Source organism: Salvelinus namaycush, chromosome 2 (assembly GCF_016432855.1).
Source record: "Salvelinus namaycush isolate Seneca chromosome 2, SaNama_1.0, whole genome shotgun sequence".
Classification (NCBI taxonomy): Eukaryota; Metazoa; Chordata; class Actinopteri; order Salmoniformes; family Salmonidae; genus Salvelinus; species Salvelinus namaycush.
Genome location: NC_052308.1, coordinates 4,514,658 through 4,765,647, shown reverse-complemented (window position 1 = coordinate 4,765,647; position 250,990 = coordinate 4,514,658). Strand labels below are relative to the sequence as shown.

At 45.6% G+C, this 250,990-nt stretch overlaps 4 protein-coding genes across 11 annotated transcripts; 3 read left to right on the top strand and 1 right to left on the bottom strand.

Annotated features, from left to right (window-relative positions):
- Positions 1–632: 632 nt before the first annotated feature.
- Positions 633–2,420, bottom strand: LOC120024020 (E3 ubiquitin-protein ligase rnf168-like). Of its 4 annotated transcripts, none has more exons than XM_038968114.1 (3): positions 2,372–2,420; positions 1,599–2,142; positions 633–1,055 (listed from the first exon to the last, which is right to left on the bottom strand). In XM_038968114.1, exons 2-3 carry the CDS (start codon positions 1,922–1,924, stop codon positions 980–982), a joined length of 402 nt encoding a protein of 133 aa, XP_038824042.1. In that variant the 5' UTR covers positions 1,925–2,142; positions 2,372–2,420; the 3' UTR covers positions 633–979. The 4 variants fall into 4 exon arrangements, with proteins under 4 accessions (XP_038824042.1, XP_038824035.1, XP_038824059.1 ...); XM_038968107.1 differs by having other exon boundaries at positions 1,599–2,139; positions 2,372–2,414; XM_038968131.1 differs by having other exon boundaries at positions 1,599–2,112; positions 2,372–2,410.
- A 7,284-nt stretch (positions 2,421–9,704) lies between these two features.
- On the top strand, positions 9,705–65,586 carry LOC120058164 (homeodomain-interacting protein kinase 1-like). 4 transcript variants are annotated; one of them, XM_039006643.1, is made up of 18 exons: positions 9,705–9,859; positions 16,340–17,064; positions 18,131–18,322; positions 23,375–23,556; positions 31,891–32,014; positions 32,151–32,270; positions 32,703–32,789; positions 40,055–40,239; positions 40,381–40,525; positions 43,789–43,975; positions 49,568–49,686; positions 52,765–52,908; positions 53,909–54,066; positions 55,962–56,066; positions 57,288–57,455; positions 59,714–59,892; positions 60,235–60,356; positions 62,647–65,586. In XM_039006643.1, the coding sequence occupies exons 2-18, from the start codon at positions 16,342–16,344 to the stop codon at positions 63,058–63,060; spliced, it is 3,354 nt and encodes a 1,117-aa protein (XP_038862571.1). In that variant the 5' UTR covers positions 9,705–9,859; positions 16,340–16,341; the 3' UTR covers positions 63,061–65,586. The 4 variants fall into 4 exon arrangements, with proteins under 4 accessions (XP_038862571.1, XP_038862561.1, XP_038862586.1 ...); XM_039006633.1 differs by lacking the exon at positions 9,705–9,859 and adding an exon at positions 9,871–10,190; XM_039006658.1 differs by lacking the exons at positions 9,705–9,859; positions 52,765–52,908 and adding an exon at positions 9,871–10,190 and having other exon boundaries at positions 53,912–54,066.
- A 3,185-nt stretch (positions 65,587–68,771) lies between these two features.
- Positions 68,772–196,690, top strand: LOC120058146 (inositol hexakisphosphate kinase 1-like). Of its 2 annotated transcripts, XM_039006623.1 has the most exons (7): positions 68,772–69,472; positions 125,172–125,428; positions 126,305–126,460; positions 171,693–171,897; positions 176,833–177,014; positions 192,273–192,448; positions 195,865–196,690. In XM_039006623.1, exons 2-7 carry the CDS (start codon positions 125,359–125,361, stop codon positions 196,552–196,554), a joined length of 1,479 nt encoding a protein of 492 aa, XP_038862551.1. In that variant the 5' UTR covers positions 68,772–69,472; positions 125,172–125,358; the 3' UTR covers positions 196,555–196,690. The 2 variants fall into 2 exon arrangements, with proteins under 2 accessions (XP_038862551.1, XP_038862544.1); XM_039006616.1 differs by lacking the exons at positions 68,772–69,472; positions 125,172–125,428; positions 126,305–126,460 and adding an exon at positions 126,493–126,664.
- Positions 196,691–221,187: 24,497 nt separating this feature from the next.
- LOC120024009 (LIM and cysteine-rich domains protein 1-like) lies at positions 221,188–247,300 on the top strand. Its single transcript, XM_038968097.1, has 8 exons — positions 221,188–221,332; positions 228,756–228,841; positions 230,781–230,901; positions 231,426–231,551; positions 237,177–237,326; positions 237,685–237,900; positions 243,871–244,086; positions 246,837–247,300. Exons 1-8 carry the CDS (start codon positions 221,306–221,308, stop codon positions 246,972–246,974), a joined length of 1,080 nt encoding a protein of 359 aa, XP_038824025.1. The 5' UTR covers positions 221,188–221,305; the 3' UTR covers positions 246,975–247,300.
- Positions 247,301–250,990: the final 3,690 nt, after the last annotated feature.

The following is a 250,990-nucleotide window of genomic DNA, read 5'->3' as shown; positions in this document are numbered from 1 at the left end:
GTGTAGTGGATTAACACCCACAACTCTATTTGGGGGCCATAAATAGTTGGATATCGGACAGTTACTTTCCTAATGTAATGATAATAATAAGCAATTTCACAACTCTAAGACAGGGTTATTTTAAAGTGGATGTATTTATTAACCAATAAATATAATTCCAGTATAAAAAACATGCTCTTCAAACAGAACAGATAAATAAAACATGTCAAATGAGGATGAACAAATCCCACTTCCCTTATATGGGGGATTGGAAATGATGCAGACAATTACATTGATAAAAACAACACTCTGCAATATGAAACTGTTCTAAATGATGTAATAATAAATACTAAACATCCACTTCCCTTCACGCAGTAATACACCTTTTATCAAATCATTAAACATCTATTAGAAACATTGTTCACAGTATATTGTATTGTAAACGGCACACATTGTACAGCATACAGTCTCTAACCTTCACCCCTCTATCTGTCTGTCCGTCCGTCTGTCTGTCTGTCTGTCTGTCTGTCTGTCTGTCTGTCTGTCTGTCTGTCTGTCTGTCTGGCTGTCTGGCTGTCTGTCTGTCTGTCTGTCTGTCCGTCCGTCCGTCCGTCCGTCCGTCCGTCCTTCCATAATTTCCTTCCTTCCATAACTTCCTTCCTTCCTTCCATAACTTCCTTCCTTCCTTCCATAACTTCCTGTATCTTTCTTTCATCCTCAATCCATTTAAAATCTTATTTTGTATTCCCTCCCCCAATCCATCCTTTATTATTAATATTATAATTTAATCCTTATTTTACCAGGTAAGTTGACTGAGAACATTACACATACCCAAAGTCAATCAAACCCAAGCATATTAATAATTGGTTCAATCTTGCTTCATTATGGAAAATCACCGGTCGGTCCTGTTTGGTGAATTATCTTCATTACTCAATGAGTATCTCCTACTCTGAAATGGTCAAATCCAGTCTTCTTCTTCTCTGCTCTTCGTCTTCTCGGTTTACAGTACATTGTGCTTCATCCTCCTCAGGAAATTCTGTAGTTTGATCCTCAGGCCACAATGCTTTGATGGAGACCTGGAGGACAGGAGAGTAGGGGGAAATAAACAGAGTAGAGAGAGAGAGAGAGAGAGAGAGAGAGAGAGACGGACGGACAGAATTACAATTTAGTAATTGAACAGACTTCTGAACCTAAAAAGGAAGCTGTACTAGCTGCATAATACGATCATAATACAATCAAAATAAGGAAACTGTCATCTAAAGTAATACCATCACAGTACAATAATACAACTGATGAAGAGAGAAATCAAGACCAACAGATATAGTGATACAGAAAGGGAGAGAGCAGACAGAAAGAGAGAGAGAGAGAACAAGTGAGATACGAGAGAGAGTGATAGCAGAGAGAGAGAAAACGTGAGAGAGAAAGAGAGAGAGAGCAGAGTGCAGCAAAAGAGAGAGTGATGGCAGAGAGTGATGGCAGAGAGTGATGGCAGAGAGTGATAGCAGAGAGAGAGCAACAGAGACAGAACAAAATGAGAGGAAGAGCAGGGAGCAGAGGAAGGTTTCTCCAGGTTTCTAAATCAGTCTATCAATCCATCCACCTTTGCCTGGGGTACTCACCATGTGTACTGTGTAGTGGTCTGTGTCTGTCTGTTAGCTCCCTTCCACTCTTCCTCCTCCTCTTCCTGTTGTGTGTCTAGTATCTGGTCCCAGATCTCAGTGTTAACCCACAGCGACCCCGACAGGGTGAGGCTGGGCTCGGTGCAGGTGATCCAACGGCACAGGGGACAGCATACTGTCAGTAGGCCGCTCTGGAGCCTGGACATCGCCTGCAAGCACAGCCCACAGAATGTGTGCTTACAGTGGAGCATCCGAGGGATCTTCTCCCTGCGAGAGTAGGGCTGGAGGCAGACGCAGCACTCCATGTCCTCGCTCATCAGACCCATGGCTGGATGGCTGGGGTGTGGATGGATGGATGGATGGATATACGGCTGGAGCACAGAGGAACTCTGGACAGAGAGTCAGTGTCTAGGCAGGAAGACGTGGGGTTTAAACGCTGGTCTGAGGTCAGTGTTCCCCTTGTGAATTCTAAACGTCCTGGTTTGGATTTGATGAGGATGAGCTGATCCTAGATCTGTGCTTAGGAGCGTAGGTCAGGAAGCTGCTAAAGACATTAAGATGTTAAATTAAATTAGATTACTTCATCACTGGCACTATGTAAACATATCTAATGTAATAACATATCTTAAATCAACAGGCTGTCAGGTTTTTCTGAAGAAATGAAGAAAAAAATATCTTGAAAAATATCACACATTTATAACATCCATAGTTATCAGATATAGACAAACCTTTACACTTTTATCATTATCAATGAGAGGCAATATTTTACTTACAGGTTCTGGAATATTTTCAGCACAGCGACCAACTATCCGACGACTAAACTTTGTGTGTGAGAGAGAAGAGTGTGTGTGCTCTTATTTTAAGCTTTGGGGGAGGAGACTCAATGGTGTTATTTTCCCAGAAAGGGCTGTCTCTCACCTCCTCTACTCTCAGGTGAGGCAGGAAAGTTCCATGGAACGAGTTAAACACTTCAAGGTCACTTCTATAGCATAGTAGGTCACTCCAGGAGAATTGCCAGGGCCGTGTATTGACATTTACAGGGCAGGTGTTCATGTCTACAAAGGGTACGCACACTGAGTGTACAAAACATTAAGAACACCTGCTCTTTTCAGGACATTGACTGACTAGGTGAATCCAGGTGAAACCTATGATCCCTTATTGATGTCACTTGTTAAAACCACTTCAATCTGTGTAGATGAAGGGGAGGAGACAGGTTAAAGAAGGATTTTTAAGCCTTGAGACAATTGAGACATGGATTGTGTATGTGTGTCATTCAGAGGGTGAATGGGCAAGACAACAGATTTAAGTTCCTTTGAATAGGATATGGTAGTAGGTGACAGGTGCACCGGTTTGTGTCAAGAACTGCAATGATGCCGGGTTTTTCACGCTCAACAGTTTCCCGTGTGTATCAAGAATAGTCCACCACCAGCCAAAGGACATCCACCAAACTTGACACAACTTTGGGAAGCATTGGCGTGAACGTGGGCAAGGATCCCTGTGGAACGCTTTCGACACCTTGTAGAGTCCATGCCCTGACGAATTGAGGCTGTTCTGAGGGCAGAAGGGGGTGCAACTTAATATCAAGAAGGTGCTACTTATGTGGTTTATACTTAGTGTACGTCCAGTTTATGATGGATCAATCTGATTTGCGGGGGAATTTTCACCGGAGAGGGGAAAGCATTTGTAGAACCCTCTCTGTGGACTTGTAGAACCCTCTCTGTGGACTTGTAGAACCCTCTCTGTGGACTTGTAGAACCCTCTCTGTGGACTTGTAGAACCCTATCTGTGGACTTGTAGAACCCTATCTGTGGACTTGTAGAACTCTGTCTGTGGACTTGTGGAATCCTATCTGTGGATTTGTAGAATCCTCTCTGTGGACTTGTAGAACCCTCTCTGTGGACTTGTAGAACCCTCTGTGTGGACTTGTAGAATCCTCTCTGTGGACTTGTAGAACCCTGTCTGTGGACTTGTGGAATCCTCTCTGTGGACTTGTAGAACCCTCTCTGTGGACTTATAGAACCCTCTCTGTGGACTTGTAGAACCCTCTCTGTGGACTTGTAGAACCCTCTCTGTGGACTTGTAGAACCCTCTCTGTGGACTTGTAGAACCCTCTCTGTGGACTTATAGAACCCTATCTGTGGACTTGTAGAACCCTCTCTGTGGACTTGTAGAACCCTATCTGTGGACTTGTAGAACCCTCTCTGTGGACTTGTAGAACCCTCTCTGTGGACTTGTAGAACCCTCTCTGTGTACGTGCCTTGTTATTGTAGTATTTATGTACAGAATCAGTTCAATGGAAGCAGTTTCTCTTCTAGATAAGAGACACAGTTCAAAGGAAGCGTTATCTCTTCTAGATAAGAGACAGTGGCACAGTTCTAGTACTTTACACCACTGTTGTTGACAAATTACAACAACCTAGCAGTGCCGATTACTGTTGATAAGTGTGCTCTTCTCTTACCGCTTTAAACCATTTCACGTTACGGGCCATAGACCAGTGACCCGCGGTTTAGCATAATCCAATCCATCCATTGGTACACAAGCTCTTCCTATATTTACTTCAGAGTAAATTCAGAGTTTAGCAGCAGATTATGTCAGAGAGGAAGAGGCGAAGGGAGAGGATTTACTCAACCCAAAACCATTTTTTTGTACGGAGGTCTGTGAGAGAGTGTCGAATAATATGAGGCTTATTTGATCTAATAGCTGTTTCGTAATGTTTAGGCTGTTACAAATGTGTTGATAAAATTGCATGCATGTGGCATTCCGGCAACTTTGAGTAAAACTATTTAGTTGTGGCTCTTGTTCACACACTTACCTGCCCTCTCATTGGCTAGAATGGTCCGACTGGTTCCTTGTTAGTTAGCGTTTCCACGACTAACTTGTCAATATAATAGGTATTATTTGCCGTTGCGGAGTCACCAGAAAACGCTAAAATACGGGTTTCAGGGATACATTAAAGACATGTAACTACATCTCATTGTTCTATTTGTGGATTCAGTGTTTTGTACCTAACGTCCGTTACCTCTGAAAAACGGAAATAGGACCTCCGCTCATACTTTTTTTTTGTGTGGGCATTTTAGCTAACCCTAGCCAAATCATTAACAATTTTCCTAACCGTAACCTAATTATCCTGTCTGAGGTAAAAACAGATTCAAGTTGGATATACGATGGATATTCGCCCATTCAAACTTCAATAGTTTTCAAACCACTTGAGCCACAGACTCCAAATAAGTGTCATTATGTTGGAAAATTTGCACACGACATTGCACAGGTCTTATTTTCATGATTTGGACATGAATTTGCTTTCCAAAGCTAATAAACGTGTGGAAATGTGAGCAGCATTTTGTATTCCTAGTTGAATTAGTTAGGGAGCGTAAACAAAGCACAAACTCTTTTACATTCTAATTTCAATAGCTCCTTAGTCATGTGACCTACTGACTTCAAACAAGGTTCAGAATGTCCACTCAGTGGGCCTACACATTGCACACCCTTTAGTTTGTCCATTTTCATCTCACACGTTTTTACAAGAATTTTTCAAACGTTCAAATAATATAACATATCAACGCAGTATGATGAATTGTGGGGCTGGCAGCACTAGATCACTATTTGGAAGACAGAAATACTAACGAATATCATATCAACAAACTTTATTCTAGAGCTGGCTGAATATGTTTTGACGTATAACTATTTCAGATTTGTGGATGAATACTACCTCCAAACGAATGGAACATCGATGGGCTCCACATTCGCTCCGAGCTATGCTTACTGTGTATAGGAGAGGTCGCAATTTACAAGATAAATTGGTCCATGCCAACTGCCAGCCACAAAAAAAAATCAGCCAGGCTCTTTTACGACCTCTTCCAAATGGTAGCTATAAATGCAGAGGTTGAGCACAGTGCAACAATATGATGAAGTGTGAATATTTCTGCCACCAGGAAAACGGTTCCAAATAAATGACATTATTACGTGTTCCACCACCCATGTTATTTACATTATTAAATGTCCATGTGGGCTGTGCTATGTAGGTAAAACCACCCGCTCTCTCAAACAGAGAATTTGTGAAAATAAAAGTTAAATCAGGAGAAACGACAGGGACTATCCAGTCGCAATATATTTTAATGACCTAAATCATGACATTTCTACCTTTTAGATTTTGTGGCATAGAGAAAGTTAAGTTTATCAGACAGGGGAGGTGATATTAATAATACTCTGAATAAAAGAGAATGTTTTGGGATTTTCACCCTCCAGACATGATTTCCTAAAGGTCTTAATGATGAAATGCCTATGTAGGTTATGTTGTAAATTTGAACATGAATTATGTGCCTATTGAAGATTACTCTGATGTTTTTCGTACGATGTACCCAATGATTCATGAAAACTTGCTCGGTAGGTCTATGTCCTCATTGTAGTTTTACAGACGTGTTTAATACGTCTTATTTACACACGTTATTGGAATATTTATGAAATGCATATTGTTATATTTGGCAGCACTTATTTGTTTTTCCTTTGTCTCCAACCCCTTTCGATGCGTGGAACGGATGTGGGTGGGGCTAGGTGTACGTAAGGGTGCTAATTTTAAACAGCTCTGACGAAGGCCGTGAGGCCGATACGTAAAGCTCTGACGGAGGCCGTGAGGCCGATACGTAAAGCTCTGACGAAGGCCGTGAGGCCGATACGTAAAGCTCTGACGAAGGCCGTGAGGCCGATACGTAAAGCTCTGACGAAGGCCGTGAGGCCGATACTTAAAGCTCTGACGAAGGCCGTGAGGCCGATACGTAAAGCTTATTAAAGATCATTGATACTGTCAAGAGCAGTGTGCGGTTTCCTTTTTCCTTCATCTTGTTCAACTGTTACCATGCACCTGCAAAAAAAGATTGCTCAGATGTGCCTTTTGGCCTTTTGAAACATGCATTTTTCAAACATTCAAATTTCAATAGCTCCTTGGTCATGTGACCTACTGACTTCAAAAAAGGTTGGGAATGTCCTCTCAGTGGGCCTACACATTGCACACCCTTTAGTTTGTTCATTTTCATCTCACACGTTTTTACAAGAATTTTTCAAACTTTCAAATAATATAACATATCAAGGCAGTATGATGAATTAGCCATCCATTGTAATATATCATAAATTGTCTTACATGCCGTCACTGTTGTCAAAAGATTATAAACATGTTATATAAAGTTACTAACCCAGTCAGTCTTTGGGCCACATCCAGGTTCTTTATCAGTGGCACACATGAGGCAGTTGTTGGCTTTGTTGAAGTCTGAAATCATAGGCATGAACTGAACATACGGCTGTCCCACACTACTACATAAAAATAAAGAATTTACATGTACTTTGAACTAAATGTCATTACATACCAGACATTTTTTTTTTTTTTTAAATTTTTTTTTTTTTTAAATTTTATCCCCTTTTCTCCCCAATTTTCGTGGTATCCAATCGCTAGTAATTACTATCTTGTCTCATCGCTACAACTCCCGTACGGGCTCGGGAGAGACGAAGGTCGAAAGCCATGCGTCCTCCGAAGCACAACCCAACCAAGCCGCACTGCTTCTTTAACACAGCGCGCCTCCAACCCGGAAGCCAGCCGCACCAATGTGTCGGAGGAAACACCGTGCACCTGGCCCCCTTGGTTAGCACGCACTGCGCCCGGCCCGCCACAGGAGTCGCTGGAGCGCGATGAGACAAGGATATCCCTACCGGCCAAACCCACCCTAACCCGGACGACGCTAGCCCAATTGTGCGTCGCCCCACGGACCTCCCGGTCGCGGCCGGCTGCGACAGAGCCTGGGCGCGAACCCAGAGACTCTGGTGGCGCAGTTAGCACTGCGATGCAGTGCCCTAGACCACTGCGCCACCCGGGAGGCCCCATACCGGACATTTTTAGTAAAATCCTCAGCCATTTCTTTTCACTGTTGCTCCATGTGTTTTTGAAGGGGATGTTTGGGGAGGGGATGTTGGGGTAGTTCTGTGCAACTTCCTTGGCCATCTACACCCCAAAAATTCAATAGAGTTTTTAACCTAATTGTCACATAACAGCTAACCATTCATTACTGAAAATAGGGCTGAGAAAGACCCCACAGCTGAAGGTGTCCTGCTGCATGGTGTGAGTTATAGCCCCTCTTTTCCACTTTTTATGTCCACCCAGTCGTCTCATTTTGAAGTATTCTCTTTTTTTATGGAAACATAAAGGAATTCTGATTAGTTTATAGGCAAATAAATACACAGGCCAAAACTGTATGCTGATTTCCTTATCACTATAATCTAGTAGAGGTAATTCCCTTTATGCCCCATTCTACACACAGCCTAAATTATAGGCACTGAACCATTTACAGGACAATAATAAAAGTAGCATTGAGGATCCAACCCTATCACAGTGTGAGTACATGTAGAGCGTTTGTAGACGTTTAAGAAAAATATATTAAGTGACAGTTTCATCAGTACGTGCTTAAAGAAAGTCATATCACAAAGATCACGGATGACAGTGCCCATCAAATCAATGACAATAGAGAATGAATTGTAAGCACCAAAGTGTGTTAAAGTGTGTTTGTCAAAATAATATCTGAAAATGCCACTTGTTGAACATAATACTTCTATTTGCAATATCAATTTATGATATATGCAGTTAAGTAATATTCCATGTATCAACACTACATGTAGGACAGACATTCCCACATACAGTATACACATACATAGACAACTACTGTGATTATTATTATTTGACCATGCTGGTCATTTATGAACATTTGAACATCTTGGCCATGTTCTGTTATAATCTCCACCCGGCACAGCCAGAAGAGGACTGGCCACCCCTCATAGCCTGGTTCCTCTCTAGGTTTCTTCCTGGGTTTTGGCCTTTCTAGGGAGTTTTTCCTTGCCACCGTGCTTCTACACCTGCATTGCTTGCTGTTTGGTGGTTTTAAGCTGGGTTTCTGTACAGCACTTTGAGATATCAGCTGATGTACGAAGGGCTATATAAATACATTTGATTTGATTTGATTTGACATAGAGGCATTTTTCAGCTGTGATTTTACCATTCAGAATCCAGAATGGATATGACAATATGGCCAGCACAGGACGTAATACACCCTTACAACAAGCTACTGTTTGATCTTCTTGACATCTTATCTGGTAAACTGCTACTATGTGTCAAGACAGACCCACAAGGTTGAGGTTACTCACGGAATAGTAATTCGTAATTGACGCATTGTGTCTTCTATCCTATCCTTCTGTCCAAGGATAGGATAAGTGTTTGGAAATATTTGTTCCCCATAAATACAAAGGAGGATGTCTCTTCTCATACCACTGGCACTTTAGTCAGACAGCCAGACTGTGTAAAAATGTTATGATGGGGCTGGCAACGAAGTTCCCATTGACTAAGCACCACGGATACCAATCAGGAGAGAATACATACAGGTCAAGGGTGCCAATTGAAAGTCAAGGGATGTGTCTGTGCCTTTTGGATTACTCTCTCTTTACAGAGAACCCCAGTGGTTCAAGTCAAGAGCTACCCTTCCCCTTTCAGTCTGCTCTGCGCATGTCTGAAAGTGACAGAGCCAGCAGCCAAGAGAGGTTTTCACAGTATGTCATAAAAAATTATTACACTTATGAATGTATGTAAAATGCTAATATGTATTACATCCAGTACAATGGAATAACTATAGTCCACTGACTATATAAGGGTAGTCAGTGGACATTCTGCACCTTGTGTAACGGATGTGAAATGGCTAGTCATTAGGTAACATGACCAAGGAGCTATTGAAATTTGAACGTTTGAAAAATTCATGTAAAAATGTGTGAGATGAAAATGGACAAACTAAAGGGTGTGCAATGTGTAGGCCCACTGAGAGTACATCCTGAACCTTGTTTGAAGTCAGTAGGTCATATGACCAAAGAGCTATTGAAATTCAAAAATGTAAATAAATAATTTAAAATAGTGTGAGATGTAAATCGACAAAAAAAAAGGTGTGTGCAATGTGTGTCAATCGGATTCGCTACAACCAGTTTTGAAAGTGTTAGAAGTAATAATTAAAGAGCTATTGAAATGTGAAAATGTCGATTTGTCACTATGTTGACGGTCCCTAACTGCTGTTGGTGGACGTAAGGAAAATTACAGGCGAATATCCGTCGAATATCTAACCTGAAACTGTATTTACCTCGGCATTATCCTAACCTGCTAGGAAAAATACATGCTCACAAAATATTGATCCCTTCCAGCCATGACGGTCTTTCTACTTCAGGGCTTTCTACGTCTGCTACGTCAGGTTAGCAGCTGAGACATTACGTCGTTTGTTCCCGTAGCTTTTGAAGGAAGTGTTTGTTATTGAAAGAAAATACGTTTTTATTATGTAACTACTTTTGATTTAATTTTATTACAACCCGAGTTGACTGTTTCCCGACCGGAACCGCTCCCTACTTGTGTGTGTTTGCTTACGTCTGTTTTGTTGGACAACAATGAAGGCCTAGTTAGTTTTAACGTTAGTTTATCGCTCCTAGCTAGCTGTTAACGTTACATCTGGATAATCTGCTCTCCTATGTGGGATTTCAACACATTACTGTACTGATCTTCGACATTACACTGTGAAATAAAATCAGGTATGTTGATTGCTTGAAACACGATGTTTTCGTAGGGTTACGTCCGAGTGTGATATTGACGTTAGCAAGCTAACTAAGTTACAATAGGCTTGTAATGGGATAAGTAGTTCATCTAGCTAAACCAGCTCATCTAGCTAAACCAGCTAGCTAAACCAGCTAGCTAAACCAGCTAGCTAAACCAGCTAGCTAAACCAGCTAGCTAAACCAGCTAGCTAAACCAGCTAGCTAGATATGTATGTCGACATAAATGACCGGCTCGTCTTGGCTAGCTCTGATTTACCTTCCTACGTTTGAACGATTATAGCTATATTGTAGGGCAGGAAGGGAAATATAAGCTAGCTACTATTCAATATATCATGTAATTATATGGATGTGAAATGTTGATTTAACTGTAAGTCGCTCAGGATAGGAGGCGAGTGTCTGCTAAATTACTAAAATGTAAACGCTAAATCATGTCCCCCAAAAGAGTATCACACTATTTGATTTGTTAGACAAGCTAGTTTGACATTTGCCTCTGGAAAGCCCACTGTCTTGGCCTAAACATTGTAATGGTCAAGCTGGATGAGCAACTGTTTTGGATGGAGAATGTCCTTATTGTTTGTTGTGGCTATCATAGATGGCTAGCCTAACGGTATATGCAGCATGTTTACTATGTTGGTAGGTGCAGGTATCTTGAGGACACTAGCTAGCTGTTTTAAACAATACGGACACGAGGTCAGGGGGGTGGCCTGTAAACATGCAGAGCTGTCACATCGGATTCAGCTGTCACATCGGATTCAGCTGTCACACCGGATTCAGCTGTCACACCGGATTCAGCTGTAACACCCGATTCAGCTGTCACACCGGATTCAGCTGTCACACCCGATTCAGCTGTAACACCCGATTCAGCTGTAACACCCGATTCAGCTGTAACACCCGATTCAGCTGTAACACCCGATTCAGCTAGCTGTCTACAGAAAGTATAAACACGCCTGGACTTTTTCCACATTTTGTTGTTATAAAGTCGGATTTAATTATTTTGTTGTTGTTGTCAACGATCTACACAATACTCTGTCAAAGTGGAAGAACAATTTTAACAACATAGTTTTTAATATATTGATTAGATAGGTGTTCAACCCACTGAGTTAATACGTGTTAGAATCACCTTAGGCAGCGATTACAGCTGAGAGTCTTTCTGGTTAAGTCTCTGGATTGTGTAACATTTGCCCATCCATTATTTTCAAAAATTCTTCAAGTTCTGTCAAATTGGTTGTTGATCATTGCTAGGCAACCATTTTCAGGTCTTGTCATAGATTTTCAAGCTGTCAAAAAAAAACTGTAACTCAGCCACATTCACTGTCTTCTTGGTAAACAGCTCCAGTGTAGATTTGGCCTTGTGTTTGTAGGTTATTGTCCTGCTGAAAGGTGAATTCCTCTCCCAGTGTCTGGTGGAAAGCAGACTGAACCAGGTTGTCTTTCAGGATTTTGCCAGTTTTTTTTATTTAACTAGGCAGGCCAGTTAAGAACAAATTCTTATTTACAATGACAGCCTACCGGGGAACAGTGGGGCAGAACGACAGATTTTTACCTTGTCAGCTCAAAGTTCATTTGTGGAATGTCTTTCCTTAATGCATTTGAGCCAATCAGTTGTATTGTGACATGGTAGGGGTGGTATACAGACGATAGCCCTATTTGGTAAAATACCTAGTCCATTTTATGGCAAGAACAGCTCAAATAAGCAAAGAGAAATGACAGACCATCAGTCTGTCATTCTGGACAATTTCAACAGCTTTGAAAGTTTCTTCAAGTGCTGTCGCAAAAACCATGAAGCGCTATGATGAAACTGGATCTCATGAGGACCGCCACAGGAAAGGAAGACTGAGTTATCTCTGCTGCAGAGGATAGGTTCATTATTGTTACCAGCCTCAGAAATTGCAGCCCATATAAATGCTTCACAGAGTTCAAGTAACAGACACATCTCAACATCAGCTGTTCAGAGGTAGCTGTGTGAATCAGGCCTTCATGGTCAAATTGCTGCAAAGAAACCACTACTAAAGGACACCAATATGAAGAAGAGACTTGCTTGGGCCAAGAAACACTAACAATGGACATTAGACCGGTGGAAATCTGGCCTTTGGTCTGATGTCTTTGTGAGACGCAGAGTAGGTGAACGGATGATCTCCGGAGGTGTGGTTCCCATCGTGTACCATGGAGGAGGTGGTGTGGGGATGCTTTGCTGGTGACACTGTGATTTATTTAGAATTCAAGTCACACTTAACCAGCATTCTGCAGCGATACGCAATCTCATCTGGTTTGCACTTAGTGGTGGGACCATTTGTTTTTCAACAGGACAATGACCCAACACACCTTCAGGCTGTGTAGGGACTATTTGACCAAGATGGAGAGTGATGGAGTGCTGCATCAGATGACCTGGCCTCCACAATCACCTGACCTCAACCCAATTGAGATGGTTTGGGATGAGTTGGACAGGAACAGCAGCAAACAGGTGCTTAGCATATGTGGGAACTCCTTCAAGACTGTTGGAAAAGCATTCCAGGTGAAGCTGGTTGAGAGAATGCCAAGAGTGTGCAAATCTGTCAAGGCTGCAGTGTACCACCCTGCATCCCACTGCTGGCTTGCTTCTGAAGCTAAGCAGGGTTGGTCCTGGTCAGTCCCTGGATGGGAGACCAGATGCTGCTGGAAGTGGAGTTGGAGGGCCAGTAGGAGGCACCCTTTCCTCAGATAAAAAAACATATCCCAATGCCCCAGGGCAATGATTGGGGACACTGCCCTGTGTAGGGGGGCGTCTTTCGGATGGGATGTTAAACGGGTGTCCTGACTCTCTGTTGTCACTAAAGAGCCCATGGTACTTATCGTAAGAGTAGGGGTGTTAACCCTGGTGTTCTGGCTAAATTCCCAAGCTGTCCCTCATACCATCATGGTCACCTAATCATCCCCAGCTTACAATTGCCTGATTCACCCCCCTCCTCTCCCCTGTAACTATTCGCCAGGTCGTTGCTGTAAATGAGAATGTGTTCTCAGTAAACTTATATGGTAAAAAAAAAAAAAAGCCAAAGGGTGGCTACTTTGAAGAATCTGAAATATATTTTGATTTGTTTAACACTTTTTTGGTTACTATATGATTCCATATGTGTTATTTCATAGTTTTGATGTCTTCACTATTATTCCACAATGTAGAAAATAGTAAAAAAATAAAGAAAAACCCTTGAAGGAGTAGGTGTTGTACAACTTTTGACTGGTACAGTATGTATCACATGTACATAAGTATTCAGACCCTTTACTCAGTACTTTGTTGAAGCACCTTTGGCAGCGATTACATTCTCGAGCCAACTTGGGTATGACGCTACAAGCTTGGCACACCTGTATTTGGGGAGTTTCTCCCATTCTTCTCTGCAGATCCTCTCAAGATCTGTCAGGTTGGATGGGGAGCAATGCTGCACAGCTATTTTCAGGTCTCTCCAGAGATGTTCGCCTTCAAGTTCGGGCTCTTGCTGGGCCACTCAAGGACATTCAGAGACTTTTCCTGAAGCCACTCCTGTGTTGTCCTGTTGGAAGGTGAACCTTCGCCCCAGTCTGAGGTCCTGAGTGCTCTGGAGCATGTTTTCATCAAGGATATCTCTGTACTTTGCTCCGTTCATCTTTCCCTTGATCCTGACTAGTCTCCCAGTCCCTGCCTCTGAAAAACATCCCAGCAGCATGATGCTGCCACCACCATGCTTCACCGTAGTGATGGTATTGGCCAGGTGATGAGCAGTGCCTGGTTTTCTCCAGACGTGATGCTTGGCATTCAGGCCAAAGAGTTCAATCTTGGTTTCATCAGACCAGAAGAGAATCTTGTTTCCTCTGGTCTGAGAGTCCTTCAGGTGCCTTTTGGAAAACTCCAAGTGGGCTGTCATGTGCCTTTTACTGAGGAGTGGCTTCCGTCTGGCCACTCAACAATAAAGGCCTGATTTGGTGGAGTGCTGTAGAGATGGTTGTCCTTCTGGAAGGTTCTCCCATCTCCACAACTCTAGAGCTCTTTCAGAGTGACTATTGGGTTCTTAGTCACCTCCCTGACCAAGGTCCTTCTCCAACGATAGCTCTAGGAAGAGTCTTGGTGGTTCCGCACTTCTCCTGTTTAAGAATGATGGAGGCCACTGTGTTCTTGGGGACCTTCAATGCTACAGAAATGTTTTGGTACCCTTCCCTAGATCTGTGCCTTGACACAATCCTGTCTCGGAGCTCTACGGAAAGTTCCTTTGACTTCGTGGCTTGGTTTTTTCTCTGACATGCAATGTCAACTGTGGGGCTTTTATATAGACAGCTGTGTGCCTTTCCAAATCATGTCCAACCAATTGAATTTACCACAGGTGTGGACTCCAATCAAGTTGTAGACACATTTCAAGGATGATCAATGGAAACAGGATGTACAAAAATAAGGAGAGGTCTGAATACTTTCCGCTCTGTATGGTGTAAGATTTTGTATTCAGGACAAAAGGTTAATTGTTTTGCTACATTTTTTGCGGTATTTGAGGTCTTGTGAGACGTCTGTTTCTCAAACTAGACACTCTAATGTACTTGTCCTCTTGCTCAGTTGTGCACCGGGGCCTCCCATTCCTCTTTTTATTCTGGTTAGAGCCAGTTTGTGCTGTTCTATGAAGGGAGTAGTACACAGCATTGTACGAGATCTTCAATTTCTTGGCAATTTCACGCATGGAATAGCCTTCATTTCTCAGAACAAGAATAGACTGACGAGTTTCAGAAGAAAGTTATTTGTTTCTGGCCATTTTGAGCCTGTAATCAAACCCACAAATGCTGTTGCTCCAGATACTCAACTAGTCTAAAGAAGGCCAGTTTTATTGCTTTTTTAATCAGAACAACAGTTTTCAGCTGTGCTAACAAAATTGCAAAAGGGTTTTCTAATGATCAATTAGCATTTTAAAATGATAAAGTTGGATTAGCTAACACAACGTGCCATTGGAACACAGGAGTGATGGTTGCTGATAATGGGCCTCTATACGCCTATGTAGATATTCCATTAAAAAATCTGTCGTTTCCAGCTACAATAGTCATTTACAACATTAACAATGCCTACACTGTATTTCTGATCAATTTGATGTTATTCTAATGGACAAATAATGTTATTTTCTTTCAAAATCAAGGACATTTCTAAGTGACGCCAAACTTTTGAACGTTAGTGTATGTATGTATGTATGTGTGTAAAATATATATATATATATATATATATATGTATTCTATAAACCTTATATATTCTATAGGCTATGCAGAGCCATGGTCGTGTCCACTTGTGTCTATCAGCTGTAGTTACAATCAAACGACCCGACCCGGACCTGAGGGAGAAGTTAGAATGTTGGACCCAGGGGTTCGGGTGGATCTGTATAAACCTCTAATACTCACTGTATATTTCAAATGAACATTCTGAAACATGCAAGATATGTCCCATTGATAGACCTCTCTCTCTCTCTCTCTCTCTCTCTCTCTCTCTCCTTCCTCCCCACCACCCCTCCCTCTCTCTCTCTCTCTCTCTCTCTCTCTCTCTCTCTCTCTCTCTCTCCTTCCTCCCCACCACCCCCCTCTCTCTCTCTCTCTCTCTCTCTCTCTCTCTCTCTCTCTCTCCTTCCTCCCCACCACCCCTCCCTCTCTCTCTCTCTCTCTCTCCTTCCTCCCCACCACCCCTCCCTCTCTCTCTCTCTCTCTCTCCTTCCTCCCCACCACCCCTCCCACTCTCTCTCTCCTTCCTTCCTCCCCACCACCCCTCCCTCTCTCTCTCTCTCCCTCTCTCCTTCCTCACCACCACCCCTCCCTCTCTCTCTCTCTCCCTCTCTCCTTCCTCACCACCACCCCTCCCTCTCTCTCTCTCTCTCTCTCTCTCTCTCTCTCTCTCTCTCTCTCTCTCCTTCCTCACCACCACCCCTCCCTCTCTCTCTCTCTCTCCTTCCTCCCCACCACCTCTCTCTCTCTCTCTCTCTCTCTCTCTCTCTCTCTCTCTCCTTCCTCCCCACCACCTCTCTCTCTCTCTCTCTCTCTCTCTCTCTCTCTCTCCTTCCTCCCCACCACCCCTCCCTCTCTCTCTCTCTTTCTCTCTCCTTCCTCCCCACCACCCCTCTCTCTCTCCCCCCCCCTCCATGCACACTCCCTCCTATCTCCAGGTATGTCGTCCCAGCTCCAAGTGTTTTGTCCTCCCTCCATCTCCTCCAGCGCCTTCTGCCGTGTCAAGAAGATGAAGGTAGAAAACTGTGTTTGGGAGGTGTCCTCTGACGCCCCCTATGGTTCCGTGGGCGGCCAGCAGGGGGTAGGGGGTTACTCCTTCGCCCCCTCTGCCACCCCAGGTTCCCGAGGCCAGGTGGTGGTCCGGGCGGCCGACAGCACAGGCAGCCTACCCAGAGGCTCCAGCCGCCGCCTCAACGACCACTACTCACACACGCACACCTCACACACACACACCTCACACACACATACCTCACACACGCACACCACGACGACCGCAACAGGCACGGGGACGCGACGACAGGGCCAGAAGAGGAAGAATAAGGAAGTTGAAGGAAGTAATAGTGTTCAGATTCTGGAGGAGCTCTCTGCCCCTCGACCAGTCTTCTCCACGAGGACAGGGGGCGTCGGAGGAGGGGGTACGGGCCAGTCCGTCCCCAACTCGGCCCCCACTACCAAGAGCTCCAGCTCCAACGGAGAGGGGGACTACCAGCTGGTGCAGCATGAGACCCTGTGTTCAGTCTCCTGTAGTTATGAGGTGCTGGAGTTCCTGGGGAGGGGGACCTTCGGTCAGGTGGCCAAGTGTTGGAAGAGGGGAACCAATGAGATCGTGGCCATCAAGATCCTCAAGAACCACCCTTCTTACGCACGACAGGGCCAGATCGAGGTGGGTTCTTTTTTTTCTCGGTCTATCATGATTGATTGATTGATTGATTGGTTAGCCTGGAATCGAAAACGGTTTATTAGCCTGGAATCCAAAACTGATATGCACTGTTTTACCTTCATGGTTTTGTGAAGTGAGACTCACTAGGGGGGAAACAAAGCATATCAGCTTGGACACCAGCCTAGATGTTTATTGCTTTTCAAGAGGACTTTCTCCAAGGACCTTCAACCTCTCCTGTCAATGAAATATCCAAGTGTTAGACTATTTTTTATTTATTTTTTTATTTAACCTTTATTTATCCAGGTAGGCCAGTTGAGAACAAGTTTTCATTTACAACTGCGACCTGGACAAGATAAAGCAAAGCAGTGCGACAGAAACAACAACACAGAGTTACACATGGAATAAACAAGCGTACAGTCAATAACACAATAGAAAAAATTAAGTCTATATACATTGTGTGCAAATGGCGTGAGGAGGTAAGGCAATAAATAGGCCAATAGTAGTGAAGTAATTACAATATAGCAGATTAACACTGGAGTGATAGATGAGCAGATGATGATGTGCAAGTAGAGATACTGGTGTGCAAAAGAGCAGCAAAGTAAATAAAAACAATGTGGGGATGAGGTAGGTAGATTGGGTGGGCTATTTACAGATGGACTGTGTACAGCTGCAGCGATCGGTTAGCTGCTCAGACTAGCCCAATTTATATATAGGACTAACAAATGTCGAGTGTTTTGAGCTGTGTCAATGTTTTCTCACTAACACAGCCTCTTGATTCATGTTCATTATCCTTCAAGAGAAACGCCTGGTAACCCATAGATCATCTACGCGGGACTATCCAAATAACGTGTGTCTGGAATTCTTACTATAGACCTTTGTCAGGCATGGAGTTCACACTTCCTGCTTGTTCCCAGGCGCCAGACTAGTTCGAGAATAGACAACTGGAACACAAGTGTAGCAGATTATGTTGAGTTCTAGAATAGACAACTGGAACACAAGTGTAGCAGATTAAGTTGAGCTGTGTCAATGTGCTCTGGCTAAGCCACTCCACCCTCCTGTCTGTTCCCAGGTGGGCATCCTGAACCGTCTGAGTGAGGAGAACGCTGACGAGTTTAACTTTGTGCGTTCCTACGAGTGTTTCCAACACAAAGGTCACACCTGCCTGGTGTTTGAGATGCTGGAGCAGAACCTGTATGACTTCCTGAAGCACAGCAAGTTCAGCCCCCTGCCACTACAACACATCAGACCCATACTGCAACAGGTGACAATACAATACAACTTTATTGATCCGTTATACAGACTATAGAAATGTGAGGAAGGAATATGGTCAAGATATTATGGTCGGACCTTATTTGACAGTCTGTTTACCTGGTAGGCCTACTCATTCTAAAAGTTGAGTTATTACACTGTTGTGACACTGTTGTGACACTGTTGTGACACTGTTACACTGTTACTACACTGGGGCGGCAGGGTAGCCTAGTGGTTAGAGTGTAGCCTAGTGGTTAGAGTGTAGCCTAGTGGTTAGAGTGTAGCCTAGTGGTTAGAGTGTAGCCTAGTGGTTAGAGTGTAGCCTAGTGGTTAGAGTGTAGCCTAGTGGTTAGAGTGTAGCCTAGTGGTTAGAGTGTAGCCTAGTGGTTAGAGTGTAGAGGTGGCAGGTAGCCTAGTGGTTAGAGTGTAGAGGCGGCAGGTAGCCTAGTGGTTAGAGTGTAGAGGCGGCAGGTAGCCTAGTGGTTAGAGTGTAGAGGCGGCAGGTAGCCTAGTGGTTAGAGTGTAGAGGCGGCAGGTAGCCTAGTGGTTAGAGTGTAGAGGGGGCAGGTAGCCTAGTGGTTAGAGTGTAGAGGTGGCAGGTAGCCTAGTGGTTAGAGTGTAGAGGGGGCAGGTAGCCTAGTGGTTAGAGTGTAGAGGCGGCAGGTAGCCTAGTGGTTAGAGTGTAGAGGGGGCAGGTAGCCTAGTGGTTAGAGTGTAGGGGCGGCAGGGTAGCCTAGTGGTTAGAGTGTAGAGGGGGCAGGTAGCCTAGTGGTTAGAGTGTAGGGGCGGCAGGGTAGCCTAGTGGTTAGACTGTAGAGGTGGCAGGTAGCCTAGTGGTTAGAGTGTAGAGGCGGCAGGTAGCCTAGTGGTTAGAGTGTAGAGGAGGCAGGGTAGCCTAGTGGTTAGACTGTAGAGGTGGCAGGTAGCCTAGTGGTTAGAGTGTAGGGGCGGCAGGGTAGCCTAGTGGTTAGACTGTAGAGGTGGCAGGTAGCCTAGTGGTTAGAGTGTAGAGGTGGCAGGTAGCCTAGTGGTTAGAGTGTAGAGGTGGCAGGTAGCCTAGTGGTTAGAGTGTAGAGGTGGCAGGTAGCCTAGTGGTTAGAGTGTAGAGGTGGCAGGTAGCCTAGTGGTTAGAGTGTAGAGGGGGCAGGTAGCCTAGTGGTTAGACTGTAGAGGTGGCAGGTAGCCTAGTGGTTAGACTGTAGAGGTGGCAGGTAGCCTAGTGGTTAGAGTGTAGAGGCGGCAGGTAGTCTAGTGCTTAGAGTGTAGAGGCGGCAGGGAGCCTAGTGGTTAGAGTGTAGAGGCGGCAGGGAGCCTAGTGGTTAGAGTGTAGAGGCGGCAGGGAGCCTAGTGGTTAGAGTGTAGAGGCGGCAGGTAGCCTAGTGGTTAGAGTGTAGCCTAGTGGTTAGAGTGTAGCCTAGTGGTTAGAGTGTAGCCTAGTGGTTAGAGTGTAGCCTAGTGGTTAGAGTGTAGAGGCGGCAGGTAGCCTAGTGGTTAGAGTGTAGAGGCGGCAGGTAGCCTAGTGGTTAGAGTGTAGAGGCGGCAGGTAGCCTAGTGGTTAGAGTGTAGAGGTGGCAGGTAGCCTAGTGGTTAGAGTGTAGAGGCAGTAGGTAGCCTAGTGGTTAGAGTGTAGAGGCAGTAGGTAGTCTAGTGGTTAGAGTGTAGGGGGGGCAGGTAGTCTAGTGGTTAGAGTGTAGAGGCAGTAGGTAGTCTAGTGGTTAGAGTGTAGGGGCGGTAGGTAGCCTAGTGGTTAGAGTGTAGAGGCGGCAGGTAGCCTAGTGGTTAGAGTGTAGAGGCAGTAGGTAGCCTAGTGGTTAGAGTGTAGGGGCGGCAGGTAGCCTAGTGGTTAGAGTGTAGAGGCGGCAGGTAGCCTAGTGGTTAGAGTGTAGAGGCGGTAGGTAGTCTAGTGGTTAGAGTGTAGGGGCGGCAGGTAGCCTAGTGGTTAGAGTGTAGAGGCGGCAGGTAGCCTAGTGGTTAGAGTGTAGAGGCGGCAGGTAGCCTAGTGGTTAGAGTGTAGAGGCGGCAGGTAGCCTAGTGGTTAGAGTGTAGAGGCGGCAGGTAGCCTAGTGGTTAGAGTGTAGAGGCGGCAGGTAGCCTAGTGGTTAGAGTGTAGAGGCGGTAGGTAGCCTAGTGGTTAGAGTGTTGGTTAGAGTGTAGAGGCGGTAGGTAGCCTAGTGGTTAGAGTGTAGAGGCGGTAGGTAGCCTAGTGGTTAGAGTGTAGAGGCGGCAGGTAGCCTAGTGGTTAGAGTGTAGAGGTGGTAGGTAGCCTAGTGGTTAGAGTGTAGAGGGGGTAGGTAGCCTAGTGGTTAGAGTGTAGAGGCGGCAGGTAGCCTAGTGGTTAGAGTGTAGAGGGGGCAGGTAGCCTAGTGGTTAGAGTGTAGGGGCGGTAGGTAGCCTAGTGGTTAGAGTGTAAAGGCGGCAGGTAGCCTAGTGGTTAGAGTGTACGGGGGCAGGTAGCCTAGTGGTTAGAGTGTAGAGGGGGCAGGTAGCCTAGTGGTTAGAGTGTAGAGGGGGCAGGTAGCCTAGTGGTTAGAGTGTAGAGGTGGCAGGTAGCCTAGTGGTTAGAGTGTAGAGGGGGCAGGTAGCCTAGTGGTTAGAGTGTAGAGGTGGCAGGTAGCCTAGTGGTTAGAGTGTAGAGGCGGCAGGTAGCCTAGTGGTTAGAGTGTAGAGGTGGCAGGTAGCCTAGTGGTTAGAGTGTAGAGGCGGCAGGTAGCCTAGTGGTTAGAGTGTAGAGGGGGCAGGTAGCCTAGTGGTTAGAGTGTAGAGGGGGCAGGTAGCCTAGTGGTTAGAGTGTAGAGGTGGCAGGTAGCCTAGTGGTTAGAGTGTAGAGGGGGCAGGTAGCCTAGTGGTTAGAGTGTAGAGGCGGCAGGTAGCCTAGTGGTTAGAGTGTAGAGGGGGCAGGTAGCCTAGTGGTTAGAGTGTAGGGGCGGCAGGGTAGCCTAGTGGTTAGAGTGTAGAGGTGGCAGGTAGCCTAGTGGTTAGAGTGTAGAGGCGGCAGGTAGTCTAGTGGTTAGAGTGTAGGGGCGGCAGGGTAGCCTAGTGGTTAGAGTGTAGAGGTGGCAGGTAGCCTAGTGGTTAGAGTGTAGAGGAGGCAGGGTAGCCTAGTGGTTAGACTGTAGAGGTGGCAGGTAGCCTAGTGGTTAGAGTGTAGGGGCGGCAGGGTAGCCTAGTGGTTAGACTGTAGAGGTGGCAGGTAGCCTAGTGGTTAGAGTGTAGAGGTGGCAGGTAGCCTAGTGGTTAGAGTGTAGAGGGGGCAGGTAGCCTAGTGGTTAGAGTGTAGAGGTGGCAGGTAGCCTAGTGGTTAGACTGTAGAGGTGGCAGGTAGCCTAGTGGTTAGAGTGTAGAGGCGGCAGGTAGTCTAGTGCTTAGAGTGTAGAGGCGGCAGGGAGCCTAGTGGTTAGAGTGTAGAGGCGGCAGGGAGCCTAGTGGTTAGAGTGTAGAGGCGGCAGGTAGCCTAGTGGTTAGAGTGTAGCCTAGTGGTTAGAGTGTAGCCTAGTGGTTAGAGTGTAGCCTAGTGGTTAGAGTGTAGCCTAGTGGTTAGAGTGTAGCCTAGTGGTTAGAGTGTAGCCTAGTGGTTAGAGTGTAGCCTAGTGGTTAGAGTGTAGAGGCGGCAGGTAGCCTAGTGGTTAGAGTGTAGCCTAGTGGTTAGAGTGTAGCCTAGTGGTTAGAGTGTAGCCTAGTGGTTAGAGTGTAGCCTAGTGGTTAGAGTGTAGCCTAGTGGTTAGAGTGTAGCCTAGTGGTTAGAGTGTAGCCTAGTGGTTAGAGTGTAGCCTAGTGGTTAGAGTGTAGCCTAGTGGTTAGAGTGTAGAGGTGGCAGGTAGCCTAGTGGTTAGAGTGTAGAGGGGGCAGGTAGCCTAGTGGTTAGAGTGTAGAGGCGGCAGGTAGCCTAGTGGTTAGAGTGTAGAGGGGGCAGGTAGCCTAGTGGTTAGAGTGTAGGGGCGGCAGGGTAGCCTAGTGGTTAGACTGTAGAGGCGGCAGGTAGCCTAGTGGTTAGAGTGTAGAGGCGGCAGGTAGCCTAGTGGTTAGAGTGTAGGGGCGGCAGGGTAGCCTAGTGGTTAGAGTGTAGAGGTGGCAGGTAGCCTAGTGGTTAGAGTGTAGAGGAGGCAGGGTAGCCTAGTGGTTAGACTGTAGAGGAGGCAGGTAGCCTAGTGGTTAGAGTGTAGGGGCGGCAGGGTAGCCTAGTGGTTAGACTGTAGAGGTGGCAGGTAGCCTAGTGGTTAGAGTGTAGAGGTGGCAGGTAGCCTAGTGGTTAGAGTGTAGAGGTGGCAGGTAGCCTAGTGGTTAGAGTGTAGAGGTGGCAGGTAGCCTAGTGGTTAGAGTGTAGAGGGGGCAGGTAGCCTAGTGGTTAGAGTGTAGAGGTGGCAGGTAGCCTAGTGGTTAGACTGTAGAGGCGGCAGGTAGCCTAGTGGTTAGAGTGTAGAGGCGGCAGGGAGCCTAGTGGTTAGAGTGTAGAGGCGGCAGGGAGCCTAGTGGTTAGAGTGTAGAGGCGGCAGGTAGCCTAGTGGTTAGAGTGTAGAGGTGGCAGGTAGTCTAGTGGTTAGAGTGTAGGGGCGGCAGGTAGCCTAGTGGTTAGAGTGTAGAGGTGGCAGGTAGTCTAGTGGTTAGAGTGTAGAGGTGGCAGGTAGTCTAGTGGTTAGAGTGTAGAGGGGGCAGGTAGCCTAGTGGTTAGAGTGTAGAGGTGGCAGGTAGCCTAGTGGTTAGAGTGTAGAGGCGGCAGGTAGCCTAGTGGTTAGAGTGTAGAGGCGGCAGGTAGCCTAGTGGTTAGAGTGTAGGGACGGCAGGTAGCCTAGTGGTTAGAGTGTAGAGGGGGCAGGTAGCCTAGTGGTTAGAGTGTAGAGGTGGCAGGTAGCCTAGTGGTTAGAGTGTAGAGGCGGCAGGTAGCCTAGTGGTTAGAGTGTAGGGACGGCAGGTAGCCTAGTGGTTAGAGTGTAGGGGCGGCAGGTACATCGGGGTGATGTCATTGGGAGACTAAGTGAAAATATTACTTCTCTAGATGCCACTTTTGAACCCTTTTCTGTTGATAGCCTCCACCGTTTGAAAGCCTGCATTACCTACATTTGACCACTAGGTGGCGACAGCGCTGATGAAGCTGAAGTCTCTGGGTCTGATCCATGCTGACCTGAAGCCAGAGAACATCATGCTGGTGGATCCTCTCAGACAGCCCTACAGGGTCAAGGTCATCGACTTCGGCTCAGCCTCACACGTCTCCAAGGCTGTCTGCTCAACGTACCTGCAGTCGCGATACTACAGGTTTGTGTGGCCAGTCACATCTCCTAAGGCTGTCTTCCACGTACCCACAGTCACGATACCGTGTGTGTGTGTGTGTGTGTGTGTGTGTGTGTGTGTGTGTGTGTGTGTGTGTGTGTGTGTGTGTGTGTGTGTGTGTGTGTGTGTGTGTGTGTGTGTGTGTGTGTGTGTGTGTGTGTGGCCAGTCTTGTCTCCAAGACTGTCTGCTTAACGTACCCCTAGTCACGATACTACTGTCAGATACACCTGAGACTAGGTTTTTTTCCTGGGCAGGTGTGAGTGATACAACATGGTGTGGTATCTGTAAACAAGCCTCTGCCTTTTTCCACATTTTGTTACGTTACAGTCTTATTTTAAAATGGATTAAATATAGTATGCTCGCCCATCTACATACAATACCCCATAATGAAAAAGCAAAAACTGTTCTTAAGAATTGTTTGCAAAAATGATATATTTTTTAATGCAATATCAGATTTACAAAATTGTTCAGACCCTTTACTCAGTACTTTGTTGAAGCACCTTTGGCAGTGATTACATTCTCAAGTCTTCTTGGGTATGACGCTACAAGCTTGGCACACCTGTATTTGGGGAGTTTCTGCCATTCTTCTCTGCAGATCCTCTTCAGCTCTGCCAGGTTGGATGGGGAGCGTCGCTGCACAGCTATTTTTAGGTCTCTCCAGACATGTTCGATCGGGTTTAAGTCCAGGCTCTGGCTGGGTAACTCAAGGACATTCAGAGACTTGTCCCGAAGCCACTCCTGCGTTGTCTTGGCTGTGAGCTTAGGGTCGTTGTCCTGTTTTGAAGGTGAACCTTCACCCCAGTCTGAGGTCCTGAGCGCTCTGGAGCAGGTTTTCATCAAGGATCTCTCTGTACTTTTCTCTGTTCAGCCAGCTCTACTATAAAGGCCTGATTGGTGGAGTGCTGCAGAGATGGTTGTCCTTCTGGAAGGTTCTCCCATCTCCACAGAGTTTGGCCGGCCAGCCAGCTCTAGGAAGAGTCTTGGTGGTTCTAATCCTGTTTAAGAATGATGGAGGCCACTGTTTTCTTGGGGACCTTCAGTGCTGCAGAAATGTTTTGGTACCCTTCCCCAAATCTGTGCCTCAACACAATGCTGTACCTGAGTTCAATTTCGAGTCTTATAGCAAAGGGTCTGAATACTTATGTAAATAAGGTAGATTTTTTAAAGATTTTTTTTTTAATGAATATGCAAACATTTCTAAAAACCTGTTTTTGCTTTGTCCATATGAGCTATTGTGTGTAGATTGATGGGGTCATACCCAAGAAGACTGGAGGATGTAATCACTGCCAAAGGTGCTTCAACAAAGTACTGAGTAAAGGGTCTGAATACTTATGTAAATGTGATATTACAGCTGTTTTATTTTTAATAAATTTGCTAAAATTTATAAAACCATGTTTTTGCTTTGTTATTATGGGGTATTGTGTGTACATGGGTGAGCATACTATATTTAATCCATTTTAGAATAAGGCTGTAACGTAACAAAATGTGGAAAAAGTCAAGTGGTCTGAATACTTTCCGAATGCACTGTATATCTGACATTATGGTACAGGTATATGTGACATTATGGTACAGGTATATCTGACATTATGGTACAGGTATATCTGACATTATGGTACAGGTATATCTGACATTATGGTACAGGTATATGTGACATTATGGTACAGGTATATCTGACATTATGGTACAGGTATATGTGACATTATGGTACAGGTATATCTGACATTATGGTACAGGTATATGTGGCATTATGGTACAGGTATATGTGACATTATGGTACAGGTATATCTGACATTATGGTACAGGTATATGTGACATTATGGTACAGGTATATCTGACATTATGGTACAGGTATATCAGACATTATGGTACAGATATATCTGACATTATGGTACAGGGATGTCTGACATTATGGTACAGGTATGTCTGACATTATGGTACAGGTATATCAGACATTATGGTACAGGTATATCAGACATTATGGTACAGGTATATCAGACATTATGGTACAGGTATATGTGACATTATGGTACAGGTAAATCTGACATTATGGTACAGGTATATCTGACATTATGGTACAGGTATGTCTGACATTATGGTACAGGTATATCAGACATTATGGTACAGGTATATCAGACATTATGGTACAGGTATATCTGACATTATGGTACAGGTATATGTGACATTATGGTACAGGTATATCTGACATTATGGTACAGGTAAATCTGACATTATGGTACAGGTATATCTGACATTATGGTACAGGTATATCTGACATTATGGTACAGGTATATGTGACATTATGGTACAGGTATATCTGACATTATGGTACAGGTATATCTGACATTATGGTACAGGTATATCTGACATTATGGTACAGGTATATCTGACATTATGGTACAGGTATATCTGACATTATGGTACAGGTATATCTGACATTATGGTACAGGTATATCTGACATTATGGTACAGGTATATCTGACATTATGGTACAGGTATATCTGACATTATGGTACAGGTATATCTGACATTATGGTACAGGGATGTCTGACATTATGGTACAGGTATATCTGACATTATGGTACAGGTATATCTGACATTATGGTACAGGTATATGTGACATTATGGTACAGGTATATCTGACATTATGGTACAGGTATATGTGACATTATGGTACAGGTATATGTGACATTATGGTACAGGTATATCTGACATTATGGTACAGGTATATCTGACATTATGGTACAGGTATATCTGACATTATGGTACAGGTATATCTGACATTATGGTACAGGTATATCTGACATTATGGTACAGGTATATCTGACATTATGGTACAGGTATATCTGACATTATGGTACAGGTATATCTGACATTATGGTACAGGTATATGTGACATTATGGTACAGGTATACGTGACATTATGGTACAGGTATATGTGACATTATGGTACAGGTATATCTGACATTATGGTACAGGTATATGTGACATTATGGTACAGGTATATGTGACATTATGGTACAGGTATATGTGACATTATGGTACAGGTATACGTGACATTATGGTACAGGTATACGTGACATTATGGTACAGGTATATCTGACATTATGGTACAGGTATATCTGACATTATGGTACAGGTATATCTGACATTATGGTACAGGTATATCTGACATTATGGTACAGGTATATCTGACATTATGGTACAGGTATATCTGACATTATGGTACAGGTATATCTGACATTATGGTACAGGTATATCTGACATTACGGTACAGGTATATCTGACATTACGGTACAGGTATATCTGACATTATGGTACAGGTATATCTGACATTATGGTACAGGTATATCTGACATTATGGTACAGGTATATCTGACATTATGGTACAGGTATACGTGACATTATGGTACAGGTATATGTGACATTATGGTACAGGTATATCTGACATTATGGTACAGGTATATCTGACATTATGGTACAGGTATATCTGACATTATGGTACAGGTATATCTGACATTATGGTACAGGTATATCTGACATTATGGTACAGGTATATGTGACATTATGGTACAGGTATATCTGACATTATGGTACAGGTATATCTGACATTATGGTACAGGTATATCTGACATTATGGTACAGGTATATCTGACATTATGGTACAGGTATATCTGACATTATGGTACAGGTATATCTGACATTATGGTACAGGTATATCTGACATTATGGTACAGGTATATCTGACATTATGGTACAGGTATATCTGACATTATGGTACAGGTATATCTGACATTATGGTACAGGTATATCTGACATTATGGTACAGGTATATCTGACATTATGGTACAGGGATGTCTGACATTATGGTACAGGTATATCTGACATTATGGTACAGGTATATCTGACATTATGGTACAGGTATATGTGACATTATGGTACAGGTATATGTGACATTATGGTACAGGTATATGTGACATTATGGTACAGGTATATGTGACATTATGGTACAGGTATATGTGACATTATGGTACAGGTATATGTGACATTATGGTACAGGTATACGTGACATTATGGTACAGGTATACGTGACATTATGGTACAGGTATATCTGACATTATGGTACAGGTATATCTGACATTATGGTACAGGTATATCTGACATTATGGTACAGGTATATCTGACATTATGGTACAGGTATATCTGACATTATGGTACAGGTATATCTGACATTATGGTACAGGTATATCTGACATTATGGTACAGGTATATCTGACATTACGGTACAGGTATATCTGACATTACGGTACAGGTATATCTGACATTACGGTACAGGTATATGTGACATTATGGTACAGGTATATCTGACATTATGGTACAGGTATATCTGACATTATGGTACAGGTATATCTGACATTATGGTACAGGTATATCTGACATTATGGTACAGGTATATCTGACATTATGGTACAGGTATATCTGACATTATGGTACAGGTATGTCTGACATTATGGTACAGGTATGTCTGACATTATGGTACAGGTATATCTGACATTATGGTACAGGTATATCTGACATTATGGTACAGGTATATCTGACATTATGGTACAGGTATATCTGACATTATGGTACAGGGATGTCTGACATTATGGTACAGGGATGTCTGACATTATGGTACAGGTATATCAGACATTATGGTACAGGTATATCAGACATTATGGTACAGGTATATCAGACATTATGGTACAGGTATATGTGACATTATGGTACAGGTATATGTGACATTATGGTACAGGTATATCTGACATTATGGTACAGGTATATCTGACATTATGGTACAGGTATACGTGACATTATGGTACAGGTATATCAGACATTATGGTACAGGTATATCAGACATTATGGTACAGGTATATCAGACATTATGGTACAGGTATATCAGACATTATGGTACAGGTATATGTGGCATTATGGTACAGGTATATGTGACATTATGGTACAGGTATATCTGACATTATGGTACAGGTATATCTGACATTATGGTACAGGGATGTCTGACATTATGGTACAGGGATGTCTGACATTATGGTACAGGTATATCTGACATTATGGTACAGGTATATCTGACATTATGGTACAGGTATATCTGACATTATGGTACAGGTATATCTGACATTATGGTACAGGTATATCTGACATTATGGTACAGGTATATCTGACATTATGGTACAGGTATATCTGACATTATGGTACAGGTATATCTGACATTATGGTACAGGTATATCTGACATTATGGTACAGGTATATGTGACATTATGGTACAGGTATATCTGACATTATGGTACAGGTATATGTGACATTATGGTACAGGTATGTCTGACATTACGGTACAGGTATATGTGACATTATGGTACAGGTATATGTGACATTATGGTACAGGTATATGTGACATTATGGTACAGGTATATGTGACATTATGGTACAGGTATATCTGACATTATGGTACAGGTATATCTGACATTATGGTACAGGTATATGTGACATTATGGTACAGGTATGTCTGACATTACGGTACAGGTATATGTGACATTACGGTACAGGTATATGTGACATTATGGTACAGGTATGTCTGACATTACGGTACAGGTATATCTGACATTATGGTACAGGTATATCTGACATTATGGTACAGGTATATCTGACATTATGGTACAGGTATATCTGACATTACGGTACAGGTATATGTGACATTATGGTACAGGTATATGTGACATTATGGTACAGGTATATCTGACATTATGGTACAGGTATATCTGACATTATGGTACAGGTATATCTGACATTATGGTACAGGTATATGTGACATTACGGTACAGGTATATCTGACATTATGGTACAGGTATATCTGACATTATGGTACAGGTATATGTGACATTACGGTACAGGTATACGTGACATTATGGTACAGGTATACGTGACATTATGGTACAGGTATATGTGACATTATGGTACAGGTATATCTGACATTATGGTACAGGTATATCTGACATTATGGTACAGGTATATGTGACATTATGGTACAGGTATATGTGACATTATGGTACAGGTATATGTGACATTATGGTACAGGTATATCTGACATTATGGTACAGGTAAATCTGACATTATGGTACAGGTATATCTGACATTATGGTACAGGTATATCTGACATTATGGTACAGGTATATGTGACATTATGGTACAGGTATATGTGACATTATGGTACAGGTATACGTGACATTACGGTACAGGTATATCTGACATTATGGTACAGGTATATCTGACATTATGGTACAGGTATATCTGACATTACGGTACAGGTATATGTGACATTATGGTACAGGTATATCTGACATTATGGTACAGGTATGTCTGACATTACGGTACAGGTATATCTGACATTATGGTACAGGTATATCTGACATTATGGTACAGATATATTATGGTACAGGTAAATCTGACATTTTGACTGACATTGGTGTATATACAGGTGAATCACATATAAAAAGTCAATTATTCCACCCACCTTTGAGAATCTGAGACTGCAAAAAATCCAGGTGTTTATTCCACTACAGTCTTGGTATAGTGAGTCCAGGTGGTTATTCCACTAAAATCTTGGTATAATGAGTCCAGGGGGTTATTCCACTACAATCTTGGTATAGTGAGTCCAGGTGGTTATTCCACTACAGTCTTGGCATAGTGAGTTCAGGTGGTTATTCCACTACAGTCTTAGTATAATGAGTCCAGGTGGTTATTCCACTACAGTCTTGGTATAATGAGCCCAGGTGGTTATTCCACTACTATCTTGGTATAAAGAACCCAGGTGGTTATTCCACTACAATCTTGGTATAATGAGTCCAGGGGGTTATTCCACTACAATCTTGGTATAGTGAGTCCAGGTGGTTATTCCACAACAGTCTTGGTATAATGAGTCCAGGTGGTTATTTCACAACAGTCTTAGTGTAATGAGTCCAGGTGGTTATTCCACTACTATCTTCGTATAATGAGTCCAGGTGGCTATTCCACTACTATCTTGGTATAATGAGTCCAGGTGGTTATTCCACAGCAGTCTTGGTATAATGAGTCCAGGTGGTTATTCCACTACTATCTTGGTATAATGAGTCCAGGTGGTTATTCCACAGCAGTCTTGGTATAATGAGTCCAGGTGGTTATTCCACAGCAGTCTTGGTATAATGAGTCCAGGTGGTTATTCCACAGCAGTCTTGGTATAATAAGTCCAGGTGGTTATTCCACAACAGTCTTGGTATAATGAGTCCAGGTGGTTATTCCACAACAGTCTTGGTATAATGAGTCCAGGTGGTTATTCCACAACAGTCTTGGTATAATGAGTCCAGGTGGTTATTCCACTACAGTATTGGTATAATGAGTCCAGGTGGTTATTCCACAACAGTCTTGGTATAATGAGTCCAGGTGGTTATTCCACTACAGTCTTGGTATAATAAGTCCAGGTGGTTATTCCACTACAGTCTTGGTATAACAAGTCCAGGTGGTTATTCCACTACAGTCTTGGTATAACAAGTCCAGGTGGTTATTCCACTACAGTATTGGTATAATAAGTCCAGGTGGTTATTCCACAACAGTCTTGGTATAATGAGTCCAGGTGGTTATTCCACAACAGTCTTGGTATAATGAGTCCAGGTGGTTATTCCACAACAGTCTTAGTATAATGAGTCCAGGTGGTTATTCCACAACAGTCTTGGTATAATGAGTCCAGGTGGTTATTCCACAACAGTCTTGGTATAATGAGTCCAGGTGGTTATTCCACTACAGTATTGGTATAATGAGTCCAGGTGGTTATTCCACTACAGTCTTGGTATAATGAGTCCAGGTGGTTATTCCACAACAGTCTTGGTATAATGAGTCCAGGTGGTTATTCCACTACAGTATTGGTATAATAAGTCCAGGTGGTTATTCCACAACAGTCTTGGTATAACAAGTCCAGGTGGTTATTCCACTACAGTATTGGTATAATAAGTCCAGGTGGTTATTCCACAACAGTCTTGGTATAATGAGTCCAGGTGGTTATTCCACAACAGTCTTGGTATAATGAGTCCAGGTGGTTATTCCACAACAGTCTTAGTATAATGAGTCCAGGTGGTTATTCCACTACAGTCTTGGTATAACAAGTCCAGGTGGTTATTCCACTACAGTCTTGGTATAATAAGTCCAGGTGGTTATTCCACAACAGTCTTGGTATAATGAGTCCAGGTGGTTATTCCACTACAGTCTTGGTATAATGAGTTCTATGTTTTCTCCCTCAGGGCTCCAGAGATTATCCTGGGTTTGCCGTTCTTTGAGTCTATAGACATGTGGTCTCTGGGCTGTGTTATAGCTGAGCTGTTCCTGGGCTGGCCCCTCTATCCCGGGGCATCAGAGTACGACCAGGTTAGTACTTCTACAGATACACAAACAAACACATTTTATCCTCAACTCTTATGATGGTAATATACCAAGCTATATCAAACTGTTGATAGTCATGTATTGTGTAATACCTTCCTTCCTTCCTTCCCTCCTCCACTAGATCCGGTACATCTCACAGACCCAGGGTCTGCCTGCAGAGTACCTGCTGAGTGCCGGCACCAAGACCAGCCGCTTCTTTAAGAGAGGACCTGACTCTAGCTACCCCCTCTGGAGAATCAAGGTATTACACCCCTCCTCACTGCTCTGCTGCAACAATCTTGTAATTGTTTAGGCATAAACTAGCTTTGTTTTTCTTAGGAAGATCTACCTTTCTTGAAATAAGTCATGTAGGCAACTCTGCAATGCTTTATGGAGATGCACACAAAAATGTCATTTTTCCTTTTCCTGTATATTCAAGCTTCAGCGCGGCAGGTAGCCTAGTGGTTAGAGCGTTTGGCCAGTAACCGAAAGGTTGCTGGATTGAATCCCCGAGCTGACAAGGTAAAAATCTGTCGTTCTGCCCCTGAAAAAGGCAGTTAACCCACTGTTCCCTGGTAGGCCGTCATTGTAAATAAGAATTTGTTCTTAACTGACTTGCCAAGTTAAATAAAGGTACAAATTGAGCCTTATGAATATGAGGAGTGTAACGTAAATCCTTTCTGTGTTTAAATAGACTCCTTCAGAGCACGAGGCTGAGATGGGCATCAAGTCTAAGGAGGCCAGGAAATACATCTTCAACTGTCTGGATGACATGATGCAGGTAGGCTGGCTACATGGTGCTGCTAGGTAGGCTACATGATCCTGCTAGGTAGGCTACATGATCCTGCTAGGTAGGCTACATGGTGCTGCTAGGTAGGCTACATGATCCTGCTAGGTAGGCTACATGGTGCTGCTAGGTTGGCTACATGGTGCTGCTAGGTTGGCTACATGGTGCTGCTAGGTAGGCAACATTTTAAATTTTAAATTTCACCTTTATTAGGAGAGTAGTATGGCATTGAAGCTTGTCTGGAGGTTAGTTAACACAGTGTCCAAAGAAGGGCCTGATGTATACAGAATGGTGTCGTCTGCGTAGAGGTGGATCAGAGACTCAACAGCAGCAAGAGCGACATCATTGTGACACCCCCATAGCTAGGTAGGCTACATGGTGCTGCTAGGTAGGCTGCATGGCGTTATCTAGTAGGCTACATGGTGCTGCTAGGTAGGCTGCATGGCGTTATCTAGTAGGCTACATGGTGCTGCTAGGTAGGCTGCATGGCATTATCTAGTAGGCTACATGGTGCTGCTAGGTAGGCTGCATGGCATTATCTAGTAGGCTACATGGCGTTATCTAGTAGGCTACATGGTGCTGCTAGGTAGGCTGCATGGCGTTATCTAGTAGGCTACATGGTGCTGCTAGGTAGGCTGCATGGCATTATCTAGTAGGCTACATGGTGCTGCTAGGTAGGCTGCATGGCGTTATCTACCCAGTACAGGACTCTCATGAGGTCTGCTAAACATCAATCAATCAATCAATCAAGTTTATTTTATATAGCCCTTCGTACATCAGCTAATATCTCGAAGTGCTGTACAGAAACCCAGCCTAAAACCCCAAACAGCAAGCAATGCAGGTGTAGAAGCACGGTGGCTAGGAAAAACTCCCTAGAAAGGCCAAAACCTAGGAAGAAACCTAGAGAGGAACCAGGCTATGAGGGGTGGCCAGTCCTCTTCTGGCTGTGCCGGGTGGAGATTATAACAGAACATGGCCAAGATGTTCAAAATGTTCATAAATGACAAGCATGGTCAAATAATAATCAGGAATAAATGTCAGTTGGCTTTTCATAGCCGATAATTAAGAGTTGAAAACAGCAGGTCTGGGACAGGTAGGGGTTCCATAACTGCAGGGAGAACAGTTGAAACTGGGACAGCAGCAAGGCCAGGTGGACTGGGGACAGCAAGGAGTCATCATGCCCGGTAGTCCTGACGTATGGTCCTAGGGCTCAGTTCCTCCGAGAGAGAGAAAGAAAGAGAGAAGGAGAGAATTAGAGAGAGCCAAGATGTTCAAAATGTTCATAAATGACAAGCATGGTCAAATAATAATCAGGAATAAATGTCAGTTGGCTTTTCATAGCCGATCATTAAGAGTTGAAAACAGCAGGTCTGGGACAGGTAGGGGTTCCATAACTGCAGGCAGAACAGTTGAAACTGGAACAGCAGCAAGGCCAGGTGGACTGGGGACAGCAAGGAGTCATCATGCCCAGTAGTCCTGACGTATGGTCCTAGGGCTCAGGTCCTCCGAGAGAGAGAAAGAAAGAGAGAAGGAGAGAATTAGAGAGAGCATACTTAAATTCACACAGGACACTGGATAAGACAGGAGAAGTACTCCAGATATAACCAACTGACCCTAGCCCCCCGACACATAAACTACTGCAGCATAAATACTGGAGGCTGAGACAGGAGGGGTCAGGAGACACTGTGGCCCCATCCGATGATACCCCCGGACAGGGCCAAACAGGAAGGATATAACCCCACCCACTTTGCCAAAGCACAGCCCCCGCACCACTAGAGGGATATCTTCAGCCACCAACTTACAATCCTGAGACAAGGCCGAGTATAGCCCACAAAGATCTCCACCACAGCACAAACCAAGGGGGGGCGCCAACCCAGACAGGAAGATCACGTCAGTAACTCAACCCACTCAAGTGACGCACCCCTCCTAGGGACGGCATGAAAGAGCACCAGTAAGCCAGTGACTCAGCCCCTGTAATAGGGTTAGAGGTAGAGAATCCCAGTAGAGGGGAACCGGCCAGGCAGAGACAGCAAGGGCGGTTCGTTGCTCCAGAGCCTTTCCGTTCACCTTCACACTCCTGGGCCAGACTACACTCAATCATATGACCTACTGAAGAGATAAGTCTTCAGTAAAGACTTAAAGGTTGAGACCGAGTCTGCGTCTCTCACATGGGTAGGCAGACCATTCCATAAAAATTGAGATCTATAGGAGAAAGCCCTGCCTCCAGCTGTTTGCTTAGAAATTCTAGGGACAATTAGGAGGCCTGCGTCTTGTGACCGTAGCGTACGTGTAGGTATGTACGGCAGGACCAACTCGGAAAGATAGGTAGGAGCAAGCCCATGTAACGCTTTATAGGTTAACAGTAAAACCTTGAAATCAGCCCTTGCCTTAACAGGAAGCCAGGAAGCTAGCACTGGAGTAATATGATCAAATTTCTTGGTTCTAGTCAGGATTCTAGCAGCCGTATTTAGCACTAACTGAAGTTTATTTAGTGCTTTATCCGGGTAGCCGGAAAGTAGAGCATTGCAGTAGTCTAGCCTAGAAGTAACAAATGCATGTATTAATTTTTCTGCATCATTTTTGGACAGAAAATTTCTGATTTTTGCAATGTTACGTAGATGGAAAAAAGCTGTCCTTGAAACAGTCTTGATATGTTCGTCAAAAGAGAGATCAGGGTCAAGAGTAACGCCGAGGTCCTTCACAGTTTTATTTGAGACGACTTTACAACCATCAAGATTAATTGTCAGATTTAACAGAAGATCTCTTTGTTTCTTGGGACCTAGAACAAGTATATCTGTTTTGTCCGAGTTTAAAAGTAGAACGTTTTCAGCCATCCACTTCCTTATGTCTGAAACACAGGCTTCTAGCAAGGGCAATTTTGGGGCTTCACCATGTTTCATTGAAATGTACAGCTGTGTGTCATCCGCATAGCAGTGAAAGTTAACATTATGTTTTCGAATAACATCCCCAAGAGGTAAAATATATAGTGAAAACAATAGTGGTCCTAAAACGGAACCTTGAGGAACACCGAAATGTACAGTTGATTTGTCAGAGGACAAACCATTCACAGAGACAAACTGATATCTTTCCGACAGATAAGATCTAAACCAGGCCAGAACTTGTCCGTGTAGACCAATTTGGGTTTCCAGTCTCTCCAAAAGAATGTGGTGATCGATGGTGTCAAAGGCAGCACTAAGGTCTAGTAGCACGAGGACAGATGCAGAGCCTCGGTCTGACGCCATTAAAAGGTCATTTACCACCTTCACAAGTGCAGTCTCAGTGCTATGATGGGGTCTAAAACCAGACTGAAGCATTTCGTATACATTGTTTGTCTTCAGAAAGGCAGTGAGTTGCTGCGCAACAGCTTTTTCTAAAATTTTTGAGAGGAATGGAAGATTCGATATAGGCCGATAGTTTTTTATATTTTCCGGGTCAAGGTTTGGCTTTTTCAAGAGAGGCTTTATTACTGCCACTTTTAGTGAGTTTGGTACACATCCGGTGGATAGAGAGCCGTTTATTATGTTCAACATAGGAAGGCCAAGCACAGGAAGCAGCTCTTTCAGTAGTTTAGTAGGAATAGGATCCAGTATGCAGCTTGAAGGTTTAGAGGCCATGATTATTTTCATCATTGTGTCAAGAGATATAGTACTAAAACACTTAAGTGTCTCTCCCGATCCCAGGCCCTGGCAGAGCTGTGCAGATCCAGGACAGCTAAGCCCTGGAGGAATACGCAGATTTAAAGAGGAGTCCGTAATTTGCTTTCTAATGATCATGATCTTTTCCTCAAAGAAGTTCATGAATTTATTACTGCTGAAGTGAAAGTTATCCTCTCTTGGGGAATGCTGCTTTTTGGTTAGCTTTGCAACAGTATCAAAAATAAATTTTGGATTGTTCTTATTTTCCTCAATTAAGTTGGAAAAGTAGGATGATCGAGCAGCAGTGAGGGCTCTTCGATACTGCACGGTACTGTCTTTCCAAGCTAGTCGGAAGACTTCCAGTTTGGTGTGGCGCCATTTCCGTTCCAATTTTCTGGAAGCTTGCTTCAGAGCTCAGGTATTTTCTGTATACCAGGGAGCTAGTTTCTTATGACAAATGTTTTTCGTTTTTAGGGGTGCAACTGCATCTAGGGTATTGCGCAAGGTTAAATTGAGTTCCTCAGTTAAGTTGTTAACTGATTTTTGTCCTCTGACGTCCTTGGGTAGGCAGAAGGAGTCTGGAAGGGCATCAAGGAATTTTTGTGTTGTCTGAGAATTTATAGCACGACTTTTGATGCTCCTTGGTTGGGGTCTGAGCAGATTATTTGTTGCGATTTCAAACGTACTAAAATGGTGGTCCGATAGTCCAGGATTATGAGGAAAAACATTAAGATCTACAACATTTATTCCATGGGACAAAACTAGGTCCAGAGTATGACTGTGGCAGTGAGTAGGTCCAGAGACATGTTGGACAAAACCCACTGAGTCGATGATGGCTCCGAAAGCCTTTTGGAGTGGGTCTGTGGACTTCTCCATATGAATATTAAAATCACCAAAAATTAGAATATGATCTGCTATGACTACAAGGTCCGATAGGAATTCAGGGAACTCAGAGAGGAACGCTGTATATGGCCCAGGAGGCCTGTAAACAGTAGCTATAAAAAGTGATTGAGTAGGCTGCATAGATTTCATGACTAGAAGCTCAAAAGACGAAAACGTCATTTTCTTTTTTGTAAATTGAAATTTGCTATCGTAAATGTTAGCAACACCTCCGCCTTTGCGGGATGCACGGGGGATATGGTCACTAGTGTAACCAGGAGGTGAGGCCTCATTTAACACAATAAAGTCATCAGGCTTAAGCCATGTTTCAGTCAGGCCAATCACATCAAGATTGTGATCAGTGATTAGTTCATTGACTATAACTGCCTTTGAAGTGAGGGATCTAACATTAAGTAACCCTATTTTGAGATGTGAGGTATCACGATCTCTTTCAATAATGGCAGGAATGGAGGAGGTCTTTATCCTAATGAGATTGCTAAGGCGAACACCGCCATGTTTAGTTTTGCCCAACCTAGATCGAGGCACAGACACAGTCTCAATGGGGATGGCTGAGCTGACTACACTGACTATGCTAGTGGCAGACTCCACTAAGCTGGCAGGTTGGCTAACAGCCTGCTGCCTGGCCTGCACCCTATTTCATTGTGGAGTTAGAGCCCTGTCTATGTTGGTAGATAAGATGAGAGCACCCCTCCAGCTAGGATGGAGTCCGTCACTCCTCAGCAGGTCAGGCTTGGTCCTGTTTGTGGGTGAGTCCCAGAAAGAGGGCCAATTATCTACAAATTCTATCTTTTGGGAGGGGCAGAAAACAGTTTTCAACCAGCGATTGAGTTGTGAGACTCTGCTGTAGAGCTCGTCACTCCCCCTAACTGGGAGGGGGCCAGAGACAATTACTCGATGCCGACACATCTTTCTAGCTGATTTACACGCTGAAGCTATGTTGCGCTTGGTGACCTCTGACTGTTTCATCCTAACATCGTTGGTGCCGACGTGGATAACAATATCTCTATACTCTCTACACTCGCCAGTTTTAGCTTTAGCCAGCACCATCTTCAGATTAGCCTTAACGTCGGTAGCCCTGCCCCCTGGTAAACAGTGTATGATCGCTGGGTGATTCGTTTTAAGTCTAATACTGCGGGTAATGGAGTCGCCAATGACTAGGGTTTTCAATTTGTCAGAGCTAATGGTGGGAGCCTTCGGCGTCTCAGACCCCGTAACGGGAGGAGTAGAGACAAGAGAAGACTCGGCCTCAGACTCCGACTCGCTACTTAATGGGGAAAACCGGTTGAAAGTTTCTGTCGGCTGAATGAGCGACACCAGTTGAGCATTCCTACAGCATTTCCCTCCAGAAGCCATGAGAAAGTTGTCCGGCTGCGGGGACTGTGCGGGGGGATTTATACTAACGTTACTATCTGTACTTACTGGTGGCACAGACGCTGTTTCATCCTTTCCTACACTGAAATTACCCTTGCCTAACGATTGCGTCTGAAGCTGGGCTTGTAGCACAGCTATCCTCGCCGTAAGGCGATCGTTCTCCTGTATATTATGAGTACAGCGACTGCAATTAAAAGACATCATGTTAATGTTACTACTTAGCTTCGGCTGTTGAAAGTACTGACGAACCATGTCCAGATAAAGCGTCCGGAGTGAAAAAGTTGAATGAGGGAAAAAAGTTGTGATGGAAAAACTAAAAATATAAACGGTAATTAAAAAGTAAAAAGAAAAAAACGTAAAGTTGTCAGCTAGCAAAGTAAGGTTGGCAACAAAACGCACAGCAACAAAACGCACAGCAACACGTCTGCAAATTCAAGAGGAAGTGACGTCCCACCTGTCCTCTAGGTGGGACTCTCATGAGGTCTGCAAAACATCTGTCCAGATGTCCAGCCAATGTAGCAATGACATGATTTGTAACATGCCTGGCATTTGAAAATACCATTAATTTTGTTTTACCCGAATTTAGAATCAGCTTTAAATCATACAGATTCTGTTGTATGATGTTACATTCTCTTTGAGCATTTTCAAAAGCTAAAGATAAACTACTACCACTTGAATAAAGAACATTATCATCTGCATAAAAATAAACATCCGCTGTTTCAATAAGATCCCCAATGTTGTTGATATCCAAAATGAACAACAGTGGGCCCAAAATAGAACCTTGCGGAACACCTGAGCACACCTCTATGGATTTACAACCATCCGCCATTACACATTGCGTACGATTTGATACATACTTAAAAACCAATCTAGAGCATGACCAGTAATTCCACAACATTTTAACCTTTGCACTAACACAGCATGGTCCACGGTGTCAAACGCCTTCGACAAATCAATAATAACAGACACACGATGTAACTTCTTATCAAGAGCACAGTGGATCATGAGGTCTGCAAAACATCTGTCCACTAGGTGGGACTCTCATGACTAAAGAGGCTTCACACATAGCTTTTATTTCTACACATAAGAGCAGGAGTATGTCTCTATTCTCAGCGCTAAGGACACATGTTCTACTCTGAGACGCTTTGTGGATACGGCCCAAGGTGGCAGCCCCCCGGCCCAAGGTGGCAGCCCCGGCCAGGTAGCTCACCCTCCCCAAGTCCTAATCTATTAGAGGGGATGAAACCCCAGAACTGACCAATAGCTCAGTGTCTTTAGCAGCAGCTTCACCCTTCATTCAACCTCACCACTTTCATCCTGTTGTATCACTTCTTCTTCCACTTCCTGATGCAGGTCAACCTCTCATCTCACCTGGAGGGGACGGACATGCTGGCGGAGAAAGCTGATAGGAGGGAGTTCATCGACCTGCTGAAGCGGATGCTCCGATTGGACGCTGACAAGAGGATCACGCCCACTAAGACGCTGGGTCACCCCTTCGTCACCATGAGTCACCTGCTGGACTTCCCTCACAGCTCCCAGTACGTACACCTGTCACTGTGTGTGGAAGGATGTACTTGTGGGTCTCAGGGTGGGGTGTTATTACATTTGACTTTGCCCTTTGTGGGTGAAATTTGATTGGTTGATTGGTTAAATGATTTGATTGTCTCACCCCTTTGCAGTGTGAAGTCTTGCTTTCAGAACATGGAGCTCTGTAAACGTAGGAGCTCATCGTTCGACAACAACAAAACTCTCTTCTCCACCAACACTCTTCCTAGTGCTGCCGCCGGCAACCTCACAGTCACCTTCAGCAATCAGCTCAACCAGGTACACACACACTGTTACCTTCAGCCATCAACACAACCAGGTACACACTGTTACCTTCAGCAATCAGCTCAACCAGGTACACACTGTTACCTTCAGCCATCAGCTCAACCAGGTACACACTGTTACCTTCAGCCATCAGCTCAACCAGGTACACACTGTTACCTTCAGCCATCAGCTCAACCAGGTACACACTGTTACCTTCAGCCATCAACTCAACCAGGTACACACACACTGGTACCTTCAGCCATCAGCTCAACCAGGTACACACACACTGTTACCTTCAGCCATCAGCTCAACCAGGTACACACTGTTACCTTCAGCCATCAGCTCAACCAGGTACACACTGTTACCTTCAGCCATCAGCTCAACCAGGTACACACTGTTACCTTCAGCCATCAGCTCAACCAGGTACACACACACTATCACCTTCAGCCATCAGCTCAACCAGGTACACACTGTTACCTTCAGCCATCAGCACAACCAGGTACACACTGTTACCTTCAGCCATCAGCTCAACCAGGTACACACTGTTACCTTCAGCCATCAGCTCAACCAGGTACACACACACACTGTTACCTTCAGCCATCAACTCAACCAGGTACACACTGTTACCTTCAGCCATCAGCTCAACCAGGTACACACACACACTGTTACCTTCAGCCATCAACTCAACCAGGTACACACTGTTACCTTCAGCCATCAGCACAACCAGGTACACACACACTGTTACCTTCAGCCATCAGCACAACCAGGTACACACACACTGTTACCTTCAGCCATCAGCTCAACCAGGTACACACACACTGGTACCTTCAGCCATCAACTCAACCAGGTACACACTGTTACCTTCAGCCATCAGCACAACCAGGTACACACACACTGTTACCTTCAGCCATCAGCTCAACCAGGTACACACACACTGTTACCTTCAGCCATCAGCTCAACCAGGTACACACACACTGGTACCTTCAGCCATCAACTCAACCAGGTACACACTGTTACCTTCAGCCATCAACTCAACCAGGTACACACTGTTACCTTCAGCCATCAGCTCAACCAGGTACACACACACTGTTACCTTCAGCCATCAGCTCAACCAGGTACACACACACTGTTACCTTCAGCCATCAGCTCAACCAGGTACACACACACTGGTACCTTCAGCCATCAACTCAACCAGGTACACACTGTTACCTTCAGCCATCAGCACAACCAGGTACACACACACTGTTACCTTCAGCCATCAGCTCAACCAGGTACACACACACTGTTACCTTCAGCCATCAGCTCAACCAGGTACACACACACTGGTACCTTCAGCCATCAACTCAACCAGGTACACACTGTTACCTTCAGCCATCAACTCAACCAGGTACACACTGTCACCTTCAGCCACCAGCTCAACCAGGTACACACTGTTACCTTCAGCCATCAGCTCAACCAGGTACACACTGTTACCTTCAGCCATCAGCTCAACCAGGTACACACTGTTACCTTCAGCCATCAGCTCAACCAGGTACACACACACTGTTACCTTCAGCCATCAGCTCAACCAGGTACACACTGTTACCTTCAGCCATCAGCACAACCAGGTACACACTGTCACCTTCAGCCATCAGCTCAACCAGGTACACACTGTTACCTTCAGCCATCAGCTCAACCAGGTACACACACACTGTCACCTTCAGCCATCAGCTCAACCAGGTACACACTGTTACCTTCAGCCATCAGCTCAACCAGGTACACACTGTTACCTTCAGCCATCAACACAACCAGGTACACACTGTTACCTTCAGCCATCAGCTCAACCAGGTACACACTGTTACCTTCAGCCATCAGCTCAACCAGGTACACACACACTGGTACCTTCAGCCATCAACTCAACCAGGTACACACTGTTACCTTCAGCCATCAGCTCAACCAGGTACACACTGTTACCTTCAGCCACCAGCTCAACCAGGTACACACTGTTACCTTCAGCCATCAGCTCAACCAGGTACACACTGTTACCTTCAGCAATCAGCTCAACCAGGTACACACTGTTACCTTCAGCCATCAGCTCAACCAGGTACACACTGTTACCTTCAGCCATCAGCTCATCCAGGTACACACTGTTACCTTCAGCCATCAACTCAACCAGGTACACACACACAGTCACCTTCAGCAATCAGCTCAACCAGGTACACACTGTTACCTTCAGCCATCAGCTCAACCAGGTACACACACACTGTTACCTTCAGCCATCAGCTCAACCAGGTACACACTGTTACCTTCAGCCATCAGCTCAACCAGGTACACACACACTGTCACCTTCAGCCATCAACTCAACCAGGTACACACACACTGTTACCTTCAGCCATCAGCTCAACCAGGTACACACTGTTACCTTCAGCCATCAGCTCAACCAGGTACACACTGTTACCTTCAGCCATCAGCTCAACCAGGTACACACACACTGTTACCTTCAGCCATCAGCTCAACCAGGTACACACACACTGTTACCTTCAGCCATCAGCTCAACCAGGTACACACACACTGTTACCTTCAGCCATCAACTCAACCAGGTACACACACACACTGTCACCTTCAGCCATCAGCTCAACCAGGTACACACACACTGTCACCTTCAGCAATCAGCTCAACCAGGTACACACACACTGTTACCTTCAGCCATCAGCTCAACCAGGTACACACTGTTACCTTCAGCCATCAGCTCAACCAGGTACACACTGTTACCTTCAGCCATCAGCTCAACCAGGTACACACTGTTACCTTCAGCCATCAGCTCAACCAGGTACACACTGTTATCTTCAGCCATCAGCTCAACCAGGTACACACACACAAGTTAAGACCACTGTATACTTTCAGCGACTTCATACAGTGATACATACGTTTAATTGAGTATGAAAATGTCTTTGGCAGTTCCAGTTCCAGACGCTGTTCCAACCAATAAGATCAGAGAACTACAAACTTGTTATATAGGTTGCTGAAAATTTGACTGTCCGTATTTTTTGCTGAGTCATGTTCAGGATTCCTGTTCATGTACGCAATGGGAGAAGGAGTTTCCCATTCTGCTCACCACTAAACTGTCAATAGATGACATGACATCATAAAATGATACAAAAAAATATGTTGAAATCACTGAATCCCCAACAATTAAATGTTGGTGGAACTTCCCTTTTAAACAGAACAGAATTTTATTCATCACTATGAACCTCTAACTGACTGTGACCCGTATTCTAACTGCTGGACTGTACCACCAGGTGCCGTCAGCAGGGGGAGCTGTTCCTATCCTGAACTACCAGCCAGCCCTCTACCAGCAGGCCACCATCAACATCCCTGGTCTGGCCCAACAGAGTGTCCCCCTGCAGGCTCGCCCCAACGGCCTGGCCTGCCAGACTGAGCCCTTCCAGCAGACTCTGATCGTCTGCCCACCAAACACCATACAGGGTAAAACAGGAACACTTAGGGAGAGGTTTCCAAGACACCGATTAAGCCTAGTAACTGTACAGAAAAGCATATTCAATAGAGATTGTCCCTTTTTTTTTTTTTTTGACCAGTGCTGTTATTAACCAGAATCAAGTTTATTAGGGAATTGAAACGGAAAATGTTTTAAACCAGAAAATTTGAGTCGCTAAGAAATTGCATGGTTCAATGTAACAACACAGTAATTATCTATGAATGACTGTATTTTTTTGACGGGGGGGAGTAACATTATTGTGGTGTAGAGGTTGACACGGGAGTGAAAATCCATTCCTGCCCCGTCTTTTTATTCTGTCCAAATCCTGCAACAGTTCTCCAACCCCAGAACTTTCCTGTCCCGATAAAAACAATGACTGCCGTCCCGTGCTCATTATTACATGCATAAATCTGATAATAACTTCCTCCGTTAGCTGCTCGTCAGTCTTTCCCTCGCTGTGCGTGTGGGTAGACAATCACAGACGGGCAATAATCTTCAAAAAATACATAAGTGCCTTCAGAAAGTATTCGTACCACTTGACTTATTCCACGTTGTGTTACAGCTTGAATTCAAAATGGATTAAATATATTTTTCTTCTTCTCTCACCTATCTACACACAATGCCCCATAATGACAAAGTGAAAACCTGTTTGTAGAAAATTGTGCGAATCACACCCTGAGTCAATAGTATGTAGAAGCACCTTAGGCAACGATTAAAACGTTGAGTCATCTTGGGCATGTCTGTATCAGCTTTGCACATCTGGATTTGGGCATTTTCTCCCACACTTCCTTGGGAGATTTTCTCAAGCTTTGGCCGGGCCACACAAGGACTTTCACATTCTTGTTCTGAAGCGTCGCTTTGGCTGTCTGCTTTGGGTCATTGTCCTGTCGAAACGTAAAATATTCGCTCCCCCCCCCCCCCGCCCAGTCTAAGTTCGTTTGCACTCTGATGTAGGTTTTCATCAAGGAGTTGCCTGTATTTGATGAGCTGTGCCTGGTTTTCGCCAGACATTGCGCTTTGCATTCAGGCCAAAGAGTTAAATTTGTATCTCATCAGACCACAGAATCTTTTGCCTTATGCTCTGTCTTTCAGCTGCCTTTTTTGCCAACTCCAGTCGTGCTGTCGTGTGCCTTTTTCTCAGGAGCGGCTTCTGTCTGGCCAATCCCATAAAACCCAGATTAGTGAAGTGCTGTATAGACTGTTGTCCTTCTGCCAGGTTCTCCCATCTCAGCCAAGGAACTCTGTAGTTTTGTCAGTGTGTTCATTGGTTTCTTGGTCACCTCCCTGACCAAGGTCCTTCTTGCCCTGATGCTCAGTTTGGTCAGATGGCTAGGCAGTCTGGGTAGTTACATATTTTTTTTCAATTTCACAATAATAGAGACCACTGGGCTCTTGGAAACGTTCAACACTCTAGAAATAGTTTTATTACCCCTTCCCCAAATACAGGCTATGCCTCATCACAATTCTATCTCAAGAGATCTACAGACATTTTCTTGGACTTCATGGTATAGTTTCTGCACTGTTAACTGTAGGATCTTATATAGACAGGTGTGGTTCTTTCTACTTCATGTCCAAACAAGTGAATTGGCCACAGGTTGGACTCCAATCAAGTTATAGTTACATCTCAAGGATGATCAAAGGGAATTGGATGCGCCCGAGTTAAATTTGGAGTGCCATAGCAAAGGGGTGTGAATACTTATGTAAAGGAGATTTCTGTATTTCATTTTCAATACATTTGCAAAAATGTAAAAAAAAAAAAAAAAAAGTGTTTTAACTTTGTCATTATGGGGTATTGTGTGTATTTTATTTAATCCATTTTGAATTCAGGCTGTCTACTTCATGTGGAATAAGTCAAAGCTGTCTACTTCATGTGGAATAAGTCAAAGCTGTCTACTTCATGTGGAATAAGTCAAGGCTGTCTAAATCATGTGGAATAAGTCAAGGCTGTCTAAATCATGTGGAATAAGTCAAGGCTGTCTAAATCATGTGGAATAAGTCAAAGGCTGTCTACTTCATGTGGAATAAGTCAAGGCTGTCTAAATCATGTGGAATAAGTCAAGGCTGTCTAAATCATGTGGAATAAGTCAAAGGCTGTCTAAATCATGTGGAATAAGTCAAGGCTGTCTAAATCATGTGGAATAAGTCAAGGCTGTCTAAATCATGTGGAATAAGTCAAGGCTGTCTAAATCATGTGGAATAAGTCAAGGCTGTCTAAATCATGTGGAATAAGTCAAGGCTGTCTAAATCATGTGGAATAAGTCAAAGGCTGTCTACTTCATGTGGAATAAGTCAAAGGCTGTCTAAATCATGTGGAATAAGTCAAAGGCTGTCTATTTCTAATGTTTTAACTTCTAATAGTAACTGTCACCTAAGAGTCACCATATTTATTAGCGTCAGTTCTGCCTGCCAGTAGTAATCGTCTCTGACAGATTGAGAGATTCAAGGAGCTACCATCGTTAAGTAACAGTCGATGCAACGCATTGAATATTTCCATTCATTAACTTCAAAATGAATGTTCTGACTTTGTCAGAGAAGCGTTTCACTGCAGGGCAGTTAAACATCCCACATCGTATGAAGGAATGTGTTCCTACCTGATTTAGGGGACGCAGTGAACAGTTGGGAGTTGGGGCCAATTTCATTGTAAAACTTTTCCTTGGTGTTAAATACAATCTGTGAACAAACTGTGAATGATGGTTCGCATTACAGGATGCCAAGGTCATATTTTTCCATATTCTGTTCCAGTTAAAGGTTTGTTCAGATTCACTTAGATCTGTGGACCATACTTTTTTTAATGGCTAGCTCAGAATATGAGCTTTCCAAAAGTTCTTTTTTATATTATAGAGATCAGTCCTTTCATCCTTTATTTATAAATGGATGTTTCGGTAGTTGGGTTCCTCCATAGGCCAGCCTAGCTGACCTAAGGTGTAAATATAGAAAAATGGAGTTGCCTGATAATGTGTGTCTTTCAAATCTTTGAATGTTCTCAAACCATTACTGTCCATGATATCGGTAAGGGTACAGAGTCCACATTTGGACCAACATTTGGACCCTTGGGGGGATGCAAAGACTACCCAGCAGATTTCAAGGCATTATTGTGAAATATTGAAGTATGGGAAAGCCATTTTCATTCCCATTTGCATTGTTTTAAAGTTTTTTGCGCCAAACATAAACTGTGTGAGCAATAGTAAGCACAAAGCGTAGTTTTACATTGTTTAAAGGATAAGTTGATGAAGACTACCTCTTCCAGGGCAATAGGAGACACCATATTTATTTCCATACTCAGTCAGGGGTTGGTTGGAACAATCATGTCTAAACCAATTTAAGGATGAAATGCTAGTGGGGACGATGGGATGAAATGCTAGTGGGGACGATGGGATGAAATGCTAGTGGGGACGATGGGATGAAATGCTAGTGGGGACGATGGGACGAAATGCTAGTGGGGACGATGGGACGAAATGCTAGTGGGGACGATGGGATGAAATGCTAGTGGGGACGAAATGCTAGTGGGGACGATGGGATGAAATGCTAGTGGGGACGATGGGATGAAATGCTAGTGGGGACGATGGGATGAAATGCTAGTGGGGACGATGGGATGAAATGCTAGTGGGGACGATGGGATGAAATGCTAGTGGGGACGATGGGATGAAATGCTAGTGGGGACGATGGGATGAAATGCTAGTGGGGACGATGGGATGAAATGCTAGTGGGGACGATGGGATGAAATGCTAGTGGGGACGATGGGATGAAATGCTAGTGGGGACGATGGGATGAAATGCTAGTGGGGACGATGGGACGAAATGCTAGTGGGGACGATGGGACGAAATGCTAGTGGGGACGATGGGATGAAATGCTAGTGGGGACGATGGGATGAAATGCTAGTGGGGACGATGGGATGAAATGCTAGTGGGGACGATGGGACGAAATGCTAGTGGGGACGATGGGACGAAATGCTAGTGGGGACGATGGGATGAAATGCTAGTGGGGACGATGGGACGAAATGCTAGTGGGGACGATGGGACGAAATGCTAGTGGGGACGATGGGACGAAATGCTAGTGGGGACGATGGGACGAAATGCTAGTGGGGACGATGGGACGAAATGCTAGTGGGGACGATGGGACGAAATGCTAGTGGGGACGATGGGACGAAATGCTAGTGGGGACGATGGGACGAAGTGCTAGTGGGGACGATGGGACGAAATGCTAGTGGGGACGATGGGACGAAATGCTAGTGGGGACGATGGGATGAAATGCTAGTGGGGACGATGGGATGAAATGCTAGTGGGGACGATGGGATGAAATGCTAGTGGGGACGATGGGATGAAATGCTAGTGGGGACGATGGGATGAAATGCTAGTGGGGACGATGGGATGAAATGCTAGTGGGGACGATGGGATGAAATGCTAGTGGGAACGATGGGACGAAATGCTAGTGGGGACGATGGGACGAAATGCTAGTGGGGACGATGGGACGAAATGCTAGTGGGGACGATGGGACGAAATGCTAGTGGGGACGATGGGACGAAATGCTAGTGGGGACGATGGGACGAAATGCTAGTGGGGACGATGGGACGAAATGCTAGTGGGGACGATGGGATGAAATGCTAGTGGGGACGATGGGATGAAATGCTAGTGGGGACGATGGGATGAAATGCTAGTGGGGACGATGGGACGAAATGCTAGTGCCTGGAAACACAATTTGTTTGGTATGGATAGCTGTCCTTCGTCTTTCCCTCTTTCCAGGTTTGTTCATTTTATCCTGGCTCTCTACCTTGCTATATTTTGAGACTGCACTATGGATTTAACCCAATAGTCAGAAGGGGGAGACAAGGGATGTACTGAACTACAGAAATTCAGCTGTGGCAATATATTCATTTTGACGGTGCAACGTTGAAAGTCACTGAGCTCTTCAGTACGGGCCATTCTACTGCCAATGTTTGTCTATGGAGATTGCATGGCTGTGTGCTTGATTTTATACACCTGTCAGCAACAAGTGTGGCTGAAATAGCCGAATCCACTCATTTGAAGGGGTGTCCACATACTGCTGTATATATAGTGTATCCCCCCTCCCCAGTTTATAACTATTCCTGTACTGCCCGTTCCTGTGGACTGCCAATCCCATTCTGTCCGGTCCCTAGCTTGATTCTAGAACTTCACTCCCATTCTGTCCGGTCCCTAGCTTGATTCTAGAACTTCACTCCCATTCTGTCTGGTCCCTAGCTTGAGTCTAGAACTTCAGTCCCATTCTGTCCGGTCCCTAGCTTGATTCTAGAACTTCAGTCCCATTCTGTCTGGTCCCTAGCTTGATTCTAGAACTTCCGTCCCATTCTGTCCGGTCCCTAGCTTGATTCTAGAACTTCAGTCCCATTCTGTCTGGTCCCTAGCTTGATTCTAGAACTTCAGTCCCATTCTGTCCGGTCCCTAGCTTGATTCTAGAACTTCAGTCCCATTCTGTCCGGTCCCTAGCTTGATTCTAGAACTTCAGTCCCATTCCTGCCAGAATCCCACAAGACCCGCAGGAGTCCTGTTCCCGTGTCAGCCTCTATTGTGTTGGTGGTTACTGATTGGCTGTTCCTCTGTCTGCAGGGCTCCAGTCGTCCAATAAGAGCTCTAGTTTCCCAGTGAGGATGGACAGTTCAGTCCCCATAGTGAACCAGAACCAATCAACACAGCCACTGCAGCTGCAGCCTGCCATGCTCACACAGGTACGTGTGTGTGTGTGTGTGTGTGTGTGTGTGTGTGTTCTCTTTCCTGCCTGGTCTGGCTTCCAGCTGGGTCTCAAACTCCAGCCTCAGTGGCTCAGAACAGAATACCTTTTGAGAGTTAAGGGCTTTCCAGCCAGGAAGCAGCCCACCCCTGAGGAGCGGAACAGAGGAAGCCAAAATAGAGCAGATTCATATTTTGTCTGAGCGGCTTTCACGTACATGAGCCCCGCCGATCGCTCCTCTTGGATAGAATTCCGCCCTCTGCCGCCGCTTCAAGCCTGGAAAGCCCTTTAGGCTCATCATGCTGCAGTTTCTCCTCTCCCAGACCTCTATCAGACCTCTCAGCCATGGATCATCCTGTTTCTCCTCTCCCAGACCTCTCAGCCAGTTTCTCCTCTCCCAGACCTCTGTCACATCTCTCAGCCATGGATCAGACAGTTTCTCCTCTCCCAGACCTCTGTCAGATCTCTCAGCCAGTTTCTTCTCTCCCAGACCTCTGTCAGATCTCTCAGCCAGTTTCTCCTCTTCCAGACCTCTGTCAGATCTCTCAGCCAGTTTCTCCTCTCCCAGACCTCTGTCAGACTTCTCAGTTTCTCCTCTCCCAGACCTCTGTCAGACTTCTCAGCCAGTTTCTCCTCTCCCAGACCTCTGTCAGACCTCTCAGCCAGTTTCTCCTCTCCCAGACCTCTGTCAGATCTCTCAGCCAGTTTCTCCTCTCCCAGACCTCTGTCAGACTTCTCAGTTTCTCCTCTCCCAGACCTCTGTCAGACCTCTCAGCCAGTTTCTCCTCTCCCAGACCTCTGTCAGACCTCTCAGCCAGTTTCTCCTCTCCCAGACCTCTGTCAGACCTCTCAGCCAGTTTCTCCTCTCCCAGACCTCTGTCAGACCTCTCAGCCATGGATCAGCCTGTTTCTCCTCTCCCAGACCTCTGTCAGACCTGTCAGACCTCTCAGCCAGTTTCTCCTCTCCCAGACCTCTGTCAGACCTCTGTCAGACCTCTCAGCCAGTTTCTCCTCTCCCAGACCTCTGTCAGACTTTTCAGCCAGTTTCTCCTCTCCCAGACCTCTGTCAGACTTATCAGACAGTTTCTCCTCTCCCAGACCTCTGTCAGACTTATCAGACAGTTTCTCCTCTCCCAGACCTCTGTCAGACTTCTCAGCCAGTTTCTCCTCTCCCAGACCTCTGTCAGACCTCTCAGACAGTTTCTCCTCTCCCAGACCTCTGTCAGACCTCTCAGCCAGTTTCTCCTCTCCCAGACCTCTGTCAGACCTCTGTCAGATCTCTCAGACAGTTTCTCCTCTCCCAGACCTCTGTTAGACCTCTGTCAGATCTCTCAGCCAGTTTCTCCTCTCCCAGACCTCTGTCAGACCTGTCAGACCTCTCAGCCAGTTTCTCCTCTCCCAGACCTCTGTCAGACCTCTGTCAGACCTCTCAGCCAGTTTCTCCTCTCCCAGACCTCTGTCAGACTTTTCAGCCAGTTTCTCCTCTCCCAGACCTCTGTCAGACCTCTCAGCCAGTTTCTCCTCTCCCAGACCTCTGTCAGACTTATCAGACAGTTTCTCCTCTCCCAGACCTCTGTCAGACTTATCAGACAGTTTCTCCTCTCCCAGACCTCTGTCAGACTTATCAGACAGTTTCTCCTCTCCCAGACCTCTGTCAGACCTCTCAGACAGTTTCTCCTCTCCCAGACCTCTGTCAGACTTCTCAGCCAGTTTCTCCTCTCCCAGACCTCTGTCAGACCTCTCAGCCAGTTTCTCCTCTCCCAGACCTCTGTCAGATCTCTCAGACAGTTTCTCCTCTCCCAGACCTCTGTTAGACCTCTGTCAGATCTCTCAGCCAGTTTCTCCTCTCCCAGACCTCTGTCAGACCTCTCAGCCAGTTTCTCCTCTCCCAGACCTCTGTCAGACCTCTCAGCCAGTTTCTCCTCTCCCTGACCTCTGTCAGATCTCTCAGCCAGTTTCTCCTCTCCCAGACCTGTCAGACCTCTCAGCCAGTTTCTTCTCTCCCAGACCTCTGTCAGACCTCTGTCAGATCTCTCAGCCAGTTTCTTCTCTCCCAGACCTCTGTCAGACCTCTGTCAGATCTCTCAGCCATGGATCAGCCAGTTTTTTTAATCATCTTCACATTGACAACCCAGATCTATCAATCTAACCTCAAACAGTCCACAGTCAACCCACAACCCTGATCAATCTATAGACTAACTTTAGTGTGCTCAATCATCAGTCCACTTCCCCAGGTCTAAAGTAATTAGTATTTGCCACTAAGAGAGGGTATCCAGCCATGAAGTGAGTCGGGACCTTCTGAGTTAACCGTCGTCCTCCTCCACCCTTTCCTTCCCCATCCCCTCCTCCCTACACCTTTCCTCCCCCATCCCCTCCTCCCTACACCTTTCCTCCCCCATCCCCTCCTCCCTACACCTTTCCTCCCCCATCCCCTCCTCCCTACACCCTTCCTCCCCCATCCCCTCCTCCCTACACCCTTCCTCCCCCATCCCCTCCTCCCTACACCCTTCCTCCCCCATCCCCTCCTCCCTACACCCTTCCTCCCCCATCCCCTCCTCCCTACACCCTTCCTCCCCCATCCCCTCCTCCCTACACCCTTCCTCCCCCATCCCCTCCTCCCTACACCCTTCCTCCCCCATCCCCTCCTCCCTACACCCTTCCTCCCCATCCCCTCCTCCCTACACCCTTCCTCCCCCATCCCCTCCTCCCTACACCCTTCCTCCCCCATCCCCTCCTCCCTACACCCTTCCTCCCCCATCCCCTCCTCCCTACACCCTTCCTCCCCCATCCCCTCCTCCCTACACCCTTCCTCCCCCATCCCCTCCTCCCTACACCTTTCCTCCCCCATCCCCTCCTCCCTACACCCTTCCTCCACCCTACACCCTTCCTCCCCCATCCCCTCCTCCCTACACCCTTCCTCCCCCATCCCCTCCTCCCTACACCCTTCCTCCCCCATCCCCTCCTCCCTACACCCTTCCTCCCCCATCCCCTCCTCCCTACACCCTTCCTCCCCCATCCCCTCCTCCCTACACCCTTCCTCCCCCATCCCCTCCTCCCTACACCCTTCCTCCCCCAGGGCTCCTGCACACCCCTGATGGTAGCCACCCTCCAACCCAACCCCCCCACAGTAGCAGGGCTAGCCCCCCAGTACTCATTTCTCCTGGGGCTGGGCTGTGGGGCCGGACTCCCCACCCTGCTGGAACACACTGCCTCTGTGCTGGTAAAACACTTAAATACATACTCTATCATTCATTTTCTCTCTCTGTAGGTCTGCTGTGCTGAGGGCATGAAGGCGTGATGATGTGGCTGACTTCTCTGCCTGCTCTTAACTACCTCCTTTCCCCTCTCAAATCAAATTAAATTGTATTTGTCACATGCGCCGAATACAACAGGTGTAGACCTTACAGTGAAATGCTTACTTACAAGCCCTTAACCAACAATGCAGTTTTAAGAAAATAACCAACAAGAAATTACAAAAAAAAGTAAGAGAGAAGAACGAAACGAGAACACCATCGTGTTTGTGAGAGTCTTTCCAGAGAGTGGTCATAATATTTTTGTAGGCCAAACCGCTCGGACGCTACAGACGTCTAGAGATGCGGAAGTTTGACAATGGCGGACGCAGTGGATTGAGATGTGTCCAATGCAAAAAAAACAAAAAAAAAACGTATTAGATTAGATTTCCGCGGGGAAATCGACCTTAAGGGGTTAACGTCATGATATCAACCTGGCCAGATTGTACGACTTGTTTCAGTTCTGTCGTCACATTCTACGATTGGCTTGAGAGGCTACTTTAGCCAACGTGGGCTCTGTCAACTGCAGCGGTGTGTTTTGATCGGCGCAGGTTACAGCATCCGCAGCGCCAGCCTGTCTTTGCTTCAGGAAAAACAGAAAGTAGGCATCTTTGTGTCTGAACTGTCGCTGTGGTAGAACGTTTTTTTGTTGCATTTAATCAAAATCCCATCAGGTAGCCTGATTTATGATGTGTGTAGCCTAAACAGGATTATTAGGGAAATCGTTATTCGTGCACAAGCATGTAAACGTTTAAATCAAACCACTACACGATAAAGGCAAAACAATTCTGACACTGCCAGAAACTTTGTCGGAGCCTACGAATGTACTTAGCGGTACTTAATCGGCAGGCCTAGACCCTGTCACACTGAACGCGCCAAGACGTCTGGAGATCGTTTACGACCAAATATTTTGTGTTGTGTTCTCTGTAGCAGGCCTGGCCAGCCGGTACCCAGCAGATCCTGATCCCGTCTTCATGGCAGCAGGTTCCGGGTGTGGCCATCCACGGCTCCACCCACCAGTCGGTTGTCACGGAGTCTCCCGTGGAGACACTCCTTCCGGACACAGCCCAGCAGACACACAGCTGGAGGTAGGGTCATCACCATGGTTACATAGCTGTCTGTTAGCGCAGAAATCAAAGAGTCCGTCAGAAAACAATTCTTACCCAGATCACTTCACAGGATAACTATCCCAGAAAAAAGAGAAACAGACCTGGGTTTCTGAAAAATGGATTCAAATACACTGCTTAAAAAAATAAAGGGAACACTTAAACAACACAATGTAACTCCAAGTCAATCACACTTCTGTGAAATCAAACTGTCCACTTAGGAAGCAACACTGATTGACAATAAATTTCACATGCTGTTGTGCAAATGGAATAGACAAAAGGTGGAAATTATAGGCAATTAGCAAGACACCCCCAATAAAGGAGTGATTCTGCAGGTGGTGACCACAGACCACTTCTCAGTTCCTATGCTTCCTGGCTGATGTTTTGGTCACTTTTGAATGCTGGCGGTGCTCTCACTCTAGTGGTAGCATGAGACGGAGTCTACAACCCACACAAGTGGCTCAGGTAGTGCAGCTCATCCAGGATGGCACATCAATGCGAGCTGTGGCAAGAAGGTTTTCTGTGTCTGTCAGCGTAGTGTCCAGAGCATGGAGGCGCTACCAGGAGACAGGCAGGTACATCAGGAGACGTGGAGGAGGCCGTAGTAGGGCAACAACCCAGCGGCAGGACCGCTACCTCCGCCTTTGTGCAAGGAGGAGCACTGCCAGAGCCCTACAAAATGACCTCCAGCAGGCCACAAATGTGCATGTGTCTGCTCAAACGGTCAGAAACAGACTCCATGAGGGTGGTATGAGGGCCCGACGTCCACAGGTGGGGGTTGTGCTTACAGCCCAACACCGTGCAGGACGTTTGGCATTTGCCAGAGAACACCAAGATTGGCAAATTCGCCACTGGCGCCCTGTGCTCTTCACAGATGAAAGCAGGTTCACACTGAGCACATGTGACAGACGTGACAGAGTCTGGAGACGCCGTGGAGAACGTTCTGCTGCCTGCAACATCCTCCAGCATGACCGGTTTGGCGGTGGGTCAGTCATGGTGTGGGGTGGCATTTCTTTGGGGGGCCGCACAGCCCTCCATGTGCTCGCCAGAGGTAGCCTGACTGCCATTTGGTACCGAGATGAGATCCTCAGAGCCCTTGTGAGACCATATGCTGACACATGCACATTTGTGGCCTGCTGGAGGTCATTTTGCAGGGCTCTGGCAGTGCTCCTCCTTGCACAAAGGCGGAGGTAGCGGTCCTGCTGCTGGGTTGTTGGCCTCCTCCACGTCTCCTGATGTACTGGCCTGTCTCCTGGTAGCGCCTCCATGCTCTGGACACTACGCTGACAGACACAGAAAACCTTCTTGCCACAGCTCGCATTGATGTGCCATCCTGGATGAGCTGCACTACCTGAGCCACTTGTGTGGGTTGTAGACTCCGTCTCATGCTACCACTAGAGTGAGAGCACCGCCAGCATTCAAAAGTGACCAAAACATCAGCCAGGAAGCATAGGAACTGAGAAGTGGTCTGTGGTCACCACCTGCAGAACCACTCCTTTATTGAGGGTGTCTTGCTAATTGCCTATAATTTCCACCTTTTGTCTATTCCATTTGCACAACAGCATGTGAAATTTATTGTCAATCAGTATTGCTTCCTAAGTGGACAGTTTGATTTCACAGAAGTGTGATTGACTTGGAGTTACATTGTGTTGTTTAAGTGTTCCCTTTATTTTTTTGAGCAGTGTACTTTGTGCCTGTTTGAGTTTGCCTGGTTTAATAGACCTGGGAAATGTCCAAAAACTGCAAATCGTGTGTGTGTGTGTGTGTGTGTGTGTGTGTGTGTGTGTGTGTGTGTGTGTGTGTGTGTGTGTGTGTGTGTGTGTGTGTGTGTGTGTGTGTGTGTGTGTGTGTGTGTGTGTGTGTGTGTGTGTGTGTAGGGGATCTCAGTACAGTGGAGTGCTGCAGCAGAACCTGGGGGTTAATTCGAGGAGCGGAGCGAGGAAGAGGGCTATGGGTGGCCGTGGCAACAGCAGGACCACCAGGTACGACTGACTGGAAGAGAAGGAACTGAATGAATAGTGGCACAACAACTAGTTACAGTTATCAACTACACTGAACAAAACATGTAAATGGAACACGCAACAATTTCAACGATTTTACTGAGTTACAATTCATATCAGGAAATCAATCAATTTAAATAAATTCATTAGGCCCTAATCTATGGATTTCACATGACTGGGTAGGGGTGTGGCCATGGGTGGGCCTGGCTCAGCCACTGGGGAGCCAGGCCCAGCCAATCAGAATCCGTTTTCCCCCACAAAAAGGGTTTTATTACAGACATAAATACTCCTCAGTTTCATCAGCTGTCCGGGTGGCTGGTCTCAGACTATCCCGCAGGTGAAGAAGCCGGATGTGGAGGTCCTGGGCTGGCGTGGTTACAAGTGGTCTGCGGTTGTGAGGCCAGTTGGACGTACTGCCAAATTCTTTAAATGATGTTGGTGGCGGCTTATGGTAGAGAAATTAACATTAAATTCTCCGGCAACAGCTCTGGTGGACATTCCTGCAGTCAGCATGCCAATTGCACACTCCCTCAAAACTCGAGACATCTGTGGCATTGTGTGACAAAACTGCACATTTTAGAGGGGCATTTTATTGTTCCCAGCACAAGGTGCACCTGTGTAATGATCATGCTGTTTTAATCAGCTTCTCACACGTTAGGTGGATGGATTATCTTGGCAAAGGAGAAATGTTAACTAACGAGGATGTAAAAAAATTTGTGAACAACATTTGAGAGAAATAAGCTTTTCTTGTGAGTTTTGAACATTTTTGGGATGTTTTATTTCAGGGACCAACACTTTACATGTTGCGTTTTTATATTTTTGTTCAGTGTAGTAGCTGGTTAGGCCCATCAACTAGTAACGTGTAACAACTAGTAACAGCTGGAAAAGTTACGTTTTCAGGGACTCCACAAATGTGTTTTGCTTCCTGACTGAATGTCTTCGTCCTTGAAATCAGGAATAGTAAAGGTGTGTAACTATTTATTTTAATTTTTTATTTAACCCTTATTTTAACCAGGTAAAGTTGACTGAGAACACATTCTCATTTACAGCAACGACCTGGGGAATAGTTACAGGGGAGAGGAGGGGGGAGATGAATGAGCCAATTGGAGGCTGGGAATGATTAGGTGACCATGATGGTATGATTGGGAATGAGGCCAGATTGGGAATACTAAATTTGTTTCTTTGCCGTGCGCGTTTGTCCAGGCGTGTGTCCGGTGTATCCCTACTCACCAACGCCGTGCTGACTCCGCCCATCTGCAGCGCGGCGGCTCTCTCTCAGCCAATCATCATCTCGGACACGCCCAGCCCGGCGGGCAGCGTCATCACCATCCACTCAGACGGGGAGGACGAGAGGAAGTTCCACCCCGCCAGGTGTGTCTGGTCTCCCATCCAATCATCAACAACTGTAGCAGTTGGGCCGCCGCTTTAAGTGAATAGTTCTAGACGATATAGACGGTCTGTAGTTGCTAACTAATCTGTTGATTAGTAGTCCTTACTGCTATTAGCCAATAGAAACACATTGAATAACAGATTGACCTTACTGCTATTAGCCAATAGAAACACATTGAATAACAGATAGTCCTTACTGCTATTAGCCAATAGAAACACATTGAATAACAGATAGTCCTTACTGCTATTAGCCAATAGAAACATATTGAATAACAGATAGTCCTTACTGCTATTAGCCAATAGAAACACATTGAATAACAGATAGTCCTTACTGCTATTAGCCAATAGAAACACATTGAATAACAGATAGTCCTTACTGCTATTAGCCAATAGAAACATATTGAATAACAGATAGTCCTTACTGCTATTAGCCAATAGAAACACATTGAATAACAGATAGTCATTACTGCTATTAGCCAATAGAAACACATTGAATAACAGATAGTCCTTACTGCTATTAGCCAATAGAAACACATTGAATAACAGATAGTCCTTACTGCTATTAGCCAATAGAAACACATTGAATAACAGATTGACCTTACTGCTATTAGCCAATAGAAACACATTTAATAACAGTCCTTACTGCTATTAGCCAATAGAAACACATTGAATAACAGATAGTCCTTACTGCTATTAGCCAATAGAAACACATTGAATAACAGATAGTCCTTACTGCTATTAGCCAATAGAAACACATTTAATAACAGTCCTTACTGCTATTAGCCAATAGAAACACATTGAATAACAGATAGTCCTTACTGCTATTAGCCAATAGAAACACATTTAATAACAGTCCTTACTGCTATTAGCCAATAGAAACACATTGCATAACAGTCCTTACTGCTATTAGCCAATAGAAACACATTGCATAACAGATAGTCCTTACTGCTATTAGCCAATAGAAACACATTGCATAACAGACAGACCTTACTGCTATTAGCCAATAGAAACACATTGAATAACAGATAGTCCTTACTGCTATTAGCCAATAGAAACACATTGAATAACAGATAGTCCTTACTGCTATTAGCCAATAGAAACACATTGAATAACAGATAGTCCTTACTGCTATTAGCCAATAGAAACACATTGAATAACAGGTAGTCATTACTGCTATTAGCCAATAGAAACACATTGAATAACAGATAGTCCTTACTGCTGTTAGCCCATAGTAACACATTGAATAACAGATAGTCCTTACTGCTATTAGCCAATAGAAACACATTGAATAACAGATAGTCCTTACTGCTATTAGCCAATAGAAACACATTGAATAACAGATAGTCCTTACTGCTATTAGCCAATAGAAACACATTGAATAACAGATAGTCCTTACTGCTATTAGCCAATAGAAACACATTGCATAACAGATAGTCCTTACTGCTATTAGCCAATAGAAACACACTGAATAACAGATAGTCCTTACTGCTATTAGCCAATAGAAACACATTGCATAACAGATAGTCCTTACTGCTATTAGCCAATAGAAACACACTGAATAACAGATAGTCCTTACTGCTGTTAGCCAATAGAAACACATTGAATAACAGATAGTCCTTACTGCTATTAGCCAATAGAAACACATTGAATAACAGATAGTCCTTACTGCTATTAGCCAATAGAAACACACTGAATAACAGATAGTCCTTACTGCTATTAGCCAATAGAAACACATTGAATAACAGATAGTCCTTACTGCTATTAGCCAATAGAAACACATTGAATAACAGATAGTCCTTACTGCTATTAGCCAATAGAAACACATTGAATAACAGTCCTTACTGCTATTAGCCAATAGAAACACATTGAATAACAGATAGTCCTTACTGCTATTAGCCAATAGAAACACATTGAATAACAGACAGTCCTTACTGCTATTAGCCAATAGAAACACATTGCATAACAGATTGACTACATGGACGAAAGCATCTAAATAACATTTGTCCTGAAGTGTTTGTTCTACATCTGAGAAATATAAGAGAGATCAGAAAACCTACTTTTTGTTTCTGTATTTAAATCTCTAAACGTATGAAACCCTGTAGGAACTGCTGATGTGAATGGACTAGGAAGTGATGATCCTCTCCACCACCAATACCATCTGTCTTTCATTTCTTGTTAGTATCTAATGTATCTGCCGACTGTTTGTGTCTGTCTAATGTATGTGTGTGATTGTGAACCAGCTGTGGTCCGGCTCAGAGGACTAACGTGATCAGCTGTTTGACGGTTCACGACTCTGACTCCTCTACGACCAGCCCCCTCACCCCCCTCCCCCGCACACACCTCCCTGGAGGGGGGACGTCTAGAGGCAAGTCCCTGGCCGTGGTCGCACCGTCTGTAAAGACCCAGCCGACTGAGACAGGTGACAGGGCTCACACACAAATACACACACACTGTACACAAATACACACACACACACTGTACACAAATACACACACTAAACAGACACACAGTACACAAACACACACAACAGAAATAGAGAATGGTTTAAAACCAGTTTGAGGGTGAAAATAATTTGATTATTATTTGTGTATTGCAAATGTTTTTTGTTGTTGCATATACCAGCTGCCCTTGAGACGCCCTCGGAGAGTGAGGTCACGGCCAAGCTCACGGGCACATTGACAGATTTTCACTTTATCGGCTCGGGGTTTTGAACTAGCGACCTTTCGGTTACTGACCCTCCTTCTTCCCGGTTGGTTTCCAGTGCAACCCCAGAGTTCCTACATCAAGCACAAGCTGGCCAATCGGCATCCCTGTAGATCTGGAGACGGCAGCAACCGCCATAGGCTAGTCCCCAGCCAATCACATCCTCTCAACCTCAGCCAGGTGAGTCCGCCAGCCAATAGCATTCTCTTTTACTAGTGAATATTTCACATTACAGGGGCATGTAGGGCCCGATAAAATCTGGGTTGCAGACGGAGAAGGGGAGGGGTTTGTCTCTACATCAACAATAATTGGTTGCTGAGTCGAACGCAGTGTCAACCTATTGTTCACCCGTCTCGGGAATACCTGATGGTCAAATGCCGACCCTTCTACCTCCTGAGGGAGTTTACATCTGTTATCATGACTGTTGTATAAATTCCACCTCGGGACAAGAAAAATAACAAGATGGCACTTAACCAACTGTACGAGGCTATAAACAAGCAGGAAAACTTGCACCCGGAGTCTGCTGATCTGGTTGCCGGACATTTTAATTCCTCGTCATTAAGAAACGTGATGTCCAACTTCCTTCACCACTAGGGGGGCGATAAAGTCCTAGACCACGGTTACTCTACCCACAAAAAAAGCATACAAGGCCGTCCCTCGTCCCTCATTCTGCAAATCAGATCCATACTCCTGCTTCCTGTTTACATGTAGAAGCTCAAACAAGAAGGTATCCGTGACTCGCTCTGTTGAGAAATGGTCATCACAAAACAGGACCGCTTTGCTAGCGTTGATTGGAATATGTTTCGAGACTCCACCGATAACGTCGACGAGCTAACCGCCTCTGTCATCGGCTTCATTAGAAAATGCATCATCGACGTTGTCCCCACAGTGAAGGTTCACTGCTTCTCCAATCAAAAGCCCTGGATTAACACAGAGGTTGGCGCTAAACTAAAGGACATGGCTACAGCTGTAACATGGCTACCACACACACACAGCTATCACAGACAACTCTAAGGCTATGGCCAGTTCTACAGCTGTAACATGGCCACCGCTCTCGATCGCATGGTGCTACAGAGGGTGGTGCGGACGGCCCGGTACATCACTGGGTCCGAGCTCCCTGCCATCCGGGACCTCTATACCAGGTGGTGGTGCGGACAGCCCAGTACATCACTGGGTCCGAGCTCCCAGCCATCCGGGACCTCTATACCAGGTGGTGGTGCGGACAGCCCAGTACATCACTGGGTCCGAGCTCCCTGCCATCCGGGACCTCTATACCAGGTGGTGGTGCGGACAGCCCAGTACATCACTGGGTCCGAGCTCCCTGCCATCCGGGACCTCTATACCAGGTGGTGGTGCGGACGGCACCAGTACATCACTGGGTCCGAGCTCCCTGCCATCCGGGACCTCTATACCAGGTGGTGGTGCGGACAGCCCAGTACATCACTGGGTCTGAGCTCCCTGCCATCCGGGACCTCTATACCAGGTGGTGGTGCGGACAGCCCAGTACATCACTGGGTCCGAGCTCCCTGCCATCCGGGACCTCTATACCAGGTGGTGGTGCGGACAGCCCAGTACATCACTGGGTCTGAGCTCCCTGCCATCCGGGACCTCTATACCAGGTGGTGGTGCGGACAGCCCAGTACATCACTGGGTCCGAGCTCCCTGCCATCCGGGACCTCTATACCAGGTGGTGGTGCGGACAGCCCAGTACATCACTGGGTCCGAGCTCCCTGCCATCCGGGACCTCTATACCAGGTGGTGGTGCGGACGGCACCAGTACATCACTGGGTCCGAGCTCCCTGCCATCCGGGACCTCTATATATCAGGCGGTGTGAACGGAAGGTTCCGGATAATCGTTAGACTCCAGCCACCCAAGCCACAGACTGTTCTCAATGCTCTATCCTACTTACAAAGCATGTAGAGGTCTGTAATTTTTATCATAGGTACACTTCAACTGTGAGAGACGGAATCTAAAACAAAAATCCTGAAAATCACATTGTATGATTTTTAAGTAATTAATTTGCATTTTATTGCATGACATAAGTATTTGATACATCAGAAATCACATGAGCGCTACAGAAATACTACTAACCAAGACTCTGACTGGTGCACAGTGGAATTATAGAGTAACTACACCCCAAAATCGACATGTCTATTATCCCCAGACCTCAAAAGTAGTATCTTGATGTGGTTTAAGCATTGTTGTGGACTTAAATCCTCCCATTTTGGGGGGGGGGGTTTGCTATTTAAGTGTGCTTTTTAAAGCAAAAAACTGAAACCTGGAAAAAACAAAATGGAGAATTCCCAGAATGTATAGGGCTCTTGGGATTTTCAAGAGGGTGCAACCTTCAGATAAAGTATAGACAGAAATGTGTAGTACTATATTATTGTCTATTTGTGTCTTGTTGCTTGATGTGTGAAATATTGTAATGGACAATAACATTTTCTTTTCTATTGTTGTTTTTTACAGCCTGTAGTCTCGTCCTCTTCGTCCCAGGACCGTTCCCACGGCAAACTGCGTCGCCGGGCAACCTACCCCCCCGGCCCCAACTCCCACTACACCTTCCAGGAAGTGCCCTCTCTAAGCTCTGCCCCTAGTCTATACACCTTCCCTGCGTCCGCTGCGCTAGCCTCTGCCTCCCAGCTCCTGGTGCGTGGCCACCCGTCCACCTATGCCCCACCCACCGTCCCTTGCGGTACCTCGGGATTGGCCCGGAGGGATGCAGGAACCAGGAAGGAGTCTTCGGTGGGGGTGGTGATGGGTCTTCCTGCAGTTTATCAACACCAGTTTACTGCTGGATCCCTTAGTGTCACGCCACGTGCTGAGACCTACAGCGCATACCAGCTCAGCCCTCGACGGCTGGGACAGTACCCCTACTTATGATGAGAGATGATACTGGATGTAGAGAGGGGGATGGGCACGGGTGGGAGCGCTGATGAGTAGGACTATGGCCCCCCTCACACCGACGTATTCACACACACACACTGAAGGGGCAGTAAGTCCCACGGCTTCACCATGTGGATGAATCTGGGCGAGGTTGGGAAGGAGACAGGAAGGGGTAACAAATGAACATTTGCACTACTGCATTTGATGTACTCAAACTGGTTTAACTTTCCCACCTATTTTAGTACATTTAAAAAAAAAAACACTCTGGATATTATTATTTAATATTGTAGTTATTTCTTTTCCCAGCAGGGGAAAAAAAAAGTGTAATTGTTTTGTTTAATCCCTGTTTTAATTGGATGCAGAATTAGTTATTGTGGTGATAGACCAGATATATTATGTATTGTGTTAACGAAAAAAGGCTTTTATGTTTTAAAAGGGTGCTAGTCTCGTTCTCTAGTGGTGTAGTCAGTCAGCTGAAACATACAGAACACTGCAGATGGAAACACAGGTTTCTATACCGTACATATAACATGTATGGCTCTGGCATGCCTCTGTATTCTACATGGCAGAAATGTATGATGTATAACAGATATGCTGGTCATTGTGCATTCTGTAACGTTAGTCTCCTGAATAGGCACTCGCTGTTGTTTCCTTACATTAGGAGATCCTAGAAAGGACCTGGCTAGAGAGATGCTAGCTAACCTAAAGAAGACCTAAAGGTGGTCGTTGTTTGTAGCACGGCACGCTAGAGAGATGCTAGCTATTAGATAACCTAAAGGTGGTCATTGTCTGTAGCACGGCACTCTAGAGAGATGCTAGCTATTAGCTAACCTAAACAAGTTCTAAAGGTGATCCTAGTATATTTTAGCATGGCAGACTTGCTCGAGATGTTAGCTATTAGCTAACCCATGTATGGGCAACTGGCGGTCATGCAGCCCGCTGCCTCCCTTTTGTAGGCCTGCGGACCAATTTCACCGACAGACAAAAAGGAACTCAGTTGGGGTCTCAACTTACTGTTGAGTTAAAATAATACCTTTACTTACCTGTTTTCTTTATTGTGAGTTTGTTTAAATTATGTTTTGTCGATAATGTGAGCTGTCGGGGGAGAGAGAGAATGTTGTTCCACTTAACTCATGAGTCTGCTGTACATGGATGTAGTCATGGTAACGATGTAGTCAATTCTGCCACAGCCTGGTAACGATGTAGTCAATTCTGTCACAGCCTGGTAACGATGTAGTCAATTCTGCCACAGCCTGGTAACGATGTAGTCAATTCTGCCACAGCCTGGTAACGATGTAGTCAATTCTGTCACAGCCTGGTAACGATGTAGTCTATTCTGTCACAGCCTGGTAACGATGTAGTCAATTCTGTCACAGCCTGGTAACGATGTAGTCTATTCTGTCACAGCCTGGTAACGATGTAGTCTATTCTGTCACAGCCTGGTAACGATGTAGTCTATTCTGTCACAGCCTGGTAACGATGTAGTTAATTCTGCCACAGCCTGGTACCGATGTAGTCTATTCTGTCACAGCCTGGTAACGATGTAGTCAATTCTGCCACAGCCTGGTAACGATGTAGTCTATTCTGTCACAGCCTGGTAACGATGTAGTCTATTCTGTCACAGCCTGGTAACGATGTAGTCTATTCTGTCACAGCCTGGTAACGATGTAGTCTATTCTGTCACAGCCTGGTAACGATGTAGTCAATTCTGTCACAGCCTGGTAACGATGTAGTCTATTCTGTCACAGCCTGGTAACGATGTAGTCAATTCTGCCACAGCCTGGTAACGATGTAGTCTATTCTGTCACAGCCTGGTAACGATGTAGTCTATTCTGTCACAGCCTGGTAACGATGTAGTCAATTCTGCCACAGCCTGGTAACGATGTAGTCAATTCTGTCACAGCCTGGTAACGATGTAGTCAATTCTGTCACAGCCTGGTAACGATGTAGTCAATTCTGTCACAGCCTGGTAACGATGTAGTCAATTCTGTCACAGCCTGGTAACGATGTAGTCTATTCTGTCACAGCCTGGTAACGATGTAGTCAATTCTGTCACAGCCTGGTAACGATGTAGTCAATTCTGTCACAACTATTATCTTCACACCACCATAGCTGGGTTCAAACACTATTTGAAATCTTTCAAATACTTTTAAAGGGTTTGCACTTGTATGGCTTTTTCTATTGGTTCCGTTGCAACAAGGCCCAGTCAATTAAGCACAGTTTTAAATTATTTCAAATAGTATTTAGGCATAGCTCACTCTGAGAGTTTTTATGTTTTTTCTGACTGATTGCGGAATGTATTTATGAGGCTGAAAGATAAGTCACAGCCAGAAACGACTTTAGAAACTCAATTCATTTGCAAACAGGACTTTTATGGGAAACGATTTGGTTCATTTTGTTCTCCTCTGTTTTTAAAGTGCACGATGTATTTAGTAATCAAGTTATTGGTGAGGATAATGTCAACCGAAATCAATCCACAACAACACAACCACTGTTTTCAAATAAATGAACCATACGTCCTCATGTCTTGACTCTTTATTCTAAAGAATTATAACCGATCACTGATCATGTTGAATGTCCGCTATTTTCAACCCACTGCTACTTTTATCTGATTCATCTTAAAAACTCTAAAGTCTGTGATTCGAAAAACAACAAATGTCCAACCGCCACTTGATAATATCAAATTCAGTATAGAGCCTGTTGGGCTGTGGAGTCTGGCCGTTGGGCTGTGGAGTCTGGCCGTTGGGCTGTGGACGCCGAATAGCCTGAAGCCACGGGGCTCTTCTCCCACGCCGAATAGCCTGAAGTCACAGGGCTCTTCTCCCACGCTGAATAGCCTGAAGTCACAGGGCTCTTCTCCCACGCTGAATAGCCTGAAGTCACAGGGCTCTTCTCCCACGCTGAATAGCCTGAAGTCACAGGGCTCTTCTCCCACGCTGAATAGCCTGAAGCCACGGGGATCTTCTCCCACGCTGAATAGCCTGAAGCCACGGGGCTCTTCTCCCACGCTGAATAGCCTGAAGCCACGGGGCTCTTCTCCCACGCTGAATAGCCTGAAGTCACAGGGCTCTTCTCCCACGCTGAATAGCCTGAAGTCACAGGGCTCTTCTCCCACACTGAATAGCCTGAAGTCACAGGGCTCTTCTCCCACGCTGAATAGCCTGAAGTCACAGGGCTCTTCTCCCACACTGAATAGCTTGAAGTCACAGGGCTCTTCTCCCACGCTGAATAGCCTGAAGTCACAGGGCTCTTCTCCCACGCTGAATAGCCTGAAGTCACAGGGCTCTTCTCCCACGCTGAATAGCCTGAAGTCACAGGGCTCTTCTCCCACACTGAATAGCTTGAAGTCACAGGGCTCTTCTCCCACGCTGAATAGCCTGAAGTCACAGGGCTCTTCTCCCACGCTGAATAGCCTGAAGTCACAGGGCTCTTCTCCCACGCTGAATAGCCTGAAGTCACAGGGCTCTTCTCCCACGCTGAATAGCCTGAAGTCACAGGGCTCTTCTCCCACGCTCTATTTCCCTACCTGGGAGCATTGCGATCCATATGTAACGGATGTGAAATGGCTAGCTAGTTAGCGGGTACGCGCTACTAGCATTTCAATCAGTTACGTCACTTGCTCTGAAACCTAGAAGTAGTGTTGCCCCTTGCTCTGCAAGGGCCGTGGCCTTTGTGGAGCGATGGGTAACGATGCTTCGTGGGCGACCGTTGTTGATGTGTGCAGAGGGTCCCTGGTTCGCGCCCGTGTCGGGGCGAGGAGACGGTTTAAAGTTATACTGTTACATTGATGCTGTTGACCCGGATCACTGGTTGCTGCGGAAAAAGGAGGAGGTTGAAAGGGGGGTGAGTGTAACGGATGTGAAATGGCTAGCTAGTTAGCGGGTACGCGCTACTAGCATTTCAGTTACGTCACTTGCTCTGAAACCTAGAAGTAGTGTTGCCCCTTGCTCTGCAAGGGCCGTGGCTTTTGTGGAGCGATGGGTAACGACGCTTCGTGGGTGACTGTTGTTGATGTGTGTAGAGGGTCCCTGGTTCGCGCCCGTGTCGGGGCGAGGGGACGGTTTAAAGTTATACTGTTACACATAGGTCTGGATTTTTGACCTGGTTACAACACAGCAGCTTTTCGGGATGCTCTGTTTTCTCTGTACAGCTAAAAAACTAAAAGTTTCCACCAATATCCAGCAACTTCACACAGCAATAGAAGAGGAGTGGGACAACATTCCACAGGCCACAATCAACATCCTGATCAAATCTGTGCATAGGAGATGTGTCGCGCTGCATGAGGCAAATGGTGGTCACACCAGATATTGACTGGTTTTCTGATCCACGACCCTACTTTTTTTTTTTTTAAGGTATCTGTGACCAAAAGAGGCATATCTGTATTCCGTCATGTGAAATCCATAGATTAGGGCCTAATGAATTTATTTAAATTGACTGATTTCCATATATGATCTGTAACTCAGTAAAATATTTGAAATTGTTGCGTGATGCATTTATATTTTTGTTCAGTGTAAACTGGTCTTGATTGGTAGTTTCATAGGGCAGCGCACAATTGGCCAAGCATCATCTGCGTTTGGCACATGTAGGCTGTCATTGTAAATACGAATTTGTTCTTAACTGACTTGCCTAGTTAAATAATGGTTACATTTAAAATAAAATATAAAAGTGACTGCTCAGGTTTAAAAAAATGTTAACACGTTTATTTTTATTTTTTTATTATCCAACCACAGGAGCCAGACGACTCAAATCAGAGAGAACATAATTTAACAACAGAAGATCAATAGTACAAAAAATAACTGTGGATTAAGTTATCACAAGCACATACAGGTATCTGCCAAAATTATGGAAACACCAACATTAAGTGTCTTTAAAAAAAACAAAGCTCCTGGGTCTATGATATATTAATCTGGCCCTACTCATATCTGCTAGTGTAACAGTATAACTTTAAACCGTCCCCTCGCCCCGACACGGGCGCGAACCAGGGACCCTCTGCACACATCAACAACTGACACCCACGAAGCGTCGTTACCCATCGCGCCACAAAAGCCGCGGCGGGGCAACACTACTAATAGGTTTCAGAGCAAGTGACGTAACTGATTGAAACGCTACTAGCGCGTACCCGCTAACTAGCTAGCCATTTCACATCCGTTACACTAGCAATACACTGAACAATGAATATTACTCCTGTACATACATATGAATTGACCTGCTAATGTACACTTATATACAAAAATATCGCGGTTTTGTCTCACATGGGGTGATGGTCGGATTCGTGTTTATCGTCGAAGGAATGCGCGTTACACCGAGGCCTGTACTCTGGAGCGGGATCGAGGGTGACAGCATCATTGGACTGAGTTTATTGTCATTGCAGGAAATCTCAACGCTGTGGTTTACAGGGAAGACCTCCTCCCTCACATGGTACCTTTCCTGCAGGCTCATCCTGACATGACCCTGACCAGTCACTTTTTATTTTAAATTGTGTGCGTGTGTGTTCTTTAGAATAAGAAAAATGGCTTGAATAAGTAAAGGTTTTTTATAAACTGTGCTGGAGCGGATTTAGCTACAACACGTTTATTTAGAAACTAATGATTCAAAAAAGGCAACCGGAAGTTGCGAGGTTCACCACCCAGCACTGTCGCTAGGTGGCAACAGCGCTTCGTGAAATTATCCGAGCGCAACTGTCAGTGTCCAAACATTTTGAATTTTTTACATCATTTCTTGGGTTACAAACTGATTCACAATTGTATAGCATTAGCTACTGGTTGCCAACTTTCACTTAAGCCACATAAAACATTTTGTAGATAGCTAGTGGTAGCGCAGTAATGTTATGAGGGTGATGATGATGGTCGATTTTACGGGCTGACATTATTGTTGGGTTGAGTTGTGGTTTTAGACGGGAGAGGGACACATATATTGTTGGCTAAATTGAAGAACCCAAATTAGCTAGCTATTGTGCTAACCCAGGGGGAAACAACAATGCCAGAAGCGAACTGGCTTCTAACTAGCTAGCCAAGCGAATGTTAGCTAGCTAGTACAGTAAATGACCTAGTTAACGTGTGTTTACTCCGACATTTAGCTACGCTATCGTAGCTAGCTAACGTTAGCTAAGGGTTAACCAGAGTACCGTTAGCTAGCTAACTAACAGTTAGCTGGAGACTTGGTCTCAGGTTGCAAGTACATTATATCTAGCTACATTAACGTTAGTTACCCAGATCTAGCTAAAGTTAGTTATCGTTAGCTTGCTAGTCTAGCGTCTAGTTAAACTGCAGCAACACAGGCTACACGTTAGCTGCTAGGTAATTTTATTTCGGGAACGACAACTTCATTCAGGAAGGCAAACAAGACAGACCCCTATCTGGGATTTCACCGATTTGCTTCCATCTGTTAAACTGAGGATTCACAAAACCTGGTAAGTAAACAACGTTTGCTAACGTTGGTTTAATGTGTAACTAACTAGCTGTGAAGCTTGCATTGCCATAAACGTTGGTTTGCTAGCTATCTGGCTGAGCTAATCTAAAATATTGGTTTATTAACATACATATTTTGGTAACAAGGCTAGCTAGCTATGTGACTAACGTTGTTTAGTTATCTAGCTAACGTCAGATGATCCACGAACAATGGTATCAGCTAGCTACTTACAATCTAAAGATCTTTGCAATGTTTGGTTGTTGTTACTGCAATGTCTGTGATGGCTAGCTAATGTTAGCATAATTATAAACATGAACCGTGATTGTTATAACGTTAGCTAACTATAGACGGCAGTAACGTTAAATAGCTAACTGCTCTTGTCATGTCCAGTATCTGTTCTCTAGTATCATCAGTGTTATACAGTGGCCCGTCATACTCTGCCCTTGAAAATGACTGGCAAGTCAGGTGGACCTCTGCCTGAACATGGATTCATATGTTCCGTTGTTTACTTACTTGCTCCTCTTACATTTTAATGAGAGAGAAAGACAATAGCAGCATCAGTGTCATTAGGAACTCTTGTAAACTGGCAGGCGAGGCTGACTGACAGACATCCAGAGAATTCCCATCCCCTCTGCCCATGTCAGCACCTCCAGGCTTCAAGCCTCTAGCCCACCCCAGCCCTCTCTCAACATCACCACAGACCTAGGGTTGTTGCCTGCCTCCCCGCTGGGCCGTGCCTCATCAATTAACATTCGTGTCACCTGTTGTCGAATGTGTCTTTTTCCATCCAGAGCCACTTTCCAAATACAAAAAAAAATGGTATTGGTCACATACACATGGTTAGCAGATGTTATTGCGAGTGTAGCGAAATGCTTCTAGACCCGACTGTGCAGCAATATCCCCCTTCTGGGTGACCTCCCTTGTGTACTGAAGCTGACAGTGGTATAGAAATGGTCGTGTAGCCTAGTGGTTAGGGGCGGCAGGTAACCTAGTTGGGCCAGTAACCAAAAGGTTGCTGGATTGAATCCCAGAGCTGACAAGGTAAAAATCTGTCTTTCTACACCTGAACAAGGCAGTTAACCCACTGTTCCCCGGTAGGTCGTCATTGTAAATAAGAAGTTGTTCCTAACTGACTTGCCTAGTTAAATAAAGGGTAAATGGTAACTAAAGGCTGCCTCTCCATGCCTCTTGGTCCTAGGCTTTGGGATAGTTAAAAGGCCAGAGGACCTGAGGGACCTACTCGGTACAGAACTTAAAAGCATGTCTGACATGTATTGGATAATCAATAGAATAATCCTAAAGTTAATTCCAAATCTCACAAGCAGCCAGTGCAGAAACCTTAAAACCTGTTTAATGTGTGCTCTCTGTCTGGTCTTTGTAGGTACCCATGTGTGTTTTGCAGTTGACCAATGGCTTTATTGGGTAGACCAGACATGAGAGCATTACAGTAGTCAAGCCTGTTTGTAATAAAAGCATGGATGAGTCTCTCTCTGTATCAGCCTGATAGAGAAACGGCCACACACACACCTTGGCAATAATCCCCAGGTAATCCCCAATACTGTATCCATTTTAAATCATTTCAGTTGAAACATGCAATGATTCCCTTCATTTATTAGGATATCTGTGGTAGTAGTGAACACATGCCTGCTGTAATGCTGTGCTAGTGAGATTAAGATTAATTAGCCACTTTATTGGACATTTGCACACAAGGCCCAACCTGAATTTTGACTTCCTCCTTTAACCCAACCCCTCTGAAAGACACATACATCTATAGGTTGTGGAGGGGGGGGGGGGGGGGGTTGTTGTGGGCGGTTTAGTGCCTAGGATTTGATACCAGCAACCCTCCGGTTCCAGCTCATTTCCCACAATATTTTTTCCCCTTCGGATGCGGGATTCGAACTGGCAACCCTTCAGTTGCTGTCTCTCCTCTCTAACTGCTAGGCTACCTGCCGCCCAGATGGCAGCATAAATATGAATTAGTCAGAAAGTGTGTGATGAAACTCTATTGTAGTTGCTCTAACTGTCGATGGGAAGACACACACACACAGAGGCTTGGAAATAAAGTCACTAGCAGTTTGTGGGGAAGAGTACAGGATTGTGGTGTAGTTGCTTAGGAGGGCTCATTGCACAAATCAGAAGCTGTTTTTTCTCGTCCGGTCTCCCGACTCTGCATATTCTGGAATGGCTTTACCACGAGTCGACACACACGACCAATGTAGGCACATCATGGATCCCTCCCATATTGCACCCTATTCCCTATGTAGTGCACTTCTTTTGACCAGAGCTCCATTTGGGACGAAGCCGTTGAAGACCAACTGACTGGTCAAGCGGAAGCAGTGTGAAGACAGACTGACTGGTCAAACGGAAGCAGGGTGAAGACAGACTGACTGGTCAAGCGGAAGCAGGGTGACGACAGACTGACTGGTCAAGCTGAAGCAGGGTGAAGACAGACTGACTGGTCAAGCTGAAGCAGGGTGAAGACAGACTGACTGGTCAAGCAGAAGCAGGGTGAAGACAGACTGACTGGTCAAGCGGAAGCAGGGTGAAGACAGACTGACTGGTCAAGCTGAAGCAGGGTGAAGACAGACTGACTGGTCAAGCTGAAGCAGGGTGAAGACAGACTGACTGGTCAAGCAGAAGCAGGGTGAAGACAGACTGACTGGTCAAGCAGAAGCAGGGTGAAGACAGACTGACTGGTCAAGCGGAAGCAGTGTTTGAGCCATGGTGTTTTTATATGGGCTGGAAAACCACCATGATAGCTGAAGAGATGCTGTTGGCGCCTTTCAATCACGCACGCACACACACACACACACACACACACACACACACACACACACACAGAGAGAGCTCTGTTTGCTGTGGTGGTTAAGGTCAGGGCCTGTCAGTTATCTGATTTATCAGTTCTGGTTGGCTGTTTCTGTGGCTGTTTATCAGGGCTGGCTGCAGAGCCTAAAATTAACTTTATGGGACACCAGCCACTGTAGCTAATCTACCAGCCACTCAGATGTTTTCCCGTTAACATTACACCAACAAACACAAGAAATGGACGAACATGCTTTGTAGTATTTCTAAAACATAGGTGTATAACTAGTAAGAAGTAATATGCTGTATTGTTTCATTTCATTTTTTTTGTGACCTGAGTCTTTTAACAAAAATATCACAGATGAGACGATCTTTAAGGGCAGGAGGTTACCATGGTAATGCGAGTCATGTTTGTGCCTGTGAGATGGAGAGTCTGGCTAGATGTTCTTTTGTTTGTCGCACCATTCTTGGTAAACCCTTTGACACTGTTGTTTGTAAAAAGCCCAGGAAGCCGGACGTTTCTGAGATACTGGAACCGGCGATCATACCACGCTCGGTCACTTAGGTCACAGTTAACCCACTGTGCCTAGGCTGTCATTGTAAATAATAATTTGTTCTTAACTGACTTGCCTAGTTAAATAATGGTAAAATAAAACAATTCTAAATTAGCCATGAGGGCGGGTGGGTGTGCAGTCCCTGAGGAGTCTTCTGTTGTTAGATTAGATGTTACATTGGAGCAGCATGCCGGGTGAGCAAAGTTGATGCATTTGTATAATTTCATAAAACAGAGGACCAGTCTGAGTAGGCTTTTACAAGTTTACTGTCACGCAGCCTCTGAGTACCAGAGAGGACAAATAGAGCACAGCACAGTGACTTGCATGCTTGCAGCTTTACAGCAAATACCAATTTTACCAGCACTACTGTTTTTCCTTGTGTGATTAAAATTATATATTTTTTGCACAGATTTGATATAATTTCACAAACTGTTGCGGGCTGTTTTAAACTAATCCAGGGTTGCTAATTATTGGTTTGATAAACAACGTTGTTCAGTCACGTTACCTAGCTAAAAACCTGCTAACCTAACAATAGGTCTAGGCTAATTTGATTTGATTTGATAGGTCAAGGCTAATTTGATTGGCCCAGGAAGAAAGGAAAAGGGTATGCTACTCATGAGGTGTGTTTCAAAGGTAGGATTCATATAGATGTGATTCATATGGGTGTGATTCATATAGGTGTGATTCATATAGGTGTGATTCATATGGGTGTGATTCAAATAGGTGTGTTTCAAAGGTAGGATTCATATAGGTGTGATTCATATGTGTGTGATTCATATGGGTGTGATTCATATAAGCCTTAATGGAAGATTAAACTATATCAATGGTAGGATTCATATAGGTCTGATTCATATAGGTGTGATTCAGATGTGGAGGTCCTGGTCTGGCATGGTTACATGTGGTCAGCGGTGGTGAGGCCAGTTGGACATATTGCCAAATTCTCTAAAACACCATTGGTGGCGGCTTATGGTAGAGAAATGAACATTAAATTCTCTGGCAACAGATCTGGTGGACATTACTGCAGTCAGTATGCCATTTGCACGCTCTCTCAACTTGAGACATCTGTTGCATTGTTGTGTGACAAAAACTGCACATTTTAGTGGCCTTTTATTGTCCCCAGCACAAGGTGCACCTGTGTAATGATCATGCTGTTTAATCAGCTTCTTGATATGCCACACCTGTCAGATGGACGGAGTATCTTTAGAACTGAGAAATGCTGACGAACAGATATGTAAACAAATTTGTGCACAACATTTAAAGTTTTTGTGCGGAAGGAACATTTATGGGATGGTTTATTTCAGCTCAAGAAACAATGTTGCATTAGATTTTATATATATATACTATACAAAAATATATTTCTGGTGCTCCTTCAATTCAGTTTTGTACCTAACATTTTTTAAGTTGGGAGCAGTGTGCTTGTGGGAGAGAGTGATGTGTGTGTTTTGAGGGAGGGAGAGTGTGTCGGTCTGTTTACTGAAGAGTTCAGTTTTTATGCAGTGTTATCACCTTACTGCCACAATGACTTGCAGATCATCATGCTTGTACAGTACATTCCTTCCTCCCTTTCCTCCATCTAAATCACAGGTAGGCCTTTGCAAATATGAGCAAATCAGACATTCTATGGAGTATTATAATATACAGTGTGAAGTTAATTCAATATGTGTTGTATTTAGTAATGGTGTGAATATCAGTGACCGGTGTGAAGTTGTATTCAGTAATAGTGTGAATATCAGTGACCAGTGTGAAGTTGTGTTCAGTAATAGTGTGAATATCAGTGACCAGTGTGAAGTTGTATTCAGTAATAGTGTGAATATCAGTGACCAGTGTGAAGTTGTATTCAGTAATAGTGTGAATATCAGTGACCAGTATGAAGTTGTGTTCAGTAATAGTGTGAATATCAGTGACCAGTGTGAAGTTGTATTCAGTAATAGTGTGAATATCAGTGACCAGTATGAAGTTGTGTTCAGTAATAGTGTGAATATCAGTGACCAGTGTGAAGTTGTATTCAGTAATAGTGTGAATATCAGTGACCAGTATGAAGTTGTATTCAGTAATGGTGTGAATATCAGTGACCAGTATGAAGTTGTATTCAGTAATAGTGTGAATATCAGTGACCAGTGTGAAGTTGTGTTCAGTAATAGTGTGAATATCAGTGACCAGTATGAAGTTGTGTTCAGTAATAGTGTGAATATCAGTGACCAGTGTGAAGTTGTATTCAGTAATAGTGTGAATATCAGTGACCAGTATGAAGTTGTATTCAGTAATAGTGTGAATATCAGTGACCAGTGTGAAGTTGTGTTCAGTAATAGTGTGAATATCAGTGACCAGTATGAAGTTGTGTTCAGTAATAGTGTGAATATCAGTGACCAGTGTGAAGTTGTATTCAGTAATAGTGTGAATATCAGTGACCAGTGTGAAGTTGTGTTCAGTAATAGTGTGAATATCAGTGACCAGTGTGAAGTTGTGTTCAGTAATGGTGTGAATATCAGTGACCAGTGTGAAGTTGTATTCAGTAATAGTGTGAATATCAGTGACCAGTGTGAAGTTGTGTTCAGTAATAGTGTGAATATCAGTGACCAGTATGAAGTTGTATTCAGTAATAGTGTGAATATCAGTGACCAGTGTGAAGTTGTATTCAGTAATAGTGTGAATATCAGTGACCAGTGTGAAGTTGTGTTCAGTAATAGTGTGAATATCAGTGACCAGTGTGAAGTTGTGTTCAGTAATGGTGTGAATATCAGTGACCAGTGTGAAGTTGTATTCAGTAATAGTGTGAATATCAGTGACCAGTGTGAAGTTGTGTAGTAATAGTGTGAATATCAGTGACCAGTGTGAAGTTGTATTCAGTAATAGTGTGAATATCAGTGACCAGTATGAAGTTGTATTCAGTAATATTGTGAATATCAGTGACCAGTGTGAAGTTGTGTTCAGTAGCCCAACGCTCTAACCACTACTAACCACACCTGCCGCCCGTTTGAATAGTCAAGTAATCGTGCCCATCCCTAGTCAGTGTGAATGGCGTTAGCCTGGATTCACACTTTGTCCCCTAATTCCTAGATGGCCATCAGTTATGATTAGCTCAATGTCCAGTCGGCAGCAGATCAGTCAGGTGATAATTGTGGAGTATGGTGGTGACAGAGAAGTCTAATATCCCCCCAGCCTTGTCCCTGGGTCTGTCCCTGGGTCTGTCCCTGGGTCTGTCCCTGGGTCTGTCCCTGGGTCTGTCCCTGGGTCTGTCCCTGTGTATGTCCCTGTGTATGTCCCTGTGTCTGTCCCTGTGTCTGGCCCTGGGTCTGGCCCTGGGTCTGGCCCTGGGTCTGGCCCTGGGTCTGGCCCTGGGTCTGTCCCTGGGTCTGTACATGGGTCTGTCCCTGTCCCTGGGTCTGTCCCTGGCCTGGCTGCAAACAGGACTGTCGCCACACTAAAGAGGCTTAGAGGGTTCACGTCTCTTGAAATCCCTCTCTGGAATACTATAGTAATTAATAATATCTGCAGAACCACGTTCAGACCCCAGTCCTTCCTACCTACAGGTTATTGAAAATGTGCTCATTTGACTATTTCTCCAGCAGGATTCCTCAGAGAAAGCCTCCACTTCTACGTCAAAGATAATAAAACAAAAACATTATAGAAAATACTACAATCTGCAAAAACCCTCCATTAATTAATATAGTAGTATGTACAGCAGTTTTATTTTACTACATTATTTATACTATAGTCAACTGTAAATACTACAGTGAATACTACAGTTAATACTATAGTATTTATACTATAGTTAGCTGTAAATACTACTGTGAATACTACAGTTAATACTATAGTATTTATACTATAGTTAACTGTAAATACTACAGTGAATACTACAGTTAATACTATAGTAGTTATACTATAGTTAGCTGTAAATACTACTGTGAATACTACAGTTAATACTATAGTATTTATACTATAGTTAACTGTAAATACTACAGTGAATACTACAGTTAATACTATAGTAGTTATACTATAGTTGACTGTAAATACTACAGTGAATACTACAGTTAATACTATAGTATTTATACTATAGTTGACTGTAAATACTACAGTGAATACTACAGTTAAAACTATAGTAGTTATACTATAGTTAACTGTAAATACTACTGTAAATACTACAGTGAATACTACAGTTAATACTATAGTAGTCATACTATAGTTAACTGTAAATACTACAGTAAATACTACAGTTAATACTATAGTATTTATACTATCGTTAACTGTAAATGCTACAGTATTGACTGTGGTGTTTTTGCACACTTTAGTCCGCAAAAACACGGGTGAATACTAAAGTATTTATACCATAGTATACTATACCATTTTTTTTTAATGTGGGTTAGAGTGTTGGAGTGGGGAATTTACTGGAGGTAGACTGAAACCGGCTGTACAGGAAGGAAGACAGTTTGTTATGTCACAGAAATACAAGGCTTTAATCCCTCCCCTTTTTGAACGCTGAGCATTGGATGGTCTGTTAAACTGAGTGCCACTCAGTGTCCTATAGGACTAAGAGTATGGACTACCACAGCACGGCACGGCTAGTGCTGTACTGACAGAAGAGTGGTGAAAACGGGCTATTCTTACTGCTGGATGCTACTGTACTTCTCTGGTCATAAGAGCTGGGACTTGTCAGACGAGGATGCCACAATGATCAGGTTGAGAGACTGTTTTATTATATATGTACAGATGTAGGATCTTAATTGGACCTATATTGTCAAAGCAACACTTTAAAGTTTAGTCCATGAAGTTGCTTGATCAATGGTTAGGCTATTAGCTGGCCAAAAGTAGACTACGTGAAAAGTGCTATAACTGTGTGTTTTCTGTGAATGTATGTAAATCACACAGCTCATTTGCATTTCCTGCGGCGTAGGAAAATTCTCAGCGAAATGTTTTATGTTGACATTTGAGTCATTTAGCAGACGCTCTTATCTAGATCATCTTACAGGAGCAATTCGGGTTAAGTGCCTTGCTCAAGGGCACATCGACAGTCGGCTCTAGGATTCTCAAACCAGTGACCTTTTGGTTACTGGCCCAACGCTTTTAACTGCTAGGCTTCCTGCCCCCCCCCCCCCCAACAAAAGTGATCAAATTAAGATCCTACATCTGTAGCTACTTCAGTCGTGTCTTCTAGATAATGTTAATGCTTAATTGAGCAGCAGAGTGGTGTGAATTTCTGCTTCTCTAAAAATAACTTTGTAGCTTTGTGATGTTTGGGATGGACTCTGAGGTCGTAAATTTGCTTCGTACCTCTTAATTGTAGGCTAGGGTATATTTCATATCCATTGCGCCGACACCGACCGTCGTGGCATGCAGTTTTTATTCTAATATAGTCGGGCAAAGCAGTGTCAGATCCTCATGGTTATTATGGACAGATATTGTGAGATATTAGAGTCATGGACAGTCTATGAAGAAACAATGAAGTGAATGTGTTCTGGGCAGATGTTCTTTCAGTAGGCTGCTATTTCTATATGGGGTCGTTAAATCTGATTTCAATCTCTTTTTGACCGCACCCATATTTGATTTGAACAAACCTTTCCATACATATTTTCCCATGGTAGATGTGGTCAAAGTTACTTTTTGGACCTGAATGCCAAAATATTCAGGAGATAAGAGGTGCTCAAATGTTGACCCATTTTGCATACCCCAACATACCATGAGACATCCATGTCTTCATCCCTGGAAAATATTAACAGTTGAGATTGATATAATTTAAAGAGATTCTCCGGTACTTTTTGTATACTTTTTAGCCAGTACTTCTGAAAGTAGAGCTCACGAGCCAAAAGTGGTCTCTGAAAAGTGGGTACTCTGTCATGTGTGCAGAGACAGTATGTGCACCACTCTGTTGTGTGTGCCTCTTGCTAGCTGTCACTCAAATGGCGAGGGGATGAAGCGCATTGGCTGGAACTTGGATTGCCTCGGGGTTGGTCCAAGTGGGAGGAAAATGTAGGAAAAATGGCACCTCACAGCTTCCAGTAAACGGTCGCTTTTAAACTAGAGATTTCGTGGGTAATTGAGGTAAAATGGTATTTCTGCTCAAAGATTATGCATGTATAAACTACACCTTGACAAATCCAGCCCAAAACGGGAGGTAAAAAAAATACTAGTCGCCGAAGTTCCATAGAATGTCTTTAAAAGCTTACAAACAGAATGTTTTGAAACATCCTAGGTCCAAGAGGCTTCTAAACAGCTTCTACCTCCAAGCCATAAGACTCCTGAACACCTAATCCAATGGCTACCCAGACTATTTGCATTGCCCCCCCCCCCCCTCTTTTACGCCTCTGCTACTCTCTGTTGTTATCATCTACGCATAGTAACTCTACCCTACATCTACATATTACCTCAATTACCTCGACTAACAGGTGCCTCCGCACATTGACTCTGTACCGGAACCCCTCTGTATATAGTTTCGCTATTGTTATTTTACTGCTGCTATTTAATTGCTCGTTACTTTTCATTCTTATTCGTATTTCATATATATATATATTAAACGACATTGTTGGTTAGGGGCTCATAAGTAAGCATTTCACTGTAAGGTTGTATTTGGCGCATGTGACTAATACAATTTGATTAATATTTTTTATTTTATGTACGCTACCGTACAAAAGTTTGGGTTCACTTAGAAATGTCCTTGTTTTTGAAAGAAAAGCAACAAAAAAATTGTCCATTTAAAATAACGTCAAATGGATCAGAAATACAGTGTAGGCATTGTTAATGTTGTAAATGACTATTGTAGCTGGAAAGAGCAGATTTTTTTATGGAATATCTACATAGGCTTACAGAGGCCCATTATCAGCAACCATCACTCCTGTGTTCCAATGGCACGTTGTTAGCTAATCCAACTTTATCATTTTAAAATACTAATTGATCATTAGAAAACCCTTTTGCAATTATGTTAGTTCAGCTGAAAACTGTTCTTCTGATTAAAGAAGCAATAAAACTGGCCTTTAGACCAGTTGAGTATCTGGAGCATCAGCATTTCGATTACAGGTTCGATTACAGGCTCAAAACGGCCAAAAACAAAGACCTTTCTTCTGAAACTCGTCAGTCTATTCTTGTTCTGAGAAATGAAGGCTATTCCATGTGAGAAATTACCAAGAAACTGAAGATCTCGTACAAAGCTGTGTACTACTGCCTTCACAGAACAGCGTAAACAAGTACATTAGAGTGTCTAGTTTGAGAAACAGACGCCTCACAAGTCCTCAACTGGCAGCTTCATTAAGTAGTACCAGTCTCAACGTCAACAGTGAAGAGGCGACTCCGGGATGCTGGCCTTCTAGGCAGAGGTCCTCTGTCCAGTGTCTTTGCTTTGCCAGTCAAAAGTTTGGACACACTTACTCATTCAAGGGTTTTTCTTTATTTTGACCAATTTTCTACATTGTAGAATAATAGTGAAGACATCAAAACTATGAAATAACACATGGAATCATGTAGTAAGCAAAACATTTTTACAAATCAAAATAGATTCTTCAAAGTAGCCACCCTTTTCCTTGATGACAGCTTTGCACGCGCTTGACCTTCTCTCAACCAGCTTCATGAGGTAGTCACCTGGAATGCATTTCAATTAATAGGTGTGCCTTGTTAATAGTTAGTTTGTGGAATTCCTTTCCGTCATGTGTTTGAGCCAATCAGTTGTGTTGTGACAAGGTAAGAGTGGTATACAGAAGATAGACGTATTTGGTTCATTAACGTTACCAGCCTCAGAAATTGCTGCCCAAATAAATGCTTCAGAGTTCAAGTAACACACACACACACACACACACACATCTCAACATCAACTGTTCAGAGGAGACTGCATTCTGAGGGCAAAAGAGGGTGCAACTAAATTTTAGGAAAGTGTTCCTAATGTTTTGTACACTCAGTGTACATACGCCGTATAAATCATGTACACGCACACAGAGAGAAATCAGCTCAGGCCTCCAACTGCAGCAGATTTGAATTTAGAATGGAAAATGAATGTTAATACGAGAAGAAAAATAGTGCATTGAACCGAATCTCATCGATTTTTCTTTTCTCCCTCTAATGAAACGGAATCACACCGAATTGTTTCTAACTCAATGTATCGTTCCTGTATCGTATCAGAGGCCATGTATCTTAGATGCGTATCCAATCGCCTTGGAAGAGAATGATGTATATCTCTAACGTCTATGATTGGTTCAGGTATGGTCCCGTTGTCTATGATTGGTTCAGGTATGGTCCCGTTGTCTATGATTGGTTCAGGTTTGGTCCGGTCGTCTATGATTGGTTCAGGTTTGGTCTGGTCCGGCCTGCTACTCAGATGTTTTTCCTTTGAGTAGTGAAGAAGTAGCCCTTTCCTTTCTGAGTGGATAGCCAAGTGTACTCTTTTGTTTGGGGCGCGTAACCTGAAGCTCGCTCCCCTGTCATTTTATCCTCTATTGAACACAGTTTATCCCGTCTTAAATTTTTTGAATATTTACGTTTTAAAATACTTAAAGTTGGATTTGGAAAGTTGTTTGAAATGTTTGGAGAAAGTTTACAGGTAACTTATTAGGTATTTTGTAGTCATGCTGGGCGAGTTGGAACCAGTGTTTTTCTGAATCAAACGCGCCAAATAAATTGACATTTTGGGGATATAACGACGGAATTAATCAAATAAAAGGACCGTTTGTGATGTTTATGGGACATATTGGAGTGCCAACAGAAGAAGCTCTTCAAAGGTAAGGCATGAATTATATCGTTATTTCTGACTTTCGTGTCGCGCCTGGCGGGATGAAATATGATTGTCTGTGTTTGTTTGATGGGGTGCTGTCCTCAGATAATAGCATGGTTTGCTTTCGCCGTAAAGCCTTTTTGAAATCTGACACACTGGCTAGATTAACAAGAAGTTAAGGTTTAATTTGGTGTATTGCACTTGTATGAAAGTTAAATATATCTAATATTCTTTTTTGAATTTCGCGCTCTGCCATTTCACCGGATGTTGTCAAATCGAACCCGGGATTTGATCCGTAAGAAGTTAAAATAATCGCCAGTTTGTAGAATAGTACCCAAATATGCAAAGGAGCATATTAAATGTTCCTGCCTTTATTGTACCTATTTAGGCTACATCATCATGAAGAGAATGACATTCATGTCCATCATTATGCATGTCTGTGTAGTACAGATCAGGGAAGCAATGATGTAATTCCGTTTCCGCAGTTGTTACCTGGTGTAAATCCACTTCATTTACTGTAGTTCAATAAGCAAAAGAGAGACAGATGTTTGTTTTAATTCAATGTGTCATGTCATAGTTGACGTCCCTTTAAAAAAAAAAAGGAAAATGTCACAAACAAAGTTTGGAAACAAAACATTTTTATCTGCATTGTTCTTCCAGTCAATGTTTTTTTGTAAAATGTTTCGTGTAAATTGTTAGTCCTTGTGCGTCGAGTTGTATGGTTTGTTAAACTTTTGAAATGTTTTTTATTTGGGATACATTTTAAGTTACCGTGGAATTGCCCTCGTACAACTGGGAATGGGTGACTCGAGTCTTGGTGACTGACAAAAGATTAGTTGAGTCAATTGGCAATGGGTGTATAACTTGATAAGTCTGTTTGTATAACCCACGGATTGTGGCTCATAAGGGTAGACTATATTACTCTACTTGAAATAGGGGGATTTGTTGTTTAAAAGATACACTGGCTACAGAGATTATAATATATCCTAATTCTGCTCATTTAGTGGAATATGCTATGATTTGCTGTCAGTGTTTGGAGCATGACGCTTTTAACGCCAAGGTTGTGGGTTCGATTCCCAAGGTGGACCAGCACGATGAGAAAAATAAAGTATGAAAATGTATGCCCTCACTACTGTAGTGGCTCTGGATCAGAGAGTCTGTTAAATGACTCACTACTGTAGTGGATCAGAGTCTGTTAAATGACTCACTACTATAAGTGGCTCTGGATCAGAGAGTCTGCTAAATGACTCACTACTGTAAGTGGCTCTGGATCAGAGAGTCTGCTAAATGACTCACTACTGTAAGTGGCTCTGGATCAGAGAGTCTGCTAAATGACTCACTACTGTAGTGGATCAGAGAGTCTGCTAAATGACTCACTACTGTAGTGGATCAGAGAGTCTGCTAAATGACTCACTACTGTAGTGGATCAGAGAGTCTGCTAAATGACTCACTACTGTAGTGGATCAGAGAGTCTGCTAAATGACTCACTACTGTAGTGGATCAGAGAGTCTGCTAAATGACTCACTACTGTAGTGGATCAGAGAGTCTGCTAAATGACTCACTACTGTAGTGGATCAGAGAGTCTGCTAAATGACTCACTACTGTAAGTGGCTCTGGATCAGAGAGTCTGTTAAATGACTCACTACTGTAAGTGGCTCTGGATCAGAGAGTCTGCTAGATGACTCACTACTGTAAGTGGCTCTGGATCAGAGAGTCTGTTAAATGACTCACTACTGTAAGTGGCTCTGGATCAGAGAGTCTGCTAAATGACTCACTACTGTAAGTGGCTCTGGATCAGAGTCTGCTAAATGACTCACTACTGTAAGTGGCTCTGGATCAGAGAGTCTGCTAGATGACTCACTACTGTAAGTGGCTCTGGATCAGAGAGTCTGCTAGATGACTCACTACTGTAAGTGGCTCTGGATCAGAGAGTCTGCTAAATGACTCACTACTGTAAGTGGCTCTGGATCAGAGAGTCTGCTAAATGACTCACTACTGTAATGGATCAGAGAGTCTGCTAAATGACTCACTACTGTAATGGATCAGAGAGTCTGCTAAATGACTCACTACTGTAGTGGCTCTGGATCAGAGAGTCTGCTAAATGACTCACTACTGTAAGTGGCTCTGGATCAGAGAGTCTGTTAAATGACTCACTACTGTAAGTGGCTCTGGATCAGAGAGTCTGCTAGATGACTCACTACTGTAGTGGATCAGAGATTCTGCTAGATGACTCACTACTGTAAGTGGCTCTGGATCAGAGAGTCTGCTAAATGACTCACTACTGTAAGTGGCTCTGGATAAGAGAGTCTGCTAAATGACTAAAATGTAAAATGTAAAAATGTAGTGGATCAGAGAGTCTGCTAGATGACTCACTACTGTAGTGAATCAGAGAGTCTGCTAGATGACTCACTACTGTAGTGGCTCTGGATCAGAGAGTCTGCTAAATGACTCACTACTGTAAGTCGCTCTGGATAAGAGCGTCTGCTAAATGACTAAAATGTAAAAATGTAGTGGATCAGAGAGTCTGCTAGATGACTCACTACTGTAGTGAATCAGAGAGTCTGCTAGATGACTCACTACTGTAGTGGATCAGAGAGTCCGCTAGATGACTCACTACTGTAGTGGATCAGAGAGTCCGCTAGATGACTCACTACTGTAGTGGATCAGAGAGTCTGCTAGATGACTCACTACTGTAGTGGCTCTGGATCAGAGAGTCTGCTAAATGACTCACTACTGTAAGTCGCTCTGGATAAGAGCGTCTGCTAAATGACTAAAATGTAAAATGTAAAAATGTAGTGGATCAGAGAGTCTGCTAGATGACTCACTACTGTAAGTGGCTCTGGATCAGAGAGTCTGCTAAATGACTCACTACTGTAATGGATCAGAGAGTCTGCTAAATGACTCACTACTGTAATGGATCAGAGAGTCTGCTAAATGACTCACTACTGTAGTGGCTCTGGATCAGAGAGTCTGCTAAATGACTCACTACTGTAAGTGGCTCTGGATCAGAGAGTCTGTTAAATGACTCACTACTGTAAGTGGCTCTGGATCAGAGAGTCTGCTAGATGACTCACTACTGTAGTGGATCAGAGATTCTGCTAGATGACTCACTACTGTAAGTGGCTCTGGATCAGAGAGTCTGCTAAATGACTCACTACTGTAAGTGGCTCTGGATCAGAGAGTCTGCTAAATGACTCAAATGTAAAATGTAAAAATGTAGTGGATCAGAGAGTCTGCTAGATGACTCACTACTGTAGTGAATCAGAGAGTCTGCTAGATGACTCACTACTGTAGTGGCTCTGGATCAGAGAGTCTGCTAAATGACTCACTACTGTAAGTCGCTCTGGATAAGAGCGTCTGCTAAATGACTAAAATGTAAAAATGTAGTGGATCAGAGAGTCTGCTAGATGACTCACTACTGTAGTGAATCAGAGAGTCTGCTAGATGACTCACTACTGTAGTGGATCAGAGAGTCCGCTAGATGACTCACTACTGTAGTGGATCAGAGAGTCCGCTAGATGACTCACTACTGTAGTGGATCAGAGAGTCTGCTAGATGACTCACTACTGTAGTGGCTCTGGATCAGAGAGTCTGCTAAATGACTCACTACTGTAAGTCGCTCTGGATAAGAGCGTCTGCTAAATGACTAAAATGTAAAATGTAAAAATGTAGTGGATCAGAGAGTCTGCTAGATGACTCACTACTGTAGTGAATCAGAGAGTCTGCTAGATGACTCACTACTGTAGTGGATCAGAGAGTCCGCTAGATGACTCACTACTGTAGTGGATCAGAGAGTCCGCTAGATGACTCACTACTGTAGTGGATCAGAGAGTCTGCTAGATGACTCACTACTGTAGTGGATCAGAGAGTCTGCTAGATGACTCACTACTGTAGTGGATCAGAGAGTCTGCTAGATGACTCACTACTGTAGTGGATCAGAGAGTCTGCTAGATGACTCACTACTGTAGTGGATCAGAGAGTCTGCTAGATGACTCACTACTGTAGTGGATCAGAGAGTCTGCTAGATGACTCACTACTGTAGTGGATCAGAGAGTCTGCTAGATGACTCACTACTGTAGTGGATCAGAGAGTCTGCTAGATGACTCACTACTGTAGTGGATCAGAGAGTCTGCTAGATGACTAAAATGTCTATGTAATGTGCCATGATGAAACCATGTTTTACAATGTTTTTTGCTAAATGTATTTGTCTATATTTGGTATTTTTCCCAGTACTTTGCAACCTTACCCACTCACCCAAGTTCCCAGCTGAGGTTGGAGCATACATCATTGGCTTGGAGACATTGGTTATGTACCAAATGCCATTATATTCCCTCTTTAGTGCACTACTTTGGACCAGGGCCCATACTAGGGAATAGGTTGCTATTTTCCCTTTTTAGTGCACTACTTTGGACCAGGGCCCATACCAGGGAATAGGTTGCTATATTCCCTCTTTAGTGCACTACTTTGAACCAGGGCCCATACCAGGGAATAGGTTGCTATATTCCCTCTTTAGTGCACTACTTTGGACCAGGACCCATACTAGGGAATAGGTTGCCATATTCCCTCTTTAGTGCACTACTTTGAACCAGGGCCCATACCAGGGAATAGGTTGCTATATTCCCTCTTTAGTGCACTACTTTGGACCAGGACCCATACTAGGGAATAGGTTGCCATATTCCCTCTTTAGTGCACTACTTTGGACCAGGGCCCATACCAGGGAATAGGTTGCTATATTCCCTCTTTAGTGCACTACTTTGGACCAGGGCCCATACTAGGGAATAGGTTGCTATTTTCCCTTTTTAGTGCACTACTTTGGACCAGGGAATAGGTTGCTATATTCCCTCTTTAGTGCACTACTTTGGACCAGAGAATAGGGTGCCATTTGAAGCTCAAGTAGAGACAAAGTGCACTCGCTGCATCCAAAGAGTTGGTCATTTTCAGTATCATCCTGGCACTTTTAGTTTGACTTAAAGCTAGATTTATGCTGATGACCCCCCCGCTCTCTCTGATATAATTCCTTTGGTATAACTAATTATTAGCCAGCTTGGGAAAGTAAGTTATAAACTCTATAAACTCTGAACTGTAGGAGCACGCTGCCATAGAGAGACATAAATGCTTTCCTCCCAGTGCAACAATCTGTTGATCACCAAAGAATGTGCCTGTAGCCTTTTCCCCTCCAGATAAATCTAACAGCTACTCAAAAGCATTGAGCTATTTTTGAAATTGCCATTAATTTCCACCCATGCCTTAATTTGCACGCTGTATCTCATATTGACCTGTTAGTCAATATCTCTCTCAGGGGGAATGTGATTTTTAGCCTAGCAGACTAGATGTCAGCTATGGTGGCCAGTGGGCAGCACAGAGTGATTATCATTGTGATGTGGATCGGACCACTTTTTTAATTTCTATGGTGGAAAGGCTGTGAACTTTTGACGTAAGAATCAGTCATTGTGTCGTAAGGCTGTACTATATCCTTTATGATCGTTTGTAGCTCGGTTGGTGCTTGCAACACCAGGATAGTGGGTGTGATGACCAGAAGTTCATGTACGTAAAATGTATGCATGCATGATGGTAAATTGCTATGAATGAAAGTGTCCGGGAAAATGGCATATATTATATGATATCTGTCTACATGTGTCTATGGTTAGAATACAGAAGCATTTGGAGTAGGGTTGCAACATTACAGACAATCCTAGAAACCTGGCAAGTTTCTGGATGGTACAACCTTAATTTGGAGACTCGCGTGGTGTTCCTGGAAGTCATTGGTTGTTCTACGGATCAACCGTGGTCCTTGGCGCGGGCCTGGTGTGGACATCCTGGCCTGGCCTGCTCTGCTCTCTAGTAGGCTGATAGAAATAGCCTCTAATCTGGACCAGGATGTTACTGCAGTACATAGAGTTGGATAGAGAGCGCACCTGGAACAAAGCCTGTTTTAGAATGGGCAGTACCATTTGTTTTGAAGGCTTTAACCATTTTTAAGTCGTAAACTCGGTGGGATTATTTACAAACTGTCCTATACACTCAGAAGAAGAACAAAAATAAGAAATGTACTACTTTTAAGATAGTTTAATGGCTCTTTTAAAGAAGGCACCATTGCAAGGATCGGAGTTGTCATCTTTCCATATCTATGTTCCAGTCTAATGTCGTGGATCCTCAGCCTTCCGGTCCCGTTGATGATGTAAGTGCTTAGTTAGAGCTCCACAAATCTCATTTGCGAATGCGTAGCAGCCACAACCCACATCCTGGATCCAAACCGCATCGGATGGAAAATCTTAAAATGCCCAGCAAGCAGAGATTACAGCTGTTTGTGTGAATGAATGGAAGCCTTCGGTCTCCCATTCCTTTTCATGTTGTTGTAGGTGTTGGTTTGGCTGTAACAATGCATTCCAAACCCCCTCTTGACTTAAATTGACACACATCAGATCTGTTAATATGAACGCGTAAGAGTCTAATCCCTGTCTAAGCTTGGGTAGGGAGGGGTTTCTGCTAAGCTGTATGGAATTGTTTTAAGAAGGTCGTACCTAGGGTCATTTTGATATTTGATTTGGAATACGAAGACCCCTTGAAGTAAAAAAACAAAAAACAAAAAACCATTTTGTTGATTTTTTTTTTTTTTACAGCAGATCTGTTAATGTTACGTCACTGAGTTGATGTAGATGAAACGCTAGGCGATATGGCCTAAAAAAAAAGCAGATTTCAAACTTATGAGCGATTCACAATATATATATTTTTAAAATGTGTTCTCTAAATATTTTTTGTTGCACAATTAAAGGTGAAATACACTGCATTTTAAAACAGTCAGTAATAATGTAATGAATTCAGGACTTGTGAAGTTATTCATAGACTGAATATAAGCCTTCCACAACCATCAGACCCACTAATAATTAAATGATTTTATTTAAAATAGTTTAACCTTTTTTCCTTTTTTGTTGCAATAATCACTGATCTGGTTTTCAAGTCTGTCTCTGATCAATGATTTTTTTTGTTGTAACAGATTTAACCAGAACCATGTGTAATGCACATTCACTAATAATGATTAACTTCTAGTAGCAGGCATCTATAGATCATTAACCCAGGTCTCTTAAACAATCTGTCAAGCACAGGTCCACGTGCTAGTGAGTAGGCAGCTTATCTTTGTTTTTAATGTCTAGCCAACGTGGATCTATTTGCTAGCTAACAACGTTGAATAGTTATCGCACCCTTCTGTCCGTCTCCAACTGAACAGCTTGTCCACGTACTGTATTTCACATGTTGAAATCAAGTGGCCACCCATATTTTCTCAGAATGAGAACGAGTTGTCAATTCCTTTTTATGTAATTGTTTTATGCTTATTGCACATTTATAAAACACAGACTTAGACAGCTTGTATAACAGTCTTTGGCTAAAATGCTGCCAGCGGTACTCGGTGTCACAATACCACTTGCGTCAAACTGAGCTTTCATTTTCCAGAATCAATTATCATTGATTCTCTCGTTTTAGTAGTGTCTGCTCTGTGCCCAACTTGATTAGTTGAGACATTAAAAAAAGGGTATTTCTACATCCTCTATTCCGGTAAAATAATGTCTCGGTGTGTTTGTGTCCATAAGACACTTTCTGTGTTGGACCAAACCTCAAATGCAAATAGTGAGTTGGAACCTCTTGTCAGAGAGGACGATGTGTTCATCTTTGTTGTGAGAGTTGCAACGGAGGGGCTTGGGGTCTGTGTATGTGTGTGTGTGTGTGTGTGTGTGTGTGTGTGTGAGATGCAGAGGTTTCACTTCAAGCTAAAATAAAAAAAAATGTAAAAAGGGAAAAAAAACATTTTGGACTATCGTGCAAAAGCATCATTTGGAATGAATGTAATTGTATTTATTGCCCAGCTCTATGGGAAAGAGGTCTGTAGGCTGACAATAACTCCTTACCCCTAACTCCTTACCCCTAACTCCTTACCCCTAACTCCTTACCCCTAACTCCTTACCCCTAACTCCTTACCCCTAACTCCTTACCCCTAACTCCTTACCCCTAACTCCCTACCCCCAACCCCTAACTCCCTACCCCTAACTCCCTACCCCTAACTCCCTACCCCTAACTCCCTACCCCTAACTCCCTACCCCTAACTCCCTACCCCTAACTCCCTACCCCTAACTCCCTACCCCTAACTCCCTACCCCTAACTCCCTACCCCTAACTCCCTACCCCTAACTCCCTACCCCTAACTCCCTACCCCTAACTCCCTACCCCTAACTCCCTACCCCTAACTCCCTACCCCTAACTCCCTACCCCTAACACCCTACCCCTAACACCCTACCCCTAACACCCTACCCCTAACACCCTACCCCTAACACCCTACCCCTAACACCCTACCCCTAACACCCTACCCCTAACACCCTACCCCTAACACCCTACCCCTAACACCCTACCCCTAACACCCTACCCCTAACACCCTACCCCTAACACCCTACCCCCTAACTCCTTACCCCCTAACTCCTTACCCCCTAACTCCTTACCCCCTAACTCCTTACCCCCTAACTCCTTACCCCCTAACTCCTTACCCCCTAACTCCTTACCCCCTAACTCCTTACCCCCTAACTCCTTACCCCCTAACTCCTTACCCCCTAACTCCTTCACCCCCTAACGCCTTCACCCCCTAACTCCTTCACCCCCTAACGCCTTCACCCCCTAACTCCTTACTCTTTTCTAAACAAAGCTGCTGCTGCAAAGTGGCATGGTTCTGGTTTAGTTTATTTGGAGTGCGTCCCAAATGGCATCATATCCCCTATGGGTCCTGGTCAAAAGTAGTACACTACATAGGATATAGGGTGCCATTTGGGAGTGTTATTGTAATTGTGTCTTGTAATGATTGATTGTTCACCACACCGTGCAAGAAATACAACCTCTCTCTGTAGCCAGGTGGTGGTGTTGTTACAGGGAAATACAACCTCTCTCTGTAGCCAGGTGGTGGTGTAGTTACAGGGAAATACAACCTCTCTCTGTAGCCAGGTGGTGTTGTAGTTACAGGGAAATACAACCTCTCTCTGTAGCCAGGTGGTGTTGTAGTTACAGGGAAATACAACCTCTCTCTGTAGCCAGGTGTTGTTGTTGTTACAGGGAAATACAACCTCTCTCTGTAGCCAGGTGGTGGTGTTGTTAAAGGGAAATACAACCTCTCCCTGTAGCCAGGTGGTGTTGTAGTTACAGGGAAATACAACCTCTCTCTGTAGCCAGGTGGTGGTGTTGTTAAAGGGAAATACAACCTCTCTCTGTAGCCAGGTGGTGTTGTAGTTACAGGGAAATACCATCTCTCTCTGTAGCCAGGTGGTGTTGTAGTTACAGGGAAATACAACCTCTCTCTGTAGCCAGGTGGTGTTGTAGTTACAGGGAAATACAACCTCTCTCTGTAGCCAGGTGGTGTTGTAGTTAAAGGGAAATACAACCTCTCTCTGTAGCCAGGTGGTGTTGTAGTTAAAGGGAAATACAACCTCTCTCTGTAGCCAGGTGGTGTTGTAGTTACAGGGAAATACAACCTCTCTCTGTAGCCAGGTGTTGTTGTAGTTACAGGGAAATACAACCTCTCTCTGTAGCCAGGTGGTGTTGTAGTTACAGGGAAATACAACCTCTCTCTGTAGCCAGGTGGTGTTGTAGTTACAGGGAAATACAACCTCTCTCTGTAGCCAGGTGGTGTTGTAGTTAAAGGGAAATACAACCTCTCTCTGTAGCCAGGTGGTGTTGTAGTTACAGGGAAATACAACCTCTCTCTGTAGCCAGGTGGTGGTGTTGTTACAGGGAAATACAACCTCTCTCTGTAGCCAGGTGGTGTTGTAGTTAAAGGGAAATACAACCTCTCCCTGTAGCCAGGTGGTGTTGTAGTTACAGGGAAATACAACCTATCTCTGTAGCCAGGTGGTGTTGTAGTAACAGGGAAATACAACCTATCTCTGTAGCCAGGTAGTGTTGTAGTTACAGGGAAATACAACCTCTCTCTGTAGCCAGGTGTTGTTGTAGTTACAGGGAAATACAACCTCTCCCTGTAGCCAGGTGGTGTTGTAGTTACAGGGAAATACAACCTCTATCTGTAGCCAGGTGTTGTTGTAGTTACAGGGAAATACAACCTCTCTCTGTAGCCAGGTGTTGTTGTAGTTACAGGGAAATACAACCTCTCTCTGTAGCCAGGTGTTGTAGTTACAGGGAAATACAACCTCTCTATGTAGCCAGGTGGTGTTGTAGTTACAGGGAAATACAACCTCTCTCTGTAGCCAGGTGGTGTTGTAGTTACAGGGAAATACAACCTCTCTCTGTAGCCAGGTGGTGTTGTAGTTACAGGGAAATACAACCTCTCTCTGTAGCCAGGTGGTGTTGTAGTTACAGGGAAATACAACCTCTCTCTGTAGCCAGGTGTTGTTGTAGTTACAGGGAAATACTTGTAGCCAGGTGGTGGTGTTGTTAAAGGGAAATACAACCTCTCTCTGTAGCCAGGTGTTATTGTAGTTACAGGGAAATACAACCTCTCTCTGTAGCCAGGTGGTGTTGTAGTTACAGGGAAATACAACCTCTCTCTGTAGCCAGGTGGTGTTGTAGTTACAGGGAAATACCACCTCTCCCTGTAGCCAGGTGGTGTTGTAGTTACAGGGAAATACAACCTCTCTCTGTAGCCAGGTGTTGTAGTTACAGGGACATACAACCTCTCTCTGTAGCCAGGTGGTGTTGTAGTTACAGGGAAATACAACCTCTCCCTGTAGCCAGGTGGTGTTGTAGTTACAGGGAAATACCACCTCTCCCTGTAGCCAGGTGGTGTTGTAGTTACAGGGAAATACAACCTCTATCTGTAGCCAGGTGGTGTTGTAGTTACAGGGAAATACAACCTCTCTCTGTAGCCAGGTGTTGTTGTAGTTACAGGGAAATACAACCTCTCTCTGTAGCCAGGTGTTGTAGTTACAGGGAAATACAACCTCTCTATGTAGCCAGGTGGTGTTGTAGTTACAGGGAAATACAACCTCTCTCTGTAGCCAGGTGGTGTTGTAGTTACAGGGAAATACAACCTCTCTCTGTAGCCAGGTGGTGTTGTAGTTACAGGGAAATACAACCTCTCTCTGTAGCCAGGTGGTGTTGTAGTTACAGGGAAATACAACCTCTCTCTGTAGCCAGGTGTTGTTGTAGTTACAGGGAAATACTTGTAGCCAGGTGGTGGTGTTGTTAAAGGGAAATATAACCTCTCTCTATAGCCAGGTGTTATTGTAGTTACAGGGAAATACAACCTCTCTCTGTAGCCAGGTGGTGTTGTAGTTACAGGGAAATACAACCTCTCTCTGTAGCCAGGTGGTGTTGTAGTTACAGGGAAATACCACCTCTCCCTGTAGCCAGGTGGTGTTGTAGTTACAGGGAAATACAACCTCTCTCTGTAGCCAGGTGTTGTAGTTACAGGGACATACAACCTCTCTCTGTAGCCAGGTGGTGTTGTAGTTACAGGGAAATACAACCTCTCCCTGTAGCCAGGTGGTGTTGTAGTTACAGGGAAATACCACCTCTCCCTGTAGCCAGGTGGTGTTGTAGTTACAGGGAAATACCATCTCTCTCTGTAGCCAGGTGGTGTTGTAGTTACAGGGAAATACAACCTCTCCCTGTAGCCAGGTGGTGTTGTAGTTACAGGGAAATACAACCTCTCCCTGTAGCCAGGTGGTGTTGTAGTTACAGGGAAATACAACCTCTCCCTGTAGCCAGGTGGTGTTGTAGTTACATGGAAATACAACCTCTCTCTGTAGCCAGGTGGTGTTGTAGTTACAGCCATGTAACTACCTGGTACCTCTACTCATTGTATATAGCCATGTTACTACCTGGTACCTCTACTCATTGTTTTTAGCCATGTTACTACCTGGTACCTCTACTCATTGTATATAGCCATGTTACTACCTGGTACCTCTACTCATTGTTTTTAGCCATGTTACTACCTGGTACCTGTACTCATTGTATATAGCCATGTTACTACCTGGTACCTCTACTCCTTGTATATAGCCATGTTACTACCTGGTACCTCTACTCCTTGTATACAGCCATGTAACTACCTGGTACCGCTACTCCTTGTATATAGCCATGTTACTACCTGGTATATAGCCATGTTACTACCTGGTACCTCTACTCCTTGTATATAGCCATGTTACTACCTGGTACCTCTACTCCTTGTATATAGCCATGTTACTACCTGGTACCTCTACTCCTTGTATACAGCCATGTAACTACCTGGTACCTTTACTCCTTGTATATAGCCATGTTACTACCTGGTACCTCTACTCCTTGTATATAGCCATGTTACTACCTGGTACCTCTACTCCTTGTATATAGCCATGTTACTACCTGGTACCTCTACTCCTTGTATATAGCCATGTTACTACCTGGTACCTCTACTCCTTGTATACAGCCATGTAACTACCTGGTACCTCTACTCCTTGTATATAGCCATGTTACTACCTGGTATATAGCCATGTTACTACCTGGTACCTCTACTCCTTGTATACAGCCATGTTACTACCTGGTATATAGCCATGTAACTACCTGGTACCTCTACTCCTTGTATATAGCCATGTTACTACCTGGTATATAGCCATGTAACTACCTGGTACCTCTACTCCTTGTATATAGCCATGTTACTACCTGGTACCTCTACTCCTTGTATATAGCCATGTTACTACCTGGTACCTCTACTCCTTGTATATAGCCATGTTACTACCTGGTACCTCTACTCCTTTTATATAGCCATGTTACTACCTGGTATAAAGCCATGTAACTACCTGGTACCTCTACTCCTTGTATACAGCCATGTAACTACCTGGTACCTCTACTCCTTGTGTATAGCCATGTTACTTCCTGGTATATAGCCATGTTACTACCTGGTACCTCTACTCCTTGTATATAGCCATGTTACTACCTGGTATATAGCCATGTTACTACCTGGTACCTTTACTCCTTGTATATAGCCATGTTACTACCTGGTACCTCTACTCCTTGTATATAGCCATGTTACTACCTGGTACCTCTACTCCTTGTATATAGCCATGTTACTACCTGGTACCTCTACTCCTTGTATATAGCCATGTTACTACCTGGTACCTCTACTCCTTGTATATAGCCATGTTACTACCTGGTACCTCTACTCCTTGTATATAGCCATGTTACTACCTGGTACCTTTACTCCTTGTATATCGCCATGTTATTTTGTTACTTTTTCCTTTCTTTCTTTAGCACATTGATCTTCGTTAACTTTGCATTGTTGGGAAATGACTAAGTAAGTACTGCATTGTTGGTAAAGTCTACACCTGTTGTATTCGGGCGCATGTGACAAATGAAATGACATTTGATTTGACCAACACGCGGCGTGCGCACACTGTGTGGCTGGTTCAATACAGTGGACATGAGACAGGCCAGGTCAGTGTTTCTCTTTTTAATGTCTCAGCCGTCGTAGATGGAGAGACCATAATGCAACAGGACAGGGCCTGGGGTTATACGTCTGGTTTGGACTCCGTTTTGTGACGTAATCCTCCCCTGTGTTCATATTTATGTCTGTTGTTCAGGATTGTGTGACGTCATCAGCATCGCCTTAGGTCTTGACCTTCCAGGTCAGTACCGGACATCCATTATGTTTCTCAGTCAATGTTCGTGTCAGTGCGAATACTGCTGTCCTGTTAACATCGATTCATCCACTGTGTTGATTTCCAATTTGTTCTTCTTTTAACATTCTAAAAGTTCAATCTATTCTACTGGGAGACAAACTATGTTTTTTAAGCAAATATGTGTCTCTTGACAAAGTGATTCCATCCAGAGACAGATGTGTCCTTCTATATTAGGCCCTCTAAAACCCACGAGAATACTGTGTTTACTGACCAATGTCCCTGAGGGGGGGGGGCTGTCAACAGCGTTGTTTACTGACCAATGTCCCTGAGGGGGGGGGGGGGGGGGGGCTGTCAACAGCGTTGTTTACTGACCAATGTCCCTGAGGGGGGGGGGGGGGGGGCTGTCAACAGCGTTGTTTACTGACCAATGTCCCTGAGGGGGGGGGGGGGGGGGGCTGTCAACAGCGTTGTTTACTGACCAATGTCCCTGAGGGGGGGGGGGGGGGGGGCTGTCAACAGCGTTGTTTACTGACCAATGTCCCTGAGGGGGGGGGGGGGGGGCTGTCAACAGCGTTGTTTACTGACCAATGTCCCTGAGGGGGGGGGGGGGGGGGCTGTCAACAGCGTTGTTTACTGACCAATGTCCCTGAGGGGGGGGGGGGCTGTCAACAGCGTTGTTTACTGACCAATGTCCCTGAGGGGGGGGGGGGGGGGGGCTGTCAACAGCGTTGTTTACTGACCAATGTCCCTGAGGGGGGGGGGGGGGGGGGCTGTCAACAGCGTTGTTTACTGACCAATGTCCCTGAGGGGGGGGGGGGGGGCTGTCAACAGCGTTGTTTACTGACCAATGTCCCTGAGGGGGGGGGGGGGGCTGTCAACAGCGTTGTTTACTGACCAATGTCCCTGAGGGGGGGGGGGGGGCTGTCAACAGCGTTGTTTACTGACCAATGTCCCTGAGGGGGGGGGGGGGGGCTGTCAACAGCGTTGTTTACTGACCAATGTCCCTGAGGGGGGGGGGGGGGGGCTGTCAACAGCGTTGTTTACTGACCAATGTCCCTGAGGGGGGGGGGGGGGGGGGGCTGTCAACAGCGTTGTTTACTGACCAATGTCCCTGAGGGGGGGGGGGGGGGGGCTGTCAACAGCGTTGTTTACTGACCAATGTCCCTGAGGGGGGGGGGGGGGGGGGGCTGTCAACAGCGTTGTTTACTGACCAATGTCCCTGAGGGGGGGGGGGGGGGGGGGGCTGTCAACAGCGTTGTTTACTGACCAATGTCCCTGAGGGGGGGGGGGGGGGGGGGCTGTCAACAGCGTTGTTTACTGACCAATTACCCTGAGGGGGGGGGGGGGGGGGGGGGCTGTCAACAGCGTTGTTTACTGACCAATGTCCCTGAGGGGGGGGGGGCTGTCAACAGCGTTGTTTACTGACCAATGTCCCTGAGGGGGGGGGGGGGGGGCTGTCAACAGCGTTGTTTACTGACCAATGTCCCTGAGGGGGGGGGGGGGGGGCTGTCAACAGCGTTGTTTACTGACCAATGTCCCTGAGGGGGGGGGGGGGGGGGGCTGTCAACAGCGTTGTTTACTGACCAATGTCCCTGAGGGGGGGGGGGGGGGGGGGGCTGTCAACAGCGTTGTTTACTGACCAATGTCCCTGAGGGGGGGGGGGGGGGGGGCTGTCAACAGCGTTGTTTACTGACCAATGTCCCTGAGGGGGGGGGGGGGGGGGGGGGCTGTCAACAGCGTTGTTTACTGACCAATGTCCCTGAGGGGGGGGGGGGGGGGGGGCTGTCAACAGCGTTGTTTACTGACCAATGTCCCTGGGGGGGGGGGGGGGGGGGGGGGCTGTCAACAGCGTTGTTTACTGACCAATTACCCTGAGGGGGGGGGGGGGGGGGGGGCTGTCAACAGCGTTGTTTACTGACCAATGTCCCTGAGGGGGGGGGGGGGGGGGGGGGCTGTCAACAGCGTTGTTTACTGACCAATGTCCCTGAGGGGGGGGGGGCTGTCAACAGCGTTGTTTACTGACCAATGTCCCTGAGGGGGGGGGGGGGGGGGGCTGTCAACAGCGTTGTTTACTGACCAATGTCCCTGAGGGGGGGGGGGGGGGGCTGTCAACAGCGTTGTTTACTGACCAATGTCCCTGAGGGGGGGGGGGGGGGGGCTGTCAACAGCGTTGTTTACTGACCAATGTCCCTGAGGGGGGGGGGGGGGGGCTGTCAACAGCGTTGTTTACTGACCAATGTCCCTGAGGGGGGGGGGGGGGGGGCTGTCAACAGCGTTGTTTACTGACCAATGTCCCTGAGGGGGGGGGGGGGGGGGGGGGGCTGTCAACAGCGTTGTTTACTGACCAATGTCCCTGAGGGAGGGGGGGGGGGGGGGGGGGCTGTCAACAGCGTTGTTTACTGACCAATGTCCCTGAGGGGGGGGGGGGGGGCTGTCAACAGTGTTGTTTACTCTGCAGTCTGTGGACTGTGAGAGAGAAGCGTCTCTGTGGCTCTGGCTGATCAATAGGACAACATGGACCGTACCGTCGTGATACTTAGCTACTGATACGATATGTGTTGCCATTCTCCTGATTCTATATGTAGGGCCTTGTAAAATCTATCGATGCAGTGAAACGCGGAAGGAATCCCATCATTCAGACATTTTTAAAAGGGAATTCAACAGTGTTAAAACATGTATTTAATAGGACTGGTCGATTGTTTGGTCGATAGGCTGTTGGTCGAACGAGATTTATTTTTAGTAAAGCAGTCGCAAAAAAAAAACGATGATTGGTGCACAAGACACTTGTCTGATTCGCGCCAGTCTGATTCGCGCCAGTCTGATTCGCGCCAGTCTGATTCGCGCCAGTCTGATTCGCGCCTGTCTGATTCGCGCCTGTCTGATTCGCGCCTGTCTGATTCGCGCCTGTCTGATTTGCGCCTGTCTGATTGGTCTAGTACCAAAAATAAGTCAATTTTATAACAATTGAGCTTTCTCCCATGTTGAGTCACATTCCATTCCATCTAGGCCTTTTCCTAGACCACGTTGCTATGTGCATAATAGCAACGTTAACCAGCATATTGGTGTTGAGAACAATGTGGTGGAAGCAGCAGAGAGATGAGGAGAAAACATCCCTTGCCTTAATTGAGGCGAGAGGAAACCCCAACGTAATTAAGTCTATAATCAATAACTACTAAACTACAGATATAAGACTGATCCTGTTTGAGGTTAACAGCCTGCTGATTCCGTGAGCTCCAAGCCGCATGCAACCACGACGTGTCACACTAAGACATTTAAACAAATTCAGCTGTTTTGAATCTTTGCTGTAATAAATTATATATATTTTTTTGTTACAACAGACTGGTTTTAGTTAGCATTTATTTAATTATAAGTAATACGGCAGGTAGCCTAGTGGTTTGAGCGTTGGGCCAGTAACTGAAAGGTTAGTAACCAAAAAAGTGTTAAACAAATCAAAATAGTTTATATTTGAGATTCTTCAAAGTAGCCACCTTTTGCCTTGATGACGGCTTTGCACACTCTTGGCATTCTCTCAACCAGCTTCATGAGGTAGTCACCTGGAGTGCATTTCAATTATCAGGTGTGCTTTGTTAAAAGTTAATTTGTGAAATTTCTTACCTAAATGCGTCAGTTGTGTTGTGACATGGTAGGGGTGGTATACAGAAGATAGCCCTATTTGGTAAAAGACCAAGTCCAAATTATGGCAAGAACAGCTCAAATAAGCAAAGAGAAACAACAATCCATCATTACTTTAAGACATGAAGGTCAGTCAATACGGAACATTTCAAGAACTTTGAAAGTTGCTTTAAGTGCAGTCGCAAAAACCATCAAGCGCTATGATGAAACTGTCTCTCATGAGGACCGCCACAGGTAAGGAAGACCCAGAGTTACATGTTGTGATGTGTGTTTTGTCCTATATTTATATTGTATTTGTAATCCCTCCCCTGTCCCCGCAGGAGGCCTTTTGCCTTTTTGTAGGCCGTCATTGTAAATAAGAATTTGCTCTTAACGGACTTGCCTAGTTAAGTGAAGGTTAAATAAAATAAATAAAAATAATAAGTTCATTAGAGTTACCAGACTCAATTGCAGCAATGGACATTAATCTGTCCTTTGGTCTGATGTGTCCAAATTTGATATTTTTTGTTCCAACCGCCGTGTCTTTGTGAGACGAAGAGTAGGTGAATGGATGATCTCTGTATGTGTGGTTCCCACCATGAAGCATGGAGGTGGTGGTGTGGGGGTGCTTTGCTGGTTCACTGTCTGTGATTTATTTATAATTCCAGGCACACTTAACCAGTATTTTTACCACAGCAATCTGCAGCGATACGCCATCCCATCTGGTTTGCGCTTAGTGGGACTATAATTTGTTTTTCAACAGGTCAATGACCCAAGTCACCTTCAGGGCTATTTGACCAAGAAGGAGAGTGATGGAGTGCTGCATCAGATGACCTGACCTCCACAATCACCCGACCTCAACCCAATTGAGATGGTTTGGGATGAGTTGGACCACAGAGTGAAGCAAAAGCAGCCAACAAGTGCTCAGCATATGTGGGAACTCCTTCACGACTGTTGGAAAAGCATTCCAGGTGAAGCTGGTTGAGAGAATGCTAAGAGTGTGCAAAGCTGTCATCAAGGCAAAGGGTAGCTATTTGAAGAATCTCAAATATAAAATACTTTTTTGGTTACTACATGATTCCATATGTGTTATTTCATAGTTTTGATGTCTTCACTATTATTCTACAATTTAGAAAATAGTAAAAAAAAATATAGAAAAATCCTTAAGAGTAGGTGTTCTAAAACTTTAACCGTGTGTGATATATATATATATTTTTACACTGTTTGTACTTAGGCAACCTGAAAAAAAGCTTTGGCGCCCTCTCCCCGAGGTATATAAAGCCCTATGCGCCCTGGTCAAAAGTAGTGCACTATAAAGGGTTTGCGGGTGCGATTTGGGACGTAACTGAAGACCTTTCATACGCTCCACATGTGACGGTGACAATCGGCATTTCTAATGCGACTAATTCAACTAGTGAGCAGCTGAGAGATGGACAATGAAGCGGAGAGAGAGAGAGAGAGCTGCTGTTTCAGAACGGGCTGTGTGGTTATCATGCTCCTTTTGTGTGTTTCTACATTCAGCATCCAGATCATGAATAGGGGATTGTCATGCCATCTATTATTATGTCAATTGAAGCAGTAGCGGTCGTCCTACATTGGTGAATATTCATTTTCCATCGTTTGTACATTGTTCTTGTGCAATTGTTGTGGAACAGGACGTTCAAGGAATCTTCTGGCTTAATCAATGTGTCGTTTCTCCATCATGGTATAGGCAGGTGGGCCCCTTTGCTTAATTCTGTTGCTCACCTAAAAGAGTTGGCTTTCAATTGACAGTTTGTTCCAACTGGGACTTGGATGATGATTTGGGATGTTTTATTCCCTGCCTGCTATAATAATCTAGTTGTTTAATTTAGTCCGTCATCTAAGCTCTGATTGGACAGAGATATTTCAACTGAGCATCAGTTCCCTGATCAATAACCAGGGTACTGACCAATGAACTTTCTCTCTAAACTTTAAGTGGCCAGTCTCAAGCCATGAGGTCGAAGGAGTTGTCTGTAGAGCTACGAGACAGGCACAGATCTAGGGAAGGGTACCAAAAACTGTCTGCAGCATTGAAGGTCCCCAAGAACGCCGTGGTCTCCATAATTCTTAAATTGAAGAAGTTTGGATTGCTCAGCCAAACTGAGCAATCGGGGCAGAAGGGCCAGACAGAGCTCATGAGTTCCTCTGTGGAGATGGGAGAACCTTCCAGAAGGACAACCATCTCTGCAGCACTCCACCAATCAGGCAGTGCTCGACGTTAATGCTTGACCTTTTGTCCAGGACAAGTAAAAACAAAAAATTATCTAAATAGTTGGACAAGAAGATTATAGATTTAAGTAAAAGAAATCACACACACATCACAATTGTAAACAATTACTCTGATCAGAATTGGACCAGAAAGGCCACCATTGGAATCATTTTCAAATGTAATTTGCATGTACATAAATAAAAAAGCCTATGTGTATATTGGCTACAGCCTCATTTCCAAATCGATGCTGACATGAGGGAGCGGAAAAACATTTTGCCAAACTTTATTGAGACTTTTAATTACATAAATATAGGCTAAACCCCAGACATGATTGGCACACACATAATGAAGGATAATTAACGTCTAGAGGCATAATTCTGTCAATAGTATTTGGGCACTCCTTCAAATTAGTGGATTTGGCTATTTCAGCCACACCCGTTGCAGACAGTTGTATAAAATCGAGCACACAGCCATGCAATCTCCATAGACAAACATTGACAGTAGAATGGCCTTACTGAAGAGCTCAGTGACTTTCAACATGGCACCGTTAAAGGATGCCACCTTTCCATCAAATCCCTTAGTAAAATTCTGCCCTGCTAGAGCTGCCCCGGTCAACCGTAAGTGCTGCTATTGTGAAGTGGAAACGTCTAGGAGCAACAACGGCTCAGCCATAAAGTGGTAGGCCACACAAGCTCACAGAACGGGACCGCAGAGTGCTGAAGTGCGCTGTGCCAAAAAAATCGTCTGTCCTCGGTTGCAACACTCCCTTCCCGAGTTCTAAACTGCCTCTGGTAGCAACGTCCGCACAAGAATTGTTCGTTGGGAGCTTCATTTTACATTTTACATTTTAGTCATTTAGCAGACGCTCTTATCCAGAGCGACTTACAGTAGAGTGCATACGTTTTATTACATTTACATACTGAGACAAGGATATCCCTACCGGCCAAACCCTCCCTAACCCGGACGACGCTATACCAATTGTGCGTCGCCCCACGGACCTCCCGGTTGCGGCCGGCTGCGACAGAGCCTGGGCGCGAACCCAGAGACTCTGGTGGCGCAGCTAGCACTGCGATGCAGTGCCCTAGACCACTGCGCCACCCGGGAGGTGGGTGAAATGGGTTTCGATGGCTGCACACAAGCCTAAGATCACCATACGCAATGCCAAGCGTCGACTGGAGTGGTGTAAAGCTTGCCGCCATTGGAATCTGGAGCAGTGGAAACGCATTCTCTGGTGACGAATCACGCTTCACCATCTGGCAGTCCGACGGACTAATCTGGGTTTGGCGGGTGCCAGGAGGACAGAACCGGCCCGACTGCATAGTGCCAATTATAAAGTTTAGTGGAGGAGGAATAATGGTCTGGGGCTGTTTTTCATGGTTCAGGCCCCTTTAGTTCCAGTGAAGGGAAATCTTAACGCCACAGCATACAATGACATTCTAGATGATTCTGTGCTTCCAACTTTGTGGCAACCGTTTGAGGAAGGCCCTTTCCTGTCTCAACATGACAATGTCCCCGTGCACAAAGCGAGGTCCATAGAATAACTTTACTGGCCTCTACAGAGCCCTGACCTCAACCCCATCGAGCACATTTTGGATGAATTGGAACACCGACTGCGAGCCAGGTCTTATCGCCCAACATCTTGTGGCTGAATGGAAGCAAGTCCCCGCAGTGATGGTCCAACATCTAGTGGAAAGCCTTCCCAAAAGAGTGGAGGCTGTTACAACAGCAAAGGGGGGAAACCAACTCCATAGGAGAGCCCATGATTTTGGAATGAGATGTTCGATGAGCAGCTGTTCACTTAACTTTGGTCAGGCTATATCATATAGTTTGATGACATCGATACATTCCTTACGATAGTAATCCATATATAGTACAGTAATTTGTTCAATTAGAGGCTTGTGTGAAAGTGAAACCGTTATTGAGATATTATAAAAGACAGATATAATGGGAAATGGAATGAGAGATTGCTTATCTTGCTTTGTTGGATGATTCAGCACACAGGTGGGACTTTTTAAAAATGTAGTACAGATTGACTCATCAGATAGCGTTTTACCAAAACCAATCTGAGAGGATTTTTGCAAGAATTTATTATTACTATTTTAGAAAGGCAAACTCAAGCCATTCCGGTGCACATCCACGTGCAGTCCACCCTCAGGTTTTTTGGCATCAGGCACTTTTGAGCGGGAGCTTGCCGTTCGTCGTTTCACAGCCCTCGATGAGCCGTTGTTTTGGTTGTAATCGTTAGGAAAACAAATAGTAACGTACAATTTACATTCACTGTCGCACAACTGGTTTTTATTTTTTAAATGTAACAAGGCAAGTCAGTAAAATAACAAATTCTTATTTACAATGACGGCCTACCCCGGCCAAACCCGGACTACGCTGGGCCAATTGTGCGCCGCCCTATGGGATTCACAATCACAGCCGGATGTGATACAGCCTGGATTCAAACCAGGGACTGTAGGGAAGCCTCTGGCACTGAGATGCAGTGCCTTAGACCACTGTGCCACTCGGGAGCGCCAGGTTGTTGTTACCATCAATGTGCTCCCCAATACGATCGGAGCAATAGACGGCACCCACGTCGCCATAAAATGATATGCACCTGTTAGCAACGGGTGTAACTGAAATACCTGAATCCACTAATTTGAAGGGGTGTCCACATACTTTTGTATATATATATTTATAGTGTATGTTGCATGAATTCACAATGGAAAACAAATTAAATCCCAAAATAATTCACTTAATACTCTCAATTTCACACACTTTCACCATATATTTTCCCCATTCCCAAGGCTACTTGACAAGCAGTTCCCTTATTCTACTGTGCATACGCATGGTCATGGCCGTGCCTAAATTTTAAGCACACTCTCAAGCAAATGTGCATATTGATATACCTTACACTTTGCGTGGCAATGATCCAACACATTGTTTACACACATATTTGTGCCTACACATGAATGGTAAATGAGGCCCCGTAGACTACACCCTGAAAGCCTCTTTCACTAGACTACACTCTGAAAGCCTCTATCGCGAGACTACACTCTGAAAGCCTCTTTCACTAGACTACACCCTGAAAGCCTCTATCACTAGACTACACCCTGAAAGCATCTATCGCGAGACTACACTCTGAAAGCCTCTATCACTAGACTACACCCTGAAAGCCTCTATCACTAGACTACACTCTGAAAGCCTCTATCGCGAGACTACACTCTGAAAGCCTCTTTCACTAGACTACACCCTGAAAGCCTCTATCACTAGACTACACCCTGAAAGCATCTATCGCGAGACTACACTCTGAAAGCCTCTATCACTAGACTACACCCTGAAAGCCTCTATCACTAGACTACACCCTGAAAGCCTCTATCACTAGACTACACCCTGAAAGCCTCTATCACTAGACTACACTCTGAAAGCCTCTATCGCGAGACTACACCCTGAAAGCCTCTATCACGAGACTACACTCTGAAAGCATCTATCGCGAGACTACACTCTGAAAGCCTCTATCACTAGACTACACCCTGAAAGCCTCTATCACTAGACTACACCCTGAAAGCCTCTATCACGAGACTACACCCTGAAAGCCTCTATCGCGAGACTACACCCTGAAAGCCTCTATCGCGAGACTACACCCTGAAAGCCTCTATCGCTAGACTACACCCTGAAAGCCTCTATCACTAGACTACACCCTGAAAGCCTCTATCACTAGACTACACCCTGAAAGCCTCTATCACTAGACTACACTCTGAAAGCCTCTATCACTAGACTACACCCTGAAAGCCTCTATCACGAGACTATACCCTGAAAGCCTCTATCGCGAGACTACACCCTGAAAGCATCTATCGCGAGACTACACCCTGAAAGCCTCTATCGCTAGACTACACTCTGAAAGCATCTATCGCGAGACTACACTCTGAAAGCCTCTATCGCTAGACTACACCCTGAAAGCCTCTATCGCTAGACTAGACCCTGAAAGCCTCTATCACTAGACTACACCCTGAAAGCCTCTATCACTAGACTACACCCTGAAAGCCTCTATCACGAGACTACACCCTGAAAGCCTCTATCACGAGACTACACCCTGAAAGCCTCTATCACGAGACTACACCCTGAAAGCATCTATCACGAGACTACACCCTGAAAGCCTCTATCACTAGACTACACTCTGAAAGCCTCTATCGCGAGACTACACTCTGAAAGCCTCTATCACTAGACTACACTCTGAAAGCCTCTATCGCTAGACTACACCCTGAAAGGCCTCTATCGCTAGACTACACCCTGAAAGCCTCTATCACGAGACTACACTCTGAAAGCATCTATCGCGAGACTACACTCTGAAAGCCTCTATCACTAGACTACACCCTGAAAGCCTCTATCACTAGACTACACCCTGAAAGCCTCTATCACGAGACTACACCCTGAAAGCCTCTATCGCGAGACTACACCCTGAAAGCCTCTATCGCGAGACTACACCCTGAAAGCCTCTATCACTAGACTACACCCTGAAAGCCTCTATCACTAGACTACACCCTGAAAGCCTCTATCACTAGACTACACTCTGAAAGCCTCTATCACTAGACTACACCCTGAAAGCCTCTATCACGAGACTATACCCTGAAAGCCTCTATCGCGAGACTACACCCTGAAAGCATCTATCGCGAGACTACACCCTGAAAGCCTCTATCGCTAGACTACACTCTGAAAGCATCTATCGCGAGACTACACTCTGAAAGCATCTATCGCTAGACTACACTCTGAAAGCCTCTATCGCTAGACTAGACCCTGAAAGCCTCTATCGCTAGACTACACCCTGAAAGCCTCTATCACTAGACTACACCCTGAAAGCCTCTATCACGAGACTACACCCTGAAAGCCTCTATCACGAGACTACACCCTGAAAGCCTCTATCACGAGACTACACCCTGAAAGCCTCTATCACTAGACTACACTCTGAAAGCCTCTATCGCGAGACTACACTCTGAAAGCCTCTATCACTAGACTACACTCTGAAAGCCTCTATCGCTAGACTACACCCTGAAAGGCCTCTATCGCTAGACTACACCCTGAAAGCCTCTATCACCATTGGTTTCAAAACAAGACATTTGTCGGTTGGAGGGATTTTCTTCTCACTGTGTTTCTTAGCTGTTGGTTTTTCTTCTCGTGTGTCTTGTGGCCACTGACTGTTATCTTATTACGGTGGCTCTGTTGACAGGTTTGGGAAGTGTGTGTGTACTGTGTGTGTGTATGCCCTCTGCCTCCCAGAAGATTTGTTGCTGTACTCTCTGCTGTCATGGTCCAAGTCTGAATTAGAGCTTGTAGTGTTACATATTTTCTCTCTCACTGGGGAGAGGAGGGAGAGGCTCAGACATCACATGTAAAGGCTTGGCATGTTCAAGCCGACTGCGGCCTCCTCAGAAGTCAGAGGATTCAAATGACCTGGGCCTCTGTGGTAATACCTAGACCTCTGTAGTAATACCAAGGACTCTGTAGTAATACCTAGGACTCTGTAGTAATACCTAGGACTCTGTAGTAATACCAAGGACTCTGTAGTAATACCAAGGACTCTGTAGTAATACCAAGGACTCTGTAGTAATACCAAGGACTCTGTAGTAATACCAAGGACTCTGTAGTAATACCAAGGACTCTGTAGTAATACCAAGGACTCTGTAGTAATACCTAGACCTCTGTAGTAATACCAAGGACTCTGTAGTAATACCAAGGACTCTGTAGTAATACCAAGGACTCTGTAGTAATACCTAGACCTCTGTGGTAATACCTAGACCTCTGTAGTAATACCTAGACCTCTGTAGTAATACCTAGGACTCTGTAGTAATACCTAGGACTCTGTAGTAATACCTAGGACTCTGTAGTAATACCTAGGACTCTGTAGTAATACCTAGGACTCTGTAGTAATACCTAGACCTCTGTGGTAATACCTAGACCTCTGTGGTAATACCTAGACCTCTGTGGTAATACCTAGACCTCTGTAGTAATACCTAGACCTCTGTGGTAATACCTAGACCTCTGTGGTAATACCTAGGACTCTGTAGTAATACCTAGACCTCTGTGGTAATACCTAGACCTCTGTGGTAATACCTAGACCTCTGTGGTAATACCTAGGACTCTGTAGTAATACCTAGAACTCTGTAGTAATACCTAGGACTCTGTAGTAATACCTAGACCTTTGTAGTAATACCTAGACCTCTGTAGTAATACCTAGGACTCTGTAGTAATACCTAGACCTCTGTAGTAATACCTAGACCTCTGTAGTAATACCTAGACCTCTGTGGTAATACCTAGACCTCTGTGGTAATACCTAGACCTCTGTGGTAATACCTAGGCCTCTGTAGTAATACCTAGGCCGTAATACCTAGGACTCTGTAGTAATACCTAGGACTCTGTAGTAATACCTAGGACTCTGTAGTAATACCTAGACCTTTGTAGTAATACCTAGACCTTTGTAGTAATACCTAGACCTCTGTAGTAATACCTAGACCTCTGTAGTAATACCTAGGCCAAAATACCTAGGACTCTCTAGCCTTAACCTACATCAATCTATAGCATTAGTGAGAAGTTGTCTGCCTTATTAAATAATAGCATAATCAGGAACTGCGCAGGATGACGTTGTAAATGCCGCTGGTAGTTTAGTTTAGTTGGATACCCATATAGCTACTGCACAAGCAGCAGCTACTCTTCCTGGGTCCGCATAAAACTTACAATTACATGACAAAGTACCGTAATGGACAACATAAGATATTACATAAAAACATTAAATAAGAGTTGTATATATGAAAGACAGCAGAAATAGTATTTACACATTATTCATATATTTATATTGATATTCTTATATACACTACAGTTAAATTAGATCTTTAGAGGAGAGGCACAGTGATGCAATGCTTTTTTAAACATACATACATACAGTACCAGTCAAAAGTTTGAAAATCTACTCATTCAAGGGTTTTTCTTTATTTTTACTATTTTCTACATTGTAGAATAATAATGAAGACATCACAACTATGAAATAACACATATGGTATCATGTAGTAACCAGAAAGTGTTAAACAAATCTAAATATATTTGAGATTCTTCAAAGTAGCCACCCTTTGCCTTGATCACAGCTTTGCACGCTCTCGGCATTCTCTCAACCAGCTTCACCCGTAATGCTTTTCCAACAGTCTTGAAGGAGTTCCCACATATGCTGAGCACTTGTTGGCTGCTTTTGCTTCACTCTGCGGTCCAACTCATCCCAAACCATCTCAATTGGGTTGAGGTCGGGTGATTGTGGAGGTCAGGTCATCTGATGCAGCACTCCATCACTCTCCTTTTGCCCTGAAGGTCTGTTGGGTCATTGTCCTGTTGAAAAACAAACGATAGTCCCACTAAGCGCAAACCAGATGGGATGGCGTATCGCTGCAGAATGCTGTGGTAGCCATGCTGGTTAAGTGTGCCTTGAATGCTAAATAACCCTTGTGTTGTCTTAAGGGTCAACAATGACCCACCACGATGTTTAACAGCAGAGAGAACCCACAAAATGATAGTTTTTCAACTTGAAATTTGATGACTTTTCCTTTTCCAACATTAGACAAAGTGAAACATCTCCTTTGTTCATATTTCCCTGAAAGCTGTACACCACCAGGATACAAAGATTGTTTTAGGGTCATTTTTGACCCGGCAGTTATCAAATCATTTACAACCACAGACACACATAATGAGAAATTGAGATTATGTGTGCTACTGATTGAACTCAGCCAGCAGCTCCTGAAGAGGAAGATCACCATGGTTGGCACAGTTAGAAAGAACAAGCCTGAGCTCCCCCCTGCACTCCTCGCAACAAGGGGGAGAGAGGCCTTCTCATCAAAGTTTGCCTTCACCCCCACCACCACTCTAGTTTCTTACCTCCCAAAGAGGAACAAGAATGTGGTCATCCTGAGCACCCTGCACAAAACGGCTGAGATCAGTGATCGTGAGGACAGGAAGCCAGCTATCATCCTGGACTACAACCACAACAAAGGAGGCGTGGACAACCTGGACAAGGGGATTGAAACTTACAGCTGCAGGAGGATGACTGCCCGCTGGCCCCTGGTCATCTTTCATAGCATCATTGATGTGTCCTCATACAATACCTTCGTGATATGGAACAAGATCATCCCTACCTGGATGCCTGATAAGCGGAACAAGAGGAGGGTGTTCCTGGAGCAGCTGGGAAAGGCACTCGTAACCCAACACATTCAAAGAAGGGAACGCCTCTCCCGCACAGCAGCCTCTGCAGCGCTTGTGAAAGCTGTTCAGGGAGCTGAATCTTGTCCTGATCCACCTGAGGCTGCAGCTGGGCCAGGCAAGAGGAGATGCCAATTCTGCCCACCAAAGAAAGAATGTAAAACAAATACTATGTGCTGCACATGTGAGAAATACATCTGCAAAGTCCATGCAAACACACTTGCATACTGTCCTACATGTGCTAATTTGAGTTGATTTATTTATGTTCTTCACGTTTTTGTTTTGTATCTTATTTTATTATTATGCATTGTTGTTGTTAAGTGTTGTTGGTGGGGGCTTAAACAAATGGGAGAAGACGAGTATTTTGTCGTTGAAATCATCATTGTACAGTATATACGAATATATCACTATGTTGCCAAATTAGTTCAAGACTGTTATTGTTTCCCTTCAATAAAATGTATTCAAAACTACTTTCTGTTCATTTCTGCTACTTTCTTAGGCTATACAAGTGCTATCTCTTGCAAAACAAGAGGGATAAGGGGAATACCCAGATATTCACAATGTTTGATGAATGACAGGTTGTTTCTTCATGCAAAATAGATTTGGGGGTTAAAATCAATTAAGCTCCTTTATTTTAGGGGTTGAGTGAAGGCGGGCCATTGTTGACCCTTAGGACAAGGGGAGTATACAGAATGTTAAGACTACACAAGGTTTAAATCACTGACAGTATCACCAGCAAAGCACCATCACACCACCACCTCCGTGCTTCACGGTGGGAACCACACATGCTGAGATACTCTGTTCACAAAGACAGCAGTTGGAACAAAAAATATCAAATTTGAAATCATTAGACATATTTCCACCTGTCTAATGTCCACTGCTCATGTTTCTTGTCCTAAGCAAGTCTCTTCTTCTTATTGGTGTACTTTAGTTGTGGTTTCTTTGCATAAATTTTACCATGAAGGCCTGATTCATGCAGTTCTCTCTGAACAGTTGATGTTGAGATGTGTCTGTTGCTTGAACTCTGTGAAGCATTTATTTGGGCTACAATTTCTGAGGCTGGTAATTCTAATGAACTTATCCTCTGCAGCAGAGATAACTCTGGGTTTTCCTTTCCTGTGGCGGTCCTCATGAGAGCCAGTTTCATCATATCGCTTGAAGGTTTTTGCGACTGCACTTGAAACTTTCAAAGTTGTTGAAATTGTGCTGAACGACTGACCTTCATGTCTTAAAGTAATGATGGACTGCCGTTTTCTTTGCTTCTTTGAGCTGTTCTTGCCATAATATAGACTTGGTCTTTTACCACATAGGGCTATCTTCTGTATACCTTGTCACAACACAACTGATTGGCTCAAACACATGAAGACATTTTTCTGGAAAGAAATTCCACAAATTAACTTTGAACAATGTTAATTGAAATGCATTCCAGGTGATACCTCATGATGCTGGTTGAGAGAATGCCAAGAGTGTGCAAATCTGTCATCAAGGAAAAGGGTGACTACTTTGAAGAATCAAAAATATATTTCATTTGTTTAACACTTTTTTTGGTTACTACATCACTTTTGATGTCTTCACTATTATTCTACAATGTAGAAAATATTTTTAAAAATTAAGCAAACCCTTGACTGGTACTGTATGTAAATTGTTAGGTTATTGTGATCTATGCACAGTAATAAAGGTCAACTACTGGAGGCAAAACTCTCATCTGGCTATACCTGTTGAACTGGGTTTACAAAACATTTTGATTGTTCAGGTTCACCATCATTAATAGTTTTGGTAGTTTTGCTTCAAATGATTTTTAGATATAAAGGGTAAAGTTGATCATTTCATAACGAGAACAGAAATCACTTTTGTGAGGTTCATTGCATATTTTTTTTATTTAACCTTTATTTAACTAGGCAAGTCAGTTAAGAACAAATGTCTTATGTATACAACTCCGACCTTCTCACAACGCAATTGATTTGCTCAAACGCATTAAGAAGGAAAGAAATTCCACAAATTAACTTTTAACAAAGTACACCTGTTCATTTAAATACATTCCAGGTGACTACCTTGTGAAGCTCGTTGAGAAATTGCCAAGCGTGTGCAAAGCTGTCACCAAGTCAAAGGGTGGGTACTTTGAAGAATCTCAAATATATCAAATATATTTTTATTTAAACATTTTTTGGGGGGGTTATTACATTTTTCCAAATGTGTTATTTCATAGTTTTGATGTCTTCACTATTATTCTACAATTTAGAAAATAGTTCAAATAAAATCCTTGAATAAGTAGGTGTCCAAACTTTTGACTGTGTGTGTGTGTGTGTGTATATATATATATCAATCAATCAATCAATCAAGTTTATTTTATATAGCCCTTCGTACATTAGCTAATATCTCGAAGTGCTGTACAGAAACCCAGCCTAAAACCCCAAACAGCTAGTAATGCAGTTGTAGAAGCACGGTGGCTAGGAAAAACTCCCTAGAAAGGCCAAAACCTAGGAAGAAACCTAGAGAGGAACCAGGCTATGAGGGGTGGCCAGTCCTCTTCTGGCTGTGCCGGGTGGAGATTATAACAGAACTATGCCAAGATGTTCAAAAATGTTCATAAGTGACAAGCATGGTCAAATAATAATCATGAATAATTTTCAGTTGGCTTTTCATAGCCGATCATTAAGAGTTGAAAAACAACAGGTCTGGGACAGGTGGCGGTTCCATAACCGCAGGCAGAACAGCTGAAACTGGAATAGCAGCAAGGCCAGGCGGACTGGGGACAGCAAGGAGTCACCACGCCCGGTAGTCCTGACGTATGGTCCTAGGGCTCAGGTTCTCAGAGAGAGAGAAAGAAAGAGAGAACGAGAGAATTAGAGAGAGCATACTTAAATTCACACAGGACACTGGATAAGACAGGAGAAGTACTCCAGGTATAACCAACTGACCCTAGCCCCCCGACACATAAACTACTGCAGCATAAATACTGGAGGCTGAGACAGGAGCGGTCAGGAGACACTGTGGCCCCATCCGAAGATACCCCCGGACAGGGCCAAACAGGAAGGATATAACCCCACCCACTTTGCCAAAGCACAGCCCCCGCACCACTAGAGGGAAATCTTCAACCACCAACTTACAATCCTGAGACAAGGCCGAGTATAGCCCACAAAGATCTCCACCACAGCACAAACCAAGGGGGGGCGCCAACCCAGACAGGAAGATCACGTCAGTAACTCAACCCACTCAAGTGACGCACCCCTCCTAGGGACGGCATGAAAGAGCACCAGTAAGCCAGTGACTCAGCCCCTGTAATAGGGTTAGAGGCAGAGAATCCCAGTGGAGAGAGGGGAACCGGCCAGGCAGAGACAGCAAGGGCGGTTCGTTGCTCCAGAGCCTTTCCGTTCACCTTCACACTCCTGGGCCAGACTACACTCAATCATATGACCTACTGAAGAGATAAGTCTTCAGTAAAGACTTAAAGGTTGAGACCGAGTCTGCGTCTCTCACATGGGTAGGCAGACTGTTCCATAAAAATGGAGATCTATAGGAGAAAGCCCTGCCTCCCGCTGTTTGCTTAGAAATTCTAGGGACAATTAGGAGGCCTGCGTCTTGTGACCGTAGCGTACGTATAGGTATGTACGGCAGGACCAACTCGGAAAGATAGGTAGGAGCAAGCCCATGTAACGCTTTATAGGTTAACAGTAAAACCTTGAAATCAGCCCTTGCCTTAACAGGAAGCCAGTGTAGGGAAGCTAGCACTGGAGTAATATGATCAAATTTCTTGGTTCTAGTCAGGATTCTAGCAGCCGTATTTAGCACTAACTGAAGTTTATTTAGTGCTTTATCCGGGTAGCTGGAAAGTAGAGCATTGCAGTAGTCTAACCTAGAAGTAACAAATGCATGGATTAATTTTTCTGCATCATTTTTGGACAGAACATTTCTGATTTTTGCAATGTTACGTAGATGGAAAAAAGCTGTCCTTGAAACAGTCTTGATATGTTCGTCAAAAGAGAGATCAGGGTCAAGAGTAACGCCGAGGTCCTTCACAGTTTTATTTGAGACGACTTTACAACCATCAAGATTAATTGTCAGATTTAACAGAAGATCTCTTTGTTTCTTGGGACCTAGAACAAGCATCTCTGTTTTGTCCGAGTTTAAAAGTAGAAAGTTTTCAGCCATCCACTTCCTTATGTCTGAAACACAGGCTTCTAGCGAGGGCAATTTTGGGGCTTCACCATGTTTCATTGAAATGTACAGCTGTGTGTCATCCGCATAGCAGTGAAAGTTAACATTATGTTTTCGAATAACATCCCCAAGAGGTAAAATATATAGTGAAAACAATAGTGGTCCTAAAACGGAACCTTGAGGAACACCGAAATGTACAGTTGATTTGTCAGAGGACAAACCATTCACAGAGACAAACTGATATCTTTCCGACAGGTAAGATCTAAACCAGGCCAGAACTTGTCCGTGTAGACCAATTTGGGTTTCCAGTCTCTCCAAAAGAATGTGGTGATCGATGGTGTCAAAGGCAGCACTAAGGTCTAGTAGCACGAGGACAGATGCAGAGCCTCGGTCTGACGCCATTAAAAGGTCATTTACCACCTTAACAAGTGCAGTCTCAGTGCTATGATGGGGTCTAAAACCAGACTGAAGCATTTCGTATACATTGTTTGTCTTCAGGAAGGCAGTGAGTTGCTGCGCAACAGCTTTTTCTAAAATTTTTGAGAGGAATGGAAGATTCGATATAGGCCGATAGTTTTTTATATTTTCCGGGTCAAGGTTTGGCTTTTTCAAGAGAGGCTTTATTACTGCCACTTTTAGTGAGTTTGGTACACATCCGGTGGATAGAGAGCTGTTTATTATGTTCAACATAGGAGGGCCAAGCACAGGAAGCAGCTCTTTCAGTAGTTTAGTAGGAATAGGATCCAGTATGCAGCTTGAAGGTTTAGAGGCCATGATCATTTTCATCATTGTGTCAAGAGATATAGTACTAAAACACTTAAGTGTCTCTCCCGATCCCAGGCCCTGGCAGAGCTGTGCAGATCCAGGACAGCTAAGCCCTGGAGGAATACGCAGATTCAAAGAGGAGTCCGTAATTTGCTTTCTAATGGTCATGATCTTTTCCTCAAAGAAGTTCATGAATTTATTACTGCTGAAGTGAAAGCCATCCTCTCTTGGGGAATGCTGCTTTTTAGTTAGCTTTGCAACAGTATCAAAAAGAAATTTTGGATTGTTCTTATTTTCCTCGATTAAGTTGGAAAAGTAGGATGATCGAGCAGCAGTGAGGGCTCTTCGGTACTGCACGGTACTGTCTTTCCAAGCTAGTCGGAAGACTTCCAGTTTGGTGTGGCGCCATTTCCGTTCCAATTTCCTGGAAGCTTGCTTCAAAGCTCGGGTATTTTCTGTATACCAGGGAGCTAGTTTCTTATGACAAATGTTTTTCGTTTTTAGGGGTGCAACTGCATCTAGGGTATTGCGCAAGGTTAAATTGAGTTCCTCAGTTAAGTTGTTAACTGATTTTTGTCCTCTGACGTCCTTGGGTAGGCAGAAGGAGTCTGGAAGGGCATCAAGGAATTTTTGTGTTGTCTGAATTTATAGCACGACTTTTGATGCTCCTTGGTTGGGGTCTGAGCAGATTATTTGTTGCGATTTCAAACGTACTAAAATGGTGGTCCGATAGTCCAGGATTATGAGGAAAAACATTAAGATCTACAACATTTATTCCATGGGACAAAACTAGGTCCAGAGTATGACTGTGGCAGTGAGTAGGTCCAGAGACATGTTGGACAAAACCCACTGAGTCGATGATGGCTCCGAAAGCCTTTTGGAGTGGGTCTGTGGACTTCTCCATATGAATATTAAAATCACCAAAAATTAGAATATGATCTGCTATGACTACAAGGTCCGATAGGAATTCAGGGAACTCAGAGAGGAACGCTGTATATGGCCCAGGAGGCCTGTAAACAGTAGCTATAAAAAGTGATTGAGTAGGCTGCATAGATTTCATGACTAGAAGCTCAAAAGACGAAAACGTCATTTTCTTTTTTGTAAATTGAAATTTGCTATCGTAAATGTTAGCAACACCTCCGCCTTTGCGGGATGCACGGGGGATATGGTCACTAGTGTAACCAGGAGGTGAGGCCTCATTTAACACAATAAAGTCATCAGGCTTAAGCCATGTTTCAGTCAGGCCAATCACATCAAGATTGTGATCAGTGATTAGTTCATTGACTATAACTGCCTTTGAAGTGAGGGATCTAACATTAAGTAACCCTATTTTGAGATGTGAGGTATCACGATCTCTTTCAATAATGGCAGGAATGGAGGAGGTCTTTATCCTAATGAGATTGCTAAGGCGAACACCGCCATGTTTAGTTTTGCCCAACCTAGATCGAGGCACAGACACAGTCTCAATGGGGATGGCTGAGCTGACTACACTGACTATGCTAGTGGCAGACTCCACTAAGCTGGCAGGTTGGCTAACAGCCTGCTGCCTGGCCTGCACCCTATTTCATTGTGGAGTTAGAGCCCTGTCTATGTTGGTAGATAAGATGAGAGCACCCCTCCAGCTAGGATGGAGTCCGTCACTCCTCAGCAGGTCAGGCTTGGTCCTGTTTGTGGGTGAGTCCCAGAAAGAGGGCCAATTATCTACAAATTCTATCTTTTGGGAGGGGCAGAAAACAGTTTTCAACCAGCGATTGAGTGCTGAGACTCTGCTGTAGAGCTCGTCACTCCCCCTAACTGGGAGGGGGCCAGAGACAATTACTCGATGCCGACACATCTTTCTAGCTGATTTACACGCTGAAGCTATGTTGCACTTGGTGACCTCTGACTGTTTCATCCTAACATCGTTGGTGCCGACGTGGATAACAATATCTCTATACTCTCTACACTCGCCAGATTTAGCTTTAGCCAGCACCATCTTTAGATTAGCCTTAACGTCGGTAGCCCTGCCCCCTGGTAAACAGTGTATGATCGCTGGGTGATTCGTTTTAAGTCTAATACTGCGGGTAATGGAGTCGCCAATGACTAGGGTTTTCAATTTGTCAGAGCTAATGGTGGGAGCCTTCGGCGTCTCAGACCCCGTAGCGGGAGGAGTAGAGACAAGAGAAGACTCAGCCTCAGACTCCGACTCGCTACATAATGGGGAAAACCGGTTGAAAGTTTCTGTCGGCTGAATGAGCGACACCAGTTGAGCATTCCAACAGCATTTCCCTCCAGAAGCCATGAGAAAGTTGTCCGGCTGCGGGGACTGTGCGGGGGGGTTTATACTAACGTTACTATCTGTACTTACTGGTGGCACAGACGCTGTTTCTTCCTTTCCTACACTGAAATTACCCTTGCCTAACGATTGCGTCTGAAGCTGGGCTTGTAGCACAGCTATCCTCGCCGTAAGGCGATCGTTCTCCTGTATATTATGAGTACAGCGACTGCAATTAGAAGACATCATGTTAATGTTACTACTTAGCTTCGGCTGTTGAAGGTGCTGACGAACCATGTCCAGATAAAGCGTCCGGAGTGAAAAAGTTGAATGAGGGAAAAAAGTTGCGATGGAAAAACTAAAAGTATAAACGGTAATTAAAAAGAAGAAAAAAACAAAACGTAAAGTTGTCAGCTAGCAAAGTAAAGTTGGCAGCAAAACGCACAGCAACAAAACGCACAGCAACACGTCTGCAAAATTCAACAGGAAGTGACCTGTGACCTGTGTGACCTGTGATATATATATATATATTTATTTTATTTATTTTCACACACACGTACACAGTACCAGTCAAAATCTTTTTTAATTTTGGTACTTTTTACCCCTCTTTCTCCCCAATTTCGTGATATCCGATTGGTAGTTACACTCTTGTCCTATCGTTCTAACTCCCATACGGACTCGGGAGAGGCGAAGGTCGAGAGCCATGCGTTCTCTGAAAACACAACCGCCAAGCCGCACTGCTTCTCAACACGGTGCCCGCTTAACCCGGAAGCCAGCCGCACCAATGTGTCGGAGGAAACACTTCAGCTGGCGACCTGAGGTCAGCATGCATCCCAGCCAACCAAACCCTCCCCAAACCCGCTGGGCCAATTTACCGCCTCATGGGGGTCACGGTCGGCTGCGACTACAGCCCAGGATTGAATCCAGATCTGTAGGGACACCTCTAGCGCTGTGATGTAGTGCCTTAGACCGCTGTACCACTCGGGAGGCCTTGAATCCATTTTTTAAAGCTAAACTTGCTTTTTGCCCGAGTAACCTCTGGTGGCAGAGCATTCCATGATGATATGGCTCTGTACATAACTGAGCGACACATTAAATCTGTTTTTAGTTTTGCTGGAGTGAAGAAACCCATAGTTGGGTGTCTGGTAGGGTATGTCTGTTTTGAAGTGTATGCCAAATACATTATACAAGTGGTTAGACAATTTCAACATCTTTCTTAAGACTTGAAGGAACGTAGCCAAGTTCTCCTCAACCAGAAAAGACTATCATGCATGTTGTTGGTTAGTTCTGTATGTGCAGTTTAAGGACAAGGCTTGCTGCTCTGTTTTGAGCCAGCTGCAACTTAGCTAGGTCTTTCTTTGCTGCACCTGACCATATTACCGGACAGTAATCAAGATGGGACAAGATCATAGCCTGAACAACTAGTACAGTTGATCTTTTTGTCAAACACAGATTTTTTTTATTTTTATAACAGACATAAATCTCCCCAAAAAAAGTTTGTCAATGTGACTTGACCATGATAACTGACCATCCAATGTTACTCCTAGGAGTTCAGCCTCTTCAACTTGTTCAACTGTCTTAACTCCAGTTGAGGTTTAGGTCTAAGAGAATGCTTTGAACCAAATACAATGCATTTGGTTTTAAATGTATATAAGACCAGTTTATTGTTAATTACCCATTCTGACACTGACTGTAACTCCTTGCTAAGAGTCTCAGTGAGCACACTGGCTGTAGGTGCTGATGTGTAGTGTGTGCAATCATCAGCATTCATAGTCCTTTCAGCTTCTTGTAAGACAAGTGGCAAATAATTTGTAGAAATAGTCAAGAGTAAGGGACCAAGGCAACTGCCCTGAGGGATACCGCACTGCACATATCTGATGTTAGAGAAGCTTCTATTGAAGAATACTCTGAGTTCTATTGGATAAATAACTCTCCGACCATGTGATGGCAGGTGATGTTTTTTTTCTTCTTCTAAATAATAAATTACGTTCAATAACATTTAAAGGCCGCACTGAAATCTAACAATACAGCTCCAACTATCATCTTATTATCCATTTATTTTAACCAATCCTCTTTCTTCTTAGTCAGTGCAGTACAAGTTGAGGTCTCTTCCCTATATGCATGCTGAAAGTCAGTAGTTAACTTGTTCTTTATCTTGGTAGGCTATATCACATCCTGTCTTTCAAATACGCCTTGGCCTAGACTCTTTTATTTCATCCAGATCATCTCTTTTAAATGAATAAATATCTCAAACCACACGCTGGTAATGGACTCAATGGGAAGTCTGGTTTCAAGGCTTCACAGAGACAGAGATCGCTGTTGTCACAAAACTGGAGAAAAAACCTTTTGAGACTGAGGACGACGTGCTATATGGTACCTGCACTTGTCCATTATTGAAATCAATTACATTTTTTTAAATGTCTTCTGCGTTTAATGCCTGGGTCAGGGTTTATGCCTAATGGAAACACTAATGTACAGTCTACTGAAACACTAATGTACTGTCTACCGAAACACTAATGTACTGTCTACTGAAACTCTAATGTACTGTCTACTGAAACACTAATGTACTGTCTACTGAAACACTAATGTACTGTCTACTGAAAGTCTTCTGAAATAGACAGCCATTGCGTGTCGTTTTGTGTCTGACCTCCCACACCTGTTTTATAGTCTACAACTGGACCAAACAAGTCAGGACTGTCGCATGGTCCCGTTCCTTTCCTTAGGATCTCTAGCTGTCACTCAAATCAGATCTACCCGGGGGGGTCTAGCTGTAAATGGGTATCGAGGCAAGGGACGGGGAGCCACCCAACATTTTCAAACACTTCTATTTCGGCCCAGTGTGTCTATGTTTGTAGCTTGCTGTAGTCGTTTGTAAGTAGAATAGGAATTGACAGTCAGGTGTCTGCATATGTAGAATATATCTGTAGATATCTGTATAAAAATAAACTCACTGCCGTAAGTCACTCTGGACAAGAGCGTCTACTAAAGGACTAAAATGTAAATATTAACAGAAGCTGTCAAGATCAATTTGGAATATTTTGTATGGACCCTGAACCATATAGTCTACGTTGTTCTCTAAGTAGAATGAATGTATCTGTAGTAGAATTATGAATCGATAGAAGCTGTCGGTGTCTATTTATAGTCTTTTTTGTCAGGCCGTGTTAATCCGTCGCCCTCTGGCATTAGTCCTTTTAATGTCGTAAATTTAGTGTAGACTTGTGGCTTTGCTGTCTCTGCCGCTACCAGAGGGTCACATTCCTTCATGGTGATGCAAATCCAACCGAGAGGGCTGGGTCAAGGTGATGTCACTGTTGTTGCCACAGGCCAAGCCACAGGCCCAGCCACAGAGAAGCCACCATGACTTCCCCTCCTCCTGAGACTCATGTGATCCGCCGCTGGCAGAAAGTTCTGTGCTGGACTGGTTGGTGATGCCATTGAAAAAGCAGAGGCTGGATGGTGGGCAGGGAGGGTGGGGTGGGTAGGGTAAGGAGGGGTGGGTGGGTAGGGAGGGTAGGGCTGAGGGTACACTGGGCAGCGCTGGCTGCAGTATGTTCATTTAGGCTAGATTCCCCCTGGGTTATTCAAAGCCTGTCAGTCAGTCTCTAATGGCAGTGGCCATTGTACTCTTGTCTCTACACCCAGTGGCGTACCGCAGTTTCACAGGGGCCCACCAGATTTAAAAAAAATATTTAACCTTTATTAAACTAGGCAAGTCGGTTAAGAAGAAATTATTATTTTACAATGACGGGTTAGAGGAAAAGAGTCAAAGAGGGAGAACAACAGCAGTCAAGCACCGAAGCTAACTGGCTAACTTTAGCTAGCTACTTCTAGACACAAATGAGAGAACAGCTCACTCTGATCATTTTACTCGCCCTAGCAGAGCTGGTTAGGCTGTTTTCATGTTATCCAGAGCGTTGGTGACTGCTACTGTGCTGCTGGCAATAATTTAGTTAGGCTTTTTTGACAACTTTTACTGACACCGGCCATATTCAACCGGTGTTGAGCGTCCGTAAATTCGTCAGTTGTTCTGCGCTCTGGCACACTCAGACGAGAGTGCTCTGAAATCGGAGTAGATAGCCAGAGTGAATTTACCAGCTATGTATATCGACAGTTGTCACTGTGACATCATAAGCATTCTATTGAAATAGTTACTTGCATAGTGGAGTCTTTTGTTTAGACATGTAGCTAGCTAGCTAAACAATGAACCATAATCCCAACTCATAACATTACTGCCCTGCATGAATCATGCACTGACCAACTGGCAACCTCTCCCTGTCTGAGTCTGTAATACCAACATGTTTCAAGCAGACCACCATAGTCCCTGTGCCCAAGAACACAAAGGCAACCTGCCTAAATGACTATCGATCCGTAGCACTCACGTCGGTAGCCATGAAGTGCTTTGAAAGGCTGGTCAGGGCTCACATCAACACCATCATGCCGGAAACCCTGGACCCACTCCAATTCGCATACCGTCCCAACATATGATGCAATCTTTATTGCACTCCACACTGCCCTTTCCCACCTGGACAAAAGGAACACCTATGTGAGAATGCTATTCATTGACTACAGCTCAGCGTTCAACACCATAGTGCCCTCAAAGCTCATCAATAAGCTAAGGACCCTGGGACTAAACACCTCCCTCTGCAACTGGATCCTGGACTTCCTGACAGGCTGCCCACAGGTGGTTAGGGTAGGTAACAGGTAGCCTAGTGGTTAGAGCGTTGGGCCAGTAACCAAAAGGTTGCTGGATCGAATCCCCGAGCTGACAAGGTAAAAATATGTCGTTCTGCCCCTGAACAAGGCATTTAACCCACTGTTCCCTGGTAGGCGGTCATTGAAAATAAGATATATTTTTTAACTGACTTGCCTAGTTAAATATACAAATAAAGTAAAAAAACAGCACATCTGCCACGCTGATCCTCAACACAGGGGCCCCCCAGGGGTGCGTGCTCAGTCCCCTCCTGTACCCCCTATTCACTCATGACTGCACGGCTAGGCACGACTCCAACACCATCATTAAGTTTGCAGATGATACAACAGTGGTAGGCCTGATCACCGACAACGATGATACAGCCTATAGGGAGAAGGTCAGAGACCTGGCCGTGTGGTGTCAGGACAACAACCTCTCCCTCAACGTGATCAAGACAAAGGAGATGATTGTGGACTACAGGAAAAGGAGGACCGAGCACGCCCCCATGCTCATCGACGGGGCTGCAGTGGAGCAGGTTGAGAGCTTCAAGTTGCTTGGTGTCCACATCACCAACTATCATGGTCCAAACACACCAAGACAGTCGTGAAGAGGGCACGACAAAGCCTATTCCCCCTCAGGAGACTGAAAAGATTTGGCATGGGTCCTCAGATCCTCAAAGTTTTACACCGCACCATCGAGAGCATGCTGACTGGTTGCATCACTGCCTGGTATGGCAACTGCTCGGCCTCCGACCGCAAGGCACCACAGAGGGTAGTGGGGGGGCAAGCTTCCTGCCATCTATACCAGGCGGTGTCAGAGGAAGGCCCAAAAAATGTCCAAAGACTCCAGTCAGCCAAGTCATAGACTGTTCTCTGCTACCGCACGGCAAGCAGTACCGAGGCGTCAAGTCTAGGTCCAAAAGGCTTCTTAACAGCTTCTACCCCCCCCAAGCCATAAGACTTCTGAACAGCTAATCAAATGGCTAGCTGGACTATTTGCATTGCCCCCACCTCCCATTTTTACACTTCTGCTACTCTACTTATTATCAATGATAGTCACTCTATGTACATATTACCTCGATTACCTCGCCTAACCGGTGCCCCCGCTACTCTATTCATTATCAATGATAGTCACAATACTGCTGGCTTGACGGTCTGTTCCCAATACTGCTGGCTTGACTGTCTGTTCCCAATACTGCTGGCTTGACGGTCTGTTCCCAATACTGCTGGCTTGACTGTCTATTCCCAATACTGCTGGCTTTACTGTCTGTTCCCAATACTGCTGGCTTGACTGTCTGTTCCCAATACTGCTGGCTTGACGGTCTGTTCCCAATACTGCTGGCTTGACTGTCTGTTCCCAATACTGCTGGCTTGACTGTCTGTTCCCAATACTGCTGGCTTGACTGTCTGTTCCCAATACTGCTGGCTTGACTGTCTGTTCCCAATACTGCTGGCTTGACTGTCTGTTCCCAATACTGCTGGCTTGACTGTCTGTTCCCAATACTGCTGGCTTGACTGTCTGTTCCCAATACTGCTCGCTTGACTGTCTGTTGCCAATACTGCTGGCTTGACTGTCTGTTCCCAATACTGCTGGCTTGACTGTCTGTTCCCAATACTGCTGGCTTGACTGTCTGTTCCCAATACTGCTGGCTTGACTGTCTGTTCCCAATACTGCTGGCTTGACTGTCTGTTCCCAATTTTGCTGGCTTGACTGTCTGTTCCCAATACTGCTGGCTTGACGGTCTGTTCCCAATACTGCTGGCTTGACTGTCTGTTCCCAATACTGCTGGCTTGACTGTCTGTTCCCAATACTGCTGGCTTGACTGTCTGTTCCCAATACTGCTGGCTTGACTGTCTGTTCCCAATACTGCTGGCTTGTCTAATCTAATGTCTTTGCTGCTCTTTGGAATCCATGTTATTCTATTTGTGTAATGTCTTTGCCTCTGGGTTGTAAAACTGGTATATCAGCCATAGCAGCATCAAAGAAAAACGTATTGTTCTGTTTGATGAAGTGATTTTGTGATCCTGATTTTTCTCACTATGAAAGTAACAGTAGATTATTTGGAGAGCTTGTGTTGTGAGGTGTAGCCTACATGTTTTGTGTGTTCATTGTCAGTTTAATAATCCAGTGAGTCAGGTGAGCTGAGTGTCTGTCTCTCTGTTACATGGAAAAGGAGCCTGATTGGTTTTCGGCAGATTAAACCTATAGATAAATGCATCCAACCTTTTTCCATGAATGTTCCACTGGCAGCCTATGTTGTCATGTCAAGGTTCAATCCCAGATCCCCGACTCTCCTCTGAGCCCTGTGTCGTCCCCCCCCCCCCCCCCGACTCTCCTCTGAGCCCTGTGTCCCCCCCCCCCCCCCCCGACTCTCCTCTGAGCCCTGTGTCGTCGTCGTCCCCCCCCCCCCCCCCCCCCCCGACTCTCCTCTGAGCCTTGTGTCCCCCCCATGACTCTCCTCTGAGCCCTGTGTCCCCCCCCGGCTCTCCTCTGAGCCCTTTGTCCCCTCCGACTCTCCTCTGAGCCCTGTGTCCCCCCCGACTCTCCTCTGAGCCCTGTGTCCCCCCCCCCGACTCTCCTCTGAGCCCTGTGTCCCCCCCCGACTCTCCTCTGAGCCCTGTGTCCCCCCCCGACTCTCCTCTGAGCCTTGTGTCCCCCCCCCATGACTCTCCTCTGAGCCCTGTGTCCCCCCCCGACTCTCCTCTGAGCCCTTTGTCCCCCCCCGACTCTCCTCTGAGCCCTGTGTCCCCCCCGACTCTCCTCTGAGCCCTGTGTCCCCCCCCCCCCGACTCTCCTCTGAGCCCTGTGTCCCCCCCCGACTCTCCTCTGAGCCCTGTGTCCCCCCCCCGACTCTCCTCTGAGCCCTGTGTCCCCCCCCCCCCCCCCCGACTCTCCTCTGAGCCCTGTGTCCCCCCCCCCGACTCTCCTCTGAGCCCTGTGTCCCCCCCCCCGACTCTCCTCTGAGCCCTGTGTCCCCCCCCCCCGACTCTCCTCTGAGCCCTGTGTCCCCCCCGACTCTCCTCTGAGCCCTGTGTCCCCCCCGACTCTCCTCTGAGCCCTGTGTCCCCCCTGACTCTCCTGACAACACCTGGGACCCCCCTGACTCTCCTGACAACACCTGGGACCCCCCTGACTCTCCTGACAACACCTGGGACCCCCCTGTACTGTAGTTTGAACTGATTCCTGATGGGACCACACGCAATACACACACAGCACCACATTCTGGCCTCATGGGAAATGCTTGGAATGCAATTCTGCTTATGGTTAGATCAATAACTCAAGTAAGACCCTGATTCTCTCTCTCTCTCTTGCTCTATTTCCGTCTATCTCTGTGTGTCTCTCTCTCGCTGGCTGGCTGGATGTAACTGAGTGATATTACAGATGGGATGACCTTTCAAAGACAACAGACAGACCGTCTGTTCACTAAACTCAAACTAAATGGTCAGGGATTACCAGGGACTGTCTTTAGATGTATGGCTTGTTATGAATTATCTTACAATACCCATAGTGCACTGCAGATTGTCTGGGAGATTTACTGTAGCTTGATTGTCTGGGCATCAGGGGTTGACGATGTGGGGGGGGTGGGGGGGGGGGACAGGCCTGTGGTGGTTGAGAGATGCTGGTACTCATGTGTGTTTGTCTCTGTAAGAGAGTGTCAGACTGACTGTTAGGTGTGTGAGAGTGGGGACTGTGTGTGTGTGGACGGTGTGTGTGTGAGAGTGGGGACTGTGTGTGTGGACGGTGTGTGTGTGTGTGCTGACATGGACCAGGCTAATGTAATAACGTGTCTACAGGACAGGGTATCCAGGCAGAGCAGGGAGCTCTGCAGATGGCTAGCTACCATTAAACACAGACAGATACACATCGCTCTCTGGCATCCACCCACCATTAGCCAATCCCTAGAGAGCATGGGAGGGGGAAGTAACCGGCCGTGTTGTGGCTCTGATTCCTCATGCTGATGTCTGTGTCAACTCAGCTCATCCTAATTGATTTACCTGCTGAAATAATGGTTAGGCCTCAATTAGTAGAACTTCTGCCTGACGTTCTCCTCTCTCTCTCTCTCTCTCGCTCTCTTTCGCTTTCTCTTTCTCTCTCTTTTTCTCTCTCTTTCTCTCTCTCTCCCTCTGTGTTCCCTCTCTTTCCTTCCATCTCTCAGGTGGCTGGTGAAGGTGTGACGTCCTCGCCCAGTGCTATTCATCGAGGAGCTGAGATCTGATTGATCCGTTTGGGTTGCGGCCGGCGGGCTGGCTCCTCCCCCTCCCGGCAGCAGCGTGCGCTCCCAACCGCCCGCCCTGCGCCCCCCAGCCCGCGCCCCTGCCACCCCCACCAGGTCCTCTCACGCCATGTGCCTCTCCCACACCATGGAAGGAGCATCAGGGAAGAACGGAGCGAGCCAGGCAGGGTTAGGACTGGGTCAGGGCCAGGCAGGGTTAGGACTGGGGGCACTGGGGCAGAGCCAGGCAGGGTTAGGACTGGGTCAGGGCCAGGCAGGGTTAGGACTGGGTCAGGGCCAGGCAGGGTTAGGACTAGGGGCACTGGGGCAGAGCCAGGCAAGGTTAGGACTGGGGCAGGGCCAGGCAGGGTTAGGACTGGGGGCACTGGGGCAGAACCAGGCAGGGTTAGGACTGGGGCAGGGCCAGGCAGGGTTAGGACTGGGGGCACTGGGGCAGAACCAGGCAGGGTTAGGACTGGGGCAGGGCCAGGCAGGGTTAGGACTGGGGGCACTGGGGCAGAGCCAGGCAGGGTTAGGACTGGGGGCACTGGGGCAGAACCAGGCAGGGTTAGGACTGGGGCAGGGCCAGGCAGGGTTAGGGCTGGGGGCACTGGGGCAGAGCCAGGCAGGGTTAGGACTGGGGGCACTGGGGCAGAGCCAGGCAGGGTTAGGACTGGGGCAGGGCCAGGCAGGGTTAGGGCTGGGGGCACTGGGCCAGGCAGGGCTAGGGCTGGGGGGCCAGGCAGGGCTAGGGCTGGGGGCACTGGGCCAGGCAGGGCTAGGGCTGGGGGGCCAGGCAGGGCTAGGGCTGGGGGGCCAGGCAGGGTTAGTGCTGGGGGGCCAGGCAGGTTTAGGGCTGGTGGGCCAGGGCCCGGCAGGTTTAGGGCTGGGGGGCCAGGCAGGGCTAGGGCTGGGGGGCCAGTCAGGGTTAGTGCTGGGGGGCCAGGCAGGTTTAGGGCTGGGGGGCCAGGCAGGTTTAGGGCTGGTGGGCCAGGGCCCGGCAGGTTTAGGGCTGGGGGGCCAGGCAGGGTTAGGGTTTGGGCCAGGCCTGGGGCTGGGGGGCAGGCGGTGTGGAGGGGTGTCTCTAGAACCCTTCGTACACCAGGTGGGAGGACACACCAGTATGATGCGCTACGACGACCACACGGTGTGTAAACCACTCATCACCCGGGAGCAACGCTTCTACGAGTCGCTACCGCCTGAGATGAAGGAGTTTACACCAGAGTACAAAGGTAAGAGTTAAACCCTGACCTCTAATCTGTGACCCTAACCACTAACCTTAACCTTTTATGAGTCCCTGCCTGAGATGAAGGAGTTTACACCAGAGTACAAAGGTAAGAGTTAAACCCTGACCTCTAATCTGTGACCCTAACCACTAACCTTAACCTTTTATGAGTCCCTGCCTGAGATGAAGGAGTTTACACCAGAGTACAAAGGTAAGAGAGGAGTGTCAAACAGGGTGTCAACCAGGTTTGGTCTGTACCATAATGATTCTGTACTTGTACAATCTCCTGATATACGATCTTATCGCCCGTAGCAGCCAACTAAAAATGTATTTAAAATAATCACAAAAACGTATTGACCTTGGGCTCTGTTCCGGGAGGAATTATGACAAATATATTTTGAAGCCAATTATTTTCTTGGCACCGTTGCAGGAAAGAGTGTGTGCAGATAGAGCAAGTGACAGTGAGAGAGCCTCGCTGGCTGTGCGTCGTGTGATGGGGTTGTATAAATCATCAAGGGCCCGGCGGTAGACCACGCAACTCTGCTGTCCCCAGAACTGGATCCCTCCTATTCAATAATCAACGTTTTCACCTCATCGTCCCATTTCATTAGGTCTAGGCTTCTATGTGTTGTAGATAGGCTGCACAATACTATTCTAATATACCAACCTACCCTTCATTTCTTTCACGAGATTTGTTCTTTTTGATTTATCGTTCGATTTGTTTTTCTCCCCATCTTGAATTTGTTTTGCTCAATTTAACTTTGTTGTTGCCTGTAATATTTGTCATTTAAAACAAAGCTGTGTGTCTATAGATGCTGACATTAGATCCACGTAACTTTAACTTGTCTTAATGCTTTTTATGACATTTCAGTTAGAGTAGGATTTGGCTTTTGGCTGTTTGGTTCACAACGGCAAAAAATACATTCATTCTGTTAGACTAAGCTTTGTTCAACTCTGTTCAAACTTACTCATTAGATGTTTCTATCTTGCTATTGTTTGTTCTCTCTCTCTCATCATTACTTTTAGGCCTGACATTTGTAGGTTATTCAAAAAAACAACTAAACTTTCTGAGATAAATAGGAAGTAAGCCAGGATGCGTAAAACTGAAGTCATATTCATATCGAACGGAAAGAAACGAGAACATTAGGCTTTTAAGATAATTAGATGCCAGAGTTTCCGTTTATAAAAATAGGCTTCAGCTATATGGCCCGTGCAGATCATTCAACAACATATTCAGCTATATGGCCCATGCAGATCATTCAACAACATATTCAGCTATATGGCCCGTGCAGATCATTCAACAACATATTCAGCTATATGGCCCGTGCAGATCATTCAACAACATATTCAGCTAAATGGCCCGTGCAGATCATTCAACAACATATTCAGCTATATGGCCCATGCATATCGTTCAACAACATATTCAGCTGTATGGCCCATGCAGATCATTCAACAACATATTCAGCTATATGGCCCGTGCAGATCATTCAACAACATATTCAGCTAAATGGCCCGTGCAGATCATTCAACAACATATTCAGCTATATGGCCCATGCATATCGTTCAACAACATATTCAGCTGTATGGCCCATGCAGATCATTCAACAACATATTCAGCTATATGGCCCATGCAGATCATTCAACAACATATTCAGCTATATGGCCCATGCAGATCAACAACATATTCAGCTATATGGCCCATGCAGATCATTCAACAACATATTCAGCTATATGGCCCATGCAGATCAACAACATATTCAGCTATATGGCCCATGCAGATCATTCAACAACATATTCAGCTGTATGGCCCATGCAGATCATTCAACAACATATTCAGCTGTATGGCCCATGCAGATCATTCAACAACATATTCAGCTATATGGCCCATGCAGATCATTCAACAACATATTCAGCTATATGGCCCGTGCAGATCATTCAACAACATATTCAGCTGTATGGCCCATGGAGATCATTCAACAACATATTCAGCTGTATGGCCCACGCAGATCATTCAACAACATATTCAGCTATATGGCCCATGCAGATCATTCAACAACATATTCAGCTGTATGGCCCATGCAGATCAACAACATATTCAGCTATATGGCCCATGGAGATCATTCATCAACATATTCAGCTGTATGGCCCATGCAGATCATTCAACAACATATTCAGCTATATGGCCCATGCAGATCAACAACATATTCAGCTATATGGCCCATGCAGATCATTCAACAACATATTCAGCTGTATGGCCCATGCAGATCAACAACATATTCAGCTGTATGGCCCATGGAGATCAACAACATATTCAGCTATATGGCCCATGCAGATCATTCATCAACATATTCAGCTGTATGGCAATGCAGATCATTCATCAACATATTCAGCTGTATGGCCCATGCAGATCATTCAACAACATATTCAGCTGTATGGCTCATGCAGATCATTCGACAACATATTCAGCTGTATGGCCCATGCAGATCATTCAACAACATATTCAGCTGTATGGCCCATGCAGATCATTCAACAACATATTCAGCTATATGGCCCATGCATATCGTTCAACAACATATTCAGCTATATGGCCCATGCAGATCATTCAACAACATATTCAGCTATATGGCCCATGCAGATCATTCAACAACATATTCAGCTATATGGCCCATGGAGATCATTCAACAACATATTCAGCTATATGGCCCATGGAGATCATTCATCAACATATTCAGCTATATGGCCCATGCAGATCAACAACATATTCAGCTATATGGCCCATGCAGATCATTCAACAACATATTCAGCTATATGGCCCATGCAGATCAACAACATATTCAGCTATATGGCCCATGCAGATCATTCAACAACATATTCAGCTGTATGGCCCATGCAGATCATTCATCAACATATTCAGCTGTATGGCAATGCAGATCATTCATCAACATATTCAGCTGTATGGCCCATGCAGATCAATCAACAACATATTCAGCTGTATGGCCCATGCAGATCATTCAACAACATATTCAGCTGTATGGCCCATGCAGATCATTCAACAACATATTCAGCTATATGGCCCGTGCAGATCATTCAACAACATATTCAGCTATATGGCCCATGCATATCGTTCAACAACATATTCAGCTATATGGCCCATGCATATCGTTCAACAACATATTCAGCTATATGGCCCATGCAGATCATTCAACAACATATTCAGCTATATGGCCCATGCAGATCATTCAACAACATATTCAGCTATATGGCCCATGCAGATCATTCAACAACATATTCAGCTATATGGCCCGTGCAGATCATTCAACAACATATTCAGCTATATGGCCCGTGCAGATCATTCAACAACATATTCAGCTATATGGCCCATGCAGATCATTCAACAACATATTCAGCTATATGGCCCATGGAGATCATTCAACAACATATTCAGCTATATGGCCCATGGAGATCATTCATCAACATATTCAGCTATATGGCCCATGGAGATCATTCATCAACATATTCAGCTATATGGCCCATGCAGATCATTCAACAACATATTCAGATATATGGCCCATGCAGATCATTCAACAACATATTCAGATATATGGCCCATGCAGATCATTCAACAACATATTCAGCTATATGGCCCATGCAGATCATTCAACAACATATTCAGATATATGGCCCACGCAGATCATTCAACAACATATTCAGCTGTATGGCCCAATGCAGATCAACAACATATTCAGCTGTATGGCCCATGCAGATCATTCATCAACATATTCAGCTGTATGGCCCATGCAGATCATTCATCAACATATTCAGCTGTATGGCCCATGCAGATCATTCAACAACATATTCAGCTGTATGGCCCATGCAGATCATTCAACAACATATTCAGCTGTATGGCCCATGCAGATCATTCAACAACATATTCAGCTATATGGCCCGTGCAGATCATTCAACAACATATTCAGTTAAATGGCCCGTGCAGATCATTCAACAACATATTCAGCTGTATGGCCCATGCAGATCATTCAACAACATATTCAGCTGTATGGCCCATGCAGATCATTCAACAACATATTCAGCTATATGGCCCGTGCAGATCATTCAACAACATATTCAGCTAAATGGCCCGTGCAGATCATTCAACAACATATTCAGCTATATGGCCCATGCAGATCATTCGACAACATATTCAGCTGTATGGCCCATGCAGATCATTCGACAACATATTCAGCTATATGGCCCATGCATATCGTTCAACAACATATTCAGCTATATGGCCCATGGAGATCATTCAACAACATATTCAGCTATATGGCCCATGCAGATCATTCAACAACATATTCAGCTATATGGCCCATGGAGATCATTCATCAACATATTCAGCTATATGGCCCATGCAGATCATTCAACAACATATTCAGCTATATGGCCCATGCAGATCAACAACATATTCAGCTGTATGGCCCATGCAGATCATTCAACAACATATTCAGCTATATGGCCCATGCAGATCATTCAACAACATATTCAGCTATATGGCCCACGCAGATCATTCAACAACATATTCAGCTATATGGCCCATGCAGATCATTCAACAACATATTCAGCTGTATGGCCCATGCAGATCAACAACATATTCAGCTGTATGGCCCATGCAGATCATTCATCAACATATTCAGCTGTATGGCAATGCAGATCATTCATCAACATATTCAGCTGTATGGCCCATGCAGATCAACAACATATTCAGCTATATGGCCCACGCAGATCATTCAACAACATATTCAGCTATATGGCCCACGCAGATCATTCAACAACATATTCAGCTGTATGGCCCATGCAGATCATTCATCAACATATTCAGCTATATGGCCCATGCAGATCAACAACATATTCAGCTATATGGCCCATGCAGATCATTCAACAACATATTCAGCTATATGGCCCATGGAGATCATTCATCAACATATTCAGCTATATGGCCCATGCAGATCAACAACATATTCAGCTATATGGCCCATGCAGATCATTCAACAACATATTCAGCTATATGGCCCATGCAGATCATTCAACAACATATTCAGCTGTATGGCCCATGCAGATCAACAACATATTCAGCTGTATGGCCCATGCAGATCATTCAACAACATATTCAGCTGTATGGCCCATGCAGATCATTCAACAACATATTCAGCTATATGGCCCACGCAGATCATTCAACAACATATTCAGCTATATGGCCCATGCAGATCATTCAACAACATATTCAGCTGTATGGCCCGTGCAGATCATTCAACAACATATTCAGCTATATGGCCCGTGCAGATCATTCAACAACATATTCAGCTATATGGCCCGTGCAGATCATTCAACAACATATTCAGCTATATGGCCCATGCAGATCATTCAACAACATATTCAGCTATATGGCCCATGCAGATCATTCATCAACATATTCAGCTATATGGCCCATGCAGATCATCCAACAACATATTCAGCTATATGGCCCATGCAGATCAACAACATATTCAGCTATATGGCCCGTGCAGATCATTCAACAACATATTCAGCTATATGGCCCACGCAGATCATCCAACAACATATTCAGCTATATGGCCCATGCAGATCAACAACATATTCAGCTATATGGCCCATGCAGATCATTCATCAACATATTCAGCTGTGTGGCCCATGCAGATCATTCATCAACATATTCAGCTGTATGGCCCATGCAGATCAACAACATATTCAGCTGTATGTCCCATGCAGATCATTCATCAACATATTCAGCTATATGGCCCATGCAGATCATTTAACAACACATTCAGCTATATGGCCCATGCAGAACGCGGCACTAGTCAGTGCCTTTTCCTGATCTTGCACATCTGCGTGGCATTCAAATGCTAAAATGGCTTGTGTGATATTAGTCTTTATTAGTTGAGGGCAACCTACAGTACCAGTCAACAGGTTGGACACACCTACTCATTCAAGGGTTTTTCTTTATTTTTACTATTTTCTACAATGTAGAATAATAATGAAGACATCAAAACTATGAAATAACACATGGAATCATGTAGTAACCAAAAATGTGTTAAACAAATCAAAATATATTTGAGATTTGAGATTCTTCAAATAGCCACCCTTTGTCTTGATGACAACTTTGCACACTCTTGGCATTCTCTCAACCAGCTTCACCTGGAATGCTTTTCCAATAGTCTTGAAGGAGTTCCCACATATGCTGAGCACTTGTTGGCTGCTTTTCCTTCACTCTGCAGTCCAACTCATCCCAATCCATCTCAATTGGGTTGAGGTCGGGGGATTGTGGAGGCCAGGTCATCTGATGCAGCACTCCATCACTCTCCTTCTTGGTAAAATAGCCCTTACACAGCCTGGAGGTGTGTTGGATCATTTTCCTGTTGAAAACAAATGATCGTCCCACTAAGTGCAACCCAGCTGGGATGGCGTATCACCGCATAATGCTGTGGTAGCCTTGCTGGTTAAGTGTTCCTTGAATTCTAAATATATCACTGACAGTGTCACCAGCAAAGCACCATCACACCTCCTCCTCCATGCTTCATGGTGGGAACTACACATGCAGAGATCATCCATTCACCTACTCTGCGTCTCACAAAGACATCAGACCTAAGGACAGATTTCCACCCGTCTAATGTCCATTGCTCATTGGCCAAGCAAGTCTCTTCTTCTTATTAGTGTCCTTTAGTAGTGTTTTCTTTGCAGCAATTCGACCATGAAGGCCTGATTCACGCAGTCTCCTCTGAACAGTTGATGTTGAGATGGATCTGTTACTTGAACTCTGTGAAGCATTTATTTGGGCTACAATTTCTGAGGCTGGTAACTCTAATGAACTTATCCTCTGCACCAGAGGTAACTCTGGGTCTTCCTTTGCTGTGGCAGTCCTCATGAGAGCCAGTTTCATTTTAGTGCTTGATGGTTTTTGCGACTGCACTTGAAGAAACTTTCAAAGTTCTTGAAATTTTCCAGATTGACTGACCTTCATGTCTTAAAGTAATGATGGACTGTCATTTCTCTTTACTTATTTGAGCTGTTCTTGCCATAATATGGACTTGGTCTTTTACCAAATAGGGCTGTCTTCTGTATACCACCCCTACCTTGTCACAACACAACTGATTGGCTCAAACACATGAAGACATTTTTCTGGAAAGAAATTCCACAAATTAACTTTGAACAAGACACGCATGTTAATTGAAATGCATTCCAGGTGATACCTCATGATGCTGGTTGAGAGAATGCCAAGAGTGTGCAAATCTGTCATCAAGGAAAAGGGTGACTACTTTGAAGAATCAAAAATATATTTCATTTGTTTAACACTTTTTTTGGTTACTACATCACTTTTGATGTCTTCACTATTATTCTACAATGTAGAAAATATTTTTAAAAATTAAGCAAACCCTTGACTGGTACTGTATGTAAATTGTTAGGTTATTGTGATCTATGCACAGTAATAAAGGTCAACTACTGGAGGCAAAACTCTCATCTGGCTATACCTGTTGAACTGGGTTTACAAAACATTTTGATTGTTCAGGTTCACCATCATTATAGTTTTTTTGGTAGTTTTGCTTCAAATGATTTTTAGATATAAAGGGTAAAGTTTATCATTTCTAACGAGAACAGAAATCACTTTTTGTGAGTCATTGCATATTTTTTTATTTTACTGTATTAACTAGGCAGTCAGTTACAAACATAATCGTATTTTCAATGACGCCCTACAGGAAAGTGGGTTAATGCCTTGTTAGGGGCAGAACGACAAATTTTTGCACTTGTCAGACTCGGGGATTCGATCTGCAATCCCCCCCCCTCTTGTTTCTGCCCAACGCATACACTAGGCTACCTGCCGCCTCTACACTCTAACCGCTAGGCTACCTGCCGCCTCTACACTCTAACCACTAGGCTACCTGCCGCCCAACGCAGGAGAACATCTGGAAGCATTCAACAGTCAAAACCATTCCATTTTCAGATGGGGGTGAATTCCAAAGTTGTGCTATATATTCATTGGCTTTGTCCTAGCTCGTTTGTAATTGATAAATATTGATACATTACTACCTCAAACACTTGGTGATGGTGATTTCAGAACCAAAGTGGGGTGACAAGAAAACAGCCTACATTGTCCCCCTAATCTGATAGTGGTAGTGGGGTGGTAGATGTCTAGTCTCCTTTATGGCTCTAATCTGATCGTGGTAGTGGGGTGGTAGATGTCTAGTCTCCTTTATGGCTCTAATCTGATAGTGGTAGTGGGGTGGCAGATATCTAGTCTCCTTTATGGCTCTAATCTGATAGTGGTAGTGGGGTGGTAGATGTCTAGTCTCCTTTATGGCTCTAATCTGATAGTGGTAGTGGGGTGGCAGATACCTAGTCTCCATTATGGCTCTAATCTTATAGTGGTAGATGCTTAGTCTCCATTATGGCTCTAATCTGATAGGGGTAGAGGGGTGGTAGATGTCTAGTCTCCTTTATGGCTCTATTCTGATAGTGGTAGGGGGGTGGTAGATACCTAGTCTCCTTTATGGCTCTATTCTGATAGTGGTAGGGGGGTGGCAGATACCTAGTCTCCTTTATGGCTCTAATCTGATAGTGGTTGTGGGGTGGCAGATACCTAGTCTACTTTATGGCTCTAATCTAATAGTGGTAGTGGGGTGGCAGATACCTAGTCTTCATTTTGTCTCTAATCTGATAGTGGTAGTGGGGTGGTAGATGTCTAGTCTCCATTATGCCTCTAATCTGATAGTGGTAGTGGGGTGGTAGATGTCTAGTCTCCTTTATGGCTCTAATCTGATAGTGGTAGTGGGGTGGCAGATACCTAGTCTCCTTTATGGCTCTAATCTGATAGTGGGGTGGCAGATACCTAGTCTCCTTTATGGCTCTAATCTGATCGTGGTAGTGGGGTGGTAGATGTCTAGTCTCCTTCATGTCTCTAATCTGGTAGTGGGATGGTAGATGTCTAGTCTCCTTTATGTCTCTAATCTGATAGTGGTAGTGGGGTGGTAGATGTCTAGTCTCCTTTATGACTCTAATCTGATAGTGGTAGTGGGGTGGTAGATGTCTAGTCTCCTTTATGGCTCTAATCTGATAGTGGTAGTGGGGTGGCAGATACCTAGTCTCCTTTATGGCTCTAATCTGATAGTGGTAGTGGGGTGGTAGATGTCTAGTCTCCTTTATGGCTCTAATCTGATAGTGGTAGTGGGGTGGTAGATGTCTAGTCTCCATTATGGCTCTAATCTGATAGTGGTAGTGGGGTGGCAGATACCTAGTCTCCTTTATGGCTCTAATCTGATAGTGGTAGTGGGGTGGTATATGTCTAGTCTCCTTTCTTATGGCTCTAATCTGATAGTGGTAGTGGGATGGTAGATGTCTAGTCTCCTTTATGGCTCTAATCTGATAGTGGTAGTGGGGTGGTAGATGTCTAGTCTCCCTTATGACTCTAATCTGATAGTGGTAGTGGGATGGTAGATGTCTAGTCTTCATTTTGTCTCTAATCTGATAGTGGTAGTGGGGTGGTGGATGTCTAGTCTCCATTATGGCTCTAATCTGATAGTGATAGTGGGGTGGTAGATGTCTAGTCTCCCTTATGGCTCTAATCTAATAGTGGTAGTGGGGTGATAGATGTCTAGTCTCACTTATGGCTCTAATCTGGTAGTGGTAGTGGGGTGGTAGATACCTAGTCTCCTTTATGGATCTAATCTGATAGTGGTAGTGGGTGGTAGATACCTAGTCTCCATTATGGATCTAATCTGATAGATGTCTAGTCTCCATTATGAATCTGATAGTGGTCGTTGGGTTGGGTGGTAGATGTCTAGTCTCCATTATGGCTCTAATCTGATAGTGGGGTGGTAGATACCTAGTCTCCATTATGGCTCTAATCTGATAGTGGTAGTGGGGTGGTAGATGTCTAGTCTCCCTTATGGATCTAATCTGATAGTGGTAGTGGGGTGGTAGATGTCTAGTCTCCTTTATGGCTCTAATCTGATAGTGGTAGTGGGGTGGCAGATACCTAGTCTACTTTATGGCTCTAATCTGATAGTGGTAGTGGGGTTGTAGATACCTAGTCTCCTTTATGGCTCTAATCTGATAGTGGTAGTGGGTTGGTAGATATCTAGTCTCCTTCATGGCTCTAATCTGATAGTGGTAGTGGGGTGGTAGATGTCTAGTCTCCTTTATGACTCTAATCTTATAGTGGTAGTGGGGTGGTATATGTCTAGTCTTCATTTTGTCTCTAATCTGATAGTGGTAGTGGGGTGGTAGATGTCTAGTCTCCTTTATGGCTCTAATCTGATAGTGGTAGTGGGGTGGCAGATACCTAGTCTCCTTTATGGCTCTAATCTGATAGTGGTAGTGGGGTGGCAGATACCTAGTCTCCTTTATGGCTCTAATCTGATAGTGGTAGTGGGGTGGCAGATATCTAGTCTCCTTTATGGCTCTAATCTGATAGTGGTAGTGAGGTGGTAGATGTCTAGTCTCCTTTATGGCTCTAATCTGATCGTGGTAGTGGGGTGGTAGATGTCTAGTCTCCTTTATGGCTCTAATCTGATAGTGGTAGTGGGGTGGCAGATATCTAGTCTCCTTTATGGCTCTAATCTGATAGTGGTAGTGGGGTGGTAGATGTCTCGTCTCCTTTATGGCTCTAATCTGATAGTGGTAGTGGGGTGGCAGATACCTAGTCTCTTTTATGGCTCTAATCTGATAGTGGTAGTGGGGTGGTAGATGTCTAGTCTCCTTTCTTATGGCTCTAATCTGATAGTGGTAGTGGGATGGTAGATGTCTAGTCTCCTTTATGGCTATAATCTGATAGTGGTAGTGGGGTGGTAGATGTCTAGTCTCCCTTATGACTCTAATCTGATAGTGGTAGTGGGATGGTAGATGTCTAGTCTCCATTATGGCTCTAATCTGATAGTGGTAGTGGGGTGGTAGATGTCTAGTCTTCATTTTGTCTCTAATCTGATAGTGGTAGTGGGGTGGTGGATGTCTAGTCTCCATTATGGCTCTAATCTGATAGTGATAGTGGGGTGGTAGATGTCTAGTCTCCCTTATGGCTCTAATCTAATAGTGGTAGTGGGTTGATAGATGTCTAGTCTCACTTATGGCTCTAATCTGGTAGTGGGGTGGTAGATACCTAGTCTCCTTTATGGATCTAATCTGATAGTGGTAGTGGGTGGTAGATACCTAGTCTCCATTATGGATCTAATCTGATAGATGTCTAGTCTCCATTATGAATCTGATAGTGGTCGTTGGGTTGGGTGGTAGATGTCTAGTCTCCATTATGGCTCTAATCTGATAGTGGGGTGGTAGATACCTAGTCTCCATTATGGCTCTAATCTGATAGTGGTAGTGGGGTGGTAGATGTCTAGTCTCCCTTATGGCTCTAATCTGATAGTGGTAGTGGGGTGGCAGATACCTAGTCTACTTTATGGCTCTAATCTGATAGTGGTAGTGGGGTGGCAGATACCTAGTCTCCTTTATGGCTCTAATCTGATAGTGGTAGTGGGGTGGTAGATACCTAGTCTCCTTTATGGCTCTAATCTGATAGTGGTAGTGGGGTGGTAGATGTCTAGTCTCCTTTATGACTCTAATCTGATAGTGGTAGTGGGGTGGTAGATGTCTAGTCTCCTTTATATGGCTCTAATCTGATGGTGGTAGTGGGGTGGTAGATGTCTAGTCTCCTTTGTGGCTCTAATCTGATAGTGGTAGTGGGGTGGTAGATGTCTAGTCTCCTTTATGGCTCTAATCTGATAGTGGTAGTGGGGTGGTAGATGTCTAGTCTCCTTTATGACTCTAATCTGATAGTGGTAGTCGGGTGGTAGATGTCTAGTCTCCATTATATGGCTCTAATCTGATAGTGGTAGTGGGGTGGTATATGTCTAGTCTTCATTTTGTCTCTAATCTGATAGTGGTAGTTGGGTGGTAGATGTCTAGTCTCCTTTATGGCTCTAATCTGATAGTGGTAGTGGGGTGGCAGACACCTAGTCTCATTTATGGCTCTTATCTGATAGTGGTAGTGGGGTGGCAGATACCTAGTCTCCTTTATGGCTCTAATCTGATAGTGGTAGTTGGGTGGTAGATGTCTAGTCTCCTTTATGGCTCTAATCTGATAGTGGTAGTGGGGTGGCAGACACCTAGTCTCATTTATGGCTCTTATCTGATAGTGGTAGTGGGGTGGCAGATACCTAGTCTCCTTTATGGCTCTAATCTGATAGTGGTAGTGGGGTGGCAGATATCTAGTCTCCTTTATGGCTCTAATCTGATAGTGGTAGTGGGGTGGCAGATGTCTAGTCTCCTTTATGGCTCTAATCTGATAGTGGTAGTGAGGTGGTAGATGTCTAGTCTCCTTTATGGCTCTAATCTGATAGTGGTAGTGGGGTGGTAGATGTCTAGTCTCCTTTATGGCTCTAATCTGGTAGTGGGGTGGTAGATGTCTAGTCTCCTTTATGGCTCTAATCTGATAGTGGTAGTGGGGTGGTAGATGTCTAGTCTCCTTTATGACTCTAATCTGATAGTGGTAGTGGGGTGGTAGATGTCTAGTCTCCTTTATGGCTCTAATCTGATAGTGGTAGTGGGGTGGTAGATGTCTCGTCTCCTTTATGGCTCTAATCTGATAGTGGTAGTGGGGTGGTAGATGTCTAGTCACCATTATGGCTCTAATCTGATAGTGGTAGTGGGGTGGCAGATACCTTGTCTCCTTTATGTCTCTAATCTGATAGTGGTAGTGGGGTGGTAGATACCTAGTCTCCTTCATGGCTCTAATCTGATAGTGGTAGTGGGGTGGTAGATGTCTAGTCTCCTTTGTGGCTCTAATCTGATAGTGGTAGTGGGGTGGTAGATGTCTAGTCTCCTTTATGGCTCTAATCTGATAGTGGTAGTGGGGTGGTATATGTCTAGTCTTCATTTTGTCTCTAATCTGATAGTGGTAGTTGGGTGGTAGATGTCTAGTCTCCTTTATGGCTCTAATCTGATAGTGGTAGTGGGGTGGCAGACACCTAGTCTCCTTTATGGCTCTAATCTGATAGTGGTAGTGGGGTGGCAGATATCTAGTCTCCTTTATGGCTCTAATCTGGTAGTGGGGTGGTAGATGTCTAGTCTCCTTTATGGATCTAATCTGATGGTGGTAGTGGGGTGATAGATGTCTAGTCTCCATTATGGATCTAATCTGATAGTGGTAGTGGGGTGGTAGATATCTAGTCACCATTATGGCTCTAATCTGATAGTGGTAGTGTGGTGGTAGATGTCTAGTCTCCTTTATGGCTCTAATCTGATAGTGGTAGTGGGGTGGTAGATGTCTAGTCTCCTTTATGGCTCTAATCTGATAGTGGTAGTGGGGTGGTAGATGTCTCGTCTCCTTTATGACTCTAATCTGATAGTGGTAGTGGGGTGGTAGATGTCTAGTCTCCATTATGGCTCTAATCTGATAGTGGTAGTGGGGTTGTAGATGTCTAGTCTTCATTTTGTCTCTAATCTGATAGTGGTAGTGGGGTGGTAGATGTCAAGTCTCCCTTTTTCTCTAATCTGATAGTGGTAGTGGGGTGGTGGATGTCTAGTCTCCTTTATCGCTCTAATCTGATAGTGGTAGTGGGGTGATAGATGTCTAGTCTCCATTATGGATCTAATCTGATAGTGGTAGTGGGGTGATAGATGTCTAGTCTCCATTATGGATCTAATCTGATGGTGGTAGTGGGGTGATAGATGTCTAGTCTCCATTATGGATCTAATCTGATAGTGGTAGTGGGGTGGTAGATGTCTAGTCTCCTTTATGGATCTAATCTGATAGTGGTAGTGGGGTGATAGATGTCTAGTCTCCATTATGGATCTAATCTGATAGTGGTAGTGGGGTGATAGAAGTCTAGTCTCCATTATGGATCTAATCTGATGGTGGTAGTGGGGTGATAGATGTCTAGTCTCCATTATGGATCTAATCTGATAGTGGTAGTGGGGTGGTAGATGTCTAGTCTCCTTTATGGATCTAATCTGATAGTGGTAGTGGGGTGATAGATGTCTAGTCTCCATTATGGATCTAATCTGATAGTGGTAGTGGGGTGATAGATGTCTAGTCTCCATTATGGATCTAATCTGATGGTGGTAGTGGGGTGATAGATGTCTAGTCTCCATTATGGATCTAATCTGATAGTGGTAGTGGGGTGATAGATGTCTAGTCTCCATTATGGATCTAATCTGATGGTGGTAGTGGGGTGGTAGATGTCTAGTCTCCATTATGTCTCAGATCAGCTGCCTACAAAGTACACACACCATAGACACACACACACACGATTGTGTTTATGCAACAAATATTGCATCAAACCGAATCACATCAACTCGTTCTCTAATCAAACCCGAATCACATCGACTCGTTCTCCAATCAAACCGAATCACATCGACTCGTTCTCTAATCAAACCGAATCGTTTCTAACTAAAACGAGTCGTTCATGTACACTACATTATGAAAAGTATGTGGACACTTGCTCGTCATGAATCTCATTCCAAAAATCATGGGCGTTAATATGTAGTTGGTTCCACCTTTACAGCCATAACAGCTTCCACTCTTTTGGGACGGCTTTCCACTAGATGTTGGAGCATTGCTGCGCGGACTTGCTTCCCTTCAGCCACAAGAGCATTGGTGAGGTCGGGCTCAGATGTTGGGCGATTAGGCCTGGTTCGCAGTCGCCGTTCCAATTCCACTGCTCCAGATTCCAATGGCGGCAAGCTTTACACCACTCCATACGACGCTTGACATTGTACGTGTGGCTGATCTGCCATGGAAACCCATTTTATGAAGCTCCAGACGAATAGTTATTGTGCTGACGTTGCTTCCAGAGGCACTTGGAATTTTTACAGGTTTCAGCACTCGGCGGTCCCGTTCTGTGAGCTTGTGTGGTCTACCACTTCGTGGCTGAGCTGTTGTTGCTCCTAGACGTTTCCACTTCACAATAGCAGCACTTACAGTTGACCGGGGGCAGCTCTATCAGGGCAGAAATTTTACTAAGGGACTTGTTGGATAGGTGGCATTCTATGACAGTGCCACGTTGAAAGTCACTGAGCTCTTCAGTAAGGCACGTCTACTGCCAATGTCTGTCTATGGAGATTGCATGGCTGTGTGCTTGATTTTATACACCTGTCAGCAACTGGTGTGGCTGAAATAGCTGGATCCACTCATTTAAAGGGTGTGCGTGTCTATTGAGATGTGTATCGAATCATCTTCAAATGGAAAGATGCATATCCCTAATCGTCACCAATTCACTCACCAATTCACTCAGGGATGCTGGCCTTCTAGGCAGAGTTCCTCTGTCCAGTGTCTGTGTTCTTTTGCTCATCTTAATCTTTTATTTTTTTGTGTCCTTCTATATATATCTTAAGGCCAGCATCCCGGAGTCGCCTCTTCACTGTTGACTTTGAGACTGGTGTTTTGCGGGTACTATTTAATGAAGCTGCCAGTTGAGGACTTGTGAGGCGTCTGTTTCTCAAACTAGACACTCTAATCTACTTGTCCTCTTGCTCAGTTGTGCACCGGGGCCTCCCACTCCTCTTTCTATTCTGGTTAGAGCTGTTCTGTGAAGGGAGTAGATCACAGCATTTTACGAGGTCTTCAGTTTCTTGACAATTTCTCACATGGAATAGCTTTCATTTCTCAGAAGAAGAATAGACTGACGAGTTTCAGAAAAGTCTTTCTTTCATTTTGAGCCTGTAATCGAACCCACAAATGCTAACGCTCCAGATACTCAACTAGTCTAAAGAAGGCCAGTTTTATTGCTTCTTTAATCAGGACAACAGTTTTCAGCTATGCTAACATAATTGCAAAAATGTTTTCTAATGATCAATTAGCTTTTAAAAATGATAAAGTTGGATTAGCTAACACAACGTGCCATTGGAACACAGGAGTGATGGTTGCTGATAATGGTCCTCTATACGCCTATGTAGATATTCCATTAAAAAATCTGTCGTTTCCAGCTACAATAGTCATTTACAACATTAACAACATCTACACTGTATTTCTGATCAATTTGATGTTATTTTAATGGACAAAAAATTTGCTTTTTTTTTTCAAAAACAAGGATATTTCTAAGTGACAGCAAACTTTTGAACGTTAGTGTATACACATTAAAATACATGGGAAGCACAAATAAAACATCACAAATAACCCATAAAAACAGTTACATTCCTCCACAAATAAGTCCTGAATCAATACTTTATATTATATATAAATATGTATTTATATATTATATTGCCCGAACAGCACGAGAACATCAAGATGAAATGTATTTAGAATATATGGTGCATGAAAACTGAAAGCAGATTAGCCTCGCTCGGTGGAGACCCCCTGGAATATCAAGCGTTAACCAATCCTGCGAACGTGTTAGGCAGCGTTCCTGTGGATTAGACAGACAGAGCCAATCCATGAACATGGAGAGAGCAGGAAGAGAGAGAGGGGAAGAAGTGTTTAAAACAGAAACACTCCACTGTTTCACTGTCTTAGCCTGGTGCCAGATCGCTTTGTGTTGTCTCGTTGCGATGACTAGGAGTCCTAGTCCAATGACTAGGCGTTGGCAAGATGGTACAAACAGATATGAAACCAGGCTACAGCCTCCTCTGCTCTGCTCTTTGTCAAAGATTAAGAGGAGACAGGAAGTGTTTAAAACACCAAACGAGAGCAGCACTCTCCCTCCAACCCTGCCAGCCACCTGTGTTTGGGACGGCATCGTTTGGTGTAATCAATCATGTAGAGTTAGACAGCTTGTAAAAAGACCTGGGTTCCTGTTGGAGGAGGCCTGTAACATCTCCTACACTTTAATTAGCCAATGGACTGTTCTCTCTGTTTCCCTGACAGATCACATCACGTCATACACTAAATTACACTGAGTGGACAAAACATTAAGGACACCTGCTCTTTCCGTGACATAGACTGACCAGGTGAAAGCTATGATCCCTTATTGATGTCACCTGTTAATTCCACTTCAATCTATGAAGGGGAGGAGACGGGTTAAATAATGATTTTTAATTCTTGAGACATTTGAGACAGGGATAGTGTAATTGTGCCATTCAGAGGGTGAATGGGCAAGACAAAATATTTAAGTTCCTTTGAATGGGATATGGTAGTAGGTGCCAGGCACACCGGTTTGGGTCAAGAACTGAGAGATACAACGCTGCTGGGTTTTTCACGCTTAACAGTTTCCTGTGTGTATCAAGAAAGGTCCATCACCTGCCAAAGGACATCCACCAAACTTGACACATCCCTGTAGAACACGTTTTACGCAGTGGAGAGTCCATGTCCTGACGAATTGGGCAAAAGGGAATTATTAGGAAACTGTTGTTAATGTTTGGTATTCTCAGTGTATATACATAGGAGTGGTGACATGATGTCATACACTATGGTGCTTTGGTATTCTCAGTGTATATACATAGGAGTGGTGACATGATGTCATACACTATGGTGTTTTGGTATTCTCAGTGTATATACATAGGAGTGGTGACATGATGTCATACACTATGGTGTTTTGGTATTCTCAGTGTATATACATAGGAGTGGTGACATGATGTCATACACTATGGTGCTTTGGTATTCTCAGTGTATATACATAGGAGTGGTGACATGATGTCATACACTATGGTGTTTTGGTATTCTCAGTGTATATACATAGGAGTGGTGACATGATGTCATACACTATGGTGTTTTGGTATTCTCAGTGTATATACATAGGAGTGGTGACATGATGTCATACACTATAGTGTTTTGGTATTCTCAGTGTATATACATAGGAGTGGTGACATGATGTCATACACTATGGTGTTTTTATTACCCAATATTTTTTATATGATTTATTTAACCTTTATTTAACTAGGCAAGTCAGTTAAGAACAAATTCTTATTTACAATGACGGCCTAGGAACAGTGGGTTAACTGCCTTGTTCAGGGGTAGAACGACAGATTTTTACCTTGTCAGCTCGGGGATTCGATTTTGCAACCTTCCGGTTACTGGCCCTACACTCTAACCACTAGGCTACCTGCTGCCTTTACACTCTAACCACTAGGCTACCTACCGCCCCTACACTCTAACCACTAGGCTACCTACCGCCCCTACACTCTAACCACTAGGCTACCTGCCCCCTCTACACTCTAACCACTAGGCTACCTGCCCCCTCTACACTCTAACCACTAGGCTACCTGCCCCCTCTACACTCTAACCACTAGGCTACCTGCTGCCTTTACACTCTAACCACTAGGCTACCTACCGCCCCTACACTCTAACCACTAGGCTACCTGCCCCCTCTACACTCTAACCACTAGGCTACCTGCCGCCTCTACACTCTAACCACTAGGCTACCTGCCCCCTCTACACTCTAACCACTAGGCTACCTGCCGCCTCTACACTTTAACCACTAGGCTACCTGCCACATCTACACTCTAACCACTAGGCTACCTGCCACCTCTACACTCTAACCACTAGGCTACCTGCCACCCCTACACTCTAACCACTAGGCTACCTGCCCCCTCTACACTCTAACCACTAGGCTACCTGCCCCCTCTACACTCTAACCACTAGGCTACCTGCCCCCTCTACACTCTAACCACTAGGCTACCTGCCGCCTCTACACTCTAACCACTAGGCTACCTGCCCCCTCTACACTCTAACCACTAGGCTACCTGCCCCCTCTACACTCTAACCACTAGGCTACCTGCCCCCTCTACACTCTAACCACTAGGCTACCTGCCCCCTCTACACTCTAACCACTAGGCTACCTGCCGCCTCTACACTCTAACCACTAGGCTACCTGCCCCCTCTACACTCTAACCACTAGGCTACCTGCCCCCTCTACACTCTAACCACTAGGCTACCTGCCGCCTCTACACTCTAACCACTAGGCTACCTGCCCCCTCTACACTCTAACCACTAGGCTACCTGCCCCTCTACACTCTAACCACTAGGCTACCTGCCCCCGCTACACTCTAACCACTAGGCTACCTACCACCTCTACACTCTAACCACTAGGCTACCTGCCCCCTCTACACTCTAACCACTAGGCTACCTACCACCTCTACACTCTAACCACTAGGCTACCTGCCCCCTCTACACTCTAACCACTAGGCTACCTGCCCCCTCTACACTCTAACCACTAGGCTACCTACCACCTCTACACTCTAACCACTAGGCTACCTGCCCCCTCTACACTCTAACCACTAGGCTACCTGCCCCCTCTACACTCTAACCACTAGACTACCTGCTACCTCTACACTCTAACCACTAGGCTACCTGCCGCCCCTACACTCTAACCACTAGACTACCTGCCGCCCCTACACTCTAACCACTAGACTACCTGCCGCCCCTACACTCTAACCACTAGGCTACCTGCCGCCCCTACACTCTAACCACTAGACTACCTGCCGCCTCTACACTCTAACCACTAGACTACCTGCCGCCTCTACACTCTAACCACTAGGCTACCTGCCGCCCCTACACTCTAACCACTAGACTACCTGCCGCCTCTACACTCTAACCACTAGACTACCTGCCGCCTCTACACTCTAACCACTAGGCTACCTGCCGCCCCTACACTCTAACCACTAGACTACCTGCCGCCTCTACACTCTAACCACTAGACTACCTGCCCCCTCTACACTCTAACCACTAGACTACCTGCCGCCCCTACACTCTAACCACTAGGCTACCTGCCGCCCCTACACTCTAACCACTAGACTACCTGCCGCCCCTACACTCTAACCACTAGACTACCTGCCACCTCTACACTCTAACCACTAGGCTACCTGCCGCCCCTACACTCTAACCACTAGACTACCTGCCGCCCCTACACTCTAACCACTAGACTACCTGCCGCCCCTACACTCTAACCACTAGACTACCTGCCACCTCTACACTCTAACCACTAGGCTACCTGCCGCCCCTACACTCTAACCACTAGACTACCTGCCACCTCTACACTCTAACCACTAGACTACCTGCCGCCCCTACACTCTAACCACTAGACTACCTGCCGCCCCTACACTCTAACCACTAGACTACCTGCCGCCCCTACACTCTAACCACTAGGCTACCTGCCGCCCCTACACTCTAACCACTAGACTACCTGCCCCCTCTACACTCTAACCACTAGGCTACCTGCCCCCTCTACACTCTAACCACTAGGCTACCTGCCCCCTCTACACTCTAACCACTAGGCTACCTGCCACCTCTACACTCTAACCACTAGACTACCTGCCGCCCCTACACTCTAACCACTAGGCTACCTGCCGCCCCTACACTCTAACAACATAATAAATGACTGGTTGGTTATACATATGGAACCCCTACACTCTAACAACATAATAAATGACTGGTTGGTTATACATATGGAACCCCTACACTCTAACAACATAATAAATGACTGGTTGGTTATACATATGGAACCCCTACACTCTAACAACATAATAAATGACTGGTTGGTTATACATATGGAACCCCTACACTCTAACAACATAATAAATGACTAGTTGGTTATACATATGGAACCCCTACACTCTAACAACATAATAAATGACTAGTTGGTTATACATATGGAACCCCTACACTCTAACAACATAATAAATGACTGGTTGGTTATACATATGGAACCCCTACACTCTAACAACATAATAAATGACTGGTTGGTTATACATATGGAGTGTCTCTTTGTTTTTATAGCTTACAGTTTATTCTCCGTTGGTCAAATCAAATCAATTTTTATTTGTCACAGTAAAATACAACAGGTGTGTGGACCTGACAGGGAAATGCTTACTTACAAGCCCTTAACCAACAATGCTTTAAGAACTTAAGACAAATATAAAAATAAGTGTGAAGTAAAAAAAATAAAAAAAAGATAGATAAGGCCAGACAAAATTAATTCGCTGTTTAACGGATTTCCCCCCCCAGAAAAGTGAGGCGAGCGAGAGAGAGGACAGTACTTTACCACATTGTCCTGGACATGAACAATAGGAGAAATATTCAATTTCAGACTGAATATTCAGATTACTATTATTATTAATACACAAATTAACATTAATGAACATTATTCACATAGGATGTATAATAGATTGCAATAAAAACATTTTTTTTTATTATCAGTTCATTAAGCAACTTCATTGTATAGCATAACAAATTCAAGAATGATTGACAATAAATTATTGTAATCGAATTAAAATGTTGATGCATAATAATGAGTTAATTAGCTGAATGCAACTCTATAGGCTAGGCGTTAAAATATTCATACAGATATGATTAGGCCTCTCATAGACTCGGCCTTGTAGAAAGAGGGTCAATCAAGTTAGGTCAACCAAATGTAATGTAGCATTGGATAAAATACATAAAACCAGCCATAGAGCATAACCTTTAATCCTAAAAATAAAATGTTGTTTTTTTAACATTATTAGAAGCATCAATCTATATAGAGCAAGCTTGACTAAATTCGAGCCCAATAACTTTGTTCACCCGCATCCTCCTTCGATTGTCTCGTCTGGCTGCCATGAAAAGCTCCCCCACCTGCTGATCTGCACGAAGTGTGCGAGTGTCTCTGGCGATGTACTTTAGCTGGACACGCTAGCTGTTCTCAGCGGCGCATCATCACTTCAAACGCATTCAGTCGTGGTGTTATCGGTTAGCCTACTACTGCTGGTAGTACCGGTAAAATGTAAGTTATGAATCGTCGTGGTGTTATCTGTTAGCCTACTACTGCTGGTAGTACCGGTAAAATGTAAGTTATGAATCGTCGTGGTGTTATCTGTTAGCCTACTACTGCTGGTAGTACCGGTAAAATGTAAGTTATGAATCGTCGTGGTGTTATCTGTTAGCCTACTACTGCTGGTAGTACCGGTAAAATGTAAGTTATGAATCGTCGTGGTGTTATCTGTTAGCCTACTACTGCTGGTAGTACCGGTAAAATGTAAGTTATGAATCGTCGTGGTGTTATCGGTTAGCCTACTACTGCTGGTAGTACCGGTAAAATGTAAGTTATGAATCGTCGTGGTGTTATCTGTTAGCCTACTACTGTTGGTAGTACCGGTAAAATGTAAGTTATGAATCGTCGTGGTGTTATCTGTTAGCCTACTACTGCTGGTAGTACCGGTAAAATGTAAGTTATGAATCGTCGTGGTGTTATCGGTTAGCCTACTACTGCTGGTAGTACCGGTAAAATGTCAGTTATGAATCGCAAATCAACAAACAGCTGACACACTTCGATTTCATCAATCATTTTGACTTCAATTTGGTTGTCCAAAATACTATCAGCTTGCACTGCGTCTTTGCTGATGCATGCCCTGATCTCTGGCCAGTCAATTGGTTCAATTACATTGTTGATCCGTCTATTAATCGCTTCTAATAGATCTGAAAATGATGCAATAACCATGAATTTAACCGACTGTTTGTTTATAATGAGGGACGTCCCACGTTTTATTAACCCGGACACATAAATAGTAGGGATTTCATGACGGCATGAGAGAGAAATGAAACGTCTTCACGTCGCCTGCAGGTGCCAGAGTGTGTGTTTCACTGTCCAATCCGAGGCTCGACATGATCTGAGCGTGTGATCTGAGGCTGTTGGGCATCAACTTGGGAAAGCCTCAAGGGAGAGCGGACAGTTCATTATAAACAAAGAGTTTATATGTTGGCCAAAAAATAACACCGCAGATTTTGGGGGGATTTTTTTCTGTGTGTGGAGAAAAGTGAGGCGGGGCATCCGTTAACTTCTAGTTCCTCCCAAACCCGGATCCGGGAGCACCCCCATCAGTAAAAAAGCTGACTAGCATAGCCTAGCATAGCGTCACAAGTAAATACTAGCATCTAAATATCATTAAATCACAAGTCCAAGACACCAGATGAAAGATACACATCTTGTGAATCCAGCCATCATTTCAGATTTTTAACATGTTTTACAGGGAAGACACAATATGTAAATCTATTAGCTAACCACGTTAGCAAAAGACACCACTTTTTTTACTCCACCAGTTTTTTACTCCATCAGTAGCTATCACAAATTCGACCAAATAAAGATATAAATAGCCACTAACCAAGAAACAACTCCATCAGATGACAGTCTGATAACATATTTATTGTATAGCATATGTTTTGTTAGAAAAATGTGCATATTTCAGGTATAAATCATAGTTTACCATTGCAGCCACCATCACAACTCTCACCAAATCGACTAGAATAACTACAGAGAGCAACGTGTATTACCTAATTACTCATCATAAAACATTTCTTAAAAATACACAGCGTACAGCAATTGAAAGACACAGATCTTGTGAATCCAGACAATATTTCAGATTTTCTAAGTGTTTTACAGCGAAAACACAATATAGCGTTATATTAGCATACCACAATAGCAAACATCACAACAGCATTGATTCAAGCCAAACATAGCGATTACGTATAAACCACCAAAAGATATTAATTTTTTCACTAACCTTCTCAGAATTCTTCAGATGACAGTCCTATAACATCATATTACACAATGCATATAGAGTTTGTTCGAAAATGTGCATATTTAGCGGCACAAATCGTGGTTATACAATGAGAAAAGTAGCCAAGCTGCAAAGAAAATGTCAGGAGAAATCTTGGGAAAGGCACCTATTCTAATCGAAAACTATTCATAAACTTGACTAAAAAATACAAGTTGGACAGCAAATGAAAGATAAATTAGTTCTTAATGCAATCGCTGGGTTAGATTTTTAAAATTAACGTTACTGCGCAATACAGTGTGCGCTAAAGCGAGACCGCCCCATAATTCATGGCGGAATTATTATTTAACATTTGTCAACATAAGTACGAATGAACAGCATAAAGACTGCTTACTATTAGCTGAGCTTCCATCAGAATCTTGGGCAAGGTGTCCTTTCTCCAGAACAATCGTCTTTGGGTTGAAAGATGTCCTCTTGTCCGGTCGAAATAGCCGCTAATGTTAGCCGCCAACTGGAGAGGTGTCCAACTCGTGAAAGCGCATGACAAAGAAATCCCAGAAAATCGCAATAAACTGCTATAAACTGCTATAAGTCGGTTTAAATTAACTACCTTATGATGTCTTTAACACCTATAACGAATAAAAACATGACCGGAGAGATATAGAACTACTAAAACGAAAGCGTTTGCTGGACGCCATTGTGATGTCTTCTTGCGCCAGGCGCACCGTTGAAAAGGACGGTACTTCCGTTCCACGGTCTTATATAAGGTCCCAGATTGCGCAATCCACTCCATTCAAATTCTCCCCGCTTACTGACATCTAGAGGAAGACGTATGCAGTGCATGTACCCTCATAGCTTGCATGGGGACTTATAAACTGACCTCAGAACAGGGACCTCGATTTCTGAAATCTCACTCCCTGACAGGAAATGTGCTGCAGAATGAGTTCTGTTTCACTCAGAGAAATAATTCAAACGGTTTTAGAAACTAGAGAGTGTTTTCTATCCAATAGTAATAATAATATGCATATTGTACGAGCAAGAATTGAGTACGAGGCAGTTTAATTTGAGAACGATAATTTACAAAGTTGAAACAGCACCCCCTATATTGACAAGAGGTTTTAAACAGTAATTTAACGTCTGGCCTAAGTAAGTATTCTGTAATCTGTCTGTAAAAAAATGTTGGGAAAATTACTTGTATCATGCACAAAGTAAATGTCCAAACCAATTTGCCAAAACCATAGTTTGTTAACAAGACATTTGTGGAGTTGTTGAAAACGAGTTTTAATGACTCCAACCTAAGTGTTTGTAAACTTCTAACTTCAGCTGTACATTAAAAGTATGTTTAATTAAATCTAAGTAGAGCCTTAATTTAATAAGGGCAGCCAGGTATATATAGTACCAGTCAAAGGTTTGGACACACACCTGAGTATTCAAGGTTTTTCTTTATTTTACTATATTCTACATTGTAGAATAATAGGGAAGACATCAATACTATGAAATAACAGATTTGGAATCATGTAGTAACCCAAAAAATGTTAAGCAAATCAAAATGTATTTTACATTTGAGATTCTTCAAAGTAGCCACCCTTTGCCTTGTTGACAGCTTTGCACACTCTTGGCATTTTCTCATCCAGCTTCATGAGGTAGTCACCTTGGAGTGCATTTCAATTTACAGGTGTGCTTTCTTAAAAGTTAATTTGTGTAATTTCTTTCCTTAATGCGTTTGAGCCGATCAGTTATGTTGTGACAAGGTAGGGGTGGTATACAGAAGACAGCCCTATTTGGTAAAAGACCAAGTCCATATTATGGCAAGAACAGCTCAAATAAGCAGAGAACCAACAGTCCATCATTACTTTAAGACTTGAAGGTCAGTCAATCCGGAACATTTCAAGAACTTTGAAAGTTTCTTCAAGTGCAGTCGCAAAAACCATCAAATTGGCTCTCATGAGGACCGCCACAGGAAAGCAAAGGAAGACCCAGAGTTCTCTGCTGCAGAGGATAAGTTCATTATTGTTACCAGCCTCAGAAATTGTAGCCCAAATAAATGCTTCACGGAGTTCAAGTAACAGACACATCTCAACATCAGCTGTTCAGAGGAGACTGCGTGAATCAGGCCTTCATGGTCGAATTGCTGCAAATAAACCACTAAAGGACACCAATAAGAAGAAGAGACTTGCTTGGGCCAAGAAACACGAGCAATGGACATTAGACTGGTGGACTGTCCTTTGGTCTGGAGTCCAAATTTTAGATTTTTTGTTCCAACCGCCGTGTCTTTGTGCGACGCCGAGTAGGTGAATGGATGATCTCTGCATGTGTAGTTCCCACCATGAATCATGGAGGTGGTGATGGTGCTGCATCAGATGACCTGGCCTCCACAATCACCTGACCTCAACCCAATTGAGATGGTTTGGGATGAGTTGGACCGCAGAGTGAAGGAAAAGCAGCCAAACAGTGCTCAGCATATGTGGGAACTCCCTCAAGACTGTTGGAAAACCATTCCGGGTGAAGCTGGTTGAGAGAATGCCAAGAGTGTATAAAGCTGTCATCAAGGCAAAGGGTGGCTACTTTGAAGAATCTCAAATATATTTTAATTTGTTCAACACTTTTTTTGGTTACTACATGATTCCAAATGTGTAATTTCCTAGTTTTGATGTCTTCACTATTATTATACAATGTAGAAAATAGTACAAATAATGAAAAACCCTTGAATGAGTAAGTGTGTCCAAACTTTTGACTGATACTGTATATGTGGAGTCCCCATACTCCACAAACGCCGAGACGTGGGTGACAATAGTCTATTCCAGTCTGTCTCTGTCTGCTTGTTGTCAGTTTAGCACCATCCCAATGTCACAGCTCTGATTGGATGAACCGTGAGTACCTTCCATTTGGTATGGAGCTCCCGCCTATTTGTCTGCATATTGACGTCTGTGTGTGTGTGTGTGTGTGTGTCCGTGTGTCCGTGTGTCTGTCCTTGTGTGTGCGTCCGTCCGTCCGTCCCCATATCAGGTTAAGTTAATAAATACATTGGTGTGTGTGTGTCTTAACTCCCCTGGTCTGTTCCAGTGCTAGCAGGGTAACGGTAACTCCCCTGGTCTGTTCCAGTGCTAGCAGGGTAACAGTAACTCCCCTGGTCTGTTCCAGTGCTAGCAGGGTAACGGTAACTCCCCTGGTCTGTTCCAGTGCCAGCAGGGTAACGGTAACTCCCCTGGTCTGTTCCAGTGCTAGCAGGGTAACTCCCCTGTTCTATTCCAGTGCTAGCAGGGTAACGGTAACTCCCCTGGTCTGTTCCAGTGCTAGCAGGGTAACGGTAACTCCCCTGGTTTGTTCCAGTGCTAGCAGGGTAACGGTAACTCCCCTGGTCTATTCCAGTGCCAGCAGGGTAACGGTAACTCCCCTGATCTATTCCAGTGCTAGCAGGGTAACGGTAACTCCCCTGGTCTGTTCCAGTGCCAGCAGGGTAACGGTAACTCCCCTGGTCTGTTCCAGTGCCAGCAGGGTAACGGTAACTCCCCTGGTCTGTTCCAGTGCTTGCAGGGTAACTCCCCTGGTCTATTCCAGTGCTAGCAGGGTAACGGTAACTCCCCTGGTCTGTTCCAGTGCTAGCAGGGTAACGGTAACTCCCCTGGTCTATTCCAGTGCCAGCAGGGTAACGGTAACTCCCCTGGTCTATTCCAGTGCCAGCAGGGTAACGGTAACTCCCCTGGTCTATTCCAGTGCTAGCAGGGTAACGGTAACTCCCCTGGTCTGTTCCAGTGCCAGCAGGGTAACGGTAACTCCCCTGGTCTGTTCCAGTGCCAGCAGGGTAACGGTAACTCCCCTGGTCTGTTCCAGTGCTTGCAGGGTAACTCCCCTGGTCTATTCCAGTGCTAGCAGGGTAACGGTAACTCCCCTGGTCTGTTCCAGTGCTAGCAGGGTAACGGTAACTCCCCTGGTCTGTTCCAGTGCCAGCAGGGTAACGGTAACTCCCCTGGTCTGTTCCAGTGCCAGCAGGGTAACGGTAACTCCCCTGGTCTGTTCCAGTGCCAGCAGGGTAACGGTAACTCCCCTGGTCTGTTCCAGTGCCAGCAGGGTAACGGTAACTCCCCTGGTCTGTTCCAGTGCTAGCAGGGTAACGGTAACTCCCCTGGTCTGTTCCAGTGCTAGCAAGGTAACGGTAACTCCCCTGGTCTGTTCCAGTGCCAGCAGGGTAACGGTAACTCCCCTGGTCTGTTCCAGTGCTAGCAGGGTAACGGTAACTCCCCTGGTCTGTTCCAGTGCTAGCAGGGTAACTCTCCTGGTCTGTTCCAGTGCTAGCAGGGTAACGGTAACTCCCCTGGTCTGTTCCAGTGCTAGCAGGGTAACGGTAACACCCCTGGTCTGTTCCAGTGCCTGCAGGGTAACGGTAACTCCCCTGGTCTGTTCCAGTGTTAGCAGGGTAACGGTAACTCCCCTGGTCTGTTCCAGTTCCAGCAGGGTAACGGTAACTCCCCTGGTCTGTTCCAGTGCTAGCAGGGTAACTCCCCTGGTCTGTTCCAGTGCTAGCAGGGTAACTCCCCTGGTCTGTTCCAGTGCTAGCAGGGTAATGGTAACACCCCTGGTCTGTTCCAGTGCCTGCAGGGTAACGGTAACTCCCTTGGTCTGTTCCAGTGTTAGCAGGGTAACGGTAACTCCCCTGGTCTGTTCCAGTGCCAGCAGGGTAACGGTAACTCCCCTGGTCTGTTCCAGTGCCAGCAGGGTAACGGTAACTCCCCTGGTCTGTTCCAGTGCTTGCAGGGTAACTCCAACTCCCCTGGTCTGTTCCAGTGCTAGCAGGGTAACGGTAACTCCCCTGGTCTGTTCCAGTGCTAGCAGGGTAACGGTAACTCCCCTGGTCTATTCCAGTGCCAGCAGGGTAACGGTAACTCCCCTGGTCTATTCCAGTGCTAGCAGGGTAACGGTAACTCCCCTGGTCTGTTCCAGTGCTTGCAGGGTAACTCCCCTGGTCTGTTCCAGTGCTAGCAGGGTAACGGTAACTCCCCTGGTCTGTTCCAGTGCCAGCAGGGTAACGGTAACTCCCCTGGTCTGTTCCAGTGCCAGCAGGGTAACGGTAACTCCCTTGGTCTGTTCCAGTGCCAGCAGGGTAACGGTAACTCCCCTGGTCTGTTCCAGTGCCAGCAGGGTAACGGTAACTCCCCTGGTCTGTTCCAGTGCTAGCAGGGTAACAGTAACTCCCCTGGTCTGTTCCAGTGCTAGCAGGGTAACAGTAACTCCCCTGGTCTGTTCCAGTGCTAGCAGGGTAACGGTAACTCCCCTGGTCTGTTCCAGTGCTAGCAGGGTAACTCCCCTGGTCTGTTCCAGTGCTAGCAGGGTAACGGTAACTCCCCTGGTCTGTTCCAGTGCTAGCAGGGTAACGGTAACACCCCTGGTCTGTTCCAGTGCCTGCAGGGTAACGGTAACTCCCCTGGTCTGTTCCAGTGTTAGCAGGGTAACGGTAACTCCCCTGGTCTGTTCCAGTTCCAGCAGGGTAACGGTAACTCCCCTGGTCTGTTCCAGTGCTAGCAGGGTAACTCCCCTGGTCTGTTCCAGTGCCAGCAGGGTAACAGTAACTCCCCTGGTCTTTTCCAGTTCTAGCAGGGTAACGGTAACTCCCCTGGTCTGTTCCAGTGCTAGCAGGGTAACGCCCCTGGTCTGTTCCAGTGCTAGCAGGGTAACTCCCCTCGTCTGTTCCAGTGCCAGCAGGGTAACGGTAACTCCCCTGGTCTGTTCCAGTGCCAGCAGGGTAACTCCTCTGGTCTGTTCCAGTGCCAGCAGGGTAACGGTAACTCCCCTGGTCTGTTCCAGTGCTAGCAGGGTAACAGTAACTCCCCTGGTCTGTTCCAGTGCTAGCAGGGTAACAGTAACTCCCCTGGTCTGTTCCAGTGCCAGCAGGGTAACGGTAACTCCCCTGGTCTGTTCCAGTGCTAGCAGGGTAACGGTAACTCCCCTGGTCTGTTCCAGTGCTAGCAGGGTAACGGTAACTCCCCTGATCTGTTCCAGTGCTAGCAGGGTAACGGTAACACCCCTGGTCTGTTCCAGTGCCTGCAGGGTAACGGTAACTCCCCTGGTCTGTTCCAGTGTTAGCAGGGTAACGGTAACTCCCCTGGTCTGTTCCAGTTCCAGCAGGGTAACGGTAACTCCCCTGGTCTGTTCCAGTGCTAGCAGGGTAACTCCCCTGGTCTGTTCCAGTGCCAGCAGGGTAACAGTAACTCCCCTGGTCTTTTCCAGTTCTAGCAGGGTAACGGTAACTCCCCTGGTCTGTTCCAGTTCTAGCAGGGTAACGGTAACTCCCCTGGTCTGTTCCAGTGCTAGCAGGGTAACTCCCCTCGTCTGTTCCAGTGCCAGCAGGGTAACGGTAACTCCCCTGGTCTGTTCCAGTGCCAGCAGGGTAACTCCCCTGGTCTGTTCCAGTGCCAGCAGGGTAACTCCCCTGGTCTGTTCCAGTGCTAGCAGGGTAACGGTAACTCCCCTGGTCTGTTCCAGTGCTAGCAGGGTAACTCCCCTGGTCTGTTCCAGTGCCAGCAGGGTAACAGTAACGCCCCTGGTCTGTTCCAGTGCTAGCAGGGTAACAGTAACGCCCCTGGTCTGTTCCAGTGCTAGCAGGGTAACAGTAACTCCCCTGGTCTGTTCCAGTGCTAGCAGGGTAACTCCCCTGGTCTGTTCCAGTGCTAGCAGGGTAACGGTAACTCCCCTGGTCTATTCCAGTGCTAGCAGGGTAACGGTAACTCCCCTGGTCTATTCCAGTGCTAGCAGGGTAACGGTAACTCCCCTGGTCTATTCCAGTGCTAGCAGGGTAACGGTAACTCCCCTGGTCTGTTCCAGTGCTAGCAGGGTAACAGTAACTCCCCTGGTCTGTTCCAGTGCTAGCAGGGTAACTCCCCTGGTCTGTTCCAGTGCTAGCAGGGTAACGGTAACTCCCCTGGTCTGTTCCAGTGCTAGCAGGGTAACGGTAACTCCCCTGGTCTGTTCCAGTGCTAGCAGGGTAACGGTAACTCCCCTGGTCTGTTCCAGTGCTAGCAGGGTAACGGTAACTCCCCTGGTCTGTTCCAGTGCTAGCAGGGTAACGGTAACTCCCCTGGTCTGTTCCAGTGCTTGCAGGGTAACTCCCCTGGTCTGTTCCATTGCTAGCAGGGTAACTCCCCTGGTCTGTTCCAGTGCTAGCAGGGTAACTCCCCTGGTCTGTTCCAGTGCTAGCAGGGTAACGGTAACTCCCCTGGTCTGTTCCAGTTCTAGCAGGGTAACGGTAACTCCCCTGGTCTGTTCCAGTGCTAGCAGGGTAACGGTAACTCCCCTGGTCTGTTCCAGTGCTTGCAGGGTAACTCCCCTGGTCTGTTCCAGTGCTAGCAGGGTAACTCCCCTGGTCTGTTCCAGTGCTAGCAGGGTAACGATAACTCCCCTGGTCTATTCTAGTGCTAGCAGGGTAACGGTAACTCCCCTGGTCTATTCCAGTGCTAGCAGGGTAACTCCCCTGGTCTGTTCCAGTGCTAGCAGGGTAACGGTAACTCCCCTGGTCTATTCCAGTGCTAGCAGGGTAACTCCCCTGGTCTGTTCCAGTGCTAGCAGGGTAACGGTAACTCCCCTGGTCTGTTCCAGTGCTAGCAGGGTAACGGTAACTCCCCTGGTCTATTCCAGTGCTAGCAGGGTAACGGTAACTCCCCTGGTCTGTTCCAGTGCCAGCAGGGTAACGGTAACTCCCCTGGTCTGTTCCAGTGTTAGCAGGGTAACGGTAACTCCCCTGGTCTGTTCCAGTTCCAGCAGGGTAACGGTAACTCCCCTGGTCTGTTCCAGTGCTAGCAGGGTAACTCCCCTGGTCTATTCCAGTGCCAGCAGGGTAACGGTAACTCCCCTGGTCTGTTCCAGTGCCAGCAGGGTAACTCCCCTGGTCTGTTCCAGTGCTAGCAGGGTAACGGTGACTCCCCTGGTCTGTTCCAGTGCTAGCAGGGTAACTCCCCTGGTCTGTTCCAGTGCCAGCAGGGTAACAGTAACTCCCCTGGTCTGTTCCAGTGCTAGCAGGGTAACTCCCCTGGTCTGTTCCAGTGCTAGCAGGGTAACGGTAACTCCCCTGGTCTATTCCAGTGCTAGCAGGGTAACGGTAACTCCCCTGGTCTGTTCCAGTGCTAGCAGGGTAACAGTAACTCCCCTGGTCTGTTCCAGTGCTAGCAGGGTAACTCCCCTGGTCTGTTCTAGTGCTAGCAGGGTAACGGTAACTCCCCTGGTCTGTTCCAGTGCTAGCAGGGTAACGGTAACTCCCCTGGTCTGTTCCAGTGCTTGCAGGGTAACTCCCCTGGTCTGTTCCATTGCTAGCAGGGTAACTCCCCTGGTCTGTTCCAGTGCTAGCAGGGTAACGGTAAGTCCCCTGGTCTGTTCCAGTGCTAGCACGGTAACGGTAAGTCCCCTGGTCTGTTCCAGTTCTAGCAGGGTAACGGTAACTCCCCTGGTCTGTTCCAGTGCTAGCAGGGTAACGGTAACTCCCCTGGTCTGTTCCAGTGCTTGCAGGGTAACTCCCCTGGTCTGTTCCAGTGCTAGCAGGGTAACTCCCCTGGTCTGTTCCAGTGCTAGCAGGGTAACGGTAACTCCCCTGGTCTGTTCCAGTGCTAGCAGGGTAACTCCCCTGGTCTGTTCCAGTGCTAGCAGGGTAACTCCCCTGGTCTGTTCCAGTGCTAGCAGGGTAACTCCCCTGGTCTATTCCAGTGCTAGCAGGGTAACTCCCCTGGTCTGTTCCAGTGCTAGCAGGGTAACTCCCCTGGTCTGTTCCAGTGCTAGCAGGGTAACGGTAACTCCCCTGGTCTGTTCCAGTGCCAGCAGGGTAACGGTAACTCCCCTGGTCTGTTCCAGTGCCAGCAGGGTAACGGTAACTCCCCTGGTCTGTTCCAGTGCTAGCAGGGTAACGGTAACTCCCCTGGTCTGTTCCAGTGCTAGCAAGGTAACAGTAACTCCCCTGGTCTGTTCCAGTGCCAGCAGGGTAACAGTAACTCCCCTGGTCTGTTCCAGTGCCAGCAGGGTAACGGTAACTCCCCTGGTCTGTTCCAGTGCTAGCAGGGTAACGGTAACTCCCCTGGTCTGTTCCAGTGCTAGCAGGGTAACTCCCCTGGTCTGTTCCAGTGCTAGCAGGGTAACGGTAACTCCCCTGGTCTGTTCCAGTGCTAGCAGGGTAACGGTAACACCCCTGGTCTGTTCCAGTGCCTGCAGGGTAACGGTAACACCCCTGGTCTGTTCCAGTGCCTGCAGGGTAACGGTAACTCCCCTGGTCTGTTCCAGTGTTAGCAGGGTAACGGTAACTCCCCTGGTCTGTTCCAGTTCCAGCAGGGTAACGGTAACTCCCCTGGTCTGTTCCAGTGCTAGCAGGGTAACTCCCCTGGTCTGTTCCAGTGCTAGCAGGGTAACTCCCCTGGTCTGTTCCAGTGCTAGCAGGGTAATGGTAACACCCCTGGTCTGTTCCAGTGCCTGCAGGGTAACGGTAACTCCCTTGGTCTGTTCCAGTGTTAGCAGGGTAACGGTAACTCCCCTGGTCTGTTCCAGTGCCAGCAGGGTAACGGTAACTCCCCTGGTCTGTTCCAGTGCCAGCAGGGTAACGGTAACTCCCCTGGTCTGTTCCAGTGCTTGCAGGGTAACTCCAACTCCCCTGGTCTGTTCCAGTGCTAGCAGGGTAACGGTAACTCCCCTGGTCTGTTCCAGTGCTAGCAGGGTAACGGTAACTCCCCTGGTCTATTCCAGTGCCAGCAGGGTAACGGTAACTCCCCTGGTCTATTCCAGTGCCAGCAGGGTAACGGTAACTCCCCTGGTCTGTTACAGTGCCAGCAGGGTAACGGTAACTCCCCTGGTCTGTTCCAGTGCCAGCAGGGTAACGGTAACTCCCCTGGTCTGTTCCAGTGCTTGCAGGGTAACTCCCCTGGTCTGTTCCAGTGCTAGCAGGGTAACGGTAACTCCCCTGGTCTGTTCCAGTGCCAGCAGGGTAACGGTAACTCCCCTGGTCTGTTCCAGTGCCAGCAGGGTAACGGTAACTCCCTTGGTCTGTTCCAGTGCCAGCAGGGTAACGGTAACTCCCCTGGTCTGTTCCAGTGCCAGCAGGGTAACGGTAACTCCCCTGGTCTGTTCCAGTGCTAGCAGGGTAACAGTAACTCCCCTGGTCTGTTCCAGTGCTAGCAGGGTAACAGTAACTCCCCTGGTCTGTTCCAGTGCTAGCAGGGTAACGGTAACTCCCCTGGTCTGTTCCAGTGCTAGCAGGGTAACTCCCCTGGTCTGTTCCAGTGCTAGCAGGGTAACGGTAACTCCCCTGGTCTGTTCCAGTGCTAGCAGGGTAACGGTAACACCCCTGGTCTGTTCCAGTGCCTGCAGGGTAACGGTAACTCCCCTGGTCTGTTCCAGTGTTAGCAGGGTAACGGTAACTCCCCTGGTCTGTTCCAGTTCCAGCAGGGTAACGGTAACTCCCCTGGTCTGTTCCAGTGCTAGCAGGGTAACTCCCCTGGTCTGTTCCAGTGCCAGCAGGGTAACAGTAACTCCCCTGGTCTTTTCCAGTTCTAGCAGGGTAACGGTAACTCCCCTGGTCTGTTCCAGTGCTAGCAGGGTAACGCCCCTGGTCTGTTCCAGTGCTAGCAGGGTAACTCCCCTCGTCTGTTCCAGTGCCAGCAGGGTAACGGTAACTCCCCTGGTCTGTTCCAGTGCCAGCAGGGTAACTCCTCTGGTCTGTTCCAGTGCCAGCAGGGTAACGGTAACTCCCCTGGTCTGTTCCAGTGCTAGCAGGGTAACAGTAACTCCCCTGGTCTGTTCCAGTGCTAGCAGGGTAACAGTAACTCCCCTGGTCTGTTCCAGTGCCAGCAGGGTAACGGTAACTCCCCTGGTCTGTTCCAGTGCTAGCAGGGTAACGGTAACTCCCCTGGTCTGTTCCAGTGCTAGCAGGGTAACGGTAACTCCCCTGATCTGTTCCAGTGCTAGCAGGGTAACGGTAACACCCCTGGTCTGTTCCAGTGCCTGCAGGGTAACGGTAACTCCCCTGGTCTGTTCCAGTGTTAGCAGGGTAACGGTAACTCCCCTGGTCTGTTCCAGTTCCAGCAGGGTAACGGTAACTCCCCTGGTCTGTTCCAGTGCTAGCAGGGTAACTCCCCTGGTCTGTTCCAGTGCCAGCAGGGTAACAGTAACTCCCCTGGTCTTTTCCAGTTCTAGCAGGGTAACGGTAACTCCCCTGGTCTGTTCCAGTTCTAGCAGGGTAACGGTAACTCCCCTGGTCTGTTCCAGTGCTAGCAGGGTAACTCCCCTCGTCTGTTCCAGTGCCAGCAGGGTAACGGTAACTCCCCTGGTCTGTTCCAGTGCCAGCAGGGTAACTCCCCTGGTCTGTTCCAGTGCTAGCAGGGTAACGGTAACTCCCCTGGTCTGTTCCAGTGCTAGCAGGGTAACTCCCCTGGTCTGTTCCAGTGCCAGCAGGGTAACAGTAACGCCCCTGGTCTGTTCCAGTGCTAGCAGGGTAACAGTAACGCCCCTGGTCTGTTCCAGTGCTAGCAGGGTAACAGTAACTCCCCTGGTCTGTTCCAGTGCTAGCAGGGTAACTCCCCTGGTCTGTTCCAGTGCTAGCAGGGTAACGGTAACTCCCCTGGTCTATTCCAGTGCTAGCAGGGTAACGGTAACTCCCCTGGTCTATTCCAGTGCTAGCAGGGTAACGGTAACTCCCCTGGTCTATTCCAGTGCTAGCAGGGTAACGGTAACTCCCCTGGTCTGTTCCAGTGCTAGCAGGGTAACAGTAACTCCCCTGGTCTGTTCCAGTGCTAGCAGGGTAACTCCCCTGGTCTGTTCCAGTGCTAGCAGGGTAACGGTAACTCCCCTGGTCTGTTCCAGTGCTAGCAGGGTAACGGTAACTCCCCTGGTCTGTTCCAGTGCTAGCAGGGTAACGGTAACTCCCCTGGTCTGTTCCAGTGCTAGCAAGGTAACAGTAACTCCCCTGGTCTGTTCCAGTGCCAGCAGGGTAACAGTAACTCCCCTGGTCTGTTCCAGTGCCAGCAGGGTAACGGTAACTCCCCTGGTCTGTTCCAGTGCTAGCAGGGTAACGGTAACTCCCCTGGTCTGTTCCAGTGCTAGCAGGGTAACTCCCCTGGTCTGTTCCAGTGCTAGCAGGGTAACGGTAACTCCCCTGGTCTGTTCCAGTGCTAGCAGGGTAACGGTAACACCCCTGGTCTGTTCCAGTGCCTGCAGGGTAACGGTAACACCCCTGGTCTGTTCCAGTGCCTGCAGGGTAACGGTAACTCCCCTGGTCTGTTCCAGTGTTAGCAGGGTAACGGTAACTCCCCTGGTCTGTTCCAGTTCCAGCAGGGTAACGGTAACTCCCCTGGTCTGTTCCAGTGCTAGCAGGGTAACTCCCCTGGTCTGTTCCAGTGCTAGCAGGGTAACTCCCCTGGTCTGTTCCAGTGCTAGCAGGGTAATGGTAACACCCCTGGTCTGTTCCAGTGCCTGCAGGGTAACGGTAACTCCCTTGGTCTGTTCCAGTGTTAGCAGGGTAACGGTAACTCCCCTGGTCTGTTCCAGTGCCAGCAGGGTAACGGTAACTCCCCTGGTCTGTTCCAGTGCCAGCAGGGTAACGGTAACTCCCCTGGTCTGTTCCAGTGCTTGCAGGGTAACTCCAACTCCCCTGGTCTGTTCCAGTGCTAGCAGGGTAACGGTAACTCCCCTGGTCTGTTCCAGTGCTAGCAGGGTAACGGTAACTCCCCTGGTCTATTCCAGTGCCAGCAGGGTAACGGTAACTCCCCTGGTCTATTCCAGTGCCAGCAGGGTAACGGTAACTCCCCTGGTCTGTTACAGTGCCAGCAGGGTAACGGTAACTCCCCTGGTCTGTTCCAGTGCCAGCAGGGTAACGGTAACTCCCCTGGTCTGTTCCAGTGCTTGCAGGGTAACTCCCCTGGTCTGTTCCAGTGCTAGCAGGGTAACGGTAACTCCCCTGGTCTGTTCCAGTGCCAGCAGGGTAACGGTAACTCCCCTGGTCTGTTCCAGTGCCAGCAGGGTAACGGTAACTCCCTTGGTCTGTTCCAGTGCCAGCAGGGTAACGGTAACTCCCCTGGTCTGTTCCAGTGCCAGCAGGGTAACGGTAACTCCCCTGGTCTGTTCCAGTGCTAGCAGGGTAACAGTAACTCCCCTGGTCTGTTCCAGTGCTAGCAGGGTAACAGTAACTCCCCTGGTCTGTTCCAGTGCTAGCAGGGTAACTCCCCTGGTCTGTTCCAGTGCTAGCAGGGTAACTCCCCTGGTCTGTTCCAGTGCTAGCAGGGTAACGGTAACTCCCCTGGTCTGTTCCAGTGCTAGCAGGGTAACGGTAACACCCCTGGTCTGTTCCAGTGCCTGCAGGGTAACGGTAACTCCCCTGGTCTGTTCCAGTGTTAGCAGGGTAACGGTAACTCCCCTGGTCTGTTCCAGTTCCAGCAGGGTAACGGTAACTCCCCTGGTCTGTTCCAGTGCTAGCAGGGTAACTCCCCTGGTCTGTTCCAGTGCCAGCAGGGTAACAGTAACTCCCCTGGTCTTTTCCAGTTCTAGCAGGGTAACGGTAACTCCCCTGGTCTGTTCCAGTGCTAGCAGGGTAACGCCCCTGGTCTGTTCCAGTGCTAGCAGGGTAACTCCCCTCGTCTGTTCCAGTGCCAGCAGGGTAACGGTAACTCCCCTGGTCTGTTCCAGTGCCAGCAGGGTAACTCCTCTGGTCTGTTCCAGTGCCAGCAGGGTAACGGTAACTCCCCTGGTCTGTTCCAGTGCTAGCAGGGTAACAGTAACTCCCCTGGTCTGTTCCAGTGCTAGCAGGGTAACAGTAACTCCCCTGGTCTGTTCCAGTGCCAGCAGGGTAACGGTAACTCCCCTGGTCTGTTCCAGTGCTAGCAGGGTAACGGTAACTCCCCTGGTCTGTTCCAGTGCTAGCAGGGTAACGGTAACTCCCCTGATCTGTTCCAGTGCTAGCAGGGTAACGGTAACACCCCTGGTCTGTTCCAGTGCCTGCAGGGTAACGGTAACTCCCCTGGTCTGTTCCAGTGTTAGCAGGGTAACGGTAACTCCCCTGGTCTGTTCCAGTTCCAGCAGGGTAACGGTAACTCCCCTGGTCTGTTCCAGTGCTAGCAGGGTAACTCCCCTGGTCTGTTCCAGTGCCAGCAGGGTAACAGTAACTCCCCTGGTCTTTTCCAGTTCTAGCAGGGTAACGGTAACTCCCCTGGTCTGTTCCAGTTCTAGCAGGGTAACGGTAACTCCCCTGGTCTGTTCCAGTGCTAGCAGGGTAACTCCCCTCGTCTGTTCCAGTGCCAGCAGGGTAACGGTAACTCCCCTGGTCTGTTCCAGTGCCAGCAGGGTAACTCCCCTGGTCTGTTCCAGTGCTAGCAGGGTAACGGTAACTCCCCTGGTCTGTTCCAGTGCTAGCAGGGTAACTCCCCTGGTCTGTTCCAGTGCCAGCAGGGTAACAGTAACGCCCCTGGTCTGTTCCAGTGCTAGCAGGGTAACAGTAACGCCCCTGGTCTGTTCCAGTGCTAGCAGGGTAACAGTAACTCCCCTGGTCTGTTCCAGTGCTAGCAGGGTAACTCCCCTGGTCTGTTCCAGTGCTAGCAGGGTAACGGTAACTCCCCTGGTCTATTCCAGTGCTAGCAGGGTAACGGTAACTCCCCTGGTCTATTCCAGTGCTAGCAGGGTAACGGTAACTCCCCTGGTCTATTCCAGTGCTAGCAGGGTAACGGTAACTCCCCTGGTCTGTTCCAGTGCTAGCAGGGTAACAGTAACTCCCCTGGTCTGTTCCAGTGCTAGCAGGGTAACTCCCCTGGTCTGTTCCAGTGCTAGCAGGGTAACGGTAACTCCCCTGGTCTGTTCCAGTGCTAGCAGGGTAACGGTAACTCCCCTGGTCTGTTCCAGTGCTAGCAGGGTAACGGTAACTCCCCTGGTCTGTTCCAGTGCTTGCAGGGTAACTCCCCTGGTCTGTTCCATTGCTAGCAGGGTAACTCCCCTGGTCTGTTCCAGTGCTAGCAGGGTAACTCCCCTGGTCTGTTCCAGTGCTAGCAGGGTAACGGTAACTCCCCTGGTCTGTTCCAGTTCTAGCAGGGTAACGGTAACTCCCCTGGTCTGTTCCAGTGCTAGCAGGGTAACGGTAACTCCCCTGGTCTGTTCCAGTGCTTGCAGGGTAACTCCCCTGGTCTGTTCCAGTGCTAGCAGGGTAACTCCCCTGGTCTGTTCCAGTGCTAGCAGGGTAACGATAACTCCCCTGGTCTATTCTAGTGCTAGCAGGGTAACGGTAACTCCCCTGGTCTATTCCAGTGCTAGCAGGGTAACTCCCCTGGTCTGTTCCAGTGCTAGCAGGGTAACGGTAACTCCCCTGGTCTATTCCAGTGCTAGCAGGGTAACTCCCCTGGTCTGTTCCAGTGCTAGCAGGGTAACGGTAACTCCCCTGGTCTGTTCCAGTGCTAGCAGGGTAACGGTAACTCCCCTGGTCTATTCCAGTTCTAGCAGGGTAACGGTAACTCCCCTGGTCTGTTCCAGTGCCAGCAGGGTAACGGTAACTCCCCTGGTCTGTTCCAGTGTTAGCAGGGTAACGGTAACTCCCCTGGTCTGTTCCAGTTCCAGCAGGGTAACGGTAACTCCCCTGGTCTGTTCCAGTGCTAGCAGGGTAACTCCCCTGGTCTATTCCAGTGCCAGCAGGGTAACAGTAACTCCCCTGGTCTTTTCCAGTTCTAGCAGGGTAACGGTAACTCCCCTGGTCTGTTCCAGTGCTAGCAGGGTAACTCCCCTCGTCTGTTCCAGTGCCAGCAGGGTAACGGTAACTCCCCTGGTCTGTTCCAGTGCCAGCAGGGTAACTCCCCTGGTCTGTTCCAGTGCCAGCAGGGTAACGGTGACTCCCCTGGTCTGTTCCAGTGCTAGCAGGGTAACTCCCCTGGTCTGTTCCAGTGCCAGCAGGGTAACAGTAACTCCCCTGGTCTGTTCCAGTGCTAGCAGGGTAACTCCCCTGGTCTGTTCCAGTGCTAGCAGGGTAACGGTAACTCCCCTGGTCTATTCCAGTGCTAGCAGGGTAACGGTAACTCCCCTGGTCTGTTCCAGTGCTAGCAGGGTAACAGTAACTCCCCTGGTCTGTTCCAGTGCTAGCAGGGTAACTCCCCTGGTCTGTTCTAGTGCTAGCAGGGTAACGGTAACTCCCCTGGTCTGTTCCAGTGCTAGCAGGGTAACGGTAACTCCCCTGGTCTGTTCCAGTGCTTGCAGGGTAACTCCCCTGGTCTGTTCCATTGCTAGCAGGGTAACTCCCCTGGTCTGTTCCAGTGCTAGCAGGGTAACGGTAAGTCCCCTGGTCTGTTCCAGTGCTAGCACGGTAACGGTAAGTCCCCTGGTCTGTTCCAGTTCTAGCAGGGTAACGGTAACTCCCCTGGTCTGTTCCAGTGCTAGCAGGGTAACGGTAACTCCCCTGGTCTGTTCCAGTGCTTGCAGGGTAACTCCCCTGGTCTGTTCCAGTGCTAGCAGGGTAACTCCCCTGGTCTGTTCCAGTGCTAGCAGGGTAACGGTAACTCCCCTGGTCTGTTCCAGTGCTAGCAGGGTAACGGTAACTCCCCTGGTCTGTTCCAGTGCTAGCAGGGTAACTCCCCTGGTCTGTTCCAGTGCTAGCAGGGTAACTCCCCTGGTCTGTTCCAGTGCTAGCAGGGTAACTCCCCTGGTCTATTCCAGTGCTAGCAGGGTAACTCCCCTGGTCTGTTCCAGTGCTAGCAGGGTAACTCCCCTGGTCTGTTCCAGTGCTAGCAGGGTAACGGTAACTCCCCTGGTCTGTTCCAGTGCTAGCAGGGTAACGGTAACTCCCCTGGTCTGTTCCAGTGCTAGCAGGGTAACGGTAACTCCCCTGGTCTGTTCCAGTGCTAGCAGGGTAACGGTAACTCCCCTGGTCTGTTCCAGTGCTAGCAGGGTAACGGTAACACCCCTGGTCTGTTCCAGTGCTAGCAGGGTAACGGTAACACCCCTGGTCTGTTCCAGTGCTAGCAGGGTAACGGTAACTCCCCTGGTCTATTCCAGTGCTAGCAGGGTAACGGTAACTCCCCTGGTCTGTTCCAGTGCTAGCAGGGTAACGGTAACTCCCCTGGTCTATTCCAGTGCTAGCAGGGTAACTCCCCTGGTCTGTTCCAGTGCTAGCAGGGTAACTCCCCTGGTCTGTTCCAGTGCTAGCAGGGTAACGGTAACAGAGGGCAGGTTTTTTCCCTCCATTACAATCTCTCTACCTCTTCATAGCTGGCTCTGTGTCCCACCTGGCCTGGCTGTATAGGCTGCATCCCAAATGGCACCCTGGTCCCTTTTGTAGGGCTCTGGTCATTAGTTGTGTGCTACTTATGGAATAGGGTTTCATTTGGGACTCTGAAGAAGTATGTGTATAAATAGGACTGCTGCCGCCAATAACCACACGCTCTGCATTGTTGATACATGACAACAAGACCACCTGGCCAGGCAGCCAGGTGGCCAGGCAGCCAGGTGGCCAGGCAGGGCTACAACCCTTAAAGGTATGTAGGGCTGGAGAATGAGACATTAATACACACAGGACAGGCAAGGGGGGACAGACAGGCAAGGGGGGACAGACAGGCAGGGGGGGACAGACAGGCAGGGCTACAACCCTTAAAGGTATGTAGGGCTGGAGAATGAGACATTAATACACACAGGACAGGCAAGGGGGGACAGACAGGCAGGGGGGACAGACAGGCAGGGGGGGACAGACAGGCAAGGGGGGACAGACAGGCAGGGGGGACAGACAGGCATGGGGGGACAGACAGGCAGGGGGGGACAGACAGGCAGGGCTACAACCCTTAAAGGTATGTAGGGCTGGAGAATGAGACATTAATACACACAGGACAGGCAAGGGGGACAGACAGGCAGGGGGGGACAGACAGGCAGGGGGGGACAGACAGGCAAGGGGGGACAGACAGGCAGGGGGGACAGACAGGCAGGGGGGGACAGACAGGCAGGGCTACAACCCTTAAAGGTATGTAGGGCTGGAGAATGAGATATTAATACACACAGGACAGGCAAGGGGGGACAGACAGGCAGGGGGGGACAGACAGGCAGGGGGGGACAGACAGGCAAGGGGGGACAGACAGGCAGGGGGGACAAACAGGCAGGGGGGACAGACAGGCAGGGGGGACAGACAGGGGGGACAGACAGGCAAGGGGGGACAGACAGGCAAGGGGGGACAGACAGGCAAGGGGGGACAGACAGGCAGGGGGGACAGACAGGCAAGGGGGGACAGACAGGCAAGGGGGGACAGACAGGCAGGGGGGACAGACAGGCAGGGGGGACAGACAGGCAAGGGGGGACAGACAGGCAAGGGGGGACAGACAGGCAGGGGGGACAGACAGGCAGGGGGGACAGACAGGCAAGGGGGGACAGACAGGCAAGGGGGGACAGACAGGCAGGGGGGACAGGGACGGGTAGCCTACTCTTATCAGAGAGGTCTTTGAAACCTTGAATAAGGGTTTCAAAGTTGGGGAAACTACACTCTAATTATTATATATTTTTTACATTTTGTCAGGAAATGCAGCTCCGTCTCGGGTTCTGTTGTGGTGCAGTGGTTGCACAGCCTTTCCTCTACAGGGAGCCAGGTTTTCCTGTGTCTACCCTTCTCAATGGCAAGGCTGTGCTCACTGAGCCTGAACTTTGTCAAGGTTTTTCTAAGGTTTTGATCAGTAACCACGGTCAAATAGTTAGCCACAGTGTACTGTCGATTTAGGGCCAGATAGCACTGCATTTTGCTCTGTGTTTGTGCTTGTGTTTCCCAATAAACAATATAGTTTTGTTTTGACTGTGTTGTAATTTGTTTTATTCTGATTGATTGGATGTTCTGGTCCTGAGGCTTCAGTGTGTTAGTAGAACAGGTTTGTGAACTCAGCCCCAGGACCAGCTGGATGAGGGGACTCTTTTCTTTGCTCAGCTCTTGGTATTGCAGGGCTTGGTAATGATATGAGAGGGGGTCACTGTATTTTACATGTTTCCAAAACTGAATTGCTCTTTTTTAATGTTTTATTATTAGTGGATATTTGCCTAATTCTGCCCTGCATGCATTGTTTGTAGTTTTCCTCTGGACATGTAGGAGAATCTTACAGAACTCTGCATGCAGGGTTTCAATGGGGTGTTTGTCCCATTGGGTGAAATCTTGTTTTACAAGTGAACCACACACCTCGCTGCCATAAAGTGCAATTGGTTAAATGACACATTCAATTAGGTTTAGCCACATTTTAATAGGTATTTAAATTTGAATTCATTTTAATGGTGTAGAATGCCCTGCGTGCTTTCTCTCTCAGTTCATTCACTGCCTCATTAAGGTGTCCAGTTGAGCTTATTTTTAAACGTAAGTAATTGTAGTGTGTGCAGTACTCTATATATGTTGTACCAATTGAGAACTTGGGTCTAATTCCCAGAGATCTGGATCTTCTCTGGAAAATCATTATTTAGTCTTTTTGGGGTTTACTGCCAGGGCCCAGGTCTGGCAGTACTGCTCTAGCAGGTCCGGGCTCTGCTGTAGGCCATGTGCTGTGGGTGACAACAGACACAGGTCATCTGAGAAGAGCCGGCATTTAACCTCTGAATTGTGGAGACTAACACCAGGGGCTGAGGATTCGTCTAGAATCGTGGCCAATTTGTTGATGTAAATATTGAAGCGTGCAGGGCTCAGATTGCAACCCTGGCGAAGGCCCCGCCGCTGGTTAAAGAATTCTGTTTTTTTCTTCCCAATTTTGATGCTGCACGTATTGCCAGTATACATTGATTTAATATGTTTTACCCCTGACACCACTTTATATAACTTTGTAGAACAGTCCTGTATGCCAAATAGAATCAAATGTTTTAAAGCCAGCGTACATTTTGGTCTTATGGTGGGAGACATGTTTATCTATCAGGGTGTTTAGGGTGGAAATATGATCAGTTGTGCAATGTTTTTGTTCAATTTGTCTTTGACTCAAGACATTGTGCTTATTAAGAAAGTTTAACTCTTAAATGTATAATACTATAGAAAACCTTCCCCAGGTTACTGTTCAAACAAATGCCTCTGATTGTAATTGCATCTCTCTCTCTCCCTCACTCCCTCCCTCACACTCACTCACTCACTCACTCACTCACTCACTCACTTTGTGTAGCCAGTTAGTGATGCCAAAACAGTCATTTCTAAAGCCTTTCCCATCAAACTTTCCAAATTAAATGATAACTGCAGTGTTTTCTTACCGGGCAGAATGATATGATATCACGATGATTTGTATCAATCGAGTGTCTTTTGTTGTGCTAACTCTACTATTACGCAATCAGAACAGAAACACCGCCTCTTTTTTCTTCAAAAGTTTGGGGTCACTTAGAAATGTCCTTGTTTTTGAAAGAAATGCACTTTTCTTTGGTCCATTTAAAATAACATCAAATTGATCAGAAATACAGTGTAGATATTGTTCATGTTGTAAATGACTATTGTAGCTGGAAACGGCAGATTTCTTTATGGAATATCTACATAGGCGTTGTCGTGTCTTTACTATGGATTAAATCATATATGACATGCTATTTTATCAAATCAATTCTCTGTAATTAATATTACCTGATTTAAACTAATCATGTAAATGTAATTAACTAGGAAGTCGGGGCACCACGGAAGAATGTTTATAGAGCTGTCGTCTTCCCGAATACAATCTAAAAGATCTGGTAATCTTTTACCAGATTCTCATCTGAATATCGTAAAATTCTTGGTCATCTTCACGAACCCTGGCTAACAAGTTGAATCAGCAATACAACATTTGGTTTAATTATTTATTTACTAAATACCTAAATAATCATATACAATTACATATACACAGGATGGATCATACATGAATTACTAATTATTATTTCTAAATTTACTCTAACCATATCTACATGTACATACTACCTCAATCAGTCCGACTAACCGGTGTCTGTATGTAGCCTCTCTACTGTCTATAGCCTCTCTACTGTATATAGCCTCTCTACTGTTTTTCACTGTCTTTTTACTGTTGTTTTTATTTCTTTACTTACCTACCGAGGAGGTAGGCAACCGAGGACAGACAATCTTTACGCCCTTCAGCACTTGGCGGTCCCGTTCTGTGAGCTTGTGTGGCCTACCACTTTGTGGCTGAGCCGTTGTTGCTCCTAGACGTTTCCACTTCACAATAACACCTCTTACAGTTGACTGGGGGCAGCTCTAGCAGGGCAGAAACTTTACGAACTGACTTGTTGGATAGGTGGCATCCTATGACAGTGCAACGTTTAAAGTCACTGAGCTCTTCAGTACGGGCCATTCTACTGCCAATGTTTGTCTGTGGAGATTGCATGGCTGTGTGCTCAATTGTATTCACCTGTCAGCAACGGGTGGGGCTGAAATACCCGAATCAACTAATCTGAAGGGGTGTCCACATACTTTTGTATATATAGTGTATCTCAAAGCTGTAGTGAGAAAAGAAAACTAAATCTTCTTCCTGGCAGTGTGTTTTTCCTCCAGCGGAAGGTGTCTGACAGAACAGTGTCACCTTGCTCTCTGATGTCATTTATGGTATCCAATTGCTTTGAATTTGAATTAGAACATGGTAGACCCAATGGCATAGAATGGCTGGTACAATTGTGCTTTGTCTTTCTCTGATACCAACCTCCTCATACAACACTGAAACACACACACACGTTTTGAAAATACTCTGTTCCTCTTCCACCCTCTCTCAGGGATGTGCTTCTTCCTGATTAATCAGGAATTCTTGCTTTTTCTGACATTTATCCTTCCATTCATTTCTGAAACGAACCTATCCCCTTGCTAAAAAATCCTGTTATTGTTGTGCTGATCATATCCCTGCTCTTTGCTCCTCCAGGCATGGTGTTGGTATGTTTCGAGGGGGACATAGACGGCTACATCAACCTGGTGGCGTACCCGTACGTGGAGAGTGAGGGCCTGGACCACGAGGACCTACCGGAGAGGGACCAACCACGAAGGAAACACTCCCGACGGAGCCTCCACCGCTCCACCTCCGAGATCAAGGAGGAGAGGCTACCACACGAGAGTGACAGCACTGAGAAGTGAGTAGAGCAGTGAGGAATAGGGAATGGTTTGTGTCTCGTGTGTGTGTGTGTGTGTGTGTGTGTGTGTGTGTGTGTGTGTGTGTGTGTGTGTGTGTGTGTGTGTGTGTGTGTCTACCAGAGAGATAAAAGACGATCGCCCCGCGCAACAGTACTGAGAAATGAGTGAGAAGCCAGGGGTGGGTATGTATGTATGTCTATGTAATAATCAGTAACTCATTATCAAATTAAATGCTTCGTAAACAACAGGTGTAGACTAACAGTGAAGGGCTTACTTACAAGTAAGAAAGAGATAATACAAGATAATCCAAGATAATAAAATCCAAGATATAAATACACAATGAGTAGCGATAACTTGAGTATATAAAGTGCATTCCCTTCCGTTTTTTCCACATTTTTTTACTTTACAGCCTTATTCGAAAATTGATTCAATTGTATTTTTACCTCATCAATCTACACACAATAGCCCATAATGACAAAGCAAAAAAAAAAATGGGTATTTAGAAATGTTTGACAATGTATTAAAAATGTAAAACTTAAATATCATATTTTAACATGCTTATGGCTCTATACAGTTGGTTGAGTGCGGTCTTAGTGCCAGCATCAGTTTGTGGTGGTAAATGGACAACTGCAAAAAATATAAATGAAAACTCTATTGGTAAATGGTAACAGACATCAAAACTAAAAAAAAAATTACCAGAGATCTTCTTATTTTTTTTAATACTGTAAAACTATTTGGTGGAATGTGCTTCGTGGCTTGTCCTGATTTTTTATTTATTTAAAACATGTTGTCTTGAGTGGACTCAATTATTCCAAAACTGCAGCTCGTTGTTGGAACACATATATTTGTCCTACTTCAAATCAACTTGTACATTTTGAATTTGTAATAAAACTGTTGTCATTTGGCAAGGAATGTAGCTCGTGTATCCCATCAGAGGCATTTTTTTATGCCCACGGTCGTCCTGTTTTTTGGGGCATTTCTGTCGGCCTAATGGTAGCTGGTGTGTGTCCTCTCTATTTTCCGCTTAGGCTTTTTCCACTTAGGCTACTTGAAATTGGTTAGCATAGACAATAACCCCCCCTAAACATAGACAATAACCCCCCTAAACATAGACAATAACCCCCCCTAAACATAGACAATAACCCCCCCTAAACATAGACAATAACCCCTCCTAAACATAGACAATAATCCCCCCTAAACATAGACAATAATCCCCCCTAAACATAGACAATAATCCCCCCTAAACATAGACAATAACCCCCCTAAACATAGAAACATAGACAATAACCCCCCTAAACATAGACAATAACCCCTCCTAAACATAGACAATAATCCCCCCTAAACATAGACAATAATCCCCCCTAAACATAGACAATAATCCCCCCTAAACATAGACAATAATCCCCCCTAAACATAGACAATAACCCCCCTAAACATAGACAATATCTCCCCTAAACATAGAAACATAGACAATAACCCCCCTTAAACATAGACAATAACCCCCCTTAAACATAGACAATAACCCCCCTTAAACATAGACAGGTTCTACACTGAAAATATGAAGCAAAAAGAAGCATTAGTTTGATAAAGACGGAGCTAATTTCCATCAGAATCATTCAACCAAGGCCTACTCACCCAATCGGATGGCCTGGACGTGATTCATCACCATGCAGTGTTCCATGTGGAATTGATCATCCGTTTAGAATGAGTCTGTAGGCCTATATTGAAAATAAGACACATTTTGGTTTGTAACCCTGAAGAAAAATGGCAAATTTAAAGCCCCGTTTGAAATCATCTCTCTTTGAGTATAACTATTTCAGACATGCGAGATGTGCATCACTTCAACTGGCAAAGTTTTTAATTAGATCAAATATTATATTTTATTCTGCTTTGTTACATGTTTTGTTTTTGTTGCTATAAAAAATAGTTGTCTTGACTGTGATAAGGGCACGGGAAATAAGAGTGGTATAGAATAAGGTTATGCCATTTGCACAGGCATAGGCTTTTACAAGCAAGCGCCGCTGCTGAGTTTACTGCCTTCTTGAAGATTGTGTTCCACGATATAATATAACCAGTTCATATTACGGTTTTAATAAATTTATCTGAAATGGCAATTGTTTTCTATTGACTGAATATATATGAGCCAATTCAGCATTTATAATTTGTTGTCTGTAATGGTTATGGACCTTTATGCATTGTTGTACACGCCTGGCATATAGATAAAATGCACATATTTTTGGGCAGTGCGGGCCTTGCCCTTGTGTTAAACATTTTTTCCTTCTCATTCTGAATATTCAACAACCACAAAAAAATATGCGAGCACTCCAATAGTCAAAAATGTCAAATGCCTATCCCACAAGGTTTTCTAACTCGGCCGATCAAAAACTTCAGAATTCCTTAACATTAGAGATTGCGCACTAGCTCTAGTTATTAACAAAGAGACACACCTCTCCCACCTCATCTTATCTGAGGCTGCCGACCAGAGACACACCTCTCCCACCTCATCTTATCTGAGGCTGCCGACCAGAGACACACCTCTCCCACCTCATCTTATCTGAGGCTGCCGACCAGAGACACACCTCTCCCACCTCATCTTATCTGAGGCTGCCGACCAGTCTTGACGACTCTGAGAAACATAGAATATTACAGGTCATCAGTTCCCGTAGATGAGATAGTCTCGAACGGAGCTCATCCAATTTATTCTCCAGTGACTGCACGCTCACCAACAGAACAGAGGGCATTTAGTGGTCTGTTAGTTCGCCAACGTAGTCTCCTCAGGATGCCACTTCGCCTGCCTCTTTCACTGTCGCTTCCTCTCTAGAGTCCCGGGGATTAGGGCCTGGGCCAAAGTAAGCAGAACGTCCAGAGCTGCTGACTCGTTAAAATAGAAATTGTCTTCCAAATTGAGGTTAGTGATCGCTGTTCTTAACTCCAGAAGCTGTTTTCAGTCATAGGAAATGATAAGGGAGACATTATGTACCCAAATTATTTCAGATCAGTGTAAAAAATGGCAGAAATGGTAGCTGGTCTTTGGTAGAGTCAGGTATTTCTCTGCCATTTAAATCCTTGAGCGGGACGCCTAAGAGTGTTATCGGGCAGCCTAAGAGTGTTATCGGGCAGCCTAAGAGTGTTATCGGGCAGCCTAAGAGTGTTATCGGGCAGCCTAAGAGTGTTATCGGGCAGCCTAAGAGCGTTATCGGGCAGCCTAAGAGTGTTATCGGCTAGTTGACCTGTGGTGCCCTGGCTGTGTTTGTTTTGGTGCCCTCCGTTGGCTAGTTGACCTGTGGTGCCCTCCGTTGGCTAGTTGACCTGTGGTGCCCTGGCTGTGGTTGTTTTGGTGCCCTCCGTCGGCTAGTTGACCTGTGGTGCCCTGGCTGTGTTTGTTTTGGTGCCCTCTGTTGGCTAGTTGACCTGTGGTGCCCTGGCTGTGTTTGTTTTGGTGCCCTCTGTTGGCTAGTTGACCTGTGGTGCCCTAGCTGTGTTTGTTTTGGTGCCCTCCGTTGGCTAGTTGACCTGTGGTGCCCTCTGTTGGCTAGTTGACCTGTGGTGCCCTCCGTTGGCTAGTTGACCTGTAGTGCCCTGGCTGTGGTTGTTTTGGTGCCCTCTGTTGGCTAGTTGACCTGTGGTGCCCTGGCTGTGTTTGTTTTGGTGCCCTCCGTTGGCTAGTTGACCTGTAGTGCCCTGGCTGTGTTTGTTTTGGTGCCCTCTGTTGGCTAGTTGACCTGTGGTGCCCTGGCTGTGTTTGTTTTGGTGCCCTGGCTGTGTTTGTTTTGGTGCCCTGGCTGTGTTTGTTTTGGTGCCCTGGCTGTGTTTGTTTTGGTGCCCTGGCTGTGTTTGTTTTGGTGCCCTGGCTGTGTTTGTTTTGGTGCCCTCCGTTGGCTAGTTGACCTGTGGTGCCCTCCGTTGGCTAATTGACCTGTGGTGCCCTAGCTGTGTTTGTTTTGGTGCCCTCTGTTGGCTAATTGACCTGTGGTGCCCTAGCTGTGTTTGTTTTGGTGCCCTCTGTTGGCTAGTTGACCTGTGGTGCCCTAGCTGTGTTTGTTTTGGTGCCCTCCGTTGGCTAGTTGACCTGTGGTGCCCTGGCTGTGTTTGTTTTGGTGCCCTCTGTTGGCTAGTTGACCTGTGGTGCCCTGGCTGTGTTTGTTTTGGTGCCCTCCGTTGGCTAGTTGACCTGTGGTGCCCTCCGTTGGCTAGTTGACCTGTGGTGCCCTGGATGTGTTTGTTTTGGTGCCCTGGCTGTGTTTGTTTTGCTGCCCTCCGTCGGCTAGTTGACCTGTGGTGCCCTGGGTTAGTTGGTTGACCTTTTAAAACAAGGGTTTCTGGGTAAACCCAGAAGGATTTAGAATGAAGCCTGTTTTGTATTAGTTGACCTTCTGTTGTGTCCTTTGTGTTGTCCCAGAGAGGATTTACTCCGCCCTAGAATCAGTCCACGTGACTTAAGCAGACCAAGTGGGGATTTTTTTTTGTATGGAGATCTATGAGAAAGTGTGAATTACCTGAGGCTTATTTGATTGGATAGAAGTGTCGTAACGTTTATAGGCTGTTACAAATGTACTGATATAAGTGGATGCACGTGGCGTTCCGGCAACTTTGAGAAAAACGTCTTAATTCTGCCTTTTGTTCACACGCGTATCTGCACTCTTATTGGCTAGAATGGTCCTACCTGATCTCGCCTCTTACCGCCTGCCGTTCATCTTTGAGGACATGTATTTCCATTGTTAGAGCGGTCACTCGACTCTCTTGTCAATATATTGTCCTCCCCGTCCAGTCTCCTGAAGAGTCCTCATCCGGAGCTCCAGATCCACAGTGACTTGTTGTGGTGCTCTAGTTAACCTGTTAGTTAACCTCTTAGTTAACCTGTTTGTTAACCTGTTTGTTAATCTGTGCCCTCTCTCCGCTGTTAACCATGTTGTCCCTGTGTCCTCTCCCTCCAGTCTCCAGGAACTGAAGAGTCCTCGTCTAGAGCTCCAGATCTACAGTGATATTCCCTTCCAGATGCTGGATAATAACAGCGGCCTGGGCTCAGAGAAGATCAGCCACAACCCCTGGAGTCTCCGCTGTCACAGGCAGCAGCTCAGTCGCATGAGATCAGAGTCCAAGGACAGGAAGCTCTACAGTATCCCTTTTCTCAGGTCGTTTTAACCATCACGATAAGACAGAGTCAGGGAGTACTGCTGGAAGCAGAGTCACAGACTAGGAAAGTCCTATTGGGTGAATGTGAATAACAGGATACACTATCAATCGTTGATCAACCAATCGAACTTCATGAGGAGGAGTCTGGGACTGAATGAGTCTCAACCAATGAGGGAATACATTAGTCTTCCATGTACACAACCAGATAAATAGAACAGGTCTAAAAGGTCAATTAACAGAGGGGAAGGTACTAACACAGGAGTTGACCAGGTTAAGTTAAACACGATCCATGAGGAGGAGTCTGGGACTTGACCGACTGTTTTCCTCATTGATTAGTTATTTCAGTTCTCTATTCACACGTACTCTAACCAGATGTAAGAGGGATAAACCAGAGGAAAGGTGACCGGATCAACATTACCACTGTCTTCATTAACCCCCAGAAAGACATTGGTCAAGGTTAGTGTCATAACGTTAACAACAGAGATCCCCGGAATGCCCTCATGCTCTGACCTGTCAGAATAGCCTGTGGGGAAAAGAGGTCACGTTCCCGTCCCAAATGGAACCCTATTCCCGTGTATAGTGCACTACTTCAGGTCTCTGGTCAAAAAAAAGTAGTGCCCTATATAGGTCATAGGGTGTCAAAGTAGTGCCCTATATAGGTCATAGGGTGTCAAAGTAGTGCCCTATATAGGTCATAGGGTGTCAAAGTAGTGCCCTATATAGGTCATAGGGTGTCAAAGTAGTGCCCTATATAGGTCATAGGGGGTCAAAGTAGTGCCCTATATAGGTCATAGGGTGTCAAAGTAGTGCCCTATATAGGTCATTGGGTGTCAAAGTAGTGCCCTATATAGGTCATAGGGTGTCAAAGTAGTGCCCTATATAGGTCATTGGGGGTCATTTGGGATGCAACATAGACTGTTTAGCCGAAATGTGACTCGTTTCAGGAACCAAGGCGTATGTCGTACATTACTACTTCCCTGGAGAGGCGTTTGAACGTAAACATTATCAAAATGTGCTTTTTGGCAGAATTGCTTTCTGGAACAATATGAACGTTTATGTGCCTTAATAACGAACTTGTAATCCATCTGTAAATACGAATAAAATGGTTAAATTACGAGCCTAGTTGGTTTAGCCACGGAAAAAGCCAGCAACCTTCCCCGCTAGCCATCATTGGTTGAGATAATGGATGGGCTGGACATGCCGGGAGATGAGTTTGGATTGGTCTGCCGTGTAGCATGTTTCTGTCTATAACGTGAGCTGTTCAGTATGTGTTGACAGTCCTTTCTAACCGCGCCGTCGTTCTCAACAACATCGATGCACTGAAGTTAGCAGGTACTATCGACAAAAGATCAGTAGGAAAAAGTGATGGGCTACTTTCTGCACACGCCACGGTCAGTGTGAACCGGAGTGACTTGACACAACACTGACCAAACAAGTATTTTATTTGTATTTATTTACCCTTTATTTAACTAGGCAAGTCAGTTAAGAACAAATTCTTATTTACAATGACGGCCTAGGAACAGGCTGCCTTGTTCAGGGGCAGAACGACAGATTTTTACCTCTTCAGCTCGGGGATTTGATCTTGCAACCTTTCGGTGACTAGTCCAACACTCTAACCACTAGGCTACCTGCTGCCCCAAAGTTAAATGGTTCCAGTCTGCCGTTTAGCGTTCATCCGTGTATACGGTTAAGAGTCTAGCTACATTTTCAGGTAGAACATTTTCATTGCAAGTTAAAGTGTACTGTTTGCTAGCTAGTGAACGTTAGCTTGCTGGCTCGCTAGCTAATATTAGGTGAATGATCTGTGTAGTAATATTATTAGAATCAGAAATCCACTTGCATTGCTAGTTTCTAACCTAACTTTAACTTTGACACTACTGTCAAAGTAGTGTCAGGTTCTCTCCTTTACTGTCAAAGTAGTGTCAGGTTCTCTCCTTTACTGTCAAAGTAGTGTCAGGTTCTCTCCTTTACTGTTAAAGTAGTGTCAGGTTCTCCCCTTTACTGTCAAAGTAGTGTCAGGTTCTCTCCTTTACTGTCAAAGTAGTGTCAGGTTCTCTCCTTTACTGTCAAAGTAGTGTCAGGTTCTCTCCTTTACTGTTAAAGTAGTGTCAGGTTCTCTCCTTTACTGTCAAAGTAGTCCCATGTTCTCCCCTTTACTGTCAAAGTAGTGCCAGGTTCTCCCCTTTACTGTCAAAGTAGTGCCAGGTTCTCCCCTTTACTGTCAAAGTAGTGCCAGGTTCTCCCCTTTACTGTCAAAGTAGTCAGGTTCTCCCCTTTACTGTCAAAGTAGTGCCAGGTTCTCCCCTTTACTGTCAAAGTAGTGCCAGGTTCTCCCCTTTACTGTCAAAGTAGTGTCAGGTTCTCCCCTTTACTGTTTTAGTAGTCAGGTTCTCCCCTTTACTGTCAAAGTAGTGCCAGGTTCTCCCCTTTACTGTCAAAGTAGTCAGGTTCTCCCCTTTACTGTTTTAGTAGTCAGGTTCTCCCCTTTACTGTCAAAGTAGTGTCAGGTTCTCTCCTTTACTGTCAAAGTAGTGTCAGGTTCTCCCCTTTACTGTCAAAGTAGTGCCAGGTTCTCCCCTTTACTGTCAACGTAGTGTCAGGTTCTCCCCTTTACTGTCAAAGTAGTGTCAGGTTCTCTCCTTTACTGTCAAAGTAGTGCCAGGTTCTCCTCTTTACTGTCAAAGTAGTGTCAGGTTCTCCCCTTTACTGTCAAAGTAGTGCCATGTTCTCCCCTTTACTGTCAAAGTAGTGCCATGTTCTCCCCTTTACTGTCAACGTAGTGCCAGGTTCTCCCCTTTACTGTCAACGTAGTGCCAGGTTCTCCCCTTTACTGTCAAAGTAGTGCCATGTTCTCCCCTTTACTGTCAACGTAGTGCCAGGTTCTCCCCTTTACTGTCAAAGTAGTGTCAGGTTCTCCCCTTTACTGTCAAAGTAGTGCCATGTTCTCCCCTTTACTGTCAAAGTAGTCAGGTTCTTCCCTTTACTGTCAAAGTAGTGTCAGGTTCTCCCCTTTACTGTCAAAGTAGTGTCAGGTTCTCCCCTTTACTGTCAAAGTAGTGCCAGGTTCTCCCCTTTACTGTCAAAGTAGTGCCAGGTTCTCCCCTTTACTGTCAAAGTAGTGTCAGGTTCTCCCCTTTACTGTCAAAGTAGTGCCAGGTTCTCCCCATTACTGTCAAAGTAGTGCCAGGTTCTCCCCTTTACTGTCAAAGTAGTGCCAGGTTCTCCCCTTTACTGTCAAAGTAGTGTCAGGTTCTCCCCTTTACTGTCAAAGTAGTGCCAGGTTCTCCCCTTTACTGTCAAAGTAGTGCCATGTTCTCCCCTTTACTGTCAAAGTAGTGCCAGGTTCTCCCCTTTACTGTCAAAGTAGTCAGGTTCTCTCCTTTACTGTCAAAGTAGTGTCAGGTTCTCTCCTTTACTGTCAAAGTAGTGCCATGTTCTCCCCTTTACTGTCAAAGTAGTCAGGTTCTCCCCTTTACTGTCAAAGTAGTGCCAGGTTCTCCCCTTTACTGTCAAAGTAGTGTCAGGTTCTCTCCTTTACTGTCAAAGTAGTGTCAGGTTCTCCCCTTTACTGTCAAAGTAGTGCCATGTTCTCCCCTTTACTGTCAAAGTAGTGCCAGGTTCTCCCCTTTACTGTCAAAGTAGTGTCAGGTTCTCCCCTTTACTGTCAAAGTAGTGTCAGGTTCTCCCCTTTACTGTCAACGTAGTGTCAGGTTCTCCCCTTTACTGTCAACGTAGTGCCATGTTCTCCCCTTTACTGTCAAAGTAGTCAGGTTCTTCCCTTTACTGTCAAAGTAGTGTCAGGTTCTCCCCTTTACTGTCAAAGTAGTGTCAGGTTCTCCCCTTTACTGTCAAAGTAGTGTCAGGTTCTCCCCTTTACTGTCAAAGTAGTGCCAGGTTCTCCCCTTTACTGTCAAAGTAGTGCCATGTTCTCCCCTTTACTGTCAAAGTAGTGTCAGGTTCTCCCCTTTACTGTCAAAGTAGTACCAGGTTCTCCACTTTACTGTCAAAGTAGTGCCAGGTTCTCCCCTTTACTGTCAAAGTAGTGTCAGGTTCTCCCCTTTACTGTTTTAGTAGTCAGGTTCTCCCCTTTACTGTCAAAGTAGTGCCATGTTCTCCCCTTTACTGTCAAAGTAGTGTCAGGTTCTCCCCTTTACTGTCAAAGTAGTCAGGTTCTCCCCTTTACTGTCAAAGTAGTGCCAGGTTCTCCCCTTTACTGTCAAAGTAGTGTCAGGTTCTCTCCTTTACTGTCAAAGTAGTGTCAGGTTCTCTCCTTTACTGTCAAAGTAGTGTCAGGTTCTCTCCTTTACTGTCAAAGTAGTGTCAGGTTCTCCCCTTTACTGTCAAAGTAGTGCCAGGTTCTCCCCTTTACTGTCAACGTAGTGTCAGGTTCTCCCCTTTACTGTCAAAGTAGTGTCAGGTTCTCTCCTTTACTGTCAAAGTAGTGCCAGGTTCTCCTCTTTACTGTCAAAGTAGTGTCAGGTTCTCCCCTTTACTGTCAAAGTAGTGCCATGTTCTCCCCTTTACTGTCAACGTAGTGCCAGGTTCTCCCCTTTACTGTCAACGTAGTGCCAGGTTCTCCCCTTTACTGTCAAAGTAGTGTCAGGTTCTCCCCTTTACTGTCAAAGTAGTGCCATGTTCTCCCCTTTACTGTCAAAGTAGTCAGGTTCTTCCCTTTACTGTCAAAGTAGTGTCAGGTTCTCCCCTTTACTGTCAAAGTAGTGTCAGGTTCTCCCCTTTACTGTCAAAGTAGTGCCAGGTTCTCCCCTTTACTGTCAAAGTAGTGCCAGGTTCTCCCCTTTACTGTCAAAGTAGTGTCAGGTTCTCCCCTTTACTGTCAAAGTAGTGCCAGGTTCTCCCCATTACTGTCAAAGTAGTGCCAGGTTCTCCCCTTTACTGTCAAAGTAGTGCCAGGTTCTCCCCTTTACTGTCAAAGTAGTGTCAGGTTCTCCCCTTTACTGTCAAAGTAGTGCCATGTTCTCCCCTTTACTGTCAAAGTAGTGCCAGGTTCTCCCCTTTACTGTCAAAGTAGTCAGGTTCTCTCCTTTACTGTCAAAGTAGTGTCAGGTTCTCTCCTTTACTGTCAAAGTAGTGCCATGTTCTCCCCTTTACTGTCAAAGTAGTGTCAGGTTCTCCCCTTTACTGTCAACGTAGTGCCAGGTTCTCCCCTTTACTGTCAAAGTAGTGCCATGTTCTCCCCTTTACTGTCAAAGTAGTCAGGTTCTCCCCTTTACTGTCAAAGTAGTGCCAGGTTCTCCCCTTTACTGTCAAAGTAGTGTCAGGTTCTCTCCTTTACTGTCAAAGTAGTGTCAGGTTCTCCCCTTTACTGTCAACGTAGTGCCATGTTCTCCCCTTTACTGTCAAAGTAGTGCCAGGTTCTCCCCTTTACTGTCAAAGTAGTGTCAGGTTCTCCCCTTTACTGTCAACGTAGTGTCAGGTTCTCCCCTTTACTGTCAACGTAGTGCCATGTTCTCCCCTTTACTGTCAAAGTAGTCAGGTTCTTCCCTTTACTGTCAAAGTAGTGTCAGGTTCTCCCCTTTACTGTCAAAGTAGTGTCAGGTTCTCCCCTTTACTGTCAAAGTAGTGTCAGGTTCTCCCCTTTACTGTCAAAGTAGTGCCAGGTTCTCCCCTTTACTGTCAAAGTAGTGCCATGTTCTCCCCTTTACTGTCAACGTAGTGCCAGGTTCTCCCCTTTACTGTCAACGTAGTGCCAGGTTCTCCCCTTTACTGTCAAAGTAGTGTCAGGTTCTCCCCTTTACTGTCAAAGTAGTGCCATGTTCTCCCCTTTACTGTCAAAGTAGTCAGGTTCTTCCCTTTACTGTCAAAGTAGTGTCAGGTTCTCCCCTTTACTGTCAAAGTAGTGCCATGTTCTCCCCTTTACTGTCAAAGTAGTGTCAGGTTCTCCCCTTTACTGTCAAAGTAGTACCAGGTTCTCCACTTTACTGTCAAAGTAGTGCCAGGTTCTCCCCTTTACTGTCAAAGTAGTGCCAGGTTCTCCCCTTTACTGTCAAAGTAGTGTCAGGTTCTCCCCTTTACTGTTTTAGTAGTCAGGTTCTCCCCTTTACTGTTTTAGTAGTCAGGTTCTCCCCTTTACTGTCAAAGTAGTGCCATGTTCTCCCCTTTACTGTCAAAGTAGTGTCAGGTTCTCCCCTTTACTGTCAAAGTAGTCAGGTTCTCCCCTTTACTGTCAAAGTAGTGCCAGGTTCTCCCCTTTACTGTCAAAGTAGTGTCAGGTTCTCTCCTTTACTGTCAAAGTAGTGTCAGGTTCTCTCCTTTACTGTCAAAGTAGTGCCATGTTCTCCCCTTTACTGTCAAAGTAGTGCCATGTTCTCCCCTTTACTGTCAAAGTAGTGCCATGTTCTCCCCTTTACTGTCAAAGTAGTGTCAGGTTCTCCCCTTTACTGTCAAAGTAGTGTCAGGTTCTCCCCTTTACTGTCAAAGTAGTGTCAGGTTCTCCCCTTTACTGTCAAAGTAGTGTCAGGTTCTCCCCTTTACTGTCAAAGTAGTCAGGTTCTCCCCTTTACTGTCAAAGTAGTCAGGTTCTCCCCTTTACTGTCAAAGTAGTGCCATGTTCTCCTCTTTACTGTCAAAGTAGTGTCAGGTTCCCCCCTTTACTGTCAAAGTAGTGCCATGTTCTCCCCTTTACTGTCAAAGTAGTGTCAGGTTCTCCCCTTTACTGTCAAAGTAGTGTCAGGTTCTCCCCTTTACTGTCAAAGTAGTGCCAGGTTCTCCCCTTTACTATCAAAGTAGTGCCAGGTTCACCCCTTTACTGTCAAAGTAGTCAGGTTCTCCCCTTTACTGTCAAAGTAGTGTCAGGTTCTCTCCTTTACTGTCAAAGTAGTGTCAGGTTCTCCCCTTTACTGTCAACGTAGTGTCAGGTTCTCCCCTTTACTGTCAAAGTAGTGTCAGGTTCTCCCCTTTACTGTCAAAGTAGTGTCAGGTTCTCCCCTTTACTGTCAAAGTAGTGCCAGGTTCTCCCCTTTACTGTCAAAGTAGTGCCATGTTCTCCCCTTTACTGTCAAAGTAGTGCCAGGTTCTCCCCTTTACTGTCAAAGTAGTGCCATGTTCTCCCCTTTACTGTCAAAGTAGTGTCAGGTTCTCCCCTTTACTGTCAAAGTAGTGCCAGGTTCTCCCCTTTACTGTCAAAGTAGTGTCAGGTTCTCCCCTTTACTGTTTTAGTAGTCAGGTTCTCCCCTTTACTGTTTTAGTAGTCAGGTTCTCCCCTTTACTGTCAAAGTAGTGCCATGTTCTCCCCTTTACTGTCAAAGTAGTGTCAGGTTCTCCCCTTTACTGTCAAAGTAGTCAGGTTCTCCCCTTTACTGTCAAAGTAGTGCCAGGTTCTCCCCTTTACTGTCAAAGTAGTGTCAGGTTCTCTCCTTTACTGTCAAAGTAGTGTCAGGTTCTCTCCTTTACTGTCAAAGTAGTGCCATGGTCTCCCCTTTACTGTCAAAGTAGTCAGGTTCTCCCCTTTACTGTCAAAGTAGTGTCAGGTTCTCCCCTTTACTGTCAAAGTAGTGTCAGGTTCTCCCCTTTACTGTCAAAGTAGTGTCAGGTTCTCCCCTTTACTGTCAAAGTAGTGTCAGGTTCTCCCCTTTACTGTCAAAGTAGTGTCAGGTTCTCCCCTTTACTGTCAAAGTAGTGTCAGGTTCTCCCCTTTACTGTCAAAGTAGTGTCAGGTTCTCCCCTTTACTGTCAAAGTAGTGCCAGGTTCTCCCCTTTACTGACAAAGTAGTGTCAGGTTCTCCCCTTTACTGTCAAAGTAGTCAGGTTCTCCCCTTTACTGTCAAAGTAGTGCCATGTTCTTCTCTTTACTGTCAAAGTAGTGTCAGGTTCTCCCCTTTACTGTCAAAGTAGTCAGGTTCTCCCCTTTACTGTCAAAGTAGTGCCATGTTCTCCCCTTTACTGTCAAAGTAGTGCCAGGTTCTCCCCTTTACTGTCAAAGTAGTGTCAGGTTCTCCCCTTTACTGTCAAAGTAGTCAGGTTCTCCCCTTTGCTGTCAAAGTAGTGCCAGGTTCTCCCCTTTACTATCAAAGTAGTGTCAGGTTCTCCCCTTTACTGTCAAAGTAGTCAGGTTCTCCCCTTTACTGTCAAAGTAGTGCCATGTTCTCCCCTTTACTGTCAAAGTAGTGTCAGGTTCTCCCCTTTACTGTCAAAGTAGTGCCATGTTCTCCCCTTTACTGTCAAAGTAGTGTCAGGTTCTCCCCTTTACTGTCAAAGTAGTGTCAGGTTCTCCCCTTTACTGTCAAAGTAGTGTCAGGTTCTCCCCTTTACTGTCAAAGTAGTGCCAGGTTCTCCCCTTTACTGTCAAAGTAGTGTCAGGTTCTCCCCTTTACTGTCAAAGTAGTGTCAGGTTCTCTCCTTTACTGTCAAAGTAGTGCCAGGTTCTCTCCTTTACTGTCAAAGTAGTGTCATGTTCTCCCCTTTACTGTCAAAGTAGTGTCAGGTTCTCCCCTTTACTGTCAAAGTAGTGTCAGATTCTCCCCTTTACTGTCAAAGTAGTGCCAGGTTCTCCCCTTTACTGTCAAAGTAGTGTCAGGTTCTCCCCTTTACTGTCAACGTAGTGCCAGGTTCTCCCCTTTACTGTCAACGTAATGCCAGGTTCTCCCCTTTACTGTCAACGTAATGCCAGGTTCTCCCCTTTACTGTCAAAGTAGTTCCAGGTTCTCCCCTTTACTGTCAACGTAGTGCCAGGTTCTCCCCTTTACTGTCAACGTAGTGCCAGGTTCTCCCCTTTACTGTCAAAGTAGTGTCAGGTTCTCCCCTTTACTGTCAAAGTAGTGTCAGGTTCTCCCCTTTACTGTCAAAGTAGTGCCAGGTTCTCCCCTTTACTGTCAAAGTAGTGTCAGGTTCTCCCCTTTACTGTCAAAGTAGTGTCAGGTTCTCCCCTTTACTGTCAAAGTAGTGTCAGGTTCTCCCCTTTACTGTCAACGTAGTGCCAGGTTCTCCCCTTTACTGTCAAAGTAGTGCCAGGTTCTCCCCTTTACTGTCAAAGTAGTGCCAGGTTCTCCCCTTTACTGTCAAAGTAGTGCCAGGTTCTCTCCTTTACTGTCAAAGTAGTGTCAGGTTCTCTCCTTTACTGTCAAAGTAGTGTCAGGTTCTCTCCTTTACTGTCAAAGTAGTGTCAGGTTCTCCCCTTTACTGTCAAAGTAGTGTCAGGTTCTCCCCTTTACTGTCAAAGTAGTGCCAGGTTCTCCCCTTTACTGTCAACGTAGTGCCAGGTTCTCCCCTTTACTGTCAACGTAGTGCCAGGTTCTCCCCTTTACTGTCAACGTAGTGCCAGGTTCTCCCCTTTACTGTCAACGTAGTGCCAGGTTCTCCCCTTTACTGTCAAAGTAGTGTCAGGTTCTCCCCTTTACTGTCAAAGTAGTGTCAGGTTCTCCCCTTTACTGTCAAAGTAGTGCCAGGTTCTCTCCTTTACTGACAAAGTAGTGTCAGGTTCTCCCCTTTACTGTCAAAGTAGTGCCAGGTTCTCCCCTTTACTGTCAAAGTAGTGCCAGGTTCTCCCCTTTACTGTCAAAGTAGTGCCAGGTTCTCCCCTTTACTGTCAAAGTAGTGCCAGGTTCTCCCCTTTACTGTCAAAGTAGTCAGGTTCTCCACTTTACTGTCAACGTAGTGCCAGGTTCTCCCCTTTACTGTCAAAGTAGTGTCAGGTTCTCCCTTTTACTGTCAAAGTAGTGCCAGGTTCTCCCCTTTACTGTCAAAGTAGTGCCATGTTCTCCCCTTTACTGTCAAAGTAGTCAGGTTCTTCCTTTTACTGTCAAAGTAGTCAGGTTCTCTCCTTTACTGTCAAAGTAGTGTCAGGTTCTCTCCTTTACTGTCAACGTAATGCCAGGTTCTCCCCTTTACTGTCAACGTAATGCCAGGTTCTCCCCTTTACTGTCAAAGTAGTTCCAGGTTCTCCCCTTTACTGTCAACGTAGTGCCAGGTTCTCCCCTTTACTGTCAACGTAGTGCCAGGTTCTCCCCTTTACTGTCAAAGTAGTGTCAGGTTCTCCCCTTTACTGTCAAAGTAGTGTCAGGTTCTCCCCTTTACTGTCAAAGTAGTGCCAGGTTCTCCCCTTTACTGTCAAAGTAGTGTCAGGTTCTCCCCTTTACTGTCAAAGTAGTGTCAGGTTCTCCCCTTTACTGTCAAAGTAGTGTCAGGTTCTCCCCTTTACTGTCAACGTAGTGCCAGGTTCTCCCCTTTACTGTCAAAGTAGTGCCAGGTTCTCCCCTTTACTGTCAAAGTAGTGCCAGGTTCTCCCCTTTACTGTCAAAGTAGTGCCAGGTTCTCTCCTTTACTGTCAAAGTAGTGTCAGGTTCTCTCCTTTACTGTCAAAGTAGTGTCAGGTTCTCTCCTTTACTGTCAAAGTAGTGTCAGGTTCTCCCCTTTACTGTCAAAGTAGTGTCAGGTTCTCCCCTTTACTGTCAAAGTAGTGCCAGGTTCTCCCCTTTACTGTCAACGTAGTGCCAGGTTCTCCCCTTTACTGTCAACGTAGTGCCAGGTTCTCCCCTTTACTGTCAACGTAGTGCCAGGTTCTCCCCTTTACTGTCAACGTAGTGCCAGGTTCTCCCCTTTACTGTCAAAGTAGTGTCAGGTTCTCCCCTTTACTGTCAAAGTAGTGTCAGGTTCTCCCCTTTACTGTCAAAGTAGTGCCAGGTTCTCTCCTTTACTGACAAAGTAGTGTCAGGTTCTCCCCTTTACTGTCAAAGTAGTGCCAGGTTCTCCCCTTTACTGTCAAAGTAGTGCCAGGTTCTCCCCTTTACTGTCAAAGTAGTGCCAGGTTCTCCCCTTTACTGTCAAAGTAGTGCCAGGTTCTCCCCTTTACTGTCAAAGTAGTCAGGTTCTCCACTTTACTGTCAACGTAGTGCCAGGTTCTCCCCTTTACTGTCAAAGTAGTGTCAGGTTCTCCCTTTTACTGTCAAAGTAGTGCCAGGTTCTCCCCTTTACTGTCAAAGTAGTGCCATGTTCTCCCCTTTACTGTCAAAGTAGTCAGGTTCTTCCTTTTACTGTCAAAGTAGTCAGGTTCTCTCCTTTACTGTCAAAGTAGTGTCAGGTTCTCTCCTTTACTGTCAAAGTAGTGTCAGGTTCTCTCCTTTACTGTCAAAGTAGTCAGGTTCTCTCCTTTACTGTCAAAGTAGTGTCAGGTTCTCTCCTTTACTGTCAAAGTAGTGCCATGTTCTCCCCTTTACTGTCAAAGTAGTCAGGTTCTCTCCTTTACTGACAAAGTAGTGTCAGGTTCTCTCCTTTACTGTCAAAGTAGTCAGGTTCTCTCCTTTACTGTCAAAGTAGTGTCAGGTTCTCTCCTTTACTGTCAAAGTAGTCAGGTTCTCTCCTTTACTGTCAAAGTAGTCAGGTTCTCTCCTTTACTGTCAAAGTAGTGTCAGGTTCTCTCCTTTACTGTCAAAGTAGTGTCAGGTTCTCTCCTTTACTGTCAAAGTAGTCAGGTTCTCTCCTTTACTGTCAAAGTAGTGTCAGGTTCTCTCCTTTACTGTCAAAGTAGTCAGGTTCTCTCCTTTACTGTCAAAGTAGTGTCAGGTTCTCTCCCGACCGTATCAAGACAGACCACAGGAACCAAATATTATCAGAAGAAATGTTGTACTGCACATTCTCAGTGTTGGGAATGGAATGTGATGTCAGCCACTTATGTGTCTGGTCAAAAGTAGTGTACTGTAGGGAATAGGGTGGCATTTTGGACAATAGCCTAGTCTCTGTCTCCGGTGGCCTAGGAGTGGGTGGTTGACAGTCACTGTGTACCTGACTGTCTATCTCCCTGCATCCCAAATGGCACCCTAATCCCTATGGGCCCTGGTCAAAAGTAGTGCACCCTATTCCCTATAGGCCCTGGTCAAAAGTAGTGCACCCTATTCCCTATAGGCCCTGGTCAAAAGTAGTGCACCCTATTCCCTATGGGCCCTGGTCAAAAGTAGTGCACCCTATTCCCTATGGGCCCTGGTCTAAAGTAGTGCACCCTATTCCCTATAGGCCCTGGTCAAAAGTAGTGCACCCTATTCCCTATAGGACCTGGTCTAAAGTAGTGCACCCTATTCCCTATGGGCCCTGGTCTAAAGTAGTGCACCCTATTCACTATAGGACCTGGTCAAAAGTAGTGCACCCTATTCCCTATAGGACCTGGTCTAAAGTAGCGCACTATGAAATAGGGTGCCATTTCTGACACAGACTCTGTCTTTCTACTTTGTTTAAAGAAAGAAGAGGAGTAGGCGACCGGACTCGTTGCAATCAACCTTTTTTCTTCTTTGTTTGAAATGCTTATTAGACATGAGCCTTGGAGCCGCCCGCCCCCCCCCCCATGTTAAAGGAAAACACTGTCCCTCAGTCTGACACGTACAGCTGCAACGCAAAGTGGTAAATACAGACGTCAAGGGCAGATTAGAATGTCCACTATGCTCACACATTCTTGCTCAGCGTTCTGACCAGTGAGAGGAAAAAGGGACATTTTACTGTGACTTGATCTCCTGCACTTGGGTTCAAAGCTAACATCCTCAAAGGGATATTTATTTATTTTATTTTTAAATCTTTAATTCACATAATATAACTTAAAAGTATGCATTAAAAATGTCTCTAGCAGAATATACTTGGAAAAATAGCATGTAGACAAACAATGCACTTACTTCTATAGCTTTCAAAATCAGTAGATAAAAATGGCTGAGCAGTGTCTTCAAAACGGCGCCCCCTGTCAGTCATCTAGGGTTTATACACATAATTGGTCTCTTTCCACACCATCTGTTTTGTAGATCCAGCTGTATGTCCCAATCCAGAATGACCTATAGAATTACCACTAACGATATGCCTGTTGTTCAAAGAATGCTGGAAGGTTCTGGACCAGTACAAATTGGATTGAACTAGCAGATCAGAAGGAGTTTAATAGAGGTTTGGCTGCACAGTTGTGATATAAGAGAAGATTAACAGCAGCTGGGAGGGTTTTATAATGACTGTATAGCATTACGATGGCTGGGTGTTATAATGACTGTATAGCATTACGATGGCTGGGTGTTATAATGACTGTATAGCATTACGATGGCTGGGTGTTATAATGACTGTATAGCATTACGATGGCTGGGTGTTATAATGACTGTATAGCATTACGATGGCTGGGTGTTATCCACTGTGGTAATATGATGGCTGGGTGTTATCCACTGTGGTAATATGATGGCTGGGTGTTATCCACTGTAGTATTAAGATGGCTGGGTGTTATTCACTGTGGTATTAAGATGGCTGGGTGTTATCCACTGTGGTATTAAGATGGCTGGGTGTTATCCACTGTGGTATTACGATGGCTGGGTGTTATCCACTGTGGTATTACGATGGTTGGATGTTATAATGACTGTAGTATAAAGATGGCTGGGTGTTATCCACTGTGGTATTAAGATGGCTGGATGTTATAATGACTGTAGTATAAAGATGGCTGGGTGTTATCCACTGTGGTATTAAGATGGCTGGGTGTTATAATGACTGTATAGCGTTATGATGGCTGGGTGTTATCCACTGTGGTATTAAGATGGCTGGGTGTTATCCACTGTGGTATTACGATGGCTGGGTGTTATCCACTGTAGTATTAAGATGGCTGGGTGTTATCCACTGTGGTATTAAGATGGCTGGGTGTTATCCACTGTGGTATTAAGATGGCTGGGTGTTATCCACTGTGGTATTAAGATGGCTGGGTGTTATCCACTGTGGTATTAAGATGGCTGGGTGTTATCCACTGTGGTATTACGATGTTTGGGTGTTATCCACTGTGGTATTACGATGGCTGGGTGTTATCCACTGTAGTATTAAGATGGCTGGGTGTTATCCACTGTGGTATTAAGATGGCTGGGTGTTATCCACTGTGGTATTACGATGGCTGGGTGTTATCCACTGTGGTATTACGATGTTTGGGTGTTATCCACTGTGGTATTACGATGGCTGGGTGTTATCCACTGTAGTATTAAGATGGCTGGGTGTTATCCACTGTAGTATTACGATGGCTGGGTGTTATCCACTGTGTTATTAAGATGGCTGGGTATTATCCACTGTAGTATTAAGATGGCTGGGTGTTATCCACTGTAGTATAAAGATGGCTGGGTGTTATCCACTGTGGTATTAAGATGGCTGGGTGTTATCCACTGTGGTATTACGATGGCTGGGTGTTATCCACTGTGGTATTACGATGGCTGGGTGTTATCCACTGTGGTATTACGATGGCTGGGTGTTATCCACTGTGGTATTAAGATGGCTGGGTGTTATCCACTGTAGTATTACGATGGCTGGGTGTTATCCACTGTGGTATTAAGATGGCTGGGTGTTATCCACTGTAGTATTAAGATGGCTGGGTGTTATCCACTGTAGTATAAAGATGGCTGGGTGTTATCCACTGTAGTATTAAGATGGCTGGGTGTTATCCACTGTAGTATTAAGATGGCTGGGTGTTATCCACTGTAGTATTACAATGGCTGGGTGTTATCCACTGTAGTATAAAGATGGCTGGGTGTTATCCACTGTGGTATTAAGATGGCTGGGTGTTATCCACTGTGGTATTAAGATGGCTGGGTGTTGTCCACTGTAGTATAAAGATGGCTGGGTGTTATCCACTGTAGTATAAAGATGGCTGGGTGTTATCTACTGTAGTATAAAGATGGCTGGGTGTTATCCACTGTGGTATTACGATGGCTGGGTGTTATCCACTGTGGTATTACGATCCTCTACACATCTACAGCTTACGGACTTAGTTATTGGTCTTCGAAGTACGTCTTCAAAGTTCCAAGCAACTTGACAATCAGTGGGGGAGTCCAGATGATGGTGTTGCTCTGTTATTTGCCTCTACTCAACTCCGTCCCATATGTCCTCTCCACTCTATTAGATACTGTATACGTTTTGATATATTTGCCTCCTGTTGTGTACAGCTAAATAGTACTGGCGATACTTGAGTTAGTTGTGTGTAGATCGTTTGTAGATGCTTACACTATTGCTACAAAGTGTTTTGAGTCAGGAAGCTCTGAACCCAGGAAGATACGCCCTAATAGCCAAACCATCAGAACAAGAGGAAATGCTCTCTTGGATCGAGGGTGACACTGATTTGAAGAAGCAGGCAGGACTACCTCATAACGTGAGTCCAACTCACCTCCTCCACAGTTGGAGGAGACTGCATGTCTTTGTCCTCCTCCCTGAATGAGTGGAGCAGCAATATTACTTTGATTGTTTAGCTGATTCCTTGTTCCCCAAGAGAGAGAGAGCGTGGTTCTCCTTGACCTCTGACCCCTCCTAGAGTTCCTGCTCCTTGAGAACGTGGTCCACCACTTCAGCTACCCGTGCATCCTGGACCTGAAGATGGGCACGCGGCAGCACGGGGACGACGCCTCGGAGGAGAAGGCAGCCAGGCAGATGAAGAAGTGTGAGCAGAGCACCTCCGCCACCCTGGGCGTGCGAGTCTGTGGAATGCAGGTGAGGGCTGACCTACTTCTTGTTCGTTTACCATTTGTTAATATTGATGTTTTTCCACTAAAGGCTTTCAGACAGCTGAAGCAAACACCCACATTTTCATCAGGAAATTGACCTTCTGTTAAACTTTATTTCACATGGAAGTCTCATTGAGGCTAGGAGACCTCTTATGCAAGCCAAGAAGACCTGTCAAGGAACAATCATGCTCCCTAGCATTAAATGGATGCATTATGCTTAAAATATGTACCATCAATTATATGGTAGCAGTATTTCTAATAGCTTTCTTGATTTGTCTATTCTGGAGCAGGATGGATTGATTAGTAGCTCCGACTACCCCGTAGATTCTGAGGTTGTCTTGTCTCTAGACACAGTAGCTCCGACTACCCCGTAGATTCTGAGGTTGTCTCTAGACACAGTAGCTCCGACTACCCCGTAGATTCTGAGGTTGTCTTGTCTCTAGACACAGTAGCTCCGACTACCCCGTAGATTCTGAGGTTGTCTCTAGACACAGTAGCTCCGACTACCCCGTAGATTCTGAGGTTGTCTCTAGACACAGTAGCTCCGACTACGCTGTAGATTCTGAGGTTGTCTCTAGACACAGTAGCTCCGACTACCCCGTAGATTCTGAGGTTGTCTCTAGACACAGTAGCTCCGACTACCCCGTAGATTCTGAGGTTGTCTCTAGACACAGTAGCTCCGACTACCCCGTAGATTCTGAGGTTGTCTCTAGACACAGTAGCTCCGACTACCCCGTAGATTCTGAGGTTGTCTCTAGACACAGTAGCTCCGACTACCCCGTAGATTCTGAGGTTGTCTCTAGACACAGTAGCTCCGACTACCCCGTAGATTCTGAGGTTGTCTTGTCTCTAGACACAGTAGCTCTGACTACCCCGTAGATTCTGAGGTTGTCTCTAGACACAGTAGCTCCGACTACCCCGTCGATTCTGAGGTTGTCTCTAGACACAGTAGCTCCGACTACCCCGTAGATTCTGAGGTTGTCTCTAGACACAGTAGCTCCGACTACCCCGTAGATTCTGAGGTTGTCTCTAGACACAGTAGCTCCGACTACCCCGTAGATTCTGAGGTTGTCTCTAGACACAGTAGCTCCGACTACCCCGTAGATTCTGAGGTTGTCTCTAGACACAGTAGCTCTGACTACCCCGTAGATTCTGAGGTTGTCTTGTCTCTAGACACAGTATCTCCAACTACCCCGTAGATTCTGAGGTTGTCTCTAGACACAGTAGCTCCGACTATCCCGTAGATTCTGAGGTTGTCTCTAGACACAGTAGCTCCGACTATCCCGTAGATTCTGAGGTTGTCTCTAGACACAGTAGCTTCGACTACCCCGTAGATTCTGAGGTTGTCTCTAGACACAGTAGCTCCGACTACCCCGTAGATTCTGAGGTTGTCTCTAGACACAGTAGCTCCGACTACCCCGTAGATTCTGAGGTTGTCTATAGACACAGTAGCTCCGACTACCCCGTAGATTCTGAGGTTGTCTCTAGACACAGTAGCTCCGACTACCCCGTAGATTCTGAGGTTGTCTCTAGACACAGTAGCTCCGACTACCCCGTAGATTCTGAGGTTGTCTTGTCTCTAGACACAGTAGCTCTGACTACCCCGTAGATTCTGAGGTTGTCTCTAGACACAGTAGCTCCGACTACCCCGTCGATTCTGAGGTTGTCTCTAGACACAGTAGCTCCGACTACCCCGTAGATTCTGAGGTTGTCTCTAGACACAGTAGCTCCGACTACCCCGTAGATTCTGAGGTTGTCTCTAGACACAGTAGCTCCGACTACCCCGTAGATTCTGAGGTTGTCTCTAGACACAGTAGCTCCGACTACCCCGTAGATTCTGAGGTTGTCTCTAGACACAGTAGCTCCGACTACCCCGTAGATTCTGAGGTTGTCTCTAGACACAGTAGCTCTGACTACCCCGTAGATTCTGAGGTTGTCTTGTCTCTAGACACAGTATCTCCGACTACCCCGTAGATTCTGAGGTTGTCTCTAGACACAGTAGCTCTGACTACCCCGTAGATTCTGAGGTTGTCTCTAGACACAGTAGCTCTGACTATCCCGTAGATTCTGAGGTTGTCTCTAGACACAGTAGCTCTGACTACCCCGTAGATTCTGAGGTTGTCTCTAGACACAGTAGCTCCGACTACCCCGTAGATTCTGAGGTTGTCTATAGACACAGTAGCTCCGACTACCCCGTAGATTCTGAGGTTGTCTCTAGACACAGTAGCTCCGACTACGCTGTAGATTCTGAGGTTGTCTCTAGACACAGTAGCTCCGACTACCCCGTAGATTCTAAGGTTGTCTCTAGACACAGTATCTCCGACTACCCCGTAGATTCTGAGGTTGTCTCTAGACACAGTAGCTCCGACTATCCCGTAGATTCTGAGGTTGTCTCTAGACACAGTAGCTCCGACTATCCCGTAGATTCTGAGGTTGTCTCTAGACACAGTAGCTCCGACTACCCCGTAGATTCTGAGGTTGTCTCTAGACACAGTAGCTCCGACTACCCCGTAGATTCTGAGGTTGTCTCTAGACACAGTAGCTCTGACTACCCCGTAGATTCTGAGGTTGTCTCTAGACACAGTAGCTCTGACTACCCCGTAGATTCTGAGGTTGTCTCTAGACACAGTAGCTCCGACTACCCCGTAGATTCTGAGGTTGTCTCTAGACACAGTATCTCCGACTACCCCGTAGATTCTGAGGTTGTCTCTAGACACAGTAGCTCTGACTACGCCGTAGATTCTGAGGTTGTCTCTAGACACAGTAGCTCCGACTATCCCGTAGATTCTGAGGTTGTCTCTAGACACAGTAGCTCCGACTACCCCGTAGATTCTGAGGTTGTCTCTAGACACAGTATCTCCGACTACCCCGTAGATTCTGAGGTTGTCTCTAGACACAGTAGCTCTGACTACCCCGTAGATTCTGAGGTTGTCTTGTCTCTAGACACAGTAGCTCTGACTACCCCGTAGATTCTGAGGTTGTCTTGTCTCTAGACACAGTATCTCCGACTATCCCGTAGATTCTGAGGTTGTCTCTAGACACAGTAGCTCTGACTACCCCGTAGATTCTGAGGTTGTCTCTAGACACAGTAGCTCCGACTACCCCGTAGATTCTGAGGTTGTCTCTAGACACAGTAGCTCCAACTATGGTCCAGGTCTAACCTCTGTTCTCTCTGTGGTTCTATGGTCCAGGTCTAACCTCTGTTCTCTCTGTGGTTCTATGGTCCAGGTGTAACCTCTGTTCTCTCTATGGTCCAGGTGTAACCTCTGTTCTCTCTATGGTCCAGGTGTAACCTCTGTTCTCTCTATGGTCCAGGTGTAACCTCTGTTCTCTCTATGGTCCAGGTGTAACCTCTGTTCTCTCTATGGTCCAGGTGTAACCTCTGTTCTCTCTATGGTCCAGGTGTACCAGATGGATACGGGCCACTATCTGTGCAGGAACAAGTACTACGGCCGCAGCCTGTCCATCGAGGGTTTCCGCCACGCCCTCCACCAATACCTGCACAACGGGGCGTCGCTCAGGAAGGACCTGTTTGAGCCCATGCTGTGTAAACTACGCAACCTGAAGGCCGTTCTGGAGAGACAGACCACCTACCGCTTCTACTCATCCTCCCTGCTCATCATCTATGAGGGGAAGGAGCCTGAGCTGGCCCACGTCTGGCAGAAAGCACCACGGCTTGTACCACAGCCAGCCTCTGAGATGCCCTCCGAGAAGGAGGAGGTGGTGCTGGTCAAACCAGGAGTAGGAATGAGTGTCCAGGGACCGGGGTTACTATTGGGTCTCCAAACGGTCCAGAGACCGACCGAAGAACCCCTCCAGCTCCCGCAGTCTCTCCTACCACCACCACACTGCCCCACCACCCCTCCACAGCCACAGCAGCCTCCCTCGGACCCTCACGGCCCACCTCGTCCTCAAACCCGCCCCTCCAGCCCTAGCATCAGTGTGGACGTCCGCATGATAGACTTTGCCCACAGCACCTTCAAAGGTTTCCGTGACGACCAGACGGTGCACGACGGGCCGGACCGAGGCTACGTGTTTGGATTGGAGAGCCTCATCAAGATCCTGGAGGGCATAAAGGAGGAGAACCTGTAGCGGTAGAACCTGTAGCGGTAGAACCTGGGACTGACACATTGGATCTGTCTCAAAGGGTATTCCCTATTCCCTTTATAGTGCACTACTTTTGACCAGGGCCCACATGGCTCTTTGACCAGGGCCCACATGGCTCTTTGACCAGGGCCCACATGGCTCTTTGACCAGGGCCCACGGGGCTCTTTGACCAGGGCCCACGGGGCTCTTTGACCAGGGCCCACGGGGCTCTTTGACCAGGGCCCACGGGGCTCTTTGACCAGGGCCCACGGGGCTCTTTGACCAGGGCCCACATGGCTCTTTGACCAGGGCCCACATGGCTCGGGTCAAAACAAGTGCACTGTGTAGGGAATAGGTTACCATTTGGGACGTACCAATGGCCATCGTTCAGGAGAAGAGAACCCGTAGCGGTAACCTGACACATCTTCATCCTGCGTCTTCAGATCTGTCCACCCTCCTCATCCTCCTCCTCTCCTAAAGTGCTACTACCCCTATCCTTGATGATTACATTTGGAGAAGGAAAGAAAAGGTCAGAATTAATATGAAAACAAGAAGAACCTGGGTGATGGAGTGGAGTCTGACTGTAAAGGTTAAAGGTCATGACCGTAGGCTGTAAAGGTCACTCTCCTCTCTGACTGTTGTGCTCCTTCTAGAGTAGACTCATGAGAAACGTACAGGGAGCATCTACAGTCCTGTTATATCCTCTCTGCTAGGTTAGACTCATGAGAAACGTACAGGGAGCATCTACAGTCCTGTTATATCCTCTCTGCTAGGTTAGACTCATGAGAAACGTACAGGGAGCATCTACAGTCCTGTTATATCCTCTCTGCTAGGTTAGACTCATGAGAAACGTACAGGGAGCATCTACAGTCCTGTTATATCCTCTCTGCTAGGTTAGACTCATGAGAAACGTACAGGGAGCATCTACAGTCCTGTTATATCCTCTCTGCTAGGTTAGACTCATGAGAAACGTACAGGGAGCATCTACAGTCCTGTTATATCCTCTCTGCTAGGTTAGACTCATGAGAAACGTACAGGGAGCATCTACAGTCCTGTTATATCCTCTCTGCTAGGTTAGACTCATGAGAAACGTACAGGGAGCATCTACAGTCCTGTTATATCCTCTCTGCTAGGTTAGACTCATGAGAAACGTACAGGGAGCATCTACAGTCCTGTTATATCCTCTCTGCTAGGTTAGACTCATGAGAAACGTACAGGGAGCATCTACAGTCCTGTTATATCCTCTCTGCTAGGTTAGACTCATGAGAAACGTACAGGGAGCATCTACAGTCCTGTTATATCCTCTCTGCTAGGTTAGACTCATGAGAAACGTACAGGGAGCATCTACAGTCCTGTTATATCCTCTCTGCTAGGTTAGACTCATGAGAAACGTACAGGGAGCATCTACAGTCCTGTTATATCCTCTCTGCTAGGTTAGACTCATGAGAAACGTACAGGGAGCATCTACAGTCCTGTTATATCCTCTCTGCTAGGTTAGACTCATGAGAAACGTACAGGGAGCATCTACAGTCCTGTTATATCCTCTCTGCTAGGTTAGACTCATGAGAAACGTACAGGGAGCATCTACAGTCCTGTTATATCCTCTCTGCTAGATTAGACTCATGAGAAACGTACAGGGAGCATCTACAGTCCTGTTACGTCCTCCTGCACAGAGATGGCTGCCATTCCTCTGAAGGAAAAACAGAGGGGCAATGTCTGTTTGCCTTGTGGGTTTGTCGCCGCTATGTGGCCAGCTGAAGTATTGCAGGGTTTGGTTTGAAAGTAAAGCAGCTACTACTCAGGGCAAGTCCAGGTCCAGGGCCTTTTCTTTGTCTCAAATGTCAACCCTATTCCCTTTATAGTGTGCTTCTTTGGACCAGGGCCCATAGGGAAACCCATAAGGCTCTGGTCTAAAGTAGTGAACTATATAGGGAATAGTGCCATTTTAGCCCGTCTCCGGTGTGGGACTGGTACAGGGAAGAGGTACCCGTCTATCTGTGTGTGTTGAGGGTTGGTGGGGACAGTGGGTGGGTGGGTTGGGTTAGCGTGGGGTCTTGGGGAAAGGGACTTAGCTAAGTCCCTTACAGCAGTATTCCTATCAGGGCTTAAAAAGAAAAAGGAGCTATCTTACAGGCTGCTGTGAGAGATGAGAGCTTTACTGTAAAACAAAGAAAGGAGCTTACAGGCTGCTGTGAGAGATGAGAGCTTTACTGTAAAACAAAGAAGGGAGCTTTCTTACAGGCTGCTGTTAGAGATGAGAGCTTTACTGTAAAACAAAGGAGCTTACAGGTTGCTGTTAGAGATGAGAGCTTTACTGTAAAACAAAGAAAGGAGCTTACAGGCTGCTGTTAGAGATGAGCTTTACTGTAAAACAAAGAAGGGAGCTTTCTTACAGGCTGCTGTTAGAGATGAGAGCTTTACTGTAAAACAAAGGAGCTTTCTTACAGGCTGCTGTGAGAGATGAGAGCTTTACTGTAAAACAAGGAAAGGAGCTTACAGGTTGCTGTTAGAGATGAGAGCTTTACTGTAAAACAAGAACGAGCAGATTTCTTACAGGCTGCTGTGAGAGTTGAGAGCTTTACTGTAAAACAAAGAAAGGAGCTTTCTTACATGCTGCTGTGAGAGATGAGAGCTTTACTGTAAAACAAAGAAAGGAGCTTACAGGCTGCTGTTAGAGATGAGAGCTTTACTGTAAAACAAGAAAGAGCAGATTTCTTACAGGCTGCTGTGAGAGTTGAGAGCTTTACTGTAAAACAAAGAAAGGAGCTTTCTTACATGCTGCTGTGAGAGATGAGAGCTTTACTGTAAAACAAAGAAAGGAGCTTACAGGCTGCTGTTAGAGATGAGAGCTTTACTGTAAAACAAGAAAGAGCAGATTTCTTACAGGCTGCTGTGAGAGTTGAGAGCTTTACTGTAAAACAAAGAAAGGAGCTTTCTTACAGGCTGCTGTGAGAGGATGAGAGCTTTACTGTAAAACAAAGAAGGGAGGTAAAGGGTTAATACTTGGCTCTGCCTCTGGATAAAATAAGTTTAAAAATAAATACAACCCATGTGTGGCTGAAATAGCACCCTATTCCCTATCTAGTGCACTACTTTTGACCAGAGCCCTATGGGTTTCCCTATGCCCTATGGGACCTGGTCATAAGTAGTGACCTACATGGGTAATAGGGTGCAATTAAGAGACGCAACCTTCAGGCTGAAATACCACACTGCTCTGTCTGTCTGTCTGCCTGTCTGTCTGTCTGTCTGTCTGTGTCTGTCTGTGCCTGCCTGTCTGTCTGTCTGTCTGCCTGCCTGTCTGTCTGTCTGTGTCTGCCTGTCTGTCTGTCTGTCTGTGTCTGCCTGTCTGCCTGTCTGTCTGCCTGTCTGTCTGCCTGCCTGTCTGCCTGCCTGTCTGTGTCTGCCTGTCTGCCTGTCTGTCTGTCTGTCTGCCTGCCTGCCTGTCTGCCTGCCTGTCTGTCTGTCTGCCTGTCTGTCTGTCTGTCTGTCTGTGTCTGCCTGTCTGTCTGCCTGTGCCTGCCTGTCTGTGTCTGCCTGCCTGTCTGCCTGTCTGCCTGCCTGTCTGTGTCTGCCTGCCTGTCTGTGTCTGTCTGCCTGTCTGCCTGTCTGTCTGCCTGTCTGTCTGCCTGTCTGTCTGTCTGTGTCTGCCTGCCTGTCTGTCTGTCTGTCTGCCTGCCTGCCTGCCTGCCTGCCTGTCTGTCTGTCTGTCTGTCTGTCTGTCTGTCTGTCTGTCTGTCTGTCTGTCTGTCTGTCTGTCTGTCTGTCTGTCTGTCTGCACACGGTCATCTAATTTAGAAACAGGTCCGTTATATGTTGTTGCTTTTTATACTCATCTCTCTTATTCAGTTCCAAAAGAGTAACCGACCGTTTCATTTTAAAGTTCTAGAATATTATTATTTAAATATATTTTCTTCCTGATCTTGGTCAGTCCCTCCCTCTACCAGTGTCTGGTATTTAGGCCGGTCCCAGCCCAGGTATGCCATTGGGACTCCTTCATCTTTACAACTTTCTCTGATTTTATGATCCTGAAAATATCAAATATCTCTTTCCTTTTTTTTTTTTTTTTTTCACTGTTGAAGGTGAATTGAAAGCATCAAAGCATGATTATTATTATTATTTTTTTAAATGTTATAGTACTTATTTTCTTCTGGGGGCGTTTAAGTCACGTCAAGGGGCGGACTTATCGCCAGACCTGGGTTCAAATTATTTCAGATACTTTAAGCAGGGCTTGATTGAGCTTGCATGGTAAAATTAAACAAATAGAATAGTCACAAAAGTGCAAATCCTACCCGTGATCTGGAACAACAGGCAGACTGAAGTAAACACTCAAAGCATTTAAAATATTTTGAAGTAGTATTTGAACCCAGGTCTGCTAGTCTCTCACCACCGATACACAGTGAACCCTTGTCCTCCATTTTAGCACGTGTAGCAAAAAGTTAGTAAGAGACTGTCCACTCTTCCCTCACCACTCTCTCTCTCTTCTCTTCCTCTTCTGTGTCCTCCCTTTGTCCCCCAGCCTACTCACCATGGAGTGAGAGGCAGTCATTTGGTTAGGATGTCTCTCTGTGTAGATTGGTTGTAGAATGTTGCACTGTAGCCATAAATCATAACAGTTCATGTGGATCATTGTTCCCCCTCTGCTCTGGCAGGATGCAGGTCTGGTCTTTTTTCAGTTGAATATCACTGATAGGTGTGTACATTTCTGGTAACTTTCCCCAAATGTGTGAAGAACAGGAAGGCCCTCACACACTGTTGATGCTCCCACAGCTTTATTGACAACGTTTCAATCCGACACAGCCCAGCAACGACGCTTTTAAAGACGTGCGTATGACCACAAACCTTTCTAAAAAACTTTCGCGAAATTCCCAGGTTTTCGAGAAACTCCAGTTGGAAGGTTTTCGAGAAATTCCAGTTGGAAGGTTCCCAGAATCAGGATGGCGTAAGCAGGAAATCAGGAATCCTCCTATCAATAGTTCTGGAAAAACCTTTGGGTTTTTTGAGGAAGTTACCAGAACTTTGCAACCCTACTGTGACTAAAAGCACTACTGTGCTATAATATTTTATTATTAAGTCTATCTATGCTCTAATTCTACACAAGCACATGATCTGACTTTTTGATGTGGCCAGAATTGTAAAAAGCACTTATTACTACTGCAGTAGTAACAAAACAGAACTGTTGAATGACTGACTAAGGTTTAGAGATGAATCTACTACATTCTATTCTGATTCTAGAACCAATTCTATCTACTACATTCTATTCTGATTCTAGAACCAATTCTATCTACTACATTCTATTCTGATTCTAGAACCAATTCTATCTACTACATTCTATTCTGATTCTAGAACCAATTCTATTGGGTTCTATTTGTGTTTAGATTTGTGATCCCTTGTTTCTGGATATTGCCATTTATGGAGAAAAAGTCTCCAGAAGAAAGTCAAGTCACTCTCCTCCACAACTGTTTAAAGAGTTGCGTCGTCGTCTGCTGACCCCCAGAGTTCCAAACTCATTCTTATTTATTCAATACCTTTTTTTCTTCATACTCTTATTAATATGGAAAAATATGATAATGGCATTTCCACCTGTTGGTGAAGGAAGACCTGTCTATCAGTCTACTTGGCAGGGCTTTGTAATGTGTTATTGTCCAGAAACACATTGTTCTGGTTAATTAACCCAGAGAAATGCTTTGGAGGAATAACATGGGTTTAGATGGAAGGAAAAAACAATTTCAAGATGCCCAAAGAAATGTATTTTCAAAGCAGCTTGCTAGACATATATTACCATCTTCCAAAAAAAGGAAAAAGTGTTATCTTAATTTGTTTTAACCTTTTAAAAAAGGGGGCATTTGTCTAAAATGAAGTTTCCTCAAGGAAAATGTGTTTTTAGTTTGCAGCCAAACAAACCGCCAGAGACGACAGCTGCGTCCCAAATGGCACCCTATTCCCTATAGTGTACTACTTTAGACCAGAACCCTATTCCCTATAGTGCACTACTTTAGACCAGAACCCTATTCCCTATAGTGTACTACTTTAGACCAGAACCCTATTCCCTATAGTGTACTACTTGTATTGTATTTATTTAACCTTTATTTAACTAGGTAAGTCAATTAAGAACAAATTCTTATTTACAACGACGGCCAAACTCGGACGACGCTGGGCCAATTGTGTGCCGCCCTATGGGACTCCCAATCACGGTCGGTTGTGATACAGCCTGGAATCGAACCCGGGTCTGTACTGACACCTCTTTAGCACTGAGATGCAGTACCACTCGGGAGCCCAATGGTCCCTGGTCTAAAATAGTGCACTATATAGGGAATAGGGTGCCCATTTAGAACAAAGATAATGGAATATACTAATCAAAAATGTTATAAAAGAATGTAAGAAGAATCCACATGAGTCTATAAAGGGATCTGGAAGAAGTAGTGAGAATTCTTCCTCTGTGGTTGATGTTATCAGTGTTTCCATAGATCTGAGAAATTACTTGTAGAAGAATATATATATATATATATATTACCCGAGAGTATCTTTTTCCTTCTGTTGTCGTTGCATGGATGGATATTTTTTTAAGAATTATAATATGACCTCTTTATGACAACATTGAATGTGAGCTATAAAACATTTATTTAAGAAACAAATGTTTCTGTGTCGTTTTTTTGTCTCTTATTTTGTATTTCATTCTTACTGTCTAAAAACAACTGCTACACGTTTCAACTGCTAGAGTCTTCTTCATGCTGCTAGAGTCTTCATGCTGCTAGAGTCTTCTTCATGCTGCTAGAGTCTTCTTCATGCTGCTAGAGTCTTCATGCTGCTAGAGTCTTCTTCATGCTGCTAGAGTCTTCATGCTGCTAGAGTCTTCATGCTGCTAGAGTCTTCTTCATGCTGCTAGAGTCTTCTTCATGCTGCTAGAGTCTTCTTCATGCTGCTAGAGTCTTCTTCATGCTGCTAGAGTCTTCTTCATGCTGCTAGAGTCTTCATGCTGCTAGAGTCTTCTTCATGCTGCTAGAGTCTTCTTCATGCTGCTAGAGTCTTCTTCATGCTGCTAAAGTCTTCTTCGTGCTGCTAAAGTCTTCTTCGTGCTGCTAGAGTCTTCTTCGTGCTGCTAGAGTCTTCTTCGTGCTGCTAGAGTCTTATTTGTGCTGCTAGAGTCTTCTTCATGCTGCTAAAGTCTTATTCGTGCTGCTAGAGTCTTCTTCATGCTGCTAAAGTCTTCTTCGTGCTGCTAAAGTCTTCTTCGTGCTGCTAGAGTCTTCTTCGTGCTGCTAGAGTCTTCTTCGTGCTGCTAGAGTCTTCTTCGTGCTGCTAGAGTCTTCTTTGTGCTGCTAGAGTCTTCTTCGTGCTGCTAGAGTCTTCTTCGTGCTGCTAGAGTCTTCTTCGTGTTGCTAGAGTCTTCTTTGTGCTGCTAGAGTCTTATTTGTGCTGCTAGAGTCTTCTTCGTGCTGCTAGAGTCTTCTTCGTGCTGCTAGAGTCTTCTTCGTGCTGCTAGAGTCTTCTTCATGCTGCTAGAGTCTTCTTCGTGCTGCTAGAGTCTTCTTCGTGCTGCTAGAGTCTTCTTCGTGCTGCTAGAGTCTTCTTCGTGCTGCTAGAGTCTTCTTCGTGCTGCTAGAGTCTTATTCGTGCTGCTAGAGTCTTCTTCGTGCTGCTAGAGTCTTCTTCGTGCTGCTCGAGTCTTCTTCGTGCTGCTCGAGTCTTCTTCGTGTTGCTAGAGTCTTCTTTGTGTTGCTAGAGTCTTATTCGTGCTGCTAGAGTCTTCTTCGTGCTGCTAGAGTCTTCTTCGTGCTGCTAGAGTCTTCTTCGTGCTGCTAGAGTCTTCTTCGTGTTGCTAGAGTCTTCTTCGTGTTGCTAGAGTCTTCTTTGTGTTGCTAGAGTCTTCTTCGTGTTGCTAGAGTCTTCTTCGTGTTGCTAGAGTCTTCTTCGTGTTGCTAGAGTCTTCTTCGTGTTGCTCGAGTCTTATTCGTGCTGCTCGAGTCTTATTCGTGCTGCTCGAGTCTTATTCGTGTTGCTCGAGTCTTATTCGTGCTGCTCGAGTCTTATTCGTGCTGCTCGAGTCTTATTCGTGCTGCTCGAGTCTTATTCGTGCTGCTCGAGTCTTATTCGTGCTGCTCGAGTCTTATTCGTGCTGCTCGAGTCTTATTCGTGCTGCTCGAGTCTTATTCGTGCTGCTCGAGTCTTATTCGTGCTGCTCGAGTCTTCTTCGTGCTGCTCGAGTCTTCTTCGTGCTGCTCGAGTCTTCTTCGTGCTGCTCGAGTCTTCGTCGTGCTGCTAGAGTCTTCATCAGGCTGTCTTATTCATGCTGCTAGAGTCTTCATCATGCTGCTAGAATCTTCATCATGCTGCTAATCTTCACGCTGCCTGAAGAAGACTAGCAGTCAAAATGCATTGCAGTTGTGTGTCCTGATATGAAACATACCATAGGCTGATCTGATCCTTCTATAAGTACAGTTGAAGTCGGAAGTTTACATACACCTTAGCCAAATACATTTAAACTCAGTTTTTCACAATTCCTGACATTTAATTGAATGGTCAGTTAGGATCACCACTTTATTTTAAGAATATGAAATGTCAGAATAATAGTAGAGAGAATGATTTATTTCAGCTTTTATTTCTTTCATAACATTCCCAGAGGGTCAGAAGTTTACATATACTCAATTACTATTTGGTTGCATTGCCTTTAAATTGTTTAACTTGGGTCAAATGTTTCTGGTAGCCTTCCACAAGCTTCCCACAATAAGTTGGGTGAATTTTGGCCCATTCCTCCTGACAGAACTGGTGGAACTGAGTCAGGTTTGTAGGCCTCCTTGCTCGCACACGCTTTTTCAGTTCTGCCCACAAATCTTCTATAGGATTGAGGTCAGGGCTTTGTGATGGCCACTCCAATACCTTGACTTTGTTGTCCTTAAGCCATTTTTCCACAACTTTGGAAGTATGCTTGGGGTCATTGTCCATTTGGAAGACCCATTTGCGACCAAGCTTTAACTTCCTGACTGATGTCTTGAGATGTTGCTTCAATATATCCACATAATTTTCCTTTCCTCATGATGCCATCTATTTTGTGAAATCAAATCAAAGTTTATTTGTCACGTGCGCTGAATACAACAGGGTAGACCTTACAGTGAAATGCTTACTTACAGGCTCTAACCAATAGTGCAAAAAAGGTATTAGGTGAACAATAGGTAGGTAAAGAAATAAAACAACAGTAAAAAGACAGGCTATATACAGTAGCGAGGCTATAGAAGTAGCGAGGCTACATACAGACACCGGTTAGTCAGGCTGATTGAGGTAGTATGTACATGTAGATATGGTTAAAGTGACTATGCATATATGATGAACAGAGAGTAGGTAGCGTAAAAGATGGGTTGGCGGGGTGGTGGGTGGGACACAATGCAGATAGCCCGGTTAGCCAATGAAGTGCACCAGTCCCTCCTGCAGCAAAGCACCTCCACACCATGATGCTGCCACCCCCCTGCTTCACGGTTGGGATGGTTTTCTTCAGCTTGCAAGCCTCCCCCTTTTTCTTCCAAACATAACGATGGTCATTATGGCCAAACAGTTCTATTTTTGTTTCATATGACCAGAGGACATTTCTCCAAAAAGCACAATCTTTGTCCCCATGTGCAGTTGCAAACCGTCATCTGGCTTTTTTATGGCGGTTTTGGAGCAGTGGCTTCTTCCTTGCTGAGCGGCCTTACAGGTTATATCGATATAGGACTCGTTTTACTGTGGATATAGATACTTTTGTACCTGTTTCCTCCAGCATCTTCACAAGGTCCTTTGCTGTTGTTCTGTGATCGATTTGCACTTTTTGCACCAAAGTACGTTCATCTCTAGGAGACAGAATGCGTCTCCTTCCTGAGCAGTATGACGGCTGCGTGGTCCCATGGTGTTTATACTTGTGTACTATTGTTTGTACAGTTGAACGTGGTACCTTCAGGCGTTTGGAAATTGCTCCCAAGGATGAACCAGACTAATGTCTAAAAAAACATTTCTGAGGTCTTGGCTGATTTCCCCATGATGTCAAGCAAAGACGCACTGAGTTTGAAGGTAGGCCTTGAAATACACCCACAGGTACACCTCCAGTTGACTCAAATTATGTATATTAGCCTATCAGAAGCTTCTAAAGCCATGACATAATTTTCTCGAATTTTCCAAGCTGTTTAAAGGCACGGTCAACTTAGTGTATGTAAACTTCTGACCCACTGGAATTGTGATACAGTGAATTATAAGTGAAATAATCTGTCTGTAAACAATTGTTGGAAAAATTACTTGCATCATTCACAAAGTAGATGTCCTAACCGACTTGCCAAAACTATAGTTTGTTAACAAGAAATGTGTGGAGTGGTTGAAAAAAGAGTTTTAACGACTCCAACCTAAGTGTATGTAAACTTCCGACTTCAACTGTATATCACATTAAATATACCATAGGCTGATCTGATACTTCTAGAAGTATCCTGATTAAGCAATAATACATGAAGCCATTCATGAAATGTCATTCTTTCACCAGAAGATAAGGAGGTTTTAAGAAAGGTCAGTCAGTGACCCGGAGGGGCTTTGTTTTGATTCCCTGCATCTCGACAGAGCAGAAGAAGAAGCATTGTGGCTTTATAAATGATCAGGATCTGAATCAGAGAGCTTTGATAAAAGCAAAGCACCAATAAAAGGTGTTCATATCTGGAGTCTTGTTGGACATTGTGATTAGTTGCATCCGTAATGGGTTTGCAACCAAACGACCACCCCTCATCACTGTCAAACGCTCCCTAAAACACTTCTGCGAGCAGGCCTTTCTCATTGACCTGGCCGGGGTATCCTGGAATGACATTGACCTCATCCCGTCAGTAGATGATGCCTGGCTATTCTTTAAAAGTGCCTTCCTCACCATCTTAAATAAGCACGCCCCATTCAAAAAATGTAGAACTAGGAATAGATATAGCTCATGGTTCACTCCAGACCTGTCTGCCCTTGACCAGCACAAAAACATCCTGTGGCGCACGGCATTAGCATCGAATAGCCCACACGATATGCAACTTTTCAGGGAAGTCAGGAACAAATATACACAGGCAGTTAGGAAAGCTAAGGCTAGCTTTTTCAAACAGAAATTTACATCCTGTAGTACTAACTCAAAAAAGTTCTGGGACACTGTAAAGTCCATGGAGAATAAGAGCACCTCCTCCCAGCTGCCCACTGCACTGAGGCTAGGTGACACGGTCACCACCAATAAATCCACTATAACTGAGAATTTCAATAAGCATTTCTCTACGGCTGGCCATGCTTTCCACCTGGCTACCCCTACCCCGATCAACAGCCCTCCACCCCCCACAGCAACTCACCCAAGCCTCCCCCATTTCTCCTTCACCAAATCCAGATAGCTGATGTTCTGAAAGAGCTGCAAAATCTGGACCCATACAAATCAGCCGGGCTAGACAATCTGGACCCTCTCTTTCTAAAAATATCTGCCGAAATTGTTGCAACCCCTATTACCAGTCTGTTTAACCTCTTTCGTATCGTCTGAGATTCCCAAAGATTGGAAAGCTGCCGCGGTCATCCCCCTCTTCAAAGGGGAGACACTCTAGACCCAAACTGCTACAGACCTATATCTATCCTACCCTGTCTTTCTAAGGTCTTCGAAAGCCAAGTTAACAAACAGATTACCGACCATTTCGAATCCCACCGTACCTTCTCCGCTGTGCAATCTGGTTTCAGATCTGGTCATGGGTGCACCTCAGCCACGCTCAAGGTCCTAAACATCATAACCGCCATCGATAAGAGATATTACTGCGCAGCCGTATTCATCGACCTGGTCAAGGCTTTCGACTCTGTCAATCACCACATTCTTATTGGCAGACTCGACAGCCTTGGTTTCTCAAATGATTGCCTCGCCTGGTTTACCAACTACTTCTCTGATAGAGTTCAGTGTGTCAAATCGGAGGGCCTGTTGTCCGGACCTCTGGCAGTCTCTATGGGGGTGCCACTAGGTTCAATTCTCGGGCCGACTCTCTTCTCTGTATACATCAATGATGTTGCTCTTGCTGCTGGTGATTCTCTGATCCACCTCTACGCAGACGACACCATTCTGTATACTTCTGGCCCCTCTTTGGACACTGTGTTAACTAACCTCCAGACGAGCTTCAATGCCATACAACTCTCCTTCCGTGGCCTCCAACTGCTCTTAAACGCAAGTAAAGCTAAATGCATGCTGTTCAAGCGATCACTGCCCGCACCTGCTCGCCCGTCCAGCATTACTACTCTGGACGGCTCTGGACGGCTCTGACTTACAATACGTGGACAACTACAAATACCTGGGTGTCTGGTTAGACTGTAAACTCTCCTTCCAGACTCACATTAAGCATCTCCAATCCAAAATTAAATCTAGAATCGGCTTCCTATATCGCAACAAAGCATCCTTCACTCATGCTGCCAAACATACCCTCGTAAAACTGACCATCCTACTGATACTCATCTTCGGTGATGTCATCTATAAAATAACCTCCAACACTCTACTCAACAAATTGGATGCAGTCTATCACAGTGCCATCCGTTCTGTCACCAAAGCCCCATACACTACCCACCATTGCGACCTGTACGCTCTCGTTGGTTGGCCATCGCTTCATACTCGTCACCTAACCCACTGGCTACAGGTTATCTACAAGTCTCTGCTAGGTAAAGCCCCGCCTTATCTCAGCTCACTGGTCACCATAGCAGCACCCACTCGTAGCACGCGCTTCAGCAGGTATATTTCACTGGTCACCCCCAAAGCCAATGGTTGTCTTTCCTTTCAGTTCTCTGCTGCCAATGACTGGAACGAACTGCAAAAATCTCTGAAGCTGGAGGCTCATATCTCCCTCACTAGCTTTAAGCACCAGCTGTCAGAGCAGCTCACAGATCACTGCAACTGTACATAGCCCATCTGTAAACAGCCCATCCAATCTACCTCATCCCCATACTGTATTTATTTATCTTGCTCCTTTGCACCCCAGTATCTCTACTTGCACATTCATCTTCTGCACATCTACCATTCCAGTGTTTAATTGCTATATTGTAATTACTTCGCCACCATGGCCTATTTATTGCCTTAAAACTTCTTATGGCTGCAATCCCGTTAACGGGATGATATGACAACAGCCAGTCGAAGTGCAGGGCGCCAAATTCAAACAACAGAAATCTCATAATTAAAATTACTCAGACATACATGTATCGTATACCATTTTAAAGGTAATCTTGTTGTTAATCCCACCAAAGTGTCCGATTTCAAATAGGCTTTTCAGCGAAATCACCACAAACGATTATGTTAGGTCAACACCAACTCCCAGAAAAATTCAGCCATTTTTCCAGCCAAAGAGAGGAGTCGCAAAAAGCAGAAATATAGCTAAAATTAATCACTAACCTTTGATGATCTTCATCAGATGACACTCATAGGACTTACATATATGTCTTGTTCGATTAAGTTCATATTTATATCCAAAAACCTCAGTTTACATTGGCGCCATGTTCAGAAATGCCTCCAAAATATCAGAAGAAATTGCAGAGAGCCACGTCAAATAACAGAAATACTTTGATGAAAGATACATGTGTTACATAGAATTAAAGATACACTTGTTCTTAATGCAACCGCTGTGTCAGATTTCAAAAAGCTTTACGGCAAAACACAATATTCAATAATCTGAAAACGGCGTTCAGCCACAAAAGCAAGCCATACAGTTACCCGCCAACTTGTGCAGTCAACAAAACTCATAAAAAGCATTATAAATCTTCACTTACCTTTGCTGATCTTCGTCGGATACTCCCAGGACTCCCACTTCCACAAGAAATGTTAGTTTTGTTCGGTAATGTCCATCATTTATGTCCAAATAGCTATTTTTGTAGCGTGTTTGGTAAACAAATCCAACAAATCCAATCTTTAGAATGTTTTTAAAATAAATCTTGAATAACGTTCCAACCGGAGAATTACATTGACTTCAGATGAGCGATGGAACAGAGCTCCCTCTCATGTGAACGCGCATGGTCAGGTCATGATAGACCTGACTAACTCCTGTCTCCTTCGGCCCCACTTCACAGTAGAGGCATCAGACAAGGTTCTACAGACTGTTGACATCTAGTGGAAGCCGTAGGATGTGCAAACTCATCCATATCTCGCTGTGATTTCAATAGGATCTTGGTTGAAAATCGACCAGCCTCAGAATTCCCACTTCCTGTTTGGATTTTTTCTCAGGTTTTTGCCTGCCATATGAGTTATGTTATACTCACAGACATAATTCAAACAGTTTTAGAAACGTCAGAGTGTTTTCTATCCAATACTAATAATAATATGCATATATTAGCAACTATGACTTACTCTGGGCACCTCTGTGCACCTTTCATCCAAGCTACTCAATACTGCCCCTGCAGCCATAAGAAGTTAATTGTTTATGGTTCATTGAACAAGCATGGGAAACAGTGTTTAAACCCTTCACAATGAAGATCTGTGAAGTTATTTGGATTTTTACGAATTATCTTTGAAAGACAGGGTCCTGAAAAAGGGACGTTTCTTTTTTTGCTGAGTTTATTTGTCTAGCCATTTAACTGCATGAGAAATTCATAAAACTGTTCTAAGCATTCTTTGGCTTTTATAAAGGGACAGTCAAGCTTGCTAGTTAAATAGCTAGCAAACTTAGAAGGTGAACCTTAGCGTTCTTGATGTGTCATTTAGCAGACACTCTTATCCAGAGTGACTTACAGGAGCAATTAGAGTTAAGTTTACTTACTCAAGGGCACAGACAGATTTTTCACCTAGTTGGCTCAGGGATTCGAACCAGCAACCTTTTTGATTACTGGCCCAACGCTATGAACCGCTAGTTCTACCTGCTGTCCCTAAGTTGTTTTTGTCTTAGTGCGAGGGGTGAGTAGCCTACTACTTGACTTGTAGCTACCCTAGCTAGCTGTATTATTTTACTCTGGCTCTTTGAGAGGTTTCAGAGATGGATTGATTAGCACCTCTTGAGTCAATTGTGTTAATTTTATTGGGGGAAAACATTGATCTGTTTGCTGTTACCCTCTGGACAGCAGATCATTGGTATAGGTAGTAGACAAAGTCATGTGACCTTCTTTAGTCACACCTACTGTGGTGGGTTTTTAATTAATTGCTTTTCACATGTTTGTTTGAGATAGAATTACTGTCATGTTATTGATGCCAAATTGGACATTTTATTTGCACCTTGTCTGTTCCAGAACCAATGGGGGGGTGCCTGAGTCTCATCACCTTTCAACTAGGGGAGGTATTCCCTCCATATTGCTGTCCTCTGGTTGGCTTGGAGGTGTTTCTTCCATATTGCTGTCCTCTGGTTGGCTTGGAGGTGTTTCCTCCATATTGCTGTCCTCTGGTTGGCTTGGAGGTACTTCCTCCATATTGCTGTCCTCTGGTTGGCTTGGAGGTGTTTCCTCCATATTGCTGTCCTCTGGTTGGCTTGGAGGTGTTTCCTCCATATTGCTGTCCTCTGGTTGGCTTGGAGGTACTTCCTCCATATTGCTGTCCTCTGGTTGGCTTGGAGGTACTTCCTCCATATTGCTGTCCTCTGGTTGGCTTGGAGCTACTTCCTCCATATTGCTGTCCTCTGGTTGGCTTGGAGGTACTTCCTCCATATTGCTGTCCTCTGGTTGGCTTGGAGCTACTTCCTCCATATTGCTGTCCTCTGGTTGGCTTGGAGGTACTTCCTCCATATTGCTGTCCTCTGGTTGGCTTGGAGCTACTTCCTCCGTATTGCTGACACCTTACCCTTCCTTTCAGATCTACACAAGTGTCCAAGGATTAGAGGCTAGGGGTTGTTTCTGAATATGCACTAGTAGACGGTGGTAGAAGGTTTCAGGCCATACACACTGTAACCACACGTTTACACATACGTCCCACCAGAGGGCGCCTCAGGACCAGCAGAAGAACAGGACTTCACATGCAGTAGGAATCCAGAGCATCAGCTTTGCCTTTTAGATCAAAATTAATAAGATTCTATGGACAGGACCTGATCCTAGATCAAGTTTATGAATACATGCCCTGTTCTAACCTGATTTATATGGACAGGACCTGATCCTAGATCAGGTTTATGATTACATGCCCTGTTTTAACCGGTCATTGCTCTGTGTCTCTCCAGGACCTTACAGCCTCGGGCCCAACTTGACCATCGGGGTGGGGGGTGGTGCTGGAGGAACGAGGTCAGGATAAAGACATGTACGGCACTGAAGGGGTCAAGGGGCAGGTCACACTCCTGGCTAGAGTCCTGCGTCGTAGGGTGGCGCTCCTCCGTAGGACAGTGGGTGAACAGAGAAGAACACACTCACTCTAATACATTTAGTTTGATATGGTCATATCATAAAGCAAAAGATTATTATGGTGAGTAGAGGACATACTGCCTTATCACGGTTCACTGCTCTGATGGGAATACATAGTGTACCCTGGAGGCATATATCATCGCACAGTACATGACACAATGGAATAGTCCCAAATGGCCAAATTAAGCGTACCTCAAATATGTTTTATGTTTTTAATAGTATTTCACAAACAAACGGAGTGTACAAAACATTTAAGGACACCTTCCTAATATTGAGTTGGACCCCCTGTTTTCTGTCAGAACAGCCTCAATTGGTCGGGGCGTTGGGACTCGACAAGGTGTGGAAAGCGTTCCACAGGGATGCTGGTCCATGTCGACTACAATGCTTCCCACAGTTGTGTCAAGTTGGCTGGATGTCCATTCTTGATACACACGGGAAACTGTTGAGTATGAAAAATCCAGCAGCATTGCAGTTCTTGACCCAAACCGGTGCGCCTGGCACCTACTACCATATCCCATTCAAAGGAACTTAAATCTTTGGTCTTGCCTATTCACCCTCGGATTGTATATGTGTGCCCTTCAATGTCTCAAGGCTTAAAAGTCCTTCTTTAACCCGTCTCCTCCCCTTCATCTACACTGATTGAAGTGGATTTAACAAGTGATATCAGTAAGGGATCATAGCTTTCACCTGGATTCAACTGGTCAGTCTGTCATGGAAAGAGCAGGTGTTCTTAATGTTTTGTCCACGATGTACATACAGCATGTGAGCCAGGTCTGATTGATCTATAACTGAATAGTCAAATAAAACAGAAAATATGATGTTTCTTCCTGTCTTAATCATGTCTGTGTAGCGCTTTCTGTTCCTCACTGTTCTTGAAATCATTTTGAAAGTATTTCCCGTAATGTCCAGTAACGTGACCCAGGTCGGGGAGTAGCGTGACCCAGGTCGGGGAGTAACGTGACCCAGGTCGGGGAGTAGCGTGACCCAGGTCGGGGAGTAACGATTACTCCAACGTCAAGCCAAATCATCAAATGCACCTCTGCTCGCTTGAAATATATTCTATCAATATATTGAATGTATTTTCCATTTCTACAGTATGTGACCCAGGTGTATGTCTTCTCTCTCAGGTGCGTATGGAGAACGTGACGGTCCTGGGGGAGGATGTTATCGTGAACGATGAGCTCTACTTCAACGGTGCAAACGTGCAACGTAGGCCCTCGGCACTTCAGTAGATCAGAAACAATTGGAAGGTACAAGAAATATGGTGTCAGCTCCACCCCCAGACAATATGGCGGTAGCTCCACCCCCGGACAATATGGTGTCAGCTCCACCCCCAGACAATATGGCGGTAGCTCCACCCCCGGACAATATGGCGGTAGCTCCACCCCCAGACAATATGGCGGTAGCTCCACCCCCGGACAATATGGTGTCAGCTCCACCCCCAGACAATATGGCGGTAGCTCCACCCCCGGACAATATGGTGTCAGCTCCACCCCCAGACAATATGGCGGTAGCTCCACCCCCGGACAATATGGCGGTAGCTCCACCCCCAGACAATATGGCGGTAGCTCCACCCCCGGACAATATGGCGGTAGCTCCACCCCCGGACAATATGGCGGTAGCTCCACCCCCGGACACTATGGAGGTAGCTCCACCCCCGGACAATATGGCGGTAGCTCCACCCCCGGACACTATGGAGGTAGCTCCACCCCCGGACACTATGGCGGTAGCTCCACCCCCGGACAATATGGCGGTAGCTCCACCCCTGGACAATATGGCGGTAGCTCCACCCCCGGACAATATGGCGGTAGCTCCACCCCCGGACAATATGGCGGTAGCTCCACCCCCGGACAATATGGCGGTAGCTCCACCCCCGGACAATATGGCGGTAATCCACCCCCGGACACTGTGGCGGTAGCTCCACCCCCGGACACTGTGGCGGTAGCTCCACCCCCGGACAATATGGCGGTAGCTCCACCCCCGGACAATATGGCGGTAGCTCCACCCCCGGACAATATGGCGGTAGCTCCACCCCCGGACAATATGGCGGTAGCTCCACCCCCGGACAATGTGGCGGTAGCTCCACCCCCGGACAATGTGGCGGTAGCTCCACCCCCGGACAATGTGGCGGTAGCTCCACCCCCGGACAATGTGGCGGTAGCTCCACCCCCGGACAATGTGGCGGTAGCTCCACCCCCGGACAATGTGGCGGTAGCTCCACCCCCGGACAATGTGGCGGTAGCTCCACCCCCGGACAATGTGGCGGTAGCTCCACCCCCGGACAATGTGGCGGTAGCTCCACCCCCGGACACTATGGCGGTAGCTCCACCCCCGGACACTATGGCGGTAGCTCCACCCCCGGACACTATGGCGGTAGCTCCACCCCCGAACACTATGGCGGTAGCTCCACCCCCGGACAATATGGCGGTAGCTCCACCCCCGGACAATATGGCGGTAGCTCCACCCCCAGACAATATGGCGGTAGCTCCACCCCCAGACAATATGGCGGTAGCTCCACCCCCAGACAATATGGCGGTAGCTCCACCCTAGTCAAATGAAGGACAGGATATAGTTGAGATTGCGTAATGTTGATGTTTCAGCACAAAGCCCTTCTCATTACGCCATCTTGTCTTTCATAGGCTAGGTGGTATTTTTGCCATATTGCTGACACCTATCCAGTCCTTTCAGACGTACACCAGTACCTAGGGAGTGATGGTTAAGGGTTGATACTGGTCTGGTCTGGTTACCTGTCTAGGGAGTGATGGTTCAGGGTTTATACTGGTCTGGTTACCTGTCTAGGGAGTGATGGTTAAGGGTTGATACTGGTCTGGGTTGGTTACCTGTCTAGGGAGTGATGGTTAAGGGTTGATTCTGGGTTGGTTACCTGTCTAGGAAGTGATGGTTAAGGGTTGATTCTGGGTTGGTGACCTGTCTAGGGAGTGATGGTTCAGGGTTGATACTGGTCTGGTTACCTGTCTAGGGAGTGATGGTTAAGGGTTGATACTGGTCTGGTTACCTGTCTAGGGAGTGATGGTTAAGGGTTTATACTGGTCTGGTTACCTGTCTAGGGAGTGATGGTTAAGGGTTGATTCTGGGTTGGTGACCTGTCTAGGGAGTGATGGTTAAGGGTTTATACTGGTCTGGTTACCTGTCTAGGGAGTGATGGTTAAGGGTTGATTCTGGGTTGGTGACCTGTCTAGGGAGTGATGGTTCAGGGTTGATACTGGTCTGGTTACCTGTCTAGGGAGTGATGGTTAAGGGTTGATACTGGTCTGGGTTGGTGACCTGTCTAGGGAGTGATGGTTCAGGGTTGATACTGGGTTGGTTACCTGTCTAGGAAGTGATGGTTAAGGGTTGATACTGGTCCTGGTTGGTGACCTGTCTAGTGAGTGATGGTTAAGGGTTGATACTGGTCCTGGTTGGTGACCTGTCTAGTGAGTGATGGTTAAGGGTTGATACTGGTCTGGTGACCTGTCTAGTGAGTGATGGTGGAGGGAACCTAAGAAAAGGGATGTTGCATCTAAAATGGTACCCTATTCCCTACGTAGTGCACTACTTTTGAACAGGGCCCTTAGGGGTCTATTCCCTACGTAGTGCACTACTTTTAACTGGGGCTCGGGTCAACATCAACCAATCAAATGTATTTATAAAGCCCTTCTTTCATCAGCTGATGTCACAAAGTGCTGTACAGAAACCCAGCCTAAAACCCCTAAACAGCAAGCAATGCAGGTGTAGAAGCACGGTGGCTAGGAAAAACTCCCTAGAAAGGCCAGAACCTAGGAAGAAACCAGGCTCTGAGGGGTGGCCAGTCCTCTTCTGTCTGTGCCGGGTGGAGATTATAACAGAACATGGCCAAGATGTTCATAGATGACCAGCAGGGTCAAATAATAATAATCACAGTGGTTGTAGAGGGTGCAACAGGTCAGCACCTCAGGAGTAAATGTCAGTTGGTTTTTCATAGCCGGTCACTCAGAGTTAGAGACAGCAGGTGCGGTAGAGAGAGTCCAAAACAGCAGGTCTGGGACAGGTAGCACGTCCGGTGAACAGGTCAGGGTTCCTGAGGCATGGTCCCAGGGCTCAAGTCCTCTGAGAGGAAGAGAATTAGAGAGAGCATACTTAAATACTTAAATTCACACAGGACACTGGATAAGACAGGAGAAATACTCCAGATATAACAGGCAATACTGTGGTTATATAGTGTCTGAGAGGAGAGAGTTATGTACAAAACATTAAGAACACCTGCTCTTTCCATGACACAGACTGACCAGGTGAAATATATGATCCCTTATTGATGTCACCTGTTAAGTCCACTTCAATCAGTGTAGATGAAGGGGAGGAGACGGGTTAAAGAATGATTTTTAAGCCTTGAGACAAGTTGCCTTGGGGAGTTTACTGTTCAAATGTTCCTGTTGTCTTTATTGTCAGCTTCCCAAATGGCACCCTATTCCCTATGCACTACTGTTGGGCCCTGGTCAAAAGTAGTGCACTATATAGGGAATGTGGTGCTGTTTAGGATGCGTTCTCTATGCTCTGATGTCAACCTCTTGTTCGGTTGCCAGTTTCTTTCCTCTGTTGATTTGGACCATCATTGGTGAAAATAATAGAAGACTGTTTTGATCGTATGTCTTCTGTTGAGCTGGTGTTTTAGTCCAACAGTGTCTGAAACCAGCGCCTGCCAGACATTCTCGTGAGCCATTTCCATTTCCTGATCCGAAAAGGATGCATCTTAAAAAAGTCCTTCCTCCAATTTCCTCTCGTCCTGTCTCGCATAACGTCTGACATTTTTGAGAAAGAGCTGAGAAGAGGATGTGAGAAAGAGCTGAGAAGAGGATGTGAGAAAGAGCTGAGAAGAGGATGTGAGAAAGTCGAGGAACGCCGTTTGAGATTCATCCCGTCTCAACATCTTTTCAGAAGCCAGTATTTTTTGGGGTTTGTCTCTTTTAGATGTAATGTTTTCAGATCTTATTGTCCACCACACCCAAATATATAAATCAATCTTTCTATTCTAAAGGTGAGGGATTTGTGTAAAAGAGTTCAATGTACAGTATCCCATGTATATCTGGAGATTGACACAATCACCATGGCCACAAAGCAAAGCACCTTTCAATCAATTACTGTACTGATGATGCCACTGACGTGTCAATGTCAAAAGGAAGTGAACACTTTAGTGAAGTTTAATTATTAAATGAATATAATTGAACTTTTTGTTTTAAGTTTTCTATATAATGCAACTTTTTCATGAATTTGTGATATGATATATATCAATAATCTCAAATAATATAAGCATTGGTCTCAAAAGTATCGCTCAAACATTTAAATAAAATAATATCTGCTGTACCTTCCTTGAGGCTGTGTCATATCTCTGGATAGTATTCTGAATTACTTTTCTACGTGAATTTTTCTATACTTGTAGTAGAAACATTGTATGGCTTTGTATGCAACGTGGGGCTCAGTCACAGATGTTTGAAAAACACAACATTGGATTTGAGGTTAAAATAATAATAATATGTAATTTCTAGAGTTTGTGTGCATGACTGACTCTCTTGTTGACGCGGCCCAACAATCTAAACTGCTGAGCTGGTTTGGGTCTGTACTCCTGTTGACGCGGCCCAACAATCTAAACGGCTGAGCTGGTTTGGGTCTGTACTCCTGTTGACGCGGCCCAACAATCTAAACGGCTGAGCTGGTTTGGGTCTGTACTCTTGTTGACGCGGCCCAACAATCTAAACGGCTGAGCTGGTTTGGGTCTGTACTCCTGTTGACGGGCACAACAATCTAAACTGCTGAGCTGGTTTGGGTCTGTACTCCTGTTGACGCGGCCCAACAATCTAAACTGCTGAGCTGGTTTGGGTCTGTACTCCTGTTGACGCGGCCCAACAATCTAAACTGCTGAGCTGGTTTGGGTCTGTACTCCTGTTGACGCGGCCCAACAATCTAAACTGCTGAGCTGGTTTGGGTCTGTACTCCTGTTGACGCGGCCCAACAATCTAAACTGCTGAGCTGGTTTGGGTCTGTACTCCTGTTGACGCGGCCCAACAATCTAAACTGCTGAGCTGGTTTGGGTCTGTACTCCTGTTGACGCGGCCCAACAATCTAAACGGCTGAGCTGGTTTGGGTCTGTACTCCTGTTGACGCGGCCCAACAATCTAAACTGCTGAGCTGGTTTGGGTCTGTACTCCTGTTGACGCGGCCCAACAATCTAAACGGCTGAGCTGGTTTGGGTCTGTACTCCTGTTGACGCGGCCCAACAATCTAAACTGCTGAGCTGGTTTGGGTCTGTACTCCTGTTGACGCGGCCCAACAATCTAAACTGCTGAGCTGGTTTGGGTCTGTACTCCTGTTGACGCGGCCCAACAATCTAAACTGCTGAGCTGGTTTGGGTCTGTACTCCTGTTGACGCGGCCCAACAATCTAAACTGCTGAGCTGGTTTGGGTCTGTACTCCTGTTGACGCGGCCCAACAATCTAAACTGCTGAGCTGGTTTGGGTCTGTACTCCTGTTGACGCGGCCCAACAATCTAAACTGCTGAGCTGGTTTGGGTCTGTACTCCTGTTGACGCGGCCCAACAATCTAAACGGCTGAGCTGGTTTGGGTCTGTACTCCTGTTGACGCGGCCCAACAATCTAAACTGCTGAGCTGGTTTGGGTCTGTACTCCTGTTGACGCGGCCCAACAATCTAAACGGCTGAGCTGGTTTGGGTCTGTACTCCTGTTGACGCGGCCCAACAATCTAAACTGCTGAGCTGGTTTGGGTCTGTACTCCTGTTGACGCGGCCCAACAATCTAAACTGCTGAGCTGGTTTGGGTCTGTACTCCTGTTGACGCGGCCCAACAATCTAAACTGCTGAGCTGGTTTGGGTCTGTACTCCTGTTGACGCGGCCCAACAATCTAAACTGCTGAGCTGGTTTGGGTCTGTACTCCTGTTGACGCGGCCCAACAATCTAAACGGCTGAGCTGGTTTGGGTCTGTACTCCTGTTGACGCGGCCCAACAATCTAAACTGCTGAGCTGGTTTGGGTCTGTACTCCTGTTGACGCGGCCCAACAATCTAAACTGCTGAGCTGGTTTGGGTCTGTACTCCTGTTGACGCGGCCCAACAATCTAAACGGCTGAGCTGGTTTGGGTCTGTACTCCTGTTGACGCGGCCCAACAATCTAAACTGCTGAGCTGGTTTGGGTCTGTACTCCTGTTGACGCGGCCCAACAATCTAAACGGCTGAGCTGGTTTGGGTCTGTACTCCTGTTGACGCGGCCCAACAATCTAAACGGCTGAGCTGGTTTGGGTCTGTACTCCTGTTGACGCGGCCCAACAATCTAAACTGCTGAGCTGGTTTGGGTCTGTACTCCTGTTGACGCGGCCCAACAATCTAAACTGCTGAGCTGGTTTGGGTCTGTACTCCTGTTGACGCGGCCCAACAATCTAAACTGCTGAGCTGGTTTGGGTCTGTACTCCTGTTGACGCGGCCCAACAATCTAAACTGCTGAGCTGGTTTGGGTCTGTACTCCTGTTGACGCGGCCCAACAATCTAAACGGCTGAGCTGGTTTGGGTCTGTACTCCTGTTGACGCGGCCCAACAATCTAAACTGCTGAGCTGGTTTGGGTCTGTACTCCTGTTGACGCGGCCCAACAATCTAAACGGCTGAGCTGGTTTGGGTCTGTACTCCTGTTGACGCGGCCCAACAATCTAAACTGCTGAGCTGGTTTGGGTCTGTACTCCTGTTGACGCGGCCCAACAATCTAAACTGCTGAGCTGGTTTGGGTCTGTACTCCTGTTGACGCGGCCCAACAATCTAAACTGCTGAGCTGGTTTGGGTCTGTACTCTTGTTGACGCGGCCCAACAATCTAAACTGCTGAGCTGGTTTGGGTCTGTACTCCTTGTCCTTCCTGTTCACTCACTTCCATAAAAAGGCAAAGCACAGGAAACATCTCCCTAACAGCAAGATATCACAACTATTAATGTGTCCCAATTATATCACCCTAGTCTCTACGTTAGGAGCCCATGGGCCGTGGTCAAAGTAGTGCACTATGTAGGGGGGGGGGGGGGGGGGCAGGGTGCCTCTTGGGACGGGTAACTATGTGACTAGCGCATTCCTGGGGCCTGATATTGCATCCTCACTCACCAGTGAGGTCATGTCTCTATCTGTTCCAGACAATGGGTGTTCCCAATGTGTAGGAAAGAGAGAGGGGAAGAAGAAGGAGAAAAAAAAAGTGGGAGGAGGAGGGAAAGTACCACTTGAATTCTATTGGTTGTGGGGTGTTTTTACTTTTGCTGTGATTGGGTTGGCACGAGTGTTCCAGGGAATCCCAGCGGCCAGTCATTTAAGCCTTCTTTGTCAGACTCGTGTGCAGCAGAAAACCATAGTAGTGGAGTTCACCACAGTTCTCTGAAGAGAGCAGAGCTATCCAAAACACACCTTCAGGATAGGCTCCATTTCTCTCTGGAACTGTATCTCAGCCCTTCAACTTGAGGACTATGGATTTGACCTCTGGAATAGAGAAGGTGAGTGAAACGCACTTTGTAAATGTTTTCGTTTAAAAAATAAATAAAAAAAGTGTAGCAGCAACCATAAAAAATCTATGCATAATCTTCCATATTTCCTGTAGTGTTTTCCACTGCTGTCTGTACTAGTCTGTTAGTGTAACCTGTTCACTTCTTGAACTCTGTCAGTTTTTGTATGGAACGGTGGTGATTGCTCTTCTTATAGGAATGCAAAACTTTAACTTTATAATCCTCCAAAACCCTTTTTTTAAACATCAGTCTGTCTCCCTAAATATATATATATGTGTGTGTTCAGAAATATATATATATATATATATGTACAGTGCATTCAAAAAGTATTCAAACCCTTTCCCTTTTTCCACATTCTGTTACGTTACAGCCTTATATTTTTGTCCCCCTCATCAATCTACACACACTACCCCATAATGACAAAGCAAAAACACAGAAATACATTTTTTATTTATTCAGACCCTTTGCTATGAGACTTGAAATAATTGAGCTCAGGTGCATCCTGTTTCCATTGATCATCCTTGAGATGTTTCTACAACTTGATTGGATGAGATGTTTTATACAACTTGGAGTCCACCTGTGGAAAATTATATTGATTGGACATGATTTGGAAAGGTCCAGACACCTGTCTATATAAGGTCCCACAGCATGTCAGAGCAAAGACCAAGCCACGGTGAAGCATGGTGGTGGTGGTGGCAGCATTATGTTGTGGGTTAGTTTTTTCAGGGACTGGGAGACTAGTCAGGATGGAGGGAAAGATGAACGGAGAAAAGTACAGAGAGATCCTTGATGAAAACCTGCTCCAGAGTGCTCAGGACCTCAGACTGGGGTGAAGGTTCACCTTCCAACAGGACAACGACCCTAAGCACACAGCCAAGACAATGCAGGAGTGGCTTCAGGACAAGTCTCTGAATGCCCCTGAGTGGCCCAGCCAGAGCCCGTACTTCAACCCGATCAAACATGTCTGGAGAGACCTGAAAATAGCTGTGCAGCGACGCTCCCCATCCAACTTGACAGAGCTTGAGAGGATCTGCAGAGAAGAATGGCAGAAACTCCCCAAATACAGGTGTGCCAAGCTTGTAGTGTCATACCTAAGAAGACTTGAGAATGTAATCGCTGCCAAAGGACTGAGTAAAGGGTCTGAATACTGATATCTGTTATTTTATAAATTTGCAGAAATGTATAAACTTGTTTTTTTCTTTGTCATTTATTGGGTATTGTGTGTAGATTGATGAAGGGGGGGATAGAAACAATTTAATCCAATTTTAGAATAAGGCTGTAACAAAATGTGTAAGTCATGGGGTCTTAATACTTTTCAAAGGCACTGTAGTGCATTTATTTTGATCAGACCTCTATGGGTCATTTCAGACACAGCTTATCTATTTAATGGAAGGCCTACTAAAAGAAAGGGAAATAATTTGTCTGGCCACGGTATGCATGTGTTGAATGGTGACATCTTAGTCTGATATTGGAACAGCGGGAACGAGCAACACAAAACATAGACCCAGACACATGCATACTATACACACGATAACACACGCACTATACACACACACACACACACACACACAGCACGACACACACACACACACAACATACGCACACACACACAGCACGACACACACACACAACATACGCCCACACACACACAGCACGACACACACACACAACATACGCCCACACACACACAGCACGACACACACACACAACATACGCCCACACACACAGCACGACACACACACACAACATACGCCCACACACAGCACGACACACACAACATACGCCCACACACACAGCACGACACACACACACAACATACGCCCACACACACACAGCACGACACACACAACATACGCCCACACACACACAGCACGACACACACACACAACATACGCCCACACACACGCACTATACACACGTACACATGGATTTAGTGCTGTAGATATGTGGTAGTAGAGTATGGGCTTAAGGTCACACAGTATGTTGTGAATGTAATTTTTTTTAAATTGTATAAACTGCCTTAATTTAGCTGGACCCCAGGAAGAGCAATGGGGATCCCATAATAAATACAAATATTGAACGCAGTGGTCCTCTAACAAAGCCTGTTCACTGGCTACGGGTATTGCGTGTGTTGAAAGGTCTTAGTCTGATCTTGAAAGCCGTGTCCTCTAACAATCACCTGTCTATGGTGAGCTGCTTTAGACGGTTTTGAAATACCAAAACTAAGCCCTCGACCTTTCTAAAATGATCTCTGAAATAGCTTGACCGTCTCTCTTAAGCTTACTTGACCGTCCCTACGGATTTATCCTGAATTCACACATTGTTGCACTGCAGATGATTCCAGCCAACAATACCTCCGCCTCCCCGTGAGAGGTGTCCTACTGTTGACTAGAGCCCTATGGCTCCTGGTTAAAGAAGTAGTGCACTAGATAGGGAATAGGGTTCCATAGGGATCTGGTCTAAAGTAGTGCACTATATAGGGAATAGGGTTCCATAGGGATCTGGTCTAAAGTAGTGCACTAGATAGGGAATAGGGTTCCATAGGGATCTGGTCTAAAGTAGTGCACTAGATAGGGAATAGGGTTCCTTTTGGGGATGGAGTCTTGGTCTGTTTCTGTGTCACAGCTATTCCTCCTGTCACACTAAAGAGAGACGAAGACGGATCGCATCAATCCAATAGGACAGGCCCGTTTTAAAATACTTGACTACATTTCAACAACAAACCCACAACCCTGTTCCTGTACTCCCACAATGTTGTCATATTGACGAGGTGAGGCATTTTTTAACAAACTCAACCGGTTCTGAACCCTACGCTGAAGTACTCGACTCTACGATAGGGAAGGAAGGGTTAACGAAAGACCACAGCGTTTTCAGAAACAAACGATTCCACAGTCAATAAACTGAGTTTGAGAAGTAAAATATAATGTTATTACAAAAAAAGGACAGTATTTTATTAATCTACAATCGTCTATTTATAGTTGATTGGATGTGTCAACGTGTGCTTATTGAAGACGAGAGAGGCTCTTGAGCTGACCCACTTCAGTTTAGCTGTGGCCTCCTCCATCCAAGTCTTTCCCAGAGCTATTAGGCCCTTCAGTTCCCCTCCCGGCTCTGGCTGAGTTCCTAACTTCATACTTAACGTGTTTAGAATGACAGAGCCTTTACAACGTTACAGCCCTTATTATTTTACAATGAAAAATACATCCTCCACACTTCCTTTTGCTTTGCTCATTCTTCCCGTCCGACTAAAGCAACATTGGTTTTTAAGGCAGCAGCACACTTTCTTATTTTCACACCCTAATGTGGTTGCAATGAAAGACTATTTACTTTGTATTTATTTTCATAGCAACACTATTTACGGAGAAATATGTAGCTAGCATATCTCACTATTTATGGAGAAATATGTAGCCAACATCTCATTATTTACGCAGAAATATGTAGCTAGCATATCTCACTCGTTATGTATTTATATTCCAAGCATAAAGACTGACTGGGTTATTGTGGCTCTATAAATCACACCATTTTGTTTTCTGGTTTGAGAGAACCTGCAGCTTCTCGCGTGTGATCGTCTGTGAGGCGTTAGTGCGCCACCTCTTGAGTGAACAACATGGTCATTCAGACAGTTGTTTACTTGGTCGGTCTCATTAGTGCATAACAGACGTGGAACAGTCTGCCAAGCCGAAGTGGCTGTCTCACCCTGCCTGGGTTGACACCTATTTACCCTGACCGACGGCCATCAGAGCTGTGGATTACAAAGGGATTTGATGCCATGGTTGCCCTCCTAGTTTGTTTTGTTTGCTCTCCTGTTTCTAATGCTGTCTGCTTAACCTTTTCAACAGACACTTTCAGAACAGAAGTGCTGCTTGGGGAATGGCACCCCTATGAGCTCTGGTCAAAAGTAGTGCCCTATATAGGGATTAGGGTACCATTTTGGACGGGCCTTCCGTCCTTTGTGTCCTTGTCTCTGTCATGTCTCTTCTCTGTATTCCTGTGAAGGACAGCGTGATCGATGATGGTGCTTTGTACATAAAGCAGAGCTGGCTTTGGCAGTCTACTCTGCAACATCATGGATTATAAATAGGCCGGGACCAGAGGGAGGGGAGGGGTCAGGCGCACGATGCTCTACTCATTGGTCCATCTTCAGAAAAGCGTCTCCGAGTAGGAGATCAATCTCAATGAATAGGATTAGTGGCTTGCGAAAGTATTCACCCCCTTGTCATTTTTCCTATTTTGTTGCCTTACAACCTCGAATTAAAATTGATTTTGTTTTTATCATTTGATTTACTCAACATGCCTACCACTTTGAAGATGCTAAATCTTTTTTTGTGAAACAAACAAGAAAATAAGACCAAAAAAAAACAGAACTTGAGAATGCATAACTATTCACCCCCTTAAAGTCAATACTTTGTAGAGCCACCTTTTGCAGCAATTACAGCTGCAAGTCTCTTGGGGTATGTTTCTATAAGCTTGGCACATCTAGCCACTGGGATTTTTGCCCATTCTTCAAAGCAAAACTGCTCCACCTCCTTCAAGTTGGATGGGTTCCGCTGGTGTACAGCAATCTTTAAGTCATATAACAGATTCTCAATTGGATTGAGGTCTGGGCTTTGACTAGGCCATTCCAAGACAATTAAATGTTTCCCCTTAAACCACTCAAGTGTTGCTTTAGCAGTATGTTAAGGGTCATTGTCCTGCTGGAAGGTGAATCTCCATCCCAGTCTCAAATCTCTGGAAGACTGAAACAGGTTTCCCTCAAGAATTTCCCTGTATTTACCGCCATCCATCATTCCTTCAATTCTGACCAGTTTCCCAGTCCCTGCCAATGAAAAACATCCCCACAGCATGATGCTGCCTGATGCTGGGATGGTGTTTTCGGGGTGAGGAGAGGTGTTGGGTTTGCGCCAGACATAGCATTTTTCTTAATGACCAAAAAGCTACATTTGTGTCTCATCTGACCAGAGTACCTTCTTCCATATGTTTGGGGAGTCTCTCACATGCCTTTTGGCGAACACCAAATGTGTTTGCTTATTTTTTTTCTTTTAGCAATGGCTTTTTTTCTGGCCACTCTTCCGTAAAGCCCAGCTCTGATTAATGCCCTCCTTGCCTGGTTCGTGAGTTTTGGTGGGCGGCCCTCTCTTGGCAGGTTTGTAGTGGCGCCATATTCTTTACATTTTTTTTATAATGGATTTAATGGTGCTCAGTGGGATGTTCAAAGTTTCGCATATTTTTTTTATAACCTCCACAACTATGTCCCTGACCTGTTTGGCGTGCTCCTTGGTCTTCATGGTGCCCCTTGCTTAGTGGTGTTGCAGACTCTGGGGCCTTTCAGAACAGGTGTGTATGTGTGTTATTTATTTATATATATTACTGAGATCATTTGACACTTAGGTAGCACACAGGTGGACGTTATTTAACAAATTATGTGACTTCTGAAGGTAATTGGTTGCACCAGATCTTATTTAGGGGCTTCATAGCAAAGGGGGTGAATACATACGCACACCACTTTTCAGTTGTTTTTTAATTACATGAAATCCATTCAAATGACAGGTTGTAATGCAACAAAATAGGAAAAACACCAAAGGGGGTGAATACTTTTGCAAGACAATAGAGAGAGACCAAAACAACCTGGCTCTGGTCCCAAGTTAAAATAAACACCTTAAAGTCTATTCTAAGCCGTTCATTCATGAGCTTGTTGTTTAGACTGAGTTGAAGCATTAGGGAAGAGTTGGCTTATAGTCAGACACACACACTACAGAATTATATTGGAGGATCACGCAGTCAGACACACACACACACACACACACACACACACACACAGTTAGACAGCACGCTGCTGCAGGATACACAGGACAAGGCTGCTTCATCACAGGGATCGTCCCTGTACAAACTGCACAAACACACACACACACACACAGTTTGTAGTTAGTTTTTTTTTCTCTCAATGCTTTTAGGTTACTATTGGATATAATTGTGTCCTCAAATGTCATGAAGAATTTTTTTATTTTTTTCCCAGTCTCAATGACATCATTCTAGTCGTGGGAGAGTTTCGGCACAGTGTATCTGTAATCCATGACATCACTCTGCTCAAACTTCTAATGTTTTAGGAGTCTGAAATTGTGGCTATTTGAGGAATCTCAAATGTAAAATATATTTCGATTAACACTTTTTGGGTTACTACATGATTCCATATGTGTTATTTCACAGTTTTGATGTCTTCACTATTATTCTGTGTGTGTGTGTACGGCCCTGTGAGTGTGTTTCTACATGATGTTCTAATGATCTGCCACTGGTGTTAAACAAAGCATGTGTGTCCATGTATGCTGATGATTCAACCACATACGCGTCAGCAACCACAGCTAATGAAGTCACTGAGACCCTTAACAAAGTGTTGCAGTCTGTTTTGGAATAGGTGGCCACTAATAAACTGGTCCTGAACATCTCTAAAACTAAGAGCATTGTATTTGGTACAAATCATTCCTTAAGTGCTAGACCTCAGCTGAATCTGGTAATGAATGGTGTGGCTGTTGAACAAGTTGAGGAGACTAAATTACTTGGCGTTACCTTAGATTGTAAACTGTCATGGTCAAAACATATAGATTCAATGGTTGCGAAGATGGGGAGAGGTCTGTCCGTAATAAAGAAATGCTCCGCTTTTTTTTGACAACGCATTCCACAAAGAAAGTCCTGCAGGCTCTAGTTTTGTCTTATCTTGATTATTGTCCAGACGTGTGGTCAAGTGCTGCAAAGAAGGACCTAGTTAAGCTGCAGCTGGCCCAGAACAGACCGGCACGTTTTGCTCTTCATTGTAATCAGAGGGCTGTACATCAAGGAAACGTACAGTATTATACAGAGACATGAATGCAAGGAACTCCTTTCCATCTTTATAAAGTGAACAGCAAACCTGGTTTACAAGTAAACGGATAAAGCAACACGACAACGCCTCTCCTCATGTTACCTACTTGTTGTTTGTACTGCATGTTCATGTTTTTAAATGTATGTAAAGTATTTTTGTCTAATGTCTATTTCGTTATGTGACCTCAGTAAGACTAGCCGTTGGCTTTTTATTTATTTCACCTTTTTTATTTAACCAGGTCGGCCAGTTGAGAACAAGTTCTCATTTACAACTGCGACCTGGCCAAGATAAAGCAAAGCAGTGCAACACAAACAACAGAGTTACACATGGAATAAACAAACCTACAGTCAGGGCTAATGAGGATCCTAATAAATCGCATCAAAGAGGTGTCTGTATGCTTTATGAGTTGAGGATACGGAGCTTTCAAAGGGCTCTGAGGCTCAGGTCTGTGTCCACGGAGTGTTTCCCTCCCTGTATATTCCTTGTCTAATAATTTGTCCCCCTTTCTGTCTGTCTCCTCTTCTCTCTCTTTTTATCTCTCCTCCTCTCCTCTCTCCCCAGATGTGGTCAGCAGCTCTAGTAGGGAAGGGTGCAACGTGTCTGTCATGTAAAGGGATCTGCTCTGGATTCCTCCCACATTCCTGGAGGTAATTTATCCCCAACGTTAACACACACACACAACACAGTGGTATAAAGCAGGATGGCGTCCTAACTTTTCCTAGTTCCCTTTAGTTCTCCCCTAATGGTTCTGGAATGTTTTGCTCCATTTGCCTCGACTGCTTCTCTGCCGCCGATGGCCATAATGGAGTGTTTTTGTTTGGAGTGATATATATATATATATATATAATGTCTAGTGGAAGATGAATGGTCCTGAAATATTGTCCTTTTACCAAATGGCACCCTTTCCCCTAGACTACTTCTGACCAGAGCCCCCCCAAGGGTCTGGGCTAACAGTGGAGCCCCCCCCCCCCCCTAAGGGGCCAGGCTAACAGTGGAGCGCCCCCCCCCCCCCCCCCTAAGGGGCCAGGCTAACAGTGGAGCGCCCCCCCCCCCTAAGGGGCCAGGCTAACAGTGGAGCGCCCCCCCCCCCCCCCCCCCCAAGGGGCCAGGCTAACAGTGGAGCCGCCCCCCCCCCCCCCCCCCCCCCCCCCCTAAGGGGCCAGGCTAACAGTGGAGCCCCCCCCCCCCCCCCTAAGGGGCCAGGCTAACAGTGGAGCCCCCCCCCCCCCCCCTCCCTAAGGGGCCAGGCTAACAGTGGTGCATTATATAGGGAACAGGGGGTATTTGGCACTCAGTCACTGACTAATTGATGATAAACACACCGTTCTAAAACTACCCAGAATCCACTGCTCCCATTCAACTCTTCCTAAGATAAGTTCCAGTATTTTATGTGTTTTCATTTTTTAGCTTTAGGACTAAACATAACTTTTGATAGTTGTTCAGCTGAACCAAACAAAAATGATATTTTGTTTTATTGCTGTGGATATGGAGAGGTACTTCCTGTAGATATTGTAGTTGGAAAACTTGAAGGTTGAGTCCAGAATGCTTCTAATATCCCATAACTCTTTACATTAAATGAGGAAAGTTCTAGACATGAATCAGTTTATTTTCCAAAGCATGTGAATGTGACTTGTTCTAACCTATGTCTTCAACCTAGGCCAGGGGTATTGAAATCCTACACAATGAGTTCCGGAGCACTGCTGGTTTTCTGTTCTACTTGATAATAAATTGCAGACACCTGGTGTTCCGGGTCTAAATCAGTCCCTGATTAGAGGGGAATCACCCACCTGGTGTCCCAGGTCTAAATCAGTCCCTGATTAGAGGGGAATCACCCACCTGGTGTCTAAATCAGTCCCTGATTAGAGGGGAATCACCCACCTGGTGTCCCGGGTCTAAACCAGTCCCTGATTAGAGGGGAATCACCCACCTGGTGTCCCAGGTCTAAATCAGTCCCTGATTAGAGGGGAATCACCCACCTGGTGTCTAAATCAGTCCCTGATTAGAGGGGAATCACCCACCTGGTGTCTAAATCAGTCCCTGATTAGAGGGGAATCACCCACCTGGTGTCCCGGGTCTAAACCAGTCCCTGATTAGAGGGGAATCACCCACCTGGTGTCCCAGGTCTAAATCAGTCCCTGATTAGAGGGGAATCACCCACCTGGTGTCTAAATCAGTCCCTGATTAGAGGGGAATCACCCACCTGGTGTCTAAATCAGTCCCTGATTAGAGGGGAATCACCCACCTGGTGTCCCAGGTCTAAACCAGTCCCTGACTAGAGGGGAATCACCCACCTGGTGTCCCAGGTCTAAATAAGTCCCTGATTAGAGGGGAACAAAAAACAGATACATTGGAGAGATCAAGTAGATCCAAAGGTTGCTGGTTCTGATCGAAGGACCAATCAGAACCGAGCACACACCCACCCATCACAAAGAGTGGAAGTGTTTTGTACAAGAATGTTTGTTAGCTATTTTGTATCATCTGCCCTGATCTGTTCAGCCCTGTCCCCCCCCATCAGGAAAGCATGCAGGGTGTCCGGACCCTGGAGGATGACTTTACCTTTTTATATGATCTATTCCCTGCCTCCAGAAAAGCCTGTACCCAGTGTGGCTGCAGTGTGGAGGACCACGGTCACAGCTCAGACCTAGAGGACGATCACAAGATGGGTCGTCTCCTCGCCGACTCCAAATACGTCCACCTGACCGCCAAGGTGATCTTTTGATTTGACCATTTTTAAAAACACAAGTCAGGTGGATACACTGCATTTCATATCACATCAAGGAGATGAAGTTATTCTGCATCCCGGGTAAAAGAGGTCTTCTGACGTCAATGGGACTTCATCAAGGTTAAATAAATAAATAATGTTATTGGATAGAATAGAGCAGGCCTGGGCAATTCCAGTCCTCGGGGGGGGGGGGGCTGATTGGTGTCACCCCCCCCATCCCTAGCAAACACACCTGATTTTAAACTATTTGCATTTTCAACTAAAGATCATGATTAGTTGATTATTGGAGTTAACTGGGGCTTGGGGACAAAAAGTGTGACACCAATCAGTCCCCCCGAGGCGTTGCCCAGACCTGGAATAGAGTGACATGAAAGATAGAGGAGAGAGTGAAATAGCAGAGGGGCCCGGCGTTGAACCCAGTTACAGCAGGATGTGTGTTCTGAATGCATCAGCTTAGACCCTCTGACCACCCGAGGCCATAAATACTGTACATTTCCATTGTGTTACAGGTGAAGGGCATCCGAGTGTACAAACGTAACCGCATGGTCATCACCAACCCGGTGGTGTCCAGGAAGGACCCCACCTTCAATACCATCACCTACGACTGGGCACCGCCAGGACTCACACAGAAACTGGTGAGGGGGAAGGAAGGAAGGAAGGAAGGAAGGAAGGAAGGAAGGAAGGAAGGGAGAGAGAGAGACTACTTTACCTGTTGGATTGAGTTAATAGAAGTGCGTAGCTATACTGCATTGAATTTAAATGACCACTTTGCCTGTGAAGTTCAAATTCCATGGTGGAGGACAGATGTCTGTCCTATTCTGGCGCTCGGAAAGGAAAGAGGAAATTTAAAAACACAGCAGCTGAAATTAAATAATTCCACGTCCCCCTGAGAGAGGGGGGGGGGGGGGGGGGGGGTTTCACCCTGACACACAGTGGGCACACTTCCTGCCTGTCAGCCGACGGAAGAATCACAAGGTTTATTTCCAGACCTTATGTGTTTCTGTCCTGCTAACGCGCTCCGCTCTGCTCTGACACGAGGCCTCAAGGGTCCCTGTGGACAAAAGGCCTGGTCAGACCTGGTCCAGCTCCTACATTTTAAAGAGCTCCATTAAAGATTTGCTCTCTTCCAGAATAGGACCTGACTGTAACAGCACAGTGAGCCTCAGCCAGAGGCAGCATTGAGGTGTGATGTAGTAGAGGTCAACATAGTTCCAGGCCTGGCATTTCCCACCTTTAGTCAGTCAGAACTGATGGTCCGTCCACAGCCACCATCACCACAGAGCCATATGTTTAGAGTTTGGCTCTTTTTAGATACATTTTCTTCTTATTCTAGATATTTAGTTACATAGCATGTTTTCTTCTTATTGTAGATATTTAGTTACATTGCAAGTTTTCTTCTTATTGTAGATATTTAGTTACATAGCATGTTTGTTTTTCTTCTTATTCTAGATATTTAGTTACATAGCATGTTTTCTTCTTATTGTAGATATTTAGTTACATTGCAAGTTTTCTTCTTATTGTAGATATTTAGTTACATAGCATGTTTGTTTTTCTTCTTATTCTAGATATTCAGTTACATAGCATGTTTGTTATATTCCCCATTTAATGTTAATGCGGAGCTCAGTGGTGGAAAAAGTACCCTGTTATATACACCATAAACTCAAGTATTTGATCAGTTAAGTTGGCTAATGTTGCTCAACATTTCTCTGGCTAGCTAACGGAGAATTCGATCCAGCTAGCAAGATACTTAACACTACTCACCTCAAAATTTCCAAATGCCAGTTGTTTTTTGGTTACAGCTCATGAAGTATGATTCATCACCTTCTCACCCCTGTCTCCATGGTCAGGCTTCACCTACCTCTTCGTTATCGTTCAGGGGACGCGCTGCTGTAACTGACAAGCTGTTTTTCCAGAGTGCGTGCTGATGCTGTAACTAGCAAATTGGTTGTCTCTTCTCCCTTCAGTCGCGTGCTGCATTCTGTTGTTATGTAAACGATTGGCTGAGCCTTGGATACAGCCAGTATTGGTCCAAACGCACCCCTCGTTCGCTTACAGCCAGTAGCGATCCAAAGCCCCCCCCCTTCTCATGGGATCTACACGAATCACCTAGGTCACCTATTTTTTGGATTCAAAATGGCGAATGTCACTGAAAGGTGACTAGTTTGCTTCCCTGACAGATACCCTTAAAAAACGACTTAAGTAAAAAAAAAACTTAAGTACTACTTAAGTACTTTATACCACTGGGGGAGCTAGCATGGCTGCTATACAATGTTGTAGTGTCATGTAAATGCATCATAACGTAGAAACCTTAATGTACTGTAGAACGCCTCTGCATCACCTAGTCTGACCTACACAACAGAGAACTACATAAGATCAAGGTTTTATATTGGATTGAGAGTTTCATTCATCTGTAATACGATCTCAGTGTAGTCTTTGCTATGTCTTTTTTTTCTGACACGGCACAGCTAATGTATCTTCTGTTAGTGGGACAGTAAATATTAGTGGTCTCTCTATCAGAATACCTCAGAGTTGTATGATGCAGCGAGGAACATGATCCAGCCTGCTTGCTAAAGCCTGCGTGTGTGTGTGTGGGCCTCTCTCCTGCTTGTCTCCCTCATGCTCTTAAAGCCAGGGCCAGCCTTCCAGGAAACCTTCGTCAGGACACGCTAATGACAGGGTGAGCTTTACCCCGAGGATTGTAGAGTGGTGGAATGATGAGTGGTGAGCTTTACCCCAAGGATTGTAGAGTGGTGGAATGATGAGTGGTGAGCTTTACCCCAAGGATTGTAGAGTGGTGGAATGATGAGCGGTGAGCTTTACCCCAAGGATTGTAGAGTGGTGGAATGATGAGTGGTGAGCTTTACCCCAAGGATTGTAGAGTGGTGGAATGATGAGTGGTGAGCTTTACCCCAAGGATTGTAGAGTGGTGGAATGATGAGCGGTGAGCTTTACCCCCAGGATTGTAGAGTGGTGGAATGATGAGCGGTGAGCTTTACCCCAAGGATTGTAGAGTGGTGGAATGATGAGCGGTGAGCTTTACCCCCAGGATTGTAGAGTGGTGGAATGATGAGCGGTGAGCTTTACCCCAAGGATTGTAGAGTGTGAGGCAGGCAGAGAGTGGTGAGCTTTACCCCAAGGATTGTAGAGTGTGAGGCAGGCAGAGAGTGGTGAGCTTTACCCCAGGATTGTAGAATGTGAGGCAGGCAGAGAGTGGTGAGCTTTACCCCAGGATTGTAGAGTGTGAGGCAGGCAGAGAGTGGTGAGCTTTACCCCAAGGATTGTAGAGTGTGAGGCAGGCAGAGAGTGGTGAGCAGAGCTTACCCCTTAAAGAGCGCTGTAGCCCACCCGATCCGTCCTGGCTGTGCTTACAAAGAAAACCCAATGCGACCTGAGGTTTTCTGACGGAGGTTTTACTATTTACTGAGGCTGTTAGGAATGTGCTTGATGACATCTGTTATTAGGGGAGAGATGATTGGCTGTTTTAAGAGACTAGCTTGATACGTATTTTTGTTAGAGACGGAGGAATAGAGTGGTGTGCCAGGTCACAGAGTGCTGACAGAAGAGTAGCAGGGTTGTCCTAGGTCACAGCTGTGGTTTGGTAGGCCTAGGTTACAGCTGTGGTTTGGTTGTCCTAGGTCACAGCTGTGGTTTGGTAGGCCTAGGTCACAGCTGTGGTTTGGTTGTCCTAGGTCACAGCTGTGGTTTGGTTGTCCTAGGTCACAGCTGTGGTTTGGTTGTCCTAGGTCACAGCTGTGGTTTGGTTGTCCTAGGTCACAGCTGAGGTTTGGTTGTCCTAGGTCACAGCTGTGGTTTGATTGTCCTAGGTCACAGCTGTGGTTTGGTTGTCCTAGGTCACAGCTGTGGTTTGGTTGGCCTAGGTCACAGCTGAGGTTTGGTTGTCCTAGGTCACAGCTGTGGTTTGCTAGGCCTAGGTCACAGCTGTGGTTTGGTTGTCCTAGGTCACAGCTGTGGTTTGGTTGGCCTAGGTCACAGCTGTGGTTTGGTTGGCCTAGGTCACAGCTGTGGTTTGGTTGTCCTAGGTCACAGCTGTGGTTTGGTTGTCCTAGGTCACAGCTGTGGTTTGGTAGGCCTAGGTCACAGCTGTGGTTTGGTAGGCCTAGGTCACAGCTGTGGTTTGGTAGGCCTAGGTCACAGCTGTGGTTTGGTAGGCCTAGGTCACAGCTGTGGTTTGGTAGGCCTAGGTCACAGCTGTGGTTTGGTAGGCCTAGGTCACAGCTGTGGTTTGGTTGTCCTAGGTCACAGCTGTGGTTTGGTTGGCCTAGGTCACAGCTGTGGTTTGGTTGGCCTAGGTCACAGCTGTGGTTTGGTTGTCCTAGGTCACAGCTGTGGTTTGGTTGTCCTAGGTCACAGCTGTGGTTTGGTAGGCCTAGGTCACAGCTGTGGTTTGGTAGGCCTAGGTCACAGCTGTGGTTTGGTAGGCCTAGGTCACAGCTGTGGTTTGGTAGGCCTAGGTCACAGCTGTGGTTTGGTAGGCCTAGGTCACAGCTGTGGTTTGGTAGGCCTAGGTCACAGCTGTGGTTTGGTAGGCCTAGGTCACAGCTGTGGTTTGGTAGGCCTAGGTCACAGCTGTGGTTTGGTAGGCCTAGGTCACAGCTGTGGTTTGGTAGGCCTAGGTCACAGCTGTGGTTTGGTAGGCCCAATAGTTGTGTTGGTTGGCTTGATTAGGGAAGGAGGGATGGAAGGCTCTGCTAGCGAGGTAACATTGTGTTGACAGCAGCCTGAAGGCTGTAGGAGAGAGTGATGGTCCCCCAGCTCTCTCACAGCACTGTGGAACCACTCTGGAATGTGTGTGTGTGTGTGTGTGTGTGTGCTCCCCCCCCCCCCCCCCCCAAATAAAAATAAAAATGTCTGCCAAGAAGTTTTATTTGTCATATAACGCTAGTTAAACTGCTGTTAAAGTGGTGGTGTTAAACATCACCATAAAGGCTGCTCTGTTAATAACAACGAGTCAGTGTTGCAGCGTGGGTAATGCGGTCTGCTGCGGTGTGGGTGTGTATGGGGCAGCACAGGGAGAAGGGCCTCAGGGAACTACAGTATGAAGGGACCTCTCTGTGCTCTGTTCTCCAACAGGGACCCTGTAGATTAGAGCAGTGGTTCCCAACCAGGGGTAATACGGACCCCTGGGGCCACTTGGTCTAGCCACAGGGGGTAAAATGCACACGAGAGGGGGGTAATCTGGGCAGAGCAAAAATTCAGTTGGTGGTACAGTAACCGATTTTTAAAAGGTTAGGAACCACTGAACTAGAGGTGGTGTTTCTCCACTACCGGAAATGGGGTAACACACCACGGTTGTCTCCCATATGGCCCTGGTCTAAAGTCGTTCACCACGTAGGGAATAGGGGCCTATTTAGGTGGCGCCGTAGGGTGTAGCTCAGTTTAACACTTCTCTCGTGTTAAAGGAACTAATCTCAGGTCCCAAAGCCACTTATCGCTGCTGCTGACTACAGTCCTTATTGTGACGAACCGTACTGATCTCTTCTTACTCACTCTCTCTCCTCTCTCCGTCCCTACTTCTGTCTCTCTCTTCTTACTCCCTCTTTCTGTCTTCCCTCCGTCCCTACCTGTCTCTGTCTCTCCCTCTCTCTCCTTACTCACTCTCTCTCCTCTCTCCGTCCCTACTTCTGTCTCTCTCTTCTTACTCCCTCTTTCTGTCTTCCCTCCGTCCCTACCTGTCTCTGTCTCTCCCTCTCTCTCCTTACTCCCTCTTTCTGTCTTCCCTCCGTCCCTACCTGTCTCTGTCTCTCCCTCTCTCTCCTTACTCCCTCTTTCTGTCTTCCCTCCGTCCCTACTTCTGTCTCTCTCTTCTTACTCCCTCTTTCTGTCTTCTCTCCGTCCCTACCTGTCTCTGTCTCTCCCTCTCTCTCCTTACTCCCTCTTTCTGTCTTCCCTCCGTCCCTACTTCTGTCTCTCTCTTCTTACTCCCTCTTTCTGTCTTCCCTCCGTCCCTACCTGTCTCTGTCTCTCCCTCTCTCTCCTTACTCCCTATTTCTGTCTTCTCTCCATCCCTACCTGTCTCTGTCTCTCCCTCTCTCTCCTTACTCCCTCTTTTTGTCTTCCCTCCGTCCCTACCTGTCTCTCTCTCCCTCTCTCTCCTTACTCCCTCTTTCTGTCTTCCCTCCGTCCCTACTTCTGTCTCTCTCTCCTTACTCCCTCTTTCTGTCTTCCCTCCGTCCCTACTTCTGTCTCTCTCTCCTTACTCCCTCTTTCTGTCTTCCCTCCGTCCCTACCTGTCTCTCCAGGCAATGCTGTATATGGAGTTGCTCCCAGAAGAAAAGCGTCCTGTAGCAGGGACTGAGGGAGCGATGTACAGGCGCAGGCAGCTGATGAGACAGCTACCTGTCTACGATCAGGACCCCTCCCAGTGCCACGGGCCACTACCAGAGGATCAGGTTACATTTTGATTTGATACACTTCTCCAAATAAATATATCCTCTATTTAAACCTCCATTTTTGGATTTGTCCACATGTTTGATAGTGTGTTCCATCTCTTCAGTCGGGTTCTTATTTTCAAACCTCACACACCTGTAACAGACACTATTTGATATGAAGTACCTTTTAAAGAGCGTAGACAGCTACCCATCTATTTCTTTAACATACATTTGACATGATTTTATTATTTAATTAATAAATATTAATCTTCACTAGCAGTAATAAACATTACATTCATTAAACCATAGTTGAGGATGGAATATACACCATATAGACTGAAAGCTTATTTCCCATCGTTGGTCTTGTTCCTTCCACCAGCTCCAGGCCATGTCTGTCTTCATGAAGCGCTATAAGGAGGAGGCTCTAGGAGTAGGGGAGGTGGCGCTGCCTGGGGAGGGAGGCGCTAACCCTCCGCCCGTCGTCAAGGGAGATAAGCAGAAGAACGGAACTGGGAATGGGCAGGCCACCAATGTCCAGCCAGACCCTGTTGATACTCCTGCCACCAATGGGACTGACTGCTGTAAAAGTGAATATGTAAGTCTCATTGTCCAGCCAGACCCTATTTATACTCCGATCACCAATGGGACTAACTGCTGTAAAAGTGAATATGTAAGTCATTGTAATATGTAAGTCATTGTAATATGTAAGTCATTGTAATATGTAAGTCATTGTAACTACAATATTTACAGGAGCGTTTGCTTTAGCTTGCCTGACGTGTCAGATGGGCGGGGTTTGCAGTTTTTTGGGGGGGAGTAACTATTCTATTGGTTCCATTAAGCATGGCATGCTCAATCAAGCACAGATTAAGTATTTTAAATTATTTCTAATAGTACTTGAACCCAGGTCTGTTTTGACCCCGGCATTTATAGGACAGATATAGGACAGGTGTAGGACAGATATATATATGTATATATATATATATACTGTCAAATGTTATTAGTCACATGTGCCCAATACAACCGGTAAAGACCTTACAGTGAAATGCTTACTTACAAGCCAATAACCAACAATGCAGTTAAAAAAATACGAATAATAATAAGAAATAAAAGTTACAAGATATTAAAGAGCAGCAGTAAAATGACAATAGTAGTATTATATACAGGGGGTACCGGTGCAGAGTCAATGTGCGGAGGCACTGGTTAGTTGAGGTAATTGAGGTAATATGTACATGTAGGTATTGTTATTAAAGTGACTATGCATAGATAATAAGAGAGTAGCAGTGGTGTAAAGAGGGGGCGTGGGGGCACTGCAAATAGTCTGGGTAGCCATTTGATTAGATGTTCAGGAGTATTACGGCTTGGGGATAGAAGCTGTTTAGAAGCCTCTTCGACCTAGATTTGGCGCTCCGGTACCGCTTGCCGTGCGTTAGCAGAGAGAACAGTCTATGACTAGGGTGACTGGGGTCTTTGACAATTTTTAGGGCCTTCCTCTGACACCGGCTGGTATAGAGGTCCTGGGTGGCAGGAAGCTTGGCCCCAGTGATGTACTGGGCCATACGCACTACCCTCTATAGTGCCTTGCGGTCGGAGGCCGAGCAGTTGCCATACCAGGTGGTGATGCAACACGTCAGGATGCTCTTGATGGTGCAGCTGTAGAACCTTTTGAGGATCTGGGGACCCAATCCAAATCTTTTCAGTCTCCTGAGGGGGAATAGGTTTTGTCGTGCCCTCTTCACGACTGTCTTGATGTGTTTGAACCATGTTAGTTTGTTGTTGATGTGGACACCAAGGAACTTGAAGCTCTCAACCTGCTCCACTGCAGCCCCATCGATGAGAATGGGGGTGTGCTTGGTCCTATTTTTCCTGTAGTCCACGATCATCTCCTTTGTCTTGATCACGTTGAGGGAGAGGTTGTTGTCCTGGCACCACACAGCCAGGTCTCTGACCTCCTCCCTATAGGCTGTCTCGTCGTTGATCAGGCCTTCCACTGTGGTGTCACTGGAAAACTTAATGAGGGTGTTGGAGTCGTGCCTGGCCGTGCAGTCATGAGTGAACAAGGAGTACAGAAGGGGACTGAGCACGCACCTCTGAGGGGCCCCCGTGTTAAGGATCAGCGTGGCAGATGTGTTGTTGCCTACCCTTACCACCTGGGGGGGCGGTCCGTCAGGAAGTCCAGGATCCAGTTGCAGAGGGAGGTGTTTAGTTCCAGGGTCCATAGCTTAGTGATGAGCTTTGAGGGCACTATGGTGTTGAACGCTGAGCTGTAGTCAATGAACAGCATTCTCACATAGATGTTCCTTTTGTCCAGGTGTGAAAGGGCAGAGTGTGCAATAGAGATTGCGTCATCTGTGGATCTGTTTGGGCGGTATGCAAATTGGAGTGGGTCTAGGGTTTCTGGGATAATGGTGTTGATGTGAGCCATGACCAGCCTTTCAAAGCACTTCATGGCTACAGACGTGAGTGCTATGGGTCGGTAGTCATTTAGGCAGGTTACCTTACTGTTCTTGGGCACAGGGACTATGGTGGTCTGCTTAGAACATGTTGGTATTACTACTTAGAACATGTTGGTATTAGATTGCACAGAGGTGGACTTTATTTAACTAATGATGTGACTTCTGAAGGTAATTGGTTGCACTAGATCTTATTTAGGGGCTGCATTGCAAAGGGGGTGAATACATACACTCACCACTTTTCCATAATTTTTTTTATTTTTAACTTCACCAATTTGGACTATTTTGTGTATGTCCATTACATGAAATCAAAATATATTTAAATGACAGGTTGTAATGCAACAAAATAGGAAAAACACCAATAGGAATGAATACTTTTGCAAGGCACTGTATATTAGCCATTTGATGATACATCAGTAGCAATACAAGGATATAACCTTTATAGAAGAGACAGAAATGCTTATGGTGGAGGAGTTGCTGTATATATTCAGAGCCATATCCCTGTAATGCCTATGGTGGAGGTGTTACTGTATATATTCAGAGCCATATCCCTGTAATGCTTATGGCGGAGGAGTTGCTGTATATATTCAGAGCCATATCCCTGTAATGCTTATGGGGGAGGTGTTGCTGTATATATTCAGAGCCATATCCCTGTAATGCCTATGGTGGAGGAGTTGCTGTATAAATATTCAGAGCCACATCTCTGTAACGCTTAGAAGATCTTATGTCAAGTGTTATTGAAGTGTTGTGGTTGCAGGTTCACCTGGCACATCTAAAGCCTTTTCTTTTGGGGTGTTGCTATAGGCCAACAAGTACTAATGGTCAGTATCTAAATAATTTGTGTGAAATGCTTGATAGTGTATGTGATGTAAACAGAGAGGTCTACTTTCTCAGGGACCTGAATATTGACTGGTTTTCATCAAGCTGTCCGCTCAAGAGGAAGCTTCTTACTGTAACCGGTGCCTGTAATCTGGTTCAGGTTATTAATCAACCTGCCAGGGTGTTTAACAAGAGGAAGCTTCTCACTGTAACCAGTGCCTGTAATCTGGTTCAGGTTATTAATCAACCTGCCAGGGTGTTTAACAAGAGGAAGCTTCTCACTGTAACCAGTGCCTGTAATCTGGTTCAGGTTATTAATCAACCTACCAGGGTGTTTTACAAGAGGAAGCTTCTCACTGTAACCAGTGGCTGTAATCTGGTTCAGGTTATTAATCAACCTGCCAGGGTGTTTAACAAGAGGAAGCTTCTCACTGTAACCAGTGCCTGTAATCTGGTTCAGGTTATTAATCAACCTGCCAGGGTGTTTTACAAGAGGAAGCTTCTCACTGTAACCAGTGGCTGTAATCTGGTTCAGGTTATTAATCAACCTACCAGAGTGTTTACAAACACCACAGGAACAAGATCATCCACATGTATTGATCACATCTTTACTAATACTGTAGAACTTTGTTCTAACGCTGTATCCGTACCCATTGGATGCAGTGATCACAATAGAGTGGCTATATCCAGGAAAGCCTGTAATCAAACCCACAAATGCTGATGCTCCAGATACTCAACTAGTCTAAAGAAGGCCAGTTTTATTGCTTCTTTAATCAGAACAACAGTTTTCAGCTATGCTAACATAATTGCAAAAGGGTTTTCTAATGATCAATTAGACTTAAAATGATAAACTTGAATTAGCTAACACAACGTGCCATTGGAACACAGGAGTGATGGTTGCTGATAATGGGCCTCTGTACGCCTATGTAGATATTCCATTAAAAATAAGCCGTTTCCAGCTACAATAGTCATTTACAACATTAACAATGTCTACACTGTATTTCTGATCATAACATTTTTTATGTTATTGGACAAAAGTGCTTTTCTTTCAAAAACAAGGACATTTCTAATTGTCCCCAAACTTTTGAACGGTAGTGTGTGTGTGTATATATTAATTAGGCTCATAATTAACAACTTATGATATCATATCATACAGATGACATACAAGTTTGTTATTAAGGCACATGAAAGATCAAATGTTCCAGAAGGCATTTCTGCCAAAAAAAAACGCATTTGGATAAAAAAAATAAACTTTCAAATGCCTCTCCTGTGAAGTCGTGACTTGCGACATACACACAGTTTCCTGAAACTAGTCACTTTTTTTTTTTTTGATATAGACAGGTGTGTGTGCCTTTCCAAATCATGTCCAATCAATTTAATTTACCACAGGTGGACTCCAAGTTGTATAAAACATCTCATCCAATCAAGTTGTAGAAACATCTCAAGGATGATCAATGGAGACAGGATGCACCTGAGCTCAATTTCGATTCTCATAGGAAAGGGTCTGAATACTTATGTAAATAAGGTATTTAATTTTAGGTATTTCTGTCTTTGTAATTCGCAAAAAATATCAACCTGTTTTTATTGTGTGGTATGAATGAGGAAAACAATTATTGTAATCCATTTTAGAATAAGGCTTTAATGTAAATAAAATGTGGAAAAAAGTCAAGGGGTCTAAATGCTTTCCGAATGCTTCGCATGTAGTTCTGTCCTTGAGATGTTCTTGTCTATTAATGTTCTGTATTATGTCATGTTTCATGTTCTATGCGATAGCAGCAGCTAATGGGGATCCTAATTTAAAATGGCCAATACCAAATGGACATTACAAAACAACGTCTATCAAGCCTTTTCAGAATGACAGTTATACTAAAGTCTAACATTATGACAAGAAATATATATATTTTTTGGGGGCTAATTTTTGTATTGTGGACAATAATTTTGGTAACAGGCAAATGGCTGCAAGTAGTTCACCTCTGAAACAGTCGCGAGACACGCTGTCTTCTAGCGTTGCTGGCAGATGAAAACGTCTCCTCTCCAAAACAGAATGTTTTTACACGTAGTTCATGTTTTTCTCAATACCTACGACGGTGAAGATGGGCAAAACCCAGGTGGGATTCTTTAACCCATATAAGAAGGAAGCGGTGAATGGGTTGTATTCACACACTGAGGTACAAATGGTTCCCTTTATAGTGCACTACTTTTGACCAGGGCCACCGGGGCTCTTTGACCAGGGCCACCGGGGCTCTTTGACCAGGGCCACCGGGGCTCTTTGACCAGGGCCACCGGGGCTCTTTGACCAGGGCCACCGGGGCTCTTTGACCAGGGCCACCGGGGCTCTTTGACCAGGGCCACCGGGGCTCTTTGACCAGGGCCCACGGGGCTCTTTGACCAGGGCCCACGGGGCTCTTTGACCAGGGCCCACGGGGCTCTTTGACTCTCTTTAAGTGCCTGTAGGGCCCTTGTCTTTTCACCCTAGTAAATGCCTTTGTGGATGGTGATAAAACCAAGGATTTATGACTCAGTGAGGCAGTCTGTGTTCAGCTGCTAGGAAAGGACGTGTTTATGCCCTGTTAAAATATCAACTGAATAAACCCTGCTGGCTACAAATGTCTTACAAATGTGGGAGTAGGAGTTCTGTTCTCGCTCTGTCTTTGTCTCCATCCATCTGTCTTTGTCTCTGCTTCTCTCTCTCTCTCTGTCTCTGCTTCTCTCTCTGTCTTTGTCTCCATCTCTCTCTGCTTCTCTCTCTGCTTCTCTCTCTGTCTCTGCTTCTCTCTCTGCTTCTCTCTCTGTCTCCGTCAGCTCAAGTGTGTACAATCCTTTGGCTTCAGATGTTAGTCTCACTACAAAGTGACTGTATGTTGACATTGTTTTCAACTGAATGTCATTGTGGCTCCATCGAGAACGCTATCTTTATAAAGTCTTCTATATAGTACATACAGGCCATCATTACGAGAGAGGACGACAGAGACAAACAGACAGAGCAGTATGAAAACAATTAAAGGCTGACTAAACATCTGAATTTGATTGATTGCTTATATCATAACAGGAATGCACCATGTTTCGGGCCTGGCTTTGGCGCTGTAGTGATGTGGGCTTTGAGAGAGGGTAATGCACTATTATCATGTTGTGTGGATGGGACAGTATACTGGCTAGTGGGTTCCCCCCCCCCCCCCCCTCCAATTCCTGTGGTGTCAGTTTGCTCAGTGGAGTTTTTTTTGTCTCCCCCTGTTCCCTCTCATTCCACATCTTTGCCCCCCCCCCCCCCCATCTCCCTCGACTCTCCACTCCTACAGCATTGCAGTGGTTGCGGGGAACTCGCTCCCCTGGACAGTCCTGTGGTGTATGCAGAGTGGGCGGGCTATGACAAGCAGTGGCACCCGACCTGCTTCGTGTGTTCAGAGTGTGGAGAGGCTCTGGTGGATCTAGTGTACTACTGGAGGGAGGGAGAGCTGCTCTGTGGAAGACACTACTGCCAGAGGACCAGACCACGCTGTTCAGGCTGTGATGAGGTGAGGGGAGAGAGGGCAGAGCGGAGAGGAAGGGCGGGCGGAGGAGGGCTAGTCTGTGGAAGACACTACTGCCAGAGGACCAGATCACGCTGTTCAGGATGTGGTGAGGGGAGAAGGGAGGGGGTGGAGGGCGGGCGGAGCGGAGAGGGAGGGGGGGCAGGAGGGGCAAAGATGGGCTACTCTGTGGAAGACGGTACTGCCAGAGGACCAGACCATGTTGTTCAGGGTGTGACGAGGTGAGGGGAGACACCAGACCTCGCTGTTCAGGGTGTGACGAGGTGAGGGGAGACGCCAGACCTCGCTGTTCAGGGTGTGACGAGGTGAGGGGAGACGCCAGACCTCGCTGTTCAGGGTGTGACGAGGTGAGGGGAGACGCCAGACCTCGCTGTTCAGGGTGTGACGAGGTGAGGGGAGACACCAGACCTCGCTGTTCAGGGTGTGACGAGGTGAGGGGAGACACCAGACCTCGCTGTTCAGGGTGTGACGAGGTGAGGGGAGACACCAGACCTCGCTGTTCAGGGTGTGACGAAGTGAGGAGAGACGCCAGACCTCGCTGTTCAGGGTGTGACGAGGTGAGGGGAGACGCCAGACCTCGCTGTTCAGGGTGTGACGAGGTGAGGGGAGGTGCCAGACCTCGCTGTTCAGGGTGTGACGAGGTGAGGGGAGACGCCAGACCTCGCTGTTCAGGGTCTGACGAGGTGAGGGGAGACGCCAGACCTCGCTGTTCAGGGTGTGACGAGGTGAGGGGAGACGCCAGACCTCGCTGTTCAGGGTGTGACGAGGTGAGGGGAGACGCCAGACCTCGCTGTTCAGGGTGTGACGAGGTGAGGGGAGACACCAGACCTCGCTGTTCAGGGTGTGACGAGGTGAGGGGAGACACCAGACCTCGCTGTTCAGGGTGTGACGAGGTGAGGGGAGACACCAGACCTCGCTGTTCAGGGTGTGACGAGGTGAGGGGAGACGCCAGACCTCGCTGTTCAGGGTGTGACGAGGTGAGGGGAGACGCCAGACCTCGCTGTTCAGGGTGTGACGAGGTGAGGGGAGACGCCAGACCTCGCTGTTCAGGGTGTGACGAGGTGAGGGGAGACTCATGGAAATAGAATAGGATAGGTTGAACATTAATGTCACAATGGGAAAATTGTCTTTGAGACACAGAACTGCTGTATACAAAATACACTGTACATTTCACACTAGACATAATACATTAATTGAATGAGGGACGCCAGTTCTATTCATTCTGATTCTATGGGGAGACAACCGTAGATGCTGTGTCTGACTGTAGAGATGCTGTGTCTGACTAGAGATGCTTTTTCTCTGCAGTCAGATATAATATCTATACAGTATCTCTGCAGTCAGATATAGTATCTCTGCAGTCAGATATAATATCTATACAGTATCTCTGCAGTCAGATATAGTATCTCTGCAGTCAGATATAATATCTATACAGTATCTCTGCAGTCAGATATAATATCTCTGCAGTCAGATATAATATCTATACAGTATCTCTGCAGTCAGATATAGTATCTCTGCAGTCAGATATAGTATCTCTGCAGTCAGATATAATATCTCTGCAGTCAGATATAATATCTATACAGTATCTCTGCAGTCAGATATAATATCTCTGCAGTCAGATATAATATCTATACAGTATCTCTGCAGTCAGATATAATATCTCTGCAGTCAGATATAATATCTATACAGTATCTCTGCAGTCAGATATAATATCTCTGCAGTCAGATATAATATCTATACAGTATCTCTGCAGTCAGATATAATATCTCTGCAGTCAGATATAATATCTATACAGTATCTCTGCAGTCAGATATAATATCTCTGGAGTCAGATATAATATCTATACAGTATCTCTGCAGTCAGATATAATATCTCTGCAGTCAGATATAATATCTATACAGTATCTCTGCAGTCAGATATAATATCTCTGCAGTCAGATATAATATCTATACAGTATCTCTGCAGTCAGATATAATATCTCTGCAGTCAGATATAATATCTATACAGTATCTCTGCAGTCAGATATAATATCTCTGCAGTCAGATATAATATCTATACAGTATCTCTGCAGTCAGATATAGTATCTCTGCAGTCAGATATAATATCTATACAGTATCTCTGCAGTCAGATATAATATCTCTGCAGTCAGATATAATATCTATACAGTATCTCTGCAGTCAGATATAATATCTCTGCAGTCAGATATAATATCTATACAGTATCTCTGCAGTCAGATATAATATCTCTGCAGTCAGATATAATATCTATACAGTATCTCTGCAGTCAGATATAATATCTCTGCAGTCAGATATAATATCTATACAGTATCTCTGCAGTCAGATATAATATCTCTGCAGTCAGATATAATATCTATACAGTATCTCTGCAGTCAGATATAATATCTCTGCAGTCAGATATAATATCTATACAGTATCTCTGCAGTCAGATATAATATCTCTGCAGTCAGATATAATATCTATACAGTATCTCTGCAGTCAGATATAATATCTCTGCAGTCAGATATAATATCTATACAGTATCTCTGCAGTCAGATATAATATCTCTGCAGTCAGATATAATATCTATACAGTATCTCTGCAGTCAGATATAATATCTCTGGAGTCAGATGCAGTATTTTGATCTGTGTCTAAGGGAGAGTTTTTTTGTATCCATAGAGAAACATTTTATCCAATAAAGAACCCTTAAACACATCCTATCTTTTCTCCTCCTGTTTCCAGCTGATCTTCTGTGAGGACTACAAGAAGGGGGCAGATGGCCGGGCGTGGCACCAGGACCATTACTGCTGCTGGCGGTGTGGCCAGAGTCTTGACAGACCCTGTTCCTGCCCCCAAACACCCAGCCCCATGCCTGTTTAGGCTCTCCACCACCCAGCCGTAACCAAGATCGCTTCTGACTGTCCCTGTCCCCAAACACCAAGACCGGTTTAAGACAGGCCCGTGCTCTTTACACCAAACACCAAGACCGGTTTAGACCCCCCTTTACCCATCCACCAGCAAACCCATTACACCAAGGCTGGCCATCTTCTAGAGATAAAAATCACATAATATGTATATGATAATGATTTATTACATAACATATCATTCTATGTCACTGGGCCAACCCTTCTCTCGGGGACCTACAAGTACCCCTGCAGGATTTCCATTCATTTCCTTATAAACCGTTTAATAAAGTCTTCAGTGATTGGTTGTGAACTAAGGGCTCTTTCCTTACAGGCTGAAACACGTACATGAATAGTCATGGGTGCCATTGTAGAATGCAGTAACTACCTTATATTGGCTAAGTATTAAGTAGTCATTAGGAAGGTCCACCACTAAACATTATCCAGAAATACACTATATATATATATACAAAAGTATGTGGACACCCCATTCAAATGAGTGGATTCGGCTATTTCAGCCACACCTGTTGCTGACAGGTGTATAAGCACACAGCCATGCAATCTCCATAGACAAACATTGGCAGTAGAATGGCCTTACTGAAGAGTTCAGTGACTTTCAATGTGGCAATGTCATAAGGTGCTACCTTTCCAACAAGTCAGTTCGTAGTAAAGTTTCTGCCCTGCAAGAGCTGCCCCCGGTCAACTGTAAGTGCTGTTTTTGTGAAGTGGAAACGTCTAGGAGCAACAACGGCTCAACCGCGAAGTGGTAGGCCACACAAGCTCACAGAACAGGACCTTTGAAAATCGTCTGTCCTCGGTTGCTACACTCACTACCGAGTTCCAAACTGCCTCTGGTAGCAACGTCAGCACAATAACTGTTTTGTCGGGAGCTTCATGAAATGGGTTTCCATGGCCGAGCAGCCGCACACAAGCATCACCATGAGCAATGCCAAGCGTCGGCTGTAGTGGTGTAAAGCTCACTGCCATTGGACCCTGGAGTAATGAATCATACTTCACCATCTGGCAGTCAGACGGCGAATTTAGGTTTGGTGGATGCCGGGAGAACGCTACCTGCCCGAATGCATAGTGCCAACTGTAAATATTCTGGGGTTGTTCTCATGGTTCAGGCCCCTTAGTTCCAGTGAAGGGAAATCTTAACGCTACAGCATACAATGACATTCTAGACGATTCTGTGCTTCCAACTTTGTGGCAATAGTTTGGGGAAGGCCCTTCCCTGTTGCAGCATGACAATGCCCCCGTGCACAAAGCGAGGTCCATACAGAAATGGTTTGTTGAGATCGTAAGGAAGAACTTGACTGGCCAGCACAGAGCCCTGACCTCTACCCCATCAAACTCCTTTGGGATGAATTGGAATGCCGACTGTGAGCCAGGCTTAATCGCCCAACATCAGCGCCCGATCCTCACTAATGGCTGAATGGAAGCAAGTCCCCCACAGCAATGTTCCAACATCAAGTGGAAATCCTTCCCAGAAGAGTGGAGGCTGTTATAGCAGCAAATGGGGGGAACAAACTCCATATTAATGCCCATGATTTTTGGAATGAGATGTTCGACGAGCAGGTGTCCACATACTTTTGATCATGTAGTGTAGTGACCTGCTCTTTCTCAGTGAGCCTCCATCTATTGCACTCTAGTACTTTATGCACTGACTCAATGAATATCATCAACAGTCTCCCCCCTCCCTCACAGCAGCAGTGGTGGAAAAAGTACCCAATTTTCATACTTGAGTAGCAGTAAAGATACCTTAATAGAAAATGACACCCAGTAAAATACTACTTGAGTAAAAGTCTAAAAGTTTTTGGTTTTAAATATTCTTAATTATCAAAAGTAAAAGTATAAATCATTTCAAGTTCCTTATATTAAGCAGATCAGATGGCACCATTTTCTTGTTAGTTTAATTTACATAGAGCCAGGGTCACACTCCAACATTCAGACATAATGTACAAAGGAAGCATGTGTGTTTAGTGAGTCCACCAGATCAGAGGCAGTGGGGGTGACCAGGGATGTTCTCTGTTTAGTGAGTCCACCAGATCAGAGGCAGTAGGGATGACCAGGGATGTTCTCTGTTTAGTGAGTCCACCAGATCAGAGGCAGTAGTGATGACCAGGGATGTTCTCTGTTTAGTGAGTCCTCCAGATCAGAGGCAGTAGGGATGACCAGGGATGTTCTCTTGAGGATTGTGTGAATTAGAACATTTTCCTGTCCAGCTAAGCATTCAAAATGTAACGAGTACTTTTGGGTGTCAGTGAAAATGTATGGAGTAAAAATTACATACTTTAAAGAAAACTATATATATTTTTTAATTTAACTAGTCAAGTCAGTTAAGAACAAATTCTTATTTACAATGACGGCCAAACCTGGACGACGCTGGGCCAATTGTGCGCCTCCCTATTGGACTCCCAATCACGGCCGGATGAGATACAGCCTGGATTCAAACCAGGGACTGTAGTGAGCCTCTTGCACTGAGATGCAGTGCCTTAGACCACTGCGCCACTCGGGAGCAGTATAAACTGTTGCACATGATAAAGTTGTCAAAAATATAAAAAGGGAAGTATAGATACACCAAAAAACGACTTAAGTAGTACTTTCAAGTATTTTTACTTAAGTACTTTACACCACTGTGCAGCAGCATGTCCTAACTTGTGTTAACTGCCTGCAACTTAATGCTCCTCCATGCAATCCCTCTGAAGTCCTGTCCTGATGTTCTGAAGTCCTGTCCTGATGTTCTGAAGTCCTGTTCTGATGTTCTGAAGTCCTGTCCTGATGTTCTGAAGTCCTGTCCTGATGTTCTGTCCTGATGTTCTGAAGTCCTGTCCTGATGTTCTGAAGTCCTGTTCTGATGTTCTGAAGTCCTGTTCTGATGTTCTGAAGTCCTGTCCTGATGTTCTGTCCTGATGTTCTGAAGTCCTGTCCTGATGTTCTGAAGTCCTGTCCTGATGTTCTGAAGTCCTGTCCTGATGTTCTGAAGTCCTGTCCTGATGTTCTGAAGTCCTGTCCTGATGTTCTGAAGTCCTGTTCTGATGTTCTGAAGTCCTGTTCTGATGTTCTGAAGTCCTGTCCTGATGTTCTGAAGTCCTGTCCTGATGTTCTGAAGTCCTGTCCTGATGTTCTGAAGTCCTGTTCTGATGTTCTGAAGTCCTGTTCTGATGTTCTGAAGTCCTGTTCTGATGTTCTGAAGTCCTGTTCTGAAGTCCTGTTCTGAAGTCCTGTCCTGATGTTCTGAAGTCCTGTCCTGATGTTCTGAAGTCCTGTCCTGATGTTCTGAAGTCCTGTCCTGATGTTCTGAAGTCCTGTCCTGATGTTCTGAAGTCCTGTTCTGATGTTCTGAAGTCCTGTTCTGATGTTCTGAAGTCCTGTCCTGATGTTCTGAAGTCCTGTCCTGATGTTCTGAAGTCCTGTCCTGATGTTCTGAAGTCCTGTTCTGAAGTCCTGTCCTGATGTTCTGAAGTCCTGTTCTGATGTTCTGAAGTCCTGTTCTGATGTTCTGAAGTCCTGTTCTGATGTTCTGAAGTCCTGTTCTGAAGTCCTGTCCTGATGTTCTGAAGTCCTGTCCTGATGTTCTGAAGTCCTGTCCTGATGTTCTGTCCTGATGTTCTGAAGTCCTGTCCTGATGTTCTGTCCTGATGTTCTGAAGTCCTGTCCTGATGTTCTGAAGTCCTGTCCTGATGTTCTGAAGTCCTGTTCTGATGTTCTGAAGTCCTGTTCTGATGTTCTGAAGTCCTGTCCTGATGTTCTGAAGTCCTGTTCTGAAGTCCTGTCCTGATGTTCTGAAGTCCTGTCCTGATGTTCTGAAGTCCTGTCCTGATGTTCTGAAGTCCTGTCCTGATGTTCTGTCCTGATGTTCTGAAGTCCTGTCCTGATGTTCTGAAGTTCTGTCCTGATGTTCTGAAGTCCTGTTCTGATGTTCTGAAGTCCTGTTCTGAATTCCTGTCCTGATGTTCTGAAGTCCTGTCCTGATGTTCTGTCCTGATGTTC

Bases quoted from the DNA above. Each gene is read 5' to 3' on its own strand.
- LOC120024020 (XM_038968114.1), bottom strand. From the start codon at position 1,924: ATGGGTCTGATGAGCGAGGACATGGAGTGCTGCGTCTGCCTCCAGCCC. The intron at 1,056-1,598 runs GTGAGTACCCCA...CCTGTCCTCCAG, and splicing joins ACCACTACACAGTACACATG to GTCTCCATCAAAGCATTGTG.
- LOC120058164 (XM_039006643.1), top strand. From the start codon at position 16,342: ATGTCGTCCCAGCTCCAAGTGTTTTGTCCTCCCTCCATCTCCTCCAGC. The intron at 32,271-32,702 runs GTATTACACCCC...GTGTTTAAATAG, and splicing joins ACCCCCTCTGGAGAATCAAG to ACTCCTTCAGAGCACGAGGC. The intron at 59,893-60,234 runs GTGACAGGGCTC...GTTGGTTTCCAG, and splicing joins GACCCAGCCGACTGAGACAG to TGCAACCCCAGAGTTCCTAC.
- LOC120058146 (XM_039006623.1), top strand. From the start codon at position 125,359: ATGTGCCTCTCCCACACCATGGAAGGAGCATCAGGGAAGAACGGAGCG. The intron at 126,461-171,692 runs GTAAGAGTTAAA...TTGCTCCTCCAG, and splicing joins GTTTACACCAGAGTACAAAG to GCATGGTGTTGGTATGTTTC. The intron at 171,898-176,832 runs GTGAGTAGAGCA...CTCTCCCTCCAG, and splicing joins GAGAGTGACAGCACTGAGAA to TCTCCAGGAACTGAAGAGTC.
- LOC120024009 (XM_038968097.1), top strand. From the start codon at position 221,306: ATGGATTTGACCTCTGGAATAGAGAAG. The intron at 221,333-228,755 runs GTGAGTGAAACG...CTCTCTCCCCAG, and splicing joins TGACCTCTGGAATAGAGAAG to ATGTGGTCAGCAGCTCTAGT. The intron at 244,087-246,836 runs GTGAGGGGAGAG...TCCTGTTTCCAG, and splicing joins GCTGTTCAGGCTGTGATGAG to CTGATCTTCTGTGAGGACTA.